General features: G+C 39.8%; 9 protein-coding genes across 15 annotated transcripts in view; 2 read left to right on the top strand and 7 right to left on the bottom strand.

Moving 5' to 3' along the window:
• The window catches only part of vapb (VAMP (vesicle-associated membrane protein)-associated protein B and C), a 22393-nt gene extending 11077 nt beyond the window's left edge, over nt 1-11316 (bottom strand). The window contains exons 1-2 of the mRNA XM_034138949.1: nt 11068-11316; nt 3465-3617 (exon numbers count right to left, since the gene is read on the bottom strand). Coding sequence (XP_033994840.1) covers nt 3465-3617; nt 11068-11125 — 211 coding nt within the window. The 5' untranslated portion in view covers nt 11126-11316. The remainder of the gene's footprint in view (nt 1-3464; nt 3618-11067) is intronic.
• Nucleotides 11317-13556: 2240 nt separating this feature from the next.
• On the bottom strand, nt 13557-26956 carry rab22a (RAB22A, member RAS oncogene family). The gene is made up of 7 exons (XM_034139283.1): nt 26671-26956; nt 25259-25338; nt 24519-24600; nt 20616-20687; nt 19533-19639; nt 17378-17487; nt 13557-16680 (listed from the first exon to the last, which is right to left on the bottom strand). Exons 1-7 carry the CDS (start codon nt 26704-26706, stop codon nt 16583-16585), a joined length of 585 nt encoding a protein of 194 aa, XP_033995174.1. The 5' UTR covers nt 26707-26956; the 3' UTR covers nt 13557-16582.
• A 195-nt stretch (nt 26957-27151) lies between these two features.
• ppp4r1l (protein phosphatase 4, regulatory subunit 1-like) lies at nt 27152-46683 on the top strand. Of its 2 annotated transcripts, XM_034139281.1 has the most exons (20): nt 27152-27262; nt 29658-29702; nt 31244-31373; nt 32849-32955; nt 33460-33602; nt 33784-33930; nt 34554-34661; nt 35585-35650; nt 35763-35921; nt 36865-36989; nt 37839-38344; nt 38438-38739; nt 38932-39018; nt 39128-39313; nt 40438-40599; nt 41047-41147; nt 41400-41520; nt 42021-42155; nt 42718-42859; nt 44626-46683. In XM_034139281.1, the coding sequence occupies exons 1-20, from the start codon at nt 27256-27258 to the stop codon at nt 44769-44771; spliced, it is 2925 nt and encodes a 974-aa protein (XP_033995172.1). In that variant the 5' UTR covers nt 27152-27255; the 3' UTR covers nt 44772-46683. The 2 variants fall into 2 exon arrangements, with proteins under 2 accessions (XP_033995172.1, XP_033995171.1); XM_034139280.1 differs by lacking the exon at nt 27152-27262 and having other exon boundaries at nt 29624-29702.
• On the bottom strand, nt 46487-49556 carry LOC117489754 (pre-miRNA 5'-monophosphate methyltransferase). The gene is made up of 2 exons (XM_034139282.1): nt 49327-49556; nt 46487-48312 (listed from the first exon to the last, which is right to left on the bottom strand). The coding sequence occupies exons 1-2, from the start codon at nt 49528-49530 to the stop codon at nt 47767-47769; spliced, it is 750 nt and encodes a 249-aa protein (XP_033995173.1). The 5' UTR covers nt 49531-49556; the 3' UTR covers nt 46487-47766.
• A 1691-nt stretch (nt 49557-51247) lies between these two features.
• On the top strand, nt 51248-51709 carry LOC117489751 (cytochrome c oxidase assembly protein COX14 homolog). Its single transcript, XM_034139279.1, has one exon. The coding sequence runs from the start codon at nt 51258-51260 to the stop codon at nt 51429-51431; it is 174 nt and encodes a 57-aa protein (XP_033995170.1). The 5' UTR covers nt 51248-51257; the 3' UTR covers nt 51432-51709.
• A 32-nt stretch (nt 51710-51741) lies between these two features.
• cers5 (ceramide synthase 5) lies at nt 51742-71130 on the bottom strand. Of its 3 annotated transcripts, XM_034139278.1 has the most exons (11): nt 70826-71129; nt 61272-61377; nt 60542-60672; nt 60147-60204; nt 59933-59983; nt 58554-58578; nt 58127-58219; nt 55951-56079; nt 55302-55408; nt 53704-53860; nt 51742-52684 (listed from the first exon to the last, which is right to left on the bottom strand). In XM_034139278.1, the coding sequence occupies exons 2-11, from the start codon at nt 61307-61309 to the stop codon at nt 52520-52522; spliced, it is 954 nt and encodes a 317-aa protein (XP_033995169.1). In that variant the 5' UTR covers nt 61310-61377; nt 70826-71129; the 3' UTR covers nt 51742-52519. The 3 variants fall into 3 exon arrangements, with proteins under 3 accessions (XP_033995169.1, XP_033995168.1, XP_033995167.1); XM_034139277.1 differs by lacking the exon at nt 60147-60204 and having other exon boundaries at nt 70826-71130; XM_034139276.1 differs by lacking the exon at nt 58554-58578.
• Nucleotides 71131-73279: 2149 nt separating this feature from the next.
• gpd1b (glycerol-3-phosphate dehydrogenase 1b) lies at nt 73280-79179 on the bottom strand. The gene is made up of 8 exons (XM_034139549.1): nt 79075-79179; nt 77579-77756; nt 77350-77490; nt 76134-76272; nt 75425-75537; nt 74730-74966; nt 74517-74623; nt 73280-73850 (listed from the first exon to the last, which is right to left on the bottom strand). The coding sequence occupies exons 1-8, from the start codon at nt 79116-79118 to the stop codon at nt 73754-73756; spliced, it is 1056 nt and encodes a 351-aa protein (XP_033995440.1). The 5' UTR covers nt 79119-79179; the 3' UTR covers nt 73280-73753.
• Nucleotides 79180-80478: 1299 nt separating this feature from the next.
• Nucleotides 80479-104933, bottom strand: smarcd1 (SWI/SNF related, matrix associated, actin dependent regulator of chromatin, subfamily d, member 1). Of its 2 annotated transcripts, XM_034139103.1 has the most exons (14): nt 104703-104933; nt 98118-98293; nt 93000-93042; nt 91841-91963; nt 89280-89402; nt 88905-89021; nt 88567-88668; nt 86886-87047; nt 86429-86485; nt 86087-86184; nt 84673-84808; nt 83709-83831; nt 82510-82611; nt 80479-81925 (listed from the first exon to the last, which is right to left on the bottom strand). In XM_034139103.1, the coding sequence occupies exons 1-14, from the start codon at nt 104886-104888 to the stop codon at nt 81872-81874; spliced, it is 1602 nt and encodes a 533-aa protein (XP_033994994.1). In that variant the 5' UTR covers nt 104889-104933; the 3' UTR covers nt 80479-81871. The 2 variants fall into 2 exon arrangements, with proteins under 2 accessions (XP_033994994.1, XP_033994995.1); XM_034139104.1 differs by lacking the exon at nt 86429-86485 and having other exon boundaries at nt 104703-104931.
• Nucleotides 104934-107283: 2350 nt separating this feature from the next.
• Nucleotides 107284-282094, bottom strand: asic1b (acid-sensing (proton-gated) ion channel 1b). 3 transcript variants are annotated; one of them, XM_034139477.1, is made up of 11 exons: nt 280854-282094; nt 271411-271606; nt 137871-138021; nt 133970-134097; nt 126755-126905; nt 125744-125800; nt 125079-125232; nt 111412-111503; nt 111066-111145; nt 110329-110430; nt 107284-109697 (listed from the first exon to the last, which is right to left on the bottom strand). In XM_034139477.1, the coding sequence occupies exons 1-11, from the start codon at nt 281213-281215 to the stop codon at nt 109602-109604; spliced, it is 1569 nt and encodes a 522-aa protein (XP_033995368.1). In that variant the 5' UTR covers nt 281216-282094; the 3' UTR covers nt 107284-109601. The 3 variants fall into 3 exon arrangements, with proteins under 3 accessions (XP_033995368.1, XP_033995365.1, XP_033995367.1); XM_034139474.1 differs by lacking the exons at nt 271411-271606; nt 280854-282094 and adding an exon at nt 166873-167532; XM_034139476.1 differs by lacking the exons at nt 271411-271606; nt 280854-282094 and adding an exon at nt 147445-148161.
• Nucleotides 282095-288358: the final 6264 nt, after the last annotated feature.

Genomic DNA, 288358 nt, shown 5'->3' with positions numbered 1-288358 from the left:
CTATTTTAGGGTGCGGAATACAGTCTATGGGAATAACCCAGGAGTTGACCACATTAATCCACCACACTTTTGCGGGAATCACCACTTAGAGGTCAAGTTATAGGAACGTAGTTGGTGGGCAAAAAAAAGGTTACAAGGCTTTTAAATATTAGACCTTGTGTTTAACATATTTTAATAATATTCTTTAGGAATTTGGACATAACTTAAGTAATAATTTACTTATAATAATAATAATTTCTTGCCCCTTCATGACAAAAGCCACACTAAAAATGAGTGTCATGGCAAGCTAATGAAACTGATTCAGTTAAAAAGGCAACACAAATAATTGTTATTCTTTTATTAAAGTATGTTATTTTTCTTTCTGCCTTCCTTGAAATGATAACAAGTCCATAGCATGTCAGACAAACTCAACTACTGACAGATTCCAAGAAAAAGCTTGATATTTGTGCAGTCATGACTTATTGAAACATTCACGCCACATTTCTTTCCACTGGATGCTGCTACAAAACACCAATCAGCCTCAGAAACATTCCTGTGGTCATGGCTACGTTGAACATATACAGTTACAGCTGGGTTGAGCTTCAAACGCACCGTGTGGATCCTCAGCTGAGCCAGCAAATGAAACATCTTGGGGTCTGAAGGTAACATGTAGGAGACTATCTTTTCTTTCCAGTGCAAGTGGCTGTCTGTGTAGCATTTGTTAAAAGTGACTGGCCAGATATACGAGACAAACTGGACAGAAACAAGTCACAGATCATATGCATTCCTCTTAAATGGAGAACAAAAACAGATATATATATTTATAAAACGGACAAGTCAAATCAAGCAATCTGATTGGTTCTTAGCCGTGGTATACTGAGCGTATACCACGGGTAGAATTGTAGTTACTTTTCACAACAAGTCAGTATCCCTCCGCGTCTGAGATAAACTGTATACAGTTGCGCTGAAAAGCAAACTGCTTGCACTTACTATGGAGGAGTGGATTGAGGAGTGCCTATCTCCAGAACAAAAAGCACCTAAACGACGACATGTAGAGCTACGTGAAGAGCAGGTAGACCAACTGGAAAAGTATCACCATTCAAAAGCTTTCTGATGCGGGTCTTGAAACAAAGCAGAGAAATTATGACCGTTAGTGGCCACAGGTGCGAAAGCTCTCTCCAGAGCTACTGGAAGCCGAATCTCGGGGACCGGAGAAAGTGGAGCAATATTCTCGCCACGCCAAGCAACAGCCTAGAACAACCTCAACCTATACAAGTAACCACGTAAGCCATTCTACTGATGCTGGACAGTTTTTCAGTGGGTGCACAATAAACGGCAACATACAAATGAATGTAAATAAATAGCCAAATAATGGATCAACGCTCTCTGTCTAATATGTTCGCTGGCTGTTGTTAGTGTTGTTGCATAGCAACCACCTCGCACTATGTTTTGTGCAGAAGGCAACGGAGGGACTATTTTATTTTGAACATCATTATTTAATAATAACAACTATTTAAATTAGAGTGTGTATTTTTCATTCATATTGCCACACTTGGTAACCGTTTTATAAAAGCAATAGCTCACTTCAGGCCGTGATATATGCTCATTATATCACAGTTAAGCGGGTTGTCGACCCTCCGATTCGCGTCGGGCCGAACCACGACCCTTAACTGTGATATAATGGCCATATACCACGGCCTGTCATGAGCTATTGCTTAAATATATTTGCCTGAATACCTCAATAATGATAGTGTAATGTTATTTTGGGAACTACTATTTGGCAACTATTTTCAGCATGTCCTTACAAAAAAACATGTTTTATATCTTATGTTGGAATGATAACCAGCAGTGTTTGTGTCATTCAGTTATAACAGTCCGGTGTTCATCGATGTTTATCAATTCATTTTACGAGTTTGTATACATTGTATGTGTCCTTGAAGTCTAACAAATGAGTTGAATGCAGTCTAGTTAAAAAGAGTTGTCAGGTGTCAGCAGGTAAGACATTGAATCTATTTTAGCTGTCTTTTGACAGCATTGAACATTTTTAAAAGAGCAAATTCTGTCCTATTTCCTAATGTCAAGGGACTCATTTGGATTTTTATTTTGAAGATAGTCAAGTTTTAAGATGCAAGTGATGCAATTTAATCATAGCAGTCAAACAAACAATGCCAATTGGCACAATGTGATTAAATTGCAGCGGTCTAAGCTCAACATTGGACCAATTTACACAAGATGCCCTTAAGTAATAAGTTGCCCTTAAAGTAATAGCACAATAGCTTAGCCATTTGGCATCAGACAGAGTATTACAAATTAAAATACATGTTTATTAGTTTACGAAGGTGTTGGTGCACAGACCTCTTGACTCTAGGTGGCATGGCCCGACATGTGCTGCTTTGGATATCTAAGTCAATTATAATGGAAACTGGAAACCACTCCTAACTTGGTTTGGAGCTGACATCAGAATCAGGGGTGTTATTATCAGGGGGATTATAAACCTGGGCATTCCATCAAAGTAACTTAATGTTAGTTCAATTTCAAAGCAAACAATGCCTGCAAGATACGAACCCACAGCGGCTTGTTATCCTGTTAAGCACACCGCTTACTGATTTCTCCCTGAAGACAGACTGGACATAAAGAGCTTACAGACCGTAGCCTTAATGTTTGCCTAATAGAGACACAATACTTAGAAAAGTAATCTCCTTTTGGGACTCAAACCTGTGACCTTTCTCAACCCTAATAAGAGTGAAAAATGAAGGTATCCGACGGAGCGGACTGGGCTGATTTGTCGCCCACTGCTGACTGGAGGCCCTGGTGTCTCGGTTCGCAGTTGTTGACACCAGATAGGAGAGGTTGTAAAATGAGTCTGTGGCTGTAAATGGCAGAGGTGGCAGTGTGGAAACACTAGACTGTACCTGTCTCTCTCAGAGAGCACGGCTGGGAATGAGGCCTGCCAGGCGGGGGGTGGGGGTGTACTGGGTAACGGGAGAGGACCAGTGTGTTTCGAAAAAACATGCAAACGCATTCAGGATACTTGAGATAAAATAGTTTGCATTCCTTTTCACAAAAGCTTTGTTTTTAAAATCAAGATATAAATAAAAACAGTTTTTTACAGAGTTGTTGACATTTAGAAGGCTTGAAGTCTGTAGCAACTAGCGCTACAAAAAATATAATTTCCATATCAATCATGTAGTCTTTAAAATCTCCACACAGACTCACACTGTACCATATATGCTATGCCTAAGTTCTGACCAAGAGTCACACAAAAAAGAGGCATCCAGAAAAAGACTGCACAATCCTCATGTTAGAGGAGCTGTAGCCAGAAATGGTCTATTAAACTTGTCATAAGACTGAAAAAACACCCTTTTAAAACAGTCAAGTAATTTGTCTTGAGATAAACTTAACATTTCCGCTACGGTAGCAGCTACATGTTTGTTGATAATCAGAATTGATTGGCCCCTTCTCATTCCTACTTCATCAATCATTACCTGAGACGTTGATTGATGTGCCTGCATCGAGGATTCCGCTGTTCGGCCGCACGCAGTAACGGCGCGGCGCTGTCGTCTTCACCTTGAAACACACATTTCTGTCTGTAGGGTTGGAGAGCTTGAGATTTGTGGTGACCACGTCTGAGAATGGACCTGTGAAGAAGATAAGGTGGATATGTCAAAAAACTCTGTAGTGATGTTTTCTTTAAGAAGATTATTCAATGTCCTCCAGAGACAAAATGGATCAGAAAAGACAGCTGAAGCCAAAACGTACAACTACACAAGTCACAATAAATGGCAACACATTATAAAGACATAAGTGAAATCTGGACGGAGATTGATTTACATTTTTATCATGGCCAAACACTCTCTAAGAGTTATGATCCAACACACCACACACATAAATCTCAAAATACTATTTGTCACTTGAATTGCGTGAATGCCAAATGGTTGAAAATAACACATGCACAGAATAAATCTTTCACCGACATACAAAATCAAACAAGCTCGTAATATGTGTGAGTGTGAGCTGTGCAGTCGGAAACATCCAAAGCAAATGAGTGTCCGAAAGGAGTGTCATCAAAATGCTAATTAATCATCCACTGCTGCAAAGAAAGCATATCAAATAAATAAAACAAGCAAGCTGGGGAACCTCTTTATATACATATAAATATTGATATAAATATAAAAGATCTTTGCCACAACAGAATATATTAGAAAAGTTTGCCAAAAATGTAACACAGATTTAACACAACAGAAAACAAGCTTCTCTAAGCTTTTAAATTAGATCACTGAAATACCATTGGATAAAGCATATTGTAAATATGTGACAAAGCCTAACAAGATGTGACTTCAATTATAGAAAAATGAATCTATTGCGCAGAATATGGACCTTCTGCTACAAATCTCCTTTATTTGACCTGACATTTTAGATAAACAGGGTTTCCCCGCCAATTCAACTAATGCAGCTTTCTAATACGTTTGACTGGAAGTTGTCCTCAATATAAATAAAGTCAGTCAAATTCTCAAATGAAAACCCAAAATACAGCATCTCAGTAACACACACTGATGAGAACTGGATTATTGTTAATAAATCACAAATGTAAACTGAGCCATCTGCTTTTTCATTTCACATTTCTCTCTGGATTGATTTAGACTACTTGATTAAGAAAAACAATTCCAGTATTAATTTACCAGAACCGTAAGAGTAAATGGTGTTTACAAATCTATAGATCAAAGATCTCTGCTACTGCAGCAACATAACCAGAATAGCTGATGCAGTTTGGCATCAAATACATGTAATTAAAGCTATCTTTGTTGATGCAGGTTGCATATCTCTAAAGCTTTCGGAAGACTGAATGCATTAAGATGAACAGAATGTCAATAACGCAGAAAGCCCTTACAACAAAAGCCACAGCAAAATGACACTGTGCTAAATCTATGAGGTGAGCTGAGGTTGTGTGAGTTTTTAACCAGACTGCAGCACTTCTTTTTTTAAGGTTTTCACTATACATCACTGTATCAACTACTTGTGCTGTACTATAACTGTCTATTCAATTGGCCGATTACAATTTTTTTTTCATTCTTTCTTTAACAGCTTCATCTTGTTAGTGTTTGATCATCTATATTTTTATAACATAATACATTGGTTACAGTGAAACAAGGTTTTGTTCAACCTTAGCCGCGTTCACACCGGAGTACTTTTCACCATACTTTTCGCGTTTAGTTCTGTTAGTACCCCTTATGTCGCGTTCACACCAAAAAGAGCACTTAATCTCGGGAACTTTTACCCACATTTTTAGTGCCTTGTGAGAGATGGTACTTTCCTGGGGGAAAAAAGTGCCCCAGTTCTGATTGGCTGGGCGAATTGCAAACCACGCCCCGTAAAACTCTGAAATGTTTTGTAGAGTCGCCATTTTATTATCCTGGCATTAGCATTAATAGCATTAGCATTCGCCCAGCGCACAAACGCAGAGAGACTAACTTATGGCAACACAAAATAAAACATGGGAGCGGTGGAGATGAGGAGGTGTCGGCGTTCTGGCGATTTACTCGGAAGGCTTCAGTAGAAGCTGCTGGGAGTCCCAGCAGCTTCTACTGAAGCCAGTCCCCAACTCCGGGGACTTCCGGCCGGGGACTCCGGGTGGCAGTATACGCCGTGAAGTTGTTTGCGGCCTGCCAGTAAACCCAAAGCAGAAGAAGACGAAGTGACGTCAGCGGCTCATTTGCGTAATCTTCCCTCAGGGAACTTATTCCGGTGTGAACGCGATCTGTACTAAATGCCCTGGGGTAATAAGTGCCGGGGCGCTGAGTGCCGGCACTAAATACGGCAAAGTACTTGGTGTGAACGTGCCTCTTGAGTAATGCCTAAGGTTGAAGGGGTAGAGAGGAATGAGGACATGAAGGAGGGGAAAGGTGAAAGGGAAAAACAGCAGGTTCACACGGCTGTGTGAAATCACAGAGTTTAGCCCTGCTATTCAGTCAAATACAGGGCAAGAATTCTTGAAATTCAGGTGCTGTTTACACGGGAACGAAACGGGTTGTATCTGCTACTTTTCTCTTTCGTATAGCCCCTTCGTTCACATGAGGCCGTAACGGAACCGCGGAAACGGACCCCTAAAACGATAACGAGTCCCAAGGTGTATAGATCTGCGGACGGAACGCTTTGGGGGGGCAAACGGCTCCGTGTGTACGCCCTATACGATAATTTCCTGATAACGATGAAGCCATAGCCCCGCCTCTCCCCACCTCTGCTGCTCACTGCTGTAGCATGGTCAGTAGCTACTGCTACTGCTACTGACCATGCTACAGATGTTAGTGCAAAATCTACAGCTCCTCTACCACAACCATCAGCAACAAGTGGACATGGAACTACATGAACTACATGTTGCTAAATCCACCGCGGAGAATAAACAGAAGGGCAACCAGGCAACCATGCTCGGGGGTCTTCTTCGCTGCTTTTGGTGTATTTTGTGGCGGAAGTACAGCGCCACTTACAGGCCCGGCATATGTACAACAGCGTCTCCAGCGGGTCAAGCGGTCTCGTATGAAGGAACACGTTTATTGAGCCGTATCCGTGTGAACGGAAGACTTTTTTGATATCGAATTCGGTTTGTTTGCGTTTCGTTTGCGTTCCCGTGTAAATGGGGCCTAAGAAACTGTGAGACAATTGGGAAACACATCTTTGTAACGTACTGTCTGGAGCTTCTACAATAAAGACAAAATAAAGAGACAAAGTGTGAGAGTAGGGGTGATTGCAGCCAATAAGTGAGTTAGCTAAAAACAAGACGTGGGCTGCGATTCAGAGGTTTATAGGCACCAGATAAATTCAGAAGTAAAGTTATTGCACGCACATTAAAACCCACCACAAAAGCAAGCAATCTCCACTTTGGTGTAAGGTTTGCTTTTCACTTTAGTGGTAATGACATTAACAGATATGTCAAAACTGTTGGATATGAGTGCTTTTGCATGTACCACTGTAAAACAATAAAAAGGAGCAAAACCTAATATGGGCAATGCATTGACCTTGGAAAAAGCCAAGAGTGTAATGAGTCTTCTTTGATATTCTCAGGACATTACACATTACTGGAAGGGGTGCAAATTCCAACAAACCTCATTATATGCAGCATCACTAGTCCTTAGTATATTCTATTTTGGCAAAAGTTATCTTTTTATTGCATAAAACTGCATATAAAAATGTATTTAGATAGCTGGCAGCCGTTAGTCACTGTGTTTTTCCAGGAAAGCTACCTCTAGAGACAGCAAAGCTAATTCATGGTCAAGTGAGTAAGTCTTAACGAATACAGTGCCAATACCACAAACTTCACAACGGACAGACTTACGGAAACTATAGTCATATTGGAACTTTACTGTATTGTTAAAAAAGCATATAAAACGTTCTCTATGAAAGAGAAATAGATTTATTTGCGGCTATGTTTTCTGTTACTTTTGATATGGTGGATATCAAGATCTTATAATATCGTACACATGATAGTGACCCTCAGGTATATCAGTAGACAACTATAGGTTCTGAGCTTTCGAGACATTTATGGTCTTCTGGTGTTTATGTTTGTGACAATATTGTAAGAAAAGCCTAACTCATGACTACTGTGGGAGAAACTTCTGAAGCAACTGGAAACAGGACTCAGAGAGACACGAGGAGAGCTGGAACTTTGATGGCAAACACTGATGGTTTATTTGGAGCTTCGGCTGGAGAATTCACAAGACATGTCATGAGCCACGAGTTGACCACACGGTAGAGATGCCGAACCAATTCTGAATAACTCTTCTGTAGTTCCAGGTTTTAACTAGTTCAGATTGTAATAATCAACATTCTTTATCAGCGAGACTAAACAAATATGGACCCTGAATCTAACTAGAGCTGTCGTCCATAGAAAAGAATGTGCGCCAAGATGCCCCTCCTTAAGAGAGATAGCAGCAATACCCAAGGCCATAGACCTATGCCATGGGAAAAGAGACCGTGAAAGGAGAAAATTATGAACTGTGTCAAAGGTTGAATACCTAAGCAAATTATTCCCCAACAACTACCTAAAAGTGCTGACAATTAATCAATTTGTTTACCAACTTACAGTTATCTAAGTAATATTTTAACTTGTGACATGCTGCAATTACAAAAGACAAAATTCAGCAAGCCAGGTTTTTCAATCAGGTAAAGTTTTCTCTCAAAATAACAAATGAGGCCACTACAGTAGCTATTATTGTGAGAAAAACCTTTAGTGCTTGACAGAGGCCCACTCTCTGTGAATGAAAACATGGAGCTATTTCAGAATTAGCACATACACCAGATTCAAGATAAAGTTTCAGCTCAGCAAACATCCAGAGCAACTGACACTTCCCTTCCCCTTTGAGCAAAGACAGAGAGGAAACTCAGACCCTCACAAGCTTGGCGTTACTTCAGAAGAATTTTAATGAAAGGGACTCACGCCACCGACTACTGTACACCTGATATACTACTTCCTGAAAGTGTCTGGGGATACCATCCAACTCACAAAAACCACAAGCCGCAGTTAAAAAGTATATGAAGAGCTAATGTTTGAATCTGTCATCTTTCAAGGATACATTTTATAAACAGCACATATAAAGGGAAGAGCAGGGAGTTAGATTTTTTAATAATACTCCTGATTAAGATGAAGATTAACACAAAAGAAAAAGTCCAGTTCTTAACACAGATGGTCTGATGCCTAACAAGCTGCTGCTAACATACCTCCTCTCTATTTCCTGAAGTTTCACAAACCCATGCCTGCATATAACTTGGGGTCTGAGTTACGCCATGTGAATTGTTGTATTGTGTGGTATTCTAAGAAGGCACAGAACGTATGAGTTTGTTGCTCCTTTCTCAATGGCTGGTGTGTCCATGTAAATCATATGATGGAAATCAGGGTGCAAGGTATATTAAACTACAGGTAACCATAGAAACAGTGCCTCTGCTTGGTGCCAAGCAGGCGATATTCTCATTTATCTTATCTTTAACAAATCCCATTAAAAGACTTAAACCAATAACAATTTGATCCTATTAACTATAAAGTATGGTCTTTGTAGTCTGCTATAGCTTAATCCTCCAAAACATATGTTAAATACATTAGCCTTCGGCTGCAGGGCATGTTCCTTTATAACAATGAACTTAGTTTATTTTGGGTCAATCCTGCATCGTCCTGATGCTGCAATTACTCACAAGCACACATGTGTATTAACCTGTGGATTAAAATGCTCAATACTTGTGTACTCTTTTAGAGGTTTACATTATATGTGAGGAATAATTAGCTTTAGGCAAAGATTGGCAGACAGGGCAGGGAAAATGAAAAGTTATTGACGGACCTGTATTGAGGTCCATTTATTGGATTGTAGACAATTTTTTTTACAATAAAAACATTTTTACACTCTCAATGGTCAATCAAACCTACCCACAGGTTTAAGTGACTGACTACAAATGCAATGTATAACAATTTGAACATAGTTGCTTCTCTTTTTTTGCCTGTTGTTGCAGTCCAAAACTTACGTTTTTTTCCTCACCTGCCATAATGGCATTTTTATCCATAGGCCATTCAATTGTTTTGTCTGTCCCTTCTCAATCTAACAATGAGTCAGTTGTACAAGGCAACGGTAGAAACATGATATGTCATTTAACCTGATCCCTACCTATTTCTAACGTACTTGCTTTTAACAATATAACAAGCCTTGATAAAAAAAAGATATATACTGAGGCATTATTTGCCTCCGCTTTGTACAAAATGTTCATAAATCAGGCACCTCGTTGTATATTTTTACTAATGCAATATACAGGCTCAGTATAGAGAGCTTAATAGAACTCTGACACTTCATTACTGCTATAAAGAGTTAAATACCTTTATAATTTGCCATTACACTGTAGTCATAGAAAATAAATGAGTAAGGTAACACCATCTGCACATTTAGACATAAGCATTATGCTACTTTAAATTGGCAGTTCACATAAAAACACAGAGGTGTGAGTTACCTAACACTTTGGTGCTGCTGGGTCTTTTAAGTGTAATGTTGGTGTGCTTAAGTCAAACACCAATGGCCAAATTGCATTTAGCAAAGAAGTTGCAAAATACAAAGTGCTTCACAGAGAGAAAAATACAATTTCAAATGAATAATAAAATACACAAAAAGCAACATCAGGATATGCTTTCAAAAACAGTACGTTTTTAGATGAGACTTAAAAGGAAGACACTGACTGAGACAGCCAAGCACAGGGAAGAAGTACACAATGTACTTGTCAAAGTTTTTTATTTAAAACAAGACTAATGAGTACAAGTTTGGCCATGTATTAGAGGCTAACTGTCATTTGAACCATTCATAGACGTATACAAATATCTAGCTTCAATACTCAATAGTAAAATGCAATATTTAAAATGATGGCATGATCTCTGTAATCTGTTGCAAAACAGATCAATTAGTATCATATTTGTTTTTGTAAGAGTATTTAGGCCTTAAGCAACATATTTTGGCCAAATGTCGAGCTTAAATCAAATGTCTAATAGCGTATGTAAAGCCCTAACGATAAGGAGGCTTGGCATGTTGATGATCCGTAGCTTACACATATTAAGTAGCTCAGGTTCTGCAGTTATTTCGTCCTGAGAGCTGTCAAGTTATTAAATGACAGCTGGCTGTCCAACAGAGCGTGACAGCCAATCAGAGAGCGTGCTAATGTTGGCTAGCTGTAGATGCTAAGGATGTTGTAGCTTCTGTGCAACGAAAGGTTATGCAGAAAATAGGTTGTCACATACATATCATGGTCCCTATTTCCATGGACATCTGTTTCGTATGCTGCACGTGTAAACAGCTTAAAAACAGTTGCTGCAGCAGAAATGAGCAACAAGGCCTGGCTAGGCTGATTAGCCGACAGAAGCTAATCCAGCTAGCTAACCAGCTAGCTAGCTGTCAGTTGACCTGCCGTCCTTTCATTCTCTTTCTTTTCATACGAAGGCAAATATTGTCAAAATGTGAGGTCCAGCTTCCCCCCGGCTTGGTTAACGTGCTGGCCTGCCCCCCTCTTTCTAGCCCCGCTGGCAGAGGCAGCTCCCCCCTCCCGTCCAAGCCGCCGGGCCCTCCCCTCTCTTACCTCTGAATTTCAGTTCGTGCTGAGGCTCCAAGAGCAGAACCTGTTCCGGCCTGGCCATCTCCCAACAGCTGGAGGAGCGGGGTTATCTCACTGCAACCAGGTCCTGTCTGTTACCCCCGTGTTAGGATGTTGTTGCAGCGTCAATAAGAGTTGTTTTATCAATGAATTGTCTGTGGATATCCTGTCCCCCCCGGTCACTACTCGAGCTACTAACGGCTGTTGTGATGCAGCAGGAAGGGAGCGAGAGACAGCCCGGTGACGTCACTGCCTCTGCATAGCCACCCAGCGGGGAGGGTGACAGCAGGGTGATGATAGGCGATGATGGGTGAGACCAGGGTGCTCCCCCTCAACCGATGTGAAGGGATAAGGTTAAAATATGTAGGTTTTTATTTCAGCCCACAGCTTCTAAGTTTAGTTTGAAGCAGTGATGGATTGTTGAAACTAATTTGATACTGTATGGCTACCTCCTTGGCTCGCTTGTAGACTTGCATTTTTCTTCAGTATTTAATTTTCATGCTACTTTTACTCAGCAGAGGTAGATGTATTCAAATATTGTAGTACTCAGATATTTGACAAATAATTGCACAATGTAGAAATACAAACACAGATACATTCCTTCATTTAAAATTGTACTATATTAGCATCACAATGTACTTACAGAACAAAAAGTAAAAGTACTCATTCTGTACAATGGCCAATTTATCACTGAATAATGAATGCTCCACTAATGTTCATTATGTACATGTACAGATAATGAAGGAGAATTTTTTTATTGCCAGATTCTAAAATGAATTCATAAAGTTTTATCTTATATAATAAGTAAAATCCTTATGCAGAATGTACCATTTCAGAATCAATAATCCTAAATTATAACTGATGCAATCCTGTGTCGCACTTTAATGTTGCAAGTGGAATAGCTGGCTTACTTTCAGCAACTTTATATATTACTGGGTCTCTTAATCTATTGCATCATAATTTACTGATCCCAACCGTCTTTGAACAGTGAATATACATTTTAACCATCAAATCGGAGATACATGGTTCCACAAGCACTCTTTTGTGCACCTGTCAATACTAAAATGATCAATAGTTAAATTCCAAGTAAAATGTACGTCTTGAGCCTTCACGTTGTCTTCAGTGACTTTAATGTCTGTTTCCTTGCATCAGTATTTGTCCTTGTTGATGTTGCAAATGGAGCTGCTGTGATGCAGGAAAAATGGCAGACTTAATCTGACAATAAAGTAATTTCGTATCATTGTCGCATCATGTAAAACATGTCAGATCATCAGTTACCATCTCTTCCTCCAATGCACACTTTTGTTTTTCTTCATATCCCCATAGTAACAATATATTCACAAGACATTTTTCTTCCAAATGTTATGACAATACTGCATGTAATCTCATAATGAAAACACTTTGTAGATAACTTAGCATGGAAAAAGACTTGGCTCTGAACTAATAACAAAATAAGGTTTCTTTCAAATGTATTCCTACTTTTTATAAAGTGCATTGCATTTGAAAAAACATTTTGTTTTCATTTTCAATAGATCATTTTTTGGCAGCCTCAAAGATAAATATGACTTTTTAAACATATTTCAAATCTTTTAGTGCAATTTTCTATAATATTTCACATTAATAAATTCCTAGCATCTTGGTTTTCTTAAAGTAAAAAATATCCTTGACTTAGTTTGTTTTTTCATATAAGATAAAGACCACCACACTATATTTACGGTATTAATAATTATTTGATGGTACGATTTTGTATTTGTCTCAACAAAAGAAAAAAAACACCTTGATAACATTGCAATGGGCTATAAAGGTGCATAATGGATTTTTTTATCAATTACATTTTCTGTATTTTTATTGCAGAACAAAAACAGGGTTAGTAGTTATGAGTCAAATTTAGTGGATCAATGAACCAGCTTGCAAGGGCACATGTTATTATTTACACCTGTGTTGACAGGTTAACATTGTTGACAGTTAAAATCTGACATTGTGAAACACTCCCATGTTGTCCTGGATAGCAGCTCAGCTGTACGCCAGAGAGTCAGTTTCATTTTAATTAATTTAATTAACCAATTTATTTGTCACCTGTCAAGCTCCAATGTTATTTCCAATCTGCCATGTAATGGTTGATTATAGTAGTGATACCTGGTGAGCCCTTAATTGTGACAGTTGTAGTTTATAGCCATACTTTTCATAATTTTCTAACATGCTTTATAAAGAAAGTGGGGTTAAGTGGGGGAATGGGAGGTTGTGTTCTGCCCAGCCAGCACTATTCAAAGTGCAGTGAAAAGCCCTCTGCCAGTCAAACACGCATCTCAAGTGTCATATTTATATTTATAGCCAGGCGTCTGTCTGCCAACTGAACAACACCACCAATCACTAACAACATTGTCAATGTATCCCAGAGGAACAACTTAATGCAGACATCTCTATTGGGCCCAACACCAGGGAGTGAGAAACTTGGAGGAAATTCACACAAGACATTTTTGTCAATCTTTTATTAGTAAACAAATTGACAATTCCCTTTTTACAGATTTGGAAATACACTGCAAACAAATGTTTTCAGGCATTTTGTTACAATCAATATGAAACATAGTAAAACGCTAAATATGGTAACTACAATGCTGATAGAATTACTAGAAACAAAGTATATTGTGGTCACACAAGTGGCTTAGAATAAAGACGTTGATTTATGTGCAATGAGATGGAATATTTCTACACTGAAAAATATACATAATACAGAATAATGACATTCCCAGGGCCAGCCCAAGACAATTGGTATTTTTCAATGCAAAACTAGCACACATTTCATATCCATGCCTCCTGTTTACAAGGAGAAACATATGTCATTATGAAACTTCAAATATTTTAAGCATGTATGTTATAAGCACTTTAAATCATAATATTACATTGACAGTTTAAAAAAAGGATAATTATGCAGAAAATATTTGGCACCGTGTTCTTGTTAGAAATAAGAACTGTGCAAACAGTCAAAACCTAAAATAACATTGAGATCATTAAGAAGTCGGACATTGTTAAAAAACGTTTCATCAAGAGTTTTCACACAAATAAAAAACAGAAGACTGATTGATAATAAGTCATACGGGCAAATGAATAAGTCAGTCAAAGTGCAGCTTTCAAAGCACCAGAGTCATTCCCTTTAAATGTAAGTTTGACCTAGAATGCCACTCTGGTTTTAAAACATCACACTGCTCATTTCAAAGAGGTCATTATCATCTGTTCTACACTGCTGGAATGAGATCACATTTTCTGCTCTGCGGTATGAACATCATCACTCTGTTAATGTTTTATTTTCTTGGATTAGATCACATTTTACCTTGTCATCATAACAACTATTGCACTCCATGGAAAAATCCTTAAGAAAATAGGCAGCACTGCTTAGCGCACAACTCATCAATAACAACTACATTTAACATGCGTAAAGGCAACAAAAAATAAGGAATGCGCTGACAGAAGAGAACACAATCCAAATGTATAAATGTGGGAAGGCTAATTAAGCCCACATCTGTTTTTTGTTGGCAACTTTAGAAAGAGGTTTTGGGGTTAAAGAGGTTCAAGAGATACAGAAAAGCATGAAATTACACAGAATTAATAAATCTGTGGGGGCTCATGATTTAACTGAAGTTCAATTAGGCCAAAATAGGAGTTAAACTTCTGTAACATAGCATTAAGGATCATAGAGTATTGGGATAATAGAGCTCTGTGAAAGCTATAGTGTACCACATCTGTTTGAAACAAAACGAAAGCTGGACCTACAATAAGTGCCTGGAATTTAGAGGAAGAAAGTAAAAGATGATGGGAGAAATGTAAATCAGAAGAAAGACCTTGGAACAAAGCGCATACAGTAATTCGGAGCAGCATGGAGAAAAAGGTTCATTAAGGGGTCAGCATGTTGACACAGTGCCACGTCTGATTCTGCACCTACAACCTCACTGAGGGGAGATTTAAGCTCAAAAATCGGAGTTTCCTCTAAACGAGCTATAGCTCTCCAACCTCAATGTTTTCATCGCAGGCCAGGTAGTAAAACAATACTGCATGCACGAGCCTCTGCTGATTACGTGCAACAAAAAGAAGAAAGATAAAAAATGTTTATGGGTCAATTACAGATTTTGGCAAGACCTCACAGAAATCTGTAAAACTGTTGAGAAGTAGCAGCAAAGGATTGAGGACAAGCATGCTCGCCAGTTTAAACAAAGCTAAAGTGATATTGTGAAACAACTACACTGTGTGCACGACAGGAAACTGCATATACAGGATTCAGTTATTACCTTTTCAGTAATTACAAGTTGATATGTGGGGAACAAGTGAGCAGCTGGGACTCTTGAAGACTGCGACAGAGTCAGCTGGAACAACAAAGTCCACAATTAAAAAAGAAATAGTTGGTTTTGGGGGATACGCTTTTTCCCTTTCTGCCTGAGTGTTAGACAAGCAGAACAATACAAAGCAGGAGGGTAAACACCTGGCTCTGTCAGATACAACGTAGTTATTAGTGAGCTTTAGAGGGGCTGGTTGACAGATTTCGCTGCCTTTGGACGGAGCCAGGCTAGCCGTTTCCTCCCTGTCTTTATGCCAAGCTACGCTAACCGGCTGCTATTTAGTGCTTAAATGAGAATGAATTGAAATTCTCATCTCACCCAAGGCAAGGACAAAAAACACATTTCCCAAAATGGCAAACTATTCCTTCTATATAAAGACATTAGGCTCCCACAATCCTTTTATTTATACATGTTACATCAAAGCACCCATTAGGTATTTGGCCTTGAAAGACATCTTGATTAAAACAGCACTCACACAATAAAATCGATATTTAGCGTGCAAAAGCTGTCCTACTTAAATCACCAAGATCCATTTAAATATCTTTTGAAAAACCTATGATTAAAGGCAAGTATAAAAACTTATGACTAGCATAACTTTTTCTCCAAACTGTTTTGATAAATTATTGATAACACATGTTAACTATAAAGATGAATCCTTCACAAAGTTAAGAATGTTTTGGGAGAGACATCCCAAAAAAAAGGCAATAACTTCAGTGATATTAAAATAATTTGGTGAAATGTAAAGTCTATGTTTTGGTTGAAAGATAAAAGGTTTTTGACAAATGTACAAGATGTACAAATGATCTCTGAATTCATGAATCTGTAGATGTTTACTTCCTCTAATCAACCCGGGGCTATAATACACCAAACCGAGGTTGATATCCATTTTAGAAGTCTTGTGTATGTTGGTCTTTCATTTGCATATCAATGTATCAATGCAAACTTGAAATATTTCTCCTGCCAGCAATCTTTAGCGGTATATATGTTGTTGTTTTTTGTTGTTTACTGGTGCAAAGATGCATTTGCTTTTGTCATTAGAGTGGTACTGCTATAGGCCCATATCAGGCATGAGGGGTGTTTGAGTGTGTGGTGGCTGTACGCTGAAGCACGCTGGGGACACAGAGAGAGCAAAGGTCAGGTCAAAGGTCATGTAGGGACAGTCACCGGCATCATCAGCAACACGTCCTGCGAGACTCTGAGGCCTGACGTCCCAGTTTGAAAGCTTTTCCTGAAGTTCCTCCTGCTGATTCAGCAAGGGGGATGCGCTTACCTTTGAGAAAACAAAACAAACTTTCTTAGTTGTGAAACCTCAATTTTTCATATCTATTTTAAATGTACAAAATGTTTCTGTTATTTGCCCATGTGTTAATGTATGTGTGACTGTATGTTTTTTCGATGTTAAAAAAACCCCAATAAAAATATAATGTTAAAAACAAGCAGTTTCCCAATGACGTAATAATCCTGAATATATCATACAACACATGTTTATGTCTATCAAGTTTTTAGTACGCAGAAACACTTCAGTATGATGCATTTGTCTATGTTTCCCATATGAACACACTGCATATGCAAAAACTGCTTAGATTTATTATGTAGTATGGAATTAGGGCACAGCTTGTGTATTTCTTTAATGCTTATCAGTTGTCGAATCGAATGCTCCCATCTCTGCAAATGTGTGTTTTAAAACAAAAATGTCAGGATGCCATGATTAAGTGGATTGTGCTTTGGCATTATCTGCTGCTTTTTACTATCCAGCCCATCGCTGAAGTCTGATGCAAACACAGAAAAGAATGATAACTCCCTTGAAATATTTATAAACCATTCCTTAGCAATATTGTTCAAAAAATACTGCAAAACTACCTGTTTTAAAACACAAAGAGAGACAAGATAATGATCTTAATGTGACTAAGCTTAATTTGTCACGGCTCAATTTGAACCCGGGGTTGTACAAGAAGAAACACACTCACTTATCTCTATAAACACCTCGTTGATGTTAATGGCATTCTTGGCACTGGTTTCTACAAAGATGGCATGGATAGAGTCAGCGTAGTCCTTGGCATCCTTCTCTAGCACTTCCCTGTAAATAAAAGAGGTATTTGGAAATCATTTTGTTGCAACATGCGAACAGATAATCAATTTTCATGCATTTCCAGATAACCTTCAAAATGTACTTTCACAGCTTATCATGTGAAAGATTTCCCAATTTCATGGAAGATATTCCCAAAAGCAGTGCCAGTTTTCCATGTTGTGGTAGATCAGTGGTTCTCAAACCTTTTCTGTCATTCCCAACTTTGAACAGGTGGGCCTTTTCAAGCCCCACCTGTTCCTCATCGCTCCAATAACATGGTAGGCCAAGCTTAAAATTGTCAAATGTATCGTTCTATAACAGGGGTCTCCAACCTTTTTTAGGATGAGAGCTACTTTCAAAAAATAAAACAAGTCGTGAGCTACTTTTACTCCTCTTTTTTTGTTTTTTTGCAGTGTATATATTTAGCACATTTTAACATTATTATATGCTCACCTTTAACCTTTGTGTGCTGTTTGGGTCTGTGGGACCCGGTTTCAGTGTTTACTAAAAGAACATGTATGCAATTTAATTATTTTGACCTGCTTTATTTGGGGGTGGACCTCACATCCCCTAGGGGGGTCCGGGAAGATTTTTTTAAATGTTGAAGTTGAATGCATCAATCTGGTGCACTTTGAGCACAACATGAATTTATGGATACAGCTCTCAACACTCAGATGAAAGGGAGCTGTATACTTTTCAATAATCCAAACATCTTTAGAATATGATCACAACCAATAACAAATCATTTAAACTTGATTATTCTTATCTTATGTTACCTAGTTAGCATTCTTTCTTTCTATTTATGCATATTTTACTAATCACTCCCCTTTTAAACTGTTTTTAATTTTTTTTACTGTCCTATAGTACACATTGGAATGATGTTCCTTTATTTTTTACAACTAGGCTATATTAAATAGATAAAGGTGTGCTCTCTCTAGCTCTCTCGCTCTGTCTCGCTCGCTCACAGAGGCTGTGTGCTCCTCCGTGGCGATGACGGCTTGCGTTAAAAAATAATAATAAACATAGGCCTATTTGTAAAGTGGGGGGACACAAACGGGATTTCGAAAAGTGTCACGGTTAAACTCCTTATGAAGTGGTGAGATGCCGCTCCACATTGCTTTTCTTCCCGACTGCAACGCTGTGTGTGTGTGTGTGTGTGTGTGTGTGTGTGTGTGTGTGTGTGTGTGTGTGTGTGTGTGTGTGTGTGTGTGTGTGTGTGTGTGTGTGTGTGTGTGTGTGTGTGTGTGTGTGTGTGTGTGTGTGTGTGTGTGTGTGTGTTTCACATGTGTGTATGAGAGATTTTTACATATGTCTGTAAATGATTTTGGTTTCAGTTGTGTGTGTGTGTGAGCAGGCTCGGATTGGCCATCGGGAGATTCGGGACTTTTCCCGGTGGGCTGCTGCCTTCGGTGGGCCGCTGGCTCTGGCATAGGTGGGCCGTGGACTTTCACAGCGCCGCTGCGCCGGTACCGCACCCGCCGCCGCAAACACCCGCCGTTGCGAGGCTCTGGCGCAGCAGCGCTGTGAAAGTCCACAGCTGTTGCGAGTCTCCGGCTGTAACAGTCCACTACCGCCCGCGAGGACCCAGGTTCGATCCCGGCCTGAGGTCCAAAAAATGTATTTAAAAAAAATAACCTCCCGTTCATCGCGTCCATTTGCGACCCACCTATCACATCTCTGCGATACAGAATAACAACAATAAAATCTTGAAATATTAAGTATGAAGGTGGTGAACAACAAAAAAAACAATAGAGGTGAGAGTGTAGTCAGTCAGTTTTTGTTTTTTCTAAACTGTCTATGGCAAGCGCTTTGTTCTGCTTGCAGAGACTAATTTGCTGTAGCTCCACACACTGAATTTCAATAACATTATTAAGCTAAACATTAGATATTAGGCATTAGATATTCATAAAGTTCCTAAAATATCCTTCGAATAATTCTTCTTATCGTAGCAAGACATCTAAAGTCCCATTGTCACTCTCGCTGTATATGAGAAGGTCTCATCATACTTCACATTCATGATAAAACATGTAGTATTTTCTCTAACTCCGGCTCACCTGGCGTCTGACAGGTCACATTTGTTGCCAGCAATGGCGACTACTATATTGGGAGGTCCATGCTGGCGCAGCTCCTTCACCCAGTTCTTTAGTGTTGTGAAGGATTCCTGTTGATAAACAATATATTATATATTTAACAATCCGGACTCAAATATGTATATATGTTAATTTAATTCATTTCTTGTTTTAACAGTTAATACCTGTATAGCATTTTTATTTTATTCTTGTGTGAATCTGTACAGTCCTGATTTTCGCTCTCACTCTGTTGCTGCTTAGGACGGAAGACTTTTTTGATATCGACTTCGGTTCGTTTTTGTCTCCGTTTGGACGGGGCCTGAGAGAAGGACTTACGTTTGCTGTTAAAAAGCTCACAGACCACACTTTTTATGTAATCATTGCTTTAACTGTTTTTAATCAGGTAGTACATTTAAGGTAACCTACACATTTACACCATAAATAACAACACAGTTACCTTGAGTAGGCCCAGAACTACCAGAGTAGAATACTCTGTTAAAAGTAAAAGTCCTGCATTCAAAATGTTACTCAAGTAACACTAGAAAAGTATTAGTATCAAAATATACTTAGGCCCCGTCCACACGGAGACGTAAACGAAAACGAACCGAAGTCGATATAAAAAAAGTCTTCTGAATTTCCCCACAGGGATTAATAAAGGGCCAGTTTATCTTATCTCATCTTATTCCTCTTACCTGTAGTGTTAGTTATCAATCAAAATTGTTTTGGTGTGAGTTTTCAAGTGTTTTCAGTCGTAGAGACTCCTCTTGAATCTAATCGAATAACATGCATCTACTAAATAAAGAGAAGCTCTACTGATCTAAACTGAAGCTAGCTTACGTTAAAGCTTAGCCGAGGAAGACCCATTATTGTTTACATCCTGCGCTGTTAAGAGCCTGAGCGTCTCGTCCAGGAGTAAATGCATGCTTCCTTATAGGCGGTGAAACGATATAAAGAAAATAGTTCCTTCATGAAACTTCTCATACCAAGGTCTCTGGATAATCTTGAGTAACCAGTTCATTGTCGACAACCAGACATTGCTGTTGAGTTTTTAAAAAACAAAAATAATACCTCTTTTGTGATGTCATAAACAATGATGGCTGCCGCAGACCCTCTGTAGTACATTGGTGCCAGGGCACGAAACTGTAAGTAGACAGAGAAACAAAAGCAATGAGTAATGATGAGCAGGGAGGAGGTTCATATCTGCATATTGATTTAAAACGATATCAAAATGATGATCAAATGACCTTATGCAACAACATTCATAAAGTAGACTTATCTTTAAAGTCTGAGGTTTAACAGATTTTCCTCCGATTTCTCATCTTTGTATATGCATAGGGCACTAAAAATATAATTGCCGTTTAATTGTACAGTTATATAGTTTCACATCCTGTATATCAATAAACCGTGTCTTGGCTTTTCATAGACTGTGGCTAATCTGTCACATAGGCACGGGAGTTTTATTTGACTCAATTATATTGGTATACAAATGAGAAAAAAAGACACAGAACCATTTTCTATACCAGAGGCCAAGTGTTCGGAGCCTATTAGCTTTATAAAAAATGGAAGTATGGCAAGTCTTTCCACCAAGACCTCACACATGTGGAAGCCATCAAGTAAAAGATGAGCAGAATGTGTCAAAAATAAACTTTTAGCATTTTGATATTTATGGAGGCCTTTATGTTTGATCTACATCAAAAGACCCACATAATCCAAACAACATGTGCATTTTATAAATTCATAGCTGCCAAGAGTTTTTTTTGTTTTTCTTCTTGGCAGGTTTTGTTATTTTCCTGGTAAAACACTTTTCAATGATCATTGAAACCTGGAATTAACAATGAGCTGACTGAAATCGCTCAACAACTATTCAAAAGCCAAGAAATATGATACAGTATATTGGTTTGAGGATGACACTTACTGACTGGATCAGATTTGATCCCAACTTTTTTTCCTCTAACCCCAACATCGGGTTCACATTTTTGTTCAACAAATATTAGACATATTGTCATATGTTGTTATATAATAGCTCAGACAGTCATATCCCCTTCAGGATGAATATATAACAACGTTAGTTATTCCCTGCGAAGCCTTCCCATTAGCCTCAGCTGTACTTTTTGGTGCTAATAGTACATATTAGCATGCTTACGAGTCAGAACTAAACATGGTAAAGCAGCGTTTAGTTATTATGCTCCAAATATCTGGAACAAACTCACAGAAACCTGCCGGTCCGCTGCAACTCTGACTACTTTTAAATCCAGGCTGAAGACTTATCTTTGTGCCGCTGCTTTTAATTGAACTATTCATATCTTAAACTGCACTCTAACTTTTATCCATGTATTTTTTCTTTTAATGTTTATTTTATTATCTTTTCTTTTTAATGACTGATTTTAAATGCCATTTTCTTAATGTCTTTCATTTTTGTAAAGCACTTTGAATTGCCTTGTGTTGAAAGGTGCTATATAAATAAACTTGCCTTGCCTTGCCTTGCCTTACACCAGGCTACACTGGCATGGACATATATCTTGTCTGTTATTTCATTCATCTTTCAGTTTAAGATGTGGTCAACAGCAATTTGATGAGCCCGCAAATGTCAGTGCAACTCAAATCCAATCACTTTTCCCGCCATTTCCAAGACAAACGGATATTATCAGACCATCCAATGAATAGAGACCATAGAAGCGAGAAAACAGCAGTTGCTTTGTGACCTGTAGTTTCTCCTAACTGAAGTCACCTTGAAAAAAAGTGGACTAGGATCCACTGTAACAAATATGGACATTTAGCTTAAAATGCTAGCAATGGTCTCTACAGGTTTTTGAAGTAGTAGCTGTTTCAAAATATGTATTTGCTTAACTTACCATATATTTCAAGATATAGTATTATTTCCCTCTCCTCTAACTAATAAACCCATGTATCATGATATTTATTGTCTGACCTTCACTTGGAATGAACCCTGCCTTCCCGCCAATTTCATTTTCCTTTTGCAATACGATGGAATAAACGATCTATCTTGGAGTGTTACCTCAGGAAAGCACACATTCCACATAATTATAGTTGTTGCTGGACCCAAGTCCACCAACGGGAATCCAACTTGAGATATTTGGCAGAGACACTGGGGAGAGTGCTGTCTGTTTATTGGCTGGTGTTGGGCTGCCCCACCACCAGTCCTGTGTGGTCTCTCTCTGCCTTAACCCAAAGAGCAATCACAGCGAGGCCAGACGTCTGGCCACACAGCGACCCAGAGAACGACCTCAGTGATGCCTGGCGGAGCAGATTAATTGCCGAAATCACTAACTGGGTGCTTAATGAAAGAAAGCCTGCTATACCAGTAAGATTTTAAGCCTCCTTTGCTTGTTTTCTGTGCGAAGGAGCAGTCAGAGGGGGAGGACTCGACGAGCTGTTGATAGCTGGGCTCAGATGTACTCGTGAGGCCTCATCTGGTGTCGAGATATGAATTGTGGAAATCACAGAGCCTTCCTTTTCGCTCTGGTCTCTCATTCCGTGTGCATTGGCTGGCTTTGTGTTCCCCTTTCTCAACTCAACACACTTAGATAGGCCAAAGCTCCACAGGAGTTAGAAAAAAAGCCACATAAGGCTTAAAAATTCCACAGAAGCTTTGTATGGGAAACACACACACATGCAAAAAAACCTACTGAAGGAATGTTGCTTCTTTTTCACACACGGATGTTCCCTTGGGAATCTGAGTTGCCACATAGTAGTGAAAAAAAGGGAATTTGTGGGATTAAATAAGTGGAGAAAATGGAAAGAGCTAAAAAGAAATCACTGACAAATTGATTGTTACCAGGAAAGTAAATGAAAAGACATGAGAAAACATAAAGGGGGAAAAAGGGGTTGCTGATAAGATAAGACACAGTGGCAGCAGCCGCCAGGGGGCTGAGACAACTTGGGTTTCAACCTCTCATCTTATCTCAAACGAGGCTGCATTGAAGTCCCCTCAAGTTCGTGAAGAAGCCGAGGTCCCCGGGGGAAAAAGGAGGATAAAAGACAAACAGCATCTTATCTCACCTCTCTGGAGAGGACAGCAGCAGGGATAAGACATTACAGCAGCAGGGAATGAAAATGCATGAGAAAAAGAGAAGGGCATCCACAGAATAAACGGGGAAGTCATGTGCAGAGTTAAGGCAGAGAAATGTAGGATGCAGGGTGTGAGTCAAAAGAGAAAGTATTTCCTTACACTATAACCGTCTGAGGCTTGGTGTCAGGGCATGCTTAAATGCTAAAGCTGTACTAAGACACCAAGATGTATCTTCTCCCTATATATCACATGTCATATGCCAGTGGTTCAGTCTTAAACTGTGTGTGGGCGATGAGGCATCTCAAATATTGCTGCTGTAGAGACACAGGAGTGTAGATTACATGGCACTTGCACATGATGGTTACTGACAACGACCAGTTTCAGACGTGCATGCAAGATAGAGTAACAAAGCACATAAAGCAACGGGGAACTCCTTGATTTGTGTCTCTAAATGTATGACTGCAATGAGAAAGAAGGAGTGAGATGCATATTATCTTGTAGGTTAAAGGTGACAGAAGGGACAAATCAATACTAACGTTTTTAATTAACCGAACAGATGCCAGTCAGTGATCGAAAAATGTTGAATTCATTACTCCACAATAGTCACACAAAAGGGGGGCTCCTAAACCAAGAGCACTACAAGTAAGAAAGAAGACCTCTACATTTAGGAAGGTAAATGTTGCCCCCTATCAGATATAATGAATAACTGCACTTTTCACTATTCTTAGGAAGTGGTGCATGCACTCGTGTAGATATCTTTCTCAGTTCCTAAAAGACACATAAGAGTAATGGGTGGATTTTTAAATATGCCAACTTTACATTATCATAACTGTGAGCTGCTGTGATTTGGCTGCTGAACCACACCATTTGAATCATGGGCTATCCACCAGTCTATTAAAACAAATACTGCTGAAGACAAAACCTCAGTGAACATTACTGACCCGCTCCTGTCCTGCCGTGTCCCAGATCAGGAACTTGTGCAGCTCGTTTTGGTATTGCACTGTCTTGGTCATGAAGGATGCCCTGGTGAAAAGAAAGGGGCTTCATTATTGATGTTCTATGTCATTTAACAAAAAAAACATTCATATGATTTAGCTGTTTACAAATATTATTTCTGATGTTAAAATTACTTTTGAAAGATGCCTTTTTTGATTTGTGTTGTTTTTATTTTTACTGTGTATAAACTTTTAGCACACTTATTCGAACAAATAAAAACTAACAATAATAAACATACACTTTTTTTAATCAATAAAATGAGGGATTATCGGAGTTCTGGCATTTGTATTCATTGTTTATAATCTGACTATTATTTTTCTTAATTAATCAATTTTCTTTGGTCTAATTTCAGAAAAGACTAAAGAAATGAATAAAGAAAAATTAAATGAATAGCCATAACAATGTCCTAAAGCCTTACATGATGTATTCACCTGCTTCTTTTTTGGACTACTAACTGCCTAAAACCCAAAACTCCCAACATGTGAAAATATTTTTCCGGAAAAGAGATTTCAATCTGATACATTTTCTGATCTTTCTAGTTCAAATTGGATTTAAATGATCTATAAATAGAGAGAAAATAACTGAATTCTTGATAATGTTCTGTGCGTCTCTATACACAAACCATGAAACCGATGAAACACATTATACAGTAAACGTCTAGCAATGGGAGACAGCAGGAACTAACCCAATTGTTGGGTTGATGTTTGGGTCAAAGCTGTCTTCCACAAATCTCCAAACAATACTCGACTTCCCAACGCCGGTGTCCTGCAGAGACAAAATAGACAATGTTTACTAAACACAGTCGGAAACAATAACTAGAAGTTTAATCACAAGTATAAAAACATATTCTCTGGCAATACGCCCAGACATTATTGCTTTTTCATGGCATCTTCATTCTTCCTGTTACCACTAGAGGCCTGTTACTGTATAATAGATAATTAATTAAAAAAAGAGGATATGTGAGGATGTTACTTCAGGAGTCTATTATTTGGAGGCTCGTATGATAATTATGCTTCTATTATATGCAATATGAACAGGGATGAATGTTAAGGATTTGGGCTGCAACTAATGTTTATTTTCATGTATTAATCTATGTTTCATTTTGTTTGAATAATCAATTAATTCCTTTATCTATAAAATGTCAACATTCAAATCACAACTTTCCCTGCATACAAGTAGAACTTTTTTTCTGACAAGCAGTCTAAAACCTAAAGACACTAAATGTGCAGTTATAAAAATCTCAGATCCAAAAAATGAAACCAAAAAAGTTTAGTCAATTTTGTGTCTGACTATTTTCTAATAATCCAGTCAATTATTATTTCAAATTAGTAGGTGATAGCAAAAAGGAGATGTGATGTTTCTTCCAGATTGATGTATTAATGGGATTCTGTTAGCAAAAATATTGGTTTATGCTGATGTCATATTCAGTTTAGACATGAATTAACATTGTACCTTTTGCTGATTTGAAATTAAAGTCCAGGAAAAGACAGTACCATTATTTGACAGTGAGTCCCGTCTGCTCATCTGTCTACCATACATAATAACGGCCAAGATTTCAGATTGTGTGTTATTATAAGAACAAATATTATAGAGAAGCAAAACAATTTTGATTAGATATATGTTTTTTTTTAAAGGTCATAAAATCCTAAAGCAAAGTAAGAATATAACAAAGAGCTAAAATATAATATGAAGTAAACAAATGAGTGGTAGACAGTATTGCAAATACACTAAATGTAAACAAGGATGTAGTAAATATGTATGTATGATGATAATTAATTAAAGCAATAGAGATGTAAACAGGAATGTAGTTAATAATAATAATAATAATAATAATAAGAAGAAGAAGAAGATACATTATTAACCAATGTAAGGCAACACAGATGTACACAGGAATGTAATGTGATTATATGAATAATCAATACTACAAAGCTGTAAACAGTTGTTAAAAGTAAGTAGTCTATAGACTTTACAGGTAAAGTGACTGTATGGTAAAATGATGAGGAGCAGTATGGATCATTTGATGACACAGGTACACTGAGATTTACAGTCAGGAATAACATACATAACGTGTTTACATCAACATCGATGCTGACTTACCCCCAGAAGACAGACTTTTAACTCTCTCAGCGCCATATCGATCTCCTCTACCTCAAAATGTGGTTCTAACGACGACCATTGGCAGTTTCCCCCTCTGCTTTATTTTTCTTTATTTAGAAAAATCTTCACGTGTTGTGTGTTTACAAATAATTTCACTTCGTCGTGGTGGAAAGCTGCCAAATCCGCATCTCATGTTAAGTTAAAACTCTTGCTGTCAGCGTTGAAACGTTCATTAATCCGTCCTTTTTGCCATGTTGTGATGATTATAGTAAACTAGCTAACTGAAGCTCAGTCTCCATCTTGAACTACGGAGGGCGGTCACGTGACTGTTCCGGCTCTTTTTTGTTTGGAGAAAAACACACAAAGCGCACAGGCGGATTTTTAGTTATGGCGAGTTTGTGCCCGAGTTAAGGAAAGGTTATCGTTTTGGGTTGTTTATTGACAAGATAATCTACGGGTCAATCCCAGCAAGCATCAGGAAGTAGCGTCCTTCAGGAAGTAGTTTGTTCTCGTGTTTGAGTGACAGCTGTGCGGCGGTGACAGCCCACACGGGACGGCAGCCGCAGAGCCGAGCCGAGACTCAAGATGGCAGGTAATGATGGCACTTTTCAAACAGTGTTTTCTATAATAATTTCACACTGTGCTGGAATTTACACAGCTGCATTGTGGTCTTTGGATTATGCATTTTTTAAATAGCCTCTCCCACATTACTGCATGTGTGGTTTTCACAGGCACAGTGTTAGTAAAGGCGAGTCAAGTCAAGCGAAAGCGCTGGACAAGCCTTGTTAGCAAACTTAGCACTGCTAGCCAGCTAGCTAACGAAAGCTACTCATGGGTATCGAAATGTGAGACTATAAGGCTACATTTAACCATTCAACTACTCCGTATATGTTTATTATTTTACTAACTACCACTCTCTTTTGTAATTAAACAGTACCGCATGCTTTCAGTCGTATTTATTATCGAACTGTTGTCATAGCAAAGGCTAACGAGTTGACCTAGCCACCGCTAGCCGAGTTGCTAAAGTCATTTTCAGCCATAAGCTGACCAAATCCTCATTTTATACCATAACAAAGGGGAGATGTTGTTGTTTGCCAACATGTTTTGGGGGTGTTGTTAATGCACACGTAGCGCTATTTACTCCACCCATGCTAAAAACACGTTTGATATGTATTTTCGAGATAGTTGTTGTTTTTATATTTGGAGCACATTCCCCTGCATGCCCAGCTGTAAACACTGGCGTTAGCTGTCCCAGCACATGCGTCTCATTCTGGGACTTCTTTCTGGGCTCCTCTTTTGAATACACTACTCGGACTTATTGTCCTATAAACTGTGTTGTGTTAAATTCAACGAGGATGGAAAGCCTGCTAGAAATGTTGGCCTGTAACGTTATCACACTAACACATCTGTTAACACATTGAAGCTATCCTCTAACATTTCCAGTTTGTGTTTAACACTTTGGACTGGCTGATACTGGCACGGAAACTAGATTAGAAAGGATTCTGGGGGAATTTTGAGAATCTGCTTTGTATTTTAGGCAACATAATATATATGCCATTAAGGCTAAATAGTTGGTTTATTTGACTAGAGTTGAAACAATTAGTCAATGAATAAGTATTTTGATAATCGATTCATCGTTTTCAGTCATTTTTCAAGCAGTAAAGCCATGATATCAGCCTTTCTAAAGAGATGATGTCCTGTTTTGTCATATTGTAAACTATACATTTTTGGGAATTAAGACTTTTCGTCTGACAAAACAAGACATATGAAGACGTCATGTTTGGCTCTGTGAAATGTTGCAGACTAAACGATGGTTGATTAATTGAGACAATAATCTGTAGTTGCAACCCTATATCATACACAGCAGTAGCTCAAAATGCATATTAACAATGATGCATGTATAGTAGTATCAGGAAAAACATGACATCGGACTTAATGACTATATGGAATAACACTTGATATGTCATTTTCAGCCACATACTCTTATTCTGTATACATTTTACCTAATTTATAGTTTTTATTTGGGCCACACCATTGTGTTAATGATCCAAAAGATGTTAGCGAATTCATTTAAACCTATATAGATCGAAACCAACCTAGTTGATCAAAAGTGTCACAGCAGCAACAATTGAAGGTTAGGTGCTGCTTAGTAAAGATTTTGACAAGCAAGTTTTATGGGCTTCTGTTCAATTCAAGGCAGCTTTAAAACTAACAATTGAGGTACTAATTACTGTATTTACAAAATAGTTATGGGAACTATAAAGGGGATTGAGACAATTGGTATAATAATTCAATACAAAAGTTTAAATAACTTGTCTTTCTTTCAAATTCTTAATTTGACAAACTTAACTAAATGAACTTGGTATAATACTTTTATGCAATCTGTCACCTTACATTACAAATTAAAAGTATCAACAAGTTCCCATAGTGAATCAATTTATTCCTCAGTGTGAATTAGAACATTTTTGACAGGCCAACCAGCACCCAATCTTTGCTGGCCTTATATTGAGCATCACTGCTGTGGATGATAGTCAATCAGAAAGTACCCTCACATAAGATGATCCTAAAAATTAAAGATTTATAGTAGCCCACAATACATAACCAAAATGACCAGTGACAACCAAATAACCTAATCTCATTCATTCTGTACACATTTCTTTTTTGATAATTTCCCACTAATTGACAAGGGGATCTGCAGTTGTTTTTTTAGGATCCAAAAGAACATTAGGTTTATATGTGGCTGCTTGTTTTGATGTCTTCCACATACTCATGACTATACCAACTACGTCATAGTTTCAGTTTTGCAGAGTGATCTATTGTCAATCTTAGTGAAGAAGACTTTGTCCTTTCTTGGTAATTGTCAGCCTGTAAACCTGACTACACAGAGCTCCTTTCATTTTGTAGGGGGGGTGGTGTATGTAGTGATGGTATGTTGATGACACGTTTGCCACCAATGGTTTCCCCCTCTAATTGCCTTATCCTTTCAGGTCTATCTTTATACTTTGAAGATGGCCACGATGATCTGGATGACTGTGAGTACTTTTCTTATTTTAATATAAAACATTTCTTGCATATGTGTTCTCCCTCTCTTTGGCAAGGAGGTATTGAAGTTTCATCTTTCCGGGCAACCCCATTCACCCATGCGAAATATAAAGCTGTCAACAGTATTTCAGGCTTTTACGCCTTGCTATTATTAGCCGTCATACAGGCCCGACAGTCCCTGTTGTCTGCATTAGCGTGGGCGATGAAACTGTGTTTGGATCCAACTGCAAAGCCAGTGTGTATTTATGTTTGGAACCATGGTTCCTGTTAGAAAAAAATAGTTTCCTGTCAAAGTGAAGAAGATTTGTCACATTCAGATGGAAGAAAGTCTGAACAATTTGGGTTTATTTAACTTAAAACAAGAGATAGGCAGACGTTACCTCAGCATCCTGGCAAAAACAAAAAGATTCGGAGACAGTTTCTTCCCGCGGGTAGTGAGACTGTTAAACAATTGAACTGCTAAAACAATTTCATAACATTCATCAGTAATATATATCTACTATCTAATATATATCATTCCAATAACTTGTATATAGACTCGTACTGCACTATTCCACTTTTTAACTGTTAAACAATTGAACTGCTAAAACAATTTCATAACATTCATCTGCTACTTAGTAATATATATCTACTATCTAATATATATCATTCCAATAACTTGTATATAGACTCGTACTGCACTATTCCACTTTTTTTTTTTTCTCACTTTATTTTAGAACTATTTTTCTTTTTGTATTACTTTTACTATCTGTATTATTATGTTTCATTGTTGGAGAAGCCTGTGACCTAAGATTTTCAACGACATAATTACTCTGTAGCTATGTTAGTTTGACAATAAAGAACCTTGAACCTATATAAGGAATTATATCATCAAGGCTTTTCGGTATTGTGGCATATTAATATATTTCATTGAAAAATTCTATTTTCTATTTATTACCTAGCCTTTTACACAGAAGAAGGTGATTACCTCTTTATTTAAACATTTTTCAAATCTAACCAATACAGGAAATGACTGCCAATGAGCATTTTTGCACTTCAGTTTTAAGAGTTTTTGTCAGCATTTATTTAAATGTACCATTTGTATGTTGCTTTGTAACTTATAGCAAAGAACTTTCACAGCACAACTTGAATAATCACAAAATTATAGCATACAGTCTTACATTGTACGTGGGCTACAAGTGCTGCCAGTAAAAAGATACATTTGCGCATTAATTTAGCTGAAGCTGACATTATGACCAGAGAGGTTTTAAATGTGTTCGACTTAAACAGATTCTTCCTAGTTATAACCAGTTAAAGGAAACCCTGGTTGAAACATTCAATTGAGTCATTAGTTAGACCCGAGGCCTTCTGCTACCCATTGTAGTTTCCTCATTTCTGACATTTAGCCTGACTCAGTTGCTTCAACGTGGCGCTGCGATGACTGTGGTGCATCTATTAGCCCTCATTTAAATGATTTATTTTCTAGGCATCAGCTGTGTTCGAGAGATAAGGGTTTTTGACAATAAAAATGGTCTTTCTTTCCATCCCGCAGTTGGATTTGATGACTATGGTTCAGAGTGTGACGGCATCCGCATCACAGCCTTCCTCGATGCGGGACAAGATAACCTGACTCCTCTCGGGAGGCTAGAGAAGTATGCCTTCAGCGAGAATGTCTTTAACAGGTAAGTGGAGTCCCGTGGTCATGTTATTACTTCAAACCCATCTTTGCATGCAAGCCTTTTATAGATCTCATTTAGCTTTTTTTGTTGTTGCACTTTTCAGTTTGTGTAAATCACTTCGTAACACTCAAACAAACAAAATGCTTAATATCAGATGGGATTATAATCCGGGTTTTGAGGAACTCACTAGAATCTAATGTATAGTTGCGCATAACAGTATCATGCTTCAATCCAGCCACTGCATCCTTACTGACCTTTACCATGTCCACACTAATACCAATTCAGTCATTTATTCTACAGTCTAACTCTAACCCAAGCCCACTTGCTAGGCATTATTCAGTATTGGTAAATATAAATAAAAAAACATGTTTTCTACCTGAATGCCAGTTAACACATAATTTGTTTTGGTGTGGAAGTTAAGCTCCAGAAATCAAAAAGGAATTTTCAATGATATCAGTTGTGTCGACATGTCCGTCAAATGTTGAGTATTAGTGGGTTATTAGCAACAAGGAAACATCTGCGACCTTGTCGGACTTAGTATCTAGGAAACATCTGGCTAACGTCACTTCTTGTCAAAAAAGTGACGAAAAGATGCCAGATATCCAACAAAACTTTTCATGTAATTTCATAAACTATCAGGGAACTGAGAAGAAACGTGACGTTATGGGGATTTCTTTGGGTGGTATTCTATACTGTGTAAAGAAGAAATTGTAAAATTTAAATTCTTGTTAAATTCTTCACTGAAGTAAGGGAATCATTTAAGTGTTTTATGGCTTTATTAAATGTTATCTTAGGTTGCACAAAAGTATCTCATTATTAAATGTTATTTTAATCATATTTATTGTATGAAATGTGTTGAATAGTGGCTATATTGTATCAAGAAAAATCAACATAAAATCTGATCTCAAGTCATCTCCAGGTGTGTGTTTTAATAGTCACCTGAACTACTGCCTGCATGCCTGTGTATTTACTTATCACATACCTGCCTTCACTCAATCGTGCAGGAATTCAAAAGACTTCAACATCAAAGATTTAATGTTGACCTATGGGTGGATGGTTTCTGTCTGAATATGACAATAGATTGACAATAGTAGCCCTAGTTTATTGTAGGTTTAAAGTCATGAATGATGACACATTGTGATTTATGTATATATTTTTGATGTGATACTATCTATATATGTAGCGATAAAAACCTTCTAGATGTACTCTGTGTATTTAAAGTCCTCTGCAAGCATTTAACGCTGCCCTGTGGTGCCCTCACAAATGTGTTTAGTTCCTGTCTTCATGCTTTTCATGCATGGCTTTGCAGGGTTCAAGCCCTGCTGTCATTTACCAGTATGTGTGTCTGTGTGTTTGTCTGTGTGTGTCTTTGTGTGTGTCCGTGTAATGCACTTGACAGCTCTGTCGGTGCAGTGTGCCATGCACTGTGCATTCACCACTTGGCCGTCTACTAACTTGATGCTCCTGTTGCTCTCTAGGCAGATCGTGGCTCGCGGCCTGCTTGATGTGCTTCGAGAGTTCAGTGACAATGAAAATGATTTTATCAGTGTCATGGAGACAGTTGCCAGAATGTCAGAAGATGGAGGTAGATGAATTTTCCTTTGCATCATTTAGTAACTCGGATAAATCTATACTTGACTAGTTTCTCTTTTTTGCTCTTTTTTGAATTTTTCTCTTTTAAATGCAATTAAACTCTACCAGGATTTAATTGTCACATAGTTTCAAGCACATAACGCTTGTTGGCGTGCAATGCTCACATTTAATGTTTGTACATAAAACAGCTAGGATTAGTTGAAACGGATTAGCTTATTGACAAACGCATAACTATTTTGATCATTGTAAGTACATTTATTAAAAGTAATTGTTGAGTCAATAATGACAGACAATGTGCTGTTCCCTTTCCTGTTTTATACTGTATTAAACTGGTTATCTTTGGCTTTTTGATTGACAAAACAACACGTTTAAAGACATTACCTTGGACTTAAAGATGATGGAATTTATTTATTTTTGTTGTTTAAATATCCAGAAAATAATTGTTATCTGTGGCCCTATTGCACATTATGCTTATACTTGTTTTGTGTGTACTCAGAGCCCACAGTGCGAGCTGAACTAATGGAGCAGGTTCCCAACATCGCCATGTTCTTACACGAGAGTCGACCCAACTTCCCAGCAGCGTTCTCAAGATACTTGGTGCCCATTGTACACCGATACCTCACGGATCCAAATAACCAGGTAGGTTTCAAGTGTTCCGCTTCTCTAGTTCATTTTTTACCATGGAAACAATCACTGCTTGTCATTTTCTGTATGCTGTTTTTCACAGCTTTACTCAAATAAGAAAAAAAAAATCACTTGTCAGATTGATTCACAGTAATAGTTGTAAAACCGTTTTTTAACGTTCCCCCTCTATTTCTAGGTGCGGAAGACGAGCCAGGCAGCGCTGCTTGTTCTTTTGGAGCAGGGCCTCATCTCTAAAGCTGATATGGAGACCAAAGTTTGTCCAGTTCTGCTCGACCTCACAGAACCCAACTGTGACGATGACTACAAAATCGAGGCAGTCGCGGTAAGAAACCCCTGTGGTATTTTTATGCAAAAGTTGTTATGTAGTTTGTGATTTATTATTGGGGAAAAGGACCTGAATTAAATTGAGCTAAAACCACATTTTATTGCTTTTCTGTAATCAATCATTGTGATTATCTTAACCAGTATAAAATAAATTAGCTTTTTTTTTTAATGGTTGGATACAAACAGCAATTGTTTTCCAAGTTATATAAACTGTGATTTGTCAGTTAGAACAAAAGGCAATTTGTTGAATTAATAAAATAAAAAATGTGAGGCCTAATTATAAATTGAATGCAATTAATTGATTATCAATTAAGATCTATTGTATTTATATCTACTCAATTATTTATTTTAACCACTTAAAACTGTTTTCTCAATCAAGTTCCGCCTCCTGAAATACACACACACACACACACACACACACACACACACACACTCACTCACTCACTACTCATTATACCTCTATTATTTCCGTAGAGCAACAGTTTTTAGATTATTGTTCATCTTTCAGCTCAAATGTAAGCTATTTTTCAGTCATTGTTCATTGCAGCAAAGATGTTTGCTTTATTGAAGCCCAATCTGAGTTTGCTTGGCACTAACTGCTCTCCATACATCTCCTTTCAGATCATGTGTAAAGTTGTCACCATGCTGAGCAAAGACACAGTGGAGCATCTACTGCTGCCCCGCTTCTGTGACCTGTGCAGTGACGCCAGACTCTTTCAAGTCCGCAAGGTAAAAAAAACTCCAAATCATTTTTCCTCCCCAGAGGTCAAGATACTTTAGAGCACTTTTAAATTAAATTACCTCTGACTTTGATACCATAAGTCACAGATGAACAACCATTTTTCTACAGAGGTGAATTGTGTCAGAACATATTCAGAAACAATGTGAGGGAGCCCTAATTCTGTTTTAGCCCACACTGCGCTTTTGTTTTCTGTGAGGAATGTTAATTCTCTGGTGTAACTGGTGCCAGTTGGGAAAGTGTATTTAGAAACAGCAAAGGCAGGTAAACATTGTGAATCATTTTTTTATATATTCTTTTACACATCTTTTGTATTTTTCTATAGTACAGTTAGAAATCCTCCTTTTCTTTGACACTTAACTTTGATGGTCCTACATTTTTACAAAAAAAACCTACAAATCCTGCATACAATGCAGAAATACAGTTTGTCTGAAATTGCTTTAATAAATAGAGACACTTTAACTTGTAACCATGTTATACAGGTATTGTTATGTTGGAACACAAGTTAAATTGATGATTAAGATTTGAAAGTACACTTTATGTTAACCTTGAGAAAAAGTTGAAATAATGATGAGTTTATTGTTTTATGTTTTACTGTCTTGTATGGAGAGAAAAAAACACACCATCAAACATCTAACCAAAAAAACAATGAATCGTGTGGCTTTGGGACCATGGCGTTAGGCAGTGTGGATAATAGCAAAACATATTTTAAGAAATACTGAGTGATCAAGCTAGATAAGATTTAGTAAAGTGACCAGTTTATGTTATGATTATTTATTACAATTAATAATTGCGGTATTCTTATGAGACACCATGAAAGTGTGTAACCTCTCGTTGAGATGGTTTGTTGTTCATGGTTTAACATTTGTCTTTTCCTTGCTTATCATTGTACTGTTTGAATTGTGTATTACAGGTCTGTGCTGCCAATTTTGGAGAATTTTGTTCTATTGTTGGTCAGGAGGCCACAGAAAAACTACTGGTGAGAAGCTCCACAACCCCCTATTAAAATCTTCATTATATAACATTACAGATTCAAATTGCTGCCATTTAAGATTTTCAGGTGAAACTGACATTTTGTTCAATTCTTTTAGATGCCCAAGTTCTTTGATCTGTGCTCAGACAGTCTGTGGGGCATAAGAAAAGCCTGTGCAGAGTGCTTCATGATGGTCTCCAATTCTACCTCTCCAGAGGTGCGACGTGCAAAGTTGTCCCCCCTGTTCATTAGCCTCATCAGTGACCAGTCTCGCTGGGTAAGACACACACACACTCACACACTCACACACTCACATGTTCAATTCTGTTGCATAAAAGCACCAGTGTGTTTTTGTGTAGCTTCCTCTGTCTGATGATGAAAATGGAGCAGTTTTCCTCATCACTTTATGCATCCTCTTGTTCCTGATTTTGAGCTATGTCCTTTATCTCATTTAGAATACATGTCTTCGTTTTCTTTTTCGTAATGTTCAGTATAATGTAGAACATTCTTAAAAGTCATATAGAGAAGAAAAAAATGGTTGATTGTTGAAAACAAGTGTTAAGCAATTGATAGGGAATGGAAAATCTCTTTAAAAGTCACAGCGCCTCACCTGCAGTTTTAGTGTATTTTAAAATGTTCTGCAAAAATGATTCTCAACGAGTGAAATACTAGCATTTACCCATACATTTATGATGGAGAGTTTGCAGAGATAAACATGTGTGGTCTTGTCTGTGTGCGTAGCACAAATGTGCTTGAGGCCAATGTGTCGACTGTGAGGGGTGAGAGTCCGCTGTGCCAGAAGCCTGTCGATGCCTGTCACTGTCAGTTCTTGCAGAGATTACTTTTTCTTTTTTTACCGAAGAGGGCCGGGTTTGGCTTGAATTCATTTAATTCTCCATTCATTATGTCTATGAATACCTCTGCGTCACGGAGAACACACAAGATAATGACACTTGCAAACTTCAGATGTTTTCTTGGGACATTTGTGTATTTATGTTTAGAACAACAGATTGATATATTGGTATTTTATTTATACAATATAAAGAAAGACAAATAGACTGACCACCAAACCAAGTTGGCTAGAGGCACACCAAACATTTATTCCCATGGTTATGCAACTGGGTCGCAAAGTGACGCTCAACATAGTAACTTTATTAATTTTAATTTTTGTAATCTAAGTTTTGATGAAACTGACTGATTCCCCTCTGCTTCACTTTTAGGTCCGACAGGCTGCCTTTCAGTCTCTGGGACGTTTTATCTCCACCTTTGCCAATCCCTCCAGCACAGGCTTTCACTTCAGAGAGGACGGCGCCCTGCTAGAGCTCCCCAGGTGTACATTAGACAGGTAAAACCCCTCACCTTCATCACCACTGCAACAACCAACACTGTGGGTTTGCTACAGTGAATGGTGTACATAAGCAGCTCAAACTCTGTCAGAAATGGTATTGTCATCCCATGAATACATTTTATTATATATGCTAAGGCACTGCACACGTTTGTGTTGTGCACTGACACAGTTTAAAACGTTGCATCATCCATCCGATGAGTCATTTTCTTCAATGACTGGGTTTGATCAGGTCAGACCAGTTTTTCTTTTTATGTTTAAAGGTTTATTTCCCTAAGCATGGAAATGAAAACAATTGAGGTTGACGCCAGTATACATTTTCATAACAAAATCTATGGCTTAATACGTCATCAAGAAACCCTGTTTCCAAACTTAAGATAAGAAGGTGACGAGTAAACACTGATTCTGCGAGCAGCTCAGAATGAGCACAGTCAGCAGGACTGACGGCAGCAGTGCTGGGGAACATACAGAGACACAATGTTCTTTGTCAATATACCCTGATTACTAAAAATACAAACATCAATAGTTTTGGCATCTTTGACAAAGATGAGACTCGCATGATTAGACTTTGACACTTTTAACTAAAACTTGACAAAACATTTATAAAATATGATTTTTTTTCTAACATCAGATAAATGCTAGTTAACAGATTATTCACAGATTATTCTGAATACATTTGACCTTATCTATCTTCATAGTGGTACTTAATCATTTGATTTGGCTTAAGTAATAATGCCAGGGCTTAACATTGGCAAAGGCTTTAATGACAAGTATAAGCTCTGTTCTTTACTTCTATATTTAACATAAGGATTTAGAGTATCCCTAAACATTTTGTAACTCTCATTTCAGTGACTGCTCCCTAAACTCTCTGAACTGCTCCGACATCAGCGGCTGCCACACGGGAAGAACCATCGCTCACACGCCTCCCAACCAGGACGGCCGGGCCACACCGTCCCCAGAGCATGTGTCGACAGCCGACGGCGATGAAATGCACAACTACCATGACAACCATTCTGTTCCCGGAGGGATGCACAGTGGCTTCACTCGCACATTCACGAACAGCAACGCCAGCCCCACGACCACAAACAACGCTAAAAACACAAAAGACATGGAGCAGACAGACGAGAACTTTAATTCTTTCAACTATTGGAGATCTCCTTTACCAGACATCAGCGAGGAGCTGGAGATGCTAACAAGTCAAAAATCAGAGGTAGTAAAAGAGAAGGAAGAAGACGAGAAGGTAGAGGAACCGGATTGTCCTGATTCCAAGTCGAGTCCTGGCAAAGCTACCAGCGACCAGATCCAGAAGGTCTTGGATTGTTTGCAACCGCACATTGATGACCCCGATGTACAAGGTGGGTGAACGGAGGCAGAAATAATTTGATGACCTGTATAGTAAGACTTGTATTGGCATGTAGATTGACTTGTTAATGTGAATTTACCTCCAGCCCAAGTCCAGGTTCTGTCAGCAGCTCTGAAGGCCGTCCAGCTCGACGACCCCGAAGACGAAGACCTCACTGAACCCGAGCAGGAAGAGCAGCCCGAGGAAAACACAGAGAGCCCGTCAGTGGAGACCAAATGTGTGGAGGTCCAGTCTGAGAGTGAAGAGTGTCCCACAGAAGAGGAGCCGATGACGGAAGCTCCTGCAGCCGAGCCCGTGTCGAGCCCTGTCCAGGAGCAAGGGGACGAAGAGACGCAGACGGAGCCCCTGGAGGACCAGGAAGAGTCTCCTCGTGACTCCCCTATTCTAGTACGAGACGATCACATCTTTACAGATTAAGTCAGCTGTGTAACAACATATAGTGGACTGTTGATGGAATCATAATTGAAGCAAGGGTTTATCATTTCAGTCCAGCAACAATAATGCATTACATCTTTTCCGCCTGAATGTGTAGTGCTCTTGCTGTTCCCTAACGTGTGTTTTTGTTTACATTTTCCTCAGGAGTCTGAACTAATTGAGAGTGTAGAGGAGGAGGGAAAGGACGAATCTGCTCACAGCCCATTGTATGAGGAGAAGCCCAAGATCCAGGTCAGTCAGCACTTCTTTCACAACAGATAACTTGCACAGACATGGATTATTTAATACCTTCTCAATTCCTGTTTTATCATCACACTCTTTATGTATTCCCCATCCCCAGAATGTGATCCCCCAGCAGCTGTTGGACCAGTACCTCTCCATGACGGACCCGGCCCGGGCCCAGACGGTGGATACGGAGATCGCTAAACACTGTGCCTTCAGCCTGCCGGGGGTGGCGCTCACTTTAGGGCGGCAGAACTGGCACTGCCTCAAGGACACGTACGAAACCCTCGCTACTGATGTGCAGGTAGGCAGAGAAAGGGGGAATTCTGAGGGTAGATTTGTGTTCATGATTAACACTATGAAAACATATTCAACTTGTCTAGATGTTGGGGCTTAAAGACATTCTATCTTTTATTGTTTTAGTTTCCAGTAAAATACATTTTGCCCTAAGAATCTGTCACAAAGTTGTTCTTTGTGATTGCTTAATTTAATAACTTATTTGCACAACTGTCAAAATGAAAAAACTTAAGATAACAAATACTCTTTTAATTGAACTTTTAAATTGACACCAATGATTGGATAAGGTCAATTGAATCAGGCAAGCATATACATCTATTTGCTTGCCATTTGTCTACCTTGATTCGTGTGGAGGAGCGTTTCTGGACATACGATGCTTGCCTTGTGAGGCAATGAATCTCTTATATAGTAACTGGGTTCATTCAAAAACAAACTGAAGCTCTGTTTTTTTTTTCGTCTGACTCTTTGGATGGCTATGCTGAAGTCACTGAATCAATGTTTTCTTCAGCTTCATTATATCGGATATAGCACTGACATACAGCAGGGTTCCCCACACATAGACTTTACTTGGGCGGGCCGCCCAGGTATATTAACGTCCGCCAAAGTATATAGCGCGACCCATTGAGGTTTAATCTTTTTTTATCCGTCCGCGAGCACGACGCCATCTGCGATCGATTAACTACCGAATTTCTCTCAATCATGTTAGTAGGAATCCCAACAACCAACAATGTGCATGATTATTTGATTTGAGAAACATTGCACTTGTTCCACAAATGCATCGCTTGACAACGTGAGCAAGAAAGGGAACAGCGAGGGGAAGCGTTGCCTCACTTCGAGGCGGCAGCAGTACAGACAGTGTGACAGCACTGCGTCACTCATTACCTAATCTCAGTACTAAATGTGACTGTTGGCATGACAACGTTGCCCCGAACAATCGTCTATTCATTGCTGTCACTCGAGTGGCATTTTTATCTTAGAATCATCTTGCAACATTAGTAAATATAAACCAATATGCAGTTATTTTTCTATTTCCTCCCAAAAGCAACCTTTAAAAATAAAAACGTGCTTGTTCAGGGCTGGTGTTTTAATCTTTGTGTGTTTCTTTCCCCTCCTCCCCCCCCCCACCCTCAGTGGAAGGTGCGGCGTACTCTGGCGTTCTCCATCCACGAGCTGGCAGTGATCCTGGGAGACCAGCTGACAGCCGCCGATCTGGTGCCCATCTTCAACGGGTTCCTCAAAGACCTGGACGAGGTCCGCATTGGCGTGCTCAAACACCTCTACGACTTCCTCAAGGTGAGATTACACATTTATACACACTGATTCAAGTGTGAGGACACTATTTGCCAGAAGGAGGAGTTGGTTTGGTCTTGGTTACTGTTTAAAAATAACCAGGCAAGAGGCTTGTAAGTGTCCGTTAAGGAAATTACATTTCAACAATGTAAAAGTTGAATTACGGAGCACATTATTAGCCAAATGTTTAGAGCACATAAAATGTTACCGCAACATCCGTTCTGGGCTCAATTCTGGCCTTGTGAGCTTTTTTGCATGTCCCACTGCTCTCTATCCCCTCTAATAACTAAACTGTCAAAACAGATTAGGACATACATTTTAAATGTTAAATTCAAAGAACTGTTAACATTTGAGTGCACTTGTTTCAGGGTTTTTGGTTTTCAAGTCAGATAGGTTTGCTTTGCAGGTAGTACTACCAGACTTCTAAGCTTGATAATGTTGTTGTTGCAGCTGCTGCACGCGGACAAGAGGAGAGAATACCTGTACCAGCTGCAGGAGTTCATGGTGACGGACAACAGTCGCAACTGGAGATTCAGATACGAGCTGGCAGAGTACGTCCCCTCTTTCTCTTCCTGTCGGGAATAATGACATGTATATTTTAACAAACCTCCTTCTTATCTGTGCCTTGATCATGTACCCTATGACAAGGCTACATTTGACTATCATAACACAAATTATTTGTTAGATTTAATGCTCCAGATAATTCTCTGTCAATATGACCACCTTATTTTATTTTGTAATATAATATTCAAATTGCAGTTCATTGACTGAAGTGCTCTCTCTCTCCTGTTGTCCCTCTCCAGGCAGTTGATCTTGATCATAGAGTTGTACAGCCACTACGACGTGTATGACTACCTCAGACAGATAGCGCTCACACTCTGCTCCGACAAAGTCTCAGAGGTCAGGTGGATCTCATACAAACTGGTAAGTGTGCAATATTGAATTAGGGTCTATTTTGCCGGTGTGACGGATGGTTAGGTCAGAAAACAGGAAATGAGTCACAATGATAGATGATGTTGAGGACAGGATGTGGGTGTGTGATAATGTAATGCGCTGATAGATGTTTGATCATCTTAAGTTTGTTGCAATGACACTGAAGATGCGACACCTGCTATGGTCTTATTTGATAAAGCTTCATATTATATTTAAGCCTAATCGTTTAAAAAAGACGACAAGACATTTTTTTTAAATGTTAAAATGTTGTCTGGCAGTCTGAGATTGTCATGCTTTGCAGCAATCATTAAGTCATATGCAGACAGTTTCTCAACTCTTAATCTCATGTTTTTTTGCTCTTCTGTTCTGCTATTGGTCCAATTATCGATCGATATTGAAAATGTAGTATTCACAGATAAGCCTTTCTTTGACCAATGAACTGCTTTTGTATACCCTGTTTTGATGTGTTTCATCACCTCTTGTGTTCTCAGGTTGTAGAGATCCTCCAGAAGCTGTATGCATGTGGGGCCGATGATCTGGGCCTGAACTTCATCAACGAACTCACCGTCAGGTTCTGCCACTGTCCCAAGTGGGTCGGGCGGCAAGCCTTTGCCTTCATCTGCCAGGTATGAAGCTCTTATCTCGCATTACATTACGCAGCTACAAATGGTGGCATCTTCTTCATAGTGTCATTACCTGTTTTTCAACTCCATAAATAGCTGTCAAGGTCAGACTGCTTATCTGATGGTCATCCGAGCTACAGAAGGAAATGGCAAAACAAATGTTCACCCCGTTTATTGTCTCGAACATTCTAATCATAATTTTCTTCACTAAAAACTTACTTTAAAAGACATGCGTTATGCGTATAAAAATGTCATAAGTAAATTAAATGTATAAAAACACGACACCGGCTGTTTTATTTGAATGTATTGTTTACGTTAGAAAAGCTAATGAAAGATGAGAACTCTAGCTATGTATTACAGTAATGATATAGTGGGAAACGTGTAGTTCATGAAGCTGTTTATCAGCATGTCTCTGTCACAGGAGCAGACTGATCAAAAGGATTTCATCAGACTGGTTTATCTTCACCAAACGCCTCTGCACTCTCTCTTCCTGTGTTTCGCTCGCCTCCTTTAACGGCAGCCTGTCTGTGTGACTGTTTTTTAATGTGACCTCCTTTTTATGCAGGCCATAGTGGAGGAGGACTGCATGCCCATGGAGCAGTTTGGCCAGCACCTGCTGCCCAGTCTGCTCAGCCTCTCCTCTGACCCGGTGGCCAATGTCCGCGTCCTGGTAGCCAAGGCTCTACGACAGAGCGTCATGGAGAAAGGTCAGTGCAAATAAACGGAATAATTCATCTTTTCAGGATAAGGAGTCAACAATTCAGTTCAGACCAAAAGGGACAATACGTTACTGTGTTTCAATATTTTTCCATCTTCCCATCAACTGACTCTTAACTAACACCTCTTTCTGTTGACACATCCCATGCCTTTTACTTAAAGGTCCCCTATTATACGGTTTTTCATCAATATATTATAGGTCTCAGATAAATACAAAACATGTCTCTGAAGTGTTTGGCTCCAAATACCAAACAGATTGTAGCATCCCATAATCCCCTCTGTTTCAGCCCTGTTTCAAAAGTGCTGATTCTCTCCTGGCTCCTTTAGATGAAAATAAGTAGCCACTCCCCCAAGCCCCTCTTGCCCCTTTCACACCGGCGCTTTTTCAGCTGGAGCCTGAAAAGTACCGGTTTTTCCTGTTCACACCGCAGCGGCGCCGCGTCATAGCTCCGGAATGCGGTTCACTTCCAGCTCCAAAAGATTGTCGGTCTAGAGGCAAGAGCTTCGGAGCTAGAGGCGGCGTCCCACCTCCCCTGAACATGGGTCGACTGAAGAGTCTCGTCATGCCTGCCTACAAGCAGTAGCGCTGAGTAAAGTGACTAGAAGGCACACACTTATAAAAAAAAAAAAACACTTTATAAAGTCAGGCAACACTAACCAGGCTTCGTGTGATTCTGTTTATTTGTACCTTACTTTGACCATCCGTTCGCTGTTATTGATCATTGTGGAGAGCAGGCAGACGTTTTGTTTTGTATTATAGCAGCTATCGGATGGAATCAATACATGGGCTGCACAGGTTGTCATGTCCGACTATCACAAGTAGAATCATAATGAAAAATACGCCGGTAAAAAGTGCCTGTAGAAAACGGCTTAGCAAGTAGTCAGTTTAGCTTCGGTTGCTATGCTAACATCACCCATGTTATACCAGAGAAACTTTCATAACAGAGTTGTGATGCCAAACAGCGTCAATTCAGACTGACACACATTCACTTAAGGGGAACTGGGGATATGTATCAGCTGCTTGTGTGACAGTCAGACAGTGAATACTTTAGAGCCGTGTGAGCTAACCCGGAGCTAACGGGAGAATACACTCCCGTGGAAGAGCAGTCAGCACTGCAGCGGTCGGTAAATGCCGCTGAAACACATTAATAAACAATGAACCACGGCACTCTGGAGAAAAGTATAAGGTTGGAGAAGTCGTTATTTAATTTAATCTGTCTTCGTATGATTAAAAGCAACACGATCATCGACCCGACGCAGTCCCCCCCTGTTGTTGTTGTGAGCTCCGTTGGGGAGAAAATCAGCGATGTAAACGTGACGTAATGACGCAGCAGCGGCAGCTGGGCGGTGTGAACAGAGCGGGAGCTGAAAAGGGAAACCGGAGCTGAACCAGAAAAGCTCTAGCTAGGAGCTAGAAAGGGAAAAGCGCTGGTGTGAAAGCCACATCTGAGAGATATTTGGTTAAAAAGAACACACTGGTGCTCTAGGAGGAGATTCAGGTGATAAGGTGGGGGGGGTGGGGTTAGGGTTGGTGATTGGCTAATGGTTACACAAGCCAAAAAAATCGTTATGACATCATAAAGTGGCCAAAATCTGATCAGCTCATTTTCAGACAGGTTTTTATATAAATGGATCAGGACAAAAAGAGAATTTTTTTTCCTGATACTTTCAGAATCTCTTTATGTAGAAAATGACATGAAAAAGTGGATTTTGCATTTACCTTTTAAGCTAACTGAGTCTTGTGTTTTGTGTGCAGCTTACTTCAAGGAGCCGGGCTGTGCCTTCTCTGACGAGCTGGAGGAGACGGTGATGGCTCTGCAGTCGGACAAGGACCGGGACGTGCGCTTCTTCGCCAGCCTGGACCCGAACAAAGGCCTGATGGAGACGGCTCCCCTGATTTAGCCTCAGCCTCCGAGTCCCATCGCAGCCCACCTGCCTGTCTACCTACCTGTCTGTCTGACTGATGCACAGTCGGCATAAAACCTGCAACACCAGCACCTGACCAGATCCCCAACCTCTCGCCTGCTGGGCAGACCTGCACCAACACCAGCTGGGAGTCATGTCAGAGGATCAGAGAACAGAATAACACAACCCAGGCCCTGGTTGGGCACTACATAGCGCACATTGCATTCACAACACAAATGCATACTTCTCAGAGTTTTCAGAAAATGAGCAGGACTCAGAGGTTAGCTCCCTTCGTGCGAGCCGCCGTATTCACACATGAACTTTACCCCCACCCTCTTCCACACTAACAGCAACTCAATCCTTCCCCCAATCACAGACTTGTAAAACTACGACGGGCTCTTTCTCTTCAAAGCTAATTGTAAGCTTGATATAAAATTGCTGAATTGATTTTTTTTTTCTTAATGCTTCTTTTTGTGGATTTCTTAACGAACAAGCGGGCGAGGCCTGCCTGACTCTGATGTGTGCACTAACTCAGGGGGACTCATCTGAACCTAAACAGCATTATTAGCTACGTGATAAGCAGCAGGATCCCTGGTGAAAAACAAGACAACTCCAGCTCTCTGAGCAACAGACCAGCCAAACCAAGTAGCTCTGCTGGTGTCTCGCGCCTCATTTCCTCTTAAATATCTCCTCTCTCAGGCGTCCCTTGTCTCCTGAGATGTCCTCTGGGTTATCGTCTGTTTCCCGCCTACTGTCTCCTCTTCACCTGCATTTCTCTACCCTCTGGTCTTCAGGGGCCACTGAACCACTACTGCACAGAAGGAGCGGGGATTCTGTCACTCAGCGTAACTCTCCATTAAAACCATATCATGACATTTTTTGAAAGTTAATAAACTGTTGATGGCTCTTTCCCCCTCCTCCCCTCCTCGTGTGTTTTACCAAAAATGTGACACAACGCGTCTCCCAAACGGCAGGGGACCAATAGAAATACCTCTGTGTGGACACGGCTGGCCAGTGTGGCGTACATGTAGAGGGACATCACACGGGCTCTGAATGTCCTCGTCTGAAACATCTTAACAAGGGCTCATGACGGAGTGACACGGGGTGACTCAAATCTCAGAAAGAAGAGGAAGAAAGCAAGCACACTGTTGGATTATGCATGTTTCCCCCTCCCCTCAGCACCCCCCCCTCCACCTTCCTCTTGTGTATAGTCTCTTCCAATTCCTTAAAGTTGACCTCCTGATGTTGAATTTTGTGACCATGGTAGCTTTCAGTGGATCTGACTGACCAGTTGTACAGTAGGATATAGGAATGGCTGTGTGACGAGACTGACTCATCATCTTTCCCCGTTTTTCTTGGTGAAATGATTTTAAGTACATGGTCTCTCAACATTTTGCAACTCTTTTGTACAGCTTAAACCTGTGGAAAAAACGGTTTGCGTGTATGGAACCAAGGCCAGTTTAGTCGAGATGTGTGTGAATATTGGGAGCAGTCACCAAGTCACTTTTTGTAGTCTCTCGAGCTCGTTTGTTCTCCTCTGTTGTAAATGGTAACCCTTGTTTTTTTTTTTGAACATAGACATAACTTGAGAACTTAAAGCTGATTGTGGTGTGTGCTGTGCATCTCAAGTCTTTCTTCCTTCGAAAGGAGAGCTCACCGCGGTAATGGCGGTGTCTACTCATCTCGTCTGTCTGCGATTTGTGTCCATCTCATTTTTTATGTAGTAGAACAGTTAATATATACATTTTATGAAAATTATTTTTCTTTTCAATTATGCACCACTGTTCAAAGATTTTATATCCTAACTTTACAAAATTTACAACCTTTGTAATATTCAATGGTTTCTTTTAAAAAGACATTTTATGTAATGTTATTTTTAGTATTCTGTAATTAAAATGATGAAAATGAATGTCTGATTATGTTTTGTAGTTCCTGCTTTATTACTTGCGCCACAGAGTTTCATGTATTGAGTTTGGTTTGTTTTTCAGCAGCTTTACAGAAAACCTACTGGCCTGATTTTCATGAGACTGAAAGGAACCAAGGAAAACCTCATTTAGCTTTGGAGCGGATCCAGATCACGTGGTGGATACACTATTTTTCTCTAACATTGCAGGGCGATCTGTGTTTGAGTGCACCACCCTGTTCGGTCAGATGATCCAGAAATATGTAGCTGCTTTTTAATTTAATGTGTAAAGTTATATTTGTATACCTACACACGTATTATAGTATACCAAGTTGATCTGGAACATATTTCAGTTAAATGAATTCATATCAACATTGAGGCAGATGAAATAAAAACATAATTATAAATTAATCACAAAACATCTATGTATTTTGAGGTTTTAACCACAAATATCCCAGATTTCTTTATCTATCTGAAATAATAGTTGGAATGATAATACAAATAAAAAAAATGTAAATGTTTAAGATTAAATGTATTTGTACCCATACATTCCATGTATTCTCTTATCCCAGCTTATTCAGTTTGAGGATTTGCTGCTTTTCTGTTCTATATATTTCTGTAAACTGAATATCTTAAGGATTTGGCCGGATCAAACAAGGTATTTAAAAATGTTAAGACATTGTTTACAGTTTTCTGATGTTTCTATAGACCAAATATGAAAAGAAAGTCATCTGAAGATAAACCAAAAATGTAAATAGATTGCAGCCCTCATTTTTTTTATAGTTCAGTCGACAAATATATGAAGAATGTCACTCAGCAGTTGCCAGAGCAGAGTTGCATTTTCAATTAGCTTGTTTCTCCCAACCAAGAAAACAAAAATACTCAGTTTACTGTCATTGAGGACAAACAAACGGTAATCGTCAAATCGTCCAGAAATTGTTAGGCATTTCTTAAAGTGATTTAACAATAAACCTTTATAATCATTGCAGATTAACAATTGAACTTGAATCCTTCCCATTCCATGAAATGTTTGTTTTTGGTCTTCCTGATCATATACCTGCAGCCCTTGTGCAGCAGATAAAAAAAGTCTCATCTCCTTTTGAAGAGCAGCAGCTTTCTGTCCCAGGTGGTGCTGCCGAAGCTCTGGATGAGCTCCATGCCACAGTGTCTCTCCAGATGCTCCCTGGCCTGTTCTGCTACGTCCCCGCGGATCTTCAGGCTCTTGAAGTGGTCAAAGTCTGAGCGGCCCAGCTTCCTCAGCCTCCGGGCTGCAGAGCGGTAGCACTTCCAGGGCTGAGCCTCCAGCAGGAGGTGCTGGCTGATGGAGGCCAGGTGGGAGAGTAGCTGCAGCAGGCCGGCGTCTCCGTGGTTCAGGTGCACCCACATGGTGACGGCCAGGCACAGACACAGGTGGAAGTGGGAGCCGCCGTGCTGGTTGAGGTAATCCTGCAGCTGGTCGGCGTCTTTAGTGATGTCCAGAGGGATGAAGGAGATGCTGCTGGGCAGAGGGTTGCTCTGCTGAGCCCGCTGGATGAGAGTCTCATCCAAGTCGAAGCCCAGGAGATTAACTTTCCTCCTGTCTGACTCTTCTTCAGACACAGGCACCAGATGTTTGTAGAAGGCCACACTCAGATCCTGTCATTCACAGGGGAAGAAAAAGGAGAAACAAATAATGTAAAATGTGGATTCAACTTCATTTCAAATTATATTCAGAGTATCAACATGATTCCCAAAGATGCGATGATGCTGTTCTGGATTACCATATACATCAGAGGCACTTGGTACAAAAACATAACATTACTTTGAACTTTTACTCAAGTAACAGGAGCAACAATACAATGTAAAAATACACTGTCATGCATTTAAAATCTTATCTTACTGTCCAACAAAGAACATGAGTATTAGCGTCGAAATACAACTAAAGTACCATAAGCTACATTATAAGGAATGGCTGATTTATGTGGGGTTTATATCAATATCTGTATACAATGTTGGGAGATTCATCCATAAAAATACAATATAACTTATCATATTCTATTTTGAATTAAAAACCTGAATCTGTAAAGTGAATTAATGTTGTCAAAAGAAATTGTGAAGTAAAAAGTACAATCTTTTCATGTGAGATGTAGAAGAATATAAGTATAAATAGCATACATTGGTACAATTACAAGTAAGTACCTCAACACTTACCTTTTATAGGGACAGTTTGTGTATTAAAATGAGTTTTCATTATAGGATCAGTCTACCTTCACATTTATTTAAAAAAAGACATGAAATACTGTGACTTTTTATTGAATACTATATTATGATTTATTTTATTATTTCTAAAATGCCTATTATACTATGACTTTTTTTGGAGAGACAAAGACTATGACAGAGACATTTTTAATGACATACTATACCATAATTGTTTTTATGGAAACTTAATGAATGCTGTACTTTGACTTTTAATATGTTTCACATAGTTTATGTTATACTATGAATTATTGTAATGGCATACAAATGTATGAATTGTAAACAGACTAGGAGTAGAACATGTTGTGTAATGTTGTCTCAACATGTGATGAATCCCAATCTATTTCAAGAATTACATTATATAAAGAATATTCCAGACCAAACGGTTAAACACACATGTGAAGAGTCTCATACCCCAGAGTTACAGCCCACGTCCAGGATCAGTGTGTTCTGAGGGCCGTCTTTGAGGCCTAAATCCTGCAGTAACGTGGCGGGAATCAGGCTCAGACGGTTCTCCGGAGGATTGAATGTGTAATAGTTGATAAAGTTGCCATAAGGAGCGGCTCCTGGGTCATTCATTTCTTCAACTTCAGCTATATCTACCGAGCATGTTGCCATCGTAAAGAGTGCGCCTTCAAAATACGTCCGGGTAGAAAACATGAGGCTGCAGTCATATAAAAACGTTCCTGCTTCGTTTGTGAAAACACCAAAACACCAATATAATACCTCATGGAGGCATTTCAATTTCCATGGTGTAGATACATGTTAATAAAAAGAGAGAGCAGCTGTGTCAGATATTTGAAAGTCTTTAATACGTTTAATGATTTTTTATTACAGATTATACTTATTGTATAGGCTAATACAGATTATACTTATTGTATAATGTGTATTACTACATCTTAAAGTGATGACCAATGAAAATAGGTGTTTTAAAGAGTAGTAATACAAAGCTTCATTGATTTGAAGTCACATGGGACCATTGGAAATATGTGAGACTTAATAAAGAAAACAACTCCTGCCTTTTCTCAACACTGTATATAATTAAAAACTAAAACTAAAATCTGTGTCCTACTTGTCCAGTGTTCTTATCCATGGTCCAGTGTAGTAAAAACAATGCTTCATTATATTACATACATGATATGGAAGCTATTGAAAGATATTGAAATTAAATGAGACTTAAGGAAACTTCTTCAAATGGCAAAAACACAAACAAAGTGTTGTTGTTTTTAAATGTATTTATACATAATATATAATGATGTTGTATAAAAGCATTGTTGTAAACGCATTTTCATTATATATTTCCAATGTATTTGATAACATTGTGTCTGCTCCAGGTCAGCAGGGGGCGCTCACAGATTTGCCTGAAGAAGAGAAAAGTCCCCTCAGTCTTTCCGTATCTTACGAAAGCGAAGGTTAGTTAGCTTGGGTGCTAACTTCACATGTCTGTGTGCTGACATTAAGTACAACTGCGACTTCACTACCTGCGATTTTTATCGCTTTCAATACAAAAAGGTAAAATAACATTTCATTAAGTTCTTGCTCTTAGTTCTACGTGTTTTTAAGATGATCAAATAGTGAGCTAACTTGTATAGGAACACAGCTAAACGACCGCTCGCTAGCCTGTAGCGATCAAGGGGAAATGTATGATTCTAGCAAAAGCAACAGTGTTATAAGGTTTAAAGCATATTTAACATAATGGACTGTTAAAAAAACTCCGAATAGTTGAATTTGCTTCACATTATCATCAACTGCTACAGATAGCTTGGTGTGAGCGAGCAGTCTCAATGATATCAGCCTAAATAATCAGCAGTGAGTTTTATTTAAGGTTATAAGAACAAACTCAAAATTACCTGCAAATCTGAGCAAGCTGTGTTTGGCTCAAACATGGCTGTTTTTTTTCAAATAAAAATTAGTTAACAATACAATGATACAAGCTTTTGTTAGTTGTATTTATATACTGATATATACATCTATCAATCAGTACCTACAACTGTCATAAATGTAGTAAGTAGAGGAGAATTCCCCCCTGATATGCTTGGGGTGTAGTAAAAGTATCTTTTGAACATTATCTATAAAAAGGCGGTGTATTGTGCCCCAAGAAAAGTAAACAAAAAGGACCTAAAACGGTCATAGTATGTCACAAAAAAGGTCTGGATATCGCCATTATATCATATTCATGGAATATTTTGTCTATAACAATCCTGTAGAAACAATAAATACCTTGACAACCCTAATGCCCACCCCTGTAGTATTCTACCTGAGTAAAGTCATTTTATATCTCTACTTTCTGTACAGTATTTTGATGCTGAACTTGCTCTGACTTTGTGTCCTTCAGGATCCTCAACATGGTGTCTGGGAAGCGCATCGCCGACTTCGGCTACAGGACGTTTACTGCCTCGATGATGCTGCTGTCGGTGTACGGAGGCTACATGTGTGTGATGCGAGGGTACCGCTTCGTGCAGAAGCAAAAGCAGCTGAAACTGGCAGCAGAAAACCAGGAGGCTCTCCTCAATGAGTGACATGATTCTTGTTTTTGCACATGTGGACATTTCCAATTCCTCCCTTTTCTTTTGGTCCGTCGCTAAATCATGAAGATGTTCATTCTTCTCAGGACATTAAAGTGATTTGTTGTGTGGGTATTGTGCCCTCTCAAGCAAGATGTTGTTTATAAAAATGTCATCAAGCAAGAATATATTGCTTCAAAGGCTTCTGTAAAATCCATGTTGTGAGTGTATCAGAAAAGAGGATGGCTACAATTGTTTGTATTGTAATATATTAAATGCTTTAACCACACAAAGCAATGTTGTATTCATAAACATGACACCATCATGAAAGACATCTTTCAACAACAGAATATATTTGGAAATATTTTTACAAGGCACTCAAGTGAGAATGTGATACGAGACATTTAGTAGTCCTCATACTTGGATTCCTATAAAGGCAGTGGCAAACAATTTCATACACATTTGGTCTGAGAAGTAGTACAAAAAAAACTGGAAATAAACAAGTAACAAAGTAGCTTAACAACATTGTTAAAGGAAGAATCCACAATAAATCGCAGTAGGCAAACTCTTCTCTCGCAAACGCCTCAAGTGTTTACTTCTGTTCACACAAACAGCAGGTGCATATATTTTAAAAGCTGATAAAACCACAGCTATAATAAGTTACTTATACCGTATTACAGTTAATTATATATAAAATACCTGCCGTTACATCACAGATTGAAAATACAACACAATTAGTGTTTTCTGCCCTTTGTGATCCAGTGTGATTTAACCCTTAACTGAAAAATAATCAAGTTCATCTGACCAATAAAACTGGGAGAGAACATTAAAAACCAATCAACATCTGCAGCCAAACTCAGCACAAAACCAATCCCATCATTTGAAAAATAAGGCTATACAAAACACTTGCTTCAACAGATCTCCATAACGTTTCCGCTTTTACATGTCACCTCTGGAGAGGTGTCGTACATTACGAGGCTCTTAGCAGATATCAGTGTATCCATCCTCAGTGTGTGTGTGAATGTGTGTCGGTGTAAGCTTTGAACGTCAAAGACACACAAAGCACTTTATGGGATGAACTGCAGGGGGCTCCCAGCCTCGTGTCACCAGCTGCTGTGGTTCTGCACTCGAGCTTTGGCAGCAGCACAGTGGCCGTTAGTGCCGTTTTCTCCCTTGGGAGAATGAGAGTAAGCCTTCGGACCGTCTGTGGGCGTGTCAGGCTCGTTCTCTGAGCTGCTCTCAATGTCACTGCGGACATCATTGCACACCTAGGAAGCAGATGGAGCAGGAAACAGGATATTATTGTTTTGAGAGAAATAAGCTCAAACTACAGATGTTAATCAAATGAGCTCTAACACAGCTGTCCCACTTAAACTACACTGAATCGCTTAAATTAACAGGAAAGATGGAATCAAGCTGTGTGAAAGGTATTACAGCAGAGGGAGTCAACAGAAACTTACAGCGAGAAAAAGAGACGGTAAAAGGTCTCAAGCGGAGAAAGCAAACGAAGAAGAAGCGAGAGGAGTGGAGAAGGGCTCATTGGACAAAGAAAGATAGGAAGACAGGATATCCCTCTCTCAACCCAGAGGGAGAGGAAACAAACAGCGTCTGCAGAGAGAACGACACAGAGTCAGACACAGCTCAGAGAGAAGTGCAGACGCAGCAAATTCATCACCAAAAAGCCTAATGGGTTCAGGAAATTGATTGATTGATTTTGTGTTCTTTTTGCCCCTCAAAATCAATGTTTTATTTTCCACAGGGTTGGGACATTTGTGTTAATCTTTGCTTAAAATAACGTATGTTATTTTGAATCCTGAAATACATTTATAGCCATTCATTTAGGCCACTTAGAACAAAGTTTGAGCTGCTCAAAACCTAATGAAATTATAGAAACTAAAAAGGTAACAGACAAGTAAGAAGATGTTTGTTTATTTGCAGGTTTTAGTAGCTGGGTATTGATTTGTATGATGTCAAGTCCTTCAGCAGGTCCATACAGTAGCCCACATATTCCCTCAAATAATCGAGAAAATAATGATTTAGTCAACAAAATGTAAAGAAATATTATTTACGTTTCGGAGAGACAAGGGGATATCTTGTAATGTATTGTTATGCAACTATATAACATTAGGCAAAAAAAGAAGCAAATCTTCAAATTGATAGGCTGGAAGTATTGAGTGTCAAAATAGTTGGGCATTAAATATTTTTCTATCAGATCAACGAATGGTTTAATTGTTTTACTTTTACATCATATTACATAACTCTCAGTAATGTGTGTGATGTGACCCACCTTGCCCCTCAGCACGGCTTTGACAGCTATACGGGCTATGAGGTAGGACCAGATGATGTGCAGCACTTGGAGGACGAGCAGTAAGAAGTTGAAGAGCCACCAGGAGGGGTACGGCCCCACTATGGCCCAGCTCTCGAACATAGTGGAGTTCAGGACCCTGGGGCAACAATGAGACAAACAGATGCGTGATCAAGCTGCACGTTAACCATATTATTAACCAGCACTCCCCTAATGAGGCCCTTTATAACAGCACACAATGTAACTCCCATTTGGATGCCATGGCGACCAAGCAGGCGAGTAACATATCTCGAGTGTAGTGTTAGGTGATTGGATGATGAGGTCACGTCTTCCTTTAAATCTGTGTGAGTGACAGGAGGTTGTCAACAGACCCACATCCCCCAGCAGAGGTTCGGATTTCAGAGCAGGTCGCTGCAGCTCTACACTCATCACACCAAGACACTGAATATAGCGGCTCAGGTTACTGCCGTCAATGATAGGTTCCCTATTGTCTCTCTCCCTCCCTCTCTCCCTCTCTCTCTCTCTCTCTTTCTCTCTCTCTGGACACCTAGCTTCAACATCCAGGCCTCCGTCTAACCACCTCCATTTAAAGGGATACTACTTTGAAGTGGGGTCGTTTTAGGTTCTAATGTATGGCCAGTAGATGGTGGTCAGCACGCCCTAAACTCAGAGACGGGACAGGAGTACCAGCACAGGAGCAAAGCAGTACATTGCTGTGGATGAGGCATACTTATTTTAGCCAACTAAAATAAACCACATCTAAAATAAAGTGTTTATCAAATTGAAAATATTTTCTCTGCTTTATCTTGCCATCAGACTCTGCTAACAAAAGCAGTAATTTTACCTCGGGGTTGGTGCTCTACTGCTGCCTCGAGGTAAATTACTGCTCTTGTCAAAGCAGTAAGGTGGTTTTGAAGAGAGCATAGCTAATGGTTCCACAAAAGGCTGCCTGATGGCAAGGTAAAGCACTTTGAATGGCTAAAATAGGTTTTGCTGTGCACAGCACTTTTTTGATTTACTTGCTTGCCGTTTGTTTCTTCAAACTGGGTGTGTGCCGACCGCCATCTACTGTGACTAAGAAAGAGTACCTCATACAACCGCAGTTCAAATGATCTTTTAATTATTTTAAGAGCAACAATTAGGAGACATCTCTGCGGTGCTTTGAGCAATTAGTAAAATAATGATGAAACTGTTAATCGTCCTGGAAATGGCCTCATATGAAGGTGGTAGTTGTATAACTTATTCATAGCATGGCAGTCTTCACCTTGTTTTCAGAGTACAGGCCGTGTGCTACTGCTTACCATTGTTACTGAATACAAGATACTGTTTGTATTGAAATGTTCCTAATTTAAAAATCCAAGCACTGGATTACATTGTTTCCTCTTCAAGCCTTTGCTAACTATAATAAAGCTAAACGACAGTGTTATGCACACAATTACCAAATTAATGTAAGCCACCTTTAAAGCTGTAGCTTTATAATAATTTCTTGCTAAAATAAGATATTATGCATTAATCAAACTCAATATTATGGTAGAAGTAGTATTATTGACTGTGAGGTTGAAGGTGTTATTGAAACTCACCATATTGGATAAATAACTAGTCGTGTGATGAAGAATGCCACACTGAACACAATGAACAGGAAGTCACACAGGCGCTGGTACTTGGCATAGTTGGCCAGCTTGGCTAGCTGTAGAAAAACAAATGACAGAAGCAACAGTTAATGATATGTTTAATGAAGAGCGTTGTTTTGTTTCATTACCACATATCAACACTGTTTGATTCCTGGGTTCATACAACTAGTCTGTTTGGTTTGCAGCCAAGAGGAAGTGAACTAACAATAACTATTCATCTCCATCGTTTAAAAGAAAACTGACTTGAAACAAAAACTGGAGAATATACTAATAAGAAATGACTGTTGTACATGTAGAAGTGTAGGCTTCACAATACCTGTATAACAAGCAGTAACATGTTTTTATATCTTCCTCATCTTTCCTTTATATGTTTAGTATTGGTGTATCAGCATGTTGGCAATAACTTCTCTTCAATATCAGAAATGAACTGTAAACAGATGGCAAAACACCGTTTTTAAATCACAGTATATTCTCAGTCATGCAAATAAAAAGTAAGTATAAGGTATGAGAGGAGAGGATTATTCAGGTTAGTTGAAAAAAAACTGAATTGGTGTTTAACTTGAATATAAGTGTGTGATCACCACCGTGTCTGACTGACCTCTAGCAGGAAGTCGGAGGCGTCGTGTACGCACATCACGAGACTCCCTACTCGCGTCATGTTGTTGACGTAAGAAAAGCTGATCAGACCAATCGTCGCCAGGTGATGGATGAACATTATCATGAAGTCCTGAAGTCAAAGGGAGAGAGGGATGGTTACATATGTGTACACCAAATGTTAACTTGTTTTAAGTGTCTTTTTAACACAATTACCACTTTTTTGTTTCATTTGAATCATTGTTTGCCATAAAGTCATCGTATAATATGTAATAAAAAACTGCCATTAAAAAAAGAATAGTGTAGTACTCCATACATTCTTAATATCACTGAAAAGTCATATTATAGTATGCCATAAAAAATCATAGTATAGTATGCCATACAAGTCATACAGTAGTATAGTTTGTAATATGAATGCATACAAAAATCACAGGATATTAGGCTAAAAGCTAAATATCAGAAAGAATTTGCCAAGCATTTAGACGGCTCGATATAATTAGTTTTTCAAATAAACAAACAAAAGCCTGATGTACGACCAAAGCAGGAGAAAGGAAGGATCACATTCTGTAGCAGCATGTTATGTGCTCATTATGTTCTGAATGCAATCAACATGGTCTCTTTACTCTTTTTCCCCCTGTAGAGTAAATGTGCATGTGAATGGTCTGCAAAGGCTAAACTACGCTGCCATTGGACTCTTTTGTTCACTTCCGTGAAAGTGACATCACTACATAACACTCACAAGTCTATTGGCTAGCGCTCCAACACATTGCATGCTAAGGGTAAGGACATCTCAAAGCGATTGACCAATCAAAACAGAGCCGACCAGCTAACCAATCAGAGCAGACTGGGCTCTGGTTTCAGACAGAGGGTGAAAAGAGGTGCTGCAGCACAGGCAGTATGAGAGAAATAAAGAGCTTTTTGAACATTAAAGCATGTAAACATGTCACAGTAGAGGCACAAAATACAATTATGAACCTGAAAATGAGTATCTGATAGTGCCCCTTTAAGAGGAAACATAAGAGTAGAACAGGTAGTGCTGGATTCATAGAGCCAGAAGATATGACGAAAATATGAACGGAACAACCTGAGACACATGCAGAGACTTGAGAGCAATGACAGGATTTCATATGTGTTGGTATGCATGTTCTGAATTTCTTATTTTACCTTTCTATACTGTATCTTTCACTTTTTTGTTGTTTCACATTACCATTAGTATTTTAACCTCTATTACTATTTTAGTTTTATAAACATATTTATATATTCTTTTTCTTATCTTTGCCATTGTGTTAATCCATTAACATCCCTTCGGATATCAATAAAAGCTTATCTGATTGTATCTCTTAATTCAACCTACATCCTTCAGTTTTAATGTTAGTCTCCACAACAGCACTTCTGAAGGAAACATGACCACATGTGTACATTTCTGCACAAGATCAACAGACTAATCTTGTAGGATTTTAAATACTGAAGTTTAAGCGAGAAATAATTTGAGAGTTTGCAAACACAGTGACATTTTTTTATTAGAACCTGAAAAGTGTATTCAAGTTTATTGAAGTCCTCACTGTTTGCATGAATACCTGCTCTTTTGCTTGTCTTGGGCATATGTATTCACTACCTTTGAGGTTTGGGGCAAACTGTAAAGTAGTTACAATGCAACTGAGCTGAGGAAGAGCGTAACAGTGAGAATCGCCTTTGGGGATTTTCATTTAGCTTCATAAACACAACTCTACTTTAGCCTAGTTTTCCAGCTTCACATTCCTGATAGTTGCCGTCTGATATGTCTAAAACATTCAACAGCAAATGTCTGCAGCTACTAGCTCCACCTCTCATATGCTGGAATTTATGTAATTCTAACAGAGTTAGGCCTGCTCCATTCTGAAATCACATGACTGTGGGTGCCCTCGTGCTGAAAATACAAAGCATTCACAGACGGAGCAGTACCAGCTCCACCACGCCCCCCTCTCAAAAAACTAAAACATGTGACCTTCAAAAATTAACCCAAATGTACGATCTTGAAACCAAGCAAATTTAGAATCACTTTTGATATTGATGCACTGTCACTTATGTGCATACAATTGAAACACTTTGCAACACACATATACATAAACACTCACAAATATATTTCTGTCACGGAACAATAAAGGTATTAATGAAAGTTTAGTCAGTGTGGTTTCACTCACCTTTCTTTTAATATCAGTGAACTGGGAGAACATTAGGGACCAGTAGAAAGCCAGTTCTGTTACATAGTAGTAGTAAAGACCCGGAGTCATGACCTGAAGAGGAAGAAAGGTGAGACAAGTTCAAATAAGAGTTTTATTATTTGAAAGTATTTATTTCACACAGTGTTAAAAGGGGAAGAATGATGTATGGCCACCACTGTGCAACACATCCTGTCCCGGTGAGTCACCATGAAGTTACTATATCATAAAGCATGAGAAGATGTGCCGTCCAGTGAAATGTGTTATGTGTGTCTTAATCTGGTTCATCTCATAACAAAAGGCAGATCTGCAGATTGAGCCTTATGAACTATATTTTAATTGATAGCTTTAATATGGAAAATTGGTATGTGAATCTGCAGCGTGAGTTTTTATATGATTGAAATGTTACCAGTGAGCCTGTCTGTGAATGAGATCTGCAAAAGAAAGTTAGCCGACATTATAAACCCAACAAAGAAACTGCATGATATTAAGACAGGATAAAATAAGATCAGATAAGATGGTCCTTTATTGATCCCTGTAGGGAAATGCAGGTGTCACAGCAGCAACAGAATAAGAAAGAACACAGATAGTACATATATTAACTGCTTTTTATAACATACTATAATTTATACAGGGAATAGGAGAAAGACTATGAAGTTAAAGAAGATACTGAAAAAGTTTCTAAAGTCAGATTCTCGGCCATTTACTCAACTGTTAAGTGACAGAGGTAATAATTATGGAAGCCTATTTACGCCATTAAAAGAAAAATGAAGATGAAACCTAAGATCTGTTATTAAAAAAATCTTTAAGTCTGTATAAAAAACATTTTTTTAATTATTGTTTTGTATTTCAGAAGAATACTCAAAATATTGAGAAAACATTTTATTATTTCGAAATACTATGTCATTATATTGAGATATTATACGTGTTGTTTTGACAACCCTATTTATAATGACTTACAGGATGTTCTTTTTAAATCATGGTCTTTCCTTAAAAAAAACACAATTCATTTTCTGGCTTTTCTTGGTCAACTGAGCACCCGAAATACCATTAGGCGCGTTCACACCGAAGTACTTTACCCCGTACTTTTCCCGTTTAGTTCCGTTAGTACCTCTTATTTTGCGTTCACACCAAAAAGAGCACTTAGTGCCGGGAACTTTTACCCCATTTTTAGTGCCTGCTAGAGAGGTGGTACCATCCTGGGGAGAAAAAAGTACCAATTTCTATTGGCTGGTCGAATTGCAAACCACGCCCCGTAAAACTCTGAAAAGTTTTGTGAAGCCGCCATTGTATTTGCTGGCATTAGCATTATTAGCATTAGCATTAGCCCCGCGCACCAACGGAGAGAGAATAACTTATGGCAACACAAAAAAAAACATGGGAGCGGTGGAGTGATGAGGAGGTGTCGGCGTTCTGGCGATTTACTCGGAAGGCTGCTGGGAGTCCCAGCAGCTTCTACTGAAGCCAGTCCCCAACTCTGGGGACTTCCGGCCGGGGACTTCGGGTGGCAGTATAAGCCGTGAAGTGGTTTGCGGCCTGCCAGTAAACCCAAAGCAGAAGAAGAAGAAGTGACGTCAGCGGCTTCATTTGCGTAATCTTCCCTCAGGGAACTTATTCCGGTGTGAACGCGATCTGTACTTAGTTCCATGGGGGTACTAAGTGCCGGGCACTAAGTGCCGGCACTAAGTACGGCAAAGTACTTGGTGTGAAAGCGGCTATACAATCCAAACAGTTCAGTTGTTCAACGATAAACTGATTAGATAAACAAAGACTGGAAGTGCATCATACCTGATAGGGATAACCGTACCAGCAATGCCGAGTATCCCACATCCAAGGAGTCTACAAACAAACATGGATTAGTTCAGAAAACAATCCAACGGACTGATATCTTTGGGAATATTCCCATCCAATCAAAAATTATCAATGAGAAAACAAACAATCACATCTTATTTCTCCTCCGTGTTTATAAGTGCTTCCAAGCTTGATCTGATTGTGTGCTCACCTGCCACAGAAACCGGAACCCATAGGTAAATATGCACAAATAAAATGTAAACCTCCACCTACGAGTGAACAAGAAGGAATTATGATCCAGAGAATAGGGCTGGAGAAACAGCACATTAAAAATAATAAAATATAGTAAGCATTCACATACCACTTACCTGGGTCTCTCTCCATCATAACATAATCTGATTCTTATTTCAAATCTTAATCCTTACAATAAACAAGTCTTGAAGAAACTAGAACCACTCAAAATGTTCTCACTCTCATGGGCTAAAACTGAAGTAGTGATATGGGCTCATACACACTATACATAGAGACACAGCACCAGAACACACAAGTAGTGTGTGCTCATGCATGCAGAGAGGTTAAAGGTGAACACAACAGGGATTAACCTACATGCTCTCACAGAACTTAGTGTGAGTGCTGGGTTTGTCTTGGTTCCTGCGGTTTCTAAACCAGCGCTGGACCTTTCGCACCTCCCAGTCCAGCTGCTTCGACAAGCCGTCCAGATGCCGAGAGTCTGGAGACTGTGCCGAGAGAAAACAGGGATGAGAAGACAGCTTGAACAGAAGAAACAGTTCCCAGTCCAAGCATATTGCAGTTTCTTTTTATATCAGAGGCTCTCAAGATAGCACTCTCAGTGGGAGTATAGAAGTCAGAGAATAAAGAAATGATCAGGAGAACGCTGCTCTAAATAATCCTGTGAAAACTGCAACAAAGAAAGGGAGACATTTAATAAAAACTATTACAATCGGGACAGAAATGTGCTTTGCATAATATCATAAAATATGAATCACGCTATCGGTGCCCAGGGTGCAGTTCCCTCAGTGGATTGTAGTCCATTAAACACAATTATTTTAAAGATAACTTTTCAAAATCCTAATACAAAGAGCTTTACACAGGCTGCATTTTAATATGGATTTGTTCAGAGAGGTCTGACTAGCTGTTCAATAAAAAAAAGGACTCTAAAAAGATTCCTCAGCCTTAACATCTATTGTTCAATGCAATTATACACAAAATGTAAATTAGACAGTGTTATAATGTGAACGCAGCTTCACAGATGATATCAACCATAGCTGATGCTCCAGAACATTAACTCTAATATGATGTAAAGAAAGAAGCAGACCTTTGTGATGGATGTAAACACTTTCTCCAGCACCGCATTAGGATGAGCTCTTCGTCCAACACCAGGGTGGATGAGGAGGCTCCGGGCACAGGGGCCGGCAACACACCTGAGGCAGAGGAGAGAAGGGGGGGGGGGACGTTAAAACATCTAACTGGAGGCTTACAGGAATTGCTTCGCTCACATTTTAAACATCGACGGGTGCTGAGATGAATAACCAGGGAACCGGGGAAATATGTTCAACGAAATGTGAACATGTTTTTATTTTTACATGCGTGTTTATTATTTTTGAGAGAATAGCTGGAATACAAACAGCCACATAAGGAAACAGCTTACTGTATACACCTAGTACAAAATAATATACACCGCAAAATGAATTATATTGGTGACTGCACATTCGTTTTTTTTCAGTTCAAGTTCCCAGATTTTGTGTTATGCGAACATATTTTAAAACGATAGCTCTTTTTTTTACATTTGGTGGTATGACATGTTCACCAGTAGTAATATTAAATCTGTGCATGCATATTAGCTCCTGCCAAAATATGCAGACATGTGCCAGTAAAGGCAGGAAAATATTATCATTTTTCCAGATAAACATGTATGGAAACGATGTAGGTTTCAAACTTTTAGTAAAATAGGCTTTGCAAATAAGAGAGGAAATGCATGCTGAATGTAAAAATAACTTTTCTTTGTTCACTCAAATATTCAAAAGGGCACCCTTAAGATGCAAAACAGCAACCACTGAAGTGCTACTCCCACAGCTTGCTTCCAGCTCAGGCCCAGTGTGCAAAACCTTTCCTGTTTTTTCAGAAAGAAAATACACAGAGCGTGTTTTTTTTATCAATTCCTTTCAAAGGAGCTTCACCGGCATAAAGTTTCAAGAAAATATTGCCATTATTGCATAAGCCTGTTTGGCTTACATCAGATAAATAATGAAAAACAGTTCAAACTAGCTGAAGGGGAGCTTTTTTTAAATCCCCACTGATTCTGGGATGTCTCCTTCGTTATAGCAAAATGACGACCTTGTTCGACCCCTGCCTGTACTTGTGTTCTGCATTATGACTGCACAGTCACTTTTAGCTGGGAAAGAAAGCTAAGTATTAATGCTTAAATGAACAAAATCAGGAAAGCTCTGGGACAAACAGATGCCACATAATGTGCAAAACGAGCTGTCGTAGTCGAATTGTGCTTGTGCTAATCGATAACACTGATGTTCGTTCATAAATATTTATTTGTTAACGATTTCTTGCATCTCCATAGAGGCCATAAATCTTTATTTTTGTGGAAGGCATAGCTCAAATATAACACAGATAGAATACAGGCTAAAATGAAGCAGCCAGCTGTGAGTCAGGTGCATTCAGGTTGAGTTTTATGGGTCCGCTTTACACGAGCAGACCGCTGGGCTGCGACAATGGCTCTCTCTCTCTAGCTACACACCGACCTTCAAAAACATCATCAAAAAGCAGGATGACAGGATAATTAACAAACAAGGACAATATGTCTTGGTGTCACACAACATGCCTCAAAAGTAGGTATTAATATAACTATAAGTAAGGGACTCATACCACCTGATGTCATCAAAATCACTTTGAATACTGTTTTATTAAAAGAGGCTCAATCAATATTTACAAGGTTACAGTGTGGCTGATGCAAAACTGTACTGAGAAACTCTTGCAGAAAACATTCCTGTTACTCCACCTGGGAAATGTAGATCCGTGTCTCTCTCATGAAGAAAAGAGTCTTTTGTCAGAGCTGCTCTACTCACACTGACCTAACAGCACACTGTAGCTAACTTTATTAACACTGTAGTCTTTCAAACAGATTCCTAAGGTTTGGGCCCCAGATTCCTAAGGTTTAGCCCCCAGTCTACGACGTCAATTCATGCAAGGGTGCTAAAGGGGTCGTTTGTTGTTGATTTAGAGCCAGATATATAAATACAAATATATATGTGCAAACAAAACAAAAAACAGACTTTTACATTTTATTTTTGTAACAAATGTTGTGAATCTCTGTTTATATTAGATTAGACGCATTCAATAATGCACTTTTCCAAACATTTCGGACTATTTGCTTGAGGATTGTACATACACAACAGTCTTATGCAATAAAACAATTTGTTAATAAGCTGTAAGGTGCATTTTAGTCCTATTCTGTATATTTCCACAATCACCTTAAAGAACTGATGGAAATCTGCGCCCTGCAGACACAGAATAACACAACTCAACGAGAATGCATTCAGAGTTTGGCCTTACCCCTTTGTGGTAACGAGAAATGTTAGCTATGTTAATGCCTCAGAGAAAAGTGAAAACACATGGTGACAGTGAGTCACCCCCCCCCCCCCCCCCCCCCCCCCCGCCTACAACAACATGAAATGTCACTGTACTATTGTCTCATACAGCTCTCAGAATATAAATGAACTGAAAACATGTTTAAAAACCTACACGTTACTATTATTTTATACATGCAAATGTCAGTTTTGCTTTGACATCGAAGTTCAACATTCATCACAAGACTTCTTTTCTGGCAAATGTTGTGGGTTGTGAACAGGGTTATATTATTTTGTACCCTTATTATAAAATACATTTTTAAAGTTGATTACATTTCTATAAACATTTGAGTAACCATTTTCATTTAGACAATTTTGATCTACTTTCTGATCAGTCGATCCATCATCCTGTCAAGAACATATAATCCTTTTCCTGGAAAGTATTAGTGTTAAACCATAGAGGAATTCCCCTATGATGAAACCTCTATTGTCTGAGCAATGTGCAATAAGTTAGTTCCTGGTGAAGGGAATCTGAGTTATGAGAAGGTCACAGAAAGACACTCCCTTTAGTCCTCCCAGTTTGACTATTGTCTCACTGCAATAAGCAGCTTGACCTCTAAGCACGTTGTACTTGTCCTAAAATGACCTTTAATTGTGAATAATGACAAGTATGTAGATCAAAGTGGCTGAGTTATATCATTTTCATACCATCCAAACCATCTCTATACGTTAAAGAATACAAAAAGTAATTCAAGGTGTTTTTGTACATGGTTCTTTAAGCGACCTTTTAAAGAGCAGTTTCCCTTCACATATTAAATGCATTTCATGACAGATTGAAAGCAAACCACAGTGTAATAATGACTCTGTTGCTGACTGTCTTGAGCATGGAAGTTGGACTGGATAGGCCACTTTCATGTGGCCTTATGTTGTTAAATATTAGGGAGATCCACATTTCACAGTTTAATTACGCCTTGAGCATAAAACAATGTCAATGAGCAGAGTCAACATGCAAAGATCCTTGTGTTGCGCTTGAATGCTAAACAGCTGCAGAGCTAATGAGTTTCATTCGCTCTAAATGTCCTAGGCTAAGTGATTAGGCTCTTACGGCAAATTCACATCAGGGAGTGGCAAAGTGCTCCCTGCTGCAATAATAATAGAGCCTGGAGCCATGTTTATGTGTTTTAAAAAAAGCAAAAACGATTCTTGTTGAATAGGATAACATGTCACAGGTGTCACATGAATGTGTTGTTGGTCTTGGTCAGACTTTGGCGCAAATGGAACTGAGGTTTGAGCGGCTGCTGCTGCTGCTGCTTGCTATAGACCAGCGGTTCCCAACCTTTTTCAACTCAGGGACCACTTAAGAATTAAAAAAAAGTTTGCGGCCCACATTCAACCATAAACAATACAGAGGCTAAATAAAGTTCTGATTGCTCAATTCAGAACATGTGACACGTTGTTAATCCAGTAGAATCGACCGCTGTCAAGGACTGTAATGACCGTTGCTAAGGAGGATCAAGAGAGAGAAAGGAAAAGAGGTTCAAATAAAAAGAAAATGTGCGTTTCCACACAAATCATAATGTTTTGCAAATTATTTGGCGGCCCACTTGCAATGCGTGGGCCGCGGACCACAGGTTAGGAACCGCTGCTATAGACAGTTCATGGTACACTATAGAGACAAAAGTATTGGGCCACCTACACATTACACCTAGGAGCTTTTATGACATCCCATTCCAAATTCTTAGGCATTAATATGAAGTTGGTCCTTCCTTTGCAGCTATAACAGCTTCCAAAGAGCATTTGTGAGGTCAGACACTTGGACGACAGGGCCTGGCTCGCAATCTCCGTTCTAGTTCATCCCAAAGGTGTTCAATGGGGTTGAGGTCCGGGCTGAGAGGAGTGGGCCAATACTTTTGTCTATATAGTGTAGCTTGTTGCAGGCAGCACTTTGCCACTCCCCGGTGTGAACTTGGCACGGTTGCCTACATTTGCCTTCTAATAATCCATATCAAATTGATAACTATCCCACGGTAGATGAGTTGATGTCACAGATACTGGCAAAAGTCTAGGTTATCTTGCTAGCACAGGCCCTTCAAATGAAAAGAATGCAAGCCTGGGCCTGCAGTGCTAATCGTCAGATGGCAGCATCGGGAGGGCGAAAGGCGCGAGACGCAAGCTAATCTATTTAAGTTAAACATCCCTGTTCTTCCTCAGAGCCTGACCCCTCCAACATACACACAGCCTCTCACCAAGACACAGGCTCAGTGTGGAGTGTGTACACAAGGCCTGATGGCTCTGAGGGGGAGAGCTACATACAACCTTGACTCTGGGAAAACTTCCAAGTCCCGTAGCCTCGGAGGCTGAGAGAGACACGGCTCTATTCATGCTACAGTACCACATGTAGTTGTGGCCTTCTTTTGACTTGTGTATCGTTTTGAAAGAGTTGACCGTCATGTGGAAGAAACATGACTTAAAGGAGACACTATAGCTGTACAATATTGGGAATAAAACTGACAAGGCAATATTGTATTTTCAGCAAGATATATAATAATATGATTACATACAAGATTTACAGATGATGTCTGTTGAAAATAAACATCATCCTTTCCTTAGCTCAAATATTTCCAAACTGACAACATTTTTTTTTACCACATATCTCTTCAGTATTTTTATCCTGTTCCTCGCCCATTTTTAGATTGGGGTTTCAAATATGCGCCACCTGATTTAGTAGTTTAATATATTCATTATTTGTTTTATTTTTTTTTGTACTTTGTTTCTATTGTTTTTCCTTTTTTTTAACAAACAGGCAAACAGTCTGAAAACAGACAGGGTCATCTTGGGTAGAACGAAATGCTTACCATCATGTAGTAAGACAAAATATATACATACAAACATATATACATGTATACATTTAACCACTTAGATACCTCTTTGTATAAAAAAAATCAGTTGGGTTACAAATAAATAATATATTCATTTATAATGATTGCAATTGGAGTGTCCTGATAGAGCGTGGGATCCATGCATGTCATCCCCCCCTCTCTTCCCCTTTTCAGATATTCAGTTATACTAGCGTTAAATGCTGAAAAAAAGCCCAATTATCTTAAAAAAAAATAAAGAATGGATGCGATTGCGGGTGTGGTGTGCATGCAGAGACTGAATGTCACTCACTAACAACACATGTGTATCCGAGAACCCTTAAACCAGAGTAAATGAAAACGTAACGTAGCATGACTTGTTTGACTTCATTTGCCTTGCTGAAACGATATGTTGTGCTGCCCTAGGATAGACAATGTCCCATTATGTTGGTGATAAACAAAACACTGAACGAGCAGGATGTGTAATGCATTACATCAACATTTTTGTTTAATGTACCCTCACTTCCTTTTGGCAGAGAGAATACCTGGTTGTTATTTTATCAAGGGGGAAACAGTCAAAATGTCCCACAACAGATTATATGAAAATCCTCATAATCTCAAACACATTTTAACCCTGTTCAACCCATGACTCGGCTTAGTAGGGCCGAGGTTTGCACACACAACACAGCCTGACTGCTCCCATGTACAACATCACTGCCAACAGCAAAACCATGATTATGATCAAACAAGAAGAAACTGGTCTAGAAGAGGCAGTTTGGTGAGGCTGTTGAAGACAGCTGTTATGTTAGAGACGGGAGCTGCCGGCATGTAGAAGAGGAATCCTGTAGATTGAATATCCTTTGATGAATGTGTGTGAGAAGACAGCCTTTCAAGGAGAATATGTGTGTGACAGACAAGTTAGTATAATGTCGACCTTTGATAAGCTGCAAAGAGAACAAAGAACATATACAGTATTTGATCTCAAGGCTCCATCCTGTGTGTCTTCTTCTGATTGACAGAACAGAATTATCTTATTATGAGGACAACTTATCACATACTGCAGTTGTCTGAGATAACATTGTAAGGCTAAGATGAAGCAGGTTCTGTGGCTTCAAAGTCAGCATTACTAGAACTAGAGATGGCTTTCTGAAGGAAATGCACATGTGTTTTGCAATACTGAAAAAATTCACTGTCGTTGAAGTGACAGTCAAAATACAATTACTGAAAGGAGAAGAAAAAGCAGTTTAACAGGAAGTGAGGGAAGAAGTTTCACTAAAGTGTGAGCTAAAGTTCAGGTTAGAATAAAGGAAAGTAAAATGTTTATGAATGAACAAGGACGGTTTTTGGTTTGGGGAACAGAAGAACTTCATTTGTGTTGGCAAAATAGAAAATCCGGAGGCCTAATAGAGCTGGAAGTGACGCTGTAAATAAAGATCATTTTCGTTATCAATGAATCCTAATGTTGATATTGCAATAATGTTATATAGCTTGTTTGATTTGACCAAATGCCCGAAACACAAAGATATTTAGTTTGTTGTGAGAAATGACAAAGAGCAGCATACATTTGAGAATCTTCAACCAGGGACTTGGTTTTTGCTTGTGGAAAAATACAAATACATATAAATTACAATTTCAAAATAGTTGCAGATTTATTTTTTGTTAATGGACTAATCATTTAAATTGGAAGTATCAAATTACAAGCATTGCAAGGACAAAGTTAAAGCGAGAGATGAAAGTGGTTGTATTTGCATTTAGAGATAGAGCATAAGTAGAGCTAGGTTAAAGCCATGAGTCAAAAAAAGGTCTGTGGCAGGAAGTCTGTGAGAGAACACCCTCATCTGAACCCAATCTCATCCGTGTGTGATTGTGTGTGAATGCCTGACCTCTAACTGCAGGTGTGTGTGAGAACAGTGCATGTGTCTGTGTGTGTGTGTGTGCTATATTTAGTGCAGTGTGCGCAAACAAACAGCTCTGCCCGGGTTCAGGTTGTGCGGAGAGGAGGAGCTGAAGCTGTGGTGTGATGTCTTTATCTGATGAATAAATGAATGAGGTAGCCGGTGTCAGACAGCGGCAGGGTTTACGCTCTCTGATAACATCGCTCCGGATCATTCTCTGATCAGGACAGCCCGGAGAGGGACAGCCGGTCCAGCTCTGACACATGAGATAGCTGGCTCAGTGTGTGTGCATCTCACTGAACACCTCAGCAGCTCTCCTCACACACCTCCAATATCTGATTGCTTCTTATTTACAACCACTTGACCATGTCTAAATGAAACAAAGTCTGACGCTGAGTTTGGAGCTGTAAGTGTCAAGTCTAGAAACCATGCCCGAATGACAATAGGCCCTACCCATTTTGAATTGACAGGAGTATTTAATTATACTCAGGTAATTGTCTCCTACTTGCGATGCTTAGTCAACCTCTTTTCTCTTTGTTGTCAGACAAACATAGAAAGCCATTTTATTACAGGTCACACAATACTACTCCTGACTGTGGAGCTCTTAAACTTTATGTAAGCTTTGATCACATAACTGTTTATAGCCATACAGTTCAAACATTAAAAGGCACGCCAATGACAATGCCTATACTGTTAGATGTTAAAATGAAACATCTGGAATGAGCGGCTGTGAGAGCAGAGCCCAGATTAGACACCAGATTAAGTGTGTTACATTATACACCTAGCACTGTCTATTACTTTTTGACATGAGGGCAATATGCTTTTCTGCATTGAGTATCTAATATAATGCACTTTTTTGTAGAGTCAATGAAGAATCCCTTTACAGGTAAAGTAACAAGATAAGAACGTCTTTTGGCGTTAGATCAAATAAATGTAATGTAATAGGACAAAAATCTCAATATTTGAGAGGCTGAAAACAATTCTCTGCAATTTTTGCATTTGGAATCTACTTTATCAATAAATCGATCTAAATCATTGGAGATGATTTGTTCTCACTATCGGCCAATTGATTAGTCAACGCTTATGATACAATCTCCATCTTTCTTTCACTGTATAAACTGCCATATCTCCCGAAACCTATTGTTTATATTTCTTTGTTTCATCTTCTCTCGCCATTCTGAACTGAGAAATCCAACATCCCTATCAACCTCCAATGTTTCTCTGAACACTGGCACCCTGCTACTGGCTTCAACACTATGCAAACAAATAATAGAGCAATTGTTTACTTAAGCAATCAAAAGATGGAAACCATTAAGCAATAAGTCAAATAAAAGGGCACATTTTAGCCAAAACAAATACTCTAAAAGGGGCCTATCTGAAATGTGAGTAATAACGTGTATAGTCTGCTATGATGTCCATTTTGCTTGGTCCAATGCAACGCTCCTCTTATTCTTGTATCTTGAATTTAAAGGAAACAGGCAAAACCTTTAACAACGAACGAAGTAATTGTGAAAACCTTTTCTTAAAATACTGTATAAGGTCCATTGTCACCGCCTGTGTAAATACACCGTTTTGAGGGACCAATAACACAACACAAACACACAAACTAAACAAACTTTCATATCAATATTTGAGAAGTAAGCTTGGACTTGTTACCCGCAAAACGAGGTTATGCTTTTGGTTTAGTTTGGAATAACTACTTGCAGGATTTTCATGAAACTTGGAGAAAGGAAGTAGCATTCTTTTAGTGCACTTTTTGTATGAGGAAGATGGTAAGGCCTGTGATGATAAGATAAGATAACTCCACAACAGGTCAAGTATGAAACAATAGGCATATTAGTTGCACACAACATTTGCTCTGGTTTGCCAAAGCAAAATTCCGATAGAACTTCTTCACTTGTTTGTGTAGCAAGACATGCAGGTGGCTTACATCCAAGTGTGTACCAACCCAGAGTGTGCGTTTGTTTATGTGTGGGTTTGACAGCCTATTGATGACACTGTTTCCTGCTCCACTGTTGAACTTAGCTTAACCTTTACACAGGACCTGAGACATGATGGATACCTTGATCTTATAAGTGAAAAGAAGATGAAGCAGTTTCAGAGAAGCAGCAGGCTGGAGGGCAGCAGTCCCTAGCACGCATGCATCAGTTAATGGCAGCTAAAGACACATAAGCAGATTGGTTAACAGTCAATGATTACCAAACTAGTCTTGAGTTTAGAGAAGAGAGGTGATGGGCGGTGTTGCAGGCACCTTGAAGGTACCTCCTGAAGACAATTATGATCACACATGTTTCTTAAAAAGTAGAAGAGAAAGAGAATAACAAAAAAAAAATAGATGGTAGTGTTTTGTTGGACGGAAGAACTACTGGTCACGAGGAAATGGTGTTTGACCAAAGAATTTCCCGAGTTAACACAAATGTAAATACTTTGGTTCAACCACTGCCAGCAAAGCCATCACTCCATTGTTGTGAGTAGACCTCTGTTAAAAGTATGTTCACCCCCACCCTACAGGAAACAGCGGCATGAGCGACGTGGACACACCTTTCGAAGATAATCCTCAATGCGAAAATCCCCAAAGCCAGCGGCAAAGCAGAAAACAAGTGCCCCGCTTTGGGGTACTCCACCCCGGGAGCCGGGTCCGCCAGGTCCGCCCAGGTGACGTTGTGTGGGAGCCAGAACCGCTCGTTCCAGAACCAGGCTGAAAGAGCAGCCATGTTTCTGTGTCCCGGGCCCCGGACGGTTGGATGAAAATAAGTTATTATCCAAAAGAAAAGGATGAGAGAAACTTGATGAAGTCTCCTTCCCCTGGGTTACTTGTGCGATGAATTGCCTCCCTCAACTTTACCGTTGAATTGAAGAGGAAACAAGAGACTTCCGGTGGACATTTTCAAAATAAGACTCCAAACGGTGACCGTTAGATTTAGTTTGAGTGGCAATATCACGAAGTATTATTACTTTCCATATTAAGGTTTAATAGATATTCACTTTTTGTTGAGTTATCTTTATAATATTGCATTTTGTTACTTTTTGTCGCAGCTGAAGACTTGACTTGGGACTGATAGTAATCATCAAAATACAGTAGAAAAACTGGTTTTACTATCCTGCCTCATATTATTGAAAATAATGAAGATAAATAAATTGGTCTCATAGAAAACATAACCATCACCCTTTTTTATAATAGGTGAAAAGAGTGTCATGTGTGTCCAGTCCATAGACTGTATGGGTCCAGTCACGTTAAATTGGAATCATTGTTTTCTAATATAAATGTGAATTGCAAATTAGGCTACAAACATAATCAAAATGTGTTCTACATAAGACCAATTTAATCACCCAATTCGTTAATTTATTGTAACCTTGTGTCAAATCATAGTTAAGGTTTTAAATAAACATCACGTTTATTTATAATATCAACAAACAAAAATACATTGATAATCCATAAATCAGTCACCCTAGAAATAATCAGCGAGCCAGCCTATCAAGGGCTGATGGGATGCTCTATTAAGTTGTAGTGTTGGCTGTTGTGAAATTATTATAATTTGCCAGTTTTGACATGTAAATGATAAGACCTGACACTTGCCAAAAAGCTCAAATCAAGTAACGAATTGTCTACATTTCTTCATCTTGTTCTTTTATTGTGTAGGTCAATCTGGTCAGCTTCCGGTATGTATTGGCTGTTGTCAAAAAGCTTGACAGACCTTGGCTGCCCTCCTGAGATGAGGGCTGGAATTGAGGAAGTGAAGGCGGGTCCTCCTTCGCCGAGGGGATGGGTGCCATGCATGTATGGGATCCATCCCTGCTGTTTCCCTGTTGGAGCCACACTGTTGTCAGCAACTTTAATATTTAACTATGGTATGGTGGTGTTGTATAATCTATACTACTATATTATAGACTACACTGGGAGATTTTACTGCCTCCATTCAGTAATCCGATTGATAGGTTATCTTTAAAGGTGCCGAGTAAAAGGCAGATCAAATTGACGACTTGTGATTGATGTGATGGCGCACACTAGTGGACAATATATACATTGCAACTACAAATTGTTAAGGAATATTGTGACATCTTGACCTTTAGGGGATTTTATTTCTGTAATGGCTCAGATGTACCTTACACTCCACTAAAAGTCACCATCAACATGTATATTTGTGCATTTCGAATTTGCTCAAAGTTTCTTATAAATGACAGACACATTATTGTTTTTTCATAACACCACAATGGTGTAGTGTTACGAAAATGGAGCATCCCTCCATCCGTGTTGTTAAGGAGGGATGGGGCAGCTGCAGATCGGTCTGCTGTCTAATTATAGATGACCATTTGCCCCTTTAGAGCGCGGTATTATTAGAAATCTCACAGGCCAGTTGACTCAATAACTATGCAAGGGGTTTCAGCCAGGGATCCTGATTTAAACAAGTGGTAAATTATGTGGCTCCACGGTCTACAACAAAACTAAGCAAAAGTAACACGATAGTGTTAGAGGAGAAACGATAATGGAGAGGAATTGTTATAAAGTGTTTCAACAATTATGAAAGTGGCAGGCAGGGAATGTATATTACCACTTCAAGGCCAGAGGAAATAGGCTTCCCACTGACTTTCACGCTGCCTTGAGCTGAATCTCCTATCAACAGAGCATTGATGGAATACACTGGCATATGGTGTAGGACAGATGGCCGTTAATGATCACACATGGGTTTCTTGCATTTTAATTGTCATCAAGTGGGTTCAAAATAAAAACAAAAGATTCTTAGATTATGAGGGCATTTATAAATTGAATATTTTTGCAGCAATAATCCATACTCAGCCATCACTTATGAGGCCTCAGGCAGGATAGGTGCTATAAGAAAGGTTAAAGTAGACATGGCTAGAAAATGGTAAAGGTGAAGAGTTTAGAGTGGCAGCCTGACTGAGCTCAGGTCAGATTACAGGGAGTCTGCTGCAGAGTGTGTCCTGCAGGCACACACCAGCAAGTGAAAACGAAAACATTACACACGAACACAGGCATAAAGTTCAATAATTTATTCCAAAATAAATCATAAGAAGTCCAGAAGAAAAACATGTGAGTGGTAACTGCTGTGTTTTCAGTGTTTATTTTACATGGAAAACAGTAATGTCAGTGTTAAGGCAGGGTAAGGCACTTTAATTTAATAAATTATGTCACATTTAGTAAGATTAAGGTCAGGGTTTGAATATCGTGTAAGGCAAAGTGATTAAAATTCCTTAAACTTTTAAGACTGGGTTTAATACAACAACTTGTTTCGAATCAGTAAAAACAGAAGTAAGGGTTTTCTGTCCATAATACGGAAGCGGGTCAACAAAGCAGCGCAGGTATTTTCTGTTTGAGATTTAAACATGAAGGTAGTCAGGTTTAGGCACAGTCTTCACCTAACATCCCCCCTGAAATGACCTGGGTTAGACAGTAGTTCTAGTGTAAATCCTTTCTCAACTTTCACCTGTTCATCAGGCTGCTGTCATCCATCACATGTGCTCTGGGTGGTCCTGCAAACATTTGATGAACTCTGTCACTGGATGGCCGTTGAAGCAGACATTGTGAACAGCAGTGAAGAGAGGAAACCTGGCGAGGTAAAATAAATAATTTAAGAACAATGGATATAAGAAAAGGTTGGACATTTTGGGAAATTGTCCTATTGGCTTCCTAGATTAGAAGATTGGTGCCACACTTACAAACTCATTTAACCACTCGTCGCTTTTGTATAGATTAAAGAAGCAAAATATGACAAAGCAAGCGGTTTTCTACTGTTTTCAGTCTTAGCTGATACCTTTAGCTTCATATTTACTATAATAACATGAGGGTGGTACCAATGTTCTCAGATAACTCACAGCAAGAAAGGGTAAGATTAAAATGATAATGTCCCAACAAGCCATCTTTTGGATAATATCCTGGAAAAGTTCACCTTGTTATAGCAAACTTTCCTTACTCATGTTATACTTTAGGCACTGACAACTTTATGACTAAGCTAAATCTTTGCTATATATACACATGTTAGTAGGAGAGTAACAAGCATTAGATAATCCCTGATTTGTCTCCAGTTCACATTTTACTGCTTCCCTTCATTGGTCTGCTACCTTTTCAAAAACAATTTATTATGTCTGTGCTTTTCTTAATAACCTCTCCATAAATATGTTCACTTACTTATTTTCTTAGCATAGTTTAGGTTGTATACCTTCTGAATGTTACCATGGGTGTATGCGTGTGTTGGACAAAATAAGACAAACTTACTTCTCCACCAGTTTTTTCTGTTCCAAGATAACGTGGACCTCTGATGCGGTGGCTGGACCCTGAAGCTTCTGACCGTTCAGCAGCTCGTTCTCTAGCTGCTCAATGCTCTGAAACAAAAGATTGTTGTCATTGTTTAAGTATCTGATAATCCTCTTCACGAAAAGGGAGTGATAAAGACAAACACAGAGGAAGAGGAAATCTGTTCACTCATACTTTTCCTGTTTTGGCGAAAGCCTCTCCGATCTTGCGGTTGCGTCCACCGTAGCAGGTCGTGATGAGGTCAGCGATGCCGCAGCTCTCCAGGAAGGTGGCGGGGGAGACGGGGCAGTTTGTGCAGAAGATCTTGGCGAAGGCGATCATCTCCATCAGGCCGAGACGGATCACCGCTGCCTTGGTGTTGTCGCCAAATCCCAGGCCATCACAGAATCCTGCTCCCACTGCCACAATGTTCTGCAGACACAAGAGCACACGCTGCTGTCATTGGGTTGCACTTTTTACAGGTTGGGGTTAGTACTAATGCACAGGAGGAATCTAACTGTTTGGATGAGAAAGAAATGCCTCCAAATAGATCACGTTTTGCCTCTTTAATGCATACACATACCCTTTTGAATACTGTTTACATATTGAAAACATTCCAAATATATCAAAAACACAGTGAGATTATAAGTGGGAAGAGGTTTTTTTTATCCATTCTGCACCTTCAAGATGAGCAGATGCAAATGGTGAATTGAATAGATTTATATAAAAACATTATCTTCTGCATGGAATTATTTTGATATTTTGGAGTATTTAAACTTTTATGTATTTTTTAGAGAGCACAGACATTGAATGACATTGACATTTCTAAGGCACTCAGATGCTGGTGACAATAGAAATAAGTAAATGTGTTTCGAAGGAGGAGAGCTCACCTTGAGCGCCCCACAGATCTCAACAACATCAGCCTCCTCCACCACCGTCACACGGAAATTGGTGGTCTGCATCAGCTCCTTCAGCATGGGCCCGTGGGCTTTGTCTTTGCAACCTGTGTCCAAAAGTTACAAATAAATCAACACCATTTCCCATAATGCAGCACTTAAGAAATGTATACTGTATAAAACAATAAACATGCATTGGTAAGACTAGACTAGACTGTAAGGAATAACACTGTTTTGTTCCATCAAAACCGTTCAAAATAAATTTCTAAAAGTTATATATTAAATAGTAAGGATTTCTTTTTTCAGACACACCAAAATGGTGATGTGTAAAAGTGTGTTTTTTGAACTTCATTTCAAAACATATTTTACACAGCGTAGCCCAAAGTTTTACCATGAAGATTACCATAACATAGGAAAACCAAATCTGAGGCATGACATTACACCTATTTGATGATAGTTTTGAACAATATAATGTATTTTAATTATATATGTAATATCAATCAGTCATGTTGCTCACTGCGATTCTTTCTCAAAGTTGCTGTTTACAGCTAAAAACATGTCAACAGAGAGTTGTATATTGTAAGCATGCATCCAGACTCAAAGCAATACTGTGCTCTACTTTCATAGTAAAGTCCTATCCAAAGGACAAATTAAATTAGGTTCCCTTAATTATAGGCATACAATGTCCATCTGTCCTCCGTACCAATGGTTGTTTCACAGAACTTCTCGTCAGCGACCTCGTTGGCGATGTTTGCTCCCATGAGGACCGTCGTTGTGATGTCCAGCTTCCCTCTGATGACCTCTGAGATCAGCTTCAGCCCCTCTGGACCCGCATCCACCCCCTGGAGCAGGAAGAAATACAAAACAAATCAAGTTTAAAAATTAGTATGCAGAAATACTTTCCCTTTGTTTTGTGCATAGTGACATTCCTGCTCCAGAATAATACAAATCTGGTATATTTCCCAATTGGTTCCACCTACAAATACTTGCTTTGATGTATTGGTGCATAGCAAAAAAAAATACATGAATAGAAAATACCGGAAAAATGCAATTAAAGTATTAAAAACACTATTAAAAATAGTTATGTTCTTGCCATTTAAGCTTCTTTGAATTTGAAATGTGATATATTATAAATGTATAAGTACTGTACACGTGCTCTGTGTGGATCTTCTTTTGGATTCTTACATCACAGACATTATGATTGTACAACCTGGCAAATAACTAATACAAAGTGAAAATTGTTAAAGGTCCCCTATTATACTGTTTTTCATCAATATATAATAAGTCTCAGATATATACAAAACATGTCTCTGAAGTTTTTGGCTTGAAATACCAAACAGATCATTGCAGCATCCCATAATCCCCTCTGTTTCAGCCCGGTTTCAAAAGTGCTGATTCTCTGTCTGTTACTTTAGATGAAAATAAGGAGCCATTCCCCACGGCCCTCTGAGAGATATTTGGTTAAAAAGAACACAATGGTGCTCTAGGAGGAGATTCAGGTGATCAGGTGAGGGGGGGGGGTTACCTTGGTTGGTTATTGGCTAATAGTTACACAAGCCACAAAATCGTTATGACATCATAAAGTGGCCAAGATCTGATCAGCTCATTTTCAGACAGGTTTTTATATAAATGGATCAGGACAAAAAGAGAGAGAATCTTTGTTCATGAAACTTTCAGAATCTCTTTACACAGAGGGGACACATGTTGATGTATAAAGGACATGAAAAAGTGGATTTTGCATAATAGGTGACCTTTAAGTAAAAACATATTGACCAAAGAAAAAGAAAGTTTCCCCTTAATTACTCAGCAATGTTTATATCCAAAATAGGTCAAGTTGGAGTAGAAATGTCAAGAAATGTTGCAAATATTATATGTTATAGTACCATATGTTTCCATATAAAACGTAAGAAAGACGTTACCTTGATGAGAGACATGCCTACAGCATCCTTCTTGATGTGGTCTTTGATGGTGTCACACACTCTCACGATGAACTGGTGAGGGATCACGAAGATGAGGATGTCGGCTCCTTTCACAGACTCAGCTAAGTCTGGAACAGCCAACTGAAGGAGAGAAAGGAAAGATGGTGAAACTTTACTTTATATAACAACACCAGAAAGTCATAAATGTAATCCAAGAGTGTTTGTTTACCACATTGGGGGGCAGCTTGTGGCCGGGCAGATATTTCACATTCTCGTGGTCGTTGTTGATGATTTCTGTGAGTTTACGTCCGTTCACCGTCTCCTCGAACACCCACATGTTCACTGTGGTGTCGAACCTGTCATACTTGGCTGCGTTGGCACCCACAATCTTGGCAATGGCAGAGCCCCTGTGTACATGGAGGGACACAGTGAGAGACAGTGGCTTGTTGTACTTCAAGTTTCCCAAAAAAGATTAAATGTCCTGATGTTTTCTGTTATGTTGAAATTATACATTGGTTTAAATTAATGGTCCTGAAGTGATACTAGAGACAAATATATGAAAAAGTTGTCTGAAATCCATTCATAGGTTTGACAGTTTATATTGTGTTAAGGAAATTGTTCGATCAAATGTGTTAACATTGCTAACCTTAGTTTCTCTGATTAGGTCATCTCTTTGGGAGTGAACCTTGAGTTTTAGATTATTTGTGCTTGTTTCTAATAGTTGGTGATTGATAAAAAGACAGTAGTGTATCTACCAATAGTGAACAGTTGTCAAATGACCCGTAGCCTAACCCTTGACATTTGTAGTGAACACATTCAGTGTCACATAACTGGAATAGTTCTTCAGCTGTTTTCCCGGACAAGAATAATACTACAGGTGAGAAAAAGAAAACCGCAGGACAATTATCTGGCAAGAGAGGAGATGTATTTTAAGACTGTAGGCTATTTAATATCAACATAACATAAGCTAAGAGCAGCCACTTAAACTTTATTTATATCAAATAGAGAATAGGATAGGCTACACTGGCAAACGGTCCACCACCTGATTATTTCTCCAATATCATTTTGACTTTTTTCCTGTCACAACTGTCCTTATTCAAGAAATTAGTTAAGTATTTTCCATTTGATGCTTCTTTATTCTTTAAATCCACTGTTTTTACTTTGCAGATTGAGTTTTTGCACACATGATGAATGAAGTACCAAAAGTATCCAAAATCTCTCTTGACCAGCAACAGAATTATAATGTTGCATACATTTTAGTGTATTTATAATAATGACAATTAAATACGATTTAATATTAACTGAAAAAGCCACAACACTACATCATGAGTACTTCTATACATAACATGTCTGTTACAAGTTTCTTATAATACTACAGTCCTACTTTTTTGTATGTACAGGTTTGAATGCAGGTCCATTATTACAGACTGCTCTATGTCATGCAGGCTGAGGGATATCAACACCACCTGAAGGCTGACTCAACACAAACATTGTAGTTATAAAAAGCGGGAAATGCCTTCTAAATAAATATTTTAGGAGTTCAACCCTTTTGAAAGCAAAATACGCTTTGCCGTTCTTAACTCTATATTAATTATGTTTCTGCTTTACAAAGGATGAAGTTGCATAGACTATGTTCCTCCAATATTTCATTTCAATACACAAGACACATTTCTCTATTTCAGCTTCAAACTACTCAAAGTTAATACAAGTAGTGATTTTACTCACCAGTTACCAGAGCCGATCACACAGATTTTCTTCGGTGCTTCCATGATGTGTTTGACCTTCCAGACGGAGCTGCTGCGGGTGCGGAGACACACTGAAGCCGGGACAAGGTGTATTTATACCGGACACAAAGCTGAGGCTGGCCCGCCCTCTGCGGCTGGTTGGTCCGCTCGCTCGCCTCTCAGGGACACACTCTCTCTTTTTATATCTCACACGCACACGCGCACGCACGCACACACACACGCACGTATTGACTAATCCAGTTTTAACTCAATTTGACTAATTTGAGAAGTAGCCCTATTTTATAAATAGCAACTACATAGAAAGAGTTGTTGGTAATACAAAAAATAGAATATCAACACCTTGCAGGTTAAAATGGGATGAAATATAACACAAGTAAAATCAACTTGTTGGTGAAATTAGTTCATTGGGTTATTGCATTCTTGTAATGAGGAAGTGAATGACAATCATAGGAAATGCCTCAAATGGAAATACTGGTCCATAATACATAACACTGAATTAATCAGTTAGCAGAAAATTAATTTACAACAATTTCTACAATAGCCAGTTAATAGTGGACTCCCTTGCCAAATATTGTTTTGGAGTTCAAGAGTGAAATTAAGTTGGGGAAAGTAATTACATGTTTTTCATTACTATATTTCAGTGTTATTTTGAGAGAACTGAACTGTTATTCATATTAAGTATGTGGAGTTTTTCATTTTATCTTTAAACTTCTACCAAAATTCATTTCATATTGAAATATAGTTGTTAGTACTTTACTATGTGTCTAACAGCTGTAGTTCATTTTCAGATTAAGATTTGATAGAGAACACATAACAATAAAACAAAATGCCATGTTGGAGATGAAATCATTGGTTGACGACTGATTTTGCTTATGACCTGAAAGCAAAAAGCTCCAGCTAGGCCTTTGTTGCTTTCAGAGGTCTTTGAGTTGTTAGTTTCACTAGAAGTGATTCCCTCTCCAATCTCAGATAGTTCATGTTAATGACTTCTCAAGGACACTTCAAGTCAAAACAATGGACTAAACTCAACTGTGGATAAACTGTAACACGACCTTGAGCAGCTACAGCAGAACAACTCTTTTACTTTCAAGAACATTTAGCTATTGATGATTTTACAAGGGTAGGATTTGGATTGAGGACATCTTTTGTAAATAACTTTAATATTGTTGTAGTGGTATTTTGGTAAATAATTTCAGAACCTTTTCCACCACTGATTTTTTCGTTGACATTTTCTGTCTTTTGTGAAAGTGCACTTAATTGGTGACATTTCAGTAACACTTAAAGGATATTGTTTGCATCTTTTGGAGCAGTATTTTCATTTAAAACATACAAACAAATCACCTGAAAATCATAAACAGTTAAACCAATAACTTGGACACAAAGGTACATTTTACATATCCTTTATTATAACATAAGAACATACAGAAAAATAGGTTTGGTCCATGAAAAAGTCTGCAGATTCAAATAGTACTACAGTTTCCCCCAGTGTGGCTTATTTCATCCCAGAGGTTCCCACCGCTCATTTCAAATCATGTACCTGCCCAAACCCACATTAGTGTATTCTTGGAATTGTTAATTAAATGCACACAGTAAAGTTTCAGCCAGGACTCCTCTGGACTCCTTCTCCTAACAGGGAAACGACCATTAAGCTCAACCAGTTGTCAGTCCTCAGCCGGCCTACGCAGAACCTACGACTCTTTAAATCGTGTTCATGGCTTCTCTGCACATATATAGAAATACACAAATCTGAAAAGCAGAATATTGAACTTTTCCCAGCTTGCAGGCGATGTGAATGCCGTTTACATTTCATCCCGCAGAGCAGCAGCGAATCGTCAAATGTGACTGTCGTCTTTATGTCGAGGAGAGGCCAATCACTGCGCGAGGCTGATCCATAATATAAATACTGGTTCAACTATCTGAGCGTAGACAAAGAGTTAAGAAAAACATCTGCAGGATTAGAGATACATTTATACTTCACATCCATCTTCAGTTTTTTTTACTGCTCAGTATTTACAAAACTATATAGACTAGAGGTACTCATACTAGCTACTTCCTTGATAATCTGTACTAGATAACAAGACACGTACTGATATAATAATACATATTTAAAAACAAGAATCATTGATAACAAAAAAAGGAAAAAAAAGGAGAACTTCATACTAAATGGCACCCTTTACAAAAGTTGTATATTCTTCCATGATTTAGCTTTAAACGTCTCTCATACACCAGACTGCGGCACAAAACCAACCAATGAGAGCTTAAGAAAAAGGACACATGGACAGCCAATGAGCAGCAAAGCAGCTCAAATGATTACAAACACAATCACAACCAATATCTAACTGAATGGGCCAGGGAGTGTCAAATGTTAGTTTACTTTTCATCTCCATCTGATTTAGGGTCATTTTAGAATCAGGGCCAACATACATCAAAGTCGCCCTCTGCTTTTTCGTTTGTGTACAATCTGTACTGTTGTGTGCGGGCACAACGTATCAAAATGAAAGGAATGCTTCAAGGTAAGGCTGAGACATGCAAAATATATTGTGCTCCAGGAACTCTGGTGTGAGGAGAGAAAAAGAAAAAATTACAAAAAAGTGGAAGTAGCAAAAAGAGCGCAACAGAAGTCGTGCTGCAGGGTGAAGAGTAAACAAAAAAGAAAAACAGACATCCTATATAACGGTAAAGCCAACTACTATCTATGCCAGAAAACTCTGGGAGGAATTTGTTTTTATTATCCCACGTGCGCTCACACATTAGATGTCCCCCATGGAAACGTTTGTTTAGGTGTTCCTGATGCCGAGCGCCGTCTCCAGCTCCTGTCTCCTCTGCTGGACCTGAGAGACACGAGGAAACATTTAATCACCAGGACACAAAGCACTGAGGGGACATTCAATAAACATGATAAAGCAAGAGTTTACAGCCATGCTACAGAACTGGTGTTAAGATGTAATGCTGACATTATTCAACAGTGTGTTAGTGTGCTAAAAGTCAACCATTTTGATTGCTTCATTGTTTTCCTATTTATTTTGTGGAGCATATACACTACAGATTTAAACGTGTATAGGAAATAGCTATAGTAAACTCTGATAACTATTGACATGTATTACTATTCTCAGAAATGTTATTAGAAAGAACAATAAAAAGATATCGGAAGATAAAACAACTAATCAGCAGATTAATTTATTAGAAAAATGTACAGAATTGCCTGACATGTAAACATCTGTAGCTCTTGCTATCTGATCAAAAACAGCTAACAATACTAGTGTCATTACATTTGTACATACGACACAAACTCAGGGAAACCTACATTTCTGCACACAATTTCAGAACAATTCATCAAGTAGCTGTTGAGATGATTAAGTAAATAAGTGTTAAAAAAGAAAAGACAAAACATAGGAGTGGGAATCATTTGGATTACCTTGGAGTAGAAGTAGCGGCACACGGCCTCCTGAGCCCACGGCTGGTAGTAAAAGTCGGCTCTCCGCTCTTCTTCTGGGTTTCCGACCACATCGGTCATGGTCTGTGAACAGAGAAAGACACGTTTACACAAAACTCAACCTCGACTGGTCCTGCTGGTGAGAAATGCAATACCCCCGGATCATGAAAGGATAAACAACATCCATCAAACACTGACGCAGCTATGACAAACATGTCGTCACAAGAAAAACGGTTATTTGTGTAGATTTGTTAGACAGTGACTGTGAGAGCAGCCACGGGGCTGAACACACACTGCAGGAGGGCGACAGCTGGTCAGCAGGCAATTGGCTCACTCAGCGGACGGTGGAGGTGAACGTGAATTGAGTCGGACATGTTATTAAATGTTTCACGCTCCATTTTGACTCCTGTGTTACACACGAGTGAGCAATGTCCTCGTACTAATGTAATCAAGTCCTCTTTGGTTTTAATTTGTGAATTGAATGTAGGCAAAGTCTCCAATGATTAACCTCAAACATGACCTCAGGAAGCTACGGAGCTTGTCAAACCAGAGGGTATGTGTGTAATTGTTGTTTTGATGTTCCTTTTTCTGAACCTTGACATTTTATATCCGACATTAGCTGTCAAGTAGGCGCGTTTTATTTACATTCCTCAATGTTTTGTTATAGTTGCTGCGTCTGAATGGGTTTTACAGACAGAGTCATGCACATTTATACGTCCCAAAAAAAGAATTTTGTTTATTGGGCTTTATAAATCTGTATAGCACATGACATCTTCTATTGAGAGACCTTCAATTCAAATAAAGAACAAGTCTACAGACAGAGATTACGTTACTACAAATGGAAAATATGCATTACAGGTCAAATGTAGTCGGCAAAAACAACTGTGATCAAAAGTAATATTAGCAATAGTTAAGAATAGTCACGATGGTAAACTATTTTCTATCCAATAATGGATTTCTCTGCTCAACATTTACACAAAATGGCAGTACGCTTACTTTTCTGAATTACTCACACAATAACTATATATAATCTTTCAAACTTCTTCTCCTATTTAAAATCACACAAAACATGTAGGGATGCACAGTTCATTGACATCTTTATCGTTTTGACGCAGAAGCAACATGGTGTCTGGAGAGATACCGGGCTCCAGATCAGATCCGGCTGTGACGGACTGACTCACCTTGAGGTCTCGGCACTGGGACTGCAGCCAGTCGTTGATAAAGCCCTGAGGGTCTCTGGCAAAACTCAACATGAACTCTCTCTGGGTCTTCAGCTGGTTTATGGTCTCAATGGTTTCATGGATCTGAGGATAATAAAAACAGAGTAAAGAGAATGGTTAACAATCAAAACGGTTAACAGGGTATTAAATATGATTAATAAATGGAATATAGCTGCCACGGAAATATGGAGAACTGGCGTTTCTTTAATAAGCCTTTTACATCCAGTATTCTTCAGATCAGCAGTTTCTAAACTGTTAAACAGCAGCAGTTCTGAGGCATGTTTCACAGGACAGTATTGAGAGAGAAACTTTAACAGGCTTTGCGACAAACAGTTTCTGATCATGCAGTCACCACAATAAAGTCACAGAATGAATGGCGCCTATCAACTATAAACAAGCTCCCTTTAGAACACGGCTGACACAACAAAGACTAAACAGTAGGGCCGTCTTTAGGGGAATGTCTCGTCTTATCGATATGATTGGAGCCAAGGTAATGGCAGCTAGCAGGAGGTCAAGGCGACCTGACTGACCTCTAAAACTCTTAAAAGGAGGCAGCATTTCAAAAGGCTACAATTTAAGAGAGCAGATATGTGTGAAATTGCCCTCAGCAGGCGCACAAAAAACGACTCGCTCGATGAATAGTAAAAGGATCCAATACAAAAAAATCCCGTTCACATTGCATTTAAAGCGAGAGTGCTTGAAATGGCCTTTACGCAGCTACAGCAGATGGAAGTTGTCACAAAGCGTTAAATGAAGTGCTATTTCAAACTACTTCACCCAAAAAATGGTCCTTCCTCTCTTTGTGAGACATTGTTTGAATTCAAGATCGTCAGCAGGGATTTAATAAATCAAAGCGCCACAAAAAAAGGCAGAGACACACTGCAGGAAGTCATGAAACTCATCCGCCTAAAGCCCCCTGCTGTACCTTGTTGTCCAGTCCGGCTATTTCCTGCTGACTGGCAGTGGACAGCAGGAAGGAGTTCATCTGGGTCTTCAGCGTGTCGTCCACTTCCACGTCAATGTCGTAGCAAGCCGTCTTCTTTTGGTCATTAGGGTCCACACTATGAGAGAATACAGCATATTTAGTTTTAGTAGCATGTGGATATGCAGGTTCTTACACCTTTTCCAAAGTCAAATTCAAGCACTTTTCAAGCATTTTCAAGGTGCATTTTCAAGCTTTTCAAGCATCTTACAGCTGTTGTCAATTACATATTTATATACACATACTTATACTCAAATGATTATTTCCCTACCTCACATTAAATCAGATGTTCTTTATGCTATAAACAACCAAGGACTTGGACAACCAAGGACTGTTGACCTCTGGGTGAGTGCTAATTCCTACCTTCACTGGACTAACAATGGCTAATCCCAAACTGTACTGCTTTTTCCTTGCGTTATTCGCTGCCTCCCTACCCCCTCCTGCGCATAACAAATGCGAACCGCCACTACTATCATGTGTGATTATGAGATCTCTACACAAGATGATTACGTTACATTCCACTGTCAATGTGCGCACAAAACAAACTACATTGTGACTCACTGCTATCTCTTGGCCGTGCTCTGATTGTATTACTACTGATGATATCGGGCAATGTGCATGTTCATCCTGGACCTTCTATTGTATGTAGCCCTAGTTCTGACCTGTGCCCTGATGTCAATCTTTGTCACAATGATCTGAGTTTCCCTGACTTCTGCTCTCGTAAAGCTTTAGGTTTTCTACATGTAAATGCTAGAAGCTTACTGCCAAAAATGGACCAGATAAAAGTACTCGTTCACAGCTCAAATCCAGAGGTACTTGTCATCACTGAGTCTTGGCTGAAGAAGAATATCCCAGACTCTGACATCGGCATCGCTGGTTATAATGTGTTTAGGCAGGACAGATCATCTAAAGCTGGTGGAGTAGTTATATTCACAAAGCAACACTTCCAGTGTTCTATCGCCACTAGTAAATCTGTCCCCAAACAATGACCTACTTATCGTAAACATTAAACTGGCAAATAGCTCTACACTGACAGTCGCTGGCTGCTATCGCCCACCCTCTGCCCCAGCATGTACCCTACCTGCTCTCAGCCCCCTCACACTCATTCTGAGTTTGTGCTACGGGGGATCTAAACTGCGTCTTTTTGTCCAGTCGGGTGTTGGAAGACCGGAAGCTGTGTGGTTCATAAAAACATGTTCTTACCTTTATATACACATTCTATGGTTCTTACTCAATATCAAGCCACGATTATTGGATATGTCACATTAGCAGCAGGAGATTCAGAGACAATGAGAGACGGGGAAAGCCCCATTTTGCACGTGATTTTTTCTGTCACGCATCACTGTAATGAGGTTACCTGATCACATGGTTGATGATGATTGGCTCTGGGGGCATCAGGAGGGCATGCAGGCGCTGAGGGATCTCGGAGAACTTCATTCGCTGAGTCTCAAAGATCTACAGAAAAATTAAAACACACTTTGTGAAGCAATTTCAATTTGGATATTAGGAGGCTTGATAATATCATTAAAAGTAATATAGTGCTGCAGGGAGGATGTTTTTTTTTTTAAGTTACCCTCACAAGTAAAAGGCCAGTGGGATTTTCCATGCAACTATGTGTAGCCCCGCAGCTTAACTTCTACTGTGCCACTTACTTCATCTACTCAATGTTTATTTTTTACGGAAACAAATATATAGCCACCTCTGTCCCGTTCTGTTTTTTTATCCTGGGGTGTGTTGGTCTCTCTGGTATTAGAATCTGTTGTCACCATGTTTACAGATAGTGTGGGTACAAGAGTAAAAAAAAAAAAAAAAAAGGGATAAATGAGCTTTAAAATGAATGACCCCGTTTCATCTTCACCACATCACAAATCACCGTTTTAGAAACAAGAAACTGGAAGCTGACAAGCAGTGTATTTCATATGTTGACATTGTGGGAATTCAGCGGTCCACAACTTTCTGTTTGTCTCACAGAATGAAATGCAGCTGGAAACCAGCCAGTGCCCCGGAAAGAATAGTCTCCATACAAGGACAGGAGAGAAGGACTGTTCAACATCAGGAGCAGGAACAAACCGGACACATTTTGTTTTCATCCAGTTAAAAGAACAGAGGGTATTTTAGGGTTAGTTGTAGATTTCAAGGTGGGTTCTGCTACTGACCTGCTGCAGGTATTTGTCACAGTTGATGAACTCGCGCTCATGAGGGTCCTGGAGCTTGTGGGTCTTGACGTACTGCCACAGAGCCTGGATGATGACAGGTCTGGTCTGGGTGTGGATGCCCAGCATACGAGCCAGCCGGGGGTCCAGCTTGAACTGAGGGGGCTGATGGGTACAGAGAGATTACAGATTAAAGTCAGGTCTATCTGCGATACATGTTAATTGTCCCTTTGATGAACCCTTGTGCTTCACTATGAACATAACTGGCTTTTCAATAATTGTGGCTGTGTTAAGGCTGACGGCATAACTTTTGGCAAAGGTGTGATTTTTGTATTTTATAAAATGTACAACATCAGCTACTAATCGATAATAGTGTGAAGCCAGATTACAGACATTATCCCTGTGGATGCAATTAATATTATCGATTATGATCCCACAACCTTTACAGCATACATTCATAAAGGCTGTTAACCTATTAAGCCCCAAGCCTGTTTTTCAGGTCTCAGGCTCGAAAATGACATTCCCACAACAAATGACAATAACTTCACTTCTAAAAGAGGTAAATTAATAATCTTTTTTCTCAAAGCAATGATAAACCTGTGAGTTGGATGTAGAAAAGTCAAAATCAATATAGAATTGTTTCATTTTAAAGTAAATTCAGATTGAACATGGTAAAAAAAATGTAAATAATAGTGTCCGTCCAAAGAAAACAACATTATTTATAGTGAAAACCACCCTTGAATGATGGGATAGTAGACTAAAAGCTTTAGGAATCCAAACTATAACATATAATAAGAACCCTGTGAAAAGATTGATGCAAAACAAGTGACATTTGATCTTTTTAGAGAGGTTTAGCAACAAAAAAAAACACCTTTGGGGTCATTTGCCGTTTCTCTGGAACCCATTGGTCGATCTTGGTGATTGACACCTCTTTTGAACCGTTAGAGCCAATAGAATCGAAGGGGAATTTCCACATACACACACGTTACCATTGAGGAGTGAGAGTTACGGGCAGCAAGTCGAAAGCTATGTTATGCTCTGAAAACTGAAACCTAGGCTCAAACTAGTAAATATTAAGATGGATTATCAGTAATCATTTCAAAGTGACAGACATATTGGATTAACCATTGGATTAACCATTGGATTCACCTTCAGCAGCGTTTTTATTGTTTTAATGCCATTGAACACGACTTTTGATCAGAACAACAGCTAAGGTAAGAAGCTTCCTCCGTGAAGCTATGTGTTGTGATGTCTGTGTTTGCTTCCCCTGTCGCGAGTTCTGTTCGCTCAGTGATGATACTAATATTTCTGGAATCTGTGGAATCTCAGTTTGTTAATCAATATCTTGTTTGTGCAGATACGATAAGTAACAAGGGTATTTAAGCTGTGAGTTCTGTGCTAAGTGCGATAGCATTTTTCCGCTCAGGGCTCATTTAGACTCTTCTTGTGAGACTTGTGTTTTGTTTCGGTAAAAATGGTTCGTATCGTCAGTTAGCTGAGTTTCTTCCCGTTAAGTGAGTATGGAACATTAATAGTTTCATAAATGTTAAGAAGCCCTGAGACACAGTTTCGTAAAAAAAAAAATCCTGCGGGGGCATGGGGCTTAACAGGTTAAAGAGCAAAAGAGGCAACATTAGCAAACCACAGGACCCCCTGAGTAGTGAAACCCCTGAGCAGTGTTTACCTGGTAGTCCAGCATCAGCAGGACGGTGCAGCGGACCCCCACATCACCGGGTCTCTTCACCTGGAAACCATCAGTCTCCTGGGTGGTGGCAGTCCTGTGCCACTACAATCACACAATAGTATATAATGATAACCCTATAAACATTATATATAGCAACCTTTCAATTGTCGCTCAACCAACAAACAAACACCTATTCACTACCATTACAATGATGGGAAATGGGGACTTTACAAAAAGACAAACTAAATCCATCATCCACTACAATATATAGTCCCTGAAGAGAATTGTGGGTGACTATTGGCAGATGTGTATATAGAGATGCATATGAATAATCTTACCTCCACCAGGTGATTGTCAGGGCCGTACAGGTCTTTGTCCAGCTCGATCACCAGAGACTTGAAGAAAGAGGAGAACTTCCTCTTCTGTTTGGTGGCCTCATACTTGGACACAGCCGACTGCAGAGCAAACGTTACCGTTATTGGAAATATTAATCAAAGCAACACAAAATCTGTATAGAAAACACTGTCATGTTTTTCAAACCTCAAATGTTTCACGGTTTAAGCTTAATGTTATTCAACAAAGACATTTAAGATGTGGTTAGTTCAAAAGCAGCTTTCTGGAATACATTTGTAAGTGTTTGGCTATAATTAGAGAAATACTTTACACACAGAAAAACTTCACATAAAGCAATATATTTCATTCACAAAGCTTACATCTTCCAGCAGACGCCCCTCAACACGCAGCTCCCATGATGCAACTGTGCCCTCTCCATCCTCTGCATCAGGCTTTGCCGGGTTGAAGGTGTTGGATATGAAGATCCGAAGCTTTCTCTTTTGCTGGAAAAAAAAACATTAAATAAACTATAAATGTATGTTCTTGTTTTCTCTCGTCATTTAAATCAACACAGACTTGATGTGCAGACTCATAAGTATATCACAAGTATAGTTTTGATTCATTTGATTAGGTACATCTGACTCAAGGGGAAAATAAAGTTTCCCAGCTGTGACAGCGTGTAGATTAAATTAGGATCAATGTTTTGAAGCTCAACGCCAGACACATTTCATTGACAAATTTCATCCATTGATGTCACAAGAACAGATTTTTCTGTACCAATTAATGCCATCATTTTGTAAATATGATGGCACTTTATACTTTACCACAGGTTCACTAGGTTGCATAGGACTCAGAACTAACACATGTAATCTTATTAGATGTACTTTTGTTGAGAAATGTCAAGTAGATGTTATCACAGTTATATAAACTACATACAGGGTTCTTACACCTTTTCCAAAGTCAAATTCAAGCATTTCAAGCATCTTACAGCTGTTGTAAATTACATATTTATATACACATACTTAAACTCAAATGATTATTTCCCTACCTCACATTAAATCAGATGTTCTTTATGCTATAAACAACCAAATGTGTGTTTCATAATAGCATTCTACATGAGGATGAAAAATTAAAAATGTTAGAAAAGAAAACTAAGTTTAATATTTCAAAATGTGTGACCCATCTGTACGTAGACTGGGCATCCCATATAACCTGGCTGAGCCAATATAAAACAATCAGCCAAATAACTTTTCAATATATTATTGATTACTATTTTTGAGGTACTTTTAGGTTGGCAGTAAACACAAGTCAGAGGTAAATGGTGTACTTTGACTCCACTACATGTATTTAATACCTTTAGTTACTTTACAGATGTGGATGAATGATGTGAAATATAATCAAGTGTTAAATCAGACTTTAGTTCCACCTGGAGTAAATTCACAAGCTACTCTGTAGTATACAAATTCATTCAAACTAGCTGCAACTTTACCAGCTTTGAGAACACTTTCATGATCAATCATTATAAAACATATCATATACAATTATTAGGGATGCTCCGATCGCCAATTTTGGAGCCGATCGCCGGAATCAGTATCGGCCGATACCGATATCGCTCTCTCCCCCTCTCTCTCTCCTGACAGCCCGTCAGTATCTCCTGCAGCTCACTGATCCAGTAATGAGTGACCCGACAGTGAAGAATAAATATATTTATAACTAGTTTAGCTTGTTCCAGAGGTAGATAAAATAGCTAAGTGTGTTAGGTCTAACTCTTAGTGTGTGTTCTGCTCCGCTCACCGGTCCGTCACAGCGGGTGGAGCTGCAGGATTTCTGCTTCACACACACGTTGCATACCGCTATTTTATTGTCATTTTCGGACACTTAAAATACTGCCAGACTAGTGAAGCCATTTTGGCGAGCTTGTTTTGCCGCGCACAGAGAAAAGTGTCATGTATTTTACATGCAACGATAGCCTAATCTAAAATGCTCTACTATGGCGTACCTTTCGTGTGGTGTGTTGCTCATCAGCGCAGACTCTCGCATCGTTATTGTTGCACACTTTGCAGGAGGCTACTCTTGGGCTTCGCTTGACCCTCGTCTTAGCCATGGCTTGTATTTGTCTTCTGCTAGCCAACACTCGTTGAAACGGCAACCTCCTGGCATACTGTCATCTATCACTCTCATCAGAATGCCCAGGTCACACACGTAACAAAAACACTTGCCGGTCACGCGCATAGCGCGGGAAGGCCGGAGCGGAGCTGTTTTATGTAAAAGCGAAGCAATTAAGCGCGCTCCGACTTCTTTATTTTCTTTTAATCTAAAAAGCGAAGTAAAGCATTTACAATTTCAAGCACTTTATCCCAAATTCAAGCACCATTCCCAAAATTCAAGCACTTTTCAAACCTTGAAAACACCTCGTACAATTTCAAGCATTTTCAAGGATTTCCAGCACCCGTACGCACCCTGTACATATTAGAGGGAATTATGACCTGATTAACATCCTAACAAAAACAGAATATATACAAAGGAGTGTATGTTGGAGTAGACTTCACAGGATTTATTGTTTTCTTTTAGTTTTTTACCCCGGTTCAAATTGGGTACTGAAAATTCCACTGCTTGCAGTATTGCCTATTTAATTTCTGGTATTGTAAAATCACTACTTTGAACTAATGAAAAGTACATATCTGCCAGGCACCTCACTATTTATCATCACCCTCTTGACTGCTGCCTCATAAAAAGAGTCTGTTAAACCAACAATCTTCATTTCATGTCAACCCGTGGACTCATAGTGCTGTAGACATTTTTACAAGCCTTTATTGAATTATTACTTATAAATGTCCACTTATAGTGACGGGTGGAGTCCTCTGGGCTTTGAAATTAATTTGAGGTCTGAACCGGAGTGATTTAGGGACTTCAGGAGTAAAGAACTTGAATTGAATGGTACCTTTATGGGCCTCTTCAGGGCTTCCTGAATGTCCAGCCTCTTGCGCATGATGGTCTGATCCAGCTTCCTCTCGAAAGCCAGCAGATCCATGTAAGCCTGAGACTCTGGGACCAGTTCCCTGATCTGGGACACAACACAGGTACTGGTGAGCAACATCAAACAACGCAGCACTCTCAGAGGAACATACCGTCAGTTCATGTTCCATCTCCACAAAGTGCTTTTTCAGAACTATTTCTGATTTTGAAGGTCTTTCATTACATTCAAAGGTAATATTGAGGATTTTGTTATTGTGGTTATAAAAACGTTATTCATGCTGCTGTTAGACCTCCTTGTTAATACCATAGACTGTATATATAAAAGGTTAATACACATGCCTGCCTCCCTTTGTGTGAGGAAAGTTCAGCAGTGACAAATGTTTTGTGAAAGGTTAAATGCAACAACATTTATTTTTTGAAGCACAATATTTTGTAAGATTAAATAATAAAAGTATCTTTTTTATAATACACTTTGACTTGTGGACTTTACAACTCTGAAGATATTCAAAATGTTTGTATTGGAAACAACTGCAGTTGCTCTGTAACTAAAATACAAACACAAAGATGAAACCACTTAAATATGTAGCTGTATAAATATGTATAATGAAGTGACTACATCAATTATCGGGTTGATAAGGATGTATAAGATAAATATATTTATCATGCCATAATTCATGAATTGGAGAGCTTGCAGTTTCAATTCAATAATCATTTGGGTGAAAAACATAAAAAAGAATATGCTTAATATAATATAACCTATAGTCATTTCTATACAATAAAAACATATAGCTTACATCAACAACCAGAAAGGTAATATGGGCTTATAGAACTCAAATGTTAGAGGGAAGTACAAGAAACTAATCCTAAATGAACATAAGGATGTTTTATTCTAATGCATCTTGGAAACCATCACATGGGGGAAAAGCCTCAGATGTGGAATGAGTAATCCCATGCATACAGCTGGTCCTCTCTGAATTGTAGTTCTCTAAAAAGGGCCTTAAAAAAACAACAGTCCTTTATTTCGAGCCACTTAAACAAAAATTGAAAAGCAAATGTTATCTCTGAAACACAATGAAGGCAGGAATTAATGGATTGTCAGGGACTGCTGTTTGATTAATGCTCACCCTCTGAGGTAGAATTTTATCAGCCATCTTCTTCTTCTTTGTGCTGTAAAAACACATTATAGAAACAAGATGAGTGCGAGACAGAGCAACACGGCATTAACATAATCACAATGATTCAGTCCTCAATCTAACAGGATACAGTGACCAGCTCCAGTGCTTCATACTTCCATACATGATGTATTGTGTGGAAGTTTGGGGGAACACATAAAACAAATACACATCCTATCTTCATCCTGCAAAAAAGAGCCATACGAGTTATACATAAAACTACGTACAGAGAACCAACAAATAAATTATTTATCCAACTAAAAACACTAAAACTACAAGACCTGGTTGACTATAAAACTATTCAAATTATGTTCAAAGCCGCAAATCAACAATTACCTCATAATATCCAGGGACTTTTCACACGGAGAGAAAGCATGCACATGTTGAGAGGAAACTGCATTTTCAAAAAACCAGCCGTACGAACAAATGCCAAACTTCATTGCATCTCATCAAAAGGTGTTAGTCTGTGGAATAACTGTACTGATGCACTGAAATGTTGTCCAAGTCTATCTAAACTGAAAGTATTATTTAGGAGCCAAATCATTAATGGTTATGAACAGGACCTGTAAAATCCCATTTGTTATTTCTTGTAATTGTAAAAGTAATTTATTTCTGATTGTTTTGTAAAAAAACAAAAAACAAACAAATTAACAAGACAAACATATCGCTGATGACGATGACATAATATTTTATTTATAAGGGAAATGTATGCTAGAGGTGGTAGGACCAGAAAAGTTTTTTTTAAGCTTCGTCTTGCCCCTGTTGAACATGACAGAGACTATTTGATAGGGCTGTGCAATTAATCGTATTTTAATCGCAATTACGATTTTGGCCCGCCACAATTACAAAAACAACATAATCGGAAAAACCAATTATTTTGCTTTGCTTGGTTATGCACTACAACATATTTGATCTAATTAATTTTGGTCTAATTTATTTGTATTTATATATGTTTAGTAGCTTGTGGAAGTGCACTCCAAAATATTTGTTGATCTTGTTTATTGGTATTTATTATTTTGATATTTATTTAAATGTATCATTTATTTTATTTATTGGTTTTTCAGTTGAATTATACGTTCAGGGTAATCAACAGTTAAAAAGATACTGTTCAAATTATTATTTGTATTTGTTTTAAAGTTCAATAAATTGATTTTTTCAAAGTCAATTAATAATCGTATTTATTAATCGTGATATCAATTATTGACCCAAATAATCGTGATTATGATTTTTGCCATAATTGCACAGCCCTACTATTTGAGATTTTTTTTTTTTTTTGTACTTTGTTATAATTATTATAGAGTGGCGAAGTCCCTCCCCTTCCGGTTGAGCCCCATGGGACCTTATTTCGGAAAGGTTATGCATTGAAGTCAATGGAGAGAGAAAGATTATCTTTCGATCCCGTTTGAATTGTGCCACGAATTACACATATGATGTTTGTCAATTTAAAAGATAATTTTGCAAGTCAAAAAAAAAAAAAATGTGTCGTAAAACTGTGAAGTAACACATTTGTTTGTGTGAAACGCTAAATGAACTACATCTCTGGTCAACCACACACGTCACCAAGATGGCCGTCACTACTGTCTTGTCAACAAACGATTGACTATCACCACAATGAAACGCGTCCTGAAGAATGTCATGCAAAGCTGCCTGCCTGCCTTCCTTTGATTCTCTCTGAACTGCCTGGTCGTTTTAATGTTTAATGTCAACCATTTGTGCAGATAGCATGAAGTAGAAAAGATCGCCGATGCTAACGTTAGCGTTAGCATTTCTCCCCCGGAATTAAATGGTGTATTATAGAATGATCACACCGGTGACAGTACTATTCAAAGGGTTCACGAAATATGACTACTACTCTTACTGTTTAACATTTTGGGTTACTTAATGTTACTTAATGTTAAGGCTAATAAAAATGACAAGGCTGTAATGCTAACTAACGTGCTAGCTACTAGCTAGGTAGCTAACTTGATCAAGCCACTCCTGGTCGTTTCATCAGACGGGAAGCAAAAGAACGAGCAAGACCCATTGCTGGTATAATAACAACCTGGTACTAAGCACACAGGCATCTTGTTAAAGTTATCTTATCTTAGCCAGCGCCATATAGATAGATTATATCTATATTGCGCTGATCTTAGGTATCTGAATGGTGGAGGTAAACAATTGTGACATCACTTACGCGACTCTGGGATTTGTAGTCTTTCTAGTTACGTATTTTTCAGTCTTATATTTCAACAGTTTTACGACAAACTGTGACTTTTTTGACATGGAAATGATTTTTTAAGATTGACAAACATCATATGTGTAATTCATGGCACAATTCAAACGGGATCGAAAGATAAGTTTTCTCTCCCCATTGACTTCAATGCATAATTTTTCCGAAATAAGGTCCCATGGGGCGGAAGTAAGTGGGAGGGACTTCGCCACTCTATGAGTGAGAAAAAACAAGAAGGAAAATGATATATATATATTATTATTATTATTATTATTGTTGTATGTTTTGTTTCTGACATGTTCAATAAATTGACAAAAAAAAATAAAATACAAATTTAGCAATGTTAGCCAGTTATTATAATCATAGTCGCAGGCTCAAATGTCATATATGAAAACAATTATTTTGTGTATTCCATGCTTATTATACATTTTCACTTGTATTTTCTGTCTGTTACATACATTTCATTTATCGATTATACTTATTTTCTCAATTGATCTACAAATTGTTTGCTCAATGCAATGTTAGAAATAGCGTAAAGGTCTGGCAACATTTTCAAAAGTTTAACTTACTGTATGTATTTAAACAGCTTCAGGGCTCTCGACTAACTTTTTTCACCATCCTCCCGGAACCGTCCCGAAATACAATCTAAGCCGTCCCGAAATTAATGTGGACCGTCCCGAATTTAAAATATTCGTTTTTCTACATTATCATTAGTTAAAATCATTCAAAGTGACCTTTAACATAAATAAAACATCATACAAATCATTAGATGATAATTCATCAACCTTTTGATTTGAGTAAATCAGTCAAACACATAAACAAAGGCCAAATATATTTAAAAAAAACACACAAACGAGAAAGTTACTCTCATATTGAATCCAATCAAGTCCCATCCAATTAACAAAAAAATCCAACACTCTGTCCTGAAGACAGAACCCAGAGTAACCACTAACCAGGATGACAGTCTGTAACACAGTCAGGAGACCTTTACAAACTGCCCCGACCCCTCGCACACAGACGGGGGAGAGCTCTCTCGTCTGGATTGGAAAGATCGAAAATAAGATCGAAAATACATCATAGACGCATTTTGTAGTCTTATTGCATATTAGAAACGGAGTTGGCGAAACTAAAACTGCAATATAATGTTTATGTAGCAATAATACATATGAAATATTTTTTTTAAATGTCTCCAGTGCCAATAAAGTCAGATAACGTCGGAGCTTAACAGTACCACGGTCTTTAATAATTCCGTTTAATACCGGGGCTCGGTACCCATACATGGGGAGAGGCGCAGCATATTGCTAAGGACTAAATACGATGGAGAGTTCTCATCTCAGCCTTATTACCCATAGGGGATAAAGAGGGGTAAGTAAATAAAGAGGCCGGCGCTCCAGGGTCTGGTTCTGCTGTGCGTTTTCGTGATGTAACGGTAGAAAATTGCAGAATTCCTCCACGGCATGTCATTGTACATCACTCAACCCGCAAAATACACACACTCAGTACATAGCTAGACCCAGGAATTTGCGGGCACAGCTGTGTGTGTGTGTGTGTGTATTTCGCAGGTTGCTAAATGTTTTGTGCGTGTGTTTATGTTGACAAGGAGGTTTAATAACTGTGTGCTACACAACACGTGCAGTCAGTTTCATCACCGTTCGTAGTAGAGTTAGCAGGGTATTTTTATTTTAACTCTCGTCCCAAAATCATTTGTTATCCTCCCCGACCCTATTTTTTTTGGCCCCGGGACGTCCTTAAGCTCGAGCCCTGAGCTTGTTTTAAGGGTAAAGGCCGCTACACACCCATCTGAGACCAAAGAACGCGCACCGAAGGCGCCCCGACTTTTACGTCAGCTACGCCGCCCGCCTACGAACACTGGCAGTATTTTCGGTGTCCGAAAATGACAATAAAATAGCGGTATGCAACGTGTGTGAGCAGAAATCCTGCAGCTCCATCCGCTGTGACGGACCGGTGAGCGGAGCAGAACACACATTAAGAGTTAGACCTAACACACTTAGCTATTTTATCTACCTCTGGAACAAGCTAAACTAGTTATAAATATATTTATTCTTCACTGTCGGGTCACGCATTACTGGATCAGTGAGCTGCATGAGACGATACTGACAGGCTGTCAGGAGAGAGAGAGAGAGGGGGGGGGAGAGGAAAAGAGAGCACTCCCGCTCATTTCTCCCGTGTTATTATCCAAAGTTAATGTAAACTTGAATAATGTACTTCATTTGAATGTAATAATTATGTTGGTTGTTGTTTGTGGAAGCGCCAGTGAATGAGCCCCATTAACTGAGTTGTAAACATCACTTTAAATGGAAGATCCCCACTCGATCGGATCGGCCGATAATAATTCTGGCGATCGGCCCCAAAATTGGCGATCGGAGCATCCCTACTGGTTTTTCACTCTCTGATCAATCGTTTCAGCTCAAAACTGGTGTTCCATGAATCCAGTTTGTATAAGAAAACAGACGCGATCAATAGCAATGTAATCCTCTGTTAGTTCCCACTGTATAAAGCCCCAAAGTATTTTCAGTTTGCATCTATCAGTAATAGTGGGGAAACTAAAAGCATTTCTTTAGTAAACTAGCTTTTTCCATTACGAAAGGTTACATGTGTACATTTTTTTCAACCACGGTTAGGAATGACAGTAATTTAACAACAATAGGAAACAGGAAGGAGTAATCTGAGGCAGTGTGTAGCTGCAGGGCGGGAAAAACTATAGATCACAATAAAAACAACATTTTCTCCACAAGCTGAAATCCCAATGCCTCTACTACAGATGACTGTTAATACAACACTACCCATAATTAAAGGCTAGCTCTGAATATTGATCTTCCATATGAGGGGGGGGCACTTACTGCTGGTTGCGGTTCTGCTGCTGAACCTGCTGGATCTGTTGGGGCGCGGGCCTCTTGCGGGAGGGGTCCATCACGCCGGGCATCACGGGGCGAGACACGGGGCTGTTGCCGTATCCTGGGGGCCCCATGGCCGGCCCCTGTGGGGTCATGCGATTGGATGGGGGCATGCCCGGTCTCTGCATAGAAAATATAGGAACAATTATGGTCTTTTGCTCAAAAAAACTTCTGAAAAAAGTCTGGTGTTAAGAGATAATTCAATACCTGCATTAATTCACACACAAAGATTGACAATAAAGCTGACTTTCTTGCCGATGTCAAATCATCTTATTTCTTTCCACGGTTCATTCAGGCTACAGGAACCCGATCTATACACCAACATACCCTAGATTAGGGCTGTGCGATTATGGCAAAAATCATAATCACGATTATTTTGGTCAATAATTGATATCACGATTATTAAATACGATTATTCATTGACTTTGAAAACATCAATTTATTGAACTTTAAAACAAATTAAAATAATAATTTGAACAGTATCTGTTTAACTGTTGATTACCCTGAACGTATAATTCAACTGAAAAACCAATAAATAAAATAAATGATACATTTAAATAAATAATATCAAAATAATAAATACCAATAAAAAAGATCAACAAATATTTTGGAGCGCACTTCAACAAGCTACTAAACATATATAAATATGATAAATAAATTAGACTATAAAATAAATTAGATCAAATATGTTGCAGTGAACCTAGCAAAGCAAAATAATCATTTTTTTCGATTATTTTGTTTTTGTAATTGTGGCAGGCCAAAATCGTAATTGCGATTAAAAAACGATTAATTGCACAGCCCTACCCTAGATCAGGGTTGGCCAACACGGTGCCCGCGGGCACTTAGTCGCCCGCGGGGCATGTTCTAAAAATAGCTCGCCAAGTAAATCCAAAATGTAAAAAATACACAAAACAAAAAAGGAAATGTAATTAAAAGAATCTACCCTATGCATAAACGAAACCACATTCATAGCGAACTCTATCTACGTACTACAACTCTATATCTATCTAACACCCCTCCTCCCTCACAATGAATATCGACCAATCACGTTCTTGCTTGATTTGCGGGACCAGCATTGCAGTCGGGAAGAAAAGCAATGTGGAGCGGCAGATCCCCGCTTCATAAGGAGTGCGACTGTGATTTTCCTTCTGGCAGAATCTACACAACACATCAGCCCCATTGAACAGCCTAGTCGTGCCAGCCTATCCAGCACATGAGGGCCAGAGTTTTACTCTGTGTGCACACACACACACGCATGGCGTAATTTCCACTGGGGACAGGTCCCCCCCACTTTTCGAAATCCCGTTTGTGTCCCCCCACTTTACAAATATATTTATTATTATTTTTTAACGCAAGCCGTCATCGCCACGGAGGAGCACACAGCCTCTGTGAGCGAGCGAGACAGAGAGGGAGAGAGAGCACACCTTTATCTATTTAATATAGATAAAGTAAGAAATCATTCCAATGTGTACTATAGGACAGTAAAAAAAAACTGTTTAAAAGGAGAGTGATTAGTAAAATATGCATAAATAGAAAGAAAGAATGCTAACTAGGTAACATAAGATAAGAATAATCAAGTTTAAATGATTTGTTATTGGTTGTGATCATATTCTAAAGATGTTTGTATTGTTGAGAAGTATACAGCTCCCTTTCATATGAGTGTTGAGAGCTGGATCCATAAATTCATTTTGTGCTCAAAGTGCACCAGATTGATGCGTTCAACTTCAAGATTTAAAAAAAAAAAATCTTCCCGGGGGTGCATGCCCCCGGACCCCCCTAGAGGATGTGAGGTCCACCCCCAAATAAAGCAGGTTAAAATAATTAAATTGAATACATTTTATTTTAGTAAACACTGAAAACAGGTCCCACAGACCCAAATAGCACACAAAGGTTAAAGGTCAGCATATCATAATGTTAAAATGTGCTAAATATATACACTGCAAAAAACAAAAAGAGGAGTAAAAGTAGCCCACGACTTGTTTTATTTTTTGAAAGTAGCCCTCATCCTAAAAAAGGTTGGTGACCCCTGCCCTAGATGATCTTCTGTAAGCGTTCTAGGAAAGTACACTAGTGTAGCACTCTCACACTCAGATTTCCTTGTTATGCCAGTTTCAGTTCAAGCCGATGTGGTAGAGTAATAAATCCACAACTATTATGATATTGGCTGGTTGTTAAAGTTATAATTTTATGTTAAGTTGACTTCAGAACACACCTGTTCCAGCAAAGAAGAATGTGAAAATGATTGAACATTATTTGCAAATGATTATGATTGCCCTATGAATGACGATATCCAGATACATTTTGGAAATGGGAAACAATGTTATTACATTACTCAAAAATGGTTATAATATTGTACTGTGACCTAATTATTGTAACAAATTCTTTGTGTTGCCTCTGGTGATTCTCAGCCCCATTTGCTATGATATATTACAATGTGGAAAGGGCAGTCCACTAATTAGGAGCACATCATTTGTGGTTTTAATAATTAATCCAAACCAATTTTGTACATCACATTTTCAAGTACAAGAAAACAACATAGCATACTCATAATCAGCAGCTCTGCACCATAAAAAAACAATATTTTTCCTAGTTATGAAATCCCTTTACTTTAGTCCTACAAAAAGAGGGAACAACAATTAGCATGCCAGCTCCTTCTCGCAGAACAAACTCACCAAGCCAAGCGCTAAGAACTCAAAAAGGCGACTTCTTGTATTAGACTGCATGATTGCAGCGTTCCCTCCAGCAGTCAGTCCAACAAATGAGTGAGATGAAGGCAAAACGCACTCTCAGTATATGGTGGAGATGGAAGAGTGACGGACATTGACTTGTCAACAATACAAGCTAGGTGAATGCGCTCTGCCTTTTTCACACCGTGCAGTGTGGGCAGATAGGGGTTGCATGCCGATCATTTAGTGCTTTTTACACTATACATCGGTGCAGCCTTGGTTTACCTGAGAACAACTTGAGTTCTGCAGCATTCAGAGTATGAAGCCTATTCGACTAGGTTGTGAAAGGCGGCTTCTGTGAGTGAAAGCCATCAAGGACACAGAGAAAAATAGATGTAATCTCCTTTCACTGAAAACATTTTTCAAGTTCCCTGTAGCTAAGCAGCAAACTCTTTGACTGCTGTGGACAAATGAATAATGTATTATCGCTTATATTGAGATTTGAAATACAAAGGAGTGTTTTAAAGAAATATCATAAGGCAGGGGTTTTCAAAGTGTGGGAAGGTGAGCCTCCCCTCAGAGAACATAACAGCAGCGCCCCCCCTCCCAATTATTATTGTTGCTATAATGCAGGGGTATTCAATTGCATTTCAAAAGGGTCCAGTAAGAGAAAATGTCATTAAATGCTCTGTTTTCAGGCCCCGGCTCCACGAGGACAAATACGGCAAAACGCATCGGAGTAACGCAAATGCAACCGCAAAAAACCTTCCGTCCCCACGCAATATACACCGGATTGTGTCAAGCTCCACGAGACGGCTCCGTTTACATCCAAACGCTGGAAAAGCTGCAGTACATATGCCGAACCTGTACGTGGCGCTGTAACTTCCTCCACAAAAGCAGCAACTTCCTCCACAAAAGCAGCGAAGAAGAATGGTTGTCATGGCTGCACTTCTGTGTATTCTCCGCGGTGGGGGCCGACAGAACCGGGCAGAGTTTTTCGCCGGTCAGCGTGTGTTAGTTTAAATCTTCCGGACAAAATTATAAAAGTGCCGGTCAAAGGTCTTCTTTGTTATTTATTGAGCTTTAAAACAAATGAATAACGACGATATAATGATATATAATCATCAAATACACGGAGCCTGTCTCTTTTTCCTCTCTTCTGACAGCGTCAGTGTCTGTCTCATGCAGCAGCTGATCCTGTAATGAGTGACCCGACAGTAAAAATGAACATATTTATAACTAGTTTAGGTAGTTTGAGAGGTAATTAAAATAGCTAAGGGTGATGATCTGACTTGAAGTGTGTGTTTTGCTCCCGCTGCATCACAGCGGCAGGAGCTGCGTGTCTCCGTCCTGTCAGATTAGACTTCACTCGCGTTTATGTCCATATCGAGATAAAGATAAATAATCTGAATTCAAGGAGGAGCTCCTGTAGATGTTGCACAAAGAACTGTAGCATGGTCAGTAGCGACTGGAGCACGATAGCAACCCTGCGGGGGAGAGGCGGGGCTATGAAACGGATGACCGTATAGGCGACTCCACGGCCCCGTTGGACCCCCCAGAGCGCTCCGTTCCCAGATCTATCCACCTTTGGACCCTTTGTCGTTTGCGGGGTCTGTTTCTACGTTTCCCTTACGGCGTCGTCGAGCTTAGAGGGCTATACGCATGAGAAATATGCGGATTCAACCCGTTTTCGTCCCCGTGGAGCCGGGGCCTCACTGTCTACCTTTCTCTTTTTTGAGCACGCCATTTGAAATTACTCCGAATGTTTCTCTCTTCTGTGTTTGAATCTATCGTGCTGACTCACTGACTGCACCGATTTGATGGGCTGAGTAGCGTCACCTCCTTAAACAACAACTTTTTACCTTTATGTTTTAAACTTTTTTTTTTTTTACTTTTTCAACATCGTGGATAAATCCTTATATGCTCCCGGCAACACACTGAACATCAACTTTGCCTCCTTATTACACTCACCCCTACTTTAGTGGGAACAATGAGTCTGCGTCTTTGATGCGCACAGGCGGATGATGCAATGCCGACAAGAATAAACGCAGATCATCCTCTGGCTGCAGCCTTGACCGGTACTTGCTTTTGATCAAAGTAAGCATTATTAAAAATTAAAATAAAGGGCGGTGCCGGCCGTCAGCGAACCGAGCCGGGCCGCTGACGACCGGCCGTTCTGTGATTCTCCAGAACACACAGATGGCCAGTCCGCCCCTGCCAGGACCGGTCTATGAAAATCCTAGCTTCAAATAATCTCGGTCATACTTCCTCCGTTTTCTGCCAGACGCTGTCTCGAATCGATCCACGTTGCCGCTCGCATAAAGTTAGCTGAAGTTAACCAGCTAGATGTCACTGTTTCTTGTTATTTCTTTCTCACGCTGCGCCTTTCCTGAAGCTCTCTGGCACGCCTCACACTTTGAAAACCGCTGGCTTAAGGCATACTCATGATTCCATACAATATTACTAAACTATTCAAATATACACAGAGTAGAATATTGAGAAGTTACAATCTGCCAAGGTCTATTGATAAATCTACAAATGATATCGAAGTAGGAGCATGTATAACACGACAACAATCAGTGAGGGCAATTTAGGCATGTCAGATCAATTCAGATTTCCAACACAGGCTAGGGCTACCTTTGGAAAACTGTTAGCCAATATGCTGGCCCATTAAATGTAATAATGTGTTTCATGATGATATACAATATTTTTCAACAGGTGGGTTGCCTAGTAGCCACCCCCAGGGTTTCAGTTTGCACCTTATATTGCATAACATTTTCTTTCCCTAGAGGGTCTGAGGTCAACCTGTACAACATTCAAAATCCTTAAATCCTACTGTACTTAACTCTTTACAGCCCACCCACTTGTGTTGCAGTTATAGATAGCAAACACCTCTAGGTGGTATTTAATGACAATACAATAACAATCTCGCTCAAACTCCAAAAATGAACATGTTATGTTAGTGACTTTGTATTATGAGGTATTTTATATGTACAAATGTGTCGATTGATGTCAACCTGAGTCTACAAAAAGTGACACACATTTGAGTTTGGATTTTAACAACTGTGGAATTGTGAACTGCAATAAGCATATATGTATTGTTTTACTAGTTACATTCATTTTTTTGAATTGCTATCTGATTAGGACACATGTGTCTTAAATAAAGTCAACTTGATTGGATTGATTTGTTATGTTATATCTTTAACAACCAGGAGACACTAAGTTTACCCAAGCCAGGCGCTGATGTTGCCGGGTGGGAACACCAGCTTTCATGCAGAACCAGACTACAGACAGATAGTGTGCAGCCTGGTTCTGGTTTGATTCAGTTGTGTTACATGTGAGACTCAGCATAGATACAAACTACAGCTCCGTGCTGCAGCAGACTCATTCAAAGTGGACCAGGCATGGTAACTTCTGCACAATTAAAACAACTTATAATTCAACAAAAGCTTGGACTTTCTAAAGTACGACGTTAAACATGAAAGGCTCCACGTGTCCCATTTAGAAACTAATCATAACATTGTAAGATTAGTTTTCAAGCAAACTGAAAGAAAAAGCCATAGGCTAGCTTTAGCAAGCTAAGCTAAACGGCTACCATGACTAACTAGCTAACCTTAACGTTAGCGGGCGGGAGGGTTAGCAGATTCAAACAACAAACAAACTATGATAGTGTCTCAAACTCTCCGTTTAAAACGCGTCTGACCGGAGGGAACTTTCGAGCGGGGCTGCCAGCAGCTACAGTGAGCTGTGGCTCGCAGCAGTGTTGGTGGTTAACGCTAGCCGCCTGTGACAAAGCAGCGGTAAGAGGCTTTGTTCTAGCGGACTGGCTAACGCGTCAGCAAGCAAAGATGGAGTGATATCTTACCGGGTACCCAGGCCCGGGCATCGGGGAACGGTACATGTGGTTCTGCTGGGCCGACGACGGTACCATCCGTCCCGTAGGAGTCCCGGGACCCATGCCTGGTCCTACGCCCGGTACCGGTGGTCCGGGTCCCATTGCTCCTACAACAACGCCCGTCGGTGCCGACTGAAATCCCCCTCTGGCCGCCATCTCCTCTCTGAATGTCGCCGCCGGTAGAGGCACGGAACTATCGCGAGTGCGAGAACGGGGTTTTGGGTGGTGGTAACCCAGCGACCCCTATTGGTTGCCCGGGGTTTGATGTCAGAAGTACCGTTCTTTTGTATAATTTTTACATACGTAGTATCTTTTACTCCACTGCATTTATTACACATAAACTCAAACAAAACAGCATTTCGAGCTCACAGAGAAAACAGAAACTGTATCTCATATCTGAAATACATTTAAATTCAACCTGTCAATCTTTAAAACAAAAGGACACACAATATGAGAATATTAAAAAAAACATATAACCAATCAAATAATAAAGTGACTCTCTTTCATGACCGGAGAAACACATTTGGAGCTTTTATTTTGTCAATGTGTTGAAAGTAATGTGCTCCCACTGAATTTTTAATTATCAGGCTGAGGGAAAAATCCCAGCCATATTGTCTTTTCTTTCATCTCAGCAGGGGTTCATAAATTAGTAAAACAGCGCCCTTCATGAAAAGCTGATCAAAATCACAACCCCTAGCACCTCCATACTGCACCAGTGTCAGTTGACCTTCTTTGCGTGCATAACATCACAGCCCTTTGTTTCATCTGGAAAGAGGATGTTGAACCTTTGAAGCGACTTCTAAATGAACTGGTAAACAACAAGTTGAGAGTGCTGCTGTGGCTGGCATCCAGTCAGCCACTCACACTTTCTTGTTTCCAAACTTTGATGTCATTACACTTCCCCCCAATTAGCATGAAGCTACAACAGTGCAAAACACGGCCTACCATCTGTTTGCATAGCCTGCTTGTGTTTGATCAGAGGGTGCTTGTATGAGCATACAAGGGAGGAGGGGGTGTGCATTATGACTTTTTTCTTTGCGCAAGGTGCATCGAAATCCTCATTCATGGGACATTAAAGTGTCAGATTTGCTCCATTGTTCTTCAAATACCAGAGGGGATTTCAAATCCTGTGTTTGTAAGATGGCAGGTGATTATGTTTATCCTCTGCAAGCGTGCTGACAGTCAGGATATTTAATAATAAGGTTTCATACTTTAAACAAATGAAAGGACAAATCAGGCGGACTCAAGTCTGAAATATAATACAGTGTCTATCAGTGCTGAGAAACTTGACTGCTCTGTAATTATCAATCCTCTTGATGAGAAGAATGTAAAGTGGAGCCCAGAGGAGCCGTGCCTTATCTCCGACTAACGGCTCAGCATCCTAATTGCACAGAGAGATCTGACAGGATACATTTATACCAGAAACGTGACTCATCTGACATGCTGGCAGCAAGCTGGGGCGTATTCATTTCTGTACAGTATAGATCCAGCAATATAAAGTAGTCTGACGCAAGGTAAAATAATGTGTTCAGTCAACATTGGATAGAAAATCCCCCAAGCTAATGGGTTTGACTCAATGTTTTGGTTATTTTCTCTAGATTAATGTTGGGATTAGTGTTTCAAGGATATTCAGAAATGTCCACTTGAGCCAATGCAGTGCTGGGTCAAAACAACCCAGCACTGCATTGGTGCATCACTATATATTGGCACAAAACTAGACCAGTTTTCAGTCATTGTTATTTAATTTGTCTGAGTGTGTGCTTGTGTGTTAAGCTAAAGTACTGGAAATGACAAAATGTTGTTCACCACATTAAGAAAGTGTAGAACAAGAGCCTAATCTCCTTGTCGATGTAGATAATAAGATGTGATAATAGGATTAGATGGGAATTGCCTCTGATATGAAAAAGATTTAGAGTGGGAGTGTTCAGTGACAGCAGAATGCATGATTAAACTGGCAGATGTGGATAAAAACATGCACACGACAAGTCTCATTAAAATATATCAACAAGCATTAGAAGTTCCCTGCATGAAAACAGGGCTTCATCACATCCAAAGGCCCGAGGGTGTTGAAGCCATTTAGGAAGAGCATGCAGTTTGGGATAGTTTCCAGTACAGGAGCATCTTTTTTTTATACATCAGATTGGCTGAGTGTCAAGCAACAAGGTGAAAGCAGGGAGGGAGCAGACATCTCTGATCTTTATATCGAGGAGCTGAATGAGGTGCATAATACTGTAGGTGGACATCTTTCAGGAGGCGGATGCCAAGATTTAGGGATTGGCTAACAACAGGTGAAACTGAATCAAGACTACACAACTGCAGGAAATACTCCCAAAGCCGTACATTTTGGAAATATTTTCAGTTTGTCTGAAGTCCCTCCGGTGCATCTCCCTCACACCCCCAGCAGCTTTACGCCTGAGGCTCATCAAGAGGCAGAAAGCATCTTCTGCAGGATTTCTGTCACTGGCAGGCAGCTGTCCTGTTTTCTGACACCCTGCAATCTTCTGGGTTGTAAGAGTGTCACTCACACAATGAAACAAGTGCACACAGGAAATGAACAGCATCATCTTTTATTTCTTGATTAATTTGTCTTCTTGGCAGGTACAACAGAATATAATAAAACCGTCAGGGGGCAACATCCTGTTTCAGACATTCAAAACAGGAAACATCTTCATCAGATGTTGGAGCTGGTTCCCGGGAGCTTTAGCACTTGATGTGAATGTGTGAATACCAGCTGAGGTTTCTCCTCTGAATAATAAAAAATGAATGCACACTCACATTGGGTGAACAATGTTGATGCTCGGTTTCCCTGCTAAAAGATAGCATGAAAGAATCATGAGACAAAAGTAAACTTCCTGTCCTAGAATAACCCTTAGTGTCTGGTAGCAGCGGACTGTGCAGCCATCCGAGCAACAAACATGATTTCAAGGCAGAACATGTTTAACTGGACTCTAATATTCACACAGTCATGCATCACCAAGCTGCCTTTAATACAAGTCTGGCAGCAGCAGATGTACAGTACAGTAGAGGACCAGGAGCCGTCCAGAATGTGCGGCCGCTGGCTCACTGACAATCTTGGTAAAACTTGTTTTGGCTGTGCAGGATATTTCTCATCCATTCTTTTGTCACTGAGCAGCAGAAACTGTAATTACATTTCAAGCGTATGAAGCTCAGAAACACCAATGTTGTGGCTTGCAGTGGTTTAACTGCAACAAATGAATGGTTTCAGTGGATAAGTAATACATGTTTTAATGCCAGACTCCTGCCCCTAAACTCTTAATGCTGACTTAATTCTAAAAAATGTTGTGTGAAGCAAAATACAAGATAATATGTTGATAAGAGAAAATTGCGAAAATCCCTAAGCCCAGAAAGCTTAATCAGATTTTCTGAGAGCTACTTGTGATTCAAAATGAACATTTGCACAGTATCTGGAGTTGACAAATACATCGCTTTTCCCCCCGTTCACCTCGACCAAACGGACAAATAGAGGCTTTAAAGACTGAATTCACTGATAAGAGTAAAACCTCAGAAGAATAACAATTTCCAAAATGATATTTACATTTTATTTATGCTTTGATAACTAAATAGACCAGCCTATTACCTGGACGATGGAGACAGGATTATCAGGCAATATCGATTATGTTTTATATGAAAGAAAAAACAACAACCGAAAAACAGTCGGATCAACACGATATTAATAATATGACAATATATCACGAAGAATAGTACGTTGTCTTTTACATCACCTCAACATACTGGCGGTATTGTGCTTTGATAAGACTCTTGCAACAAGAACACAGATACAGAAACTTTTTTAACAGCCCAACATTACTTGGATTTCAGCGATCAACTCCTCGAAAAATAATTCCCCTCACCTCATCCTGCAGTCGAGATAAGACTTAATGAAGCTGAATGAAAACTCCTCGACTCAAAGGGCACGCGTGAAAATGAAATAACAGATGAGAAATCAAATTAGGTGCAGCTCATTCATTCAGTCAGCAGACACAGGCTGACTGGGTACACACACACACACACAGAAATATATATGGGATGTATCATCTTCCTTTTCCTGTATATCATTGAGGCAAACTTGGTACTTATATCATTTATATATATATATGTAAAAAAAAAAGAAAAATGATAGATGAAATGAAAAACATGCATTGGACAAATACAAGCATGCATTTACATGATGAGACCTGAAATCATCACCAGTACATTTTAAATGGTTGATAATGCACCTCTATGTCTAACACAAGCCCCCCGAAAAACTTCCCTGCACACCCAACTACACCCATCATGAACATAAATACATTCTCAACTACACAGAGTCCAGCTGATGTTTTACGGAGCGCTGCAACAGGTACATTATGTTGCTACATGTAAAGTGGAGTAAGCAGGATGAGTCTCACTAGCAGGCCGGTGTCGTGTGAAACCATCGTGTGTTATATAAAGGCATGGGGGGTCTTTTTTATGATCTGCTGTCTATGGTGAGATAGCTGTACATGTTTATTTTTACATTTAATTTTGTTGTCTTTTGAAAGAGATAGAGAGGTCCGTGTTGGCAAGGTTCCTCCACATCCTCTGCGGCAGTATTCCAGAGATACACAAGAGATAGAAGAGTGCTGCATGAAATGTTCTCCGGAAAATTGACAGATATTTTTTATTTTTGGGATATCCTCTCCGCTCGGCCTTGGGTGACAGTTCTTTGTCGTGTTTGATTTGTCCGCTTAACTCCGTATCTATGTAAAAAGTGCCTCTGTTAGACTTTGTATCAGTTCCTCACACTCCCCCCCCGTGCTGGATAGTTCTTCTTGTATGGTTGGCTTTGGTTGCATAACACGCACTTGGATGCTTCCCCCCGGGGTCTGCTCAGCAAGTGAAGTCTTCAAAGTTTGCTTGGCCCGGGTGATGGGGTAGCATGTTGCCAGGATATGTTGATGGTGTACGCAGGTTCTCGCAAGGAGCCTGGGAGAAAAATGAGCAGAGAGCGAAAGCAAAAATTAGATTGTAAGATAAACGAGTGGAGGATTAAGACACTGAAGAGAAATGATCAGCCCGGGTAGGACGTATTGAAACAAGAGGGGAGGGGGAGTCCTTACATCAAGAGTAAAACAGAAGATAAAACACATATGAGAAAGTACTAAACCCCCAGATAAATGTGGCATTAGAAACAAGATGGGGCTGAGAGGGAATAGACCCCGATGTAAGGCAGGGGAGAGGATCAGAAGATGAGCACATCTTTCCCTTTTTTCCTCTGCCTGATGTCAGACCTACAATTAAAGTGAACTTCATTTACACTTGAGTGAGCTGTCACACCTTCCAAGGCTCTAATCCTGGCCTGTCCCTGCTGGTCATGTCCAGCAGCTTTGATTAAATGCACACCACTTTCCACTATCAATTTTCTCTCCCTCTTCTCCCAATCACACTTTCACTCCCTTCCCTGTCTCCCCAGTCCCTGGTTTCTTCCATCTCTTTCTCTTGACTCCTCCCCCACCACCATCACGGCTGCCCTATCATCCTCCTTCACTCCAAGTGTGTCCCTGTCAAATGAAATGGAGTCTGATACAGTGGAAGTACTTAGCAGCAGTCTACTGACATGGTGTTTCACATCGTCCAGGCTCAGCACAGCTCCCCGGTCGTTGTTGTTGCGGCCTTTGTGTTTCTTCTTCACGCATCGGCACAGCTTGTATTTGATCACCTGAAAATAGCCGAGGACACCCGTTACTGACCCGTTCAAAAACATTTGTTTTATAGTTCAAGCCCACACACTTTGGAGTTTGAAGGATCATGCAAAAATGAAATTCAAGAGAGATTGATTTTATCCATCTATAAATATGTTTCGCCCTCCAAACTGGACATGCAGGTGCTGCTTTTTTCTCTCACGCAAACACACACAAACTAAAAAGGAGACGGACACAAATATCTTTCTGCATTGCTAGTAGAATTTATAATGGAGGAAGCAACACAGAGTTGCTCTAATGAGAACGGACAGAGACATCCCAACTAATCTAAAATATAATACATCCAAAATGTTAATGTATTCAGAGTTGCTGCTGCTAAGATGTGTGAGTGTGTGTGAGTGTGTGTGTGTGTGTGTGTGTGTGTGTGTGTGTGTGTTGCACAGAGATGGGCTGCAGGGTTGTGAGGGACACAGCGTTCGTCACGCTCGTTAAAACACGTCCTTGGTGAAATAGTGTGCAAAACTCAATTTTGTACGCAAGTAATACCATTAATACTGGAGCAGAACACATTTCCATAAACAATACATTGCACCACCGGATGAGGGTGAGAGGCTCCGGTGATGACGGGAGGTGTTTTAAAGAGATCATTTACCTCATATAGATAGTCAAAGAGTTCCAGAATAGTGAGGAGGCTGGCTCCGATGAAGAGACCCATCTGACCTCCGATATCACCTGGAGAGAGAAATAGGACATTTTAAGGAGGATCATCATCTGTTTATTCACATGAAGCATATTTTAAATGTGCTTTTAATATTTGTTTAGGTCTGAAATGTGTCAGAAAACAGATGAGACAGCGCTGTGTCATCTGGGACCTGAACACCTATTTTACAATAACAAGCGGTTGCCTTACTGTCACTTTTCATCAAAATCATCTGAGGTGTATATGAATACTGCTTATTATCTCCTCCCATGTAAACACTAGACAGCCATTTCCTTACCCAGAAGGCCTGCCAATTCGTAGGCTTTCTTTTGTTCGATGGTTTCGTAGTTCAGCGCTTCAAAATAGATATCCAGGACCAGAAGGTTATCACTGTAAACAGAGAGAAAAGCTCAGTCTTAGTTCACACATTTAAATGTCTCAGTGTATGCTTCATACACCATGCTTTATCAGAGTGTCCGCAGGCGGAGAACATGACTGGTGAGTCTGACACTTCCTGCAGATAACTGAGCAGATGCATTGGGTTGAGTAAATAACCATATATGGATTATTGAACGGGCTGACAGGGCACAGGCTTAGGGCCACAACGTTTGTCTCCATGGCCTTTACTTACAAAATGTCTCTCAAAGTGACAAAAACCAAGCAGCAATGGATAGAAAATGACCACAAAGAAACATAAAGCGCTTAAAAAAAGATGCACAATAACTACGAAAGGGTTCTAAACAATCACAAAGTGACAAACGGCAACTACAGAGTAACACTATTACAAAGACACAAACAGCCCTAAAGAAGCACAAAACAACTACAAAGAGACACAAAACGACTACAGAGAGACACAAAACGACCAGAAAGAGACACAAAACAACTACAAAGAGATGCCAAAACGACTTCAAAGAGATGCAAAACGACTACAAAGAGACACAAAACGACCAGAAAGAGACACAAAACGACTACAGAGAGATTAAAAACGACTACGAAGAGACACAAAACGACCAGAAAGAGACACAAAACGACCAGAAAGAGACACAAAACGACTACAAAGAGATGCAAAACAAATACAAAAAGACAAAAGTAACCACAACAGGATACAAATGAAATGCAAAGAGACGAAAACAGATTACAACAAGGGCTAAACAACCACAGGCAAAACATAATTACAAAAACCCAACTTAAAATGGGACACAAAACAGCAGCAAAGAGAACACAAAACTACAACAAAAAGACACCCCTGGGTGTCTGGCTCCAGTAGCTGAGGTAGGGGGGTCTTTTGCAAGTCTGTTCCCAGTGGGCCTATTGTCTCATAATCCTCCCGTGCAAACAACCTGCAGTCACAAGCTAATTTCCCCACGGTGGGTCTGGTCATTACGGAAAACAAGGGAAATTATGACAGCTGTTTGATTTCATGCTGTGTTAATATCTGAAATTCAGGACTTCAGCAGAATGAAAAAGAATTAGTTTACGGCCCAAGGCAAAGCAGACTATTATTTTGATTCCTGAATATCCTCTCCGCGGGCTAAATGACATACTACACACATAACTGGGGTTGAATCAAAAATGTAACTTGACTTTGAGGTTTTAGTATACTGTTTTATTACTTCAATTTAAGTTAAGACACGTGATGATCTGTCAGTTGAAGAAGCTCTAAGCCGAGGGCTAAATTGAAATGCAAATTACAGTTGGAAATGTAGCTGGAGATGTTCTCATAGAAGATGGGCACACATCTGCTTGTTTCATGCTGGGAGATCAGCTCCTGTAGTTTGACTGCACAGACGATTTTAAAAGCACATAAAACATCCTTAGTATACTCAACATAAAACAAAACCATCATCATACACTTAATATCCCGCCTAGGGTTGTAATCTTGGTCACTCATTCCCATTCTTTTTTTGACATACACCCATAGCTTCCTCCGATGAGCTCAAACCTTTTCAATTACTTTTTTTTTCACAGCAGATATCTTGAATTATCATAACAGAGGTGGAATGCCAGCTCAAAATGGGATGCAGGCTTTATTAATGCTGCATTTCCAGCTTTGAGAACTAAAGCACACGTTACAAATGTGTTGGCATAAAACAATGTCAAAATTGACTTTATTTAACACTATTGATAATATAAAAGTGAATAGTGTGCAACAATGAGGTCGGTTTTGATCAAGTTTACACTTTTAGGCCGTACTATTTGGAGTGGCAGGATTTGGACGTTTAATCTGAAACCATCTGAATCCATTACTTTTAGCGACCAATTTGTATTCATATCTTTAACGTTAGCAAACTCTGTCAACTATTTATCCTTTACATTTAACATCAGCTAACTGTTACAACTGTTTTTCCAATACTTCTTATGCAAGCAAACAATTTGAACTGTTAATAAATTACCTTTAACATTAGCTAACAATTTTGAATGTTAATCCACTATGCTTATTTATTACTTGAAATATTAGTAACTGTTTTAATTGTTCATTTATTACTTTAAAGATTAGCTAACAGTAAACTGTTTTCCATTTACTGTAACATATGCTCACAATTTGTTTAAACATTTATCAATTACTAAAGCTAACACATTTGACAGTTTATCCACTAAGTTTATTTATTTCTTCAAATGCTAGTTAACTGTTTCTTTTGTTCATCAATTACTTACAATTATACAATTTATTGTATAATTTCAGCTCTTTATCCAATAGCTACCCATTATAACTGTTTATCCATTACTTCAGCTGCCAAACAAACATTATATACATATAAACATATTTGTGTTTACTTTCAGCTAACTATTGCATTTAAACCAATACTTTTAGTGGATTATATATACTGTTTATGTTTTACTTTGATCAAAATAGGTCTTCTGCGTATCTTACTATTTCAATGATATATTTAATTCCTTACTTTTACTGTAGCTTACTGTTTAGACTTACCTTCCTGTTTTCATGCTTGCAACACATAGTGTTCAGGGGCCTCATTTATAAAGCCTTGCGTAGGATTGGCGTGGGAAGGTTGCTTACGTAGGACAAAGCAAATAAATATGCACCGACACTTTCCGATTCATAAAAGACTGCGTACCGGCGTAGGACTTGCGTACGGCACATCCTACGCCGGTTTCCCTTTATAAATCACAATCAACTCGAAATGCGGCGCAGCTTTTGCGGGCTTCACGTAACGCCCATATTTGCCTATAAATAGTCAAAGAAACGCCCATTCATTCATTTTGACTGACTGCATGAAGAAGATCGCAGGAAATGACGACAGAACAGCTAAAAAAGACATCTCACACCGTGTCAGATTTTGGTTATTTTGGGGAGGTCGAGATAAATCATATTGTTTGGTGGATGCAGTTAGAACCAGAGTAGCAGCATGGAGGTCGGATCGTCACCAAAATAAATAAATAAGTGGTCCGAAAAAAGTTAATGACAAAAAAAATACACATAACCTTCCTCAGGCAGTGTGTTTGTCCCGGGGACAGGAGACCCCCCCTTGATGAGAAACTGTAAGAAATGATCGGGGAATCCCTCCGGAGTGGAGTCATGACGACTGGATCTGAATTATTTTGTTGTATTTGGTGGTTTGTGTTCCAGCTTTCGATCAGCAACTATATATCCATAATCCACCAGTTAAAGGAAATACAACTAATGTGTTGTGTTATATTAGCTGTACAATTTACCACATATGGTGTTCTTAGTTTCCATACCTCCTGTGTTTTACGAGCGACTTATCAAGTAGGCGGCGAACGGCATAAAACATGATTAAACGTGATAGTATATAAAACCATACTCGTATCTATACAACCTATAGAAATGCAAAACGGCGTCGGTTTAAAGTAATTATGTCCTTCTGTTTACCGCATCATTTATGAGAATACATTTCTTAACGAGAGAACATAATCGAGGGGTGATCAATAACATTTCCGTATTTATTTATTTCTCCAAGTTATGTTTCTGTGTGCACTGAGGAGTCTCAAACAGGCGTTTGTTAAATCATTTTAAGATTGGCTTTAATCAATTTGTGAAAATGAATTCTTCATATGATAAATGAGAGGTAACATTTTATTTATGGTATTATTTCCACATATTTCTCTCCATTCTTCCTTCTGCCAACGGTGTCACAGTTTCTCGTCTCTCCCGTTTTTGTGCTTAGTGCGTACGCATGGGTCAGAGTTTGCGTGGAGGACAGCACATTTTCCCGTCAAGTTAGTTTTTTATAAATCGCAAACAGTGCGTAGAAACTGGCATACGCCATCTTTTGTGCGTACGCACCGTTTATAAATGAGGCCCCAGGTATTAAATCTTATTCAATATTTGGAAATCTTAAAAACTTAGGTTTTTATTTTATAATAATTTGTTTAATCAGTTGAGCTTTTCTACAATCTTTGCAGAAAGGCCTGCTCCATGGCAGCTGCAGAAGTAGTTAAACCCTGGGATAGGGAATCACTGATATAGTTGTGTTTTTGTATTGCTTTTTGTTGAAACTCCTGTGTGTGTTCTCCTGATTTGTAGGCCCACCTGTGTGAGCTGTCTTCAGTTTGAATGATGCTTCCTCGCATATATATGCAATATGGGCTCTATATATGAAAATAAAAGAGAGAAAGACAGAGCAATGCAGTGGAAGTGTAGCAGTCATTCAATTCAGTCCATATCTGTATATGTTCTATCTTTCACTCAAAGTAGAATGATTGGATAAAAATAACACTGCTGCTGCCGTCCAAGTAGTATTATTAGTATTATTTAATAAATAAAGCTGTGTGTCTGCGTCTATATCAATATCTCTCTCCCCCTGCTTTAGTGGTTCCCAGTAGAACGACAGTCCACTGTCACAGACTTCAGTTTCACACCACTAAACACTGTGCAGCCCAGATAGCAGAAGACTTCCAGCAAATGCTCATCAGCCTGACACTGCTTGGAAACATTGCCAGTCAAAAGATGAACTAGAAGGACTCACATCTATCCGAAGGGGATTAAATAAAACCTTCAGCAGGGAGAAGTGAAAGGTTTTTGCCGCACTCCGACTACATATGGTGTAATTATCTTGTCCTCAACAGCTCCGCCGGGAATGATAGATAAAAGATTTAACTATTATTTCTCCCTCTCCCCATTCCCTTGAACTACTTTTGATCTTTTCATTACATTTGGCAAAGAAACAGTACATACTTGGCAGCTTAATAAACTCAGACTGAATCATCCTTATTCTTTTTCCTCAACTCAATGGAAAACAATCCAGGTTTGAGAAAGTGAACTGGTTACAGCAGTTACCGCCTCAAGCAAGCTGCTATAAGGGAAATAAACCTCAAAACACTTGAACTCTGTCTGAGATGTGATGTGGTTTGACCAACACAATGGTACACATCAGGTTCTACTCCAAGTTCATCACAAATAAGAATAACAGCTACAGATGTGTCAGTACTGTGCAGCAGCATTTCCCATAATATGAAGAAGCCCTAAAATCTAACCTTTTTAAATGCAACTTCTGTTTTCTGTAATAGAAGAAACACCCACAGTTCTGTATTACATGGTGAATCCTGACAAATGAAAACCGAAAATAAGCCTGTGGATATGGCTTATAGCAAGATCATAATGTTAATTCGATTTATTTTATTGCAAAAAGGGAAATATATGCAAAATCAAATATGAATTGTTTAACTTTGTTCCCACATCACATGTTCCTTCTAAAACAAATTGAAAATAAGACTTCAGTAACCTTTTTTGTACGTTTTTGTTTTCAATTAAATTGATTTCATACATTTGGACATTATAATGTGTAAAGCCATTGCATGATAATATCATATGATCTCAATATTTATTCCCCAGAAATAAAAGAAAATACAACGCCCAAAGCCCCCCTCCACTCAGTGTTTGCGTGTTTTGCTTATCGTCAGTTCTCTCCTTCTCTCTCCCTCTTAAGCTTTCTGTGCAGAATGATGTGGTCTCATGTGCAACTTAAAGTGTAACTTCCTTTTTAGTGGATGTACCATAACGGTGTGCAATTGGTGCCTGAAGCATTACATCAAAAACAGTTTAGTGGCTGCGGTGCTCTCGCTCAATACAGGACCTATAAAAGAAAAAACGGTTGACTCCATAAAGCACTTTGAAACAAAGACATGGGGAAAAAGGGTCCATATTGATTAATACAGTATCCAATTTAAGAAGTGTGATGTGAAAACCTGACACATCCAACACCCACATAACCTGAGAATGGACTTAATAGTGAAGTAGATATCTTGTGCTTGTTATGGCAGAATGTTTATTACAGCGTATTTCTGGTATATTCATTAATGTCACATGGTATTAAGCAACAGTATAGTGGACTGTGTGGTGTTCATTTGGTTTGCTGGAAGGAGGCCCATCTATAGGCAACCAGCTGAAACTCTTCACCAGCAGTTGTATACATTGGCATGTGTGGTAGCTGCTAAATAAGGTCATTAAATCTGGGATCATGTAGAACTCAGAGGATGCAACATATATGACTGTATAAGGTTGGAACATGTCCAAGTTTAGGAGAACTGACAATGTGTGTGCGTTAAACATGTTGAGGGAACATGTTCGTGTGTCATTTAGAAAAGTATATCTAGCCCTGTGTTTCTTGTATTCGTTGGGGGGCAGTTCCACGATTGGCTGCTGTGGCAGCAGGTAATGTTTCCCCATTATTGTTTGTTTGTTGCAACAACTAAATAATAATTACTGATCAGCTATATCTGTGTTTGTGTTTTATTGATTCCTCTCTGTTTCATTCTTTCCTGTTGTGTGAGTGCTGGATCTCTACAACATTTTGGAGGTCCTACCGAGATTGCCCATGCTGGAGGTTGCTGTGTTCCTTCTCTGGGGGTCTCAACTCCCTTGGCCAGGCAGCCCTGAGACGGCTGGGGTAAAATCTCAAGGAATTGAGAAACCAGACTTGAGACTTCCACAGAAGAAATACCAACTCACAGTAAGCAAAACGTATTTGGAATGAAATGACTTTTGAAGTTGTATTGGTTAAGAGGAAAAAACAGAGGAGTGGATTTAAGGCATAGGTATGGCTGAAATCTGTTTGATGGTTGTTTGTTGGTCTTGTTTTATGTTGATACTGGAAAATCATTTAAAAACCTCAGTATGCTTAAGAGGAAAAAATCTATTTGTCCCATTCAAGTTTAACAAACTTACATATATACATAATGAAAAATCTTCCAAAACACTTATACTGTAGCAAGATGTAACTGGCGTCTACTCGTTCTGCTTCTGTTATATTGTCCATTAAACACTTCTTCAGGGTGTGCACGTTCCAATCTTCATGCGTAGCCTTTAGATGGAATTGTTATCTTAGCCTTCATAGCAAAATCCCTTGATGACATCCCTTGATGACATCCCTTGATGACATCTGAAGCAACATCATTACCATTTGAATTCGATGGAACTGTAGTCAGAAAACTGAGACTTCTGTAAAAGAACAGTTGACGGTAGATCTTCTATATGTTCTCTGGAGTTTTGAGATTACTAATATACTTGGCTGTAAATCATCTCAGAAGTTTTGGGTTTTATTCTTCGTTTTTATTTTCACCTAGAATTAAGATGTTTTGAAGAGTCTACAGAGAGTCAAAGTTATATAAAGTTAACTACTATTCTGGAAAATGTTCCTATGGTTTACTGTTTTATGAGTAACATAAAATAAAATATAAATATATATATATTACTAGATATAAGAACAATATGCTTATCTAGGTTAACAGAAAGTTGCTATTAACCAGTTTCAGCTGCAACTATCCTATCTTTGTTCTAAAGAGAACATACGTTGAATTTACAATTAATATTAAGAAAGTTCACAATTTATATCATTAAAGACCGTTTTGGATTAATGGATTGTTCTTTGGGGACCAGAGATATTTATTCTTGGAATATATGGCATGTCTGTCATAAACATTCGTGCTTAGATGGAATAAAGTGTTGAGATGTTCTCAAGAGTGGGAGTTTTCACAATGCCTTTTTTGTTTTTATTGAAACAATTAAGTGATGAGGAAAGAAAACTGTTCCGTGATGATTTCTTTAGGTTTTAGCTTTAGTAATGAAGATTACATTTTGTGAGGAAACTTTTCCACCAAGAATTCCTTTAAGTGTTCCAAAAATATATTCATTAACAGTAATCAGATTACTTGTTTTTCAAATATAGCGCTGAATGCAGTTAGTTTTGTATTCTGTTACAAACCCAACCATGCTTGTAACAGAACGTAGATAAACAATTAGAAAATGAATAGAATAGGCAAGTAGATAAAAGATGAATCTATAGTGTTTAAATGAAGGTTTCCTTGTTTTGCTCATCTGACTTAGAACTGAAGTAAAGAAGAATAGTGTTTTATGAAAACTGTCAACCTCATGGTTTTTAAAGATAAATCATCAGTTTGGACTTTGATGTTGAAATGGATCATGGTGGAGAAGGAATACCTTTTTGGTTTCAAATTTAAGAAGATTTTAAAGATGATGTTTATGTTATTTTCCTGAATATAATTTAAAAGCAGGACGTCAACTAGACAAAAAAGATTTTACAATGTAGTTTTACTACTTTTGATGAAGTAAAGAATCTGGGTAAACTACCACCGTTAGTTTGTTTTAACATTCACATGTTTCAGCATTCCTGACCATATGGACACTCAGCCATTTTGTAACCCATTGGGGGAGAGATTTAAATTGAGTTTTTCTCTAGTAGCTGATTTGCTGTGATTACAGCAACACTGGATAGTTATGCGCAACCTTTGGGTTGTACTCTGAATCAGTGTGTTGGTGAGATGTTGCTCACTACAGAAACAGAAGAAGTGTGCAAAGATCGCATCTCCGAGGAGGTTTTGACATTTTGCTTGTGCCTCGTTGTCAAGGCAACAGTGGTGTGAAGAGGAACTGCAGTTTTGGGGATTTCTACTGTGCAGAGGACAACGTGTGTCTGCTGATTGTACCACATTGATCCAAGAGGTTCCTTCCCTCCAGATTCCAGAGAGAGTTTCCTTGAGCCCACTGTCCAGGGCCGTTTCTAGCTTTTTGGGGACCCTGCCACTGACTACAGCTGCAGAGGACAACAAATCACTGACTGTTCTCATTATGACAAGATCTTGAGACAGGCTCGTCTCAGACTGTTCAGACTCTGAAGAAATCATGCAATGATTTTACAGCATAACTGTGCAAGAGTTTTCCAGAGGGTGGTGTAGAACATTATGTTTCGTGTTTAAGAAAAGAGGCTGCTTGTTTGACGATGGTCTAGAATACTGAAAAGATTAATATCCTTTGTTTAGCATACAAGACATCTGATTTTATGTCACACATAATAATCTTGACATATAAACTAGCTATGGGTAAAACGTGTGGTTGTTATACCATTGTTATCATGAACTAAACATAAATAGGGAAATAGTATCTGGTTAAAGATGAACTGATTTGATATCCTAGAAAGGGTTAGTTATATTGTGAATACTTCACAAAGTATTTACTAATGTATTTTGAAGAACAAATAACAAGAACACAAGTCCAATTTTGTTTTGTTTTTAGATTAAATTGTCTATTACCAAAACTGTTCACCTTAGGTCTAGATTTAGACTTTGATAGTAAAGGAGTATTTAGGCTTATTTTTATATCTGACATTTTTTAAATATGTTGGCTATTCACTAGATAGACATTTATTGAGAACATTTCTGAAGATTGAATATTTGTTCAGTTTCTATTATTTCTATTTAAGATGTAATTTTAGAGTAACGAAGGCTGATGCTGAACTTGGAAAAATGTGTTAGTGGTCTGCATGATGTAAACAAAGAGGCTTTGTTGGTTCAATCACCAGTTAAATCTGATACAGTAATAATGATTTACTTTAGTACCTGGTACTGTAATATGGTTTGGTATGATTGATTGGCTAAACACTTAGTTTAACATCCTGATGTAACATTATGAGGTATGTTCACTTCTAAGGGTAAACAAATTGATAAAATGGATTATTGTTATTATTATTGATTAATTTGGAATATTAATTAAAAAGACACTGCAGGTTCACTTAGGAATGCCTTGCAAGAACATTTGTCAGGCTTTGTGTTTCCTAGGGGCAGTACATTAATAAAGTGTATTGATAATTTGTTTGTTTAACATCAGAAGAAAATTGTGCATCGAACACGGGAAAAACTTTGTTGCATTGTTTGACATCAACACAATGATGTCACTGATTAAAAACTCCAGCTGGTAGAATATCAAAGTGCACTACTATAGGACATGAGATCTCGAGACTGACTTAGACTTTGCAAAGACTGAATGAATGTGAATTGATTTGTCAATTCCTGACTGTTACAGTAACACTGACCCACCGACAAAAGGTGATTTTATTTTGGGATGCACACAATGGTTTTGGCAATGGTTTTCTGACTATGCCATATTAGTTGAACCATTGTGAGACATGACGCATGAACTTTGTCTGACTCTGCATGATCCCTGCATGGCTTGATGACTATGTAGCTTGATATTTAACATTGTTGATTCTTTTTGACAGGAGAACGTTTTTTTTCCTTTGTTTTAGGTGTTCCTGATGATGAGTCATAGGACTTTGAAATAACATTGTATGTGAAGATGGGTACTCTGAAGTATCTTACTTGGGGAAACATGGTCTCTATGGTTTGAAGGACAATGTTTCCAGGAGGGGTATAATGGGTTTATTGTTCAATTTAGTAATTACATTTTAAGATGTATTTGACAATATTTTGTTTCCATCCCAGGTGAAATCTTTCATTATTTCTTCTGTGACACATTGGTTTCAGATGTCTTTTAAAATCTTGTCACGTGAATCTTTTAACCCTCACATGATCCAGAGGGCAAATGAAACAACTTTTTGCCTAAACAACTTTTTTCCTACATGGTTAAGCTCCTGATTGGGTTCTGCTAAAGACAGGTATGATTAAATGTATTGTTCGAAGTTGAGATCTGATTGGTTTCAGCACCGTGGCTGAACAATGTTGCAGGAGATGTTTGTTGTGTGTTTAGGAAATTGTGGGTAAGTAAAAACACAACACAAACAACATTTCATGGTTTCAAGAAGTTAAAAAATTATAGGTAAGACTCTAAGACCTAGTGGTCGACTGTAGGCTGTTAACCCAGAATGCAAGTGCTATTTTCTACCCAGGTCAAAGCTGTCTTTCCCCTTGCAATCTTGAGGAGGGAAGATGGATCATTCTGAGGCAGATGTTTTAAGGAGCTGCTCTGGAGGCAGACTGGAGTATCAATGAAGGCAGCTGGATGACTTCCAGCTATTCTTCTACTGCTATTGTCTTATGGGTTTGGGTCAACACGAAGAATAAAACCCAAAACTTCTGAGATGATTTACAGCCAAGTATATTAATAATCTCAAAACTCCAGAGAACATATAGAAGATCTACCGTCAACTGTTCTTTTACAGAAGTCTCAGTTTTCTGACTACAGTTCCATCGAATTCAAATGGTAATGATGTTGCTTCAGATGTCATCAAGGGATTTTGCTATGAGATGGAACACCACAGCATGAAGGCTAAGATAACAATTCCATCTAAAGGCTACGCATGAAGATTGGAACGTGCACACTAGGGATGGGTATCGTTAAGGTTTTAACGGTACTACTACTTTTATCGATACCGCTTATCGGTCCGGTCTTTTAACGGTACTCTTATCGGTTCTTTTGGAGAGAAAAATGAGGTAAACTAACTATATGTTGTATGTCAGGGACTACGGATGGAAATTAGCTCAAAGCTAAAATCCGGCATATTTACACTTGAAGCTAGGGTGACCAGATGTCCCGCTTTGCGCGGGACTGCACAGCATTTTCACGACTTTTGGTGCGTCCCGCAAATTGAGACGATGTCCCGCATATTTCATTTTGATTGGCCAAAACGCTTTTCTGCCATTATGATTATGTTTTAAACGGCATTATGTAAGTTGCGCTGACAGGCGACAGAGGTCCACAGTGTACCCCCCCCCCCCCCCCCGTTGACAGTTCATGCGTCAACATTACATTTACATGTCCCACATTGTCCCACACAAATATACTCTCTGTCCCACTTGTGGCTTTCTGTCACCTGGTCACCCTAATTGAAGCATTATTTGTCTAAAGTGTCATTAATGTGCATTGTCCCTATTCAAATAAACGATTAAATGAAAATTAACAAATTGTGAACAAAACTAACATTGCTTTTTATTTAAATGAAATGCATAATATTTCACATCAACAGAAACAACAACGTTTTAACAAATCATATTAAATAATCTGATGACAGAACTGTGAACAGAATGGCTGAAACTTTAACAAACTAAATAACTCAGTTCCCTCTAATCATTAACCCATGTTTGAATCATTGAGTTAGCTCCGTGTGTTGCTGCTAGCATACATAACACCTGACGTGGAAACGTTACTCGTGGATGGGGCTACAGAGCTACTAGAGAGACAGTCGAACCCGGTGCATTTCTCCGTCTGAACGTGGTGCACTTTTGCAAGATGTTTAGACAAATTGCTCGTGTTACCGCCCTGACATGCTAAACTCTTATTGCACTTTAGGCAACGAGCGAGACGGGTAAAGTTTAACCACACCTCGGAGCGCGTTCTCTCCGCCATCTCCTCCGTGTGTGTGTGTTGCTGCATGTAGCAGCTGCGTGTGTGTAAACTGCCCCACCCCCTCGCAAGCAGGCGGGGGAGAGAGATCTCTCGTCTGGATTGGAGAGATCGAAAATACTAAAAATGACGCATTTTGCGTATTAGAAACGGAGTTGGCGACACTAAAACTGCAATATAATGTTTGTGTAGCAATAATACACATGACATATTTTTTAGATGTCTCCAGTACCGATAAAAAGACCGATAACGTCGGAGCTTAACGGTACCACGGTCTTTAATAATTCAGCCCCGGGGCCCGTTTAATACCGGGGCTCGGTACCCATCCCTAGTGCACACCCTGAAGAAGTGTTTAATGGACAATATAACAGAAGCAGAACGAGTAGACGCCAGTTACATCTTGCTACAGTATAAGTGTTTTGGAAGATTTTTCATTATGTATATATGTAAGTTTGTTAAACTTGAATGGGACAAATAGATTTTTTCCTCTTAAGCATACTGAGGTTTTTAAATGATTTTCCATTTAAGTAGAGTAGATTAGCGCAAATTGTCTTTTCTTCCACTTTTTGTGTTATAATCAAAAAGGTGGTTTTTTGGCTATTTGTGAGTAGGTACAGTACAGGTGACCTGTGACTTCTGCCTTGAGTAAAATGATTACCCATTGATAAATGTTTTTCAGAAAGTCATTTTGGGCTTTCGAGGGCGGAACTCAGTAGGTTATTTGTAATAATTATTATTTTTGATTGTGTGACCTTAATTAATAAAAGGAGGGAGTGTTATGGCAGAATGTTTATTACAGCGTATTTCTGGTATATTCATTAATGTCACATGGTATTAAGCAACAGTATAGTGGACTGTGTGGTGTTCATTTGGTTTGCTGGAAGGAGGCCCATCTATAGGCAACCAGCTGAAACTCTTCACCAGCAGTTGTATACATTGGCATGTGTGGTAGCTGCTAAATAAGGTCATTAAATCTGGGATCATGTAGAACTCAGAGGATGCAACATATATGACTGTATAAGGTTGGAACATGTCCAAGTTTAGGAGAACTGACAATGTGTGTGCGTTAAACATGTTGAGGGAACATGTTCGTGTGTCATTTAGAAAAGTATATCTAGCCCTGTGTTTCTTGTATTCGTTGGGGGGCAGTTCCACGATTGGCTGCTGTGGCAGCAGGTAATGTTTCCCCATTATTGTTTGTTTGTTGCAACAACTAAATAATAATTACTGATCAGCTATATCTGTGTTTGTGTTTTATTGATTCCTCTCTGTTTCATTCTTTCCTGTTGTGTGAGTGCTGGATCTCCACAACATGCTCAACAGTTAAACTTTTCAAAGAAAATATATTAGTGAAAGTTTTGGATAATTGGATAAGACAAAAGAATGTGACTTACGATATGTACTGCTCTGTCTTGTTGAATTTCTTGGCGAGGTACTTTGCTGATGCTTTGCTGGGTATCTTGACAAAGGACATCTCTTTACCGAAGCGCGTCATGTTGCACGGCGTCTCGCACACACAGTAGTCATTGTCTCTCTCGACAAGAAAGTCTGAAAAATAGATTATTTAGGAAGTCAGAGGTAGATAGAGGACAGATAAATGGAGAGAGAGAAGACACAGAGACAGACAGATTTATCATCACCTCAGGATGACAAACACAAAGCCAGCAGAGTGAAAGGCGTGAAAGAAAACTTTTGAAATAACGCCGCTAGGAGACACACTAGAGGCTTTTATGAGAAATATAAAAGATATCAGACATGCAGCGACAGCTTGAGGCCGGACGCATGAAATGGTTTATTGAAAGAGTGAGAGATTTGAAAACAAGCAACAGTCATGAAAGGCCTGAGAGGTATCAGCTGATAAAGAGACAGGGGAGTGTGAAAAGGACCGGCTAAGCGCCAGGCCTGAGGTTTACTATTCGAGCTACCTTCAGGCTAAAGGAACACTTTTATCTGTTATCAGCATGGATAGGGGCTTTGAATAGTTGGCTATACACATTGAACAGTGAATATGCACACTCACACTCTCACACACATACAGCATGCTGGGTTATCTCCTTACCCAAGGCAGGATCTGCACAGTCCTTGTACTGCTCCGGGGTGCAGTACGGGGCATCTCCTAAGGACACATAATATTCTCAGTGTGAACAAAAGGAGAAGAGGGTTTTCCCAAGAACCACAAAGGGTGACAAGATGTTAACTGATAATTAATGTTGTCTCAGTGTGTCATCACCAAACTTATCATGCCTGGATATTCTTCCCAAATGTGATCCCATCTCGTAATTGATTTCATTAACTTTTGTACTTTCCGCCTCTCGTCACTACTTTCAGTCCGTGTCACCCTTGTCTCTGTCACCCTCTCCATCTTTCTCCCCAGTGGCAGTTGAGCCATCCCTCTCCCTCTCCCTCGACAAAGGAAAAAGCTGTGTCCTACATGTAGATGTAGAGGAAATTATTTCCCAGCTACAATAATTCACTGCATTTTGCTTTAAAGTCGTGAAAAATCAGTCTAATGACAGGAAGATAGCATAGATGGATAGGAGCAGAGGATTTTAGCTGGGGAGTTGTCTGTAGACTCACATAAATCAACTGCACAATCACTTTAGGGTAGCAGTTAATCCTGATTATTTCCCAGACAGATTGTCTGGGTCTCCCTGGATGTGCAAACACTGACCGTGATTGAATAGAGACACGTTAACAGTTATTGGACAGGTGAGTGCGGTTTAACAGAGGCCAAATTCCAATGTTTCCTCTGTGCCAAACTCCTTTTCAATTTGCCAGCTCAGATGCCACCCTGTGATTAAATTTAGGAGGTAGACTACATATGCCAACTGTAATCACTGCACAATTTCGAAGGGAAACACTTGAGTTTTCCAATCCAGTGGAGTGTGAAAGTATCTGATGTGTATGCAGTCACTGGCAAAAAGCTCTTTGTTCCATAAGAATTGTTTTTGCCACGCCAAATTCAAATAAAAGCACTACAAACCACAAGAGACACTTTAACATCTTCATCTATATAAGCTCATGTAGATAGCATGTATGTCGAGCAGGGACATGCCCCTGTGGTTCCTACCAGGCATGTGGACCATCCTGCAGTTGCAGTTCTCCACCAGGTATCGTGTCTCGCAGTCGATCCGGCAGGCTGTGATGCTGTAAGTGTTGAAGAAGTCTGAGTCCATCGCCGAGGCCTTGCAGTCCCCCCAAGGTGGAGGCAGGTACGTCAGCTGAGAGAGAAGCAACAGTGCAGAACCAATTTAGCTATAGAGCTTATTGTCTGTTCAAGAACATCTCCTGTGCCCTGTTAATGCAGTTATTTGACCCTTTTCTTTCCCTCAATACCTATATTTACAAGCCAATACGCAGTTTTTTTGTATTAGGCTCTGAAAAGGATTGCTTTTACTCCATGGTGGATACATGTGTATAGTGGAGCTTATGGTGGGCGGTTCTCTCCTACGTTTCTTCTATTCCCAGTGTGCCTCTGTGCTTTATTTGTACAGCCCACTCTCCATGCAGGATCTGAATAGTATCATCAGAGTATTAAAGCTGTGAAGTTTACACTCTTAAAAGCTTCGCTGCAGGACCTGTGGAGCCATGTCTCCTCTGTTTTGATCCACAAATGTACAATTGATGTGGACAGCAGACATATCCGTCAGTCACACAAAGTGACAGTGAGCTTTTGACCTTGTCTACCACATTGTATTCTGTGAAACCTTGTAAGTGCCATGCACAGTAACATGTACTGAAACTGCTGTATACACAGCAAAATCATAAAAAAAAATATTAATGACAGATCTTTTCATTTTTACCCTTTTTGTTTGTTTTCTAATAAACCATTTTTTAAATGTATTTTACTTTTGTATTCTTACTCAGCCTCTTTAAGCACATTCTTAAAAGTATGCAACCTAGCATTCAACTGCACATACTGTATGAGCCAACCTCTTCACATTCCCAATTCGTCACATGCGGACGATTGGTCAGGACCATTTACTGTATAAAGTATGAACAACATCTGTTGTAGGATGACTTTCAACATCTGTCCAGGGACTACAGATGAAAAATAGCCTGTTGGCTAACTCTGGCGCATTTACAGGAATGTCAATCAATGTGCACTGTCCCTGTCAAATAAATAAATAAATAAAATAAATAAAAACAAAAGATGGGACTTATAAAGTAGGACAAATGTAAAAAAATACCCACTATTTCAAAATAAGCCCCAATGATTGTGGCTTACTGTATACTTGAGGTTGCACCAGATTATTCATGTCGAGAAAGTAAAGTGAAGCCACTTAAACAGAGTGCTCTTTGAAACATACATATCATATGTAAATATGAGGAATATTAATTTAAATAAAGCTGCTTTAAAGAAAGGACTTTGATGCATTAATATGCATTAAGGGAGGAAGCTATAAAAAGCCCCTGTGTGTTTCCTTCTCATCAGTGCATCACTGATTGCTCACACAGCAATAAATTAAAGGCCAATGTTATGATTTAGGGACGAAGCTTTTTCAAATTTGTACTGGAGTGCAAGAGGCAACCAGGTGTGTCGCACTCTGGATCTGGTTACTAATAACCCAGGGCGATGTTCAACATGCACATACAGTGTTCACTCACACACACATACTTTACGGCACACACAGCGAAACCTGAAGCTCTGACTAAAATCCAATCAGGAGACTATAATCATTGCTCTGCATATTTTTACATCAAGGACGCTTCACAAAGTCAGACAGAACATAAAAACCATAAGAGCCGGGTAAAATATGGTAATCAATAAGAAGTGCTTGTGTATTTATTCATCTCATCACGTGGCCTAGACCTATGGAAGGAGCTATGTGGCTGGGTGATTTCTTATGCTCACAGTTCTGACTTTAAGATTTTGTTGCATCTTTAAAAGCTCTACTCAGCCCTCCTAATCCACCTCTTGGTAGAATTACTTCCAATTGGTTAGACTTCTGCAAGTTTGGACAAAAGCCAAACTGGTGTTAGAGATTTCAGGAGATGTTAGTGTCCTGTTAAACAACTATAGGAACGAAAATCATTTGAAAGATTGTGACTTCAATTCCACCTTCGTTACGGAGCGAGAGACCGCAAACCAAATGGAACAGGAAGAAGAACGAGGAAATGCAAGAGCCAGCAACCCTCTGCAAACAAAAAGACAAGAGGATGTAGAAGAAACATTTAGTTCTTTTTGCATTTTATGTTAAACAGGGAGAAATTGCAGATTTCTTTCTTATGTGGGATCATGGTGAGTGACAGTTGGGCAAGCTGAAAAGCCCCCGACAGTTTTACACTACAGGACTGCTGAAGCAGGCAGTTGAATGAATTTGAGAAAACTGCATTAGATTAATGAAGAGTGAGCCTGCCAGCCAATGAAATAAATAAATGCAGAGAGAGAGAGAGAGAGAGGGTGAGGGAATAATATTGAAAGGAGGGGATGGTAATATAGGAATTGTAATGACTTTTGGAGAGGAAATAAGTAAAGGAGCTAGTGAGAAAGAGAGAAAAACAAAGAGGGACAGTTTCCTGCAGACGCGACATTGGCAGCATGCAAAATCCTGCTGCATCCCACCATCACTGGAACACACTCACTAGTAGTGTGGACGTGGAATGACTGAGATCACTACCAAATCCATCCCTATCCATCCTCCATTCATTATGCATGGTTCTGTAGCATATTAGGGGCAAGAATGTATGATTTGTTAGGCTGAATCCTCGCAGTCACAGCCACAGGATTATTCACAGTTCAAGGGAAGAACCCACATACACTTTGTTTCACAGAGCCAAACTCAGACTTACACATGTTGACTGGAGAAAGTCTGTGTATCCTTGACCATGTTGAGACCCCAAATATGTAACTTTCAGAACTACTCAAGAGCCTCCAAGGCACCAACAAACATGTACAGTCCCTTAAGTTGCAAAATGTCCATCTTACAAAACAGTCGTTCCAACCTAGAAACTAACTGTCCTTACAACAGCCACAGTATTGATGGGTCTGAGGCACACTTTTTGCCTTTTATGTGAAACACTTGACTGACCGGCCATAATTATATTTAATACCTCTATTCTGGGAAAGCAGAAAATCGTTTGTCCTTCAAAATCACAGCGTAGTGCTGAGATTGCTTACGATGTGGGACGCCTCATTTCAACTACCATGGGTCCAACAAAAGCCTTGAACAGGAACAGTGATAAATATATTTCTCTTCTGGGCTCAATCCCTCATGATTGCAAGTATTCAGATTAAGGAAAAATGTTTTTGTTTAGTTGTGGTAGAAGTAATCACATCCTTTTCTTTAGTTAAAGTAAGGTGACTCCCTTGAAATTAAAAGTCCTGCATTCAAAATAGAAAAGCAGTGTTATCAACCAAAATGTAATTATAGTTTAAAATAGAAAATAAAAGTATCGTTCTGCAGAAAAAGGTCCCTTATGACTGATTATTATATAAGACACTATTAGAATGTTAATAGTAATGCAATAATGTGTAAGTTGCTTTATAATGTTGCTGCTGAAGTGCAGTTGTTTGTCACCATAGACTGTATAAAATATGGATGTTAATGTGCTTCTAGAGACACATACTGTAGCGGTAACTACCAAAAAAGCTGTTTTGAAAGATTTGCCAGGTGTTTATATTTCTGTCTGTCTTATGCTTCTGGCCTGATTTGGTGTTGCGGCTGGTGTGATCCCATCGCAAGACAATCTCCGATTTGTAAGACACTGTTTCTGCTAAACATTAGGGAATGAAATGGAAAGGTCTTTGGGGATTGACACAGCAATTCATTTCACAGCACCAGAGGTAGTGCTTGGTCTAACAAGTCCAACGGTGAGCAATCCTTTGGCCACCTCAGAAGGGTCACAAAGAAGACTAAAGGCTAAATTAGACTTTTCTGTAATCTTTACTTTTTATATGTATTTACATTATTTCAACTACTTGTATCTCAAACTGTTTTTGAAATGAACCCAGCTGAGACTATTAGAGAGGTAATACCATAGGGTCAAACTATTGAAGGAAATCTGAAACGACCAACCTCCCTAAGTTGAGTTATGGTGACATTTTAAATAGGTTGGCATGAATGGGCGCACTCCAGAAGCTTGATGTTCTCCACCAGCCTGTCATCTGGTTTGCAGCAAATGCTCCTTTTGAAACCCACCGGTGCAATATTTATTGCTCTGACAACCGGCCATCTGTCAAACGAGTCGTAATATTCATTGGTTCATGCTTATCTACAAAACCATCCATGGCCTGCTGCTCACCAGGTTTTTTTCTAAATAAAAAATGATGATCTGAAATGAACTATTAACTAAATCTGTAGCGGAGAAGAATGTACAATGTTTGCCTCTGAAATGAAGTGAAGAAGAGTTATAAAGTAGCATAAAGTTAATTACAAGTTTTCATTCTCCATTAACCTACATTTATATGATCAGTTTAATTATCCAGTAGGAAGGAAGAAAATGAACCATGCAGTCTTTGTATGGACCAGAAGGTTCTGTGAAGAGAAGATAGATGGGTGAGAAGTCTCAGTGGCTTCAGCACAAGCCACCTTTTCAAATTCAGTCATTTATTTAAAATTCATATAAATGTCTCTTAGTGGAGTTTAAAAATCACTCAATGCATCCCATTTGCCTTGACATTTGTAAACCCTGAGAGAGGGTCTCTGATAGGCTTGCTAACTGCACAGTTTGTGCTCACTCTTACATTACGAATGATGTTGATACTGAGTGGCCTGCGGATGTTGGAGTAAAGCTCTCAGTAAGAGGAGTGACGGGGGCAGACAGGGGCAGAGCCATCAGCCTCCGAGGCAGCACAAAGATCCCCCAGATGGTTGAGTATAAAGGGGGTCGAGCAGGAGAGTGTGGGGGGGGTAATGGGACTCAGGCCAGGGCTTGATCAGCTGTGGCAAGGTCACCTGGGCCGTGCAGGATGTCTGCAGTTGAAAAGCCTGAAACACCCACCATGATCCCAGGATACGTCACTGATTATTAGATGTTTGTTCACCCTGGACAAGGTATCTCCATGACAATTTTCTCGTCAGATTCTAAGCATCCATGTAACAAATTGCGACAGAAAAGCAATCGCATTTGAAGCTGTCAGAAGAAAGAATGAGTTTGACATTGAATATGTTTTACTTATTGGAGAACTGACAGAAATGTCAGATGCGAAGTGTTTGGTGATGTGCTGCGTGACAACATGAGGTTCTTCTTAACCTGCAGCATCGCTAGGCAGGCTTATGTGACAATGAACCAGAAATAAAACACGAAAATAGTTTTTATTAGTATTAGCCACACTGACTTACACATACCTACAATTTGAGATTAGAATGTTTTGTTTTTTAAGAATAGCTGGTCAAATTGGTCTTGCTTCCTCAGTGACCTTCTTCAAGTCGATACCAAAAACGAGTAATTTCACTTTCTATGCCATTTCACTTAAACTCATACAGTATGCCTTGTTTCCACACAGTACGACCAACAGTGTTCACTGTAGGGAAATGATTAACCAACGGAATTTCCTGCTGTGTAGTTCTAGTAATGGCATGGAGCTCTACCGAGACAGAAAATATATATGTTGATGTACACTTTTATTTACCTTTGATTTAGCATATAATAACCATATATTTGAATTCCCAATGTTCTAAACTAGTACTCCCTTTTTATTTATACAATTGCTCATGTGTCTATTAATATTGACAAGCAGCAACTGAATCTAATGAAATAGCTTGTGTGCTAATTTGCGCTGGCAAACAGTGTCCTACATTTGCCACATTTCTTTCGTGGTCTTAGAGGCCGAAATAAAAAACATAAGGAGGCATGTGTTTCTGTCTGTGCTTACAGTATGTGCTCTTGTATATTCTCTTTTAATGCAATCAACCTGCCAGGGACTGCAGATGAGAATCTGAGCCTTTAGGGCTAAATCTGGCACAGTTAATTAGTGAGCATTGTCCCTTCTTGAACAAATACAAAAAAGAAGTTGAGATAACAGAAGTCACAATAAAAATGAATTGACTTTTGGTTGACTCACATAACCACACATAGCAAGGTTGAAGCTAAGCGCTACATGGTATTAAGCAATACTGTTAGCAGAGTTCCCGTTAGCCGGTAATTACCGGACTATGACCGGTAAAATATGCTGAAGACCGGCAAATCTAAATCTCTCCGGTCAAAATGTCCGGTCAAAATGATTTCCCCTTAGCGCAATACCGCATCAGTTGCGCCACTTATGTGACAGACAAGAATAGTATGTGACAGACAAAAGAGTATGTGACAGACAAGAATAGTCAATTCTAATGTCTACACTTAATGTGGAGAAAGAGTGTCCTGTATGGGTTGATTGTGCGTTGATCTGTTGGTAATGCCTCGGGGTTCCGGTGGGCATGTAAACAAATGCATAATGCTGCGCTATACTTTGTGGCCTCACCCCGTTGCATAGCGACGCTTATTGTTTAGTTGTCTTTTAATAAGCAGGTAGTCATATCATTAGCTAGAACTAGCTAGATCTGATCGATATGGAGATAAACGCGAGTAAAGTCTAATCTGACGGGAGAGATCAGCTGCTGCTGACGAGTCGACACGCATCTCTGCATGATCACCTGCAGCGGTGAGCGGAACAAAACACACACTTCAGGTTAGAATATCACACGTAGCTATTTTAATTACCTCTCAAACTACCTAAACTAGTTATAGATATGTTTAGTTTTACTGTCGGGTCACTCATTACTGGATCCGCGAGCTGCATGATACTGACGTGTTGTCAGGAGAGGGGGAGAGCGCTCCGTTTATTATTCCCGTGTTATTGTAAATTACTGTACACATTTGAATAGTTAATTAATCTACTATAATTAGTTTGTTTAATATCGAATCATATCAATTTGTTTCAAAGCTCAATAAATAACATAGAAGACCTTTGACCGGCACTTTTCTAATTTTGTCCGGAAGATTTAAACTGTAACGGACATGTTGACCGGCAAATAATTATTCTAACGGGAACTCTGACTGTTAGCTATAATTAATGTACGCCTTTGTGTGTGTGTGGGTATTCATTAGGTACTTGTTAGCACTTGCACACATTGTTTGAATAAAAGGCTATAGAAATAAAGGCAATTTTTATTAAAGCTGGAGAAGCTCCTTTTATATTTGCAACCTTTTGACTGTGCAAACGTTTATCTGATTTGCAAGAACAATATCTCTTTGAAGTGCTCAAAATGAAATGAAATATCACTAAACAGATTCTCTCTGATGAAATGTGTTGAGACATGCTTGTGTTATCAGATTCTCATTTAAGTTAGCTTTAAGCACATACCCGTTGTTCCTGGCAGGACACAAACGTCTGAAAGCCCGGCGCCACTCCGAAGCCCAGCTGGTCTATAAACGGAGGCTCGTCCTGTGTGTGGATCTGAACCTTGATCCCCGCTTCAAACGACGTCTCGTCTGTTGACAAGAAGAGGTGAGGACATTTACAACAGGGACGGTGATTTGTATGCACACATTGGCCTGTGTGATCCACCCAGGAGCAGTTGTTACTAATCACACAGAGAAAAGCTTCGCAAAGGGGGAATATGCTTCAGCCGGTTAGTGAAAAACAAGCGAGGAATCAAATCTAGAAAAACAATAAAGATAACACAGGGGAAATTATAAGACATCGCTAACTTGTAGTTGGATTTCAGCTAGAAAGAAGCACTCCAAGAGAGTAATTGCTTATTCATTAGTTACATCTGTGGACTTCCAGAGATGACACATTGTGGTATTTGAGGAGTTAACAATAGCTGCAATGAGGAATGAAAGGACAAAGAAGATGGACCTCCTAAGTGGAGCGGTTGATAACAAAACGTCCCCCACAGGAGTTTTATTTACTGCAGGCTGAAACACGCAAGTGAATGGATAAATTAATAAATAAATTATGATGAGGATAAAAGGAAAATCAATACAGCCGACAGCCCCCTTTGCTCCGGCACTCTGCTGTATAGATTTTAAATGAAGCAGATGTGCCTCTTTGATACTGAGATAAGGGGAACATCACAATGACATGGTGAGCCTATACTTGTGCAAACCCACTTCTATCACATTTGCAAAGACCTGGAACTGCTTATCATGGTGTCGGCAGGCCGGATTGAACAGATTTATTTCCTTTGAGTGTTGGCTCAGGGATAAAGTAGGATGTCTGTTTCCTGCCGTCTTTCCTCCCGCGCTTGTCACTCGCCCTCGTCCTCTAAGTGCTAGGGCTTTCTCACCATTTTCAATTAAAGAGCTCGGGGATGCGGCTGTAATTCAGCAGACGATGAGCTTCGACAAAGAGCGACAGACTTTAACGGTTTCACATTGCTCTTCTGAGACCCGGTGCAAAACCATCTTCTTATTCTACTGCCGGCCAAGACTAACGATTGAGGCTTGGAGCAGCAAAATAAACATAAGTGGTGCCCAAGCTCCTGCCTGCAAAAAGCGCATGTCGTTTTTAATTCATGGCCATCTGTCAGTCTTGTACGCTGGAAACGATTATATGCAGGCTGGGCCTAAGATTGAAATAGAAACTTGACCATAGTTGACGCTGTACAAGTTTGTCACTGCCTATGCTGACAAGTACACAGAAAGGGTTTTATAGTTAGTTAGAACCCGGGGACATGCTGTTGCTATGGTTTTAACAACAAAGTCGAAAGCTCATCAGTTAAACGCCGCAGGAAAACTAATTATATATTTTAACCAAAGTACTGTACATCATCAGCCTACCTGCCCACTCACATTTCTTTGCATTCCTCTTCTTAATCTCAACATGGTGAGCTCTCCTGGAACGTTTTGATCAGGAAAGGGCCTCTGTGGTTGCTACGGTTGCATCACAGCATGAGGGGGTTGAAAAGATGCTTCCATCTGTGATGTTTATGTGACGAGTTTGAATGTTCTCCCATGCCTGCTAAAGTTTCCTCTGATTGCTCCTTTTTACCCACAGTCAAACAGGACATGTGAAGGAACAACTCTAAATTGCCTGTATGTGTGAAAGTGAGTTCTACATGTGTTGGACCAACTCTCATAGACTCACAACCTTTTGTGGGATACAAAACACACTCTAACACAATGCATGCTGGAATATCGCTATGAGACGCCGAATAATATGAGTGTGTATAAAGACATCATGGTGGATACTTTTTTAGACCTCAGGCCAATTGTGTTATCTGCCATGCATATTCAAGGTGTTTGTAGAGCTTAAGAGCAATACATATAACACCGCTCCTAATCACAACATGAACAAACCCAAACTCAATGATGTAATAATGGATAGATTGTAGACGTATAGGTTCCATATTTAGTAAACAAGGTAAGTTAAATTATGCCTCCATTTTCAAGGGTTTCTCCACGAGTGCATCACTGAGCACCTGTGGAGTCATTAAAGAGATCACAATGATTTGTTGACAATATTTAATTAAAGAAAAATCGGTTATAATTCACAGTTATGTTTTGGATGTTAATTGTTTTAACTGAGCCAGATATACTTTGTGTTAATGAGTCAGTTTAAAGGGAATTCAGGGCAACTTTGTAATATATAAAATACATTAAAGAGGTGTTGTATCCAATTTCTATTTTGCATACTGCAACTTTATCCGACCAAAGGTTACTCATCTGTCATTGCCTGTCCCAACATTTTGATAAGCGTCTTATGGAAGTGTAAAAATAAACAGTTTTGTTTAGCGTACTTAGGAGATGTTAATGAAGATTGTACATTATTTAGACCAACACTAGAAACAACATCTTTGTGTGCCCAAAATGTTGGATGGCAAAGACTTAAACAAAAAGTTAGGCATTTGTCATCAATTGTCATAAGCACTTGCAATATTACAGTACAGTACATACAATAAGACTATTCTCCACCATAAAAAAACTCAGATTTTGAGAGGGAAGTGTTGACCATATTTGGCATTCTGTAAGTCAATAAAGTATGCTGAGCCTTTACATTACATGTTACGTGTTAGACGCTTTTATCCACATGATTACAATGTAAGTAATTGTATGAAGTTGTGCGTGTACATGTTTAATAAGTACACATGTTCAGGCGTGGATTCAAAGTGCACATTCAGAGCTTGCATGCTTTGATAAAAGAGGCCCCAGGTGTTAGAAATGGAACATTATGCAATGCACGGCATACAGCCAGATTAAACAAACAGGTGCTAAATGCTGTCTAATACGACTAATCAATGGCCATTCTGCACCATTTTGGCATTAATGACAAAACCTGCAAACAACCCTCATGCATAAGAAGCCATACATAATCATAAAGTTGTGAAAACAGAATAAAATATGCCTGTAGTTACTGCATCGTTATCTTTCAAACACATACGAGTCTTTCATTATTTAATGATCTTGCATAAAGAGCATTACATATTAAATATATTTAAATCATTTAGCTCTGGCATACATGCAGCCTTATGTTTGAACATTGTAGTCATAGCTTTCGGCTTCATGTTTAATGATCATGTTCAGAGTTTCCGTGACCATACTGAACTGTCTCTCAACATTCATCGCCCACTGCATGTAAAATATTGATGCCAACACACAGCAGCATATGCAGCTGCATTAAAAATCTAAGTTTCAGGGTCTCTCGGAGCGGCATCGAGGAGACTCAACCGCCTTGATGAGGGCTCGGCCCAGAATGGAAGAGCCTGTACCCTCCATTGATTTTAAATCTGGCAGATTGTGCTGCTCTTGTTTGATTCATGTGGACTTTGAGTCTAACTGACAAGTGATACAATTATATTACAATGAAATAAATTCTCAGATCAATATCCATCTGTCCTTATACAGATTAGTCGATAACATCCCACGGACACAGTGGGTGCTTTTTAAATGATCAGAGCGTGTATTTTCCAGGGATCATCAATCAAGTTCAATAAAAGTGTAAAGAATATTTCATATTCCAGATTTGAAGTCTGCACTTCCACTAAACTAAATGGATTTAGGGTTTCACAAAAACATCAATAACACCTAGTCAGGCCTCTATCTCACAGACTAGGCAGGAATGCCTGTGATAGAGTCTTTCCCCTGACATTTTTCTAACAGCGCTGAAAGCTACTCCGGTGTTTAATTGATACAAAAAAGAGAATCTCTTTTTAAGTTTTCGCTTAAGGGCAAACATAAACACCAATCCTGTGGTTTAGGCTGAGGTTTTTCCCTACTGGGAAGAGGATGTTTGATGTAATGTATCCTGCAGGTAAACTTACCAGTCTCTCCCCATACAGGCAAGTATTCATCCTGCTGGATATCCAACATCAGTTCCAGGCCGTTACCCATCCCACCCTTCATCGTCACCATGAGGGGTCGTCCATCTTGGCCTGAATTAAAGGTGTAGCACTTCCCATAGCGAGTGAATATCTGAAATACACAAAGAGACAAATGCAGGGGTTTAGGTGATACATGGTCACAACAAAATGATAAGGAAAAAAACCCCTGTGGAGATAAAGGTAGCGCAGAGAAGGGGATTGTTTTAAAAGCAGCAGGAAAGCTCCTACAGGAAGCCTTTCTGGTTAGGCTGTCCGCTGCAGGCCTCAGAGGTCTTGGTGCTGAGCCCTCACTCCTCTCAGTGCTGCATGATAAAGTATGTGCTTGAGTGGATATGACATGAAAACAAAAATGTTTTACTTTGTTCAGAGAGGGACTCCCTCAAACAAACCAACAATGGCTCCTGGCATCAAATCAAACTTTGCAAAAAGATTCTTCAGATACAGATTTAAATATTTAAGAGAAGGTAATGATTTCAGGAATTTTGGATAGGATTTTTTTATTATCATTCGAGCTCTAAAGTCTATTTCAGTCAGTGTGCAGGTTATTAAACAGCAAGAAGCACAGACAACACACATTCACTGGTTCCAGCTGCTTGCATGTAAGTGAATATTATGGGTTTTTTGACTATCAGAGGACAAAACAAGTCATTTGAAAATGTCCCCATGGGCTCTGGGATATGAAAAAGGGTTGATCAATAAATCAAAGTAATTGTCAGAAAATTGATCATTTAGTTTTTGTCCTATTTATCATCAAATCTAGGTTTGGGTCCTATACATGTCAAAAAAGCAGAACCAATACATGCACAAGTTGAGATTTAAGTGTCTCGTTTGAATGCAAAAATATTTAGCAATTGAAAACTAATATAACCATAACATATTCCCTTTCAAAAAACCTAGAACTATTGAGTTTGGGGAATTTGTCCTTTGAATTGACTACATTTTAAAGCTCTTATAAAATACCAAGTGTCATAATTTTCTCTCACAACTGAATTCAAAGCATCACCAGATCAAGTGAGCCCAACCAGTTCCAGTCTCTCTTTATCTCCACAGTGCGACACGAAACTGCAGATGCAACTTAAGAGTTCAGTGAACATGCTGCATTCTCATGAAACCTGACACTATTTATGCCCTCGGATTACATGCCTGAAGTGTGTTCGTCTTATTATTGGATCAGGAATGAGCTGCACAGTAGTGCTGTAGAGCTACTAGAGCCCAGCAGAAAACGTTGATCTATTGGCAAAGACACAATGCCAGTGAACTAATGGATGGTAATCAAATCATAGACATTAGGAAATTGAAAGCCATGGCCAGGATCCAAAATAAAATGTCTGCCTACTTTGTTGTCAAGCCACATGATTGTGAGCCCTGTATCAAAGCATCCTCGCTCATAATTAACTTATTATTAACCTTCAACGTTTTGACATTCATATGAGGAAATGGTAAACGGAAGTGGGGGTGGGGTTTGTTGAGTACAATATGAGCAGGAAAGTAATAACTGATATAAGTCTGCCTATATTTGTCCGTCACTCTATGTCTAACAATCGTACTCACTAGAGATAAGGCATCATTGCGAGGTAGTGGTACAAATAACTTGATCTAAACACAGATAGCTTGCACAAAAGGCTTTTCTTCAGCTGGGACTGCCTGAAGAATGTTTCTTATATTTCTCGTGAATGCATTATGAGATCCTTGGGAACACATCAGTAGGCGTTCATTACAGGAGTGACATATGAGTCAGACATAAGCATGTCATGGAAAAATGACTCAAACGTCACAAACACCAGATGCACAGAGTTGAGAAATTGCAGCCGTGTCTCACAAAAGAAAAGTTATCATAATGTGAATCCTGCTCAGTGAAGTGTGCGGGGAAAAAAATGGAGAGTGAATCACAATGGATTGCCTCCCAGGGTGCGAATAGATGGGATCTTTTAAGACACAAAGTGGAGAAATGTAATAAAAAGCGTTCTGAACCCAATATAAAAGTGACCTTTCAAGTGCACAAGTGAATCAAAAACAGTGAGTGCTGTGCCTGCCAATGTGCAGTGACTGTAGAGCAGGATACAAACATCAATAAAATGGCCCTGAATCCATCTCAGTCCTTGAGTCGCCTCTCGCCGTAATCAGATCACTGTTTATCATTACTTTTTTGAAAATATAAGGCAGGGGGAATCTAATGATATCAAAGCACAACCTGCACAACACATCTGATGATAGGGATGGGAAAAACCTGCAGAAGAAAACGGTCTCTGAGACTTTTCTATGCACAGTTTTTTCCCATGAGACCCTGCAACACCCAAACAAATAAAAAACCACGCAGTTTGTTAAGGCAATTTCTTTCCTTAGTTTTACCCGTTTACTGCTTACAATGACATATTTTTTACGAGACAAGTTTGACAATCAGAAAAAGAGGCTGAAAGCATTTGGCAGATATACATCAAGACAACAGCGATGCGATTGCTAGTGATTGTTTTGTAGCGTGCGTATGAGCATGCACACTTTTGTGAGAGGGAATGATGGGCATACCCACATGGGGATGTTCCGAGTATACAGTATTTGTGTGTTCGTTGCCATCTGCGTGTACGTGTTGCTAACGTGGTGATTGACTAGGGGAGGTCTATAGTCAGAGTTGCTGTGGTAACCAACAGATAGTGCTGGGCTCATAGAGAGAAGAGCAGCAGCGGCAGCGGTGGGTGCTGGTGATGACCTTGGGGAGTCGGGATCTCCATTGTGCTCTGCAGCTCTGAGGCTTGCACTCAGTCTCTCTTCATTCTTCATGTCTATCGATCGCACAGCCTGTCTATCTTCATCAATGGAGTTGGCGGTGTTTGTGCAGCATAAGCAATCATAAAATACATTACAAAAAATTCATCAGGAGTTATTCTGGACTAACTAGAGGCAGAAACCCCATTTGAACAAAAACAAAACTGTTTTAATTTAATTATTAATTATTTAAATTATGGAAGCAATCAGCTGCATTGAAGGACTACTCACATTTATGGAAAACATTGTTGTTATTAAATAAAAAAACTTAAAAACATTTAGAGTTAGAAGTGAGTTTCTATATTTGAAGTATAAAAGGCTTTATTGTCACGTGAAAAATAGCTATAGCTTAGGTTTGGCCGTCCCAGGCTTCCCCATTAATGCAACATACAATAAAATAGTGCAATAAAAAAGTGCACAAGACAAAACGTTGCAAATTGCAGAGATAAGAAAAGTATATACATATAAAGAATATTGAGTAAGATAAACCACAATGTTAAATGTAATACAGCACAGTTAAATGAACTGTATAAAGTAATGATATATAATTAAATAAATAAGCCAATATTTGTGATGCTTTTTTGTATTGCTCAAACTGCCTATTGCCCTTAAACTGAAAACCACTGTATTGTGTGAACTTGTAAACACAGGAATAAAATATTAAAACCGATCCCACCTATGAGGAAAAACACTGAGAGAGACATCATTCTCTCTTGTTCTTGTAGGGTGTAGGAATACCATAGTCTCTCTCTACGATAAATAATTCACAGTCACACAGCTCAAGACTGTTGAGATGGCCCTCGGCCATCCTTCACATGACAATGTGACAAGGCTGCACAAGCTGTTCCTTAAAGTTGCCAGGGAACCACTTTCCCTCCTCTCCATTGATTTCAAGATCAGCGCTGAGCACCAAGGTGCAATGTGTTATGACAGCTACAAAAACAGACACAATAGAAAGATTGTCTGTGTAGTACTTGGCACTAAATCAACTTGGCATCACATAGGATTCACTGATTTTATCACTGAACTTTATGGAGTATATTTACGATCAATGAATACAAGTAACAGGTAGATAATGAAGTGTGGTAATTTACTGTTCTACTGCATCGACTACTTCATCTGTATGTGGAGGGAGTGTTCACATCTCACACTGTAAAACAAAGCAATAGATCTAGCCAAAAATACACCAAAGAGTCACATTTTGAATCCAGCCCCAACAAAACATAACTGCAGGCTCTCTAAAATACAATCTCACCCCAAGGTCCATTAAGCAGTTTTTTTGTGGAGCTTCTATGCATAACAGTCATTCAGCAGATGAGAATCCAAAAAAAGCTGCTAAATGGACCTTGGGGCGAGATTGTTTTGTAAACTGCTGTTTCCAAGGTCAGGAATGAACTCTGAACCTAAACTTTTAGGGCATTTCATCATCATTTTCAGACAAAGCAGGCAGCTGTACAGCTGAAAAACTCTGATAAACGTACTTTCTGCAATGCACTCAAGTATACAAAATATAAATAGCTACTTACTGGTGAAGGAAGCGAAATATTAAGCAGGCTAAGAGCTAAATATTTCCTTCAAGAGGTAGAGGAGAGCAGAACTGAGCCAAAATATATCGGACTTAAATTCAAATCTTTTATGTGTCTGCTGGATGTGTAAATAGGCAATATGTCAATGTTGTGTTAACAATCTGTAGTGCTGCATCAAAGTGGCCAAAACATCAAGTTAGTGCAAGTTCAAAGAGACCCTATTATGCTTTTATGGGTTTTCCCTTTCCTCTAGTGCAGTGACCATCAACTGGCGGCCCGCGGACCACATCCGGCCCGCCAGACATTCTCATCCAGCCCGCACGGCGGGGTTACTGTGGCGTTGGCGGAGTGGTTAGTGAGTTCGCCCCCCACTATTTTTTTTTTTTTACAACGTCTCGTGAGCATACTTGCCAACCCTCCCGATTTTTGCGGGAGACTCCCGATTTCATTGCCCTCTCCCGGTTTCCTCCCGGGGTCATATTTCTCCCGCATTTCTCCCGATTTCTGACAAAATCAGATTTACTCAGGACCGTTTCCACTCGGACTTTAATAAAGCTACACCATTGTTTGGTTTCCATGGTAGCGTAGCGCGCGCAACTGAAAGTCTGAGAGGGTGAGGAAGATAGTCACAGCAAACAGAACAAGAATCGACAATTCTACCCTCTGCTCACTCCTTTCCTGCCCACACATATGGTGCTACAGGCCGCAAGGCAGTGCACTTACAACTACAATAAGCATGTTAATGTTAATCTAATACAGCTCCGGCGATCCACTAGCACCCCCCCCCCCCCGCGGTGGTTTTGGAAATGCTCCCGATTTCTGAGGTCTCAAGGTTGGCAAGTATGCTCGTGAGTAATGAGCAGTACCGGAGTCCAACAGAGAGGCAGCAGCTACGGGACAGTAGCCTGCGTACTGCGTAGCCTTCCCTGCCCTGAAGAAGAAGTGATCCTTTGTTAGCGTGAAGAGTCTGCTTTACGCGCAGTAGCCCCGCTACGAGGCTCCGGTACATGAGCGTGCTCCACTAGCACTCCCCCCCCAACAGAGTCCAACAGAGAGGCAGCAGCTGCGGGACAGTAGCACTGCGTGAAGAGTCTGCTTTATGCGCTCCGCAGTTGCCCCGCTACGAGGCTCCGGTGAGTTGACAGTCCTCTGTGTACTTCTGCGACATAGTTATATCACTAAGTAACACTCACACTTCTATTGGCTAGAGCTCCAACACATTGTACATGATTGGCTAAGGTGGAAATCACTAAGCTGTTGACCAACCACAACAGAGCCGGCCAGCTAACCAATCAGAGCAGACTGGGCTCTGGTTTCAGACAGAGGGTGAAAAGAGGATGCTGCAGCACAGGCAGTATGAGAAAAAACATGTCATAGAAGCATAAAACACAATTATATGAAACGTGAAAATTATCCCCCTTAATGCAGGTGTAATGGCAGGTATGAAGCTATCAATACATTAAGTTCACGGTTACTGTAAAGATGGTTGCAACTACGTTCAGTTATTATGCTCCAAACATCTGGAACAAACTCCCAGAAACCTGCAGGTCCGCTGCAACTCTTACTACTTTTAAATCCAAGCGGAAGACTTTTATTTTTGCCATTGCTTTTAATTGAACTATTAATACCTTAAACTGCACTGTTACTCCCTTCATGTACCTGTGCTACTCATTTTTGTAATTATCTTTGCTTTTAAATCCTGTTTTTAAATGCCATTTCATAACATGTTTCCGCTGCGCTATTTCTTAATGCTCTTAATGTCTTTCATTTTTGTAAAGCACTTTGAATTGCCTTGTGTTGAAAGGTGCTATATAAATAAACTTGCCTTGCCATGCCTTTCCTTGCCTTACTTCACTTCCACAGAACTGTACACATTCTGTAATAGATAAAAACTGCTGCCTTCAATGTCTTTGTAGTTAATTATAAGGTAGCAAAAAATTGATATCCCAAGCCCAGCAATCTAAAGCCCCGGCCACACGAGGACGATAACGCAAACGGACCGCAATCGTTATCAAAAAAGTCTTCCGTCCACACGCAACAGGCACCAGAAACGTGTCCGTTCACACGAGACCGCTCAAAAGCGCTGGAGACTCTGTAGTACATATGCCAGGCCTGTAAGTGGCGTTGTAGTCCTGCCACAAAAGCAGCGAAGAAGACTTCCCGTGCATGGTTGCCATGGTTGCCCTTCTGTTTATTCTCCGCTGTGGACGCTCTGGCTCTTTTTCTCCCTCCCCGAGGCAAGCGTTTGCTCCTGCTGCTGTAAATCTCTCCGGTTAGTCTACCAGCAGATGAAAAACACCCACCTCTCCGCCTCTTCCAAGGGACGAGGGGACCGTGCAGCAGAGTTTCAGTTAGATTTGTTTCCGCCGGTCAACATGTCCGTTAAAGTTTCAATCTTCCGGACAAAATTAGAAAAGTGCCGGTCAAAGGTCTTCTTTGTTATTTATTGAGCTTGAAAACAAATTGATAACGACTCTATATAATAATATAAGAATAAAAAAAGGAGCCTCTCTTTTCCTCCCCCTCTTCTGACAGCCCAGCAGCTGATCTCTGAGCAGGAGAGGTGGGGAGAGGCGGGGCGAGGCGGGGCTATTGCTTCAGCGTTATCAGGAAATGATCGTATAGGCGTAAACACAGGAGGCGTGTGGCGCAGTGGATAGAGCCTTGGTGTTGGGATCAGGGGGTCACAGGTTCAAACTCAGTCAGCATGTCGTTGTGTCCCTGGGCAAGACACTTCACCCCAAATTGCTCCTGTGGGGATTGTCCACAGTATTGAGTATGTAAGTCGCTTTGGATAAAAGCGTCTAACAAGTAACATGTAATAATTAGGGCTGTCAAGTTAACGCGCTAATAACGCGTTAACGGATATAAGGAGCTGTTTCAATGAAAACAGAGGAGCGACATTTCGCCGACAACTGCGCCGAGCACTTGACTTTATGCAGGTAGCCAGACATTGTACGAAAAGTCAGCACAGATAGTGCGCGCAACATGATTGCAGCGTCCAGGCAGCTCCCGTTCGAGCATATATGCCTTGAGCTGCACATAGCTCCAACGATCCATCACAGTGTCTCCACACACACACACACACACACACACACACACACACACACACACACACACACACACACACACACACACACACACACACACACACACACACACACACACACACACACACACACACACACACACACACACACACACACACACACACACACACTTTGTTTTGTATGAGAGTGGTTCCAGGTTGAATTGAGGCGAATATTTGTAATGTTCAGAGGTTGTTGTGTTTAATATTCATGAGAATATTTGTCATTGTTCAAATGATAATAAACAAACATATAAAGCATATTTGTCCACTCATATGTTGATAAGAGTATTCAAAACTTGAAAAATATCCCTCTAAGGTACATTTAGAACAGATAATTAATAATAATAATTAATTTGCGATTAACTATGGACAATCATGCGATTAAATATTTTAATCGACTGACAGCCCTAGTAATAATGTAATGTAACACAGAGCCGTTTGCCCCCCCAGAGCGTTTCGTTTGCAGATCTACCCACCTTGGGACCCGTTATCGTTATCGTTTTCTGCGTTTCCATGTCGGCCTTGTGTGGCCGAACCGTCTATCTGATAGTGAACTGTAGCAGATACGACCGTTATCGTCCTCGTGTGGCCGGGGGTTTAGAGTTGCAAGAGAGAACTGGCAAACAAGTCAATACATCATGTGACCTGTTGTATGTAGACAGACTCCCCTCCCTCCTCCACACCTCACTTCTCGAGTGTGACTGATTATATTGGTCTGGCTCATGATGCCGACAGCTCCTGCAGCCCTGAGGCCAAGCAGGCCATCATTGATTATCAATGCACAAGCACATATCCCCAAAACACAGACATCGGCATCAAGCTTATCTCTGAAATAGATTGTTGCTTGGTTACCCTTTTAAAATACTGCACACCATGATGCATTCCTTAACATATTGGTAGGAATAAATGTGTTTGACTGTGATAACTTGTTTTGTGGTTCCAGTTGCATTGCATAGACATTTGTGATGAAAGAAAAAGAAAAGCATTTGTTTGATGCATTACTTTGCGGAGTCTGAACCTGAGGAGGGCTGCCACCAAGCCAGGCAAGTAAATTACACATTTGCCCTTAAAACATAAAACAGCTTTCAGTCATGCCTGCTGCAAACAGCAACAATCTGATTTCTAACATCAAACAGTTTTTCGAATACCAGAGAAATCTACTTAACTGAAAACAAATTTGGGTAATGAAGTGCGAGAGAGAAGGGGGGGGGCTAGCTCTCACATTGTTCTCCAAGCGATGATGGAGAGCAATCAATGGGGCTGCAGTTTACCAATGAGGTGCCAGCGCTAACTGTTTTCCATCACAGTATCGGGGTGTGTTGTAAAGCTTGGCTAAATGAATCAAAAGTCTTCATCAGGGGCTGATTGCTCTCTTGCGAAAATAGGATTGTAAACATTGATCCCGCAGTGATGAAAGACAATAGAGGGACCAGTTCCCACCATATGGTGAACACACTTCGAGCATCTTCAATAAAACGAAACTTATTTTGATATTGTTTGGTGTGGAATTGACGATCATAATATGGCAGTGTTTATTTATGTGGGTGATGGGACACAAAAACAGAGGGGAACTAAGTGAGTGAAGGAGAGAAGAACAGATGCGTATTAAGAAATGGCATCCTGTGATCCATTTTAAAATGCAAATATTATGCACACTTCCAATGTTTATAAATCAGTCAATTTAGTTACACTACAGGCATAATACAGCCAGATTATGGAGATATGTGATGAGCTGACATCCAAATATGTAAGATAAATCACTGTACACACTATAAGGAGTGCAACACACCATAAGTCCATTAATACATATATATCAGCATTTATATCTGACATACGCTTAAGAGATTTAATGTATAAGGCGCATACAAGCATCGGTGCAGAGGTACGCGCCTGTGTGCAGCCTGGTGCCTGCTTCTGCTTGTGTTCAATTCAAATTAATTGCGCAGCGAGTTGATATCTGTCCGCGCAACACATAAAAGATACTGACAGGCAATTACTAACGTTTCACCTCCTGACTCAGCGCAGTAATTGAAAAAGCTGCATCCTGCTCTAAAAGCTGCATCAACCTGTTGGGAGGGGTGGGTGGAGGGAGGGAAGGAAGTTCGAGCAAACAATTGAACTTTGGCGACACACTCACGGTGCTGAAATTCCGCGGGCCGCACAGCTCCCCCTGGTAGCGGCAGTACAGCAGCATCTCCTCCAGCTGGTGCCCCAGCCGGTCCAGCAGCTGCCTCATGGACGGCTGGGACTCCCGCGGAGGAGGAAGAAAGTGGTTAAAGTCCAAAATCCGAGACAGCGGGGACCAGGGAGACTCGTCCCCCTCGCTCCCTCCATTATCTCCCAGCGGTATTAGTGCCTCTCTTGCGGCGGGGGACACCTGCCAGTTCTTACCGAAAAGTCCCAGCCACCTCCCCGCGCTGAATATGTCCGTCTTCTTCATGCGCCGCGGCAGCAGCAGGTTCTGGTTGCAGATGGTGACCGCGGGAAACACCAGCCGCTTGGCGTACACCATGTGCGCCTTGCTGTACACGGGCGAGGAGAGCAGGTACCGGACTCTGTTGGAGGACCAGGTGAGGAGCAGACCCAGAGCCGCCAGGAAAGCCAGCAGCCAAGCCACTCTCCGCGGGTACGAGCCGCTGAGGAAGATGTGCCTCAAGCCATGTAGGGTGGTGTGTTTCAGGAAGAGCTTCCCCGCTTCGGCGAGGGAGCCTGGTCTCGGTTTGGATCCAGGTGAGGTGCACTGGCACATCTTGGACGAAGGCTTGTGCGCGCTTTGAACATCGGTCCCGGTGTGGTCACAGTGAAATGAGACTGAACTCGGATTCGCGCTCTCAGATGGCTGCTGTTAGGAAGAGACTTTGGAGAGGGGAGAGAGAGTAACAAAAAAAGAGAAAGAGGAAAGCGCACGAGCTCGCGCCTCGCGGGCAATGAGCAGCAGCTCGTGGTGGTGATGGGGGAGTATTTTGTCAGTCGCACAGCGCTCCCTGGGCTTGTCCAAGGGGTGAGCTGGAGGAGGAGGAGGAGGGTGGGGGGTCGTGGGGTTCTTCAGAATGATTTAGTGCGCGACTGTGCAGCAACAGGATACCAGGGGGATTATTTCATCAACATTACAAGAAAAAAAATGTTCCGGAGACAATGGATATAGTTAAAAAAAATACATTCATATTGCAATTACACGTTCCTTGTGTGCTTCATAATTACGACTCTCACTTACCCCCCTCCAACCCCCATACAACACACACACATACAAACACACACACATGCTCTCTGTTTCTTCAGAATGTCCTCTGTGCTGTTAGCTGAATGAAATCATTGGCCTCAGTAGCTACAGAACATTTGTCTTCCTTTTCAAGACCGTCACACACAAGCACCTTTAGGCACACACACACACACACACACACACACACACACACACACACACACACACACACACACACACACACACACACACACACACACACACACACACACACACACACACACACACACACACACACACACACACACACACACACACACACACACACACACACACACACACACACACACACACACACACACACACACACACACACACGATAATCCCTTCTGGCTCACAATTTGTATTCTTCCTCAAAATTGAGCACTGCATCATGGAGGGCAATGCTGTAGAGTCTCCAGTCTATTTCATTACCGCTCCACGAGTTGCATTTTAAATATTGTAGTGCAGAAAAACACTCACTGGGCACCTAACATTTTGGTGGCACTCAGGTTTCTGCACACTGGTTGACATTTCCGACTGTCAATTCTCTGATGATGTTTCAGTAAAGAAGGGAAATGTTAAGGGAAAAAAACAAAAAAGGTCAAGATGCTTTGGGTAAATGAATGCAAATCATGTTGCACATCATTAGACATCTCCCATCCCAGAGAGCCTTACATAGATGTAATGTTTTTTTTGACCCTGCAGTGCCACTGTTTGGCTGAGGAAAAACCTGTTTCAGGCAGGCAACACTTGAATGCACCGTTGATGAAGCATTTTGTGAACACCATCTTCCTCTCGAGAGGGGTGTTGGTTAAGTGGTGTTTCACGCTTGGTTGCTCATCATCACAGTGTTCAAATCCAGAGCGAAAGCCAGACAACATGCAGGCCTGATTCACTCTCTCAGTTCCTTCTTCTGGTCGCAGTGGGTTTGTGCGAGTGTACGAGTCTAGTTTACCGGGGGACCGAGGGAAAAGAGGTGAGAAGGAAATTGTGTAAGTGAGAGAAGAAGGAGAGGATAATTGAGGTGTGCTGAGTGAATCAATTGTTCAAGTCTTGCCCTTCTCTAGCTTAAAGGAGAAATCTGGTGTCTGGCAACCTGGGTGATTGCTGAGATCTGGGAACATATTGACCACAGAAAAGTTAGACAGAAAAAGACAATCAGTCACACCAAAAGACGGGTTGTAACCAAGAAAATTCCCTCGTTGCACATTTTAAACTTTTCAGGCACAACTACAGCAAATCTATATGGGTGTTTGGAATAAGCACTTTGCTTTTCTCATCTTATTGAAATGAGTTTGGCTATTATGGGGTGAAGGCTGGATAACACACTGCATTTAAAACTGCAACATTTTAATTAATTTGAATGGATCTATATTATATTTGGATTTGCTCACAGGCTAAAAAAAATACGTTTAATCTTGGTGAACTCATGTGACTAAACCTTTTATTTTAAAGGTTAAGGTTGTTTTAAGTTAAACAAACCTCCATAGATGACAAATGGTTTTCAGTAATGAGACATGTTGACGGTACAAACAGGTGTATGGTCTCAAGGATAAACTGTTAAAGCTTGTTGTATTGTTAATCAATACTCAATTTGTCTTGAGACAATTAGCTACTTGTAAGGAGAGTTTCACTTTTCATGAAAATAAAGGATGTACAAGGTTGAATAAAATGCTAGTATGGAGTAAACAGACGGTAGAGAGGAAACCAAACCTCTTTCTCTATCTCCTATTGTCTCTTTAAAATGTAAGACAACATATTTAATGAAGTTGATAAACTTGCTGAAATGCACACATTGTAAGATGTTTATGTAATTTAAATGTAGAGAAGCTCAATGAGCTATTGTAATCGAGTAGCTCATCAGCTTCACCAGTTAGCATTGCATGTGTGGTCACTGCATCAACTTTTTGTTAAAACCACTTTTCTTTGTTACACTTTTACCGTGTGTCAACGTCTTGCCCTATTTTATTTTGAACTAGATTTGGTGATATGCACCACAAAGCATAATACTGTATGCCTGCACCATCTATGGTATGTTTAAAGAAACAAGAACTACAATGTATAGACTAAATAATCCCTCTCTCTCATCACTCATGCCCCATTAGAAGCGTGTGTTCTCCTGGCTTCGGTCTATATTTTCTTTCCGTCTTGCTGTTTTCTGGGTGTTTCTCTGGCCCTCGCTCTGCCTCCAGCTGTCACTCCTCAGCCTCTCCTCCCCCGGGGCTCTGCTCTGCCCGTCTGACACTGTGATCGATGTTGTCTGAATCAGAAGCTTGGAAAGCTCCCTTAAATTCTCCTGTCTGGACACAAATACTCTACCCATTAGCTAGCTGGACTGAAGATTGCTAAAGCTGGCGACTGTCGTGGAGCCAAGGAGAAGAGGCCAACTTTAAATGGTTTGTTACAAAGTTAAAGTTAAGTTAGAGAAAAGACTGTAGCTATACTGTATGTTTAAGGAAATATATCTTCAATGCTGGGTTAAAGTCAGGGAAATATTGTTGTAAATCATGACTGCAAGTATTACTTTTACTTTCCTAGGGATACTTGACTGCCTATTTAGTCAAGTCTATACCCAACCCACCCACCGACTACATGATAGTTCACATAGATAAGAAGACAGGAGAGTCAAGCACTTCTCACAGATGAGATCAGGCAACCACCAGCAGTTTAATCTTTCTCCATGTTTCTGGATTTAGACATCGTACTTTTCACTCTCCTCCTCTCGCGGGCTTAACACGTCATTACATCCCCCCTGAGGACAATCAAGTATTCTCCTCGGGAGATTACTCATGTTTCAAGGAGTAAAGGTGCCATGGGGGATGGTTATTCAACCGGGCACCACAACAGCTTCACAGCAAGATACCAAAATTACATATTCAAGAGTTGTACCATGGAAATCAATACGATTGACTGCAGCTGCGCGCCATGTAAAGAACGCTGCATAGACATGACCAGGAGAAAGTGAGAGACTGTGAAATGTATCAGATAGAGAGCAAAAAGAAGACTTAGAAAGTATTCAGATACATTTGGGAGGTACATGCATTAATTATTGGTTGTTTGGTGGGGGGTGCATCAGAATTCACCAGAGATGGATCTTGACACTTTTGGCATTTAGCAGCATTCGTTCAACCCCGTTTCCCCAGCCAGCTCATCAACAGAAAGACATATCGGAGCTGAGGCTCTGAGCAACAAGCTAATCTGTCTGGGCGAAGGGATAATGATGCACTGGCTTGACAGAGAAACACAATCCCACAGCATGTGTTACAACAGAATAACAAATGCACGCGGCTCTGAAACTGCGGTTAAAGTGTTTCACTAATGAACCCATTATGAAACAAACAGGGGTATTTGTTGGGGGACCTTGGCCACAAATTGTACGCCTTAATACATCTGTGATGTGAATAAATATCCTGTTTGATCGATTGTTTTTTAAAATAAACTTTGAATTTATGAATGGGCATTTGGGAACCACTGTTTCAAACTTTGGTTGATTCGTTCAAGAGTGAATAAAAAAGGAATCCTATAAAAAAAGCAGTTTCCTTGATTAGTGCTGGGCAGAAAAATGCAGTCTTTGGCTAAAAGACAATTGATTTTTCAATGCTGTGTATATTCCCCAAACTGATTTTTTTAGTCTATAAAACGACTGCTAACTTATTCGTTCAAATGATAAAGATTTCAGACATTCGAAAGCAGTAAGCTTAAGAGGAAATGCTCAAATGGTATTGCTATCGTCTTAAACAGCCCAATCTTCATTTCAGCGTGTGAATCCGTCTCCTCTAAAGTCATTTAAATTATGTTATTGAGACAAATCCCTGGGCTGATAAACATAAAGCTTATGGGGACTTTCATTAACACACTGACAGGGTGCAGAGGATATTTATGTACACATTTTGGAGTTTAGACCCTTCAGCAGCACTACAATGAAACAAAAAGGGATGCAATTACAAAAACATTTGCAGTCCACTGATGTCCCGATCCTTGTAAACTGATGTTGTGAATTCCATCACAGGCGATTAAACACCACAGAGTATTAGCTGCTTGATCACTGGGAGCTAACGGGAATAAGCGTGATCAGAAGAGGGCCTTTTTTCAGGGTGGACATTTCCTTTGACAGCTTCTCCAAATTAGAAAAAGACTTCAATTTCAATCAGTGAAGCAGCGAATGTTTAAAAGCAAACTGGAGATAAATGAAAAGGCACGACAAGCACAGAAATTAAATAGCTGCTACTAGAAGTCACATCTTATCAGTCTTTAGCCCGCCAGACAGGATTACACCTTTTGGCATGCAGTGTGTGACATGCTCAGGGAAGAATTACATGCTGTATTTCTTTTTCTTTTTTTGAGTATTCAAACATATTTAAAGACAGAACTACATGCCAAATAGTCTGACCTTTCGTAACTACACATTTGCAGAACTCTTCGGTCTCCTTAATTCTCAGTGTACAATCTTTTGATATTTATTTATTCACTCTTGTTTCAATAGCCTCATTTTTCTCGTTTTTCAAGGTCTCTAAGTGCATACTATATGAGCTTTTTGCTGTGCATGAGCACTCCCCCGTATGCAAGGGGCTTACTTTGGAGTTTTTCTCTTTTCTGCAGACAACGCAAATAAAGAAAGTAGATGTAGTATATGTGCTTGTACACGTGTGTGTTTACTAATATTGGTTGCGGGTTCGGATGTGGAAAAATCTTTAGTTATTGGAAAAATAAATTGAGCTGGGAATTAGGGTTGTTGGGACAAATGGAAAGAGAAAAACAAGCAGTTGATGTTATAGCATGATGTAATACAGTCCATTAATAAACTCATGGGGTAAATACCAATTACAGATAGGGGTAGGAATAGGTGATTAAACCTGGAACTAAGTTACCATTTCAGCATTTCACACTTAATAGATTTGAACGTTTTCGTTTTTGGACATTAAATACATTAGTAAATACCCAAATTGTGAATGCCTGAAGCTTTTATGTGTCTGAAAAATGGCGGTTGCTAACAAAATAGCTAAATGAGATTACCAAACATCATCATGAGTCTTTAGCTTAGTTTGACGTGAAGCCATGAAACCATGATGTAGCTATTTACTTCTGGCTATTGCGTTTCAAAAGATATTAAAGTGGTGTTAATATGTGGAGGTTATCCTGCTGATCAAAATGTGTAAGTATCATAAACGTGTGTATGCCAAAGAGGCTACTTTCCGCAATATTCCAAAATCCATGAAGAAATCCCCTTGCTTTTTGTCGAGGAAACCTTTGCAACGCTTACTTATGTTGTGATACAGTCCATTCATAAGCTCAAGTGATACAAGTTATAGAGCGGTGCAGGAATAAGTCATTCAAGCTGGGAATAAATTACAATTTCAGACTTCTGGTTCCCTTGTCTAAGAGTACAAGTCATTTTTGGTGCGATGCCTGAGAGCGCCAGATTACGGGGAATGTGTTTGGTTGGTTATACGAGGGGGTTAGGCACATCGCGTGTACATTTTGCTCAGGTTGACTGCCTGTACTACCTTACAGGCTTCGCTTAGGCTGATGTGAAGCCATGCAGCCATGATGTAGCTATTTAAAGCTATTAAAGTGGCGTTAATAAGTGACAATTAAGAAGTGAAACCCTTGCCATGCTCTGGGTTGGCATTTTTAATAAATAAAAAATCCATTGCATCTATTTATATACGCTCATGCTGAGAAAAATATACATAAAAAACAACCTTACTACCTGAGGCTTTGGATTCAAATTAAAGCCACATGTAAAAAAAAAGATGTGGATTATTTTATGTATTCTTTGTCTTTACTGGGAATGACTGAATGAGATCCGTCTCTGGTTTGTAGACGCTCAGGGGCAAACAAACCTTTGGGCTGCACATTGCTCTTTGTGTGCTGATAGCAGAGGTGTGTTTGTGAGAGCTCTGGGTAGTCGAGGCACTCTGCACTTTATCAACCTGTCATTCAGGGTCTGGATCAGGGTGGGGACACGTGTAGAGTCTAACTACATGACACAAGGGAGGCAACACCACCTCTCTGCTTTCCACTATCTGCTGAATCTACAAACTCTACCTCACTTCTCTCTGTTTACCCCCATATGCATACAACCCCTTGACTTTTTTACTTGGGCATAAACACAATCCCCTCCTTCGGCATATTCTCTGATGTGTTTCTTAACATTTTAAGACAACCCGCGTCACACACACCTTTGTTCCTCCTCTCCGTTTGAGATCTTTCCGTATTTTCTCTGCATCTCTTGTTTTGCTTCCCTGTCTCCCGCTGGGAATGTTTGCTGCCAAAGTATCCACAAGGGATCAGGAAGGGAGGGAGGGAGGGGAGAGGACCGATCAAAGGAAGAGAAGCAGGGTGGAAAAAGGTGCTGGAGCTGCGGGGGCTGACAGAGGAGCAGGTGGTGATTTACAGAAACAATTTTGAGGATAATTGTGTACATGATCTGCTGGAAGGGACAAGTGTCACAAAGGCCAATTTCCCAATAGCCTCTTAATCTGCCGGGCTGTAAGGTTGAATTAAATACTGCGTAAGGTGACTGCCGCTTTGTAAAAACGATGTGAGAGTCAGTGGAAGTATAGCTCACTGCAAGTCTGTGAACACACAGAGCTTCAGGTGGTGACACTTAAACAAAGCTGAATATTGTATGACTGAACTAAACTACTAGCATGAAACATATTCAGCCCCATTGTGTCAGTGCTGTGAATAAAATACCTTGGTTTTCAAACAGTAATTTTATTTGACTGCTATGAACACAATATAATCGAAGTCTGAACATGTTACAGACTTATAATACTGAAATAGTAGGCTACAACATAGCTCACATGGATGTACACAAGAATGTCTAAAGTATTGGAATATAAATGTAATGGAGGGGCATTCCACCAGTTTTCCACATGGAGTATGGGTTCACTTATCGGGAAATGATAAAAAAGGCTGTGACAATATTTGGGATTCTGTAGGAAATTTGATAAAACCTGAAAAGATCTGAATGACACAATTTTCTAGCAAAGGGATTTAGTAACCAGTGCTTTTCAAAGGGTCCTATTAAGCTCATTCTGCATGTTCCATAATTGTATTTTGTGCCTCTACTGTGACATGTTTACATGCTTCAATGTTCAAAAAGCTCTTTATTTTTCTTATACGGCCTGTGCTGCAGCAACTCTTTTTTTTATTGCTAACTAACCAGCAATCGAAAACTTTATAACTCTAATCAAAAATAATGTTCAGTACGGTGCTATAATTGCTATAGTTGTGATGGTATTTTCATTGGTTTTAGAAAAAGACTTGTGGGTTTTTGATTTCAAAGGTAATTCATCACGAAAGCGTGACTTATACATAATTGCTAATATACAGTGCCAAAGATATGGGGTATAAAAACTGTATAGTAGTTCACATTTTTTTTGCAGATTTGACTATACAGTACATCAGCACAAATGTATTGGATGTGGGTGAGCTCAGCATAAACATATATAAATAAGATTCTCTAAAAGCCCATGTTGACCCATTTTACAGTGACTGTACATTAGGGAAGCTATAGACACAGTGTGAAGCCTTCGAGCTGTTTAAAAGCAGCGTGTCAAGCACTGCCTTGGGAAACACTTTGCTGTGTTGAAACCCTTAAAATATTAACTACATTAATGCCACAGAAGTGTGCTCCAGAACAGATGTTTAAATACTGTGAATAGCTCGCATGTGGTGAGAATCTATTGTCTACCAAGCTCCGTTAACTTAACATCCCTGTGCTCACGAGAGGAGGGTCTCAGAAGCCTTCGTTTATTCATGGTGTGAGGTGACAGCCCCGCCACGTATGACACATCAATGCATTCATCTGAGAATGGATTCACGAGTCATACCGTAAAAGTATTGTGGCGGGAGGGAGCAGATTTATATTGACGGCCCAAGGGGCGGCACGGGGGGAAACACAGGATGGCACCGCTAATTCATCTCCCAGCGTCATGACAGCAGGGCTGGGGCGAGTTTGGGAAAAGAGGAAACGGTTCTGATGAATGACTTTCAGAGTAAGGCCGCTAGCTATAGCAAACAGCCTCCCAGTACCCCACAGGCCTGATGCCTCCTATTTGCTGCTCAGGGAGAAATGAATGAATGGCCCTTTGTGAAATAAATGGTCCCTTCCTGTCTGACATTTACAAATGAATCCTTCTTGTAAAACTAAATCCATCCATTTGTTTTATTGCTTGTGGAGGTGAGTTGAGTGCTCGAGATTGTGCGGTTGTCATGTGCGCTCACAACAGGGATGATTTAAGAAAATGTAGAAAGGTGGTGGTGGCTAGGGTTATTTTGAAAGGGTCCAAGGATGACATGCAATCAAACAACCTTGGCATCAATTAAAAAAAAAACAGAGATCTTGCATGAATTGCCACAGGCAGCACCCCACAGGGTAAAACGTGTTTTGGAGGACAGCAAACCGTTTGGTCTGTGTTTTTCACTTTCCAGGAAAATGAAGCAAGGCCAGTGCTTTGTGTGCTGTGAAGGTTTTTGATCTTGTTAATTGTCTGTGGAGGGGTCTAAGTGATAAACCCAATTAAATGGTTTATGTTCCTGCTTTCTGTGGTGGAACTGAATATATTTGGATCATCTGGAAAAACCCACGTCTGCACGTTGGTCCACTCGATTCACTCATACTACCAGACAACCTCACAGACAGCAGTATGGAATAAACTAATAAGATACAATGCATTTCACTTTAGAGTGCTTGTAGGCATTTTTGTTTTACTGTAGAGGAAACCTGGCAAGGTATTTCCCCCTGCGTCCAGTCTTTATGCTATAGGCTAAGCTAAACACACACTTACCACAGCTCTGTAGTTAACGCACGGTCAGGAAAATGATATAATAGCCGGATTGATACTCCTAACAAAAGTGATATATGAGAGTACAAATACAAAAATAAAATTGACAAAACAATTTTGAAAAGTCCAATAAATATAGTCATTAAATCATTGTGATTCAGATATACTAGGAGCTGTATCTTTGTAATTTCACTCAAATGTTAAAATAATGATATTCATAAATGCAAATGATGTAAAGTAATGAAATCAGGAGGTAATTACATAGCCGATTGAAAGTTCATACATTTAAATTATATTTGCTCTTTCAATGCAACAGAATCGCCTCGAGTTAAGACGTTCTGGATGGCTTTTCAAATATCATTTTGATGGCCAACCCTCTGGCTTTACGATATGTGCTTACATTTAGTTTAGGTACGGGAGGTCAAACATAAATCCCTCACAAACCGTACTGCAACAAGTGTGCACTCTTTACAACCGACATGAAACCTTACTGGCAACAGCATTAACAACATTTCCTTTTGCAGAGCACATTTTTTATAATTTGCTTTGATTTTAAACAAATGAGCACCTTGAGCAAATCCATCCCTAAAAGACAAGTTGTACCATAAGTCTCACACTGTCAAAAATATGATGTTGTTTTGATTTTAAATTCAGCATAAGTAACATCATGAACTTCCTCAGGCGATAACAAGTCACATTCAATTTCAGTCTCTTAAGAGCAGCGTAGAATCACAGGCCTATCAGCTGCTATTAACCAGCATATTCAGACAGACTGAAGCAAAACAAGTAATTTACCTACGTCGGAATTCTGTTTGTTCTCCTTTTTACATCAAATACAGTGGCAGCTTGTTAAACTGATGGCAAGAGTTGAGTGTGTGCAACTGCATGTGTGTGTAACCAAAACTAACGAAGAGGGGCCAGTCGTAGTTTGACTGGCTGACAACTCTGAGCAAAGCTGACACACACACACACAAACACACGTACGACACACACACAAACACACGTACGACACACAGAGGAGGATCAAGCTTCCGGAGAGGATGAAACTGACAGTCCAGCTGCATGCTGGGTTACACCTAGATGCATCTTTCATTTTGATTTGAATTTGATCTGCAGCGTAATGGCCTCTCCTGAGATACATTTACTGAAAGCAATATGATGTCTAACCGAGGCTGTATGTTCGTGTGTACGGAATTCTAAGGTGTGAAGCAGACGCCATCGCTAATTGCTGTCATGATTTATATGCTTTCTTTTTTCTGCCCTGCTAATTCTCAAACTGCCTGAACGCTGATGTCTTAATATAAACCCTTAAACACAGAGAGGTGGGGGCTTAAATCAAGTCCCATCACCTCCCCTGTAGCGTGTGTAATTCTCTCTGCGTCTGTTACTAAGGCAGACATTATGGGTGTTACGATTTGCATCGGCCGTGCTTATTAGGTTTTGACGCCGAATAATATGATCAGCCCCTCCTCTAAAGTGTAGGCCAAAGGCAACAGCAGAAGACCCGTTGAGATTTACTCTGAGATGAAACAGCAAGCGCTCTATCAATAGACCTTCCACTAACATTAGCACAGGTCTGTTTGAGATGTAGAGCTCATTTACATTTAAGGCTTCTTGTCACTGCTTTTATCCAGAGTCTCAAAGTGACTGAGCAAAAATGTGAACAGTCTCAAAGTGAGTTTTTGATGAGGACAATGTTTGCAAGGCAGAATAAAGGGATAAAACCTGGGAGATTTAAGTGTGGGATAGAGAGCAGCCTATTGAGCCCTCCACAAGGTTTTTTGTGCCTTTTTTCCCTTTTTGAGATAGAAAGGACAGGCAGGCTAGACAGGCTGGGGGAAAGAGAGGTGACATGAAGGAAAAGACCCGTCAGTCAGATCCAAATCTCTGCTTTGGTACATGGGGACCCCTTCCACCTCAACTTTAAAGCTGCATTAAAGCATATATGATCCGGTTTTTTTCAGGTCACTTGTGTCAATTTGCATTTTCAGCGAGGGAGGTGAGATCCAATCCTAAGAGGACACTCGAGGCGCATGTGGACACTCAAGGCGCATGTGGGTATGTGTGAAGTAACACACTCAAAGATGTCCATTTGTCATCAGATAACCCAGGAGTCTGAACAGGGCCATACACAACAGGTAAGATTAGGACAGACGTGAAAAGATCCGAGCCAATTTCAATAAATATCTTTACATAATCTTTACATCTTATGGTTACAAGTAATTTGAAAGATGTTGCCTGTAGTGACATGACCCCAATAGGGTGATAATGTTACTTACTGTCTGCTGGATGCGTCAGGAGCCATAACACAAATGATAAGGTGAAACTGTGTCATGGTTGTTTGTCTAAAAGTGTGTCTCAGATCTCTTCTCCCAAAAATGGGTGGCCCTAAAACCTATTTATGTAGCATAGATCCATATTATCACTTATCAATATAACATTTTCATTAAAGGGATGTTGCAATGTCACAGAGCAAGTCAACTACATTTTAAACATGTTCAATAATAGTTTATAGCTTTTACCAATCAGTCTAAAATATATATTATATATACTATCTAATAATATATATAAAACTGATCCACATCTTTTTTACTTCTGCCTCTATCTATTGCAAACAGACATATATACAGTACACACACATTTACCATAAACACATAACACATATTGCCAAAATCTTCTAACACAGTATATGTCATTTAATATCAAGGTAACTTTTTTGATTTCATTTGATTTGTTTTTTTTCAATTGCTTTACATGAGACAATGCTTTAGTTAAAAAACAAAAGACTCAGACTGGTAAAGTAAAAAAATAAATAAATACGAATGGAAGCTCCAAGGTCCCCTAGAACAAGGTGTTACAGGTTTTAAGGTCTGTGTAACATTAAGACAAACACATGTTCAAACATGTTTCTATTCTAGAGTTACCAAAAGAAAAAAAGACTTGACATTTCCTGTAGGATTTGCTTGTCATTGCACACATTTCGTCCGTTGCACAGTATATACCGCCATATTGCTCACCACTAAAACACACACACATGGTTGGGGTGAGGCGTCCTGCTGAGTCTACACTCTGCTACAGAGAGGCACTATCTTCCCAAGAGAGTCCTGCTGACTGCGATAGATGTCATCTAGTCATCTGTGACACTGTGCAGAGAGGCATCAAACACCAGCTCTGATACACACACACACACACACACACACACACACACACACACACACACACACACACACACACACACACACACACACACACACACACACACACAACACACACACACACACACACACACACACACACACACACACACACACACACACACACACACACACACACACACACACACTCCTAAATGTCCCTTCTCTGTAGGATTGCATGTACTTGAACTAGCTGGGAGTAGATATTCCTTCAACACAGACAGTCAGTAATGAATAATTATTCTAATAAAAGGATTGGAACAACTTTAACAGGTCTGTCTGCACATTCATGCATGCATGAGCCACCTAAGCCTGCAGCTCTTAAATTGGACGATATCTTTCTACTTACAGCTCCTCACACATCCGTCCTGTCATTCAGAGACAAACGTTTTATTTCAGCCCTGATATTAAGCACAAGAGAACCATCCTGTAGGACGCCATTAAGGCCCTCTCATCAACCTAATTAGCTGCTAGTAAGTGGCTATTGACCCTGTATGGGACACTTGCCATATGTCTTATTCATATGTAATTGCTCCAACAAGACGGCAATATCCCTCATTTTCACATCATTAAGCGTCATTTATCTTAGTCGCGGAGTAAAGTGAAAGTTCTACCCTTTCATTTATGCCACTTTGATGATTAAATAGCGGGTGTGTTGTGAAGTGTTGGCTGATATTGAAGGGAGTCAGCGATGTATCTGTATAATTTAAATGACCCAGGCTTTATATCCGATTGGACTCATCTCAACGGGGAGAGAGTGCTGCGGCACCTCTTGTCACCAACCTCCAGAGAAGACTGATGAGAGATTTAATTAAAATGGCTGCATTTGAAAACACTGGTCCATCACTTGGACAGAAACAGAGACGGCACAGCATGACAGAGTATCACAGTGTCTCTCCGTCAGAGACTGAGGTCCTTCAGGAACAGAAACAGCGAGATAGAGAAAATAGACAGAATAGGCAAGGGATGGGTTTCTGCCAAAGCCGTCCACAGTGAACAAACCAAAGCTCATGTTTGATTTGTTATATTCATTTTTTTAAATCCCAACAACACACAAATAGAGTTTAATCCCCCAGGAGAACAAGGCCTTTCAAAAAAAATGCAACCACTGTGTTTCCACTGGCAGCCGCTCTGCTACTACATGAGGCTTTAACTGTGGTCTGCACTGAGGGTCTGATGTGGTACTGTTGTGTGAATCAAAGGTTTCTCCCTCAGAGATGAGATTAAGTATATTTCTGAGTGATTGTCTTGGAAACAAAAAGAAAAAAAGAACAGCATGCAGCATCCAAGAGCCAAGAACTCCATGAAAGCCGGTTTAGGATCCAAAATGATTGTAAAACACTGCCCTCTTGTGACCGCTGTTTGATATGAGTGCATGCCAGCAAGAGTGCAATTTATACATGCTGGCAAGCCGATGCAATGCTGGAAAGCCTTTAAAACAAAGCAAGAACATTAGAAGTATCAGAGGGGCCAATTTCTCTAATTTGATCACAGGACTGTTTTAAATTTAAATTTGAAAAGGGAAGCATTTTTTATACATGATGTATACTGTCATCTAACTTCAGTAAACTTAAGATATCATGTGTGTATAGGCTCTGCATTCAGATGTATGTTACAGATTATTTTAATAAAATGGATTAAAGAGGGCACCTTTATATTTTTAATTAAAAAAAGCTAATAATGGCTGAGAAGATGAAAGAGACAGCTATCTGCATTTCAGTGTTGCCATTAATATTTGATGGCCCTGTGCTGTCACCTCTCAGAGGGGAGGAAGCATTTCAGCAGAGCAAGCTTTTTCTTTTACTCATAGACTCTAATGATTACTTTTTCTGACCAAGAATATGCTTTACTTATGCTTCACTAAATCCATTTCGATAACGTGCAATGTATTATTTCAGTTCAGTTTGCTCACAGATGGTCAGGTTGAAAAGAAACAACTAAACCGACACATCAGGCAGTGTTTGGCGTTCAGCACAAATGAATGTAATTTGACAATGTGTCAGTGTTGTCCTGATGTGTCCACTGATGGATCTGAACGTCAAACCGACTAATGAAACAGCAAGAATCAAACGAGCTCTAAAGAAAAACACGGTGGAATAGGAAATCAATCATAAAAATGATTACACATTACAAACGGAGGAACAAAAATACATTTCCATTTGAAGAGGTGCCTAATTGCACAAGGTGTAGAGTAACCGTTATAAATGGAGTTCAGCACATACCTCATGTATTAATTATTTACTCTTTGTTGGAGTAACACACATTATGATACTGTGCTCTCAAGATAATTTACTAACATATCATTTATCATGGAATATTCTTGAGGATAATTACACTCTCCTTGTTGCAATCCCTTCTCAATGGCTGCTCAAAAGAAGTGCTTAACCATAATAAGCACTCGCAGCTTGGAGCCAGATGGTGAGGCCAGCTTTGGCATTTGATTTTCCTTTCTCTGAAAATCTTCCCCTCGCATCTCTCAGCCTGTTATCGCCTGATGATCTTGAGGAGACAGGAGAAGGGCGCAACCAGAGCCACTGGCTGGTGCTGTTGACAATGCTGAGCTTAGGAGAAAGGCAAGATGTGGCTAATGGGCTGGCGAGGGAGCAGGAAGCAGGGATTTGGATCACCGCTCTGAGGGGGGCTCACATTCTGCTCTGGGACAGAATATCTGCAACCCGAACCGTATATCTGTAAGGGTGTTCACTTCACTATTGACCCGGGCCTGAAGCCACAGCTCATGGCGGTGTGCACACAGACACAGACAGACACACTGAAACACACTTTCACAAACAGCAGACAGAGATGGTGGCCGGAGGGGGAATGGACAGAAGTCCATGAAGACTCAGAGAGAGACAGAAAGCAATCAATCAGCTGACCTCCCCTTCCTGCCCCGTCTCAATACTCCAACGGGCCATTAGTGGCTCTTTAGCAGCTTTAATAAACAGGCACTAGCAGGAGTCCAGTGTTGGCCTCATTGGGACCTGTGGTGCTGCCAACTGCCACATTACGCACAAATAAATTCACTTTATCGATTTCCTGTTCTGAAGAAAAAGTATACCAGAAATACATAATGCATGCTGTAAAGTGAGTTAGTGTGCTCTGTGGATACAGCAAAGCCTTTCCTGCTGTATGCCACCATTACACGCTAACCTGTTAACCATGATGCTATTCTCCTTTTGCCTCATTTGTTTTCTGTTTTATAGTCTATTACTTTTTTTGCTGTATCATTTTCCCCAAGCGTACCTCATTTGTGTCTACTTCAATTTGTGATTTAGAAGAATGCCCTTTGACAATTCCTAGGAAAAAAGGCTGACTGTTATTGCTTTTAATCAATAAAAAGGCACATTGGGGTTCAAATATACTGTATATGCCAAGCTAGTTAACGCTCTCTTGAAGATGTACTTTTACAGAATAAAACGGTGTTTTTGCATCTGCCTACTGCCTACATACTTGAAATGTAAAACCACATGTGATACACACCATGGTAACATCACTTAAAATGATTCAGTTTTTAGATAATGCCAACCCTGTGATCTGCAAAACAAAAATACAGTAATTATCTTCTAATTGAGCCCAGAAAAAGATCCTAAATGGCTGTTTCCAAGCAGCGGTTATCAAACCTGTTCTTCAACATTTTGAAAACAGAGAGAAAGCATGAGGTAATAATTGCTGCATGGACGTGCATGAGCTGGAGGAACAATCAACGATTAGCCTGTATTAGTGGCAGCCTGTAACGCAGACGTGTTCAAGTTAAACTGACAATTTCTATAATTAGTCTCCATTAGACCTGAAAAAGAAATAATGACTTGTCACTTGTGTTAGTCAGGTCTCTAGCCTCACTGCAGTAACCTACACACATGAAACCTTCAGGCATGCACACACATTCACTTAAAAATGAAACCCAAACAAGACACTCACACTGTCAAGAACACGCTCTCAGTGTGACATTGCAGGAATTTAAAGATGCAAACATTTGCAATTTCAAAGGAAGACATAATGAAAGCAAGAATAGAACAGCATCAAGGCAGTAAAGTCTGTCAATGAAAAAAGCCTGGCCTTCCTCCCTTTCATGCTGATAAAACGGCAGAATGAACTGAAATCACACTACTTTGTCTTTGAAAACAGACATCAGCAGAGGATGACAGCTGGCCCCTTCCCACCCCAAGGACATTGGTCATACAACACACTTTTTCTCATCTCTGACACTGACTGCGTGACCTGGGCATTTTTCTATTTTTGCTTGGGTACACTGAAGCCGAGATGGAGATATGCAGAGTAAGATCTATTGTCTGCTGTCAAAACAGAATTGACAGCAAATTTGCTCTCGCTTTTTGGCAGGAAAATAAAATCCTGCTGCCTTACCATTACCCAACCTAAATATATATGTGTTGGATATGGACGATGCAATTTATGGAGCAGGAATTCAGATTTTCTGCACGGAGAGTTATAGCTATAACTCATTTTCAACTGTTGTCCCTAGTTGAACTTGAATGTATCCCACTACACTACAAGTATAGGAAACAGAATTCCTTCAAGCTATAAACACTGCTCTATTGCTAACATGTAGAAACTATTTTCAAACTTGAAAATCGTATTTTTCTTCCTACAGTATTGTTCCATTTTCAATGCAGGATCATTAAAGTAACCCAGCTTGCACAAACTTTACTTTAAAGAAGAAACACCTGTTAAGACAGGCCTTTAAAGTTGAATGTAATGTCACTCTGCTTTCCTCTTCCTTTGTATCTTCCCTCTGACAGGGAGAATGTAAATAAGTTGGTTTATGTCAACATTTTATACAAGTACATGTATTTTCTTTGACAGACTCATGACTGATTTTGAACACGAATTCATATCTATAAAAAGGGACTTCGGCTGCAAAATTGTGATTATTTGGCTAATCAATTATTTAGTTTGTCCGACCAACAATCCATAATCCAAAAATATGACATTATCCATCAAATAAGATTACCAAATAATTATGATTTGGCTAAATTATATATGAATAAATGATAGACAGTCATCAGAAAAGTTACCAATTACTTGGTAAATATCGTTTTCTTACTAATAAGTGAGTAAGCAAACTATATTTATGAAGCACCTTTAAAGAACACATTAGGTTACAAACAGAGAATTATCATTTAAAATGTATAAAAATCACGCCAGGCAAACTAATAATGTTCTGATTCTGCTACGAGAAACACTGCAATAACTTATAATGAAAATACATTTTAGATTAGCAAGGGCATCATGTTTTCTACCTAGTCTTAATGGAAATTGTATGTCATGTACTTGCTTTTACACACTGATATAATTGCAGCTCATGTAAGTTTAGTACACCCATTAGCAGTCTGCACATACCTATCAATAACTGTGCAAAGGTCGAGCCGATCGATAGACTGGGAGCTGGATATGGTCAACACTTCTCTGTAATTCAGTATTCCACTTGTGTGCCGTCTGATGTTCAAACTCCAGAGAACACCAGGGAGCGGCTACAAATCCAAAAATACCACAAACTCTGGGACAGGGTGTCCAAGAAAGATGCTGCCCTGAAGTTTTGTGTGAGCAACAAACCGATTCCTTCAGCGCTTTTTTAATTCCATAACACCACTGTATGCCAAGTATCCCACTTTAAGTAATGGGACCTGCTTTTATTATGTCTGCAATTTTTTTAAATTTATTACAGCTGACTGAGAAAACATTTCTAATTTACAGCAGTGACTTGGAATTGTGGGAGACTAAATAACCTCACAGCAATAAATAAACATTCTACTTCATATTAGTTCACTTCACAGGAGGCGTGTGGCGCAGTGGATAGAGCCTTGGTATAGGGGTCAGATGGTCACAGGTTCAAACCCCACTGCAGTCAACATGTCGTTGTGTCCCTGGACACTTCACCCCAAATTGCTCCTGTGGGGATTGCCCACAGTATTGAGTATGTCGCTTTGGATAAAAGCGTCTAACAAGTAACATGTGATTCTCAATGGAAGTCCTCATTGTCGAGGACTTCTATCCTGGCATTACAGTTGAGTTTTTCCTGAATTTGGTTTTATTGAACATCCTTATATCATCACATAAACCCAAACAGAAGAGTTTTCTTGATTAAATCCTGCTGCCTCCTCCCCATATTCTTTTGGGCCACACTCCAAGATTAGATCCCCATATGCAATATTACCAATCAATCAAAACCATCAAGTCTACCAGACACATACCTCTTGAATTTATGAAGCGCAGACTTTCACTGATGATTTCCAATGTATAGTGTGCAGGTTCCAAGAAGGATCAAACATTAATAACTACTTTGAACAATATGTCTTGCAGTGGGGTTACAGTATTACCTCTCTGAAGCTCTCGGGGCCACAATCTATGCCTCTGAAGGTACACTCCAGCAGAATGTCCTCAATGCGGTGTCGAGTACGGTTGTAGAACTCGTCGAGGCTGAAGCGAGACCCCGGGGGCCGGTCTGGCTCCGGGGCCAGTGGAAACCCTGGTGCCATGCCTTCTTCAAACCCCAACAGGGGGCCCATGAAAATCAGGTCGCTGTAGCTCATCTGAGACTTCCGCACAAAGTTGTAGTTACACACGGTGATGGCTGGGAAGGTCATGTTTTTGGCCGAGTTCTCATCCAGCGTGGTGATGTAATCATACTGGTAGAAGTATATGATCCTGTCAACTACCTGGAACAAGAAAGCAGACAGGGCCATGGTGAAGACCAGACCCCACAAACCCTGGCGAATACCGAACTTCTTGCCCTCCACAAACACGTGGTTGGGGCCATGGAGCGTGCAACCGCTGAAGAAAGCGGCCAGGTCGTCCACCTCCCCTACCTCGTCCTCCTCCTCGTTGTAATCGTCTGCCTGACTACCACCGTCCAGGTATTCCTGCGAGTCACCGTAACTCTTCTTCACCCTGTAATGGTCGTCAAAGCCGTCTTTATCATATCCTCTGCCTGGCTCGTCGTCAGAAAAGGAGATGGAGCACATGATACGGACCGGCATGGTGGCAGGATGAATAACTCAATATTGCTATGAGTTAATAAAGAAGGCAGAAGTCCAAATCAAAGAGTCCAAAGAAACTGAAGCAATGAAATCTGTCTACAGCAACAACAGCATTAGTCGAAATAATCCTAGAAATCAGCAATTAAACAACGAGAACATTTACAAGTATTAGTTCTGTTGCAAACTGATGGCCTTTAAAGTCAGGTCTAAATGCTGACCCAATCAAACGCACAGTGTCCCAGACAAAGTCATCATCTGAAGTAAAGAGCACAATCTGAAAGCAAACCCCACACTTCACTCGCTGCCATTCACTTCTACTCTGACCTGGACTGATAAGCTTCGCCTTGGTTTGTCCTTGTGTCTGGAGGGCAGATCCATCCCACAGCAATTTCCAAAGAGAGAAGAAGAAGAAGAAGAAGAAGAAAAGAAGTAGAAGTAGGAGGAGGAGGAGGAGGGAGCAAAGAAGGTGAGGCCATGAGGAGTATAGGACACAGAATACTCCCACAGGGCCCAGCCACAGGTCACCGTGCTGGGGCAGAGTTACACCATTTACAGGAAAAAAACCCAGGCTTGACGCAGTGGGAGTGAGAGAGGGAAATGTAAGAGAAGCCAATGTACAGTAGCGAAAGCACCAAATAGGCTTTTTATTTCTGCTGATTTGATTTTTCTGCATGACCTCACTCTTACCCCGAAAAGAAAATGAGCACAGTTGTGTAATCGAATGCAAATAATACTTAGGTGTTATGGAAATGACAGAGAAATGGGAGAAGATTCACACATTGGCTTTTACAACACAACCTTACATGCAGCAGTGTTGTCATAAATTCAGTTGTTATGATGAGTTTCAAAGTACAAGGCACAAAAACACATAAGCGTGACCTTTCACAAGATTCAGTGAGAGGAGGAAGTCATCATTTTGTGTCTGACGGCTAGAGAGAACATTACAGAACAACCACTACAGGAAGAAGTTAAGGAAGTTAATCAAGACTTTAATTTGCTCATTCTTAATTACAACCTAATGGCTCATTTTACTGACTAATTTCCTCCACATGGCTGAGACAAGCCAGTGGAAAACACATTAACGGAAAGCAAACACGTACAACTAGCAGAGATAAAAAAAGACTCATCTCAACTGGATCCTTTCTTTATTGAATATGGAGATAAATGCAGATTCCCAGAGGTGGTGTTGGTTGTGATATGAAAAGGAAATGTAAGAGACCGATCCACCTGGATCGATCCACCTCCATTAGAGCGCTGAGATTATTTTCAGAAACATTACGGTGCCATAAAATGGAACGTTAGATGCATTTAGGGAGATGACAGCACTCTTTACAATAAAACCTACAGCTAATGATGCCACAGGATACCAAGGGGCAACCGCATTAAACCTGTACAACTAACGGAAAACACATTACGCAAACCGATCAATTGTGTTACCATATTAACTCGCCAGTGTGTTTCATCGGCTCGGATATAAAGTGAGAGGGTGTGAAATGCAGCAGACTTGGTCAATATGTACTTAACTGCAGCTGTGAAGACTGTCTATCACAGAAAGAAACTGCTGATGATAAGAGCGCAAACAAAAGAGTTTTGGCTCTGCCTTGATTGGGTTCTATCCTGGAGCCTGTTAACCAGCAGCGCGTGATAGCCTCTGGTCCTTGAATATTTATTAGTGATCACTAGATAGCCCCCGGGCATCTATCCTGACCTAACAAGAAGGTCAGATACTCCCTGAGCTGCGGTCCCTGGATGAATATTCACATTCGATCACTTCTTGCTTTGGGTAGCAAGTTGTGAAACTGCAGTGGAGGAAATGAAACTGCAGAGAAGTGCAGTGACCCGCTGAATAAAGCCAAATGATGAGGTTAATGTACTTGGTGCCAAAATGTCTTAATTACATTGTCAGTGGTGATTTATTAATGCTCATAGGGTTCTTAAAAGAGATAAATCCAAAAGAAAACATTATTGTCTTGCTCTATTCTTCCCCATTTATCTTTTCTTTTACATTCCTTATCCGTTTCCTGTCATTATTCATTCCTCATTATTCATCGTGTTCACTCTGCCTCAACAAGCATATTGATCTCCACCAGGGGGCAGCAGCAGCACATCTAATCCTGCCGTTTCTCCTGAGGGCTGCATTTCACATGACAAGCCATCACAAATACTTGTACTTATACTGCCAGTTTAAAAAATATATTGTTTCATCTGTCAAACAGAATCATATTGTTTTGTTTTGATGCTTTGACTTTAACAAAAGGAGTTGTCAATGGTAAGCACCAACATTACAAATCTTTTTAACTGCAGAAAAAAAGTATAGTAAAAAGATGACAAAATTCCATAAAACACTACAGCACATATTTTCTTCTTCGACTCACGACACTTTTTAAAATGAACAGAAAATTATGCCACTCCTTTTTGTGAATCATCCCAAAATAGGTGCCCTTAAGGCCTCGGGGCTAAAGGCTGTGACAATTTCTGGGGGCTTTTGCAGGCTGTTCCCAATCTCCTTCTCCCCTCTTTTCCTGTCTTTTCTCCATTAACTCTCTAAAAAAAGACATAAATAAATATGAAAGAATTCTTTTAAGCCCCTGTCACACTGTCCCGAAATTGACACCAGATGGACACACGATAAAGGAAATGTTCAAATTCGGCTCTGATCGTAACAACATCGGGCCATTCGTGAGGGCATCTTAAGCCATCGTATGACCGCCGGTGGAGTTTCTCAGGCTCCGGCAGCAACTTCGTGAGTGGTGGCAAAATCTTTGCAAAATTATCGGTGCCATCGGGCATTTTTCGCCCCGATGGCACCGATAATCAGACGAAGATGACACAATTTGACAAGATGCCCTCACGAGTGCCTTACGAAGGGCAAAATGGACACACGAATTCAACACGAAAATGAACCTTCGCAAGGTCCTTCGGCAATCTTTTGGCATGCCAAAGATTTTGCCACCGCTCACAAAGTTGCTGCCGGAGCCTGAGAAACTCCACCGGCGGTCATACGATGGCTTAAGATGCCCTCACGAATGGCCCGATGTTGTTACGATCAGAGCCGAATTTGAACATTTCCTTTATCATGTGTCCATCTGGTTGTTTGATTGCACAACAAAATCATGTAAACATATTATGTAAATAACCCAATTTGTGTTCTGTGAAACTGAAAAGGATATTACATTGTTTTTGTTACTTTCGTTGCAGTTGTATGTCTTAAATGTAATTAGGTTAACTTCCTGTTTTATTAAGATGCTTTTATTTTGAAGGCGAGTTGACAGGAAGTTGTTGTTGCTATGGAAACAACATGACGGAGAAAACGTAATATCTTCTACATATAAAGACGGAGAAAGTAAAGAACAAAGTCTGAAAATATCAGTACAGTATCATAGTACTTTAACATAATTGTTTTTGTTACTTTCGTTGCAGTTGTATGTCTTAAATGTAATGTAAATGTTGCCTTCGTGTGTGGTTCGGGGCCATCTTCGTGCAAAATTCACAATTCCATATTCGTGTGTCCATCTGGTGTCAATTTCGGGACAGTGTGACAGGGGCTTAATCCTCTCCAAATATGAACCCTGAACTCACTGAGAAAACCAAACATAGAAAAACAATAGGACAATGTTTGGAGGGTCCATTCTAAAAGCAGGTCAAAAGGTGGCAGTGTTGTGATGTGGCGTCTCCAGAGCTCTCGCCTGGAGACGGGATTTCAACAAGGCCACGCATTTCGCCATGGTCGGAGCGAGAGGAGCGCAGGGCAGATAAGAGGAGAGGGTTTAACGCTCCCTTTCAAGTCCCTCTCACCAGCTCCACTTACAGCTAGGATCGACCTGCCGTTGCCATGGATACATCTTGGCCGTCAGCGAGAGAGGATGCACAAAGCCCATTACTCAGAACATGCATATAGTCCCACATGCACACACACGTACGGACAAACGGACACACTCATGTCAGAAAGAGTGAAAACATGGACACATCATAGTCTGTTTCTTATTTCTCACACACACACATGCACACACTTGATGATTTCACATATTTGATCTACCTCATAAATTGGATTTGACTCAAGAAGTGAAAGTGAGAGCAGGACAGTCAAGATGACAAAATAACAAAATCACAAAAAAGAGGTGACACAAGGTGATGATATTACTTGCTCAAAGGCGCTGTTCAACAATATTCTTATAATACTGTGTTATTCAGTGGACTCTGGATCTGGATGAAGAACAAGTAAACAGGCAGTGAGCTCAGTCTGTTCCCAGAAGACACTGTGGTAGAATGAGGCAGAGGCCAAAGGCAATGATGCTGTTCTCCAAAACACAATATTGTGTCCTCACCTTTCGACAGGGTCCACGGTTATCTGATACCCTACACAGAGCGTTATACGCAGAAGCTCCCCTGCTGGGAGGGAATAATACGGAGAGAACAATGACCTATTTTGTAAGTGAGTTGCTGTGGCCCTGAAAAACACATTTCTCATTTAAAGCAGTGCCGAGGTGATAGAGATCTTCATGACCAGAGGCCTGTACTACGAAGCCGGATTTTCCTAACCTGGATATGTTTGAGTTAGCCAGTTGGCCCAATCTAAAACATACGCGCTCTGGCTAAGCTGTACTACGACGCTGGATATCAAGTGGATCGCTCAAGCCAGCCGTGTCCTATCTAGTTAGGTGCGCGTTCACATGAAAGGGGTGGTATTTGGAGCATTCGACCAATCTCAAACATGGACAAGCGTACTGACAGCGCAGCGTCATACTTCCTGAATGAAAAGTGAACTATAATATTAGTAAAATATGAAGAAGTTAAACTTTAAACATCCATGACTTAAACACTTTATCCAGGATAAAAGCCACATAGCTGCACCTGCAAGGTGAATACAGCTGGTAAAAGAAAAAGTGTTTGAATGCGTACATTAACAGGTTTATGATATCACTAAGACACGATCTGACTTTAATTACATTTGACTCGAGTGTTTCGTCAACTTAATGTGTTGCTTAAAATAATACTTCTGCATACAGTATGTGACACTGTGAGTGTTGCACGGCCAGATACGGCTCGAGAAGCTGACTCAAATAAGGAAATATATGATACATTATGATGTGATATGATATGAATGATAATGGGACACATCTACGTCTGCACTCACAGTGCCGCGGACTGTACTTAATGTTACTTTGATCCTGTTACTTATGTTGTGGCAGATATTTAAGTAAGCTTTCTTAACGCTAATGTTATAATAGTCAGATTGCTCTGAAGATGGGAGGGGATATTCTATTAATTTTCACGTTCACACAGTCAGTTGATTTTTGCCGGCCGTCTTTCCTGCAACGGCAGTTTTTCTGTATTTCCTTTCTCCTGTAATATGACTTGATAGCTTTAAACTCCGCACACGGAGCTCTGATTGGTCAGCAGGCGGTGCTTTCACTGAGTTGATCTCTTAGCCTGCAACCTAACCTCCTCCCGAGGAGGTTAGCCGCTCAGCATAAGTTACCATGGAGATCTAGCCCGCTAAAAAGAGAACCAGCGTCGTAGGACCAGAAAGCCCGAGTTTTCCCTGAAGTCAGCCGGCTAAGCGAAAATCCGGCTTCGTAGTACAGGCCTCTGTCCTACGATATGTTTGGTAATAAGGAAGACAGTTGTGTGATAATATAGAGCAGACAGAGGGTTTGCTTGGAAATAGATGCCGATATACGAGAGATGTGTTTTGACACACTAGTCTCAGGAGGACAGCTCTTTATGTTGGTGGACATACATTCATGGCTACAAAATGCCTAGAACTGACAAATCATTGGGTTGAGACAAAGATTAATATCATTTTGAATAGTTTTGGTGTTTCCTACCAACAAGAAATGTCCAGGCTTTCTTCCTGTTGGTAGAGATAAAAAAATATCACTGAAAAAGAACAAAAATATCAATCAGTAGGGAGTGTGACAAGCTCAAGAAAGATTGGTGTCAAATCATATTTTGAAATAAGGGAAGAAAAAGCAAGACAATCAATGGTGTCAATTTCTACACCATTTTCCATAATATTCATTAATCTAGGCCTAGGGTATACTGTCGCTATACGCAGCACCTCACATAAAGCTGCTTTTTTCATACTGTTGAAATAACATACAGTTAAATCACTAACTGAGAGGTTTAAAGTATAGCTGCTCAAGCGCTCTAAAGAAACATTAAGACAAACGTGGTGGTATCAGACCGCCTCCTTTAATCATGACCTTGTGTAATCAGATTCAGTGATGGAGATGATGACAGGCTAGTGCGCTTTCATCAGAGGAATAATGGTGAAGAGCTTCTTTTCTGGCGGCTGTGTGATTTGGTTTTGCACTCAGCATGAAACTTGGCTGTCAGAAAATAGTTGAAAATACCAATCACAAGTTTCTCAAGCCCATTGCTAGTTATGTCCGTGCAGAAAAGGCTGCAAATAGTGCCTTGTTGAAATAATACTTATAGGGTTAATTGATTATCACATGTTCGTCACTCTCGCAGAGTTAGTCTGTTTCATAACAGTTTGAAATAACTGTTCACTTTGTCAGTATATTTGAAATGACTAGGTCAGCTACGTTAGCTAGCTAGCTTACAGCTGACCTGCAGTAATATCGGAGCTAATCATGTGATCACATTGTTAAAATAATCCAATAAGCCTTACATTTTAGGTAACTTGACAGTTGATCAACTTTAAAATCCCTGAACGTAAACAGGTACTGTGGTCCCAGCTGTGTGCCTCACCTTTAGTCACTCAGTTTCCGTTGTGATTTGAGCTTCTAGCAGCCTTTTTTTATTTGCAGCGTTTTGTTTATTGCCGTTGTAACGTGTTTGCCCCCGTCGGCCAGCGTATGAAACAGCACCTTTAAAACTCCTTAGTCAGATAGGTCGGAAGCAGCATCTATTAACCACTAGAGAAGATGCAGATTTACAAACATCAACCATGGTTTGTTTCACTAGACTAAAACAAGACATAGGCGGCGTGTGGCACAGTGGGTTGTGCGTAGGTGTTCGGATCAGGGGGTCACAGGTTCAAACCCCACTGCAGTCAGCATGTCGTTGTGTCCCTGGGCAAGACACTTCACCCCAAATTGCTCCTGTGGGGATTGTCCACAGTATTGAGTATGTAAGTCGCTTTGGATAAAAGCGTCTAACAAGTAACATGTAATGTAAAAAAAAAATGTAACATAAGAATCCCTCAGTATGTGTGGCATTCTGTCGTCTCAGCTGTCTATAGTAAGTTGCATATCATAAAACCGCATCACGTCACAAGTTTCACACAGCTTTACTCCTACTCCCTACCAATTTGTCCATTTCCTATCCACTTGAAACCATTATCTCCTAAAAGGTTAAAATCCCAGAAAACATTCTTGGGAACAAACAGAGAATGACTCATTACTGCTAAGAATTACTCATTGCCTGCCCAATAGCAAGCATAATGTCAAACTAAATGTGGCTGGTTCATTTATAAAAGCCAACAGCAGTCGGGTAGAAACTGCTCCCTGAAGCAGCTGGTTCGTGTCACCGGCTGTTTAACACTGCAGAGCAGATCTCGCTTTCGACATACTGCCACTGCCAACTAAAGCCTTCAAAGAAAGATCTCTCCCACAGTGGAGGGCTATTTACTTCTCCAGGTTTCTGCCCACCTTCACCCACTGCCGTGCTTTGGCCTGGGCACTGACAATGCAGAAATGTGACCAACTGCAGATGACACAGGAAAACTGAGGTGCAGTGAGACAGAGAGGGATTTCATTGTGCTGCAGACTGACGTTTAGGACACATATTTTATAAGAGAGCAAGTCACATGCACGACATGAATCTCAAGCTGCTGATATTTATGACTCGCTTCAAATCGAATGATGATATGCAGCTGGAAGCCAAGTGCTTTAAGTGCAAAAAACAAAACTAAAGACTACACTGAAACAGAGACAGGGTGATGTTGTGAAGGTAGGTGCAATTAGCGAGGCATTGAAGCTGCACATGGATGCCAGATGGGATTTATAGCAGAAGAAAGATACAATCAATGGAGATATCATATGACCGCTTTTTAAAATCAATGGAATCTATAGAATGGCCTGTTTGGATCAGAGTCAGAGACTGCAGAGCCTCTTCCCCTCTCTCTCTGATTGACATGTCAAAGGAGAACAGGGCAGGGTCAGAGGGCAACAATGGAGGATTTTTGATTGGCTGTCAGTCCTGCTGCATTACACAGCGGCACGGGGCCCCCACTGAATGTGCTCTACTCTGCCCAACCCATTACCACCACAGTGAGGTCTCCTCTGTCTCCATCTCACCTGTTTTAAATCAGCCTTCTATCCGTTTGACTTTATCTCTTACATTTTATCTCCGCCTTTCCCTCTCTCTATCTCTATTGATACGATGAGTACCAGTGTGGCGGCAGGCAGCCTTTTAACACAGCAGCCGAGAGGGACACAGTTATCAAGCTGAATGGTTTAAATATGTCACTCTGTGGCATTTTCATAAAGCCAATTCATAAGGGCAGGCTGGGAGTCACACAGCTCGGGGATCTCAACACTAATATCAGTGATTAGTCAGTCTGCTTTCAGGACCTCCATCTGCATCATTCCATACATACCAATAAATGAGAAGCTAGTTCCCTTAATATGCATGCATTCAGCCAGCCAGTCTAAACCCTTCAAATAGACAATAAGGCTTATTTTTGCAGTCATGTAAATGTGTGCATATTATAATGCTTGGACATGCTGAGGCTGTGTCTTGAAAGGTCTTTTCTCTGGCTCAGACATCTTGCCTGTCTCTTGTCATTATTTTCTGTCTGAAACTCATGCAAATAATTGCACAGACATTACGTGACAATCATGACCATTCGCTGTTTTGCTCCTTTTGCCATTTTAAATGTTCCTGGGTTTGTCTGAAGCACTCTGATTTCAGTGGGCAATTTCAAATTAGAACAATTGACATTCATTATGCACTGCTCTTTAATAAGACTTGAGTAGCTCGAAATTCAGCATTGATTGTGACTCAACTCTCCTGATCACACAGCACTAGTTTCTCAGATTTGATTGAAGTGGTTACACTGACTGGAGCTCGCAACAATTAGCAGTAGTAGTATTATTAGTAATAGTAGTAGTAGGAGTAGTATTGGTAGGGCGTTAACACCCTTGCGATGTCTTCTTCAACATTTTAATCCTGCACAGCTTTATAAACAACAATTGTTTAGAAAACTTTGTTGCAACATTTTCTGGAAATTAAATGTATTATATAATTTAGATGATTATACAACATACAAACATAAAAAACAAAAACGAAATAGACGATAGCTGGGGGCTAAAAACCAGGGGGCTAGCTTGTTCTGGCTATCTTGTAGTAAAATGAATTATTCATTATGGCAGGGTTTGGTAGAGAACCATCCTGCTTTCCACAAGGCAAAATGTTCTCCACGAACCCAGTGTGTGAGTGTGGATGTGGATGGGTGAATGAGAAACTGACGCTTTGTCCTTTGACGTTGAAAAGCACTTTAAAATGCAGTCCAGTGACCATTATCTATATATTCAGAAAGAACAGAAACATCTACAGGAGTAGCCTTGGGAGTGAAGTGAATCTGGTGAAGATTTTACTTCTATAAGCCTGTTAGCTAACACGGGCTAGCAGCTATCTGCAGCTAATAACGTCAAGGAGCGTGTTGCGCTTTATGTGCTCTAACTGTGCTTTATAAAGTTAAAGCATCTAATGGTAATGGTCTGTGGCTGAGTAGGTATTTTTGGAATATACATCCTGATGACAGCCTTGCAGGTGTTGCAGGACTTTAATTATTCTTGCTGACAAAAAAAAACAATTTCAATGTTAAAAAAAACATTTTAAAATCGAGCATCAAGCTTGAAAAAGAAAAAGTGGAAATGTCATTCTTCAACCACATCCCCCATCTCTACTGCTGCTGCTAACTGTCGGCTGTTAAAATGATCATGCCATGATGAGTCAGAGCTTGGCAGTCACTAACTCACAACAGCACTCAGTCTAATCCTCCATGAGCTGGAACACATATCGCTGCTGCACCTGAGGCCAGAGGGCTAACCAGGCAGGACAGTGTGTCTGCGGGACACAGCAGTGCAGAGTTATGGTTAAAGAACTGCATTTATATAGCGCTTTTTCTACTCTACCGACCACTCAAGAGTGCTTTACGTCACATGCCAACATTCACACACACTAAAGGGGGCAGCATCAGCAGCTGTTAGGGGTTCAGTGTCATGCTCAAGGACACTTTGACACCCAGTGGAAGAGAAGGAGGTCAAACTAGAATGTGTGTGTTATCGTTGCCAATCAATTTCATTTCCATCCCTCAGTCACACACTCAAACACTTGCCCACATGTGGCGCACACACACAGGGATGTTGACAACTACTCCATTACTGCCACGATTTGTGCTGGACCCTTTTCGGGTGGCAAACAAATATTTTCTCTTGTTCCTCGACAGGTGATGGACTGTCAGCTGAGGCCGGATTCACCCATCCCATCACGGCCGATCATACGTGCATTTCTGAGCACAGGCACCTGGTGCATCTCTGCTCCTGCTTCAGCATTCAGCGGTGCTACCTCCAAGGAACCCTCAGGGGAGGAGGGGGAAGGGAAGGGAAGGAGAGCGGTGTAGAGATGGTGAGGTAAGGAAGAGGCGGTAAAAAAGACTAGAGGGAGCAAAAAAGGGTGGGAAAGAAGGAGGGTGGGAGCCAGATGCCTCTATTTGTCATGTCAGATAATATGACAAGCGCTCCAAGGGGGAGTTTATAACTAGATTATTGAGAGTACCTCGATTTATTTGCAGGACTAAGAGAGTCAACACTCATGGGAGCCTTCAGTGCTCTTCACTTTTTTTAAAAACAAGATTAGATTTTGTTCATTTGCTAACCGGATTATTTTGTATCGTCAACAAAAATTGTCAGAGACGTGGATAGTTTGGATAATTGGGGAAGCAGCAGCCACGGTTGTTGATCTGGCCAATTTGACTGAGAGGGCCGCTTCAACAACCACCGTCCTGCTTGTGTAATGCATGCTTTCAGTCATATATCCATCCATCTATTGGTGTGATGATTAATCAGTCTGCTACATTTGACACGCTTACATTACAGCCTTTACTATGCTGTACACATGCCTCAAGGTCTAAAAAGACCTCCTAAGGCAATGCATCAACACAGTGGAACAGGCAGTGAAAGGTTTAATTCACACTTCAGTCAGAAAAACCTCTGTGTCCATTATACTTTCGTCCCCATATTTGTTCCTTGAAATGTTACAAATGGCCCTGCTCGGACACAAAACGAAATAAAAAAAAATAACTGTGCGGAAATATAGGGGGGGTTTGTTCTTTTCTACAAAGTCTGAATGAACTCTAAAACAAAAAAGATGGATAAGACGAGGTCAAGAATACATAAACAAAATTCTGCTTTCCTAAATCATCGATATTAATCTAAATGAAAAGAGTAATTACAAAAGGTCTGCCCTCATATTTGTCAGGGTACCTTTTTTAGATATGTAAATCAAGTCATGTCATTTCAAAATGGAATTGAAGCCATGTTTAAAAGCTTATTTTTGCAACATATCCAAATTAGGATAAAAAAAACGATTATTTTCTTCGATGAAAATGTACACGACGTTTAATACTTTAAATGGACCTCCTCGGCCTCTAACGAGTTGTAGATGGTGAAGAGATTAGAGAGCCATCAACTGGTGAAGATTAGGATCCGGACAGGCATCGACAGGGGCTCACTGTACGAGATTTACCATTTCCTCATCCCAAATAAGGGCCTGGCTGCTGATGAGAAGGGGGCAAAATCAATACGCCCTCCTCGTTCCCATGCTCATGAGGAGCACGAGGCACCAAAAGAGGGTCAATGATTTAGCACATCTCTCGCTGAAGGAAATGAATAAACATGAGAGTGTGGGGTTGTGCTGGTGTGTAAGCCGTTCACATCATAGACGTGAGAATGATGGGGAAAGTTAAATCAGCCGGCACCAAGAGACGGAAGGTCACTTCTATTTCATTTTGGCAGAATACGCAGTTCTGTCTATTTCCTCTTTCAGTTTTGTTCTATTACCATGTCACTGTGCGCCTCTCCTGGGGGAAAGATTGTAAATATATAAACTTGGATGAAAGCATTTCTTTCTTGCTACATTTTTCTCATTAAGTGTGTGGCTTTTCAATCCAAAGATTCAACTTTCCGTTTCACATTTGTAGATTCACTAACTTGCAGCTACTTGAGGCGCACACACAGACATAATGATATGTTGGGACTTACATGGGCACTACACAATCAACTCTGTGTATTATAAAAAGAAGATCTTGCCGAGAAAAACCCACATGGAGTCTACACCGACAAGAGGCAGTCATTAAACCGTGTCCTGAGGAGGTGCAGTGACAGCTTCAAGTAGTTTGGTATTATACCACCGCGCCCAATTTACAAGCCAGATGATATTTGCATCAGAGGCAGAGAAATTCCTCAGTGAAAACACAGCTTAAGAAAGAAAAGCATCTTCTGTTATCTGACTGATAAGAACAGCGCTACTTGCATCTTCGTTATTTCTCTTGCTAGTTTTTCTGCCGCCTCTAGAATAAGCTCCTTATGCAGCATGTTTTCCTCATCGGGAAACATAAAATTGGCCGTACAGTATGCCTGCACTTTATTTCACTGATTCCACTGATTCAGGGCTTATGTAGCTTTGTATTTACCCAACCAAAGTCTGCATTAATACAACTATTCTTTACAAACAGGATGTTACTTATGTAAGGAAATGAACGAATTGCCCCCTACTTCCTTTTCAAGCAACTTTAATACACTTGACTTAAGAGGGGAGAAATCCTACCATAAGGGATGGTGCCTCAGTCCTCTTTGATAAATGCTGCAGGCGGCTACCTGCTACCTGGTTGGATGATTTAAATTCAAAGAGAAAAAGAGCCGTACTGTATAGGGAGTCTCGGTTCATTAGGGCTCTGTGCTGAGGAAGCTGGATAATATAGAGAGAAGCTAACTGCAGTAGGCTGAATCATAAAGTCACCCGAATGAAAACCAAAGCATGTTTCCCATCAGGAAGTGTAAAGCTGGTACTAACCAGGAACTTTCAAATGAATGACTCTGGGAAGCTACTTTGATGTAGTTGACAAGGAGCCAGTAATGAGGAGGTTGACTTTGCTCTCAGTGGATTCCAAAAACTTTCTTTGAATCAAATGATCGCGAGTCAGTATGCTGGAACTGCATGTCTGTCCATTTGTTGATACTGCGCGTCTCTCCTGCCGAACACCAACTGTCACTATTTGAACTGGGGGGGTCACTTTAGCCTCCTGCTCATGACTGAAATGCTTCACCAGCTGGGAGAATCTGTGCAGAGAAACTAAAATAGAGATCATCTCATAAAAACACATCAAATCCACTAAAGTACTGTACTTGACCCAGCTCTTGAGCCAGGCACTTAGCCCTTAGCCTGTTAAACTGCATTCCTTTCTCCTTTCTTTCCACCGAGGCTGCCATGTCAGTATGAATCTTTCCCCAGTTTGACAGCTGGGCTGAGTCAGCTTAAGCAGAGAAGACAATGAGACACAGAAATGTGAAACGAGCAGCGAAATGAAACTTTTTTTTGAGGTGAGATGCCTGGAAAATCGAAACTAAAATGAACATGCCACTGTAACTGAAATTGGTTTGGAACAAGCGAAAAACTGATTGTGATGTTTTTGTTACAGCTGCTCTTTTATTGGTTTGACAGTTTATATGGTAGCAGATATGGGTCACATCCTGGAATAGATGCAACCATTCATCCAAGGAAAATCAAAAGCAGCAAATGAGCAGCCATTCAGACTTGGGTATAAAAGGCTAGAGTGTGAATACAGCCTTTGTGATAAAGATAACCATGCTGTTGACTTGCATTGCGATTGTGTCGGTAAATACTGTCAATACTTACCATGAGGGAAAGACAATTTATCGCTAATGAGAGCAAATTGCATCACGATTGTTAAATGAAAAGGTGTACTTAAGCCTTTGGTGTTTACTGGTTAATAGAAAATGCGACACAGATAAATAAAAACAACAGACACATCAAAAGCAAAACTTCCTTCTGGCTGCCTAACAGTGGAGCCATGAGAGGAAGTGGAAGCCTGTGATTAAACAGGGACAAAGTAATTGATATTCCTCGCAGGACCCCGGGGCTCTGCCAAAAGAGAGATGGGGGAAGACGGAGAAGAGGGAGAAAACGGAAATGTATTACTCAACGTCAGTAATGACCATAAACATATAAATCACAGTGAACTGAGGCTGTTACTGGGAAAATGAATCAGGCAGTGCTACGAAGAGGAAGGTTGAAGGGAGCACATGAGGGATGAAGGAAGGGCAGAAGTGAGGAATTGAGGGGAAACTCGCAGGCTAACACTGCACTGCAAGGTCTACGGGTGTTATATCACCACTCACTGACAATCCTGACATGTCTGAGCAGAGGATTTCTCCTGATAAACAATCCTTGATAAATCAAACATGATTTTTTTCCTCAAACATGCTACAATACAACCCTATGCTAGTGAAATTACCAGGAAATATATTGATATTATATTGATATCTAGATATAAGACTATTGGATATCATAATATAATTGTTTTCTTTTCCTGGTTTAAAAGCCTGCACTACAGTAAAGTGAGTTTACAGAAGTAAACCTTCTAAATGTACCAGCATGTTCTAGTTGTTCTATTATTTGTAATATAACAAATATATAAGGGATATATTATTATATCATGGCCACATACTAAATAAGCTAACTACTTGACTCACAATATGAACTGAACATGATTGTATTGGCTTACAAATTATTGTATGGCTTCCGCTAAGAAAAACATTGTCCGTTCCACGGCGTACCTGTCGAGACGAAAGTCAATATTAAAATGAAAATAATAATATCTGATAAAAACGGACGGATAAATAATTATTTGTATGTATTTTCGTTCAGATTATTATTATTATAGTATTGTTCAATACCAATAGGGGTATTCGTTTTATTTTGAATAGCGTAGTCTACTTTTTCTGAATGTTAGGCGAGCTGTTATTAAAAAATATTAATGCCGCTTCCGGTAACACGGCAACAAAAGGGGCAGGAATTATGATGGCCGCTCTTTGTTCCCAAAGCCACGGAGGGAGAAGTTAGCGACAGTGTGTGTGAGGCTTCAGAGACGGCGTTGGTATGTTTGGCCATTGTTTATTGTATTTTGCGTACTTGATCTGTTGCCTTATTGTGTGAGAGTGCTGTTGCGCAATCGATGGCTTTTACGCAGTGTGGTTTGTGTGAGGTTTTCTGGGTTGCTTGGTTTCAAGTAGAGAAAAATACTTATTAATTCATTTAAAGTGGACCTATCATGCTATATTTGAATAATATAGTGTAGGACCATACCTATATAAGGCATATTTATACTTTTTTTTTTTCAAAATACCAAACAGATCATGCATTTTAGCCATGCCTCATTTTGCTCAATTTGACATTTTTTAGCTCTGTTTTGCAAGGGCTGATTCTGTGAGAACAGCACCACCTACAGGCCTGGCATATGTACTACAGCGTCTCCAGCGCTTTCGAACGGCAATGGCCGTGGCTGTCTCCTCCTGATTGGTGGAGTTGGCCCAATAGCCGTAGCGCCACTGTCCTGACGTCAGGACAGTGTTCAAATCTGGATCAGTTTTTATCAGATCCGTTGCAGCCCCTTTTTTAGAGATTTGGGTATGGAGGAAAATAGAGAGGGTTGTGTTTTCGGACACTTGGTGAGTTCCTTGGAACACCGGGGACACCTATTCATGTATACAAGACGTACAAAAGTGCATTTTGCATGATAGGTCCCCTTTAAGTTAATGATGTTTGTAAAATAACTCACAATTTATCATTTGAATTATAATACCCGGAAAAGGCAGGAATGTAACTAAATAATAATTATTAGAAATAATGCAATGAGGCATACAAAATGTTTGTGATTTTGTTTGCATATTAACTAACATTTGTTTGTCCTCTGTGTTTTGAAGGTTTTCAACCTGATGAGAATCTGATGCAAAGTCTGATTTTAAAAACTGCTGAGCAGAAAATAAAGACAAAAGAAAGAATCTGAGTTGTCCAAGCGTCCTCTGTTGCCCTCCAGCCTCTCAAGTTCGGGCAAAACACTGAATATAGGCCAACACCCGGAAGAACTTGACAGTACCAATGGCTGGAACTGCAACAACAACCACGCAACTTATAATGAATGGCAGCACTGATTGAAGTTTGTAAATGTCCAAGTTTGTTCACATTTTCTTTTCTACTAACAAGTCCTTAAACAATAACAGAGCCAATACGGTGTTCCTAGTATTTACTTCCTGTTTGCCTTCTTCTGTTCATTTCTCTGACGTCCAACACTCTGTCTCTTAATATCTTTCCTTCTCTCGCTTGATCCACCTTAGCAACGGTCATTATTGTGCTTAGCAGTGGTGTTATTGAGTAATTATCAAACTCAACTGTCCAAATTGACCAATCAGAATCGATTATTCAACTAAGCTGTGTAATAAATATGTATATTTACCGTCTTGGCTATAGAATCCACATTACTACTTCTCCTTTGTCTTAATACTTTGGTAAACCCTACAATATTATCCCAATATCAATGTGAGGATATTTGGTTAAAGATATTGTAATAGTCGATATTCTTCATACTGCTCAATCATTTGATTGATGGATTTATAATAGTGTCACTGCAATACACATCCACTCAAGAGTCAAAAGTAGTCAAACCATTTCAGGGTCGTGTAACTAACCTTGTATTTTAGTATTAAAAAAACACAAGCAGCCGGACAGTTCACCCCCCACAGACGCCAAATGAGCCAATAAGCTGACCAGCAGCAAATCAATCATGATTACTTGGCTTTAAAAAAAAGAAGAGGAAAGATCAATGGAGTTAATGACCAGTGTGACTTTGTCTCGATCCACAGGAGAAAACAAGGACACATACATGATGCGGGGCACTACTCTTACACAGTTGTACATCCATTGCTGGTGTTCTGTCAGTGCTTGTGACTATAACAATGCTTTACGGCAAAGATTTTGACATCATTTGACTGAATATGCTAATGCGAGAACCAAGGTTTTTTTAATCATCGCGATTTCCTGATTAGTTAATTATGTGTTCTTTAGTCTGAAGATAATCAGAAAATGCTGAAGATTGAAAACCACAATTTCCCAGGGATAAACATTCCGAAAGGATTAATCAATTAGGAAAATAGTTTAGTGTTTCTCATCCTTAACAGTAAGGCTGTGTGTACATCATTTGGTTGGTTTAGTTGACCATTTTAAAAGCGTGTTGTAGATTTCACTGAATTAACATTAGGTGGTATAAGCTATGTACAAACACAATGTATGCCTTCGATTTGACACTAATCCATTTTAAGTTCTCTGGAGGGGTCCACACATCTTCCTTTGAAAAAATGGCCGCAGAGTAAGAGAATTTAGAAAAACCAGCGGCCACCAAGAAATAAACAACATGCAAATCTGTGGGAGAGCAATAACACTGGCAGCCACACTGTGAGTCATCCAACACCAAGTGAACAGAGACACCAACTCATGATATGTATGTTGCTACAAGCAGCAAATATGTAGTGAAGTGACAGTGATCTCAGTGGAGGGTAAAGCCTCGGGGAGGAGCTGCCATGGTCCAAAGCATGCCTTTAGCGGGACAGGAAAAGGCTGCTTCCGGCTTGAAGGACTGCTTTGAGGCGGGGAGCTGATGTGACAAACAGATTTGGTGACACAGCAGGTTTATGTAGTGGAGAGAATAAAACAGTGGGCAGCTTAAATAGACTTAGACGGTCAGATATATTGTATGTTGCAGTGAGCATTTTGTTGTGTGTGAATGTAGCTTTAATAGATCCCTAAAGTAGCCCACAGACATTTTCCTAAAGCCTTTTTCAGATGTGTATGCACGGTTAAGCAATTCAACCAGAGCTGCATTTAACAGAAAGAAAAGTTACAGCTATAGCGTAACTTTTTTCCCATTATTATCATACTATCCAATATGATCGCTTAACAATAGATGCTTCTTGAGGTAATATAGCTTCACTGTGTTAAGCTTCTTTTTCTGATTAGTTTAGCTCGCTACAGTACTTCCAAAAAAGTGGTACTGCTGGATCTAAACTATTTTGAATGAAGAGTGGCTTGTACTGGAGCTCCACTTATTTCAAAGCTGCTTCCCCATCACGTTTGTTGGATGTTTTTGTGTTAAACAGAGCTAAAGAAGCTCATCAGAATGAGGCTAAACAATGCCCCAGAAAAGAAAGCTGACACATCAGACATGCTGAGAAACTATACAGTAACTTTGTTCAAAATGTTAATGAAGTTAGAGATTATTTTACCGGCTTCTATGTAATCCCTCCTAGAATTAAATCAATAAGAGCACCCAAGGGAGGAGTGAAGTTTTGCTTAACAATGAGGAGATTTTTCTAAAACACATACACAGTGATTACAATCTTGAGGCAACATTTAAGACTTTTTTTTTGCTCCCAGACACTCACCTAATTCTATTTTGTTTCGACTTTATCCAACACATTTTTCCTGTCTCGTACCTCTGCCAGAGGCCAGAATTTGCAATGTACCATAGAAATGTCTATTACAAATATTAGAGAGACCATCTCCACTTGTGAGTGTGCCAGAGAAGTATCACGGTAACACCATTTTCCAAGAATTAGCCCACTGCTTTTGTTTAAGTGTCAAAGGAGTCTAGGGATTCTGCCTTAATAAACAAAACTTGTTTCCTTGCCAACGGTTACAAGGCAATATTCAGTAAAACACTCTGGACACGATAGTAAAATATGAATGACAGTTTTCCACCACAGTGACACCATAATTGTACGTGGCCTTGATGTATTGGACTTGACAGCAGATCAGGATTAAGCTGAAAGCATATTTTCCCTCCAAGCAGTCAACAATTTCAGTTCTTCTTTGAGGAAATCTTTTGAAGAAATTCACCCAGAGAAATTATCTTATTTCCTTTTTGGCTCTCCCTTATCCATTCTGCTCCATGTTCTTCTCTTTTAACCATTTCATTTGCCTTTTTCTCCATCTTCCACTTCCTTCATCTCCTTCGATCAACCTTCAGAGCCATTTCTTACGCTTTCCTTTCCTTCTTCCTCCACCTACCTTTTCCACTGTCCTCCCCTCAAATCCCACCCTGTTTGAAACCACACCCCAGGGACGCTGCTGTCCAAACTGATCGAGAACTGGCCATTCAAGGCTACTTTTTCTTGTAGAGATTGTGATTAGATCCGTATTTTTCCTCCCCTCTTGCAGTTGTTGTTTTTAACAGAAAGACCCCTGTGGCCAAACTTGCTCATTAGCCTTCCTGCGGAGTAGCGCAGCAGAACTATACCTGCACTAATATGTCTCCATTTAGCCCTCTCCCTGCCTGCAAGCCTCACAGCTAACCCATTGCTCTGTCTCACCCCGCTAACCACAGGTACTGATTCCTCTTTTTTGTGCACTTCCACTAGGTTGCAAATTCATAAACAAATGCACACAGCTGCATAAATGTATATAGTAAACACATAAATCAACCTCTAGAACGTAATATATGAACTCATCATTCAGCGCATGACTGAACATACACTTTCTAGTGAGCAAAACCCCACATCCTGACATCTGTGCAGAGCTGCCGCCAGATAGTGACATGAGCAGGATGTACTTTTAAAAATAGCTTGTGCTACACCTCGGAACAAGATAAACCTAATCTCTGTTAACACGGCAAGCAACGTGATCTTTAAAAAAAGCTTTTTTGGTTTCCAACATATCAGCATGACCTGATAAGTTGAGTGAATGGTTAACAAGTGTGTTAACACGGCTAAAACGGATACAAATAGTAAGTAGGTAGTAGGTATCTAAATTCCCCTCCTTCGGAAAATCTGTCTTCTGTAATCTACAGAAACGTGAAAAACTAATACAATAAGGTAATTATGTAGGGTAAAAAATATGTATTTATTTGCTGGAAAATCTTCAGCTTTTCTATTTATATATATATATATATATATAAATACAGTATATCAGTGCAAATGATGAATGAATGAATGAATGAATTTGATGACCTCTATTTGGACTCTTGCCAAACACATTTTCTAAAATGTTGACATGTTATAGAGTCTATAACATGTAGACCATACGATTCAAAAATATAATGATAAAAATAACTGAGATTAATTTATTTTTGAAGTCCAAGATTTGTATTGTTGAAAATAAAATAATCAAAGACGTTCATATGAATTCAGATGTATTGTATTGTTTTTCTATAGATACAAACAATGTAATCACTATAATAGTATAATAGCTTCAGTTTAATATATTATATCCACACCTGTAACAGTGAGTGGGTGGGAGTATTAATCCTTTAGATGTGGATATTCTGAGTGATTAACACATTAAACAGCTAGGTGACAATCTGTAGGCACGCTGTGTTCTTTGGATGAACATCACACGTCCATTATACTTTGTGATCCATGAAGTAATGAAAGTAAACACTCAGTCACCTAACGGGGAATACATCCAGGCCTCTCTGGTCATAACATGCTGATTTCATTTTTCAAAACATGACACAGGGCTCTGATTCACACCAGTGTCACACACTCATTTTTCATTATTTTGTAACATGAAATGTTGTACTTTTAGTCATTACTATGAGTGTGACTCTTTTAGTTTGCGAGTTCAACAATGAGCAGTGTCCCTCATACTCTCTTGAATCTTATTAATTTCTTTGTCACAAATAGTGTTTTTTCTAGGATTTCTATTTGAGATAATCTTATTATGCACTTATTATGTGCCACGCTGGATGAAAACACTGACTCGTATCATCTTTACATTGCTGTTAAGATGGCAGTTACATTAGCAGGAGAGAGATTCTCCAGATTGCTTTAGCAGGGTATGGAAATGAGCTCCTGTGCTACTTTACTTTACCCTGTCTTTGATGTGAGATATCACAAACAGGTCTGCTCGTGTTTTATTACAGCTGGCACATAGAAAGAGAGCAGAGTGGAGAGGGTGAAAATCTCTCATGAAGTCTTTCTGGGTCTGCTGAGCGCAGTGATACCTATCTGATGAGCCTCATGCATTTATGCCTTCTCTGGAGGGAAATGCTTTAACATAATGAATCATGCATGCATTATGGCAGGGCGGCTTGTGGGGGTAAAACTCCCGCCTTTTCAGGGGGAAACAAGTGACATTCAACCATGAACAAAAACAATTGGCCTTAAAGGGGCCCCATTATGCTCTTTTTCAGCTTTCATAATTGCATTATGTGCCTCTACTGTGACATGTGAACATGCTTTAATGATAATAATGGCTTTATTTGTCTCATACTGCCTGTGCTGCAGCACCTCTTTTCACCCTCTGTCTGCTCTGATTGGTTAGCTGGCCGGCTCTGTTTTTGCTTAGAGATCCTTCCCCTTAGCTTTTCATGTACAATGTGTTGAAGCGCTAGCCAATAGAAGCACGAGTGATACATGGCGACGTCACTATGTTACAGAAGTAAAACCAGGAGTGTGTGGGAGAGAAAGTCTCTCTGGAGGGAACTTCCAGGATGTTGGCCTTTGCAGACCATTTACATGCACAAAGACCTATATAGCACACTACAGGGGAAAAAGCATAAGTGGTGGACGTTTAAAAACATCATGTAATGAACAAAAGGTTCCATGTGGTTGCAGATTTATTTAGCCCACTAACTGAATCACTGACAGGTTTCTGTGGAAACGCAGTGTGCATTTTTAAAAGACACATTCACTGTGAAGGCCAATTACATTGCAAAAGTGTCGCCGCCCTGCCTGGACCGGATACTACAGCACAAAACTCTCAAAGTGCCTCACATTTCTGGTCCTGACTGACTAAAGGCTGAGCGGCACCACTGACTGCCTCAGCATGCCACAGAGTATTTCATATTTGAAAAAAAGTCAACGCTGATTCCAGCATATGCCCTTGGTAACAAAACCTCCTGGGGAGATAGGATCAGAGTGAGAGAGGGAAGGAGAAGAGGGAGGTAAGAGGAAGGAGGTCAGAGAAAAAATACACATAAATGTTTAGCAGCAACAGCTTTGCTTACTGGAATGAAAAGGATGTAATTTGTATAATTGTTTATGTTCATTTGAATTATAAACAGTCCATTTAAACTGTGGAAAACTCTTTGTGTATGTGTACAGAATGTCTATCTTCAGACAAATATACAACCTCAGGAGTATTCCTGTGAGCGCGAAGAAGGCTCAATCCCTTTTTCTTGTATAAGCTCCTCTAAAGCCCCAAACCTCCTATTTGGGCAGCTTCATTCTTTGTGTGAAAACAGCTTAGAGTCCAGTCACGACTGTAGGTTATGCAAACCACAGCAAAGAATTATCTCTCTAAACATGGTGAGTAGAAATTCATTACCTTGGCATTTAACAACTCAATTTAAGAGTATGATGATGAGGAAATGTTGTGATTTAAATAAGAAACCTTACATGGGAGTAGGGGTGGAAAAGAGGAAAAGTCTTGGTTACTTACAGTAAGAAACGCTTAGAGAAGCTGAGGCTCATTAACTAAGATCTCTGAAGATCATGGTCACACTAAACAACACGTATTAGTAAATAAAAACATAGTATTCTCTCAGTTGTGCCTCCATTAACTCAAGCTGTAAATAACTCCCACCTGTGACGGACAGTGACAAAGAGTTCTGTCCTCCAGCCTTTTACTGGATCCTTGATATTGTTTATTGCCAATTAAAAGTGTTTACACATTTGTCTGACAACAGAAAGGAATGTCATAGATAACAAGTGTACTGTATGTTCACTTAACTGAAACACAAGCTCTACACTCTCAGATGCATTCTTACTGATGCTGATTGTTGCTTATAATAATGGTAAAATAACAAAATATACCGTAGTATAAGGTTTTTCATTGAAATAGCTTCATGAAATTACAACTACAAAATAATTTAAAACTAACTTGGCTCTACTTTTAATAACTACTTAGACAAGATCCAATATAAATGTGAATTGTTGAACAGTTATAAAACCTCAGCAAAGGGAGTTCAGAAAAGAATATCCAGTAAACTATATTCTCATCACACTAGCAGTCCCAAAAACCCAATGTATTTGATAAAGTTTTCATCTATTTCTTTAACAAAAAAAATAAATCAGATGGCCTTCTGTGCTTACAGAAATGGTGAAATACTGTAGAAACTTCCATTGTAACAATGAACTTCTCTGTTTCAGGTCGTGCCCTTTAAGAACATATGCATGTGTATGTTATCCAAGCAGTGACTATCAAAGGAGAAAGTTGTCTGATATTATAGAGCAGGGATGGGGGCCACATAATGTATGTACTGGCCACCAGGGGGCCGCAGATTCACTTGGAACACACACACACACAAATTCCATGTATTGCAATTTGTAAGTAATTATTAACAAATATACTAAGTCTGACATCTTCATTGACATTTTACAATCTTTCAGGGACCATGCTATAATAAGATCACTAAACAAATATCAGTTCACAGAAATGTTATTTAATTTGTACAAGTGGCATGTTTGTATTGAACAGGTTATTTAACAGTGGAATAAAACTATGTTAAACTATTGGAAAGCACGAAAAATGTGTGTGCATTGAGATTAACCATTAAGATGACATAAACATGAAGTCATGAACACTAACCCAGTACCCAGACATTAGTTGTCTAACTTGAACCTAAGACACTTGTAGCCTAACTCTGCATTCCCTTTATTCCACAATAAGGGGCATGTCAACACAGAAACCTGTCAACCCGCACTCTGCTGTTCCTCAGCGCTGCTCCCCCTCCCTCCCGCTGAAATTCTGAATGAAAAGCGTATAGTAAATTAATCATAGGTAACACGGACGAACGAAATCATGTACGCAGCTCGAGACGTAACTAGGAGTCTAGTGCAGTGGTTCTCAAACTTTTTCTGTCAGGCCCCCCCCTTTGGAGAGAAAAAAAAGTCGGGCCCCCCCAACACAAGTCAGGCTCAGTGGCGGCGGCAGAGATTTATTTTGGGGGTGCTGTGGGGTAGCTTGACGTTTCATAGAGGGTGCTCAAACATTTAGGGTTTCCCATTAATGTACCGGTCGCTACAGTGGAATTTTCTACTGCAACAATCCCCACACACATACACAATGTACCCGCGACTGTTACCATGAAGGCTCGATAATCAGCTCACGGCATATAGGTGTAAGCAGGGGTAAAGTGCTATTTGTATAGGTGGTGTGTGGACCTCACATAGGGGGGTCCGGGGGCATGCTCCCCCGGGAAGATTTATTTTTAAATATTGAAGTTAAATGCATCAATCTGGTGCACTTTGAGAGCAACATTAAGAGATCTATGGATACCTCTCTCAACACCCATACTGTATGAAACAGAACTGTAAACAGATTTACTTTTTCTTCATGGATATTTTACATTTACATTTTATTCTTTTTTTACTGTCATATAGTATTTCATACCCGTTTTTCATTTATTCTCTTATTTTTTTATAACTATAATGATCATATAAACGTGTGCCTCGGAAATAATTGTTTACATTAATGGTGACCAAAACGTTTGAGACCCACTGAGATAACACTGAGAGAGTCCTTTAGCTCACTGAGTCTCTCAGTCTGACAGGAGAGGACTCTCCTCCACTTTGTTGTTGAAAAAAACCCCAGAAGCTAACAACAACGATCTCCGGTACCGGTGCGCTCTCTCTCTCTCGCTTGCGCACGCACACAAAATGGCTCGTTCCACACACACACAGAGCCGAGCTTTAATGAAACACAGAGACCCAGACGTAATAGTACTGTACTGTATCATATTATTTTTGAATCAATAATTTTTCAAATTATGATTCTTTTTTTTTTTTTTTAATAACCATTTTTCCTCCTGGTCTCTCGTGTCCTGTCATGCCTCTGCGCCCCACTTTGGGAACGACTGGTCTAGTGGACGGTATCAGTACTACAAGTAAAACAATTTTTTTTAAATGAATTATGTTGTTTATAAATTAATCTGAGGGCCGCAAAAAGAGGAGGTGGGGGCCGCCATTTGCCCATCCCTGTTATAGAGCGACAAAGTCCACATAGGACAGTGTGGGTGGGTGGATCAGCTACATCTTTGATGGCTGTTGTGTCAAATAGTTGATGATGATCGTTCCATATCAATAACCATGTTATTATTTTAGCAACCATGAATATGGAAGTATCCTTACAATAACTAAGAATGTATTTAAAGCTAGACTACTATGGGTTTCCAACTTTATCCAAAGTCACGTTTGTTTGTGTAAGCCTAATGAGAGGAGTGTTATTGTTGTTTCTAATATCGAGCTCATATGTTGTTACTCTTTTGATTAAAAAGGTCCTAACCTTTGAGTAACTGGGAATTAAAGACTCTCTTCATCTCCATGCCAAATGTTTAATATTTATTCAAGTGGAATTTGAATTTTATTTGAATGACTTCTATTTATTTTGTTATATTTAGGATATGTATTGCCTTTTGCAAACATGTACTAATATTATCATTATATCACTGACACAGAATTGACCTAAAATGACAATACAATTATCTATCTCAATGATTTCCTTGACACTATATATTGTCCAAATAAAGTAGTAATATTGGCAGGTTTGGTCACATCATTATTAACAATCAAAATCAAAATCAGTCATGATAGTCTTTGCGTCGAAAGGAGCCAGTTGAGGTGGTTCGGGCACCTAGTAAGGATGCCACCTGGGCGCCTTCCCTAGGGAGGTGTTCCAGGCACGTCCAGCTGGGAAGAGACCAAGGGGTAGACCTAGGACCAGGTGGAGGGATTATATCTCTTCGCTGGCCTGGGAGTGCCTTGGGATCCCCCAGTCAGAGCTGGTTGATGTGGCCAGGGAAAGGAACGTTTGGGGCTCTCTGCTGGAACTGCTACCTCCGCGACCCGACCACGGATAAGCGGGAGAAGATGGATGGATAGTCTTTGTTTCTGGATGATCAAATATACAGATATTTGATTAATCATAGAACATCATGTATCTAAACTCAATTTCAGAGACCAGAACAACTCTGTGTTACTTTTATCTAATCTTACCCTCTCCATGGCATGTCTGTGTGCACATATCAGCGTGTGCAATAGTATTTTAGTTTTTGTGCTGCTCCTTTCAAAGCATGTGAAGCAGCCAGGGAGTGGGAGCTGGCGTGATATGGGATAAAAGAGTGGCGGCATATGAAAGGAGGAGGAGCAGAGATGGTGGTTGATTCTGTGGGCGGCTTGTGTTGCACCGAGATACAGAAGGAGCGACAAACAGACTCTAACATACGGTGCTCTGTCACGTGAAGCCAATAAAGACACATTGGTTTAACACAAGGTGTGGCTGCTACTTCACCTCTTTGTACCTCATCAAAGAGCTGTCACACACATCAACTTATACAGGGCTACGATAACATGGGGTTATTGTAAATGAATGACATATATACGTTGCCGTGCGTAACCTATATATTCATCAAGTTTCAGTTAAGTGCGATGCACACCTTTAGAGTTTCTTTTTGAAACACAAGATGAAAAGCCGTCAGAGTTCACAGTTCTGTAATATGTTCTTGGCACTCTAATGAGTAAACACAAGAAACTACTTCTCTTTAATGCCTGCCAGAGATAACAGTTATAGAAGCTAAAAAGGGGTTAAGCAGAATGGAAAGGTCAACATTTACTCGCTAGTGCCAAGGGTAGCTACGTGTGTTAGCAGGGAATAAAGGAAACTAGACAAAGGAACAGAGATAGGGAGAAGTAAACCAAAAAAGGTTGGTGGTTGATGCTTTGGTTTTGCTGACTGTAAAGGTGTGTGTGTGGATTACAAACACACAGCGTGTCTCTGTAACTTGCAGAGCGCTGCAGAGCAGATCAATGAAATGAGCAGTTGTAGCATCCAGTCATGCAGCAGTTCACCACCTCCAGTCTGGCCGCTGACTGAGTCCTGTTTCCCAGTCAGCTGTGATTGAAGGCCGCTGTGGCAGATAGGCTGCTGAAAGGTCATCGTACTCATCAACTGCCCACTGCCTTCCAGTTTGATGGAGTGCAGCCTAAAGATCAAATGTCTTGCTGTTAGGCCAGCTGTTTCCATCGACACAGCCTCGTGGTTCTCATTGTGCTGAAAATCCTACCTGAAAGATACTAAGATTGGTTTGAGTCGTTCGCTGTTATTCTGTGAGGCAATGAAAGTGTTGATATATCATATAAAAGATTGAGGTTGTGCATAAAAACAATTTCTTTCCACTGAAGAAAAAGTGTTTTTGTGTGGGTATAAAGCGGCTGCACACTCCCATAGATGATTGGTAAGCAATAGTCTGCAGTTAAAGTCTCCAGCAGGAGATGCTTTGGTGGACTAGACAACAAAGCATGTTTTAATCCAAGCGATTTAAGAGCTTTACAGGGAGAGAGAAAAATAAAGCACAGAGGAGGAGAGACACAGGAGAAGGCAGAGAAAAGTAAATGCCAACAGGTCAGTGGTGGACAGCCTCAGGCTGAGAGCCACAGACGCAGAGCTCATTAAAAACACACTGACTTTCTGAGCAGGAGGACAAAATGGAGCTAGAGAAACCCAATGGTCCTGGTGTTTGCTTTGAGGAAGAAGGATAGTTAGGGCAACAGACAAAACAACAACACAGAGAATGTGAAGGCAGCAGCGAACACAGTAGGATGAATGCAATTTCCTCCCTCTCAAGACGAGAGGAAAAAAGGAAGGAAAATCCTTAAGAGGGAACTTTGTCATCGTATGTCCCTTGAATATATCAGTGTGACCACGAGGTGTGTTTCTCCATCTAGATTCAGTCTCAAAATCAAATACACAAGGAGAAGTGTATGCGCTGATGATTTTGCCTCTTGTAGAAAATCTGCAACAGTGGCTTTCCATCCTGATCTTTTCATAGGCTGAACGAATAATAATTCACACAGTCTGTGACAAATATAAACGTGAACGGTTTCTACATGACATATTTCATAGGGCTACCATAAACTAAACACAAATGATTCTGTGGTGAGCACACAAACTGCATGAAAACATACTCTCCTCTCTAGCACGGAGATGTTTTGCCTTGGAGTTTTTCTCTGTGTAATCTACAGGCTCTTGAAACGTTTCCAACACCTCTGACGGTGTATGTGTGGACAACTACACAGCGCCTAGTGAAGCATACAAGATGGAGTTAGCAGGCTGTCCGGTATCCAGGTGAGCCTGTCAGGCCCACAGATATGCTGAAGGTTAAGACTGTGATTAGAGTGGGAGGACAACTCCCTGCCCTTTGGTCTTCTGCCTCGCTATTGATCGCAAAAACTTTGAGTCATTGTTTAAATGAGCCTGCTTTGCTCAGTTACATGAGGGTCTGAAAACACACACAAACTATGACCACAGTGCATCCACATCCCAGGGGTCTGCTTATTTTTCTCATGACGTCCGCGTGTTGATGCACAGCGTCTAAATATAGAAGATAAAATATCTGAATGTCACCACTTTCCCCGGAAGACCATCACTCTAATTGTGTGTTGTCTCTTTTATCATTCATGATTGTGTGGTGCAGTTCAACAGCTCCTAATGAGAATCGGTACAAATATTGCTTCTATCTCTCACCAGGCGGCGAGGGGAAATTTCTCGATAATGACAACTCCTTAGGTAATGAGAGGAGCATGAGAGACATAATTACAGTGGGACAGAGACCCGGCGCTCTGATGTTCACTATTTACTGAAATGAAATACCCTAAAAATGTAAGCCGAAAGAAGGACACAACATTACAAAAAGGGGGAGATTGAAAACGTGGAATAAAGAAAAACTACACTACTGATTGTGTAGTTGTTCTAAAATGATAATGTTATTGTTACTTCTGAGTCTTAACGAAGTTGACTAATGATGTTTATTCTAGATTAGACATGTCAGGGTTGTGTAAGCGTCAGAGTCAGCCATCCGTCTGATCCACGCCGACTTGAAGTGGGTTACAGATGTCAGAACCAGCTGCCCCGTCTGCAGCGCCTCCTTAGATACATAGAGAAAATATACTCAATAGTGCCAGATAATAGTGAAAGTCCCATCGTTCTTCTCCTTTAAGTTCATTTCATACATAGATTCCCTTACACTAGCACATGACTGCAAACTCAATGACTTAAAGTTGGCTTTTTTTATTGTAACCATGAATTCAGCTAAGTATTCAGTGACTCTTACTGTAATTGAGGTAATTTCAGGAAATTAGATTTTGAGTGGGCAGTTACTATAAAACCAGGATGCCATATTACGGATTGAAAAGCTAATCCTAAAGCCCTGAGGAAAAGCATACAGATCTCAACAGGGGTTGTTATAATTATAACTTAACATGTTTTTTTTATATTAAAGTGTCTCTCTTCTGAGTAATAGAAAAGTAATAGACAAACTATGCATCATTTCATTTCAATTTCAATTCATATTTTTTAATTGGCCATTTCATTCTGGCATTAGGTGAGTTGACAATACCTTTATTGTTTTTCAAAAATAGAAAATAGGAATATAGGGGTCATTACTGTGGTGGATTTGATCAATTCATCTGTGGGTTTGTCAGAAATGTAACTGGAGTTAAAACAATGTTTTTTTGCAATGATCGGGGTATGGGCAAAACGCTTAGAACTTTGTGCAGGTTTTAAGACTATATCTCTCAAAAATGTTGAAGCTGGGTGTTGTGCAGAAAAATTAAATTCTGTGCATTAAATATCTCCACACGACTTTAGAGCCATAAACTTAAAAACTGCAAAGAAACAGTGTAATTTAACGGATTGTGTTACATTAGTGTTTGGCAAAAAACACTTGCTTTTCGATGTGGCTATTTATAGCTGCAGTATTATTGTTAAATCACTGCATGTACCTGTACATCGGCAGTAATAGATCCATCATCACACTAGTCTACAGTGATCTATATTGTATATCATTACACTCAAAAAAAGACTGCAAGTCCTACAAAACAAGAGCATAAGATGAAGAATCCAATGTAAATTTAAAGGATAAAAACAATACTCCATAAGTCCATAAATACAGTGTTGGGATTTGATATGCCTCTGTGTAGACTACTACAACAAATAACAACCAGATAAATGTATCAGAGACGAAGGCTGGCTGAACATTTGCATAAATAAACACTTAGTAGATCCTCAGAGGATTTGTATTGTTTTAACACACTCAATCCAGCACATAAACACATTAAACACTCACATATGTATTAGGAAATTCTAAAAGCTATACCAGCCGGTTATTAAACAGAGGTTAAGTGTTAAATAATACAATTCAGTCACACACTAGTGTTCAAATTTAGAACTATTATATTTAGCACATATTTGTATATTTAAAGCATTACACATAAATAATTTTTATCAGAAGTACAAAAGGGATTAGTAATTAATCCATAACAATTTCAAGTATTCATCGGTGACGTCATCACTTCGGAGTGACGTCACAACGTGATCATGCTCCGCAAGGTATCAAAGCTGCCGATCAGCTTTTTTACACAGGGCAAGCACTTGGTAGTCTTTTGCTTGGTGGAGTTCACAATTTGAGTTCTATTTGCAAACTTTCAGGAGAGGCTCTGTGATGTCACCGATGATGGTTATTATTTATAATGTATATAATAATATACAATATGTAGGTACACTGGGGGCGCTATATTTTAAGAATTAATGCAATATATCTTATCTGCCACAGGGTGGCAGTTTTGAGTGGGTTTACTTGTATTACAGGCTCTGTCCACCAGGTCTAGAAATATTTCACTTTGCTCTTATTTGGTGCAATAATTGTGGCGGTAAAAGCCATACTCTTTTTTTAGCCTCGAAATTAAAATTAAAATTTTAAACAGAGGTTAAGTGTTAAATCATATTGTAGCAAACATTTACTTGAACACATTCACAAACTTCCAAATAATCCCCCTGACTATTACAAGGAATGATAGCACAGATATCAGATGTACCTAAAACCTGTTATCTTGACATTTAAAAGATAACCGAGGAGCAACTGCAGCAGCGTTAGCGGGACTACAACGTGTCCTTAATGTTTATTTTTTATAACACAGAACATGTGCGGTGGTTTATCACAACACAAACACCGAAGTCATGCTTTTAGAGGGAGGGAGATGCATTTGATGAAACGAATTGTACATTTTCCGCACACCATCACGAAGCGGACATGTCCAAGTAATCTCATCGCATGCATTTCCCTCAAATATAAAACAATGGCCCACCTATGCTCTGTGATTTATAGCAATACTGCATGTGAGCGCATCATTGAGGGTAATTGTAATTGAGTGCATCAAATTAATTTATAGACCATCGAAATACGGGAAATATTAGCTTATTTCATGTCAGATGAAAGGGATTTAATGGTGGAGCACATGAAGGGTTTATTACAGAGTAGAAATCCAATCCACGAATTGAGCTGTTATATTTTCATCTTGGGAACTGTATCCATCAGTTGCACATTAGTCATGATCATATCGCCTCATCACAATCACTCGTATCATAATCTTGATCTTTAGTTGCTTCTTCGTAGCAGGTAATGTGACGCCAGCTCTCCGAGTATTATACATAACTTGAGTTTATTTTATACAAATCCTGAGCATCTCATTTGTGTGATGATAAAAACCTATTGAATGTATTCATGATTTCTGTTATTTGTTAATGTTGTATACACCAGGGGTGTCCAAACTACGGCCCGGGGGCCAAATGCGGCCCGCGGACCATTTTGAATCGACCCTCACTCAGCAACTAAAAAAAGTATAATGACTTAAGTATAACAAACTTCTGCTTGTCTTATATTGTACTTCTTACATATATATGTAACACAGTATTCATGTGTTAATAGGCCCAAATAAATTCAGTCAATTAAAGTTGAAACATGTTCTAACCAATCTTAGTTGATAAGAAAAAAGCCCAATAACACATTTACATAACAACCTTGAAATAAACCCTTCATGTTTCCTCTTATTATAAGCAATCTGAAGCTTCTGTTTTAAGGAATGAGCTGCCAAAACAATAAATGAAACCCTCTGGAGAGCTGTGAGCTGTTTTTTTCTTAAAGCAATTAGTAGTATCAAGTATCAAGAATAATGTACCTACATTGGATAGATTTTTCCAAATTATAACAGAACTTATGAGGTAATAAACCTCTAGTGAGCCCTTCTTATATTTTTCTGTATGTGGCCCTCGTGAAAAAAGTTTGGAGACCCCTGGTATACACCAACTGTCTGTATAGCATTATACTCGCATTTACACTCAGCTATACATGCCAAATACTTATTTTGTTTTTTATATTAAAAGCTAAACAATTTGTAGAACCTATGACATTCTAGTAAAATTACTTAATGTTGAGGTAATCTGTTAATGCTTCTGTGTTAGCCACAGAGACAAAAGTGAAACCAGTCCATGCATACTAGACAGCTAGACATTTTCAGCAAGTACACCGACATTATGGAAAGGTGTTTTCTGCTTCCGTCTATTAAAATGGAGTGACAGATAAGTTGATTGGTGGCAGGAAGAGGTCAGGGGGGACATAACCACTGTTCATTTGTTCAGACATTTACAAAATACTGGCACAAGTTAGAGTGAAGCAGGCTAAAACACAGACAACAAGTAGACTTTTTCTATTCCGGAAATGCTGCAGGTGTTATGACTTTCAAGTTATTTAAAAGCCTGCTGGCTTCTGGTTGTACAATTTGTCATCTTGCTGCTGTGACATGACAGTACAGCCCAGCTCTATATAAGCAGAAACAGAGAATTTTGTTAGGGTGTGAAAGGGAGAGTGAAAGGGACAGTGCTATATTGAAGAAAATATTGTTGCTAGGCGACCACCTGATGAAAGCTGATGTTAGCTCAAAACAAATCATGTAATGTTTGCTACCAAAAAGTTCAAAGTACAGGTCAAATTGATAAAAAACAACTTAGCCTAAATCATAGCACTTTGTCATATAGCAACAGACACCAGAAGGCCCATTTCTACTGTAAACAATGGGGGGGGGGGGGGGAACGAGATGACGTTGGGTTTTTCAACTAAAGGATCTATGTCACTTCAGCCAAAACGTGAGGCACTGAGCAAAGCAGAAGCAGCGAGCAACACATTAAAACTAGCACTATCTGATCGGGGCCGGAGAAAAAATAAAGCACTTTTTGAACATTAAAGGTGGGGTAGGTAATTTTGGAGAAACCAGCTCGAGTGCGCTAGAATTTGAAAATACACAACTGGAAAAAATCTGCCACTTCCTTACAGAGCCCCTCCTCCAACACACACGAACGCGCACATGACCAATGAGGGCACAAGATAAGTTTGTGCACAGATGGAAGGATGACAGGCAGGTAGGCCATCGAGTTATTTTAGCCGGGCCGGCTAAAATGATTGGTCGTGCTTTTTACAGTACTACAGCTTCCACAGATGACATTTTTTTATGGATTTTTTGTCAAAGCACTTAAGATATTCATTGCTATCGGGATGTTAAGAGCATTCCATGGAATATAACAAAAAGTGTATCTCGAGCCGGTTTCTCAAACTTACCTACCCCACCTTTAATGGAATATAAACATGTCATAGTATTGGCACAACATACACATATGAACTTTAAATGTATTTTATAATACTGAAACTCTTTTAAACATCACAATCTCAAAGATATATATGTATTTTTTTATCTCTTTGGTCGTACTAATGGCAGTACGTGTTTACTACAGGTGTGTTTTCTGATCCCACTCACAGAGATCTTTGGAAATGTTGAGACAGACAGACACCCAGTTTGTAATACTACAAATGCAAGGGATTTCATAAGTGGGCTAGCCGCGTTCACACCGGAGTACTTTTACCACAATAGTTCATTAGAAAAAAAAAAAAAAAAGAAAAGCCGCCATAACTAAATTAGTTCATCAGAACCATTTTTACCCCCTTTTCAGTCCCTGCTGGAGAGCAGGGACTTTCGTGGGAGAAAAAGGTTCCTATGTCTGATTGGCTGGGCGGAATGCAAACCACGCCCCGTAAAACTCCCAAAAAGTTTTGTGAAGCTGCCATTTTATTATCCTCGCATTAGCATTATTAGCATTAGCATTAGCCCAGCGCACAAACGCAGAGAGACTAACTTATGGCAACACAAAAGAAAACATGGGAGCGGTGGAGATGAGGAGGTGTCGGCGTTCTGGCGATTTACTCGGAAGGCTTCAGTAGAAGCCAATCCCCAATTCCGGGGACTTCCGGCCGGGGACTCCGGGTGGCAGTATACGCCGTGAAGTGGTTTGCAGCCTGCCAGTAAACCCAAAGCAGAAGAAGAAGAAGTGACGTCAGCGGCTTCATTTGCCTAATCCACCCCCAGGAACTCATTGCGGTGTGAACGCGATGCTTTAGTTCATCAGAACTAAAAGAGTTCTCATGAACTGAGTAATCATGAACTATTGTGGGAAAAGAAGTTGGTGTGAACGCCCCTTCACACCGCAGTACTTTTCCCACAAAGGTTCATCAGAACTTAGTTCATGAGAACTCTTTAGCTCTCATGAACTAAGTACAGATCGCGTTCACACCGGAATAAGTCCCTGGGGGAAGGATTAGGCAAATAAAGCCGCTGACGTCAATTCTTCTTCTTCTGCTTTGGGTTTACTGGCAGGCCGCAAACAACTTCACGCCGTATACTGCCACCCGAAGTCCCCGGCCGGAAGCCTTCCGAGTAAATTGCCAGAACGCCGACACCTCCTCATCTCCACCGCTCCCATGTTTTTTTTTGTGTTGCCATAAGTTAGTCTCTCTGCGTTTGTGCGCTGGGCTAATGCTAATGCTAATAATGCTAATGCGAGGATAATAAAATGGCGGCTTCACAAAACTTGTTGGGAGTTTGCATTCCGCCCAGCCAATCAGACATAGGAACCTTTTTCTCCCACGAAAGTACCTGCTCTCTAGCAGGGACGGAAAAGGGGGTAAAAAGGTTCTCATTAACTAATTTTAGTTCCGGCTCTTTTTGGTGTGAACGCGACATTTCGGAACTATATTGGAACTAAAGTGAGAAAAGTACTGCGGTGTGAATGCGCCACATATTCTCGCTCACTACTGTGTTGCCTGATTTTGATCTAAATAATGACTTCACTTAAATGTATCCAAATGAAAATCTTCAAAATTAAAACAAGCCTTTGTGGCCTGCTTACACTGATTTCTATGTGTATCTGCACTTAAAACCGGGGTCATAGCAACTTAAAAGTTAGCGTCATTAATGATTTAGTGTACAATTGTATTCCTTTCTCCCTTTTAACCTTGGGTAATATATTTGGTTATATGATGTTAACCTTTAAAGCAATCTTTAATCCACGCAAAGTACTTGATTTTTTAATAAATCTCCAGGCCATCAAGCAAATATACAGTCCTTGTGAGCCAACAACACTATATCTTTTCATAAGGTGAAACATGACCTTATGTATTGAGGCAAACCAAAATCCCTTGCAAAGAAAATGCTCAAGTCAAGTAATTACATGCAACAAATAAAAGGGTCTTACTCACTGGCTATTCAATTAAAATGAAGATATGCTCTAAATCCTGTTCATGCATGGTATCAACACCTGTGTCTCTTTTCAATTTTCAGTTATCTTGGCAAACAGAATGTGTCATTCATCATCAGAGGTGACACTATTAATTTAATCCCAGTTTTGGGAGAAATGACAAGCCTGTTTTTCATCACGCAGTAGGGTGTTTATTTGAGGAATTAAGATGAATTTAATCAGTTCATTGCTTGAACTGTACTGTAAATCATTGTACTGATTCAGCGGGGACTGTTTGTTCCAATATAGACAAATCACACTGACATGAAGTGTGGATAAACTATAATACAAACCACCTCCAAGAAACAATACTTTTTAGAGGGGCCGTATTATGCAAATGTTTTGGTTTCAAATTTGTATTTTGTGCCTCTACTGTGACATGTGTCAATGCTTTAATGTTCAAAGAGGTCTTTATTTTTCTCATACTGCCTCCTCTTTTCACCCTCTGTCTGAAACCAGAGCCACATAGAGATGTCCCGACTGTAAGCTTATCAGGTACAATGTGTTGGAGTGCAGGCTTAAGGCCTTGACACACCAAGCAGTCACCAGAGAACTCGCCGACGCCGACGCCGACTGTTGCGTCGTCGTGTTCTCCTGCGTCTTGGCCATGTGTCGTACTGGAACACACCGCACCGCAAAGACTTCAGCCGAGCACGTACGAACTGTGCATGCGTGAGTGGCAATAACTCTCCTTACCAGCAGGCGGCGGTAGTGTGTATTCGTCATTCAAAAGAGGCAACAACCGGAAGACAGAGAAGAAGAACAGACTGCGTGATCTAAACAAACAACAAATAGCGTGTGCGTTCCATTTTCACTCTCGTCCATCGAAAACATGTTTCGTGCGGTACTGGAGCTATCAGCCATTGGAGTGTTGCTTGTGGAAGACATTCTCAAGAAACAGTTTCGCTTCTCATGCACTGATTCGCTAGCTGAACAGCCAATCAGAGTGATTTATTTGTCCGACTGCACGGCCGATTCAACATGTTGAATCGGCCGTGCGTCGGCCATGAAAGGCCAAATAAAGGCCCTGACACACCAGGCAGTCACCAGAGAACTCGCCGACACCCGACACCCGACACCGACAGTTCCATCGACGAGTTCTCCTGCGTCTTGGCCGTGTGTCGCACTGGAAATCACCGCAAAGACTTCAGCCGAGCACGTACGAACTGCGCTTGCGTGAGTGGCAATAACTCTCCTTACCAGCAGGCGGCGGTAGTGTGTATTCGTCATTCAAAATAGGCATAGAGTTTGTGTGAGAGAAACTCCCTCTAAAAAAAATATTTTGGATTTCGGCCTTTGAAGACCATTTATACAAAACCTATAAAACACACTACCGGAAATTCAATAATTTGTTAGAAAAGACGATGATAACCAAAAGACAGAACAAAGGTCATGAGATGAGCGTTCATCCTCAAGAAATTATCTAGAACTGAATTTTTTTTTTTTTAAATGTACACATTCATAGAAATAATTGGTTTGGTATAAAAAACCTTTGCCTGTTGGTGTTGCTTAATGAATAGTCAGCGGATCAGCAAAATAAATTATGGATCATCTTTCAGGGATAATAAATGTCTGATTGAACACAAGGGCAATCCATAGTTGTTAATATATTTCAGTGGAGACTGACCTGCCGACATTGCAGTTCCTAGTAACAAAAATATGATTACATAACATTATGTTTTTACTCAGTAATTTAAAAAACATATAATCTTACATATAATCAAAAAGAAGGTAGTTCTTTGACCTTCCCAAAGGTTAACTACATTACACCTACACCCATGCGATGGCCCTGTGAAATAACCACAGCCTCAGAGTTTGTGGTATAAAAATAAGAAACTTCAGTAACAGTGCATGAGCTAAAGCACTAGAACAAAGGCTCTCGTCTCCCATCATCACTAGCGTAGCCAGTAGGGAGAAGACCCCATGCTGAGAGCTTCTCTTTTTTATTTTAAGCTCAGCAACTGCGAGTGTGAGTGTGGTTAGTCCTCTGGTGTCTGTTTTACTGCTGAAACGGCAAGGTGTGTGACAAGATATTGTTTTAGTTCAAAGCCGCGATGTGCTACATTGTCAATCTTACTTACATCTCTGTTACCTGAAGTACGCTCACATTGAAGTTAGTAATTGTTGAGGACATTTATAAAGGGAGTGGGCTGTCAACTGCTGTCTGTATCGACGGTACATGAATAACAGGGGGAGAGACATTCAGAAATAGGGATTACACAGTTTAAAGTATAGTATTAAGATTTTCTAAAGGAAATGCATAATGAAACAAGCAGCTTCCTATCCATTTGAGAGGGGGAGTTCTTGGCATGTTCCCAGAGACTGCTGTTATGGGCGGGAAACTGTCATAGCAGGCAGGGAGTTTCACCACTTCAGTATACCCCCGGATAAAGATTATATAACATGCACGCTGCTAATAGCTTTAAGGCTATTCAGAACATCCTCCAATCATATCGCAGATTCTATAAGGTTTAGGTCTATTGGGTGTTGTTTAGATTTGCTCACACTGGTACTGCTTATTGGCATTGATTGATAGTTATTGGTAATCCACTTTAATTAAAATGGGATTAAATGTATACCTACACAGATGTGATCTTAATTCACGTTGCCCTTTGCTACGTCTTTCCTTGCATTCAAGTTTGAGCCAATTCTGAACAGCATTGTTCAACAACACCACAATGGAAGGAGATGTATTCACAGAAATAGAAAATAGACAATAGAAAGGTAATTATGACATGTTTAACTCCTTAACACTAGTTCTAAGCTGCTTATAATATATAATTAAAAATACAATTTTTTTTTATCCCAGCAAATAATTAATACAAAATAAATTAGTTTTATTTCATCATTTGAATTTTGTGATTTATTCTTATAACTACTTATGATGACAATAACCATGTAAAAGGCTTACATTCCTGATGGATTAAATTGATTTAGGGGTGGTTATTAAAAAGTGAGTTTGGAGCCTTGTTTACCAGCTAATATATATTTTTAAAGTGAATTGTTGGCATCTCTACTAGCCCTCATAAATAAACATGGTCATGATGAATACAAAAATCTCCACATCAGTGAAAAGGACCAAATTAAGTCAACCACTCAACAGGTTTCATATTCCAGCAGCAATTTCCATTGACAGCAACGATTGTGTATATGTAAAGGAAAAAGGATGCAGTCATTTAGAAAAACTGAACTTAGACATAGCTATGCAAAAAAATACAAACGTAGCTACGGTGTGGCATGTAGCGTAAAGAGGGAGTCAGATAAGCCATCCACTCAGCCCCTGTCAGGGCAGGGTCTCAGCCCACTGTGATCTACTGCAGAGTCCCCGTGTCCAGCTGTATTAGAGCAGTATCAGTGATATATGAGGGCTAAGCTGGGGCAGCCAGAGTGAAGGGTCAGAGTACAACATGTCAGAGCACAACATGTCAGAGCACCACCACAGCAGCAGGGCTCTCTGACTGATTGGCTGGATGACAGCGCCTCCTGCACTAAGTACTGGAATAAAAACCATACTGAGTGCAGAGTGGAGTGACAAGGCGTGACACTGACAACGGGACATCGTGGTCTCAAAACAACTGTGCTTTGTGAATCATAATAATAAAAAGGTGAAGGCAGAGAGTCATAGGAATGGTAAATGGACACATTAACAGCCCATTTACAATGACATAACTTTAGTTTAAATAACTTATACTCTTTGGTTTTAGTATTTTCCCCCAAAGCCAACATTCACCCACCTCCATGCTTCAAAGTTTTGTCCATCAGTCATGGCAATTATTTATTCTTTGATGCAAAGTATCATCATGCTTGGCACAAGGACAAAATGCCAGAGCATCAAAGAGAGGTGCCTCCAACAGCATGACTAATGGTGTTACTTTCCAAATGTAGGTTGCATATTGTAGATTTGAAAAAGGAAAAAGAAATTACTTTATGGCAAACTGCCCAAATCCATTTTATGAATAACTTAGCTCAGCACTACTGTCTTTCTGAATCTTCTCAGGGTGTTAAATAGGCGAATGCACAGGGATTGTTGGTATAATGAGAAAAGAGCCTATGAACAGCAGCTCTGGATATGTATTTATACCTCAATTATTATAGTGGAGACAAGATAACACATTTGTAAATTGTGTACCTGTTAGGAGTAGAGTTAATGAGAGCTTCAGATTAACTTTTGACTGTTTTTTGCTCTGGAAGAAGCCAAATCAGAGCCTTTCTTTAGAAATCACCAATTAAAGGTCCCCTATTATACAGTTTTGTATCAATATATAATAGGTCTTATAACATGTCTCTGAAGTGTTTGGCTTGAAATACCAAACAGATCATGCATTGTAGCATCCCATAATCCCCTCTGTTTCAGCCCTGTTTCAAAAGTGCTGATTCTCTGTCTGTTACTTTGGATGAAAATAAGGAGCCCCTCCTCACGCCCCTCTGAGAGATATTTGGTTAAAAAGAACACAATGGTGCTCTAGGAGGAGATTCAGGTGATAAGGTGAGGGGGGGTTACCTTGGTTGGTGATTGGCTAATGGTTACACAAGCCAAAACATCGTTATGACATCATAAAGTGGCCTAAATCTGATCAGCTCATTTTCAGACAGGTTTTTATATAAATGGATCAGGACAAAAAGTGAGTGAATCTTTTTTCCTGAAACTTTCAGAATCTCTTTACACAGAGAGGACACATGTTTATGTATACAAGACATGAAAAAGTCGATTAAGCATAATAGGTGACCTTTAAGGCAATCTTTCTTGGGGTTTTAAAAAATCGAATTGTACTTTACACTGTAGGTACATTTCTTACCTAATATCAATCTTTTATTCTTAACCTGTTTGTGAAAAAATATTAGTTTACTTGCTAACTTACTTTTTAGTTCCAAACACTCATGTCTACTGTAGGCTATGAACTCTAATCTCCTGTTGTTTGCTAGTAAATACCTCCACTGAGGAAATGTAGAGCTAATTGCCTTGCTAAAGGGCTACTGTGCACTGATTGCATTCGGAGGAGAGAGCATTAGTCCCCTCACATTTCCTCTCCAGGTTTTGATTGCAGTCCAGGCATTCAAACCATGCGACATCCAGAAACATTTACTGAACCTACAAACAGCTATGCCTTTTTATTTTTTCTCTATACTGAAAATAATGTTGGTGTATTGGTACAACATTTAAAAGCAATTCAATACATTGCTATCTGCTATCATATATGAAACGTGCATGTTTGTCTTGCTTCACAAGCTTGCCAATTATTTTCCTCAAAGAAACATAGAGGAACACAGTGGCCTGACTTTTACAGGTGTGCAGTTATATCGTTATTGAAAATACAGAAGAGCTATTATTATTGCTCTCTGGCTGGCCTTTTCACATACAAATAAAGATCATCTGTTCCCATCAACAACTCAATTTCATAAGGTCAACATTGGCTTGGCTTTCAAATGTGTGCCACTTCACATTAACGCACTATAAATTCAAAAGGGAGTGATTCCCCTCAACAGCACAGTATATTTCATATATGTGAATCACAGGGAGTGGTTAGGTGAATTTACTGTGTTGGGACCTGTGCTGTAGAAAGGTTAGCATCTCTACTATGACTATCCAGTGTCTCTGTCAGCACATAGAACTAGCTATGCCGTTTATCGCAGTTAACATGACCTAAATATGGTGTTACTCTCTGAATAAAGCACAGTTATCGGCAGGCCCATGTGTTGGGTTTACTGCAACTGTAGGGAAGTAAATCTCGTTTATATACAATGTTGTTTTTCCACCGGCGCTTTGAGAGATTGCTAATGCTGGAGCAGCAATTATGTACAAGAGGAAAAAAGTGTGTCTACATCTAGCCATCGGTCTGCTTTTTTTATACTGCAGTGGCAGCAGTACCACAGTCAACATTTATTATAGACCTTGCCTTATTTGTCACTTTAAGGGAGAGCCAGGAGAATTGCTTTAAACCAAACTTTTGAACACAGACTATTTTTGAGCATATTATTAGGAAAATCATAGGTATTAACATCATATGCCAACAAGAATCAATGTGATTATGTGTTTGTTTAAAATCAATATACTGTTCCTCTTTCAAAGAGTTGATTACATATCTTCAGCTAAACTATCACATACTATCATACATTCATAAAACATTTTAGAAACACAATAGATAGCAGTTTGTTACTGTCCATGAGTTGTATCATGTGTGGGCTTGGAAGAGGATATACACAAATCATAATGGGTTTTTAGAGGAAAGTATAATTTATGACTACTGTACCCTCTCAAGTAACATGCCGTTTCTGTTTCCCTAACTAGGTGATTTTGACCTAGAATGATGCTTCATTTTTAACGACTTCTTTAAAACCACTTCTTCCACATTTAAGGCGCCTGTTGTGTGGGCGGATATTTGAATTATAGTTCGTAGAGACTGGTCCTTTCTCCTCGAAGGTTCACCTGTTCATTTATCTGTGTCTTTCCTCCCAGCAAGATCAGAGCGGTGCCAGAAGCTGTGGCTCCACCACCATCTGCCACAGACAGGCTGGCAGGGCTGATGGCAATTTGCTCGAGTGTGTGTGTGTCATTGGTGTGCAAGGCCACCTCTGCTGTGAGGAAGGAAACGGATGCAAAGAGTTGCTTCAGGAAACTTGTTTGTGTTTAGGTACTGTATGTGCTTTCCAGCTGGGACAAGAGAGGGAGTTTAGGATGATGCAACACGCAGTGTATAAAAGTGTGTGTTAGAGTATATTTCCCTGTGTGTGAGAAAGAGAGAGGAAGTGGGGGGGGGGAGTGAGTTGGAGAAGGGGCAGGGAGTGTGCTGTGACTGCTGTGGCAGATTGATGTGAAAAGCAGCAGAGCGTCTACGCCTCTGCACAGAGTAAACAATGATGAGAGAACAGCTAATGAAGGCCTGCGTGTGAAAGTGTGTGCGCGTGTCTAATGGCATTGTCTAATGCATCACGTACATGTATGTCCTCGCATGACTACATGTGTGAGTTTCTCATGACTGTGAGGGGGGATGGTATATCCAGAGGAAGCACAGGAATCATCTTTCTTCCCCATCTGTACCTCCGGATTTATTTTCTATCATCTGACAAAATGTATGCCATGAAAAACCCTCTATTAAGTAAGTCACATTACACAATACATTCATGATACATTATTGGAGAAATGATCTAGCTGGGAATACCTGTGTTTTGGTTGAATACCAGATCAAACACCTATAACCTATGAATGACATATTTAGGGACATTATATGCTTAAGTTATTTAATGCAAATATCATCATCTGTTGAAGTGTTTTAGTATAGATACCTTAGCTGAAAATGTTTTACTAAAGGTTTGGCTTCTTGTTGCATTTTAAAACCATGAGTGCCTTCCACATCTTTCCCATGTAAACAAATCTGGATTAAACTGTTAGCCTGTCACGTAGGCAGGCAGCAGAGGCGCCGTGATTGAATGGATACAAAAAAAAGTCAGTTCTAAAATTATTTTGGGATGTGATTTTGAGTTGGAAATAAATGGAACAAATGACGTGTTTTTAACCTCGATTCTTTAAAAAAAGCGACAGCCTTAATAACACATGGCCGAACTTCTCATCTCAGAAAATCAGGCAGTAATGCATTTGTTAGTATGACTGGTTGACTGTCTGTTTGAGAAACCTGATTTACTTGATGGCTTAATGGTCTGAGAGAAAGTAGCTTGCCAAAATGGCCCTCTCTGACGTCTGGCAGTAGTGCCTGGCTGCATCACTTTACAGATGAAATCAGAGTAATAAGAAAAGCCCTGCTAAGCTGTGCTGATCTGAAGTGCCAAAGTGTGATGTGATGCTGTGATAAGAGTCAGCATGCATCTGTGTTTGTAAGATAAAACGGAGCGTGTTTTTCCTCATTTCCTCACATGAGAAAGCCTTCCATGGCATGGCTATTTTCCTCCAAGGGAAGAAGGCTCGTTAACAAGTGGTCTCTAAACATTGGAAAACCAACAAATAAATTCCAGAGAAATCTAGATGAATGGGCAGAGTTAAGGCAAAGGGAATGTGTATCGGGCAAAATGGCCTTCCTGGATCCCGTTAGACTTTTATTTATTTTTTATTTAACCTTTATTTAACCAGATAAAAACATTGAGATAAAATCTCATTTTCAATGCTGACCTGGCCAAGAAGGCAGCAACATTACACATAACACAAACATATAAAATACAGAGAACATAACAAAGAAAACAAAAAAAAGACTGAATCAAACTCTGAAATAAATTGCATTGAGGAGGCAGTCTGAAGTGGGAGCTATCCAGCAGCACTTTGCTCTCACCCTCCATCACTCTCACAGTCATTGCAGCTCCAAACATGCCACAGACCTTCTTCCAGAGGTGTTGCCAGGACTGCCTTTCTCATGGCAATAGATGCTTTGCCGCACACGTCCTATAAATGACCATGGTCCACCCAGCTGCCAGTCATTCATTTGAGGACATTCATAAGTGCGGTGAGCCAAATGCGCCTCCACCACAGCCACTTGGCATTATTCATGATGGCATTTCAATTAGAATAAGTGCAACGAGTGAAGGTGGATGAGGGAATGAGTGCTGTAACATGAATAGAGAGACTAATAAATACAGTCATAAATACAGCTCGATGGCTTAAAGTGATGTTCAACCTCTCGGAGAGTAAGAGTCAGAGTATTTTCAGGTGAATCCCAAAATAAAACGGAGCACCACTTCTGTAAATGATGTACATACATGCACACACATACTAATACGTGCGTTAGGATGTGATGCCTCAGGACAATGAGCTAAAAGTGTTTGACAGCTTTGCTGAGTACAGACTTTTTTGAGCTATCAAAGAGCGTGTTACAGTAAAGGGATATTTATTTTTTCCTTTGATGAAAGGACTTTGTTTTCTGAAACTGCTTGTTTGATTTAAATGCAACGTTACCTTTGATCCACATCCCTGAATGCTCAAAAATATTTGGATGAACATAGACATTTTACTGATTGTGATTGTGAACATAAAAGACCTTGGATTGTTTTAAGAATGCAAAATACATGTTTTCAAAGGTGTCTGCTCTTGGTGTTGCTACATCAAGAGAAACGGACAATGAGGACACTTGTATAATCTTAATTTGTTGGAATGTCTAGAGTTAATTCAAGTTAATGTACAAGATTTGAGACTGGTAAAAAGGTTAGTCACATTAGCCGTGTACAGATATCTTTTGAGATACAAATGAAGAATTAAAAGTCGACAATTAAGTCCATAGGGACCATAAACCACCTACAGTACATAGGGACCACCAGATTTCTCATCAATCCAACAAATGGTTGTTAAGCTCACATAAAAACCTAAAATGCCGACCTTGTGAAGTCAAGCTAGAAGTCAAGTAAGGTGGGAATCAACAACTTCATCAGAAAACGCTCTCAGGGAATCATCAATATCTTTACAAATGTGCCAATCCCTTGAAGGTGTCTTTAATAGCTGCAGCACATTTCATGGGAACTCAAATACTTTTGATGTTTTACTCTTAATCACGAATGTTACCCCTATAGCGGCAGTAAAGGTATGAGTGTTCAACCACTGGGGATTGTAAATATCTACCCAAAATCTCATGTCAATCCATCCATTATTTGTACTTAAAATATTGAAAAAGTGTCTGGACCAAACATTTAGACTGATTGACAAACCAACGTCGCGATCCGCATGGCTAACAATTCAAATTCAACAAATATATTACATACATTTTCATACATTTGAATCCAATTGAAGACAAGATAAAGTATGACCCTTTGATATAGTTGTTTCAATGATATGTTGCAGCTAATTCCCCACCAATCTGCAGAAATTGTTCAAATATATATCATTGTTGTTTCAGTGTTACTCATTCTGTCTATTTGGCTCTCCAGCCTCCTGATCTCTGTTGCCATAGCACCAATGCTACAAGCTGCTAAAAGCTGACAGGATAGTGACTATGGTCACAATGGAGCTAAATGTGGTTGTTACATCTCGCGGGAGAGCTGAAACCTGTTATTTACTCACAGGTCAGAGGGGAAACTACATTCTACACTTTTCATCATGTTGCCGTTTCAGGCTAGAATTATTACAGAGTTTCTCAGTTATTCAAGGTATACTGTAATCAGCATTGGTAGGCAAAGATAAGAATAAGGACATTATTGTCATGTGTCAAAATCATATTTTATCTAAATGAAATTGATAAGGGGTGGTTGAGATCATCCGTTATACAGGTAATTGCAATTAGAATAAATAAATTACTTTTAAATGAACAGATTTCTCTGATTTATTTGGCAAAATGTTCAGTGAACGGCTTCTAGCAACTGCAATTGCTAACTGAGCCATCAACCATTGCCTTGATTAATACGGCAGCAGAATTTCTACCAATCAAGCTACTCATCAATGAGTGCATGATGTCAAATTTAATAAACCCATTAAATTCAGCAGCAAACTAAAGTCAGTGTTAGTTTTGTAGTCTGCTGTTCAAACTAGTCGGTGTCAGTTAATCCTAAACAAAGGATGAATAAACGCACATTACCTGTCATTTGAGAAATAAAATCAACTATTCAACATGGTATTCTCAAGCTGTTTAAGGACTGGACTCCACTCTACTGGAAAATGTACAACCCACATGTTAACCCCAGATGTATTAAGTGTCAACAAATAAAAGACCCTTTGTAACCGCCTTTTCTGCCCACAAAAATGATGCAGTCAATGACCTGAAAACAACAAGCAAGCAAGCGAGTAATCGCTGATTTAGTTGTTGTGGAAATGTACACAAGCAGTGTCAGGTCCTGCGTAACCAAAAGCCCACAGCTTAGCTTACGGCTGATAGGTCTGTCAGGTTGCTGAGGTCAGCAAGGACTGCTGGAGGGAGGCTTGGAAGTGTAAAAGGTCACAAACTAATTTGGGTAGAATTAGAGCAGAATGCCTGAAACAGCAGCACACTGCCATGATCAATGGAGCGTGCTAACACACACACACACACACACACACACACACACACACACACACACACACACACACACACACACACACACACACACACACACACACACACACACACACACACACACACACACACACACACACACACACACACACACACACACACACACACACACACACACACACACACAATAAATCTGTGAATCAAGTTAGGCTTTGCCAGTAATTGCGGTTTTTGTTTTGGGTAACTTTTAACAAATTGAAATTCAAGTTATGCTGAAATGAAGCCAACACTAATGGTTGTGCTGATGATTAGACATTTTTATCTGATTTTCTATGTCTCTCTAGGGAAAATAGATGTCTTACACACAGCCACATTGTCTAAACTATATTAAAAAAAGCAATTGTGAAGCAGAAATGGGCCTGGAAGTGTTGCATATTTCCTCCTTTTTTTAAATGTATGATGATGTCTTTTATATTGGGTTTGCCTCTCAGTGACACATGTGCTTGGCATAGTCAGACGCTTACTGGGGCCTTCCACTTCAGACAGGGGATTGTGGGTAAAGGTTGTGATGAATCAGGTCTCAGCAGGATGGGTCTCCCTGGCCTCTGTCACCGTTCATCATAAAGGCCAACAGCAATGATTGTATGAAGAACCAAGACACCATACATCACTATGGACGGACCACTCTGTCTTTTCCTTGGTTATAACTACCACATCCGACCAGCACATGTGTGTGTATCTTCAAGGCAAATTGTATTTAATGCTGTCTCTTCTTAATATCATTTAGACGCAACCTTATCTCTAATAGAAATAAGATTGCTATGCCTGCCTCTGAGATAACATCCTGAGAGCTTTAACAATGTGCGATAAAAACAGTTGGATTTGATTTTAGCCAGTAAATGGTAGCTAAAGAGGAACTAGAGTGAACATAGGAAATAGGAAGGCATGAAAAACTGGCAACAGGTACCCTGCCTTTACTGAACTTAAGGTTACCTTGTAGTGCTTTTGTGGATTTTTGTTTTCCTTGAGCAAGACTAGACGTAGCCTTTGACAAATTAAATTCTCTCTGTGTAGAACTCATAAACAGTGTCCATCTTGACAAGCTCAACCGGTTTACTCTAATTAAACAGCAAACTGCAGTGTCTGTGAAATGGAGTTTATTTTATAGCCAGAAACACTTCTAAGTGTGTGTGTGTGTGTGTATTGTCTACTGCTTGTATGTGGTCTCTGCACTATTAAACAACTGTAATCACATTTAAATGTAGCTGAAGACAAGTAGGCCTTGTTTATAGATTATATAGTTAAGTAAGAAAAACACATAAACAACCTGTAAATTAATTAGAAGCCGTGTTAAGAACCCTTAAGCAAGACACTTTAGCCTTACAAGCTCCAGCATTTATTGGGCTATTTGTCGAAATGAACCTAAATTTGACAGCCACTAACAACTGCAGCGACATAAACATCTCTGTGGCCGGTGACACACAAGTTAAGTGACTTATATTTCAAATATGTCTTCCCAGTTTAGTTAACCTCTTAAGCACGGCGGTCCCCCCATTGGACCCCTCCCACCGTTTTTTTTTCGAGATAATGTCTCAGGGCTTCTTAACATTTATGAAACTATTAATGTGTAGCACCATATTAACGGGAAGAATCTCAGCTAACTGAAGATATGAACCTTTTTTACCAAAACAAAACACAAGTCTCATAAGAAGCGTCTAAATGACCCCTGAGCGAAAAGATTCTAACGCACTGCGGCACACAATTCAAGATAAAGATACCCTTATTACTTATCGTAGCTGCACATACAATATAGCCGATTAAAGCTGAGACTCCACATATTATTTAGGTATAGTATCATCACTGAGCGATCCGAACTTGCGACAGGGGAAGCAAACACAGACATCACAACACGTACCTTTACGGAGCATCGTCTCAGATCGTCTCACCGTAGCTGTCAATTAGGTCAAAAGACGTGTTCAATGGCATTAAAACGGAAAAATAAAATGCTACAACTGTTGATCCATAGGTTAATAATGTACCTGTGCCTTTGAAAAAATTATTTATAATCCATAATTTCATTTTTTTTGTAAAAATCGGAGCTGAAAAGTTAGCTGCTAATGGTAGCCACCAGAGTGTATGCAGCTTCCGGTTTTGGTAACGCGTCACTCTCACTCCTTATTTGTTAACGTTTTGGTGTGTATATAACTTTCCCTCGATTCCAAAGAGATTTCATTCATCAAAATCGAGCAAGGGGGGCCAGAGATAGGTCAAATCCACCCAAATGACCCCAGAAGTGTTTTTTTTTGGCTAAATCTCTCTAAAAAGGTCAAATGTCACTTGTTTTGCATCAATCTTGATACAGGGTACTTATTATATGTTGTACTTTGGATTCCTAAAGCTTTTAGTCTACTAACCCATCATCCAAGGGTAGTTTTCCAATTTTTGGACGGACACTATAATTTACAGTTTTTTACTATGTAAAATCTGAATTTCTTTAAAATAAAAAACATCTATATTGATTCTGACTTTTCTACATCCAACTCACAGGTTTATCATTACTTTGAGAGTAAAGATTATTAATTTAACCCTTTTAGAAGGGAAGATATGGTCATTTGTTCTGGGAATGTCATTTTCGAGCCTGAGACCTGAAAAACAGGCTCAGGGCTTAACAGGTTAAAAGTGTTTTGTATACAAAGGATCCCCAAAACAGTCTACCTTTTTCAAGCCTTGTTCTTACCCGGCCCTCTTCTACACATACACCAGAGGAGCTTGTGTTAAATTGATTGTTAATCGCAGATAATTAACATTTAGCACAGACCTCCCGGTTGCCTTAAAAACAGTTTAAATCAGGTGAATACCTTTGAGGAACAAGCCTCGATTTAAAGGCTACATTTGTATTCAGCACAATGGTTTCATTCATTGTAATGGAACAATGCAATCTAGAGTGAGAGGAGAGGAAAAACACAAATGTGTCTGCCAAGAAAATGCTATGAAGCACAGCCAGAAGGGATGTTGCTCCCAAAAACCTGTCTTCCTCCCTTGAGTCCCCTCTTCCAACATAATGAGGCGCCCAGTGAACACAGCCTCCAAACCTAGCATTCTGGGAAATACGCCCACACAGAGGGGGCTCACAGGTCAATTCACTTACAGGGCTGAACCAACCTGAGTGAATCCTGCAGAGGTGAGCCAGAGACACATGGATGCATGTCTTTGAATGACTGCCTGCGGGGGGGACGTGAAACCAAAAACAAGCCAAGCTGAGATGCAAGTGGAACATGCAGAGAACAGATGGGCAGGGGGAACTCGAGCTGCATAATATTTCAAGAGTGTTTCTATGCAGACTCACACAAATACACCGCCACAGAGCTTTCAAAACCCTCCTATCAATCCTTATAAATCTTGCAGATCTCCCCTAACTTCTGAGAACAATGGGTAACATCGGTAAGATCCTCATTTAGTTCAACCCCTCTATCTCCTCTACTAAACTCTCTTCTCTGTTTCTCACCATCTTTTCTTCTTAATTCAACACCACACTTCCTTACTGATCTATTTCTCAACTTTTCTTTGTACTACCTGATCCTTCTTAACCTCCTCTTCCTCCCTTTGTCTCCTCATACGTTTTCAACAGAGAACAGATCATTCATTAGTTTGGCAAGAAACAATCTACCAATGCTTTCATCAAAATAAATAATCACTGACATGCTTACAGACACATACACATGCCATAAAATCAGCCTGAATGATCTAATCTGAATCACATTTCTCTTGATGCTTATTCCACTTATACTTGAGATAATTTAAAACTGTAAAGAAGGCAGATGGTGAACAGAGATGATGCGGTCACCATGAAGACTCTCATAAAACTCGTAAAAAAACGAATTGCCACCTCTTTCCCCCCTTCCTGTCTCTTTCAGGATTTACACTGCCATCAAAGTATGACAGCGCCTTTTCTCTGGAAATGTCAGTTTGGGCTTGGTTGATACAGAGTTTCATGGGATTCAAAACGGCAGAAGACATAGTGGGTCCTTAATCAAATCTAACAGAAAAGCAATTCACTCCAAGGTGACCTGCGTTGCTTTGCACCAAGTCACAGTAATGAGCATTTTAAGTGCAAAGCGGAGACAGGTAACCCTCTCCTCAGCTCTGCATCCATCATCAACACAACCTTCCTCTTAGAGGCAAAATAAACAAACAAATCTTTGTAAATAATCTTCCGTAAATACTTCATTTAAGTGCCTTTGAGAAAAAAGACATCTAATTTCAGTTTACATTTAGCAATTTTCTTTTTCCCGTCAATAAGCACCAAAACTATCACAATGCGCCGAGCCTGAGGTTGTTTACTGAGCAAACACAGACACACAGTGAATCTCCTGTCATAAAGAATAATAGTCATTAGTTAGCCAAGAAATAACCTAATAACACTGAGCTGCCTTCAAGCCCGTTTTGATGAATACAACAGCGATGCTAAAACCGCCATAGCGACGCCGATGCAATAATCAGCGGGGAGCTCTTTCCCAGATAGAAGAGGAACATGACCTGGGAACCTTAGGATCCATTTGTCTTTCCTCCCTCTCTCTTGCTCACTGTTGAATCCTTATTGAATAAATGTTAAGGCAAAGATGACACATTGCAGTCTACAAAGCAGGGCCTTAATTGAAGTATATTTATCACTTAGGATAGCTGGAGCCAGAGCTGGGGATGAGAAGGAGAGCTGGAGTGAAGCAAACCGCTTAACTGAGGTGAAAGCAAAGCTGAATAAAATAGTGGTGGAAGATATAATAATGTTGAATTGCTGTGATTATGAGCAAAGCATTTAATAATTAAAGTTGTTTCATCAATGAGGATAAATACTATGTGATTATTCTATGGTTATGCACATAAAAAAAAAAACTGTGAGTAAGTTGTTGGGCTGGACTTAAATATTTTGCCTTTTGGTATTTAAAGGGGCCCTATGATGCTCATTGTAGGGTTCATAATTGTATGGAGTGCCTCTACTGCAGTTTACATGCTTTAATGTTCAAAAAGGTCTTTATTTTTGTCATCCTGCCTGTGCTGCAGCACCACTTTTCACCCTCTGTCTGAAACCAGAGCCCAGTCTGCTCTGATTGGTTAGCTGGACGGCTCTGTTGTAATTGGTCTACTGCTTGGAGAGGTCCCTACCCTAAGCTTATCACGTACAATGTGTAGGAGCGCTAGCCAAAAGAAGCGCGAGTGTTACACAGTGATGTCACTATGTTGCAGAAGTAAACAAAGGACTATAATGGAGGTTTTTTAGGCAGGAAGAGAAACTCCACACATTGGGATTTTAGCCTTTGCAGACCATTTACATGCACACAAACCTAAATAATACACTACAGGAAAGAAAAAACCCAAACAATCATAATAGGGCCCCTTTAAAAACACAGACCACAAAAAATAGAATGATGCTTTTCAGGACTCAACCTTTACGGCACTAAAGATAGAAATACAAATTAAAACACTGAATGCATTTGTTTTTTGTTAACACAGTATTCATGTGTTAACCTGTTCAACCCGGAGGCCCTCGCCCGCGACCCGGAGGCCCCCCCGCCCGTGAAACTGTGTCTCAGGGCTTCTTAACATTTCAAAACCTATTAATGTGTCATACCCACTTAACGGGAAGAAACTCAGCTAACTGACGATACGAATAATTTTTGCCGAAACAAAACACAAGTCTCACAAGAAGCGTCTAAATGAGCCCTAGATAATGCTAACACACTTAGCACAGAACTTATTACATATCGGATCTGCACAAACAAGATATCGATTAGCAAGCTGAGATTCCACAGATTCTAGGGGTATACGTATCATCACTGAGCGATCAGAACTCGCGACAGGGGAAGCAAACACAGACATCACAACACAGAGCTTTACGGAGCAAAAACGGGACATTGTCTTACCTATGCTGTTGTTCTGATCAAAAGTTGTGTTCAATGGCATTAAAAATAATAAATAAAAACGCTGCTGAAGGTTAATCCATAGGTTAATCCAATGTGTCTGAAATGATTACTGATAATCCATCTTCATATTTATGTCAATAACGGAGTTTTCATATATAGTTGCTATGAGAGCTACCAGAGTGTATGACAGCTTCCGGTTTTGGGCATTCTGGCTACGCATCACTCATTCACCAATGGGTAATGTTTAGATGGATTTTAGGAACTTCCCCTCGATTCTATTGGCTCTAACGGTTAAAAAGAGGTGTCAATCATCAATATCGACCGAGGGGGGGTCATAGATATGGAAAATGCACCCAAATGACCCCAGAAGTGTTTGTTTTTTTGCTAAACCTCTCTAAAAAGGTCAAATGTCACTTGTTTTGCATCAATCTTGATACAGGGTACTTATTATATGTTATAGTTTGGATTCCTAAAGCTTTTAGTCTACTATCCCATCATTCAAGGGTGGTTTTCACTATAAGTAATGTTTTCTTTTTGGACAGATACTATAATTTAAATGTTTTTACTATGTTCAATCTGAATTTACTTTAAAATAAAAAAATTCTATATTGATTATTTTCTACATCCAACTCACAGGTTTATCATTGCTTTGAGAAAAAAGATTATTAATTTACCCCTTTTAGAAGTGAAGATATAGTCATTCGTTCTGGGAATGTCATTTTCGAGCCTGAGACCTGAAAAACAGGCTCAGGGCTTAACAGGTTAATAAGCCCAATTTTCAAATAAATGTAGTCAATTAAAGTTGAAAACCTTTTCTAACAAATCTTAGTTCCAATAACAAATTTACATAACAACCTTGAAATATACTATATACATATTTCCTCTTATTATAAGCAATCTGAACCTCCTGTTTTAAGGGATGAGCTGCCAACACAATAAATGAAACCCTACGGAGAGCTGTGTGTTTTTTTCATCAATATCAACCATTTATTTTTCTTTCTATTCTTGTTTATTTTGTAGTTTTGTTTTATTGTAAAATGCCTTGTCTATTATGCTGCTGTAACAAAAACAATTTCCCAATTTGGGATCAATAAAGTACTATCTATCTATCTATCTATCTATCTATCTATCTATAATTTACCTAAATTTGATTGATTTTTCTAACTTCTAACTAACATGAGGCAATAAACCTCTAGTGAGCGGCCCAGCCCTTCGTATATGTGGCCCTCGGTGAAAAAAGTTTTGGACACCCCTGGTCTGGAGGAATGAATCATTCTGAACATAGAAGGTAACATGTATGAGTAAACGCCATGTGTTAGTGTTTGTAATGCATATGTTAGCCGTTGCGGAGTAAGCGTGTTCTATGTCTACATCGTATGTCTTTGAGCCTGTGGGTGAATTGTCATGTGTCTGTATGTGTGCATATATATGTATTCTGCTGGAGTATGCCGCCCTGACATCGACCTGGACTGTAATTAATCAGAGTCAGGTAGCACATCAATCACCGCGGCCTGTGACATGGTCATACCAGAACACACACACGCATATTTCAGACACAGATATCAAAACATACACACACCCACACTTATATCAAAGGGTATAACGAAAAGCCAAAACCAACTATTAGTCTGTATCTCACTTTCTGACTTCCCTTGCAATCAGCCTAAAAATATTGGTTCCATCTGAACCTTTACATGTTAAAGAATAAATACAGTAGTTTCATTTTAAAGTAATTTCCTTAGACCTGTAGTGCCTGTAATTTTAGCAAACTTGGCTAGAACAGGAGAACATAGTGCATTTGATGGGAACTTTATTTTATTATTTTCTGTGGATGAATACACATTAAGTGCAGAGAGGATTGTTTACAGCACCTGGCACATACTGTAGGAAAAAGCTTTCTCCTTTAACAGCGCGCCTGTAGGAACAAACATCTGTGTTATCCCTCATATTGCGATAATAAGATAAGTGTTGTGAAAATGCATAACACATTAGCTTTCAAAGGAAGACTCAAAATAGACCCTGCTTAATGCATTTTCCCCATGAGGGATGATGTCTAATGGTGCTTTTCCACTGGAGGACCTAGCACAGCTTAGTACGGTATGGTTAGGCCTTGGTAGGCCAGGCTCACTTTATGCTACGTTTCCATTACAGTTTAGGAACTGGGGTAATAACTATAGTAACGCAGTGTAGGCGGGGCGATCGGCTGTTCGGCGGGCGGAGCGACGCTGCGTAAAACTGCCGTGACGTCATCACGTAGCCCCCTTGCCAGCGATTCTCTCTGACCATTCAGCAGTCGAGAGTGTTTACGTCACTAGTTTAGCATATTCAGCCCGGTTGTTGGCCCGGTAAGAACCTCTATTTTGTAGGGCCAGAAAAAAGGTGAAAAAGTAGCCCTGAGCCGGAACTACCCCTAGTGGAAAAGCAAAAAAAAGCTTTAACCGTGCTACGTGCTGCAGTGGAAAAGCGCCATAAGAGGAACAACTGTACTGTGTGCTGTTACCCTGTATCAGAGAATACGAAAAAGGTAGAGACACAGATTGCTGAGAACTGCTGAGTGAGTTGTCAATTGGCATTGTTTGTATATGTGTGTCAGACAGAGATAGACAGAGAGAGTGTGAAATAGACAAAGAGAGAGGAGGAGAAGATATGTGAAAGGAAGGAGATGACGAACAGCCCAGAGATGGCCCTGCCCTGCGGCATACGGCAGTGATGGAGAGAATAACTCAGCAGTGGGGCCAGTATACTGAGGCCAGCTCGGGGCGGCCAGTGGACTTTATGTTGTTTATGAGAATGTTCCACTGCGTTAGTGGCAAGACCAAACAGTGCGACTAAAGTAGATCCCTGGCAGGCAGAGCACAGTGCATTCAGCACTGTGCTCTGCCTGGTCAGTCTTTCAGATATGATCACAGATTTTGGAAGCATCGTTAGCTAACACATTAGTGATGTAAGATTGTGAATAAAGGGGTTTTAATGCCCACCATACAAACAGAAACAATTATTTAACTCGATTTTAACATTTTTGCTGCTTGTTGAGTCTGCATATATACATAAGCAAAATATTTTTCTAATACAATTGATGAAATAACCTATTGGTAAGACCTATTTTACTATACTTCTGTGTAAAGAAACAGCTTCAAACTATTAAATAAATCAACACGACTATAGACAAACGGTGTTAGATCTTTTCTGGTAGTGGATCTCTTAGGCTAAATGCCGTCATGGAATGGAGCTGTAAATATGAATGTAAATACTTTCTCTCCTTTTCATTCCAATGTGAGGATATCTTTTGCTGCTTGTGAACACAATGTACAATTTCTTCCCCTTCTATTAACAGCAGTACAGTTAGGATTTCAGAAGTGATCAATACGGGTCTTTAATGGGAGAGGCCGATACAGTAGAAATAGTTTACAGTGATCATGTCTGTCAGGGGAAAATCTCTATCTCTGGTGATTTTATAACGAAAGTATTAAACGTTTTTCTTAAAGGTGGGGTATAGGTAAGTTTGAGAAACCGCCTCGAGATACACTTTTTGTTATATTCCATGGAATGCTCTTAACATCCCGATAGCAATGAATATCTTAAGTGCTATGACAAAAAATCCATAAAAAAATGTCATCTGTGGAAGCCGTAGTACTGTAAAAAGCACGACCAATCATTTTAGCCGGCCCGGGTAAAATAACTGGATGGCCTACCTGCCTGTCAGCCTTTCATCTGTGCACAGACTTATCTCGTGCCCTCATTGGTCATGTGCGCGTTCGTGTGTGTTGGAGGAGGGGCTCTGTGAGGAAGTGGCAGATTTTCTCCGGCTGTGTATTTTCAAATGTTAGCGCACTCGAGCTGGTTTCTCCAAAATTACCTACCCCACCTTTAATATATAATAATAATACATGAGACTTATATAGCGCTTTTCTAAAAACTCAAAGACGCTTTGACAGAATAAAAACAACAAAAAAACAAAGAAAAATACAAAAACAGATAAACAAAAACAGAAAAAAGGGGTGGTCAGTGGTTGAATGCAGTGTTGAACAGGTGGGTTTTGAGTGATGTTTTGAATGTGGTGAGGGAGGAAGAGTCTCTCATGGGTTGGGGTAGTGAGTTCCAGAGGGTGGGTGCAGCAACAGAGAAGGCTCTGTCGCCCCAAGACTTGAGGTTGGTCCGGTTTGGGGGGGACAGGAGGTTGGCAGCAGCAGAGCGGAGGGAGCGGGTGGGAGTGTGTCTGTGGAGGAGGTCAGTCAGGTAGGATGGGGCCAGGTTATGGAGGGCTTTGTATGTCATCAGGAGGATCTTGTACTGAATTATCTGGGGGATGGGGAGCCAGTGGAGCTTGATGAGGACGGTGTGATGTGTTCACGGATTCGGGTGTGGGTGAGTAGACGGGCGGCGGAGTTCTGGATGTATTGGAGTTTGTTGATGTTTTTGAAGGTGAACCATAGAGGAGGCTGTTGCAGTAGTACAGACGGGAGGTGATGAAGGCGTGGATGAGGGTTTCTGCAGCAGGGTTTCATCATCAAATAGTAATTTGACAGTGAGAGAGAGACGGTTGAGGACTGGCAGTGTCTGACTTTGGGGACATTTCATGACCGAGCATTATCAAAGCTCTTGGTTATGGCAGCTTCAACACCAGATGCCTGCCCAGTGTGTTTTCTGTTTTTCATTAGAATAAAACTTTTTCCCGTCATGATGTCATTGTAGCACCAGCCTAAAGTAGCCAGCTGGAAAGTCGACGGGTTAACGCGAGGCTAAGTACCAAAGTAGTAAAGAAAAATAACTGCCTGATTTTTTGTATTATTAGTTGGACTGCTTTTAGCGAATTGTAAAAATAGATCAGTTCGTGGCCAATTTATAATGCTGAGGTTTTGTTGCTGTTTTTGATTTGCACCCAATAGAACCATTTTTATACTAAGAAATTATACACAAAATAGCTGAACTTCAACAAATATTTAACAAAATCGATTGGACATCTGAAGCTGATTCAGAATGCTCCTGCTCACGTCCTTACTAAAATTAAGAACGTGGATCACATCACGTAATTTCTTCTTCTAGCTCTTTATTAACCGTTTTATAATCTATTTAAATGTTTATTTAGCACTTTGTCTCAATGTGTTGAATATTTTAAGTAAATCATATATTAAATTGCCTGGTTGTTGAAACGTTCTCTATAAATAAACTACTGTCAACATTTTCAGCATGTTCTCTGTTTGCTTAAGGAGATAGGCACTCTCAGCAGTGCACATATTTTAATTAAGAAAAAACATATACTCTGAGGGAGAGTCTACAGTTATTAAAAAAGCTACACTTTGCAGAAGAGAAAAAAGGCAGATTTCTGTTTCACAGGGCGAGACACCTTTTACCTTTATCATTCTTTTGTATTTCATGGGTTTTGTTGCCTCAGGTAATTCTCAGTGTGAATCCACCCAACATCAACCTGAGGTCTAATCAGTCACAATAACTCCACACACGTGTGTGGGCGTGCTGCGCCTCTCAAGTCCAAATGTTCTGCTCTTCCTCGTGAGTCAATAAAGACCCTCCTTTGAGGATTTCTTAAGCAGAGCCTCTAGCATCCTGACATATTACTCCAGCGCTAACACAGTCTGAGGACATGGTTGGTGTTTCACAATAATAATAACGATCGTCGATAGACTTACTGCACGTTTACAGGAAACTGTCTTATATTCCAGAAGTGCAACTTGATGAACTACAGTCAAAGCATGACTCTGAGTGGTTTACCAGTGATGGAAAAAATGGAAGCTTTTGGATACTGATATATCACTGTTACAATGCAACTACATTCAAATGACGCACTCATCCAAATGCTGTGCCACTATTGACCTCACACAGCACAGTTTGAATAACCAGCTGTAAAAAAGCATTCCAATTTAATGTATTTCATTTGTTTCTAAAGTCCTAATAAAAGTGTAGCAAGTAGGCTTCACAAACTCTTTTGCGATATTAATGGACGCTGACTAAATGATGCTATGCTAAATGATAATGAGCAATGTCACCAAGTACATGGTTTTTGAACATCTCTACTTAGAACATATTGACAAATGTCCCAATTCAGAATTACATCATGCAATATGCAGATAAGAAAAATAACTAAATAAAGGCAAATGATAACATTGATATTAAGTATCGGCGGCTAGTACCTTACGTTTTTTAATCAAAATCGATATCAGAGATCAAGAATGATGAGTGCATCCCGAATGCAAATCAGTGAAAGAGTAATGGAGCGAAATGGAAATGAAGAGGAGTTTTTAATCTAAGAAGAGCAAATGAAGGTGTTTAAAATGAGTCTGTCTCTGTGAGAAAATGTGTCTAATTAAGTGTTAAGACATGAAATGATTTGAAAGTTTGTTCACCAAAAAAGAAAGTATAGTTAACTCTGCAAGCTATGCCAGCTTTATCACTGCACATTGTCTCGTATTTTATTTTTGGGGAAGAAAAAAAGCAAAAAGCAAATTATAAAATTATAAAACTGAGAGTAAACATTTGCTCTGAGAAAGGTTGTCACAGTGAATGTAACAGATGTAACTATAAGCACCTTTGAATGTTTCCTGTCTTAGCGTAGCTGTTTTCTTATCACATAGTATGTTTGGCATCTGGTACGCACATATTCCGTTCACGCTGCACAGATAAGCACGTACACACACACACACACACACACACACACACACACACACACACACACACACACACACACACCACACACACACACACACACACACACACACACACACACACACACACACACACACACACACACACACACACACACACACACACACACACACACACACACACACACACACACACACACACACACACACACCACACACACTACTCAGAGCGACAACCACAAGCACAGATAAACAAACATCAGAACATAAACACACCATGGGACGCAAAACAAGCAAACAAGATACAGTACATCAATACCAACAGACACACATACCCACGCACACACAGAGAGAGAGGACATGTCCTTCACGTAGGACCACAGCAGGTGGTACGCCCCCCCCCATGTCTCCCTACAGTCTCCTGTCTGGTCCCAGCCCATCGGATTTTCTCTGTCTGGCACGCGTCTGTCTTGCTTTCTTATCTGATTTCTTTCAACCCCTCTTGATACATCCTTGTTCTCCTCCCCGCCCCACCCCCCCCCCCCCCACCCCCCACCGTCTACTTCTAAATCTGGCTTTACACCTGTCTGCTTTTTCACAAGCTCTCCCTATGCTCGGAAAAACTGTCCCAGCGTTTTGCTGTTTTTGTCAGCTGACATGATCCCTTTTGCTGATATTTTTTGACTGAACGGCTTCAAGAGGCCTATTTAAAATTGCGTATAAAAATCAATTGTTGGGAGAAGACCCTAATTGAGATGCATGACAAAAGATTCCACAGGACGACAGATTGAATGTGTGTTTCCTTCCATATGTCTGTTGCATCAAATCCAACTTTTCTATCTCTGCCTGCCTCCCTGCAGTCATTAGTTGTTTCTTCCCCATACCTACTTTCTTATTTGTTTGTCTGTCCGTCCTTCTGGCTAAATAGCTCATTTTTATCTGCCAGCTTGCCTTTTGCTCACACACTGCCCCCAGCTGTTCGCAAGGCTATTAGACCTCCGACATGTTTTTTCTTCAAAAGTAATCTGCTTCATCATCAGACTTAAAAGCTTGTGTATTACAGAGAGGGACAGAAGGACACACACACACACAGATTCTGGGGGAGAGGTGATATCGCTGTCTCATGTTTGTCACATCAAAGGCATAGAGCTACTGTCAAACAGGCTCGCTGGCTTGATTTGTGCCTAAAAAAAACTTTTATACACTTTCAAAGTCATATTCGATTGTTATTGTTATCAGGGCTACAAACCCAGATTTTTCTGTCAGACTTTTTGCTGCCGAAAAATGGCCTGCAATACTTTATTTTAAAACAACAGAGCAAGAAAATGTTCCCTGCCTCAGAGACACAAACTGATAACAAAGACAAAACTGTTGTGGATGCCATAAGGCAGCCAAAAACAACCGCATTTTGAAAATGATAACATTGGTTATAGTTTTCGAGGAGATTAACGACTGATTCAAAAAATGATATATAAAAAGAGCCGCTTACGAAATCATCCAGTGCTCAATATCATTCATACAGATATGTTGCTTTAGCCAGTGCACAGTTGTGTTGAGCTAGACAGTCAGTCTTCAACATGCACATGTGCCCAGTTGGCTTTTAGGATGAAAATGGTTTCATCTAAAAACAGCCAATCAGAGAAGTTTTGATGTGTCTATTTAGTACTTTAATATGTGTCATTCCTTTCAGAGGAGACAAGACACCCTCAGTGCAAAAACAGCATTCTCAAAAGAACCCAGAAATCACATATACCTCTCTGCAGATACGCTGCTTCACATTTTGCATTTAAGGCCTATTACTCGTTGCAAAAAGTTGAGCTCCAACAGTATACAGCCACATGCTGAGCACAGCTGCAGGTCCTCAGCCTGCTGCTGGTGGATGGAGCTGTGGTTATTGTTTGGACTGTGGCTGTGTTTTGGTTGTACTCGTGCTGTTATGAACAAGGCAACTGTAGCTGTAATGTTTCTACTCTTTAGTGCTCTTAATCAAGATAAGCAAGGAAATTATTGTTGAACCTGCCATGCTTTTCTCAGGTAAGATGGATGTGTTACCAATCCACTACAGGAGTATAGTAGTTTCAATAACAAAGAGTGTTACACTCATAACTATCCATCCTTGTACCAATCAAAGCCATGCATAGCCACAATCACAGGAACAGCTTAAGTGATGTCATCCCAGTCCTATGTACACTGTCACAGCTAAGGAGTTTTACTATGAGCCTTAACAGGAGGTGACATCACTCTGTACAGAGCTGTGTTCACTAGCTGCATGAACTATATCCATTAGTTATCTATCCAGCTGAAATGATACAGATGTTTGCCTCAGTTGCCACAGCACTGTTCTACTACATAATACATGAAACTTCATTATAATACAGCTCAGCATTTCTCTATGGATCAGAGATAAGGCCAAACGAGGTATAGCAAAAATATTGGAAGGGAACTCAAAACGTAATACTAGGGTACGCAAAGCATACTGCAAACACGAAAGTAGTTCAGAGAGCACATTCCCACCGTGACCCGTCGGGACCTGCGTAACAATTGGATAAGGTTTTGTCTGTAAATGTATTCATGAGTAAACCAAGACTAAATTATTAAGGGAAAACAACTAAAAATAAGCTAAATGTCAACAGCCATGAAACACTTAAATGATAGGATGAAAGCATTGTTGCATTTTTATAGTTAGGAAATAAACTAAATATATTAAGGATGAATCTGACTAAAACATTATGACTTGCAAGCCTCTTTTATATGCTAATATGAAACAGAGGCGCCATTTTCTTTCATATCTTACAATTTTGGGGACACAATTTCTCACCATTAATTAAGAATGTATTGAATTAACAATCTGTATTACATACTGAATGGACATTATGTCATGGCAGGTATGAACACAGCATATTTGGGCATGCATTAACTCTGTCTTTGTTGTCTTTTGTTTCAGATGTGTGGGTGTAACTTTAGGCCATTCCGCCTGACACTCGGTATGCAGGTCAGGTTGTCAGCCTGCAATGACAAGCAACATTCAAAGTCGGACTGAGAAACGATAACCTCCCACAGAACCTCCCGGCTTTCTCTTCTTCATCTTGATGTTGTCTTTCCCTTGTTTGTCAAGTTCTCCTTTCTTCGCTGTGCTGTCTAGCATTCTCTCCTCCTGTTCTCTTTCTTCCATCTATCCCTTGTCATTTCATTTCATCCCTGCCCTGTCCACATAATCTCGTCTTCTTTCTTCTCCTTTCCTTCCATCTATATCTTGCTCTCTCCCTGCTGTCTTTCGCCTCCGTTTTTTCTGTGACAGTGAATGAGAGATGGGGGTCAGCTTGTTGATGCTGGTGTCAGTAAAGTCTTATCAGCTTACCACAGCTTTGGAATCACAAGTCGTGGCAGAACACCTGTAATTTTGGCTCTCCACCGCTCTGAAGGTAAGGCAAACCATACACACACGCTTAGATTCAACATGTATATCTTAGTACTAACCCTGTACACCAGGCTTCACCAGTCCATTTGGCACAGATTTTGCAAAACATCTCCCGTATTGCTTAATTAAACGACAGAAAAGAGCAGGCTTCGGCTCGCTGAGTGCATATGGAGATGCGGCTTACAGAGTAGCTTACAGCAGTGGATCAAAGTGAGGGCCCTAATGGGAAATCACTCTAAACCTGCAACTAAAGGACCAAATATTCTCTCTGCTAAAGGAAACAACATTACTTCTCCTTTTCAGGAACAACTGATGATTACCTATAATGCCATACAGTACATCCCCGCTGTGTGTAGACATGTGCATCGTCTGACAAAGAGAAGACTATCTATAGCACTGTGATGACTAACAGCGGACATTTGAAGACTGCATTTACTAGATGTTGTGTAGGTAAAAGTTTTCTGTTTTATTATCCACTACACATTTAATATTAGCTTTTACTTTTGTATTTGTATATATTCAGTGGCCACCTGGGTACACCTTTCTAGTCTGAGACAGGGAACTATTATAGACAGAAAAACCTGAATTATGTGTGGTATTCAACAGTTGCTGGAGATTCTGGTCCATTTTGATCATGAAGAGTCTATGGAGCAGACCCCTGTATTAGTCGAACACTGGCTGGACCTGGCAGATGCTACGCTATCATTGGCCAGGGACCTAGTGAAGGGTCAATGGACAATCAGCGGATGCAATTAGTAGTTTATCTCTGTATTAAAAATCCAATTACACCATCCTGTGGTTGTTTCCCGTTTTCTTTGACTAGCAAAGTTCAATTCACGGTTTCACACCGGGCTAAACAAATTAAACAAAAGCAGCTAATGCCCAAGTGTTTGTTTGAACTGCACACAACAAGCTGGGCGTGAAAGTAAATATTCCCCAGACCTCATCTGGCCCCAAACATCAAAATCACTAACATCACAATTATTTGCCATTCTGATGTTTGTTTTGAACAACAACTGGACTTCTTGACCATGTCTGCATACTTTGCACTGAGTTGCTGCCTCGTGATTGGCTGGTAGGAGCAGGTGTCCAGGGGTACCTCATAAAGGGACCACTGAGTGTAAATAATAAATGTTCAAAGGTTGATTTTCAATTTTTCGTTGTCCACCTCCTAAGGGAGGCCAGGGGTCGCAACACCATCCCTGGAGCTTTAAAGGACTGTGTGTCCTTTACACGACACATCAGAACCAACGGTGATCATCCAAGGTTGAACTCACAGTTACACAACACTGTTGACTGTGAAGATTAATATTACAAATATATATATATACATGTGGCTGACAGTTGCAGCATCACAGTTCCTTGGGGAGCCGATCTGAACAGGTTCAAATGGTCCCTTTGCGTCTCTGGTCCCAATGCTTTGACAGTGATACATTGTAATGGTGATACTTTCTAGTCATTACCCTTTTATCCCTAGGTTGGACATTCTTTATCAAAATAGTCCCTTGTTCCCCATCTGTCTTTAAACATTCCCGCTGTCTCTCTTTTGCTTCGCTCCCTCTTGGACATCTCCACAGAGACATGCGACACACTGTAATGGACTTTTTCTATCGTCAATCTACAGAGGGTTGATGCATGGCTCCAATTTCCCCTCCACCTGAGCGGCTGAATCACTGTTGAGTCCGGCAATGGTGGAGGATGGCCTTGGGACGAGAGAGAGAGAAAGAGAGAGAGAGAGAGAGAGAGAGAGAGAGAGAGAGAGAGAGAGAGAGAGAGAGAGAGAGAGAGAGAGAGAGAGAGAGAGGCACCATGAGAAGCAGCAGAACAGGTGAAAAGGAGGAGCATTTAAAGATAAGGCGAAGGGAATTAAAGAAGAAAAGTTTTGAAATAATATAAGTTATTTTCACCGTCTGACACTCACAATATCATAAACCCAGACACACACACAAGCACTGAGAGCATTTTTTCTCATTTTAGTGCAACCGCGATAGGCTGTCTATTACAAGCCCTGCTGGGCCAATAGCACAAAGACTATATACTACCCACTGTTTCTCACACTTTGTTTTCTTTACAGCTATACAATCGACTTCGCTCTCCAAAGACTTGGTGTTCACTCCACCAGGCGTGAAAACTGGTGGCAGGTCAGCCAAGATTAAATTGGACACAGAAGCCAACCATAATGGGACAACTGTTTAAAGATTGAGGGAGCGAGAGAGGAGGTGAGGAGCAAGAAGGTGAAGTAACCTGTGGGTCACTGTTCCCTCCTTACTAAACCAGGAGGCCCTTTATTAGCCTGTCAGCGTGACTGATTGACCGACACAGCATCACACAGCCCTCTGTATCGAGTACAACTCTTTACACTGAGAAGCAGAGGTGGTGCTCACCAGAAATGATCGTAAACAAGCTAGTCACTTCTGAAGGCCGTACTGTGACAGAGGCTATGTATCCACATAGTTGATCTCTTCATCTGGTGTTTCTCCCTCCTCTGTTGGACACATGTGGGGAAGTTTGCTTCAACATCTAGGTTTGGCGCTGGGTCAAAGCCTGTGGTCACAGAGACAGGCTTCAAAAGAGCAAGTTCCCCACAGAGAAAAACCACTTGTGCAAGGCAACATCTGGAGGCTATTGATGACACAAAGAACGATTGAGGTTCAGAGCAAAGCTAAACAGGAAGAGGTTGTTTTCAGTGGAGAGAAAGAACTTTTTCTGAAGTGCCTGAGGAGTAGACACAGATGGGAGAGGACAGAGAGGTTCTGTAAGGAGAGTAAGGGTACAAATGTAAACAAGGTCGGAATTATTGATGAATTAAACTGACACAAACCTAACTGGGACATTCAGTTTATAATAACCTATTCATTGTGTATTGGGTTGTCGGAAAGACATTTGCAAGGATGCAGAAGGCGGCTTTTCACACAAAGCGAAAATTGAAATTAAACTCCCCGCAGTAAAACGTAGTGGACCATTGTTTCCTCATTGTGATGCATCTATTTAAAAAAAAAAAGAAAAGAAATCCTCTGTTTTCTGTGAGCAAGCGTCTGCAATCACATCTGGTACAATGATGTCTTTTATTTGCCTAGCATCAATTTGTCGTCCTCGAGGTTAAGTGAGGTGTTCTGTCTGTGTACTGCCAGACATTCAAGGGGAAAATAAAATGGACACGTTAATACTGATAACTTTGTCTGAGTGGCTGGGGTTGTCTGCACATTTCTCCTCGTCTAAAGCCATCCCCAAATATATTTGTCTTTTTTCTTTCTCACTCCTCTCTGATGTCTTTTGCCCTGGTTAACATTTCTCTCCTTACCCTTATGAATGCTAACAAGAGCAAGAGGAAAGATTATAATAAGAGTGTAACACTTAGTGTGAAACGAAATGTCTTCCCGGGTCTGCATGGCCTTAAATATTGAGAAAACTGACAATGGTTTATTTCTGGAGATAAGAACAAGTCTTATAAACTAAATGACTAAAAATCATTTGGATCTAAATGTTAAGACATTTCTTAAACCCAAAAAACCTCAACCCACTTTAACAATCAATCATTTATTTGAGTAAAATAAAATGTATTAAAGTTGATAGATCAAGTCAACACTAAGCTAACTGGCACAATACAAAGTATTACACAAAGCAAACAGCTGCGCACTTTGCGGCTTTATTTGAGTACATTATTTGAACAGGCTACATGTGTCTGACATATATGAAAATTAATTACCATTTAAATCACAAGGACTGTACCCTTCAATGGCGAATAATGCGTGACGTTATTGATTTAATGTAAAGGTTCTTCCCGCAGTCTAACTGGCTTTATATAAAACAATACACATACCTGATCTACACGATGAGATGTGTTTTGAATTGTATCTAATGTTTGTGCAGCTACTGGAAACAGCTGCTCAACTGGACCGATGTCCCGAGCACGAACAATACTTTATCTCTCCATTAAATGCAATCACTAAAATGCTTTTATACTCAGAGTGTCCCCCATACAGTTCATCACTGTTCTGTTGATTTTGTTGAAAGCTTTTGTAATTAGTGTCCCGCTGTCTGGCACTCAGCTCTGAGCCTGGGTCAACTGAGCAGCTGCTTCTATTCAAGATGCTAGTTTGTGTTAGCATGAGCCTCAAATACTCAAATTACCTCAAAACAACACGTATGATCGGAGGTCCTCCAATCAGAAGATCAACATTGTTTTTCAGTGCCTTCCCAAATGACAGTAAATTCTCTTTATGTACATCTTCGAATTAGCCTCCTGAGACGTGGTTAGATTGAGGCAATAAAAAAAACGTTTGGTTATATTAAGGGAAAGTGTGGGGTCATAGGTTGAAGAGAACGCTGACTGTTGACGTGAACATCCATCTGACAGTCAGACATTTCGTACGCATGGCCATTGACCTCGACCTCCTCCCTGAGATGTTTATCACCGCAATAACCTTGTTGCAATACTTCCATCATTTTCAAGACATTTTATAATGGCCCCAAGAGGTTGCATATCTGTAAATAATAAACATAGGTCATTTTAAAGGACAAATGCTGTCATTTTTTTTCAAAACCTTTGACTTGAAATGCAAATTCTTCTGTCAGTGCCTTCCAACTGTTACGAATGGGCCTTCAAGTATTTCTTCTGATTAGAGCCCTGAGACTTGGTAAAGTTTAGGCACAGAAAGAAATTGGGTTACGGTTAGGATAAGTTTCTAGTCACAGATTAAATTAACCAGCGCTGACTCGTGAACGTCCATCTGATAGTCAGATGTTTAAAAAGCATAACCATTGACCTCAACCTCATCCCTGAGGGGTGTTTATTTAGCCGCTATAACCTTGTTGCAATACTCCCGTCATCGCATTATTGAGACATTTCATAAGGGCCTCAAGAGGTCGCATTCTACAAAACATAAACATACAGTAGGTCATTTTAAAGGACAAATGCTGAGAACACTCAAAGTGATCAATACGGGAGAACTATAGAGAACTATCTTCTTTTTTGAAATGTGTTTACGTGAATAACAGATTAAACCAAAAAGAAAAAGGCTCCTTTACAAAGATATGAAGGATTTCTTTTCAATTCTAGTTTCCATTCAGTCTTTCCTGGATGTTAAAGTAAAAATAAAATATTAAAAGGAGATTGGGACATTGTATGTTTGGCCCTGTATCCTACTTGTACATATTTGTTTAAGGGTTAAGGAAAGTTCTTTGACAAGGCAAAATGGAAAAATATATGTATTCTTTCAGCAATTTCTTGCCCACTTCTGTTTCCTCTGTCTCTAACCTTATCACCGACTTGACACACGACTTGAAAAACCAGAGGAGGAAAACAAAGCAGATATTGTTATTTTTTCATTCTCTTCACTCTTTTCCGACCTATATATTTTTTACGTCTATCCACATCTAGGTAAAAGAACTAAAAGGGAACCTGTGAGAAACAACGACATTCTTGCATGTTTTTATCAAAGTAATCCTTCTGTCTCTGTCCAGGTGTTGTTTATTCATGCTCTCTTCAGTCTGGCATAGAAAGCCAAGCACGCATTTACATGGAAATATCAAAATCCAGTGAGCTGGAGTGCAGTCGTGCATTTACACTCAAACTAAATCAAACACTCACACACTCACACACACACTGGCAACAACACAAACACAGGCACAGCTACTGCCACAAACCCTCAGTCTGCAATTTCAGAAAGTGAGAAACAATCTCCTAGGTTATCGAGTGTAAATAAAGGAATTCAGAAGAAGATCGCCACATCTTCTTTGGATGCAATATCAGTGGAACACATAAAGAACGCTTCCGATCTTAAACATATTGGTGGGAATACATTACAGTTTTTCTCGATTGCTAACACACTACAATGATACATAAAGCAACATTATTTTAACTGACACTCAAAGAGCAAAACATCGGCTCAAATCTCCAAAAACGTTTTCAGCTTTTCACACAATTTGCAAATCAACATGGCACTTTTTGCAAAACCACTGCACACGTTTCTCCACGTAAGACAAGACACAGGAATCTGACATAAAGTCACGTGTTAGCAGGTTTATCACACTGATATTCAAAATGCCTCACACATGGACCAATGATCAAGAAACACGTTCCACCTGACCAAACACCTGATAGCATAATTGTTGGCTCATCAATCAGGATGTTAGCACTATAAAAAGACCACAGGTGAGTACTTTCTTACAGCAACAATGGAAGCCAACATGGAAGCAAGAGCAAGAGGAAGAGGAAGAGGAAGAGGTGGGGTGAGAGTGAGAGGAGGAAGAATGAGAGGTAGAGGTAGAGCTGGAGGGAGAGGACGTGGACAAAGAAGAATACTCTCTAATGAAATGAAATGTTATCAACCATGGTTTGACGATGAGAGAGGCTGGACAGAGGGTTCAGAGGCTGGACAGAGGGTTCAGCCTAATCTAAGCCGATGTACTGTCGCCTCTGTAATCCGGACACTTAGACTTGAAAACAGGTTACCAGTTTTTAGCTCTGCATAATTCATGATATATCAGTGCTTATATCTGTTGTGTGAAACGTATTTACTTCATTACTGTAATTGAATTGTTGGCATGTTGCATATTATAACTGTACAAAAATCCTGCACAATTGACTGTGGTAAATTTACTTTTATACAACACAGACACTGACCAACCATTATATCTTTGTTGTTTATCTGAAGGACTGAGAAACAAAGAGGTGCAGGTGGAAGGCTAAGGATTTTCAATGAGGCACGGGTAGCAGCAGTTACAAACTGGGTTTTGGCAAACAATGCCATCACACTTAGAGAGATCAGAAGCATAGTCACTATGTGCTGAGATGCATGTTGCACGATGTTATTTTTGAATACAATTAGATTTTTTTCAACAACGCATTTGTATTTCTTCATTTACTGTATTTCTGTAAACTCAAGCAATCTTTCTCTGCAGAAACCTCTATGTACAGAGCATAGCCCATAACAGATGAAAGTGCTTTAGAGTATGCTCAGCAGTGTGTAGTTGGGTTGTCAAACAATCTAATACTATGAATGAAGTGTGTTATATTTGGTGCTAACGTTTGCATTTGGTAAGTGTTTATGTAGTTTTGAGTGCAGTTCTTCACTTAGCAGGAGAAATGAGGTGTTTTGCACTTTGGGTGTGTGGTTTTGTGAATTGTGTTTAGTGTTCTGAGAAACTGAGCAATTAAAAAAAAAATGTGTGTTAGCAATCGAGAAAAACTGTAAAAGCTTTTTCAAAAGAAAGACAATGAAACCTTTAAAAACGAACAATTAAGTTATTGCTTCATCTCCTCTAGCCTGGTCTGCACAGTCTGGAATTATTTGACTAAAATGTTGAAGGTTGTTTACAATTTGAAGGTCACTACAACTGAAGCTGAAGTGCCGGTACAGTAACGGACCGTCCACACAGCAGCGTTAAAAAAATCTTGAAACGCTTCTGCCCATTCACTTTGAATGGGGTGACGTCACTTTGCCTCACTTTTCGCCAAACTGCATTGTGGGCAGGCGAGCGGAGATTTTCAGGATTTTCAGGATTCAAAGTTGAGCAATGTTCAACTTTTGAAGCTGAGGTGGAAGCGTCAGCCAATCAAATCCCGTATATGCAAATCTGACAGTTCAAGCGCTAGCCAATCAAACCGCGTGTATGCTGGGAGAGACATACCGCAGGTCATTTCCTCATATTCCAAAAAATGGAGGAGAAATTAGCGGTAGGGAATCACCCGGTGCTTTATGACCAGTCCCTATTTACCTACCGGGATATAAACCGGAGGAGCCAGGCATGGAGGGAGGTGGCAGAGACAGTGGTAGGTTTTCGCCTGTTTGGGGAGTTTATATCCAGTTTACTTCGGGCTTTTTTGCTTCGTATGTCGGGGGCGGGAGATTCATGTGATTGGTTGTTGGTGCCTTGCTCGCAAAAAATCCCCAAGCTTCAGATACGCCCACCTCCAAGATTTTTTTAACGCTGCTGTGTGGACGGGCCGTAAGGGTTTTAAAGTCATCTTGCAGGAAGATTTTACACAAGTGCACACCTGCAGGCTTAAGATGACCGACTCCAGATACCTGATCACACACACACACACACACACACACACACACACACACACACACACACACACACACACACACACACACACACACACACACACACACACACACACACACACACACACACACACACACACACACACACACACACACACACACACACACACACACACACACACACACACACACACACACACACACACACACACACACACACACACACACACACAACACACACACACACACACACACACACACACACACACACACACACACAGGCCATCTGGTAGTTGTTGAATATATTCTCCAGCTCCAGTTTTCTTAACCTCCTCCTCTTTTGCATCACTCTTTCAAGTTTTAATAAGATAACTCTCGCCATTTTCCCCGCTCGCTGCACTTATTTATTTTTTTCTTTTATATTTAATCTCTGCCGTTGGGAGACTCGTTCAGTCTGTCAAGTGAGACAGAGTGAAGGAGGAAAAGAGAGAGAGAGGGGCTCAGTGATCCCTGTCCGGTGCAATCTTCCGCGCTTTAATGAAGTCCAATCTGTGAACACACTGTGGTCGCGCACCCTAAGGCGATCATCGCCTGTCTGCAACACAGAGGAACACACAATACGCGAATAGCTCCACTGCTGGATGGATTTATAGAGTCTGACGCCTTTGAAACATTCCAGCTGTACCGACATGAAAGAGAGTCGACTTGTTCATATTCTTTTGTGTGATCAAACACAGTACGTCCTTAAAGGTGAGAACTCAAATGAAGACAGGTAGTTAATCACGATCTCAAGGTCCACAAGCTTAAGCAGAGGGATTTCAATATACCACAGTATGTTCTCTTTTACAAACCCGTAAGCATTACATACACCTCACTAAGCCCCCGCTGCACTGCTATGCATTGCCCCTGTCACCACAATAGTTGCTGTTGTCCCCCAACACAAGTTCATCTCAGCCTTCTGTATCTTTATATTTGATTATTGGTGTTATGGTTTATTCAAAATCTTTAAGCATTGGTTATAAAGCATGCTCTTTTAACGATTTGTCTGTACTGAAAATTGATTATATCAGTCATAATGAAAAACAATATAGGCCAAGATTCATATACCAAGCATACTATTATCATTCAGTTATTACAATTCTGAAGCCCACTCATTTGACTTCAATACAGTAGCTTATTAAATCTATTTTTAAAGGAATACCTTCTTCACTGGAAACACTGATCCAAACTGGGGCTTTAAAAAGATCCCCAAGTATCTCCAAATCACTTAATCTGATAATAAAAATATGTATCATCATCAACATTATCAGTCCAAAGCAGGCCTCTATCTGCCTATATCGTTGTCTGATTAGCTGAGAAAGTGTTTATTTAAAAATGGATAATAAATATAGGAAGTGGAAAGTCTGTCTTCAAAGATTATAGAAATAATGCATTTAATCTGTAAGAGGTTCAGAAATAATTATAGCAGTGGAGACGGAAAATGTATTCCGACCTATGGCTTAAAATACACGTTGCAATGGATCAGCTACCATTGTAAAATCAAATTAAGTAACATTCTTTCGTGAAGAATGTACCAAGAAAAACATTATCTTTGGGCATTGCATGTATCCCTTAAACCTTGACAGACTAATTTGTGCTCGGCTCTTGTCAAATCCTTCAGCACTTAATCAAAAGATACATTCAGAATAGCACTTTGTTGGCATCAGTCTGTGCAGACACCTGAAGGCATTGACTGATATCATCTGATTTTAACTTGGCCACTTGGTCGTCCCACATCATGACACATGACAAGCTTGTATGTACGGGTTTTCCAGGCTTCAAACATCATAACACACAGCAGGTTTTATGCATTTCTCTGGAGGCACCCTTAGATAGTCAGATAAGTGAAGTATAATAGGGACTTAATTGCGCTCTGTCTTGATAGATGAATGGATGTTATGGAGAGATGTCAGTGTATATGAACTTGTCTTAAATTCTCTAAATTAAGATGGAGGTCAAAAGACAACGGCAACATTTTATCTTTCACTGATGAAAGTATGATAAATGCATTCTGACATATTGTGATGAGGTCGGTCTTGAAATGAACCTTTCTTGTTTTACAGCCGCAAATGCGTTTAATTCTACTCCACTTAGTAATTCTTACATTTCCTTACAATGCCTTTTAACAATATCCAGAGGACATGCCTCAGCTTTTTAGATTAAGTGCAGATAAGTACAGAGAGAGCAGTGAAAGCACAACAACAACAGCAACAACAGTAGTGTTCCCAGTCAAGAAAAAGTGAGAGTTGCACAACAGAACACAACATATCATGCATTATAAATGGGTTATGAACTACTGAGACTTCTGTCAGTGGACGAACTGTATAACTGATTCATAGGCCCTAGGGAAAGGAAATCAAGTCGATAGGACTCTGTTTTCTCTAACTTTTGTCCAGAACGTTAATCGCAAATAGAGGTCACTGCACTTAAGTCTTTTCATTACACTCTGAAATAACTATCTTTTAGAAAACAAGCTGTGTTATCGCAATAAGACAGATTCAAACTCATTAAGCAGTTTGGCTCAATGGACGGGGCTGCTGGTTGGTCAAACACTTTGGTCCTGAATGAAACAGCAATTGACTGAATTGCCAGAAAAGTTTGTAGAGACAGTTGTTGTTCCCAGAAGAAGTATCAAAACTAATGTGTTGATCCCCTGACTTTTCACCTTGCACCACGAGTTAACATTTGCTGTTTTGAGAGACATGTCTCAGAAATATTAGATGGATTGCGTAGAGATGTGGTTCTGATATTCACCTCTGTGTGAATAATCACTAATCCTAAATTTACTTTTCCTCCAGTGCCATATCAGGTCAATTTTATTTTCAAATGATATCATGTCTTCAATACAACAGCTGACAGCTTACACAATCAGCCAACTAAAAGCATGTCCCTCTGTTGAAAAACACAATACACAAAGCCCCCATAATAGCGGCTGTCAATATTTGCCATCTGTTGAGGGAGAGATGTAAATATTTGTTGAGCATTGATATATTTTGAATTAAGAATGAATTAGCATGAGTGTACACACAGATATGTTTGCACGGAAGCAGAAATACCTGAGTATACTCAATATGATCAGTATTTATCAAATTGGAAAGCCCTCACTAAGACATACGGTTAAAGGAATGTGTGTGTTTGTGTGTGTGTGTGTGTGTGTGTGTGTGTGTGTGTGTGTGGGTGCGTGTGTGGGTGCGTGTGTGAGCAGAAGGGCCAAATGTCTGAATTCATATTTTTAATTTTTCAACTTCAGATTTAGCACAGTAGGCATCAGCTGAGTGATGATACTACTCGTGGGTATACTTGGCAAAGTACAAAGACAAACTCACACACACACACACACACACACACACACACACACACACACACACACACACACACACACACACACACACACACACACACACACACACACACACACACACACACACACACACACACACACACACACACACACACACACACACACACACACACACAAAGCATCTATCCATCAGTGTCCACGAATGCGATATTTTCCAAAGATTATTTTTAAGCTATTAAAATATAGTTTGACTTACAGTAATCACATTTCTTTCTTTATGAATTTTATGAATCTTTAGTGCCTAAATGGACAGAAATCTTCACATCCATAACATTTCAGTTTGAGTCTCTTTCAGTGTCTCGTTTGTTCAACAGAATACCTCTCTCCTCAGTCTGTTTTCACAGACATGCTACACCTTAGAAATATGGACAAATCCAAAAGCTTGCTTCCATTATTTCTTGTCTTTGGCACTTCTCCACATTCACTTAGTGCGATGCCTACCCTCTACCCACTTCCTCCCACTGTCTCCTCTTTTGCTTCGCCCCAACTCTCTATGCACCCGCAATGCTGAAAAAAAGATGTGAAAGCATATGAGATTTGATGAAATGCCCTCCTGCTTTCATCATTGCCTAGTCAAAAACTAAACAAAAAAAGGTGCGGTGGGAACAAATAAAGACAGAATAGAAAAGGGCCAGATGTAATTTCAGGTTGGAGAAAAAGCAGAATGGGGACAAGAGCGGGAGAGCAGCAGAGTGGAGAAGAGAAGTGTTGAGAGACAGGGCTAACCACAGCAGCAGCTCCTTGGCATTTAACAAGGATCCTTCTGCTGCCTTGGAGCCTTAAAAGCAACCAATGATATTTCTCTTGCACCCAACTAGAGGTCAGCTCAATTACCTTTGTCAAAAGCCATCCCTCTTTGTACCAAGAAAGTGCCTATACCTTGTCACAGATGTCTACTCCTCCAATCAGAGGCATTGTTATTACTACACAAGGTTTTTTTCCTCATCATCAGTCCCTGTATCATTATACCTTATAAAACAGGAGAAAAATGCCTTGAGACGGTCTCTGATTCTCCATGACCATGCAGCAAATAAAGGCCTCAATCAGCTTCTTAAGAGGTTTAGAGAGGATGCACACAGTGCTCCATGATGAACAAGTAGTAACACATATTGTGCTCATGCCACGTTCCTTCAAAGGAACAAGGGCTCTCATCACACCTGTACTGATGAATGAAGAGCAGTGAGATGAGTATTGTCGACCATGTTTTTAAAGGACACTAGTGGAACCAATGACACAATGTTCTTTGTTTTTTTTTCAATTTTGAGGGCTATACTTTCAAAAGTCACAAGCCAAAAGTCATAAACTCTTAAAAGTTACAAAGATAAATAAGTTCAACTTCACTACTTCAGAGATTGGGGATATTTTCCGTATCTAACAGACCCTCATTTTAAACATATCTGCCTTGTGTCAAATTAAACTAATGCTTGCTCTTAAGTTCATTGTAACCAAATAATACGGTATAATCAATCATCACTATTCATGTATAGCCATAAAAATCACTTCTGAAACATGTGCTTTTTTTACTTGCTAGTTTCTTGCTCACCATGCAGTACATACATGTAGAGGCTGAGCACTTTAAAATGTCATTTCATAGGGCTTTTTGCAACTTTCTAAATGTCAACAGCAATCGTTACTGTTGGTGAAGTTAAAGCAAAAGAGGTGAAACAAATCACCATATGCAAAATGATCATGCAAGTTTGTGTTTTTTTAAGTTCTAAACAAAACCTTGAAATTGTTGCTCATACAAAGATGTATTAAGCTTTAAAAAATCGTAAGAACAGCAGGAGAGATTAAACATGCTTATATAAGGACACTCCATAGTCTTACCCTTTGAAAGAAAGACAACTTTGTGATATTTATCTAATCTCCAAGAGTAGGAGTGTGTGGGAGGAATGCGTTTTCTCATACTGACCTCTGAGAGTTTGCTGACACAACCCTCAGAGGGTGAATACCAAATGCTCTTGCTGCAGGCAAGGCTCTGTAGGTCCATGTCCTCCAAAGCCCATTCCCAGCCTCCTCTACCCCTGCTTCTTTTCCCCTGCCACTCCTGTTCACTGTAACACAAAGGCATCAGGGTTTTAAGACCCCAAGATACAACAAACAGCAGCCTACCGACAACTGTGCTGCTTTAACTTAATGATGCCTGCCTGACCATTTTAAGTGGCTCAGTCAATGTGCCTGGCGGTACTCCAGAACCCTAAAGTGAAGCGTAGACATGGCACAAGCCACATGTAACCTCGTGATGCTGATCCCTGTGCTGTGTTGTTCCTCTGTGACAGTGGCTGAGAGCTGATGAGGGGGGACATCCAGAGCTTCCCCTCAGGGCTGAGGCTGCAGCTTTATCTTTGCCTAAGGCACAGCGGTTCAGCTGAGAGGATATAGTCGAGCAGCCAAATGAAATAAGTCACTGGATATTGGCTTTGACTTTACAGACGTGGCCGGGGCTGAGCACAAGCCTGCCTGTCTGAAAAGGTCAGTGGTGCAAATGCTGTTGCCGGGAGGTCCAACGCGTTTCAGAGGTCCACACAACTTATGCTCTTACAACTCTGAAGACCTAGGTATCAAAAGGCCAAGGTTGCATCACAGTTTACTAGCACTGCGTGATGCAAGTGTGTGTGAATAGATGAATGGTCACGTCCGAGAGGCATTCCCACTAGCGTCAGTATACACCAACACTTTATTAGAGAATTACGGCATATATTTCAGAAACATTAGCCAAGACAAATCACCATTTTGTTGCTGCCATAATAATGCAGAGGTACAAAAAGATATGTGACAAACTAGTCAGAAGGTGTAATACAGTACCCCCTCAGAGACAAAGGCAAAAAAGGGTAAAAGTTCAGTTTAGTTCCGTCTGCAGGAAGAAATCACAAATCCACAGTAAATCCGGATCAAGTGGCTTCGCCCGAATTCTTTCTCAAATGTGTTCTTTTCTCAGAGGGTCAAAACTTTCTTCCTGTCTCGAACAAATCCAAGAATTAGAAGTCGTTTTACTCATCCTGAAGGGGAAATTACCAAGCCTTCACGCCAGACCAGTGGCGGCTTCAGTCTAACAGGCAGACCGTTTTTGAAACCTGAAGTGGTAGGGCTTTGAATTACGTTGATAGAAATGTAACTGAAGAGTACGGATGTGTCTGGACGTTATATGCAACATATTACACTCCAGAATTCAAAGAGGTTGTTAGAGCAAAAAAAAAAGATTGTCTTCCTTCCATTTTCCCTTTCTCCCTTCCTTCCTTCACCAAGTTCAATTTGACCCGAGAGTATGTCATGATGTGTTCTGTGGGTAAAACTGAAGATTATTATGTGAATCACATAAAAAGGATTTTGCGATGCAGGCACAAACTCAGTAATACAACCTCAAAGAAGCCGCTGAAAAGATTAACCAAGGCAGGAGATGAGAGGGGATAAGGAAGAAAAGGTGTATGAAGTGAAAAGGAAACAGAGAAAGAGAAGAAGATGACCTAGGACCTTGCAACTATCTCCTTCGCATCTCAATCATGCCGCTACATGAATATCAAAGCAGCGCTCTTGATGGACAACCAAGACGAAACCAGAGAGAGGTCTCTGAGGTAATGATAAGGCAGGAGAGAAAGGAAAATAATTGCAGATGCATCTTTTTTCAAAGCTCAAAGGAGAAGGAGATGAGCTTCTGACTGCTTCACGAGATCCATGTAAATGTGACTGATTCTGCCACCGAGCGCTCTTTTAAGCTGCCTGAGAAAGAGCACATGAAAATCAACTTTTGATCTATTGCAACTCAGTTTCTGAGAAAATGATTAAATGTGATAGACCTAGCACTGATTAAAATGATCAGTGGCGTTTTCTCCCGGAGGCCAAGGGAAGCCAGGCTTCCCCTGTTTTTTCGGATTGTAGTTATAATTTAAATAAATAAATAAAAACACTTTGTTTTGTTTCGATAATTCTCCTTTGCTGTGTGTTGCTGCCGGCCCGTCTCTCCCCCACTCTCATTGAGTATTTTACAAAGAGTGAAACAAACAGCGCCCCTCTAGATGTTATGGTGAAACAGTAGATTGCATTCACTGTTGCGAGAGGAGGCCAGCCGGATCGGGCTTCCCTTGGTGAAAAAAAATTGAGGGATTGACCAATCAGATGAGGCCCACGTGATGCCCCTGCCAACCTGTGATTGGCCAGGGCCATGCCAAGGGAAGCCAGCCGCCTCTGGCTTCCCTTCGATCACCTGAATAGATGAGATTGTTTATATTTTTTAGTTACTTTTGGACTACGGACTGAGCTAATTACAGAGACGAGGACTGTTGCTGCACTTGCCGTGTGTTAGAAAGGGAAGGGAAGAGAAGGTGGACTATCGCATGCAAATGTTTCTGTACATAATTGTTTTTGAATTCATGTGTTTCATACACGCCTACTGATACTTTGATGTGAACGTAAAACTTTAAAGGTCTCCTGATTTACTTTGTGAATGAATGCTTCTTTTTTATTCATTACCGAATCTGCACTGCGCATTGAGCGGCTGGTATTGCATTTGGGGGGGGGGGTGTGTCTGCATAAATTAATAAGAAAATGCTTAAATTAATAAGACTGGAGAGTGCGTGCGGACCTGTCGGTTAGATAACAGGCGTGTGCAAGTCCTGCATCTGTGTGATACAAATGTGTGTAAAATGATACCGGGCGCTGTAATCACTCATCTGGTTACGTTATTGACCACCCCCCCCCCCAACCCAAAAAAATGGGCTTCCCCTAAATTTTTCCCCACGCCACGCTACTGAAAATGATCCAAATGGATGGATCTTAACAGGTTCTGATGTTTCATCTGCCTTTGCTCTTGCTGTTCCTGGGTAGGATGACTGAACATTCTTACTTGTTAGCACAACAGTAACACACATCACACCTGGGAGTTTCCTATTACAAAAAACAGCATTATGCTGGCCGACAGCTCTGTTGTTTAGTGGCTTGCTGAGAAGCATCTCAGTGTTAGTTGATCAGTTTGTTTCTTTGCCTTCAGCCTGGAGTGTCTCACTAAAGAGCTCACCAGTGACCACCAGACTCTTGTCTACCGCTGCCTCATTATTTTTTGTTATAGAATCTAAATCCCCATTGAAACCAACAGATTCTCCTCAGGGGAGCCTTTTCAGTCTAGCTCATCTAAAGTGAAATATCAATGAGTGAATGTTGGAATGCAAATAGAGATTCAATTATCTTACACAAGTAATATCAGCATTAGCTCAGTAATGGTATAGGAGATGTCTTTTTAGTTCACCTTCCTCCACTCAGCCGTCCTTGCATGACTCGTCATCCATTTAACAGTAAGACCAGCGTCATTTTCTTTTTAAAGAAAAGGATGAATAAAAACGAGAGCAGAGGACCAGTAAATATTCTCATAAATGAGATTTGATTTTGCTCTCCCCTCCTTCATTCTTCTCTGTTAATTAACATTAACTTCTTCTCCCTTTTCTTCCCATTCCTATCTCTCAGTCTCAGCTCCGTCTGGCCCGTGTGACACAAAAGGACACCATAAAAAGTCCAGAGTGTTCGCACCAGTGCGCCTGAAGATCATATCGGGTCGCCCCATAAAGAAAAGCACCGGCACCGCGCTGTCGCTCTCGCAGCACCACAGCCCAATGCAATTATCAGTCAGTGGTGATAATAGAACTCATAGGGAGGTGTAATGGCTTTTAGATTTGCACCTCATCATCATCATCCCAGCCAGGGCTTCAGACAAGACAACTGCATTATGCCACAGTTTGTATGTATAGTGTATGTCCTAGTATGTGAATATTGTTTTTTCTTCTCTTTGGCATTTTCGATCGAATACTAGATTGCTTTTTTGACATATGGTTGCACTGCCATACATATAGTATACTTGCAGTTCACTGTGTCACACAGACACACGAGCAAATGATGTGTCTCCTCTCTCTAATCCATAAGCAGAGAGCATGATATAATCATCCAGTCTGAATGCATAGGCCTCAGTGTGGTCGGTTTGATAAATACTGAAAAATAAATTGTATTGTACGCGAGAGGCACAAATCTGACCCCGGAGCAGAGTACAGAATTAACACAGTCTCACAATGGGCCTATTGTTTGCCCTGTGTTCATTATTTGTTCATTTGCAACACAGTGTATTAACTGTAATGTGGAAAACATAAGAAAAGCCATTTGTCGAAATGAAAATCATAATCCGTTCTTTCTTTCGTGAGATTATGATTAATGTAGGTCCTGTCTTTCCTTTCAGTTTCACTGTGTGATGACAATTATTCAGACAAATGTATGCATGTATGCCCAACCGAATGAGGCTTTTATACTCATTCATTATCTGTTCAAATGTGTAATAGGTTAGTTACATATCAAATGTGTCACACAAAATAAACAAATACAAAAACAAAATGGTGACTGTAAATCATTGACAAAGCAAATCACTGCATCTAGCAATGTGCTTGTACAACTAAGAAGTTACCTATTTCCGTGTCTACAAAGAACACAAGGTTTATCGGAAATTCTGGATAATTCAACTTTTCCTGTTTTTTATGGTACAGTATTTAGCATTCATGGAAAAACACTGTACATGTAACAATGGCATCACAATTGACTCTGAGGATGTAGGAGTAAGCCACTGCAAGTACTGTATGTAACAAGGACAAATAAGAAAGAGACAGAGAAGGTGATGGGTAAAAATATCAGAAATAATTTCACAATAAGCCAGGAAGTGCATTTACTGGAGAGATGTAGCATGATTGCTGAGAGCTGAGAGTTACTGCTGGAAATGCTGTAAAATAAGGTGCAGGCGAAGGAGTATGAACTATAGGAAGATAATAACAGCACAAGTGGTACAAGTATGATCTAAGAAAGGAAAAGGAACAAGTAAATAATTGAAGGAGGGAGAGGAAATGGACGGGATAATAAAAAAGGGGGATGAGGACTGCGAAGGAGATGTAAGAGGGAAGAATAATGTGAAAAACTAATGGATGCAGTACTTCATGAATCAGAGTTCATTTATTGTCAATGTTCAAGACACAGGGTTGCCAAACAAAATACAGTTGTTGTTTACATTATAAAATAGAATATATATAAAAAATAAAAGCAAAACTGCAGTAGTGTAGAGGAAGAGTTGACAAGTCTCACATTCTGAGAAAGAAGCAGCTCTGTAGTTTTTTTTATGTTATGTTGAAAACTACTAACTTAAAGGTGGGGTAGGTAATTTTGGAGAAACCAGCTCGAGTGCTCTAAAATTTGAAAATACACAGCCGGAGAAAATCTGCCACACGAACACGCACATGACCAATGAGGGCACGAGATAAGTGTGTGCACAGATGGAAGGCTGACTGAATGAAAAATAAAATGATTGGTCGTGCTTTTTACAGTACTACGGCTTCCACAGATGACATTTTTTTATGGATTTTTTGTCACAAAAAAAAAGGTTTTTTAAAGGTGGGGTAGGTAAGTTTGAGAAACCGGCTCGAGATACACTTTTTCTTATATTCCATGGAATGCTCTTAACATCCCGATAGCAATGAATATCTTAAGTGCTTTGACAAAAAATCCATTAAAAAATGTCATCTGTGGAAGCCGCAATACTGTAAAAAGCACGACCAATCATTTTAGCCGGCCCGGCTAAAATAACTGGATGGCCTACCTGCCTGTCAGCCTTCCATCTGTGCACAAACTTATCTCGTGCCCTCATTGGTCATGTGCGCGTTCGTGTGTGTTGGAGGAGGGGCTCTGTAAGGAAGTGGCAGATTTTTTCCGGCTGTGTATTTTAAAATTCTAGCGCACTCGAGCTGGTTTCTCAAAAATTACCTACCCTACCTTTAATAAAAGTTTTGATATGCCTGAGACAAAGCCTGGAGGCATGTTTAAAGACAGAAGTTTGTGGAAGAACATAATCAAAAGCAAGACAGAGTTTTAAACCTGGTGTGTTTAGATGGTAGTTATTAAAATAATGGAAAAAAAAAAAAAAAGGCGAAACAACTAATGTCTTATTTAAGGACTGCAGTCAGCTGATACAGGAACGCCTGCCTCACCTTAACACTGGGGACTCTACAGCTGATCAGTACTGGGGGCCACAATACAGGGGCTTTGAAAGAGTACAGTTTTCCCTTTTCTTTAAGTGTGACTGGACATTTCCATTACACTGCAATACTTAAGGAGCCCCTAGACCCAGAAGACCACCTGCAACCTGTGCTTTTTGTTATATTATTGATGAGAACTGACCCTGGAGTGGTTAGGGGCGACATACAGCCATACAAAAGGAGTGTTGCTTCTTAATGGGTTTCTGAAACAACCTGTTCTTGGTCTCTCTCATTTGGGAAATGAAAAGAGAAAAAATCCAACATATGCTTGGTCCATGTAAGGGCTCACTTGTCACACAGTCCTCCTGAGAGTGCAAACAGTGGAAGCTGCAGCTACATGGTTAGTAAATATCTAAATTGAGTAAGCTCCCGGTCCTATCTCAGCTAGAGAGGCTGGATTCCAATTACAGGGACACGGGCTGAATCTGGTCTCAGGTGGTTAACCATGCATGCCTTGAGGACTAGCTTAGAAATCCAGGAGGGATATCTGGGCTAGGGTTGCACAGTATAAACCATCACTAGAAAATGTATGGCAGCTGCATGCCGTACAAAACGGAGCAATACCTTATTTTATTAGTAGAGCTAGTATTGAGTATTTATGAGCTAATACAAGCATAAGTTTTGCTTATGGATTATAAAATGTATACGTATTGTTAAGATTTGGGTTAAACCATGTAGTCATGTTGTTGAAGTTATGCCGGACATCTAATCATTTTTTTTTTCTGTAAACATATTGGTTAGGTCTTAATCTGAGGTGCTTTTTACTATCATTATTAGTGTATATTTTTTGTATATATATTTTTTTTCATTCATAAATAAATCCCATTAATTGTCCTGTCATATCCACGGATCCTTTTTAAATTAAGCGATGCAGACACAGACACAAACACAAAGAGAGTCTCTAATGTGTCTGCCCGTCAGCTTGTGTACACTGACCTATTGGGAAACATATTTCCCTCAGATAAGTGAGAGACAATAACATGTAAAGCACACCAGGATCGTTATTATTAGGACAGATGAGTGCACTCTTCTTCAGCCCCGGAAACTTAATTACCTGCACACACACAACACGATTAACAACAATAGTGAAAGACGATTCAATGAAATGTAATACAAGCTGCTTTTTCACAGGTGCAATTTGCCATCCATATACCCACTTATCAGCTGCCAGAGTTCAATACACAGGAAACAGAAATATGTAATCGGCTCCAATCCAGATCTATTGTTAATTAGTCACCCTCTAAATGATCCTTTCCTTTCATCAACTGTGTTGTGCTTCCACCACATGAGCTGTTTAATTGCCTATTATGGTGTCGAGGCAGAGAAAGGGGGACTCATATTTCCCCCAAGTGTATTGGGTGAAGTGGTATTGATGTAGCGTTGGTTGTGAGAGTGCTGGATCACGTTTTCACGACCTGACGCTCAATATCTCCAGCAGACAGTGAGAAGATATGACACCAATGTGTGCTATGCTGTTTAACACATGCCTTAGTCAGGACAATGGGACCAGTGGAGCAGCATACTTTTAAGGTCTGTCTTAGCATAATTGAGGTAAAATACTCTTGATTTGTTTTGTGATTATCCCTTCCAGAACCCTGACAGCAAATGTTGGAAGAAGGTTTAAATTAAACAAAGTAGTTAAAGAGACAACTCCAGTACTCAGTGCTGCTGCTTTAGAGGTTTATCTGGTGGACAGCCAGAAAAAATATCTACTTCTACTGAAGTAATTAAGTGTTGGATCACAAACAAGGGAACACAATCCAATAGTCCCGCATATCAGCGTCAGCCAAAGAGAAAAATTCAATCACATTTCTCCCGGCTGTCTGACAGATATATTCCATTAGCCCATTTAGTTTTCAGTGTCCCACCAACGCTGCCTATTACTCACAGAGCATTACTAATGTTGCTAAAATTATGCTCACAGGAAGGTCTTTCATTGCCAGAAGCTCAAGCAATAGAATGAAATAAAACCTTTTGTATTACAGCAGCTATTTACAGTATGTTTTGTAAAGGTAAAGGTAATCACATGTCATGCATTGCATTTTATTTAAACAACTGCAAAAGCTCTTTCACTTCCTACAATATCTGCTCTATATCTGCTTTGTTACAGTGTGTATTGTAATGCATAAGCAACTCAAAGAACATACAGTATGCTGAATCAACCAAAGTGTCCCTTCTAAACTGTAAAGGGGCACTCAACTGCAGGTTTCATATCTGTATTGTTTGTTCTGCGGTGTTCTGTGTTATTCTACTGTGAAATAAAGAATCAAATGTTTCAAATATTTTGCCTTTTCTTACCTAGTTTGAAAAACGTCTATGTCATATATTTGTTGTTATAACTTACCCTAAACTTCTCAATGGTTAATCATTAATTATCCCAATTAGGATTGCTTATCACCTAACCCTACCTGGGACATGTAATGCAAACCCCAGTTTCTTTTTTTCATGACCCTGAACTCCTACCTCCAACGCAAGAACGCCAATTTACCTGATGATCACACTGTGAAACATACGTATGTCAGCGAACATAAACGCAACAATGCTTCTCTTTAACAGGCATTGCTGCGGACTCTGGACTTCGGGTACTTATTTGAAAGCACAACCACATCCTCTTTTCAAACGTCTTCATATCCTCTCCTCTTTCATTTCACCGGTGCTCCTCAGCCCGTCCCAAGTGAGTGCCTGCTTATTCTTTGTTCTCCACCCCTGTGTCATGTCAGATATTGTGTCATCTCTTCAGAAGAGGTGTTTCCTCCCTCTCTGCCATTGTTTATATCTTCTTTAAATTATACTCTCCCTTCAAAGTCAGATCAAAGATGAGCTGGAGTACACCGATGTTGTTTATCAAATGAAATGGGAACGCCTGCATTGTTTTTATGGGTGTACAACAGCTGAGGTTACAGCAGTTACCAACTTGTAAAGTCATTCATTACACAGAGTCTGTGAACAGAGGACAGCACACGTCAGCTGCGTTGCCTTGAATTTATTATATATCTTTTCTTGATGCCCTTCTGTCTTATGTAAAACACTTTGGACTGCCTTGTTGTTGAAAGGAGCTACACATGGTAACATTGCCATGTGTAATGTGCCCCTACAGATTTAAGAAAGACTTTCTGGCGATTGCACATGAAAGATTTGTCTTTCCATTCACAAAGAAGCTCAAGGGACGGATTGGAGTACCGTGCACGGCCTTGAGTCAACTCCACAGAGGATGGTGTGTGAATCACTCTCTCCGACTTAATACTTGTCAGGTATTACAAATTAATCATAAGGATTTTATTGCCTATGCTGTGCAAGATAACGGCTAGATTAAGTCTGGAGATGTCTAGCATACTAAATGTGGAACAAGCTTTTGGAAAAACGCCAAGGATAAGACATTGATTAACGTAGCATTTGAATTTTCTTCACTTCGCTGCTCATAGCCACAGAGGTGATTATATATTGACAAAGTCATCCTGGTGAGAAGTGCCACGGGTGTATTCATTTTACAAATGCATTAATACAAGTGTGTAATTCTTTGGGTTTGAAAATCTGAGACTATTCTTAGACTACAGTTTCAAGCCTTGTGCTGGTAGCATTATCAAATGGGCTTGATCATTTAGAGCAGGGGTGTCAAACTCAAATACACAGTGGGCCAAAATAAAAAAATGGGTACTAGTCGAGGGCCGGACTGGTTCAATGTTTATTGCAAAACGTATTGAAATGAACTTATTGCCCATATTAAACCTGGAACTAACAAAGCTTAAATTATTGCCTATAAAAACAACATGAAACATTAAATAATCAGTTGCATTCATTTCTTATGGCTCTATCTACAGCTTTTCCGGAGTCATTTCTTATGATTACATTTTTCCACAGGCCAACAACAGCTTCCAAAAAAAACAATTTCCCTCAAAGAAAAAACAAACATGCCCTGTTGTCGCAAGAAAAAACGTGCAGAAGGAAACATCCATTAAACTCAGTGTGCTGCTCTGTGATGCTAGTCTAAGCCAGATACTTGGCATCTCATCTCGGGTGCAAGTTCATAAATGTTGGGCTCAGGCTCTGAGCTGAGGAAACCCTCAGGATTGAGTGAAGGTGTGCGTGCAATATACCGGCGGGCCAGATCTAATAGTAATTAAAAATTATCCTGCGGGTGCGAAATTAAATCCACCATGGGCCGGATTTGGCCCCCGGGCCTTGAGTTTGACACATGTGATTTAGAGTAAACAAGCTAATAACTTGAGATCAACTGAAAGCTGGTTGGTGTTAAATTGGTTAAGTTGTGAACAAAGAGTGTGTGTTGAACATGCATGAAAACACGCAAAGATGCAAACATTCCTGTGTGCATGTCATGTAGCTCTAAACAACACATTATTCCAGCAATATGAAGGAAACAGACAGTGTCTTATTTAAATTCAAATATCCATTGCTTTCATCGAAAATTACATTTCCATTTGAATCCTGACTTGAGGCAAATATATTCACTTTAAATGGTGTGAGGGTGATGACATCCTGTCATCACTGATGATAAAACCTTTTCGTCATTTTCTATCCATTTGTCTCTTCCTCTCAATTCCCATTTTTCTCTGTACTTATATTTTAACTTTTGGCCACTGAGCGTGTTTAAGATTCACTGTCTTGCTCAAGGGCACTTAAAGCAGTGCTTGTTTCACCTTCTTCACTTTCTCTATCTTCCTTCTTTAACCTTCAACTGCTAATGCCTCACTAAGACAGAGCAGCCAACATGAAGCAAATGAGGTTTAAAGGCTATATTGCTCAGTGTTGGTGTCGAAAATCTGAAGGCTTCATAAAGTTATTTATTTGACAGTCCAAATTCAACATTTAAATACAAAAGAATAGATGCAATCATTTCCAGTAATGTTTTTATCTAACAAAACATTCAGCTTCAATAAATATTTGTTTCCGTTTTGCTTTTCAAGATCAATATCTTCACTGCGTTAAAATAAAAAATACAGTTTGCTCTCCCGTGGCCATTTTTCCACAACACACAAAGGGAGGCACACATGTCGATGAAAGCTTTGAATATAAAATAAATAAAAACAAATCATTATGAGGTCCAGGACTGTGTGTGAACACCAGATTTTGTTCAGCAAAAAAAGGACCGACAATTAGTGGACTGTGACCAGATATTCACTGCATATGACATGTGAAAAATGGTGTTGTATTAGAATCACAGACTCCATCTGTAAAGGCGCCCCAGTCTGCTCTGATTGGTTAGCTGGTCGGCTCTGTTGTGATTTGTCAACTGCTTAGAGTTGTCCTGTCCCTTAGACTTTTACAAACAATGTGGTGGAGAGCTAACCATTAGAAGCGGATGTGTTATCGGAGTGGTGTCACTATGTGGGGGAAGTAAACAAAGGAGTCCAATCGAAGCATTTCATGTAGGTGGGTGGGGGGGCTCGGATGTGGGAGAGAAACTCCCACCAAATTTGGGATTTTAGCCTTTGCAGACCATTAACATGCCCAATATATAACACACTACAGGAAATGGAAAACCACAAAAAGCATAATAGGGCCCCTTTAAATAGGCGTATGTGTACCATTATCATTTTAAAATGTAAATTAAAATGACTGGCAATAATAGATTAGGATGTTATTATATCGACCCTTTGTCAAAATGACCAACAATTAGAACGTCTAGTAAAACCACTGTTTCCAACATTATGAATTGTTTAATGGTTTACTATGGTTTATAGTTGAGTATTTACTTGAGCACGCAAAGAGCTCCTACAGTATGTACGTTTATACATTCACATATTTGAGACGCGCACAAAGAATGGCGAATAATGTACTGGGACCTCCTTCATACTGCTTAATGACGTTCTTGACTTTTAGCAGACGAAACACTATATGCTGGTGGTACTTGTGGTTAGGGCTGCTCAATTAATCGTATTTTAATCGCAATTATGATTTTGGCTTGCAACGATTATGAAAACAACATAATCGAAATAAAACGATTATTTTTTATTATTATTATTTTTTTTTTTAAAGAATTTGTATTGGTTTTTCAGTTGAATTATACTTAAAGTTCAGGGTGATCAACTGTTAAAAACATACTGTTCACATTTTTCTTTCAATAAATGGATGTTTTCAAAGTAAATGGATAATCGTTTTTAATAATCGTGATATCAATTATTGACCCGAATAATCGAGATTATGATTTTTGCCATAATCGAGCAGCCCTACTTGTGGTCCCCCTATGCAAAATGTATGTGAATGAACAGAGGGATGATACCAGGAAATAGAGCCTAAGTATTCCTATGACAGGCAAGGGCAAGTTGATAACATAGTGGACTCACCATTGTGTTGCCATGTTTGCCATTGTTCTTCTGTGCCTCATGGATAAATGCCTCATTACCCAAAAGGTTCATTAAGACCTGTTTAACTGCAGAAGAAACAGTGTCTTTTTGGTAACCCACATTTTAATATATGCCACTAATGGGCAAGCAGATCCACTTGGACCACCAAAAGACAGGCAGTAATTGTAATGTGGGTCCTGACTGTGTCGGTGCATAGTAATAGCTGTTTACTGCTGCTCTCTTCATTCTGGCTAAATGCGTGAGGTCTTGTCTGTTGTAGAAAGTCTGAGGCGAATTCAGGTTAGAGTGCAATGACCTGACTGAAAACTATGCATACATGTAATCATGCATACGAGCGCACACATATTGTACATTCACACTCTCACACTAAGATCAAGCATGCACACGGTATGGGAGGGCGATATGGCATTAATATCACACCAAGGATTACGACAAGTCTTGGATCACAACTTAGTTTTTTGTGTTTTTAACAGTTATTTGCATGTCATTAAAGAGAAAAAACTAAGTGGTACGTCTATGGCACTCGGTTCGTGCTATTTACAACCAATCGGACCAACAGTTCGAGATAAATAAACTAAATAATTCAAGTTGAGAAAATAACCAAGAGACCAAAAAGGCTAAACTACTTTGAATAACATAATTTTATATTACAAACAGTTTTTAGAAGGTCATGACCTGAATCCAACTTATTGAAAAAGATTATAATATATTCGTTCAAAATAGGAAATGGTAATGTTTGAGTCGTTTTAGATGACAGTGTCTTTTTATAACCACATTTTTTTAAATATATACTTTTCTTTATACATAAAATAGCCATACGCACCCTCCCTCTTGCTCTCATGTGCACATTTATTTTTTGAAGCTTTTTTAAGTGAAAGTAACATTCTGAATGCTCTGGTATTTTATGTCAGACTCATTATGATTTGATAAATAAGATTTGAATATGACAAGCTTTGGTAGTCTATCTGACGCGGCAGCGTTAGCTTGTTCTTACTTATCGCCTCCAATGTGTTTTTGAGTGTTCCAAGAAATACTGTCCAAAAATATTTTAGCTTTGTATGTTGTCCATCTTTTTTAACACACCTTCAAATGGGTCGTTCAGAAATGCTACATATTGCATAAAGTCTGTTTTGATATAGCCACTAGCCCTTTAGTTACTGCACACTGTATGACACTGGCATCATATCTGTAAACACACAAAGAGAAAACAACTAAATGGCATGGCTTAAATTGTAAAAGTTATTGCAATCTGATGTTAGAATTTGCAAATTGAAGCATGATACAACTTTCCAAAAAACAAGATGTATTCTTTGTTTTAAAACCATCCTATCACACACCTTTTATGTGCATCACAACGAAGCCTGTGTGTGACAGGAGCGGCACTTACACACTGAGGGAAGAGTTACCAGACACATACAGACCCAGAAACAAACTCCCATGATCACAGCGTCCGCCCTTCTCTCCGACGCACCAACCTTACAGTCGGTTGAGCATAATCTCAGGATGAAGTCATGCACAACAGTGTTAAGTGGGAGCCTTTTATTTCTTTGACACATGAAGTGACTCTCTGCTACCCGACTAAACTAGGCTTTGAACCAGAAAACTAAGGCCGTCTATTTTACATCTCAAGGAAAAGACACTGAGACCCAGAGCAGGACTATCAAGAAATAAATAAAAAGTGGGTCCTCGCTTTCTCAGCACCAACCATCCACTTCTTATAGCCTCCTGGACAAAGAGATTATTCTAGCTGCGACTCTGCGCAGTGCCTTGAAGTAGAAAATGGAAGCTTTTGTGTCAGTGTAGTAAAGGCTAAGTGTTGAAACTAACATCAAAAGACAGCCTGGTTGTGAGAACCTCAGGCCTATAACTGTCTAGGAAATGTTGCATAAACAAGGACCAGTAAAGGAACATAGTTTTACCCAATTTACAATGACATTGATAGGGGATTATTAAACAGAAAAAAGCTTTTTTTCTCTTAAATCAAGCTATTTTTTCACCCAAATGAGTTCTATTCTCTTTTTAGCTGACATACACTGACATGTTGATTTTTAATAATACAGAATGAGCTGCTATTTTGGGGTGTGTCCAGGGGTTATGGCGCAATATACTGTAGATCAGGATTTTATGAAGCCACTACCCATTAAGTAAAAGCAATGCATTAATCAGTCATGACACATAATGAGACACTACTAGCTTTGTGTATCTACTTGGGACATAATATACAGATTACTTTTTACATACAATGAAACTCAATTTTTCTCCTATGGTCTTTTGGTCTTTCAAATAAAAATGGTTGTGTTGTGAATCTTTAAAGTGAGTAATTGAGCCAATATCCCATGAATGAAGTGTTGCTGAAATCAAACTGAGCCTAAGGTGTTTTAGGAGATCAATAATAATGTATTATCTTAACATATATTATTTGGATTATCTAAGAAGGGCTCTGCATAATAAATTCCCTAAATGTTGATTTTTAAATGTCAATAAAAGGGCAGGGGAATTTATACATCTAATTTGTATCATAATCAATCGTATTGTATTTTATGAGAGCTGCTTTAGCTTTTGGCAATAAACCATTAAACAGATTTCCAGTAATCAGTTAAGGAGAAGTTCATGTACAACCGGCAACATAAAAGCTTTTAAAATATTCTTTTTGTGTGTGTCACTATTCTGAGACGTGCTCAAATCCAGCAGACACCAATGACTGCATTTGAAGAACATGCATAATTTGTCTTCCATTTGCTCACCAAATGGCGGAATAGCAATGTGGCCTTTCCAAATTGGAGGTCGTGACCTTTCATTATGGTGACATTATCTGTCCAATCACTTGAATTTAACCGAAATATCAAATGCTGGAAAACATACTTTGAGTGTGCACCACTTGCTGGAAAAGTCTGACAATAATATGGATAGTTGATGTGATACAGGTGACCAAAAATGAAGGATGTCGGCAGTAAAACAAATATCTATAACGGCCCGTCCACACAGCAGCGTTAAAAAAAATCTTCCAATGCTTCTGCCCATTCACTTTGAATGGGGTGACGTCACTTTGCCTCACTTTTCGCCGAACTGCATTGTGGGAAGCAGAGCGGAGATTTCCAGGATTTTCAGGATTCAAAAGTTGAGCAATGTTCAACTTTTGAAGCTGAGGTGGAAGCGTCAGCCAATCAAATCCCGTGTATGCAAATCTGACAGTTCAAGCGCTAGCCAATCAAACCGCGTGTATGCTGGGAGAGACATACCGCAGGTCATTTCCTCATATTCCAAAAAATGGAGGAGAAATTAGCGGTAGGGAATCACCCGGTGCTTTATGACCAGTCCCTATTTACCTACCGGGATATAAACCGGAGGAGCCAGGCATGGAGGGAGGTGGCAGAGACAGTGGTATGTTTTTGCCTGTTTGGGGAGTTTATATCCAGTTTACTTCAAACTGTTTTGCTTCGTATGTCGGGGGCGGGAGATTCATGTGATTGGTTGTTGGTGCCTTGCTCGCAAAAAATCCCCAAGCTTCAGATACGCCCACCTCCAAGATTTTTTTAACGCTGCTGTGTGGACGCTCCGTAAGGGTAAGAAAACCAAGAAGAGGGCACTTGAAAATGAGGCAGTTGCTGTAAGTTATTTGGCATTTTATGTGAACTAAGACACAGGTTAAATCATCTGGCAACATTCTCTCTGTTTAAGACAAAATAAACAAATCCCAATATTACACGAGTGGATTGTTGTCGGATCCAGTCAATGTTTCTTTAATGTATCGGGTGCTTTGAACTCCATTCATTCAAACATTACAATGAAGATTAACTTTTATCAATCCCAGAGGGGAAATTTAAGTTTTTCACTCTGTGTTATTTTACAATTACACATAACCCCGAAACACACACACACACACACACATGCACAAACAGGACCTGTAAATATGGACAAATGAACTGAGCTACTGCCACCCAATAATCTCTGCACTTATCTCTCAGCTGTTGGCGCCTGGCGAGCAGGAACATAAACCCAGTGACAGAATAAGGGTGCAGCGGCTGTATTTTAGTGGCGTCCACTCTGCTGCCACCTCCAATCTACTGATTTGTAACCGAGGCCTGGCACATCCATTGTAACTGTCAGTTAGGCATTAACACAAAATTACTTTTGCATATTAAAAAGAGGAATGCTGCAGCGGCGAAAGTTGCAGCATTCCATAAACGCCTATATGGCAAATACAACTTGAAGCATCTTAGTGTTTAGGACAATGAGAGAACTAAATAATATATAAGGTAATGAAAAACAGATGGATGTGCTATACACCGACACATATTCAATTGCTAGGGAAACAGCAGGAAAGGCAGGTCTGCCCCAGTTTAGTAAATTACAACCTAGGAAGCTTTTTAGATAACTGTACAGCATAACGAGATAACAAAAGTCAGATAACTTCACTCTGCTTTTGGGAGCTTTATCCACCAAAGTTGCAGGTCAGCATGTTACTGCAAGCTCTTGAATCTGGAAATGTTATTTGAAGCCCTTACTATGTGTGACACACACACACACACACACACACACACACACACACACACACACACACACACACACACACACACACACACACACACACACACACACACACACACACACACACACACACACACACACACACACACACACACACACACACACACACACACACACACACACACACACACACACACACACACACACACACACACACACACACACACACACACACACACACACACACACACACACACACACACACACTTTTAATACTGAATAGAGCAATAAATTAGATGGACTGTGTGAATATGCTGCCTGCACCTTTCTGAGTTCTGCACAGTGAACTGGGCCGGTGAACTGTACACTCAGCAATCTGTAAATGATTTCTGATGCTTTTAAATTCCCTCACCAACCCCCGCTGCTGGGAGAAAAGAAATCTGTGGCAAGGGAATAGAGAGATAAAAAGACTGGGAGCTGAGGAGGAAAGATTAAAAGATAATGACTGACGGTTGTCTTTAGAAAAGAGGAAAGGTTAAGAAGGAAAAGTGTAGGATACAGAACCAGGGTGACAGAGGTTAGAATGAATGTTTATATATATATATATTTAATCTCTTACAGCATATTGTTAATCAAACATCAGAAAGTGACATCCAGACAGCTCATGGATGAGGATGAGAGAGAGAGCACGGCTTAGGATCCTGCAGGCAGAGTCTGAATATTGAAACGCTCACTGAAGCACTGAGTCAGTGTCTTTGCAGGACACTCTGGACAGGGAAACTGTTCCAATTATAGAAGTATTTTCTCCATTTGAACACTTGGCCCTGCAGCCACCTTTCTGCGCCTCAACACACTCAGAGTTACTGTAGGAGCTCCACTCTGTCTGAGTCTAACACTCAAAAACTTGTTTAATTATAGTTAAATAATAATAGAGTCATTTAAAAAAAATGGCATCTAGATTATTTTACTTTGTGTCGGGGAGGAGTGAATACACTTTTAAATACAAGAGATAAGTGTTGATGTTCAGCCATCAGTGAACATTATGCTTTTGAGAAAAGGACTTAAATTCATGTTTTCTAACATCAAGTCAAGGAGGTTCATGTTATTTAAATGGATGCTTTGGAGATTATGACACAGGGATGTCACAATACCAGAACAACTAACAGATAACAAAAACTAGCTAAACTAATTTCAACACATATTTGTCATTCTCAATATAGCTTTATCAAGAAAGAAAAGGGCTCTTCCTCTAGAAACATTAATGGTGAGATAAGAGGTGATGTAGAAAAAAGTATGTCACATTTTCAAAAATATGGCATCCATTGATAATATAATGTTTCCTGTGACAACAATATATCAAAACACTTTTTCTGTCCTACTTGTAGCACATTGTTGAATCTGGTCTTCTTGAAGCTCTTTTTGATGAATAAGCCGCCCACATTTCAATAATGGCACCTTTTCTCATGGTTGCAACACAAACAATATCAAAGTAATGAAAACAAAGGCAATGAAGCTTGGATGAGCTGTTGCCTTACGGCGGTGGTGGGTGAACAGATGATAACAAGGATACACAGTTTGTTTGAGCCTCGAGTGACACATCTCTACTTTCACCAGTTAGAAACTCAAAGCATCTTTTATTCATTTAAAACTGTATACTGACTGAATGACTGACTGGAGGACTGACATTGACTGACATTGACAGATGAATTCTGTATAGAAAACAAACAAAGATAAGGTCTTATCCATGGCTGCTCCATCGCCTTCTTTTTTCTAGTCACAGTTTATTATAAAGCAATGCTTTGATGTAGTCCTTAATATGCCACTCATATTTGTTTTGTCCTCAAGACGCCCAACACTCTTATGTATTATAAGTTAAAGAGACCATGTTGTTCGGAGTTTCAATCTCTTTGGTTTTTGCACTTAAAGGTGGGGTAGGTAATTTTGGAGAAACCGGCTCGAGATCGCTAGAATTTGAAAATACACAGCCGGAACAAATCTGCCACTTCCTTATAGAGCCCCTCCTCCAACACACACGAACGCGCACATGACCAATGAGGGCACGAGATAAGTTTGTGCACAGATGGAAGGCTGACAGGCAGGTAGGCCATCCAGTTACTTTAGCCGGGCCGGCTAAAATGATTGGTCGTGCTTTTTACAGTACTACGGCTTCCACAGATGAAATTATTTTATGGATATTTTGTCAAAGCACTTAAGATATTCATTGCTATCGGGATGTTAAGAGCATTCCATGGAATATAACAAAAAGTGTATCTCGAGCCGGTTTCTCAAACTTACCTACCCACCTTTAAGTCCCTTTGGATAACAGCGTGAGCCAAATGAAATGTAATGTAACCATGAATTCTTTACTTTCTGTTCATCACCTGTAAGACCCAAGAGTCTGATAAATGATGTGTTTTCTCTGTAATCACATTACTATATTGTGTCTCTATTTTAGAAGAAATTGTCCTTATCCAAGCTCACAACTCTGTAGCTATCCAGGATTTCTTCACCAAAGCACACCATAGCCCTGAGCTTCACAAGAAACTACCTACTGTACATGCTTCAGCACATCAATGCATTAGGAATAAAGATTTGATTTAATTTGTAACAAGAACACAAGCAATTATGAATATGTGTTTCTAACTTCAAATAGTCTTTGATTAAAGGAACAAAGTCAAAAGGAGGTTGACAGGGATATTTTAAGTTAGTGGATGTGCCTATGATACAGTACAAAGAGAGAAACATAAGAGACAATGGTTGGATGAAGATGAAAACACACCTTCCCATGGGCCCCTCGTAGTTCTCCAAGAGCTTTTCTCTCTCTCTCTATTTATCCCCAGCTGCTGAAATACAAGATGACAGCATCTGTGCCCTGTCCTCTGTGAAACCAAGAAACATCCTTTTGACCCGTCTGTCGCTCGCCTTCACAAGTGTCATATTTAATAATACAGTTAAGGCAAAACGCTACAACATCATGCAATCTCTGGAAACATCACATCGCTTGCAGTCATCAATCAGCTTCTGTAATTATCAGAACTTTTAAAGCCAAAGCCATTAATCACATTTACCAGTAATGTATCTTTAATGAATCCAAAGTTGTTCAGGAAGAAAAGGGAAGAATATATACAGAACAGGTTTGCGATTAAAATAACGAAATCACAAAAAAGATGGAAAAGGGAATAAAGGGAATAAAGTCAGCCATTGTAATGTGATACTGGTTGGCAATTAGCCGACTAATTCAGCAGCGTGCCACCTGCCAGTAGCATGTGAATGATCAGCACGACTGTCTGCAGAATATAAAGTGTACATGCGTTGTTTGTGCAGTGGAGTGTGAGCTGAGAGCTTTACACACGGTGTGAATGCAGGGAGGACCTGAGCACTCGCAGCACCCTGCTTCTCATTCAGCTGGTGGCCTCCCTGGTCTCTCATCCCCACCTCTTTCCTCCTTCCCCCTGTTTCCCACTGGCACCAACACCCCCCCCCCCCCCCCCCACCCCCAGAGCGTTTCTTGCCCCCTCCACTTTCTCCTCCTCTCCCTCTCACTCCAAAGCCCTGCGCAGCCATCCGCTGCCTCTGATCTCTACCAAAGTGTTTATAATTGATTATTGAAGGGACAAGTTCTCTCCCTCTCTTTCTTCCTCTTACTCACCCCTTATTGTGTTTATCCCCCACTCAATTCATCATGAGAAAAAAATAAATGGTTATGGTGGAAGCATTGAGAGGGTCACATGGAACCAATGGATTCTCAGATATTTTCTGAATTTGCCTTCATCTGTGCTTCCAATCCCTTCTCATGTTTCCCCTTCAACCTCACATTTCAGGAAATTACCGTGAATCATTCTGCTTTTAAAAAAGCAACAATGAGGTCAGGAAAAGGTGGAAAAGGAAATGCTTTTTTAATTGTTTTTATTAAAGCCAGGAAAACTAGTCCCAGTATCAATCCTTCTTTCTCTGTGGAGCAATTTACGTTCAAATTGCCTAGGCAACCTCTCATGCCATAATTGTCACAAAATGCAAACTTGAAAAATTATTTCATTAATGAAAAAAACCAATATATGTGACAAGCTTTTGATGTGTATTTGGTATGTTCTCATTATTAAAAGATGACTTTAAGCGAATCCTAAATTAGGAAAAATGCTAAACTTTACAGTGTGTGAAACTAAATAAATACAGAATAAAAGTGTTTTAAAGGTGGGGTATGTAATTTATTTCAGAAACACTTTTTGTTATATTCCATGGAATGCTCTTAACATCCCGATAGCAATGAATATATTAAATGCTTTGACAATAAATACATGAAAATGTTAATCTGTGGAAGCCGTAGCGCTGTAAAAAGCACGACCAATCATATTAGCCGGCCCGGCTAAAATAACTGGATGGCCTACCTGCCTGTCAGCCTTGTAATGTAAGTTTGACCAAATCTACTGGAAAAGAGAAATAATTCTGGCAATACTATGTCTTAGTAGAGAAAAAAAAACAAGATAACAATGACTACTTTTAGATATGTAATAAAAAGATAATAAAACCATTGACAAGAATAAAAAAACACAGTTCCTGAACTCGTTTGATGGATTTGTGGAGGTTAATCAGATAGAAAGGTTGAGAAACAGATCATTACAAGATGTTGTTTGTTCATGTCAAATGTTTGATTCCGCATCTTAGTTGGTTGAAAAAGTAGTTTGAAAGGACACATTACAAAATCCTTATTATATCCCTATGTTATTGCTATCTTGACTTACCAGTACGAGTAAAAGACAGGACTGTCAGGGAAAGCCCCTGGCCTTACACTCAGAGAGAAGGGCTTTATTTCATTAGGGATGCATGCATTACTCAGCAACAACTTAATTGATCCATGTCTTTGAGTTCTACAGTAATAGAAAATGGATTGATTTATCCTCGGGAGGGAAGGTGGTGGGGATAGTCCGGCCAAAAAGAACGGGAGAATCATTGGCTTTGAGCCTATGAATGAGGCCGGAATATCAATGAATAAAAAAGGGTGGAACAAAAGTGAGCTCAAAAACAGTTGATGAGGAATGGGAGATTTGATATCACAAATGGCAGGTACCTCAAAAGACTCTCAGTGTCAACAGTCATTACGATTAATAGCTAATATAATTAAATTAGATCACATCAGGAATTAAGCTAAGAAATCAGATGCCTAAAGCTGGCCCCAGAAGCCTACACACAACTGCTAGTATCCTTCCACGGTGGCTCGGCAATGAAATACAGTCCCTGTTAACTCAAAAGGTGTAATTTCCGACTACAAAGAAAGACCCATCATTGCATCAAGGTAACACTTGTGTGAAAAGAGAATTGTATTCAACCAAGACTCTCAACCATATCCTTCATATTGATTCACGGGGCTTTATATAAAATGTGATCTATGGGCAGGTGTCTTTGAAAAGCTTCCTCTATTGATCACATCTCATTAGCGACACTTCTCTGTATAACCAAGGGTGGACTCTAAGGGTCAATGCAGCGCTGAAATGGAGCCAATAGCTCAATAGAATCATGATCATTGTAATTACGTAAGAGTCTGGGTTACACAAAGGTAGGGGGTGCAGTGGGGGGCTTGTCAAACACTTGGCAGGGAGACTAAATGGGCTAATGGGAAATATGAAAGATAAATGAAAAAGCTGTCTTATATGGGGATCATTTAAGGAAAAGAATCCCTAACTAAAAATGTTGAACTGATATCACCTCACAACTATCTCAATAAAGCTAATGGCTAACATTAAGAACTGTCCCACAACAGCTTCATGCTTTAAGAGTTGAATCTTGATTTTTTCAGGAAGCTTTTATGCACAGATCACTAAATTCTGCAAATATGCAAAACACTTTCAGTTTTTCGATACTGACACTCGACAAGGAGGAATTTTCTTTTGGTTGTTTTGGTTTATCTGTTTGTCGGCAGCATTAGTGAAAACTTAGAGGCCCATTTTTAATGAAACATGATGAAAGGATGTAGTCAGGGCCAAGGAAGAACCCATTACATTTTGGAGTGTATCCGAATCAGAGGCCGGCCACACGCATTATTTGTCACTTATGTAAATGTCCTTGGCCGAGCACTGCACTCTCTGAGAGCCCTTCTAGCTTGAATATGTTCTCATTTAAAGTCAGTTGTATCAATTAATGTTTCTCAATTTAATTAAGTTTAAAGGTATTAAAATGTCAACTGCAGTTTCAAGTTAATTACTAAAGTTGAACTTTGACACTTGACAAAATGTATTATCATAAGATGTCATCATCTACAAATCCACTTTCTCAGTTGGCTGGCGACTGCTCATCCGTGTGAATACATCAAGACACATGTTGCTGTTAACAATTAAAACTGAATATTGAATGAACTATTAAAGTAGTGCTGGAGGTCATTGTCAGGGACATATTCAAAAAACAGGTTCAAGACAGCCTGAGAACTTGTCTAAATACCACTACGAACTATAATATGTGTACTTCATTTATGCATTTGGATAGAAACTGACATTTTGCTTTAAACAAAGAATATAAGAGTGGAAAAGAGAGACCTGTTGAGCTGCCATACTTCATTGTGTTTGGGCAAACAATTGGGCAGCTGGAAAAGGGAGATACAGAGCAGCTCTGCATTCTCTGAGAGGTTAAATGAGCCCAAAGCTGTTTGTCTTCTGATAGTACTTCTATTGCTGCTCCTGCAATGTGTCTTTGTGTCACTCTGCAGAACTTGACCATTATGTTTACTTTCATCCCAGGGACTTTGTTGTTACCTGGGTCTCTTTATGTCCCTCTTTCTCCTGTTCTTATCCCCTCTCTCATGTGATGCCTCTGTCTCTCCACCAAACCTCCTTTGCTTCGGTTTTTAAAATTAAAAGTCAGTCATAGTTTTCCCTGGTGATTGTTGTCAGACGTGGGTGTCTTGAAGTGTTCAAAACGGAATCATTTAGATGTCATGACATCAGTCACCTTTCAAATTATAATCTGCAGAGTTCCTTAGGGATACACTCAGATAGATTTTGTACCCAATGATTCTTAAACTGACTCTGTACATTCATGATTTCTCCATGTGTCAACGTGTGCGTCTCTTTAATTAAACCCAAGGTCATAAAAAAATCTAATTATGGCTTTTTTATTTCACTCACATTTTAGTGTTCTCCTATTATCTCCTGCAGCTATGGTTCAGAAGCCTAAGGCCAGCTTTTCATATTAATTGAGGGTAATTTTTCCTCTCTGCTGTTCTTTAATATCATCCGAGCTAAAAAACGTAAGCCCAATGTTCTGAATTCGTAATGATCAGAAGTCTTTCCAAGGAGAAAGAGGTGGCAGGGACACAATGAGAGGAATTGAGTGGCTCAAAGATAGAGGGAGTTACTAATCTGTAATTCTTCCGGCTTTAATGGCTGGAAATTGGTACTTTGGCTGGGTATAGTGATTATTAATTGACGCTTACATTGGCCTCTGACAAGGGAATACTGCGCTTCTGATTGGATAATGGTGGACTCAACACCTGAACGTGAGCCTGAAAACAATGTGAAACCAATTTAATCCGTATATTCATCTTATCCATTAGAAGTCTAGGCAGTATTAAAGGATTCTCTCTGGATCTCAGACTATCTGCATTAAATTACGGTCTGACTGCCTTATTTTCCATTTTTATCAGAGTACTGATAAAATGAGGCTATGGGACTGGGCTCCCTTAATCCATATGGAGCAGGAGACATTTGTTCCTGTCTATCTTCCACAGCCAGGGAGCAGCTAGCGAGGCACACCGCCGATGCTGGGGGTAAACAAGCAGAAGCTGCCGACAGTGTTAATCACAGCTTTCCTGCTTCCATGCTCTGGCGTTAGGAAGCAGAGACTGGTGGGAGCGTTCATCGTCCTTTTTCTATTACACTGAGGATTCTTTCCACACCATTAGCGCTCTCTGCTGAGCTGTGCTATCCGGGTCCACTACTGTACCATTACTGTAGAGCCCTGCGAAGAACCATCTGCCATAAGCACAACTAACTACGGTAAATGTGGTCACATCAGCACATTAGAGCAGCACCGCCATGTGGGACGGGTTGCAGCCCTCTGCTGTACTACATGGTTTTATGGGATATGAGGTGGGAAACATTTTTTAGAGCATGACATATCCTACCTCAGAGGACCACTGAAGGACACAGAGTGTAAGAACGAGACAGAGGGCCACATTTAATAATAATTTTATGGTTGTTTTTCAGACATTTTCTTTCCACAGACAAGCATGCCATATATCAAACTGGTGCAATGGTCTGGAAGAGCGAATGCTTGTCATGTGAAGCACACCTGTAATGTAACCCTCTTTATTTAAGCATGTGCATTTATTGGAAATGTGTTCAGTTCATGTCATGGAAGGCCATGGGAGGGATAACTTCCTCTATAAGTGACAGGAAATACAAGATGAACACATCACTAAATATAGTGATGGGGCTCTGCATTTATTTAGTTCAAAAGCAGGAGTATCTCTTCATAAAAGGCACCAAAGAAGAGATTATCAGTGATATATGGCGACTGGACTCTTTATGAGACATCTACAAATGTGTAGTAGTTTGCAATTACCACAGGATTCTCTAGAGACTTCAACCTTATCAGCGCAGTGCCATCATCACTTGCCACCTGCTCTGGCATGAGCATCTGCTGGAGAGTTTCTGGATTAGCTCCCGCTCCCACAGCAGGCTGCCACTAGTTGCTATGTAGGACATTTAAATGTGTAAAAGTGTTTTTTCTCGTCAGTCTTGTTTTTTAGGAAAGGAGAAAGGGCTTCCTGCCTTTCTCTCACTTTTTGCTAGCATTTGTTTCATTGTATTTCAGATTTGGAGTTGGTGTTGCCTTCTGTCCACACAAATATTTTTGTTATAGTTCCTTTCCATTGGCTTTTTAATTCTTTAAGAACTATACATTGCAGAAATGTTCATGGAAAAGGTAATGTCATTATTACAGTTACTACTCACCGCAGACAGACACATTTGGAAGGTAAAGAAAGTCAAATATCAAGCAAATTAAAAAGAGCGCTTTACCAAACTCAAGTATATCTATGAAAATCAGTCTGGGCTAGAATGGCCCGCAAGCGACTCTGAACATGGAGATGGCTGAGCTAAACGCTAGCAGCTAACAGTCCAAACAGCACAAACTGACAATATTCACAAGTCGATTCATAATTAATGTTCTGAATTGCTACCGTACACAAAAGAGAAAGAACTGTACTTATCTCTACAACAAGTCAACATTTCTAAATGTTCTTGTGTCATCAAAATACACATTTATTTAACATTAATTGTGTTAGTGTTTACCTACATAATAGGTCTATCTGCAGGAAGCAGAGGTGGGAGTAAGTCCTACATGTGCAAGTCATGAGCAAGTCTCAAGTCTTGACCTACAAGTATCAAGCAAGTCCCAAGTCACTGTGGTGAGAGTCAAGCAAGTCAAGTCAAGTCATTGCTCAGGTCAAGTCAAGTCAAGTCAAGTCATACGAAATTCTGATGAATAAGCCCAGTTTCCGCATTTAAATCAGTTAAAAGACAGTAGTTATGAAAATGGATTTAACCCACACTATGATCTTCATTACATACACAGTTAATCATTTGAAATCTAATTTAGACCGATGACAATCATATTAGATTCATATTAACCCTAGAACTGCAGACAATATAGCTAGGATTTAAAACTCACTTAATTGGGTTAATTTAGAAATTGCTTCAGTTTATCATCATAACGGATCAAAAAGTTCAGATTCATTTTACAATAAATCAAGGATTGATGCACTTCTACAAACAAAAACACCATAATTAAAACATTTAAACAAACTACTAAAAGTAGATGAACTACATTATTCAAAAGTTTACAGTAACTTCTGATAATAACACAGGGGAAATAAACGAGGCATCTCTTTTCCTCTCTCTCTCTCTCCCTCTCCTGACAGCCTGTCAGTATCAGGGTTAGTCAAAATGAATCCCTTGGCGGTTCTAGTGTTCATTTACCGTTTTGTCTTCTCTTTGCAATGCTTAATCGATTTGAAACCAAGTCTAACGTAGCTTAAACTTAACGTTAGCTTTCTAGCTAACACAACACATTCACGCACCTTTCTCTGTGGGTTTTTGTGTAGTGACGAATGAAGTTGGATGTTGTGGTGGTCGTGTCACTGATCTTTATGCTGCAGACCCTGCATACCGCTGTTCTCTTCTTATTAGCGTCATCGACAACATAATCCTTGAATCCAAACTTCACTATTTTTGGAGTAACGCTAACCGCTGCCATGTTAACTGACACTCCTACCGTCTAGTGGGTTGCCAGGTTTGCGCGCATGGCGCTATAATCACCCAATCACGTTTTTCGAAAAAACTAAACGTAATATCTCACTACAAAAACAAACGCAAATATTTAATTTTAAACAGTCCTTTCAAGTCATCTGTCTCAAGCTTAAGTCAAGTCTCAAGTCATGAATACCAAGTCAAAGTCAAGTCAAGTCTTTTATCAATGTTAGTCAAGCAAGTCTCAAGTCAAAAAATATGCGACTCGAGTCTGACTCGAGTCAAGTCATGTGACTCGAGTCCCCACCTCTGGCAGGAAGTGTCTCAATAAATGTGAACAGGTGTTGTTGCAGTTATTAGACAGACACTATCAGGACAAGGTAAACCCATTGTGTTTCAGACAGCTTAGTGTTTGTTTTTACTGCTGTGATGAATCCATATACTGTACAACAAATATTAAGGTCACACAGGTTCAAGGTAATAACTGGATGCCAATAGATGAGAAAAACAAACACTTCCAGGAAAAGTGACCAATGTTTTAACTTCTTACTCATAAAGCAAGTGTTATAGCAGTGACCCAGGGTTCAGGAAAAACGTTCAAGTCATTATGGGGCATCGCTCAGCCTTTCAGAGACTGCACTAGCACGCTAAGGCCAGTGTGCAAGGCCTTGTAGCAAACATATAAAAGGTGAGTGTCAACATATTAAGATGTACACTCTAGGGCAGTTCATCCTTGGGGGGAACAAAATTATCTGGACTGATGAAACCTTCTTAGATTGAACTGAAGAAAAAGAAAATCATTCCATACAATTCAAACCCTTGTATATTCAGCCCTGTCATTTCCCAAAATGACCCTTCAGGAATGATTTCCTAACTGAGGTCATATCATATAGATGTTAGAATAAACTTCATCAATGCTGACCTTGTATCACCAACATGCTCAGTGACCCTTGTCTTGGCAGGCCTCAGCTGGAGGGTATTTACTGTTGATAAGTCTGACTCACCACTTTGAAGTTGTCGGCACTGCACTCGCCGCCTCGGTAGGAGCAGGAGAGCAGCATCTCCTTTATGTCGTGGCCCGTCCGGTCGTAGAATTCACGCATGTTGAAGGGGCGGGGCTTATAGTTGTCAAAGTTGGCCCTCTCCTTCAGGATCTGCATGACATGTTCCTCCACCATGTGTGTGTCCCGGATCTCATACCTGGAAAATAAAGTTTTGTATTTAGTTCTTGTGGACTTCAGTAAGCAAGTTCATGAATACACACACATGATCAAATTAACCACAATTTAGTTAGTTGAGTTTGGAATAAAACCAACAAGTTTACAATGACAATGTTGTATAACTTGCTGGATTAGTCATACGGTATTTTTTCAAATGACTTTACTCAAAATGAATAGTTACACATTAACTGCAACAACAGAGTTGACAACATGACATTAATTTAATTTTCAAAGACACGTTATTTTTCTCCATAAGTTGACTTCAAAGAATTCCCATTGAGAAAAGAGTAACACACAGTTTAAGATGTACTTCAATTCCGTTTAAAAAATACATTTTAAGCTTTTGGCAGGCAGACAATCATTTTCTGCAGAACTTTATATTATATAAACAATGTTAAAATTAATATAGAAGAAGGAAAACAAGCATAGTCGCCCTATAATTGAACAATGGATACATACTGATGTGCCTGAAACTGGCATCCTAGCTGTGGCATGCCAACAAACATGGGTGGACCTGAGTGGAGGATAATTGCTTATTATATAAAGGACCGGAGAATTTATTTTCACACCATCATGCTGATACATTTTCCAAATAATTGGGATCAACTGTGGTGGTTTTCACATAATACGCGTAAGTGTTCTTAATGCTGCAATTTACATCCAGAACACGGGTAAAGCAGAGACTATTTAGCGTTTGAATCATAACACTACATGTTCTAGTTATGTTTTAAGGACAAAACGTAATCGGGTGTACAAGGGAAGCATACACACTCACTCTTTTTCTGTCTCTCTTTACTCCACACAAACACATCAAAAACATGACAAAGTATAATTGATTTGCACGTGTCAACAAAGATCAAACTGAGCTACTGAAGGCATACTCACAGAAAGAAACACACTGGAAAATTCATTTATGACATGCTTCTGTTAGACAACCTCCATCAACCTCCAGCACCTGCTCGCAGTTATTCAGAGATATAAATTAACCTCAATTAACTGGTGTGGCCCTGCTTGGAGGAAAGGCTGATGACCCCTGCTGAGCGATGGCCCATCAGTGGTACAAGCATACCAAATTATGGAGTGCCAAGTTTAAGCACTACTGACAGATACTTATGAGAATAATTAGTTGGGACACACACAGCCCATCAGAGTGAACACTGTAAATTAGTTCATAGTGTTTTTTTAATTAACTGAGCAACAAGTATTAAGGTTAGGAGATTTGATACGAAGTTGTGTGTAATGTGAGAAAGCAGCAGCCATCTTATAAGGTTCGTGTTTTTGTAATAATGTTGGACAACTAAATTTCCATTTGCAAACATGAATAAGCAGAAGCTAGAGAGAGCAGAGTTGTAAACCATGAGAGACAGAGAGAGACGTACCCTTCTCCCCGATGATAAATCTGTGAGTGACTTTGTAGTGGCTGACAGCGGAGGTGTTTCTCATGGACATGGGCACTATTTCAAACCATAATTGGTGGTATATTTTAATGGAATTCTTTTTTATTCCCACAAGGTCAAACTTAGGAGGTACTTATGAACAAGATTTGTTCCCTTGATGAGGAGAATAATAAGTTGATCCATGAATAAAAAATGAAATATTACAATATTTATTTTGTGAGCACTGCCTTAATATTCAACTGGCGATGTATTTCTTAACTTGCCTCCCAACCAAAATTGCAAGAAGTTTAATATGTTCCATGCAGCCACAATGTTGTTTACTAACTACAAACAGAATGAAATAAAAATATTCACCATGTGAGAAATGTCAAATGAGCGCTTTCTCTACTCAAAACACTGAAGAGAGATACGAATCTGTGATGCTTGAGGTTAAAACTTGCTGTGACAGAATATTGGCACTATAGCTCTGAACAAAAGTTCAAATGCTTGCAAAATATGACAGATTTTTCATAGTTAGGATCGTAATAATTATTAATATTCCAAAGCTGCAGTAACTACAAAGGACAAAAAAGCTTTACTCAAAGATGAAATAGATAATTTAAATGGATAATACTATTTATTATTGCTGCCCTTCAAAAAATGGAGCTGCTGTTGAAGTTATATGAATGTAGGGTTAATACTAAACTGCAGTTGTGGTTGAATGTGTGATCAGATTAGGCACTGTAAATGAGTGGTTGGATTTAGAAAATGATTCAATTGTTACTAAAAAGTCCATTGTCCTGAGAGATGTGTGGGTTTTAGGTGGTTTGACAGCAACTTTAAATAGAGCTCATTTAGATCTTTCATTAACAAATAAAACAGACTCAACTTTTTACAAATGACTTGCATCCATCAGGAATACACAATGCTGTAATCATTGTATAATTCTAATCTAAATACTTACTCTACCTGGGTTTTGAGCTCACCCGAGGCCTGTACTACGAAGCCGGTTCAACCTAACCTGGATATGTTTGAGTTAGCCGGTTGGCCCAATCCAAAACATACGCGCTCTCGCTAAGCGGTCCTACGACGCTGGTTATCAAGTGGATCGCTCAAGCCAGCCGTGTCCTATCTTCTAGTTAGGTGCGCGTTCACATGAAAGGGGTGGTATTTAGAGCATTCGACCAATCACAAACATGGACAAGCGTACTGACAGCGCAGCGCGGCATACTTCCTGAATGAAAAGTCAACTATAATATTAGACATATGAAGAAGTTAAACTTTAAACATCCATGACTTAAACGCTTTATCCAGGATAAAAGCCACATAGCTGCACCTGCAAGGTGAATACAGCTGGTAAAAGAAAAAGTGTTTGAATGCGTACATTAACAGGTTTATGATATCACTGCCCCGTCTAAGACACGATCTGACTTTAATTACATTTGACTCGAGTGTTTCGTCAACTTAATGTGTTGCTTAAAATAATACTTCTGCATACAGTATGTGACATTGTGAGTGTTGCACGGCCAGATACGGCTCAAGAAGCTGACTCAGATAAGGAAATATATGGTACATTATGATGTGATGTGATATGAATGATGGGACACATCGACGTCTGCACTCACAGTGCCGCAGACTGTACTTAATGTTACTCTGATCCGGTTACTTATGTTGTGGCAGATATTTAAGTAAGCTTTCTTAACGCTAATGTTATAATAGTCAGATTGCTCTGAAGATGGGAGGGGATATTCTATTAATTTTCACGTTCACACAGTCTGTGATTTTTGCCGGCCGTCTTTCCTGCGACGGCAGTTTAAACTGTATTTCCTTTCTCCTGTAATATGACTTGATCGCTTTAAACTCCGCACACTGAGCTCTGATTGGTCAGCAGGCAGTGCTTTCACTGAGTTGATCTATTAGCCTGCAACCTAACCTGCTCCAGAGCAGGTTAGCCGCTCAGCATAAGTTACCATGGAGATCTAGCCTGCTAAAAAGAGAACCAGCGTCGTAGGACCGGAAACCCGAGTTTTCCCTGAAGTTAGCCGGCTAAGCGAAAATCCTGCTTCATAGTACAGGCCTCTGGCTGTTAGATGTGTAAGAGAGAAACTGCATGTTGATGTTGTTGTACAGGTAAAATAGTGGAGCAGAAACATTAATCTCAACTTTAATAATAATAATAGGATTTATACAGCGCCTTTCATGAGACCCAAGGTCGCTTTACAAAGAAGAACAGGGGCAAAACAAACATAACAAAAACAAAAGGCAGTCAGACAACCAGTCGGACAGACAAAACAACAAATAGATTAGGGGCCAAAGGCCTTAGTAAACAGATGGGTCTTGAGGGCCCTTTTGAAGGCGTCAAGCGTGGGGATGTTGCGGATCTCCGCAGGGAGAGCGTTCCAGAGGGTGGGGGATGCCACACTGAAGGCTCTGTCCCCGAAGGTTCGCAGTTTGGTGCGGGGGGTGGTAAGCAGGCCAGAGTCTGAAGACCGCAGGTTCCGGGGTGGGGCATGTGGGCGAAGGCTGTCCGATAGGTACTGGGGGGCATGGGCATGGAGGGACTTGTAGGTAAGGAGGAGGATTTTGTATGTTATGCGGGACTTGACCGGCAACCAGTGGAGGTGGATGAGGGTGGGAGTGATGTGCTGCCACGGCTTTGTATGTGTGAGTACCCTAGCAGCACAGTTTTGAACATACTGGAGCCTGTCCAGGGTTTTGTTATAATGTATGGATTGTGCAATGTTTGGATTGTCCACAATGATGTTGTTGTAAGTGAATGTTATAATGTTTAAATCAGCTAAGTACATGAAAGAATATAATATGGATTGTAGCGAGTTAAACAAATACTTCACGAAAACATATTCTATACCTATTATTCCCCACCACCGCGCTACATTGAGTTCCTGAAGCACAGTTTCTTTTCCTTGCAAAATGTAAAACTTCCCATTCCCATTCCTAAAAAGTCCCAGTTTCAGAGTAAGGTAAAATTAATTGGATGAATACATCTTGGATTACAATCACAAGTTAAGTGTGTAACTAAATGTTTTGATAAAGTTTTGCTGTTGTTGAAGATGGCCCATATATGCCTCTATTTATCGAGACTCTTCTGTCTATTATACATCTTATTAACCATGCAGGTATGCAAGAAAAACAAAGTTTACTTAATGAATTCAAGGTAACACACGGTGAGTAATTGATATACAAATAGTCACTTTGTAAATCAATTATTCCTTTAAGCACAACTAATGTAGTTCTAGTGACAAGAATAGTAGATTAAAGATAATCTGGGGTCCTGGAAATGGCAGGTGAAATCACACGGAGCATTTAATGAGTGAACATGTGCATTTTGGATAGAAAGCACTGTCGGTGCTCTGTCACTCGGACTACATCACTACATTGTCACGCTTTGTTCTAATAAGAAAACACAGCCTGTTGTGGTTTATTCTCAACTTAATTAAATTGTATCCTGAGCCTCTGTCTTATAAGCAACACAAAGCTGCCAGGAGAGCACTTAAGATGCTGTGCTCAGATTCCAGAGTCAGGAGGCTTTAGTTGAAGCGTACACAATCACAATAATATGGGTAGATTTGTAATATTGCCCTGCCACTGCTCCCTAAAGCAATCACAGCAAACTCACTGCGGGGTGGGGGTGACTAAATTGGATTATTGGCCACAAGCACTTTAATTTTCTTGTGGGGAGTAAAACGAATTTAGGATCGTCTGCATCACTTTGCCACCTCACTGAGAGAAGTAAATACTAGCAACATCTGAGTGAACTTTGACGGGGAGACTGTGTTTAAAAACTGTCCTCACTCAGGACTTCAAACCCTCAGTTAATGGAAAACTACACAAAGAAGTCTTGATATATGTCATGGATACTGTCATTGTACCCAGTTTGCCACAGGCGGTGTGAAACAACAATGAACACATCTTGATGTTATCTCAGGTAATTATCCACGTAGTGCTAATTGAACCCATACACTACAGAGGAGCGGAATTGTTTGTCCTTGAACATGAATACATTCAATGATTCCTGGAAGCAGAGATTTCATAATCACATCTTAATGACAGTGTACCTGGGTCACAGCTGTTTTGCCAATTTGGACAGGATCATAGAAATGCAAACTAGGGCCACCGAGGTGAAGCGAACCTAAACAAATCTGTTTAATCATTAAGCAATCACAAAAACTAACCAAAGAGGTGAAATATATTAAACATCCAGTGCGCCTTGCAATGACCCAACACTAAACTGCTTACTTTTGTTTCCACAATGATAATCTTCCCCCTTTCAAAAAATCACAATATAAATGCTAATGAACCAACATTTGAAAAATCAGCTTTGGAAGCAATTCTGTGGTTTTGTTGTTATGATAAGCTTGCCTCCCAAGACCTTTGTTTTTGCAGTAAAATCCTGATTAGGGCCTGTGATCTTGCTGAGACGGATACTGAGGTCAAAGTTATCGAGCGTTACATTTTGCGGCACTTAACACACCACTCATGTGAATTTAGATCATGTTTGCAAGCTCAGGAAACATATGAACTACAGAACTGTGTAGGCAGAAGACTCGCCTCTGTGACTTTCAAAAGCTGATCCAACACTTTTTGGCACATACATGCATAACCAACACCTTTTTCAAATAGTTAATTATCATATAATTGCCCTTGCAACATAATACAAATAAAATAGTGCAATTTACCTGTGATGTTCTGCACTGCCGAGTGTGACCTCAGCTTGCAAGAATACTATAGGATAAAGTGTTTTGGAATACAGACCCTGCAGCAGAGTAAGTTAAGGTGAAGTTACTAGTAGCTCAGCAACAAACTTCATATGAAAGACAGCCAGTCATCACTGAAAGGGTGGATACTGCCTGCTGCTTCCTCCTGAGACTACGATGGACAGACTCACAGCCGCATGACACTTTGTCACTTTTCTTCTGACATATTCTAATAAATAAATAAAACACAGTGTGACGCCTGATCTTAAGAATCTTACCAATAACATGTTTTCACCACAATCAATGTTTAATTTGAAATGTCTCCTGTAAACCCAAAGAATATTTTGTACTGACAAGTTAGATTCAAACATTTTTTCCAAGTCCTTATACAGTTCTTTTTCTATCTCTGTGAGACTTAAAAAAATTCCTTTCCCCATCTGAAAAAAACATTTTCCTCTTACAAATGTTACAACATATGCTTAGAATATTATTGAATTGTTGTTTTGAAAGTTGTTTTGCCATGTGCTTGTTTTAGTTGTTCTTGTTTACAATGACATGTCATTATACTTTTACTCAGGAGTTAATGCAGTTGTATAAACCAAAATCCACCATACACATGCTCATACACATATACACAGTTTACACACACACAATTTTCTGGTATAATAACTATCATATTTGTTGAGGTGATTATATCTTGATCCAATAGTATGCCATCACTATTATCATTTTCATGCTGGTTCAATTATGTATATGAATATTGTGTTCTTCCCAACACTGTGAATAAGCCCAGTCTGTTTTTTGCCTCTTCCTGTACTTAATATTATTGCTTTTAATGTTTTTGTATAATTAAACTAATACATGAGATTACCTTGTCATTTATTTTTAGAAAAACATCACATAAAGGATCAATCTCTGAGAGGGCGAAAAGTAAGGGGACGTCTCCCTCAATGCCAACTTGAACAGTGGGGGCAAGAGACAGTGCGAGATATGCGAGTTGTAATCAGCGGGAAAACTCTGTAGCTTAACAAACAGCACTAATTACACAGGGATAAAGACTTGTTCATCACACAGCTTACGAGACACAAGTTAATTGCCTCTGCTTGCAGTTCCCCCTCTCCATCTAAAGTCAACTTATTCCAATGTCACTTGTGTCAATGCTTTAAATGTCTGTTTCCTCTCTGGTGTTTATTCTGTGTTTTTGGCCTTATTTCTTCGTGTGAATCTTACAGGAAATCAGTTTGAACCTGCACTGACAAATAATAGAAATGAAAGCCTCTGTTGATATTTTAATAGTCTGCTTTTACAGCTGACGGAACACACATGGAGTAACAAATCCATGTAGGATGTAGGCACACTAGTTGAAATCCATACCACACAAAGCACTGTGTCTGCAGCCCTGAGCAATGGAAGCTTTTCTTTCCTGTAAGGTTATCACCAGTAATATCAATGCATATATATATATATATATATATATATATAGAGGTCACAGAGCAACGATATTCAGTATGAAAACATGGACATTGGATTTATGTCATCCTAGCATGTACCACGGAGGTACTCTCCAGCTGTGCCTTTGGCAGCAGAGCTGTGTGAATCAATAAACAAAAAATACACTGAATAATGTGTTCAAGATGGTATTTAGACGTGTTTGTATGTAGTAGATATTTTTTTCTTTTTGCAGTAATCTATAGCTATGCTTGTGTCAATTTGAGTGCCCAAGCTGTGAATAGTGTCAAGGACGGTTACGTGTACTTTACTGTTTAACGTGATCCGAATAAGCATGGAGAAACAGGAATGAAAAAGTGAGGACATTTAAAGTCAAAATATTCAACAGTCAACGGTGGGCTTGTTATGGCAGTCGAAAGACTCAAATGATCAAAGCAGAGCAGAAGGCAACAAGTGTAGAGGGAGAGGAAGGCGGTTGTGAATCACACACATACGTCTCTCAACATTTTGTCAGCAGGGGATTTAAAAATATACTTGTCTACTTATCCAATATTGAGATATTCCTATCACATGAACTGTAAAATGATGAGGCAAGGAATTGCACCAGCGGCCTTTTCTCCTTCATCATTTTCTATTAACCACTTAGAAGCAGCTCATCCATAATCTGTTACCTGGGGGAATCACATGATTCACATCTGTGATAAAATGTGTTCCTTATCCTCTTTTTTAATCGAATACTGTATTAACATATCCCAGCAGATTGATGTGAGGGGTAGATTTCATGTTGTCGCATGAGGTTTCATAAATACAGCAGCCTTTATCCAGTGTGGAGTTCAGCGGACATGAACTGTAATGTCACTACATTATTAAATAATCAACTATAATGCTTGCTTTTTAGAAAACACATTTAATCAATTCCTTGACAAATGTTGTCAAGCTGAGGTCAGTCCAAGTTCATATTCACTGAGAGCCGTGAAAGGATTTGCATGCTTTGTCAATGTTTTTGTTGTTTGTACATCTCCTGATGGCCTAACAGAGACAACCAGTGAGACCGGTGTAAGAACACGGCTTTGCACTTCCTTGAGACACGTACAATTTCATGTGAGACAAAACAGACAAGAAAGTACATCTACAGTTGCATTTCCACAAGGCTATTGAAAACTGAAGGACATTTCAGCAGAGTTCAACTGTTTGGAGATTTAAACAAGTTTTACAAAATATCTAATGAGTTGTGATATATAGCCTGTGGGTTAAGAAATGTTGTGATTTAACGGTTCTCAATTATTTTTACAAGAATGGATACATTTTCGTGACAACTGCAGTAGAATTGCCCAACTTAAAAGGCACCTTAATTCCAGCCAACTGTTTGCATCTTGTGACTTTTATCTCACGCTGTGCTGCTAACACAATCAAATCCTGAATCAACAACTACTAAATCCTCACATAGTCCCTCAGGCAAAACCATATCATCCAAGCTGTTTGTTTGTGAGTCTGTGCACGGAATACTGTCTTGTTGAAACCTATGTTATAAGAAACTGACTTTTATATGCGAGGAGGAATCCTGAATGGTATGAATTTAAAGATGAGGAACCAGTGTTGCCTCTTGACACCATATACCAACAGGTAGAGCTGCTACAGGCAGCCCTTAACACACAGGTTTTAATATATGGGAACCAGACACACACACCTGCCGTTGAGCAAGGCAAGGAACTCCCCAGCATGGTACAGGTCGTTGCGCGTCACCATGCTGAAGCGGAAGGAGTTGAGGTTGCAGAAGGTGACAGAGGGGAACACCATCATCGGAGCCGAAACCTCGTCCAGCTTGGTGACGTGAGGGTACTGGAAGTACAACTGCACCCGGTCCACGCACACCATCACCAGCACACCCACGGAGCTCAGGAAAAACAAAATCCACAGGGTGCGCTTGATACACATCCGCTCATAAGTGAACATGTGCGAGATGCCATGCAGCGTGGACCTGCTGGCGAAAACTTCAATGGGAGCCGGCCGCTTGTAGTCCATGTCCTCAGAGTCCGCTTTGAGATCCATAGTGCCCCGGGATGAGTTGGGATGAATGAAGGGTATAGGATTGCACACGGAGGAAACTGGCTTTATAGATAAGCAGATGCTTTATAAACGGGAAAGGAGGTTAGTGTCTGTAAGTTCACGCCCTTCTACGCATGTATTTCTCATGCAGTCTGTTTGAGATGTTGCGTCACTGACAGCCGGCAAAACAGCCGAGCATTTTACCCAAGATACCCTCAAAATACTCCGTTCTTACGTGGTGAAAATCCTTAGAGAAAGTGTAGATGTAGAAAAACGCGTGTAGTAGGTACCTCGACTGGGGTCACAGTTCCATAATAAATAGCCCGGTGTGGAGCGCGCATGGATAGATGCCAATGCTGTCCTCTCTCCTCGCACACTTCTGTGATATTACCGAGTTGGTATTTGATTTCCACGCTGAAAACTCAAAAACCCACTGGGCAGGTCTGTAGCAAAATAAAAAACTGTTTAGGAGGAAGAAAACAAACGGTGGAATCACCCTAGCGAGGAAAATGTGAATAAGAAAATCAAAGCGGCGGTGTATTCTCTCCCTCTGTGTGCACGGCACTGGCTACATGGCTTTCCCAGCTCTTCATATGCAATCCCAACACGTGCAGAATAACAAATAGCCGCTGATTTCTCGCCCGTTAGCGTTTTAAGAGCAGTCGTCAGGGTGTCCGGTTTTTTTTCACATCCAGCATAAACAGCTGCATCACATAGGAGCAGGGTCCGTCAGAAAGCCGCCTCTGCTCCTCGCATCCATCCCCTCCTCCGAGCTGCCTCCACAACAATGCAGGGATAATTAGCCTACTCTGGTTTCTTCGGATTCCAGCTGGTTTATCCTTGAATAAAAGTGTTCTGAGGGGGAAAATGTGTATCTGGGAGAAAAAAACAATTACCGCCCGAAACGCTCAGTGTTGTGAATTGAAGGGAAAGCACCAGAGGTGGTCGCGGTTTACCCGGATAAATTCGCTCTAAGCAGGACAGAGCACGGATAGGATGGCATGTGGTTTTACACCGGGTGACGAAGTCGGTGTCACTTCAGCAATGCTTGTGTTTAACCAAGAAGTGGGGATATGTTACCGAGTCTACAATTTCAACAATGTCAAGACAGAATGACTCAAAAATGTGTCATTCCCTTTAATGCACGTTTCCCCACTACTCTCCTTGCTGAAAGCTAACATTAGCTTATTGAAAACGAGCTAGCATCAAGTTTTACTTTCTGTGGAAAGTTATAATTTTCATTCTGTAAAGCAAATGTTCAGCAACAAGTTATAGTATCATTTACAGAAGATTAAAAGTTAGATAATGTACCTGTTCTCTTTATTGAACTCGGGTATAGCCTACTGTTAGCTCACTTAGCTAATGAAGGCAAATCAAATTCAAACAGCATTCATGTAACATAAGCTAATGTATGGTGGCCCCTAAGACCAAAACAATGGCTAATTTCAAGAGGAAAATTATGTATTGTTTAATTAAAAACAACACATTTCCCAAATAGACTTGGTAATTTTCCCAGGGTCCTTTGTTTCCCAGTTCAATATCCCCCATGAATCTGTTCATGTGCAATGTTCAAGTGGAAAAGTTTGAAAGGAAGTATGAATACATTTAGTTACTCATGTTGTTAACCATTTGCATAATGCACAGCCAAGTAGCCTACTCAATAAAGTTTTACAAAAAAGGGCACTTTGGCACTTCTGACTTGCTCACAGAAGGTGAAAATAAAAGACAAAAATAAACAAAAGATAAGTAACACAAGTTTGTGTTAGATACGAATCAGAATCACAAGATGTGTGTTATCAGTTCATTCATGTTTGTGAATATATAGCCTATATATGTACATTGCATAAGTGTACATATATTTACTGTTAAAAAAACTGAGCACATAGTGTATGTTTGTAGTTCCAGGTGAACATTTCCATACTCAAAAACATATACGTACATACTTGTGTAGCCTATACTGTACACTTTTTGCACAAATATGTTGTATACACACTTGCACATACATATTCACATGTTTATTCATGAGTGCACTCATAGTTGTACACTGGCACACACAAATCCCTGAACACATTTATTTTCTCTCCTGACCAATTCTATGTAGTTGACTGAATGGAACATCCAAATATGTCAGAGTGAGTGAGTGAGGCAAACACAGGCAATAAGGCAGATGTGTCGCAAGACTGCCAGTGCCAAATCTGTCATAGAAACCGTATTGCCAAGAGGCGAGGAGAGCTCACCCATGAAATTGTTCATAATGCGTCCATAATTGCCATTTGCCATAGTATTGACTGTGACAATGTGGCAGTCATCTATAAAGCCGGCATCTTGTATCGATCAGCAGTGCTGGGAAGATGAGCCATGCTCTGTTCCAGTGAGGTGATGTGCATTCTGGGTAGACATTGTGCAGCGCAGATGGGTTTGAAATTACAGTAGATATTAAATTACTGCGGTACATTTTGATAGCAGGTGCTGGGATGTATGCTTATCCAAATTTAGACTTTAACATGGTTGTTTGTTAGTGCCACAATGCTAAAGAGGCTCACTGAGGGGATACTTCTGTCCATATTATTCTGAAGAATGTTGTAGTGCACTGCTCCCCAGAGAAGGCCGGATGAATAGGCCTCTCTGACCAAGTCATTATTAGTGCAGCTTTCATTGCATCCTGCTCTTTGGATCAGCTTTACCTGGACTTTCCTATTGCCCAGGCCTGCTAATTTTGATGGAAACCTCTGAAGCAATGGAGACGAGACTCAGAGACATGGGGAGAGCAGGAACTTTGATGGTAAACACTGATGGTTTATTTGGAGCTTCGCCCGGAGAATTCACAAGACATGTGCTGTGCCACGAGTTGACACAGCGGTTGCCAAATCAATTCTGAAGATCTCTACCCCAGACCCATGTATTTAGCTAGTTCTGAGAGAATAATCAACATTGTGCATAACAAGATAAAGCACTATAACACCTCTATCAGCTGACGCCAACTGGCAGGAACAGGGAGACAAAACACTGAGAGCACAGCTGCCCAAGGCTGCAGGCCTGTGCTCAGCGAGGTCAATACAAACTGATAAACTGGTTCAAAGTTATGCGCCCAGGAAAATATTTCCCCAACACTATGATTACATTTCCATCCATCGGCACCTTGAAAGTGGGTTTTTAATTTACATAAGACATTTAAAAAGCTCAGAAGTTGGAAAGAAATGTCAGATTTATTGGCAGCACTTCTTATTTTAATTTAATAGAGAATGACTTACTTACAGTAAGAATTCATCAAGTAGCATTGTCTTTGCAGTGTATATTTTATTGCAGTCACCAGGTATAACATATAAAGTCTGGCATTTTTATTTTGTTTTGAAGGTTCTAAGGCATTAACTACTAATTTAAAGCAGTGAAATAGATATTTCGAAATAGTTACCAAATATAAAACCAAACTGACCAAAAGGTCATTTGATGCAATTATTGACTTCAAGTACGAGCTTTTGGCCACTAAAATCAGAATAAAAACGTAAGCACCCTTTTTTGTATTATCTCTAAAAGACTGTTTTAAATCGGTAGTTATAATAAAAACAGGAATAATGTAGGGCCTTTCATTCAGTCATTGTCAGTTGAGGAAAAAATAAAGTAAAACAGAGTGTTAGAAAGGAAGACTGATGTTTTCACTAAGCAGAAAAGCACTAAGAGCCACTGGACACGAGGGAACAAAAGGCATTAATGACAGATAGCCCTTTGAGTACGCTTCCACATGGACATATGAATATAAAAAGCTTACACATTACAATTTCCCTGCCTCTGTGCTCCCATATAATAGATTTTCTTTTCATTGTGGTAATCAGTTTTTCTCCTTCATTACTGCTGTTGCAAACAATGAAGCTGATGAGCACATCACCTTTCTGAGAGGTTGAGCTTTTTTTAACTTAAAGAATGAAACTGCACTGCAAAAGAGTGAGGTCTCTGAAAGCTGCAACAGACACCATTTATGAAATTCCTCCCACAAGTACATGAAATATTAAATATCAGTTTAGAAATAATAACAAGCTATTTTTTCTTTTTCAGAAAAAGAAAGATCAAAAGTGTGAGATTAAATTAATCAATTAGTTTTTGCTCTAATGCAAGCCAGAAAGATTAGCATACCTGGCTAAGTGAGAACCCCTTTCTAAGAAATTAACTAAATACATAATTAGTAGGATTTCAAGTTGTTTAGAAAGAGTTTATAGTTTAAGATTACTCTGTAATGGATGTGTTGAAGCGTCAAACTCTGCTGGGACATCCCCATCAAAAATATTTTAAAAATGTAATGGAGGAGAGAGGAAGAAACAAGTGATGGAGGTCACACAAAGGAAAGAGGACAATGGGCGGACTGACTGGCTATCACTCAGTGTAGCATGGATTGTAAAATAAAGCTGGTAGTCAGAGCTAACCAGCCATGAGAACCTACCATCAGGCTGGGTTTCTCTGCAGAATGGATTGGGAGTCTGATGGAGCTTTGACAGCCACTAGGAGCACAAATGGTCCCTTGAGACTGTGTGGGTACCTGTGTTGTAGCTGGGCTAGCAGTTCTATAAGCAGTACGGGATGCCAACCCCTTATTAGCCAAATGACCAAAACGCATACCCCTTGATAACCTACCAGCCCCACTCTCCATCCACTCGTAGCATGGGCAGAGGGGATGTTTAGTTGAATATGTTAGTCGAGTCTGCCCGACTCATTTATCCTTTATCTGGCAAGTAAGAATCTATGGCTCTGACCATAGCTCTGAAATATCAGCAGTCCAGCTGTGCTGTGTATTGATAAATCCATGAAGCTGTCCGTAGTACTGAAGGAGTAGAGGGATTTGTAAATGCATTTTCTTGTCCTTCTGTACGTTTTCTTTTGGATTTAAAATATTCTCTAAACGATATACTACAATTACTAATTATAATATATATATATATATATATATATATATATATATATATATATATAGCTGCCTGAAGTATTCCTATAACATTTATATGATCTTTCAGTAGCGTCTCTGCTGTTAAAAATGCACCTTCGACCGAGCCACCTTGATAACAAAACATTTTAGGTGAAACACAACTTTTATTTCCTCTTAATATTTATAAGTATAAGTGAACATGTACTTGGCAATAAACCTTATTCGAATACTTAATATCTTGTCAGGCTCTACGTTAAACAGTAAACCGAGGGCCACCGAGTTGTGTAAATTATAACACATTTATTTACAACAAGGTTTTTAGTCCTTGCAAATATGTGTAGTGCCATTACAATAATGACAATAGATTTTAAGTCATACCTTTCTCATCAGTACATATTAACTTTAAAGTTAAATAATTCAAACTATTTTCATACCAATCACCATATTATGTATAAATACTGTACAGGCAGAAAAAGCACTTGTATTGGAAACTGGTTCATGTTAGCACATGGGCCACACAGGGTTTGTCTTCATAACACGTTGTGAGGTCTAGTCTCCTTTAATATTTCATTTGGATTACACTAGTGGTGAGAGTTTTCACACAAGGGGAAATTAACCAATCTCTCCTCTCCTCCCCTCTCTCGTGTCCTCCTTTCCTTTCAGCTCGCCCCATGTAGATTGGCTTTTACTTTGGCCAAGGCTACGCAGAGTGCCAACCAACTCAGTGGGAGCTGGCAGGGAATATGAATACACTCAGGGGTCCCATTGACAAGTCTCTTTACTTATCATTGGGCAAGCAGGACACAGAGGGAGCAAGAGGCTCTTGACCCTGATAATTTGAGTCCGTTTCCAGCCCAACTCTAGAACCATCTTTCAGGCAACTGTTGTGTTGGCGCTGGTGCAGAGGATGACATCATCAGAAGGTGACAGACAAGGTCTTCATAGACGGATGGTCGTTAGATCTAATAATGAGTATCTGCAGGTTCCAGCCCAGACAAATGCATGCTCCCCTAGTGGGCAATAATCATTATCAGTCAAGGACGCCTTTATCGACATCGGGGGAATCCATCAACAGACATCCTCAATCGCACCAAAGCTCTTTAGTGATGCAGTTCACCAAAAAACGTTCTCTTTCAAGCAATGTTGTAAGGGTAATAATACTTCTCAACTTCCCTAGCCCTGTACTCTGGGAATATGTATATTGTCCTTAGCTACTCCAAGAGCAAATTATTTCATGCTAATGTTCAGCAGGAAGTATCTTTTTTTATGTAGGCAGTTGCCATGTCAGGCTCTTGAGGGGATTGCCTTTGCTCACAACATTAGTGCAACAGTTACTTTGGTAAAAATTGGCCATTCTTGCTTTGCTTTTTCAAGTTTGACATCCAAGTCTAGAGGAGGAAGTTGAAGCTGTTCTAAAAGGCCTTGCCATCATATCTTCAGCCAGTTTGATATCAGTGTCTTCTTGGCACAGATGAAGGACGTAGTGGAATACAATTTGTGGGTGAGGAGGTATTATCATCTTGTCACTGCTTTTTCTACCCCTTTAAGAGTGGTTGATTGTGTCTGAACATGGGTTATTCATCTGTGTCTCCAGTTCAATACCGCATCGGCTCTCTCAGCTGCAAGATTGATTCTCAGCCGCTGGAAGAAAAGTTTCAGAATCATCATCCACCGACTTTCTGCACTTACAGCCACAAGGGAGATCCTTGATGAGTGCCATTAGATATTTGGAGAGCTGCTAATGCAAGACATTAACACTTATTTTACACTTACTGTGTTGACATTTTCACAGATCGGTCACCCGGGAAAACCAGCTAAATGTTTTAGTTGATGCAATGTATTTTGGCTTACAGGCATATCCTCTTTGAGCACTGCTTCTAAAACACGGCTACATTTACGTTTTATATATTAAAAGCCAAGTTTATGATCGCACAACTTCTTTATATCATGAGCAAAACACGCTGCTCAGAATCACTGGTAATTGCATATTTGATAAGCACTTGTGAGTCCATAACTGCGACACAGTTTTGAGTGATTGGCTTTTGTCCACAGCTGTAGACAGGGACAGCATTGGAAGCACTTCTGTCCCTTGCACACAGACTTCTACTCTTGTGAGGAGTGCAAAAGAACATTTAAATTAGCCTTAAGGAGGAATTAATCCTAATGACTTCTTTTCATTAACAACTAATTAAATATTCACATGCCGGCTCCAATCTAACGCCCTCACAACCACC

Source organism: Trematomus bernacchii, unplaced genomic scaffold (genome assembly GCF_902827165.1).
Source record: "Trematomus bernacchii unplaced genomic scaffold, fTreBer1.1, whole genome shotgun sequence".
In the NCBI taxonomy this organism is placed as follows: Eukaryota; Metazoa; Chordata; class Actinopteri; order Perciformes; family Nototheniidae; genus Trematomus; species Trematomus bernacchii.
This window is presented reverse-complemented; position numbering and strand designations above follow the sequence as displayed.

What these genes read in the sequence shown, in the direction of transcription:
- rab22a (XM_034139283.1), bottom strand. Translation starts at nt 26,706, where the DNA reads ATGGCGCTGAGAGAGTTAAAAGTCTGTCTTCTGGGG. An exon ending in TAAAAGTCTGTCTTCTGGGG is followed by an intron (nt 25,339 to 26,670) that starts GTAAGTCAGCAT and finishes TTGTCTCTGCAG; the next exon opens with GACACCGGCGTTGGGAAGTC. An exon ending in ACACGGCAGGACAGGAGCGG is followed by an intron (nt 20,688 to 24,518) that starts GTCAGTAATGTT and finishes GTCTACTTACAG; the next exon opens with TTTCGTGCCCTGGCACCAAT.
- ppp4r1l (XM_034139280.1), top strand. Translation starts at nt 29,624, where the DNA reads ATGGTTTCCCCCTCTAATTGCCTTATCCTTTCAGGTCTATCTTTATAC. An exon ending in TCACGGATCCAAATAACCAG is followed by an intron (nt 33,603 to 33,783) that starts GTAGGTTTCAAG and finishes CTCTATTTCTAG; the next exon opens with GTGCGGAAGACGAGCCAGGC. An exon ending in AGGAGAAGCCCAAGATCCAG is followed by an intron (nt 39,019 to 39,127) that starts GTCAGTCAGCAC and finishes CCCCATCCCCAG; the next exon opens with AATGTGATCCCCCAGCAGCT.
- LOC117489754 (XM_034139282.1), bottom strand. Translation starts at nt 49,530, where the DNA reads ATGGCAACATGCTCGGTAGATATAGCTGAAGTTGAAGAAATGAATGAC. An exon ending in ACGTGGGCTGTAACTCTGGG is followed by an intron (nt 48,313 to 49,326) that starts GTATGAGACTCT and finishes TGTGAATGACAG; the next exon opens with GATCTGAGTGTGGCCTTCTA.
- LOC117489751 (XM_034139279.1), top strand. Translation starts at nt 51,258, where the DNA reads ATGGTGTCTGGGAAGCGCATCGCCGACTTCGGCTACAGGACGTTTACT.
- cers5 (XM_034139276.1), bottom strand. Translation starts at nt 70,998, where the DNA reads ATGGCTGCTCTTTCAGCCTGGTTCTGGAACGAGCGGTTCTGGCTCCCA. An exon ending in CCTCCGACTTCCTGCTAGAG is followed by an intron (nt 55,409 to 55,950) that starts GTCAGTCAGACA and finishes GTTTTTCTACAG; the next exon opens with CTAGCCAAGCTGGCCAACTA. An exon ending in CTAGTTATTTATCCAATATG is followed by an intron (nt 53,861 to 55,301) that starts GTGAGTTTCAAT and finishes TTGTTGCCCCAG; the next exon opens with GGTCCTGAACTCCACTATGT.
- gpd1b (XM_034139549.1), bottom strand. Translation starts at nt 79,118, where the DNA reads ATGGAAGCACCGAAGAAAATCTGTGTGATCGGCTCTGGTAACTG. An exon ending in GTGATCGGCTCTGGTAACTG is followed by an intron (nt 77,757 to 79,074) that starts GTGAGTAAAATC and finishes CCATGTACACAG; the next exon opens with GGGCTCTGCCATTGCCAAGA. An exon ending in TAGGCATGTCTCTCATCAAG is followed by an intron (nt 76,273 to 77,349) that starts GTAACGTCTTTC and finishes TTCCTGCTCCAG; the next exon opens with GGGGTGGATGCGGGTCCAGA.
- smarcd1 (XM_034139103.1), bottom strand. Translation starts at nt 104,888, where the DNA reads ATGGCGGCCAGAGGGGGATTTCAGTCGGCACCGACGGGCGTTGTTGTA. An exon ending in TGCCCGGGCCTGGGTACCCG is followed by an intron (nt 98,294 to 104,702) that starts GTAAGATATCAC and finishes TTTTCTATGCAG; the next exon opens with AGACCGGGCATGCCCCCATC. An exon ending in TAGCCGGACTGGACAACAAG is followed by an intron (nt 83,832 to 84,672) that starts GTACAGCAGGGG and finishes TATTATCCTCAG; the next exon opens with ATCCATGAAACCATTGAGAC.
- asic1b (XM_034139474.1), bottom strand. Translation starts at nt 167,532, where the DNA reads ATGCCGGTCCGTATCATGTGCTCCATCTCCTTTTCTGACGACGAGCCA. An exon ending in TCTTTGACTATCTATATGAG is followed by an intron (nt 110,431 to 111,065) that starts GTAAATGATCTC and finishes GGCTATTTTCAG; the next exon opens with GTGATCAAATACAAGCTGTG. An exon ending in TGGACGATGTGAAACACCAT is followed by an intron (nt 109,698 to 110,328) that starts GTCAGTAGACTG and finishes TTTTTCTCCCAG; the next exon opens with GCTCCTTGCGAGAACCTGCG.